This window comes from Rhinichthys klamathensis, unplaced genomic scaffold (assembly GCF_029890125.1).
Source record: "Rhinichthys klamathensis goyatoka isolate OS25496 unplaced genomic scaffold, OSU_Roscu_1.1 h1tg000001l_1, whole genome shotgun sequence".
NCBI classification, from domain to species: domain Eukaryota; kingdom Metazoa; phylum Chordata; class Actinopteri; order Cypriniformes; family Leuciscidae; genus Rhinichthys; species Rhinichthys klamathensis.
The window spans coordinates 2,663,451-2,925,361 of record NW_026606555.1 but is presented as its reverse complement, the minus strand read 5'-3'; the positions used below and the strand labels follow the sequence as shown (position 1 = coordinate 2,925,361).

Here is a 261,911-nt window from a genome sequence, read left to right as displayed (position 1 = left end):
GACATTCAGATGTTAGAGTCAGAATTTGGCGTAAACAGAATGAGAACATGGATCCATCATGCCTTGTTACCACTGTGCAGGCTGGTGGTGGTGGTGTAATGGTGTGGGGGATGTTTTCTTGGCACACTTTAGGCCCCTTAGTGCCAATTGGGCATCGTTTAAATGCCACGGCCTACCTGAGCATTGTTTCTGACCATGTCCATCCCTTTATGGCCACCATGTACCCATCCTCTGATGGCTACTTCCAGCAGGATAATGCACCATGTCACAGAGCTCGAATCATTTCAAATTAGTTTCTTGAACATGACAATGAGTTCACTGTACTAAAATGGCCCCCACAGTCACCAGATCTCAACCCAATAGAGCATCTTTGGGATGTGGTGGAACGGGAGCTTCCTGCCCTGGATGTGCATCCCACAAATCTCCATCAACTGCAAGATGCTATCCTATCAATATGGACCAACATTTCTAAAGAATGCTTTCAGCACCTTGTTGAATCAATGCCACGTAGAATTAAGGCAGTTCTGAAGGTGAAAGGGGGTCAAACACAGTATTAGTATGGTGTTCCTAATAATCCTTTAGGTAAGTGTACACATTCAAACGATTTTAAACACTTGAACGGACACCTACACACAAAATTATGTAAAAATACCCGTCTCGACAAGTATTTTCTCAGTCAGTCATGAGTGAACAGTTGAGAAAGAAGCCGGATGTGTGTCAGTATATTCGGTCCGTGCATTCGGTCTTAAAGTGACAGCAGCCTAATATTCCTACTGTTGTCTGTGTCATTAATGTTAATAAAATAAAAAAATACAGCTTTAACAAAGATGAACCTATATTTACCTACCTATATGCTGCATGCCTGAGGGGATTTTCATGTCTCAATATAATCAAAAACCAGATCCTGCCTGTCAGACTCTCGCCTCTCATCTCGGATGCACATTCACTTGCCTAAGATGACAACAGAGACTGTTGACTCAAAGCCAACTGTTGACTTGTGGATGCAAACAGCAAATCGCAGGCTTTACCAGGGAGAAAGAAGCAGGCCTACATCATCATCTACCATGTTCGAGAGAAAAGAAGAGAGTGAGGAGAGCAGAGAGGAGGAAAGTGATGAGGGCAGGTTGTAGGATAAGTGTGACCTTTATTTATATAGCGCTTTATACAATACAGATTGTTTCAAAGCAGCTTTACAGTGAAAACAGGAAAATAATGCATTTCGGATGTTGTTCAGCTGAGGTCAGTTCAGTTCAGTGTTGATTCAGTTCCATCGTAAAGATCATCAATTAATAATTTAGTGCTTATACAACAGCATCAAAACTGTCAGATCAATAATATTGTTGAAGTTTTTTTCTGGCCAACAAAGAAGGACGGTGTGATTATGATTCAGGCTCCATCACAAGTCAGAAATCAGATTGTGGAACGGTAGCATTCAAATATTCATCCAGTTTCTTTAGCTTGAAGATGGGATTCTTTAACGCCGGTATGGAGCTGGTCATAGGTCTGTGAAGACTAAAAAATACTGTTTAATGTCATTTTTTTAGTATTATTTTTCTTTATTCATTTTCATAATAATTTCATAATGTATTTTGTGAAGTCAGAGTATGTTTGTACATGTGTGCTGAGCAGAGAGCGGGTAGAGTTATATTCTGCTTAGAGGTGTGTGTGCAATGCCACGTTCACTGAGAGAGATGTTCCACTGATGGTGATACATTAAATGTGTACATGTTAAAGGGATGTTTCAACTGATGCAAATGTACCACAGATGTATACACTGAAGAAATAGTTTCTTAATGTGGGAAGTGGATTGTACCATGTGTATACACAGGTATACGTTCCATTTTAAACATAAGCAATATGTCTTTCTACCTTACAAGGAAGTTGTATATAAGCTCAATCTTACTGTACCACCTCAGATAAACATAAAGGCATGATGGGGTGAGAGGAAGGAGAAACTGAGGCATTAGGGGGTGAGGGAGGAGAACCAAAGAGTTATTTTGGTGTGATTTACTTGCAATTTGCAATTCTCTGCAGAATGTAGTTTTCACCAGGAAGTCTGCAGTTGAACACTGTTATTAAAAAAAAAAAAAAAAACTTTTAACAATGTGGGCTGATGGCTTTAAAAAGCAAATACTATCGATTAACAACCTAATAGCTCACAGTCAAGTCAAGTCAAGTAACCTTTATTTATATAGCATTTTTTTACAATACAGATTGTTTCAAAGCAGCTTTACAGAGAAGACAGGAAAATAATGTTGTAATAATATTGTTAAATATAAAATTAAATGTCCCCAACTAAGCAAGCCAAAAGCCAATGGCGACAAAGGCGAATAAAGGCGAAAAAGGCGACAGTGGGAATGAACCAAAACTCCATCAGTGACAGAATGGAGAAAAAACCCTTGGGAGAAACCAGACTCAGTCTCAGTTTTCCTCTGGCCAACAAACGAGCTGTGTGTGATTATGATCCAGGCAGCATTACAGGTCAGGAGTCAGATTGGATCAGTACATTCACAATATTATCCAGTTCTGGTTGGAGGTCGGAGTCACGCCGGTATGGAGACGAGTGTGTAGAAGTGTCCATGAAGCCTTCACAGGGCTGATGAGGCTGGCACTTCAGGGATCCGTTGTCGTCGTGTCTAGGCGCAAGTCCACCATCTGATCTGGATACGGCCCGGGTCCGGCTGATTACAGTTAACCTCGGAATAAACAGAAAGACTAAAATTAGTGTAGATGCCATTCTTCTTATGATGTAACGAGTACATCAGGTGTTATAGGAAGTGTCCCCAGTTCCGACTGACCTAATCTATGCAGCCTAATAATCATTTAACTGATTTGAATAATAGGAAGGTATAATGTTCTATGTGAATGCCAGGTTTAATCTAGATTTAAACTGACAGAGTGTCTGCTTCCCGGACAGTGTAAGGAAGATTGTTCCAAAATGTTAGGAAGTTTTGGTGCCAAATAGGAAAAGGATCTCCCGCCTGCAGTCGATTTTGATATTCTAGGTATTATCAACTGGCCGGAATTTTGAGATCGCAATAGACGTGAAGCACTATAATGCTTTAAAAGCTCGCTCAAGTACTGCGGAGCTAAGCCATTTAGTGCTTTGTAAGTAATCAGCAATATTTTAAAATTTATACGATGTTTAATAGGCAGCCAATGCAGTGTTGACAGAACCGGGCTAATATGGTCATACTTCCTGGTTCTGGTAAGAACTCGAGCTGCTGCGTTTTGAACTAGCTGTAGTTTGTTTATTAATCATGCAGGGCAACCACCCAGTAGAGCATTACCATAATCTAGTCTTGATGCCATGAACGCATGAACTAATTGTTCTGCATTTGTTAATGAGAGCATATGACATAATTTAGATATATTTTTCAGATGGAAAAATGCGGTTTTACAGATACTAGACACGTGACTTTCAAAAGAAAGGTTGGTATCAAAGAGCACACCCAGGTTCCTAACCAACGACAAAGACTTAACAGAGCAGCCATCAAGTGTTAGACAGTATTCTAGGTTATTACATGTGGAAGTTTTTTGTCCAATAATTAGAATCTCTGTTTTTTCAGAATTAAGTAGTAGGAAATTAATTGTCATCCAGTTTTATATGTAAGCTATGCATTCCGTTAATTTTGTGAATTGGTAAGTTTCGTCAGGGCGTGAAGAAATATAGAGTATCAGTATAGAGAGTATCATCAGCATAACAGTGAAAACTAATTCCATGTTCCCTAATGATATCTCCTAATGGTAGCATGTACAGAGTGAACAGCAACGGTCCTAGTACTGAGCCTTGTGGTACGCCATACTGAACTTGTGATCGATAAGACGTCTCTTCGTTCACTGCTACAAACTGATATCGGTCAGATAAGTATGATTTAAACCATGCTAATGCAATTCCACTAATGCCAACATCATTTTCTAGTCTATTTAAAAGAATGTTGTGGTCGATAGAATCAAATGCAGCACTAAGATCGAGTAACACTAATAGAGAGATACAACCACGATCGGATGATAAGAGCAAATCATTTGTGACTCTAATGAGAGCAGTCTCGGTACTATGGTACGGTCTAAATCCGGACTGAAAATCCTCGCAGATATTTCTTTCAAGAAAGGAACACAGTTATGAAGATACTACCTATCCTAGTGACAAAGATGAATTAATGATATTGAGAAGAGGATATATGACCTCTGGAAGCATCTCTTTCAGTAGTTTAGTCGGTATAGGGTCTAACATACATGTTGTCGATTTAGATGATTTAACGAGTTTGGAAAATTCTTCCTCTCCTATACCAATGAATGAATAAAAATGTTCCTCAAGGAGACTACAGTAGGTATATGTTTAAAGGTGTATAAGTTATCATTCCAAATCAATTCCCCATTTGGAGAAAATTAATGGGATTTTTACTCTTCTACTCTATATCCCATGGTTCTATATGTTCATCCAATAGTGATATGGTGATAACCATGTCACCCAACACCCACCTAATCCATCCATCAAACCATCCATTCTCCAAACCACTTATCCTCTGTAGGGTCGCGTTAAGCAGATGTTTGAAAAGACAACAGAGCTAACAAGCTAACATTAGCTGCTGTAGATTGAAGAAACCTCAACCCAGCAGAGGAAACCCTTTTTCCCACACTCTAGTGTTCTCAGAAATGATCAGTTGAAAATATTTCTAACCTCAGTGTATTTTCTGAATTGTTTCAGCAGACCATCGGATGACGATGTTTTGCTTGTGAATAGAAGGACGTTGTGGAAAAGTGGGTTTGACAGCCCACTTTTTTGGATGTGGAACTGTCTGAGATGTTATACAAAAAAATGATGGTCCAACTCGCAGATGCACTATGGTGCAATGGTGGTGTTTATTTACAGTGAAATAGCTTGAAACAACCATGACGTGCCAAAGTATTTACAAGTGCTGAAGGGGAAAAATAAGAAAGTAACAAAAAAATACAACCAACACAAAAGAAAACAAATTCCAAAAATATATACCAGGATGATAACCACAATATACTGTACAGGTGTTGATTCGCTCGCGGCACTACTGTACCTCACTCACTACCGAGAGACTAATTCTCAGCATCCTGCCCTACAGGAGCCTACCAATAACAGGTGAGTATGGTAAATGTATTCACATATAAATAGACGTATACTACAGATATATTACCATATGTGACATATGTTCACATCAGAAAGATAATGATAAAAAAAAATACACAACATTCACAAGTGATCCCTAGTGAAAAAAAGTTGACTTTATTGTACTTGAAATATATTCCCTTTTTCAATAGGACATTGCAAATATACTAACAAAAATTGTACTATCTAGATATATTAAAAATATATTAGCATCATGCTTTTACCCATTTTCACAATACAACTTTTAACACATTTTAAAATAAATGTACTTTGTATATTTTCAAAAAAATATATTTTAGAAAAATGCACAAAGTGAAAAAATGTTTAAAGTGTATTTATATGCATTTTTACTGTGTGCTGGATATTATCATTGTAACAATGCATTGAAAGTATACTTTCAAAATACATTATAGTATACAAAAGTATTTTTTACAAAGTATAGCTAAGTATTATTTGTCTATTAATGTGCATTTGAAGACGAAGTGTGCAATTTGTAGTATTCACATATGGTTGTTGCTGATAGCCTCGTGGGCAAGTGCACCGACATGAAGCACAACAGGAGACCAGAGTTCGAGTCCTGGCCCGTGGACCTTTCCCATGGTGTCTATAGCGGTATAAATGTGCTGTGCACTTCACGCTTGTATTCATCGCCAATAATGCAACTCAACGTTTACACCAAACTTACTAAATGTATGAATGTCCGAGTATGTATTTTGGCCGGGAAATAATGCGTGGATGAATGTAATGTCTGTGCACTATAGAAGCGGAGGGAAAGGGAATGTAAATGATGTTAAAGTGTGTACCAGTGCTATTTCACCGCCAGATCAGGTCCCATTCTTCACAGCAGTAGATCACCTGAAACACTGCTTGAGACATGTTAGAGTCATCAAGAGAGAACCACATCGATCTTTACCCACTGCATGAAACACCTGTATTCGGTGGCCTGTTACGGGTCTGCTTGCAGCAACGAGAAAACAGGATCTATATGCAGCAGTCTTCATTAATCATAAACTCAAACGTACAGAAATACTCGAGATACTAGGAAATCTCTGACATCGGACAGAAACAACCAGGTCAATATCAATGACAACAGAACTGAACAGGACAAAACACAGGGCTTAAATACACAGGGAACTAATCAAAGAAACAAGACACAGCTGACATGACTAACGAGACAATGAGAGTCCAAACACAAACTGACATGTAACAGAGTCTGTCTTCAGCGAGGGAATGGACAGACCGATAAAGCCTAAGATTGTGCAAGATCACTTAACTGAAGCCCAATATCCTTAGTACCACAGTCCAACACAGCTTGTGGATTTTGCCTGGGTGGCAACTGTAGGTCTTTTCTGGATATATAAATGCAATACTGCAGGTGTGAAATCTTGTCAGGAAATCTGCCATGCATAATTCGGCCATTATCCCCCTAAACAAGTGGACAGCCGTCCATTCCAGTTACTACCTTTGCAGCAGAGCTGTCCCTCTTGACAGATTAGCCAATATAATGACGTCTTCAGAGACAAACCCCATTGGGCCACCATTATAGAACACAAAATCCCCCCCCCAAGGTATCATTTGACATTGACCCTACAGCAACCAGAGGCTTAAAGGAGAACTCTGGTCAATTTTAACATTGAGCTCATTTTTTTGTACATTTGGAGTGCTGTCAGTACAGACAAAAACGACAAAAATCGGTGTTGCCTACACCGTGTTATCCTCTTTCTAAAATTCGCACCCTGTTGACTTCAATGGGGCAAGTTCTAAACCTGCTTTTAGCCTCTTAACAACCTTAATGTGTCATTGCAAGTGCACAGCCATGTGAGTGTTGTTATTAAGAGTGACCACGGTCAATCTGACTGCAGTAGATGTGAAAGATATTAATAAAAATGATGTTAATTCAGCCAGCTCACATACCTGTATTTACTTCCTGTTTTCGTTCGAAGTCCACAGTAGGCGATTGTCGAGTTCGCGCGCGCGATCATTAGTTAGTTACCAATGATCGCGCGCGCGAACTCGACATCTATCTACTGACATCCACACATGACATCTACTGCAGTCAGATTGACCGTGGTCACTCTTAATAACACCACTCACATGGCTGTGCACTTGTAATGACACATTAAGGTTGTTAAGAGGCTAAAAGCAGGTTTAGAACTTGCCCCATTGAAGTCAACAGGGTGCGAATTTTAAAAAGAGGATAACACGGTCTAGGCAACACCGATTTTTGTCACTTTTGTCTGTACTGACAGCACTCCAAACGTACAAAAAAATGAGCTCAATGTTAAAATTGACCTGAGTTCTCCTTTAAGAATGTTACAGACAAAGCACTGAAATCTCCTGGTTGAATGGCTACACCTTGCCCCTGAACTCATGAATCAACTTCTTTTGTCTTAACTAAAGGTTATTTTAAAGCACTGGATAACAGTACCAGATCCTGCCATTTACAAAGCATATCCGTAACCTTTCAATGGGTGTGATTGTAAGACCCCAACAGCAGGAACCGGTTGGCTACACCGTCATCCACCCTGAAAGCTGGGGCGCCGACCGCATTTAGTGTGACTAGAAGGTGCTAGATGAACTCTGAAGGGTTAGACTGACTGCCAAACATAACAAATGCAACCATTTGGATGGCTAAATTCCCCATCTTTCAGGCCGGTGCCGTAACATTTGCCTAGAAATCGCCTTATCGGTTCCACTTTATTTTGATAGTCCACTTTGAACATTCTGCTAACTATAAGTAACTTTGCAACTACATGTCAACTAACTCTCATTAGAGTATTAGACTGTCAGTAGACTGGTAGGTTATGGTTAGGTGTTAGGGTTCGGTTAGTAGAATGAGTTGACTTGTAGTTGCCAAGTTACTTATAGTCAGTAGAATATCTGTTGGAGGACCATCAAAATAAAGTGTTAGCAGATGTTAAGCAGACAGACAATGAATCCTCTAATGACTGTTAGTTGACATGTAGTTGCAAAGTTACTTATAGTTAGTAGAATGTCTAAAGTGGACTATCGAAATAAAGTGTTACCCATTCATTTAAAATATATATGTAATTACTTACTATATAATAAATACAAATTTATTTTACTTCATAAACTGTTACTAATAACTAAAATAAACATTAATGGTCATTATAACTTAGTTCATGATGTGACACATATCATGATCGGTGATTATGTAGGGGCTGTAATTAGACACTAAAGAGATTACCCATTGCAAATTTTTTTTTTGAGCCAATGGGATTCGCTTGGGATCCTAATCTGGAGGGAGGACCCGATTTCTCACAACACTGGAGTGCTAGATGTTGGAGAACGCAGCACAACACCATGATCTGGCATGCTTTCCTGCGACTGTGGAGCGTCACTGCAATACTCTGATCCAGACGCCTCAGTTTAAAAGCCTATAAGTGCACTTGACTTCATTGCACGTCTGGATAAATATCTGTTTATAGTACTCCTTTCCATCCTTTGATCATCAGATTATGCCTGGTTATAACTGATAACAGGTGGTTAAGCAGGATTTTGCACTGAAATACATTTGAAAGTGGCCTGATTTATTGAATGCCCCCTAGGACCCTTCAAAGTTTGCTTGGGTTGTTGTGACCAAAAGAAAGAGGCATAATAAAACCACAGGTATAAATAAAATTAGAAGCTCTCCGGAAAGTTCTCCAACACTAAACAAAAAAATCCCACCCCCTCACAAACCCGACAGGCACAGCCAGAGACGTCTCATTCTGCTGCTACAACAGTGCAGTTATATTCTATGAGTGGGTAACAGCTTCACCAATCTAATGGTGACTCACAGATCCCTGCTGTTCGGGCCTCTCTGGACGCACATCCTGTTTTATGGAGGATCCTACTCACAGTCCCTTCGTTCATTTGTTCTTGTGATCACAGAGCTACAGAACTCAAAGTTAAAATCTTTGTGAGAGTGCAAAGGGATTACTTGTTATGAGTTATGACTCCCAGTCGCTCTTTATAAAACCTTCTGATCATATATTTTATTTTTCTATGCGAGCAGGAGCAATCTGATCCTGAATTCCACCACACATGGAAGCTTGTTTCCGCCACAGAATAAAATGGTATTTCCCTCGCAGTTGTGAATTTGTATCTCACAAAAAAAGTCAGATTTGCAAGTTATGATCTCGAAATTGTGAAATATAAAATTGCAGTTGCAAGAAAATTACCATGCGAGAGTTTATATCTTACATACATCTTGATGTTATTTCCTACAATTCTGAGATCAACTCACAAACCTGAATTGTGATATATAGGGCCCTATTTTAATGATGGCGTGGTCTAAAGCACACGGTGCAAGTGCACTTAGGAGGTGTCCGAATCCACTTTTGCTAGTTACGACGAGAAAAATGGTCGGCGCCCCGGGCACAAACTAGCGAAAAACACTTGCGTCGCGCTTGGCGCTACACTGTGTTGTGTTTGTGATAGGGCCCATAAACTCTCAATTGTGAGTTTTAAAGTCTGCAATGTGAGATAAAAAGTTACCGTTTTTTGGGGGGGTGGAAACCAGCTTCCAGAGTAATAGGTGTCGCAGCAGACGACCGTGATCCGGCATGCTTTACTGGAACTGTGCTGCATTACTCCATCACTGCAGTGCAGACTCATGAATCGATCGGCTCTTTAAAATGCTGAAAGTGCATTTGACTAGATGGCACATCTTAATATATGTCTGGTTATAACAAACCTTATTATTTGATCATCAGATTGTGCCTGGCTGAATTGGATTGTGAGTGGCTATCATTAAGACGCAAGCTTTAATATCGCACTAGAGGTCTGCACTCCTTTGGGACTACTAACAAACGTAAATATGAGCCCATCCACCCCGTCTTGCTCTCTCTGCATTGGTTGCCGGTGTGTTTTAGAATAGAGTTTAAGATTTTACTCTTTGTTTTTAAGGTTTTAAATGGGATGGCATCTTCTTATTTTTCTGAACTTGTGACTGTTAGCATCTGCTAGATGTTGAAGGTCATCAAATCAAAAATGTGGGACAAGTTTAGAACTGATGAGTCCTGGTATAGGACTCTCACAAAATATAAATATTTACTCACATGTAAAAAAAGAAAATTGTTTACAAGCACAGGGTTGAATATTCTCAATGTTTTTCAGTTGTAATTGGCAGCGAGGGAAAACATCTTCATTTTGCCTACTGCAGCAAATGCAACAAGTTGTCAGGTCTGAAGTAATGTGTGTGTGTGTGTGTGTGTGTGTGTGTGTGTGTGTGTGTGTGTGTGTGTGTGTGTGTGTGTGTGTGTGTGTGTGGCAAAATGGAAAAATAGCCTGTGGCACCGGAGCAAGACAGAATCTTACGGGACAGGGACTGAACATCCATGTAGACGTCTACCTGCGGGACCAGGACCAAATATGATATATAAAAACTCCAATCCAGTCCAGTTCCAATCTATGTCGCACACAAAGTGGTCCAAATGTTAAGTGTATTGGCTCCATAGTTTTGGCGGTGCATCTGTAAAGTGGGATTGGCTCGTCCCTGCAGTCCGACATTCAGAACAGCATTGATGTTTTGAGAGTTGATGAGCTGGAAGAGCATGATCAATAAGTCAAGGCTATGAAGTCTTGAGATGCTTTTATACGTCCCATCTCATCCGGCATTATAACCGACTTGAGTGCTCAAAGGGAATGTGCCAAATCTCTAAATTACAGGGGTGCCAATGAGCTAAATGTTCTTTCACATAAGAACGTTCTGATGAGAACATGTTTACATCACAGCAAGGCTATATTCCTCGCATTCAATCAGACTGACGCATTGTCTCTTTTGTTCATCGTTGCCTTGAATCTCGTAGATGGACTTCTTTTGTCTGTGCCTGGCTTGTGAGCGTTTCCTCGCCAAACAAAGAAAACCTGAAGCAGGAGTCGTCTAAACTGCCGACGATTACCAGAGCAGATACAATATGTGCTCAGACGTGATGAGCTGTGTATGGAGAAAGAGTCCTGTCTCAGCCCATCTGCCTCTCACCTACTGCGCTGCAATCCTGTCCAACGCTGAGCACATGACTCTCCAAAGCCATTTCTCTCGCCCTCTTAATGGAAAATACATAAACGCCATGACAAAAACCATCCCATACTTGCTGTCATGGCAACAAGGCTGTTATTAATGAGAGGATGTTCCTTCATCTTCATACCAAACGTCTGGGAATGAGATGGGAACTGTGTCTCATAATGATGTGAAGATGCTTTACAAATCCCTTAATCACACACACACGCAGACATTAATGACAAATAATAACACACCTGTCGGCACATTCACTCTCTCCTTCTCTCAAGCACACACATGACGAATGACTGAAGGTTTGTTGAGGACTGCAGGTTTGCCTTAGAGCAGGGGTTGTCCTGTCCTCTTGCCCAGCTCCAAATATTAAAATGCACAATCTGTATAATAGCGTTCAGTAGTAACATCAAAACTACAGTATGTACCATGTTAAAATACACCTTGAAGCAAGATATTTTATATGTCAGAATCCAGAGTTCTCTCCAGTTGAAACGCTGCACTGTAAAAAATATTTTAGCAATTTTTTGAAATTTTATTTCAACTTATTTTTTTTTTGTGTAGAGATAACTAGATTGTCCAGACAACAAGAAATTTTAAGTTTTCTTGTCCTCAACTTATCGAACTAAGTTAGTTAAACTAATAAAAAAAACATGCAAAAAGATAAAAACAAAATAATGAGTTAAGTTTTTTTTACAGTGTGGCTTTATTCTGTTGTAAATAAAACAAAGATTATTGGAGTGTTTTTTCATGTTATATTCAATGTGTTACAGGCTGTTTCTTTGTAATATGTGTGAGTGAAAATTGATTTAAAGCCCTTTTCTTTCAGGGAAGGAAAACGTCCAGACAAAACGTCTATTCTCTTCCTCCATGTGGAATAAAGTGAATGTAGAAAAGACAAGTGAGAACTTGAGATTGACACTTTCACAGGAACGCGTTCAGTGGACCCATCCATCACACACACACACACACACACACACACACACACACACACACACACACACACACACACACACACACACACACACACACACACACACACACACACACACACACACACACTCTGGTGAGACGGGCCTTAAACACTCTCCAGTCCATGATAGGAAACCATATGGAAAAGATAATTGAGGGCAATATTATATGTGTTTTGCAGTCTTGTGGATGATAGTCACGTCAAATAAATCATGACTATGAGACTATAACCTTTTTTATTATTATTTGCAAATTTCATTTTTTTTAACTAAATAAAAGGTACTGTAAACATTGTTGTTGTTGTTTTTAATGTTACACACAAAATGTCCCTAAACCCGGATTGATATCACATTAAGGGACACCTCCATTTCCCCCTCATCTCAGAGGAATAGTTTATTGTTCAGATGGTGTATTGTTCAAGACATTGATCTCAGCTCAAACTCTTAGCCCTTGTGTTAGGCTAAAAAATCTGGGTAAGATCATTATGGTTGGTGTCAATTTGACTGTCACGGTTTAGTTTGAGTTTCATGAATTTTTAGTTTGTTTCTCTTCACTGTCCTGTTCAAGTTTCCCACTGTATTCCCGGATATATTCGATGAACCGCCAGAGCTGTTCATTATTGAGTTCATTATCTTGTGTATTTGAGTTCCTCGTGGGTTTCTGTATTGTTGGTGTCTCGTGTTGTTTGCTCTAGTTCAATAAACCTTGTTTTTATTTTGAACCACTTAATCTGCCTTCCTCATCACCATTGGACTTGAATTGTGACATTGACCTTAATTGGATTATGTACAATTCACCAAAAATCACACTATGAAAAACAATTTTATTTAAAAAAAAAAAGCAGGAAAAAAAAATCAAAAATGAATAAACATAAAAACATGATTTATAGTTGTATTTAACAACTTGTTTTTATATTTATATACAGGATGTGGAAAAGCACTTCTATGTGTTTTCCTGAAGCTCAAAACAGCATCGTGGAAAAACTTTTTTTTTTAATGGATATTCCACAAGACATCAGTGTCATCACTTCACAGGCATGTTCATGACCTCTCAATGGCTCTCATTCATGAAACACGAGCAGAACGATTTTTTGTGTAAATCGTGTGTAAAGTGGTCCTGGTGTAAATTTTCGGATTCATTAAAATGTTCGTATTTTCCAAATGTTAGTTGGTAGGAGAGAAATCTACACCTGCTCCCAGCCACGCGTAAATAGTGCGTTTAACATCCGAACGTTTTGCTCATTAATAACTAAGGCTGCATTTTAATTCACCTTAATCGGGTACATATTTACACAGCATTTAAAAAAAATATTATATATAGTAATTACATACGGTTTTTCTTTTCACTTCTGGGACTGTTTGACTAACAGATGAAACTCCAGTAACTGCATCTGTAATATGCTGCAAGCTTGCTTTCTTTAGGACCTGATACGCCACTATGTAGCCAACGCTTGAAAATAAAATGTGGTGTTTTGAACGAACTTCTGATAATAAAACTTTGATTTCTGCATCTGAGAAATTTTTCTTTTTCATTCGCTTTTGAGAAGACATGTTGAAATCCTTCGTTTGGTGTCATAATATGATGCCCATATATAGTTGTCAGTCGGATTCAATGGGCGGGATTTATGGTAATTGAGAATGAGCGTGCACGCGCGCGTCCCATTTACGACTGATTGGAATTCATTAACACACACACACACACACATTTCACTATCACGTCTGACGTTTACGAAGTATTTGTGAATCAGGAGATGAGTTTTCGGGAAGGTCTCTTTACGCACAAATCACTCTCATATTTAGGCCTACTCGTATATTTACGAATGTTTCATGAATGAGACCCATTGAGAGTCATGAACAAAAGAACAAAATTGTCATGAGTCATCTCAACAAAAAAGTTTTAACCAAAAACAGAATAGGTTAACCTCCATCTTCTCTACAGTATGTGGTTTATTTCCTACGGGATAGACCTTTTCAAATTTAAGTAAAGCCGGGTTCACACTACAATTTATTTGAGTCCTTTTATGATTGTTGCTTGTCACACTGTACGAACATGACTCCAGCTGTAAGACATGTCACTGTACACTCTTAAAAATAAAGCTTTTATTGGCAATGACGGTTCCCTGAAGAACCTTTAACATCCATGGTATCTTTCCATTAGACAGAACGTGCTTGATAGTGGGAAAAGGTTCCTTAGGTTATTAAAAATGTTCTTCACAAAAAGAAAAAATGGTTCTTTTAAGGATGCTTAAGTCATTCTAACTTTAATTGACTTTAAAATGATTTGAATCTTTAAACTTGAAAACACACCGTTGGAAATTGCGTAACTTATTTTGATGAGTTAAAGCAATGCAAAATCATATGTTGCCAACTTTTGATCATATGATATTTTTACAGTGCACTTCTCAGCATTTGTTAACTCTGATCGCAATAGTCATTAATCGGCTTTCCACGAACATGTCAAACTAGTGATCAAACACTACAGACTCTGGCCTGGGATCAGACGAATCTTTTAGGATTCACGAAATCGTGGCTAAAACACGCGGTGTGAACACGACTTAAAGCATTGGTTACTGGTGACATTTGAAACGCTCCACAGTCTCATGCTATGTCTGCTGTGTGGACAGTAAAAAAAGATTTTTGAGTGAATTAAATGCTAAAAAAGCATTTTAATGCCATCACTTTTAGCTTATATATGACATAGCATGTGTTGTACAAATAAATGAATTGAATGCACTACAGTGTCACACACCATTACACACATGAATTTATGTTGTACTGTACCTAAATTATAGCACGAATGAATGAATATGGACCATATATATATATATTTTTTTTTTTGAGGTGCACAGCTCCACTCATTTCTCCATGTGGACGTTTTTCTCACCTCTCACAGCAGCAAGAACGTGTTTGTCCTTGAGTAGTTTTGAAAGCACGGTTTATTAAAGTTCACAGCGACCGCAGAGCATCTGTTTCTCGACTCGCTGCACTTGTTTTTCATGATGAAGAATCTCCTCTCCATGTGGCCCGGGGTCGAGCTGAACGTGGAGGAGATCTAGATGCTGTTCCTCCATCCGTCACACGCCGTCACCAGCATCCGTGCAACATACCAGTCAGTGTTACAGCTCACACACACTCACTGTCAGTCTGTCAGCAAAATATCATTCTGCCCGGCCAAAAAAAGTCACTGTTGGGTTTTAAATGGGCAAATGCTGAAGAGTCTCTGACTGGATCATTATTGCTGTGATTATGATGTCTCCAGCATGTTTGGCATCAGTTCTTCTAACACTGATTGATGGAGTGTGTAGCTCTTCTTTTCTTAAACAACCATGTATGAAACGCATCATGATCATATTCCAGGATGACAACATGAAGATTAACCCGGCTCAGATTGTGAAAGGATGGTTGTGAGGAGCTTGAAGATGAAGAATCATTTCCACACATGAACTGATGCTCCTCTGAGTCCAGATCTTAAACTCAGGGAAAGTCTTCAGGATGTGCTGGACTTTACAGAGAGCTGGACTCTTGCACTGACAATACAAGATCTTCACCAAACACTGATGCTCCTCTAGATGGACATAAATGTTGTGATGTTATTTCCATCAAGAGGATCATCAAATTTTTAACGGTAAAAGAGGGTTTGAGAAGCTGTTAGTGGCCCTTAGTATCCTTTAATACAAACACAGCAAAAAAAATTATTTAATATACAGTACTTGATAACACTGGCAAAACAAAAGATAGTTTAGTGATATTTCAATATCCAAAGTGTGATCCTTCAGACAGTGTATGGATACACACACACACACATACACACACAATCCACAAGCAAAGAGAACATATGAGTCAGATGTGTTCGAAGATCCCCTGTTTCGTAATTCTTTGCGGATGTCAGATATGACACTGAGCGCAGGAAACATTGACATCAGTGTTAAAGTGTCTGAATCTATGAAGATGCGAGGACAGAAACGCATGTGAGCTTGAGCTGCTCAGCCGCAGTGCATGATGGGGGTTTACTGGAGAGCTCATCCGCTGTAATACAGCCGGAGACTCAGATGAGCTGTGCACAATGCAGCCATTATTTTAGCAACATGCATAATGTGCAGATTATCTGTACACTCAGAAGAAAAAGCGTCTATAGAGTCTTTAGGGGTTTCCATGGGATCATTTTATGGATTTAGTTTTAGTTCATTTTTAATTTTGTATTATATTTGATAAATTAAGCTCATAATGAATCACTATTTATCACTACACAAAACAAATAAAAAAATAAGAGTTATGCAGTCATTTTGATTTTAGACATTTCTCCTTACCTTTTTGACATAAAGGGTTCTTTAACATTGAGTCAAGAACCCATAGGGTATCCCACAATGCAATGGGCTCAACTCAACCTTTCATTTTCAGCATTACAAATGAAAGCAATTTTAGATGCAATTTGAACATCTCTGACTAATTATTTCAGTCTTTTTTAAAATTGTAATAATGCAAAATACTTTTTATTCCAGATGATATAAAAGATTATTTTCAGATTATATAAAAAATCCTGCTTTCCCTGTTGTGTTCAGTTGGTAACACTTTATATTACAGTGTCCTTGTTAACCCTGTAAGTACAAGATGGTGATTAATATTACTCAGTTCTTGAATGTATAATTACACTGTAACAAGCTCACTTTAAAGTGTATCCGAAATGTGGAAGAGGACTTCTTTTCTGCCCTTGGATTCACATGATGCACATCTCATCAGAGTCATCCATGACAATCATTGTCACACAGCATTTCACAAACATGCAGTTTCGACAGCAAACGGCACTATCTCCACTCTGTCTTCAAATATCTCATTTGCAGTTAGTCAGTATTGTGTTTAACATTTTTCAACGCTTGATTTAAATTTAAATTGTTCCCACTCGTACTTTCGAGAAAATAAACTAAACGTCACACGGCCAACTCGTGTTTGTGAAACGTGGCCGCGAGCGCAGGCTTCACCTTCCTCTTCCTCTACACGCGGAGTCACTGCCTGCACTTATTCCTTCATTCTTCAGTTGTTGTGCTGGTGTGGGAGTTTGCTGTAAGTCTGTGGAAGTTGCGACCTCAGGCTACTTAACATGTATTTGCACTTGAATGAAAGAAGCACACATGGACATTTCAGAACTACGCTTATTTTTATATTTTTTTTGCTTTAACAGAAACATGTCTTTGTATCCAAATTTGTCACGCATGAACCCCTTTATTTCTTAGTATTTTTTGCAATCCCTAATTATTTAGTGAAACTATCATAAATGGAATATGATCACTTCTTAAAGACAGATTGTTTTATGTTTTAATTAGACGATTTAATGAGAAAAAACTTGCATTATTAATGACATTCTGAAAGTAGCAGCTTATATCTGTTGATTTGGTAGAAGTTCATTTTTCAAAGTCAAGAGTTGTCACATGACTGAAGGTCGTTTATTCAAAAAAGATTGGCCATGTATCCCTGTGTTGATGCTTCTTTTTTTTTTAAAAACTATTTGACTGCAATAATTATTGTCAAAAAACCCTCATACCATATAGTAAGTACATGTTGTTGAATATTACTCAGTACTTTCAGTGTAATCACACTTAAACAAGGACATAAGCAAGTTATTACATTACAAAGTCTACAAAGATTTTTGTCCCTTTTGTCACTAAAATAACCAGAGACATTTATTAATGACCAGAGACATTTATTAATAGGGTCAGTTTTGATTTCATGAACGTCTCTGCTCTGCATTCCTCTACATCACCCAGATGCTGCTCGTCTTCATTCTCATCATGAGCGCTATGAGGAATCATAAATCCATCAGAAGTGCAATATGTGCTGCAATCACGGTCTAATCACCTCAGCATGCAGATGAGCTCAACACAGCCTCGTAGTGTCGCGTTTCTTCATCTGTCTTATGAGGAAACAATCGTAGAAGCGAGGAAGACGTGAATGTCAGGTGTGACTCACTCCTCCAGAGACGGGGATAATGTCAGCTCTTCTCAGACGTGTGGATCGGCTCTTTGCACACCAGGTTTCAATATTGTAAACACTATGAGATGTGTGAGAGCAATAAAGAATGCCATCAACTTTAGCTGTGACAGGTCAATTACGAGTGACAACCGCTGAGATGTTCACACATGACAAGAACAAGAATTGCGACAAATCCAATGTTGAGTTCAGCTAAAATGATCTCGTGTCATATGACCTAGAATCAATACGGACACGAGACACAACTGGTTTCAATCAGTTGTTTGAAACGTACCCATTTCAACTGAGCAGAAATATTGTGTATCAATCCGTTGTATGTAATGCATTGTATGTGAAGGTATTGGAACCTGGCAATCTTTATTTTTGGATTTATTGCTTTAATATTTTTTTTTATTCTCCAAAACAATGAGCCAAAAGATCCAGGAAAACTTAAATACACCTGGCATTTTTTAAGAAACAAAACCTGAGAAAAAAAGGGGTTGGGGCGACATTTTCAAATGAGCAAAATGACATACAAAACACTCATGATCCTATGCTTCACTGATGCTTTACAGGTCTGGGGAAATGTCCACAGTGTTTTCAGTGTTTCAGGTCTGAATCTAGACAATCAAGCACACTTTACGGTTCTGTTCAGTAAAAAAAGCAGCTGCAGAACAAAACAATGCAGAGAGAAGGAGCGCCTGTAACAAATACAGAACATAAAAAAGAAAAACAATGCAATTCATTTGAATTTTTATTCTTTTAAATAAGAACGTGCCTCGGCACTCAATGTTGAAACAAGCTCTCTCAACAGTGTCTTTAAATAGATCGTCAACATCACCAAGATCAGAAGCCAAAGTCAGGCCAAAAAACACAACGTTCTGCAAAAGTCTCTCCTCTTGCGGCGTGGACCGGCAGAGCTGCGGAACATTTTGGGAATAAAAAAATATCAAACTGGTAGAGTTGTGTCCCGCGGGATGACGCTGCGCTACTGCGGGATGCTGTGGTTGGCTCTCTTCGGGGGCGGGGGGGGCATCAGCTCGGAGTCGGCCGGGTGCTTGCGGGCCTGCATCTGAGCGCACCGGTCCAGGAACTCGAAGAGAATCTGCTTTGTGACGGGGTGTTGGATGCTGTTGCACACAGCTGGAGGGACAACAGGACACAGGTAAAAACAACCAACCACACTGGGCTTTCAGCAGAGTTTGCCTCAAAGATTCTGGCTGAGCAAGTGGAGCTGTCAACTGGTTCATAGCTAGCTATATGAATAACAACCTTTGGTTTAATGGTGCAAACAATCCATCCAACTCTGTTGAGATGGTCCTCACTGCAGAACACGAAATCCAGGGGGAGGAGTTGGATCCAGATCCAACTCCTCCCACCTTACATATACCTAAACCTACCCATCTCCACCCCCTGATCCCTAACCCCACCCCTAATCCTACCCATCTCCACCCCCTGATCCCTAACCCCACCCCTAATCCTACCCATCTCCACCCCCTGATCCCTAACCCCACCCCTAATCCTACCCATCTCCGCCCCCTGATCCCTAACCCCACCCCTAATCCTACCCATCTCCACCCCCTGATCCCTAACCCCACCCCTAATCCTACCCATCTCCACCCCCTGATCCCTAACCCCACCCCTAATCCTACCCATCTCCGCCCCCTGATCCCTAACCCCACCCCTAATCCTACCCATCTCCGCCCCCTGATCCCTAACCCCACCCCTAATCCTACCCATCTCCACCCCTTAGATCTGGATCCAACTCCGCCCCCTGGATCTCATGTACTGCAATGAGGTGCTACTGACTCTGTTATATTGCATGGCTTGCGAGTACAGTTAAACCAAAAATGATTCAGACACCAGATATAATTTTTTAAATATTTTTTTACTAGTGGGTGCAGGACACTATAGTTCATTTATGTAAGTGAGGATAACAAAATAAAGTAAACTGTGACATTATACCCAAATATTCTTCATACAGTGACTACCAGTAAAATTAATAAGAATTTGGGACCAAAAATTATTCAGACACTTTGACTTGACCATGTTTTGCTGAAGTGTTTTTTCTATAATTGCTAATGCACCTTTTTACACCACAGAGTGAACAACATGAAGCATTGCTTGGTAATCGGTTGAGCTAAACTGATATTATCTAATTGTGTAGTTAAATTTAACAGCTGACAGATATTCAACCTTATTAATCTGTGAGATAGTCTAACAGAAGGACCAGTGAAATATCAACTGATTTGATAACTGAGTTCTTGTCATAATTTATTACCATTTTCTAAACTATAGCGAATACACTGTGATAATGTGAGAAATGTTGAAGGTGTCTGAATACATCAAGGTTTGACTGCACTTCTAGCTTTAAGAGTATGGTTTCATCTAGTCAGCGGATCAAAACCTGAGCTTGACCCTGGCTAGAGTTTAACACGTGTGAATCTTACCCATGGCTGTGTCATATGAGTTGGGGAAGCTCTTGTCAACCCTCTGCCGCATGAACACCCAGGTGTTATTGACAAACGTGCACTCGATTATTTTATTATCGTACTGTTTCAGGTCCTTTGATATCTGAAGCAAAAAAACAATTTTGAGAAAGAGATTACACAGTTGCATCATTCAAACCGAAAAGCATCCTTGTAAACATATACAAACCACATTGTTGAAGAGTTCATATTATATTTTAGATTTTTTTGTAATTTTATTCAAAGTGAAAGTAGAGAGATGAATAAAACCGTTTTTTCAGCCAAGCTTTTGAGAAGATGGCATTGGCCGAAAACCCCCGATTAACACAGGGGCGTCCGATCCTCCTCCTGAAGGGCTCCAGTTTACAGTTTAGCTTCAGCAGCAATTAAAGGGGTGGCTGATTATGATTTCACTTTTCTAACTTTAGTCAGTGTGTAATGTTGCTGTTTGAGCATAAACAACATCTGCAAAGTTACGACGCTCACAGTTCAAAGCAAAGGGAGATTCTCTTTTACAGAAATCGTTTATTAAGGACTACAACAAACGGCTGGAGACTACACGAAATATGCTAATCAATGACTTGAAGATAGTTAACTCCACATGAGCAAAATACATTCATCAACTAACCATTCAGAAACGTTGTCACTTCTTCTTGAGTCTCTCCATCTTTGCCCGACTCCGTTTTGAACATAAAAGACTAAAAGTTTTTGAAATTTTCAACACACACACACACACACACACACACACACACACACACACACACACACACACACACACACACACACACACACACACACACACACACACACACACACACACACACACACACACACACACACACACACAAGCTCTTGAAGCTCCGCCCTCTGTGCCGGGAGCAGCACCTCATTTGCATTTAAAGGGACACACACAAAAATGCTCACCCTCCAAAAAAGTGACAATTTTAACATAAAAAAATATCTGTGGGATATCACATGATTTCACATACACACTCTGGGGACATCAGAGACTTATTTTACATCTTGTGAAAAGGGCAGTTTACCACCCCTTTAAACACACCTGAACCAGCTAATCAAGGGCTTCGGGATCACAAGACACTTTCAGGAAGTTGTGTTGGGGCAAGTTGAGTCAGGCTTTGCAGCATGTCGGACCTCCAGGTGCAGGTTTGAACACCCCTGGATTGGTAAGTGCATCATTTGACTTCATTAAGTTGTATTGCATCTGTTAAAAAAGTTTATTTGTTGACCACTACAAGAAATGAAGCAGGAGAGGGAATCAGCGTCGGGACACGAAACTGGACTGATAAAAATCTTCAGTCTCTGCAGCTCGCCTGCTAACCAACAACCAAATTGTTGACACTTTTTGTAGTTTGTAAAGTAAGTGCCGACGCGTGATGTGTAATTACTGCCACAACACAGATGTCTCAATACATGACAGTTTCACAAAGGCCTTAAGAAAACAGGAGCGTGTTTGGCCCAAGTAAGTGAGAGAAAGGAATATCTGAAAGATAAAGAGACTCGATCCTCAGTAAAGCGTGGCAGGTTGGTGTGTGGAGGAGGACGTGAGCTGGCAGTAAAGCCGCCCCCTTCTGGGCCTGTTGGCATGATGGGATGAGTAAATATCCTCAGCATCCAACAGTGAAGGGCATCTGTGAGCACAGAGGGGGAGCTGAAGATTGCAGGACTGACATTCACACACAACAATATTCAAAGATCAATTAACCTTTGGTTGTACGGTACCTATTCTCGCATCAGACACGTCCTGCCTTGCCGCCGCTGAGAGAACGCAAACACGGGCAACTTAACAGTCTCCGGCTTGGCTTCACAGAGCCAAATATGAGAGAGGCGTCTGGCCAAAGATTCAGTGCACGCTTTCACACACCACACAACTACACACGCACAGCGGTGGCGGAGATCCAGAGATGTTGTTCGGCTTTCGTCTGGCACAGAACATGATGCTCCCGTTAGTTTTGGATGGGACCATCATGACACCCCGGTCACCCTCTTGAAGTCCTGGCAGGCATTTACAAACACCACACGGTGCCGAAAGCAGCCAAATCCACTCCATTACAGCTAAAGCCGACAATAAAAAAGTAAATTAATTTAATGAAAGTAACAGTCGGGGGCATCACAGCTCCTCTGACCACATTTTGGCAAACCATCATTACATTTTAAGAGTGCAAACAAAACACGGTTGCGTCGACAACATGCAAATACTACGACTCCTGCCTATTCACCAACCAATCAGGTGTGACTATCACATAATTCATATTCATGAGTCAAGCATTTTGACATGGTTCATATACCCCTTTTTAAGAGAACCAATAACTGTGACGAGATTGTTAAAACGATCTCTTTAAATAGCAGGTCCATTAGAGACGCAACTGCGACTCCAGTTCAGATGTGCTCAGTCTTGTGGAAATCAAATTATTTGGGATGCTCTACATCAGACTTGACTTGGACTCATGAACAAAACTCTATATATAACAAGGAGAAATGGCTATTTTCTTGAAACTGGGTGCCACAGCTCGGATAAGGAGTCTTTTGTGCACTTTTTTCATGCATGATAATGCGTCCGTTTCAGTGGCGAGGCCAGAAGTCCCCACCAGGGAGGACCTCGCTGAAATAAAGTGGACCTCTATTCTCTGCCTCCTCTCAGATTTCATTATTGAGTGAGATTCGAATACAATGAATATTTCTTTAGCATTTATAAACGACATTTGCTTGTATTATACAGCACAATGTACAGCTGCACAATTAATCGTAGGCTACAATAACAGCACAAATAAGATCACTTTACCAGGTGTTAAACAGGACTGTTCCCAGCATGCACCGCGGCAAGAGTAAACCATGTGCTGTTGGCTGCAGCTCTATCCTTAAAAATTGATTGTTGAATGTCAGTCTAAAGCCCTATTCAGACGGCAATTGTTTCTCATGTGGACGTCCGTAAAAATAAATGAGCAATTCGCCTCAGTTATAAAACTCATTCATTCAGATCCACGATGCAGGAGCAAGTTTTATATACAAGTCTTGTATTTTATCTCAAAATAAATGAGGATATTAGTGGAAATGAAGTTAAAACAGCCTCTTATTTACAAATATTGGTTTATATTTTTAATGTATATAATTGCTGCTATAATAATGGCCCATTTCAAATGTTTACATGCTCCTTTGAGCGGTGATGAAATATTCTTCTTGCAAATACTTTCTTGGATTTCAGTAATTAAAGTGTAGGCTTGATACTTGAAATGCATCCAAATTACAGTGAAGCGCAACCGTTATCGTACGGTGGTCAGCAGTGGCACAAAGGATTTAAACAGCTTGATCTCTTCTTGTAAACTCAGAGATTCAGACAGCAATTAAATCACAACACAACCTTGGTTTTGTCAAATAACCAGTAGGTAATTCGGCCGGGGAGTTTTGCGCAGGCGGTGGGAGAAAAACACTGATATTCTGGTTTCGGACGGCAATGATATCACAGACTAGCCCCTGTAAATGTTGAAAATACTATACGACCCCGTGAGAAACAGGCAGCACAGGGCTATAGTGTGTGTTGAATGTTAAGGATGCTACGTGCTAACTGAGATACCGTGGTCTACTCTGCTCATCATCATTTCTTCTGCAGAGTCTCTTTACCCACAGCTCACAAGGAAAAATATACTTGCTGTTACTGTGTGGTTTTCTTTTTGCGTGATTATTTCACTCAAACTGTGAAACAATTATTCGTCAGGATCAGTGGACAATGTAGCCAGCCACGACTAATAGAAGTAGTGGTCACGTTTACACGCGCGAAATAAAATATGAAATGACATGAATGTTAAAGGAAGGTAGAGACACAGTCAGCAGCTCCTCGTACGTGGTTCAGAGAGAAGGAAACAAATCAGTTATGAATGAACAAATACCAGTTACCATAGTTAACCATTCATTTACTATTAAGTGTGCATTTTAGAAAAAAGAAAAAAAAAGCCTAAATGTTTTTTAATGGGTTTCTTGCCAGGTGAAGAAAATAATAAACTATTTTCAAAAAAGAAACTAGACTTGGATTGAGACAAACACTTGAGATTTGTGAACATAGACATCTGACAAAACAATGGTCTTTATGTTAAGTTAAAGTTTATGGGAGAATCAACTCACAACTGATTCCAATAGAGTTGGCATTAGCATGTTGTTAACTCTGTAATTTAACAACTATAACCATAACCATCAGGTGAAACAATCCTTGATTGTTTCTACACTAAATGAATGCTTTTATAATCAGTGCTTCTCTCACTTCATCTTCCATCCCTCTCTCTCCTTTTTATTATTATTCATGGAAAATACAGTAAAATGTGTCAAATTTAGCCAGGATGGCTACTGTTCGTCTGTAGTCCTTGGGCAGGTTAAAGGATTAGTTCACCTCAAATTGAAAATTTCCTGATAATTGACTCACCCGAATGCCATCCAAGATATCCATGTCTTTCGTTCCTTAGTGGAATAGAAAATACGTTTTTTGAGGAAAACATTTCTGGATTTTTCTTCGAATAATGGACTTCAATGGCAAACAACGTTTTGAAGTCCAAATCAGTGCAGTTTCAAAGGGCTATGAAGAGCTTCAACCGGCTGTGCACGATCAGCTGAGGAAGAGGGTCTTATCTAGCCAAACCATCGCTCATTTTCCAAAAAACGTATTTTCTCTTCCACTAAGGAAAGAAAGACATGGATATCTTGGATGGCATTGGGGTGAGTCAATTATCAGGAAATTTTCATTTTGAGGTGAACTAATCCTTTAATGCAAAAAGATTGCATTATACAAATACAAAACTATTACACTAAAATCCCTATAAATGTTACATTTTTGATTTGACAACAACCAATTTTTCTAATTTCTAGAGAAACCACAATGATATATAAGATATTTTGAATCCTCTGAAAGTACTTCTTCACCCGCTCTCTTAATGTACTCCTTGAATACGGGTTGATCAAAAATCTTAAAAACATCACTGGATCAGCTAATTTAATGAAGTGTTCCCAGTAGCTAACGGCTTAAGAGCTTGTTTATAGACACTTTCATGAGGCTTAAAGCGTTAGTTTACCCAAACTCTGAAAATCCTTTACTCACCCTTAAGTCATTCCAAACCCATAAGACTTTAGAAACACAAACGAAGGTCTTTTCAATTAAAGCTGAAATGTTTCTGTCACTCCATTTGATAGTCCAGGTAACCAAAACTTAGACGATCCAAAAAGGTCATAAAGATGTCACAAAATGAGTCAATAATAAATGAAGTGGTTTAATCAGTCTTGTGATGCGCAAGAACCAGTGAGGTTTGTTCTGGAGCGACACGCATAAGTCTCCACGTTTACAGATTTGATGAGCACTATGTATCCTTGTTAAGATGTGAATAAAAGACTAAATTAAATCTGTCAATCTCGTCACAAGACATGGAGTAAACATGACATGACACCTTTATATAATTTTCTTTGGATCTTCTAAGTTTTGGTTAACTTGACTTTCAATGAGGGGCAGAAACCTCTCAGGTTTAATTAAAAAGACCTTCATTTGTGTTTCGAAGATTAACCAGTCTTACGAGTCTGAAATTTCCATTTTTGGGTGAACCAACGTTTCTGTACAATATGTTCCATCTTTTACTGAGCTTGCCGCAGTGCATTCTGGGATCACCAGCTCCACTAAGGATATATGTGATGCATCTTAGGTTGTGGTTAAAGGCGGCAGACGTTTGAGGCCTACTTTTCAGAAGTGTTCCCGCACAGAGCGCCCCGATGACATCTCGAGCTGCACTCTGAGTAAGCGGATCAGTGTTTCGGTAAAGACCTCGTGTGTGTGTGACACAATGTTCACCTGTCTGACCCAATTTATTAAAAGCACATCATGTTAAGAACACTTGAAAATGACACGACTATCTTTAGCAGCGCCTGTACTTGCGGTGGGGAGAGAAGGAGTTATCAAAGAAGCAAACAAGGTTTCTCTCACCTTCATTTGTGCAAAGGGCATGTCATAGCTCCCCACGTACAGGAGACCCACCATCTGCGGGATCAGCCTGGAAAAACAGACAAAATAAAGAGCTAAATTAAATTTCACATCCGGACAAGCAAGCGCTGTGATATTCCCAAAGACAGCGTAACTCTGGGAAATAATAGCAGCTCTGCTATGGAGGATGTCCTTCGATACTGCCATTTAATTATCCGGGCTTCATAATAAGTGCCCGGAAGACCTTCACAGTCGGGATTAGGTTCCCAAATAGAGACGCCGAGGGCTTTATGATATGAGGGGGAATGAGTGTTTTTGAGGACAAGGGTTTTAACATCAACATCGAAAATGACTTTGAATGGGATGATGGTAAATGTAGCACTGGCCTGATCGAGTCACTGAAATGAATGCACTGAATGACAGCATATAAATAAATGTCGATTTAACGCGTTTATTTAATTAATTAGTTATGAAAAAAATAACGTGTGAAAATGATTAACGCATTTAACGCGTGCTCCAGACCTATGTACACTACCGTTCAAAAGTTTGGGGTCGGTACGATTTTAAATACTTTTAAAAGAATTCTCTTCTGCTAACCATGGCTGCGCTTATTTGATTAAAAATACAAAAAAAATCAGTTATAGTATTAAATATTATTCCAGCTGTTTTCTGTGTGAATATATAGTAAAGTGTAATTTATTCCTGTGATCAAAGCTGAATTTTCAGCATCACCAGTGTCAGTGTCTTCAGTGTCAAATGATCCTTCACAAATCAGTATAATATGAGGATTTGATGCTCAAGAAACATTTATTATTATTATCAATGTTGAAACAGTTGTTGGTCTGTCAGTTGTACAGTTTTTTTTTTTTTTTTTTGGATTCTTTGATGAATAGGAAGTTCAAAAGAACAGCATTTGTTTGAAATAGAATCTTTTGTAACATTATCAATGTCTTTACTGTCCTTGATAAATAAAAGTATTGATTTCTTTCCTCCAAAAAATAAAAATAAAATTCTCACTGACCCCAAACTTTTGAACGGTAGTGTAGGTCATCTCACATTTCATACGGCTGATTGGTGACGCACATTATGCGGGGCAACACCTCACTGCATGACAGAGCCTATAATGCAGTTATATGCACCTACAATTCAAGATATCGGGGCAAATATGCATCTGTATGAGCTTTTCTCATATTTATATCATATGATATAGGCAAGTTAAGCAATATCACACAAGTGCTGTTTTTGTTCCGAATAGCAAGATACTGATTTTATACAACAGTTTAATAAATAATAAAGTTAAAGGGTTAGTTCACCCAAAAATGAAAACTCTGTCAGTAATTACTCTCCCTCATGTTGTTCCGACCCCGTAAGACTTTCGTTCATCTTCAGGACACAAATTAAGATATTTCTGATTAAATCTGAGAGCTGGATCACTCCTCCATAGGCTTCTTAAGGGATCGAAACTGGCCGGCCCAAAAGTTATTAAAGACATCGTTAAAATAGTCCGAGTGACAACAGTGGCTCAACCTTAAGTTTATCAAGCGACGAGAATAGTTTTTGTGCGCAAAAAACAAACAAAAATAACCCATTAAAGGTAAAGTTGAAAAAAAATATGAAAATTCTGTCATAGTTTACTCACCCTCATGGCCATTGTGGCCTAAAAGTTTGTGTAATAAATTCTATGTTGAATCAAATATAATATTTCTTTCTAAAGCTACTTTTTGTAATGTCTATTTGATTAATTTTATTTGATACGGGAAAAACTCAGTATCATTAAAGAGACTAAAGACTCCAGCTTTGATATTTGACCACGATTTATGATAAAACTAGGTTGCAGTGACATTCATTTCTTAATTTACGTCAGGAGTGCAAAAGAATCAATCTGTAATGTTTGATATTTTGAAAAGAATATCAACACGCATATGAATTCATAAACCGCCTGCTCCAGTTTATTTGTGTCCTATACACTTCTGAACCCAAAGAAACATTTCTACACATTAAACGATAAGCTAATAAACTGCATAAGCTGAATGTAAAATGCTAAATATAACATATTTCAACATCATTATATGACTAAAATCCACATTAGATCGTAATCGGAAGTTAATACAAACATTCAGTGGTGGTTTAAAGTGAGTTTTGAGTAAAAGTGTAATGTTAATATTTAAAAATGGTATTTTGTAGCTCTAAAGCACCCGTCGCGCCAGGAGCTGCTCTATTTCATATCTCATTTGTTTAAAGAATTCACATAAGGTCCCAAGAATATACTTTTTTGTTTGTTTTCTAGAAAGACTTCAGGTAATATGTGGATTAATGTATAGTGGGATGAAAGTGGTGATGATGGGCAAGCATGATGCCAGAATAAAGGCTAATAATGGCTGAATACAGACAAAAGAATAACGCTAAAAGAATAATGAAGATTAAGTGGTTTAAGTGGAAGAGTAAGTGGCAGTGTGTGAAAGGTTCGTCGACTGAGAACAATAGAACAGATCATAGACTGCAAATGGGTGTTTACAGGGCATTTTATTAGCATCTTATCAGCCTTTTCTAAAAACTCACATGACAAGGTCTACAAAATGCTGATATATAATATAAAGTAAAGATATATAATCCTCAGACTTGAAACTTGTGGGATTCACTTTAACTGCGGATATAAGTTGTTATACCACATCCTAATATTTAATAGATTAAAAAATATATATTCATAATATTTTTATTTTTGTTTTTTATGTTTGAGATTATAGCTTATATTATCTTTTGGGGTAATTTCTCAGCTAAATTTGCATAATTAATTCGATAAAAAAATGTAATCGCTTGACAGCCCTAATATATTTAAAGAGAATATGGTTAGAAAGATTTAAAATAATTTTTAAATAAGTCTCTTATGATCACAAAGGCCACATTTAATTGATCAAAACTGCAATAAAACTGTAAAATTGTGAAATGATATTCACTAAAATATAACTTTTCTATTGTAATATACACTAACCTAAAGGATTATTAGGAACACCTGTTCAATTTCTCATTAATGTAATTATCTAATCAACCAATCACATGGCAGTTGCTTCAATGCATTTAGGGGTGTGGTCCTGGCCAAGACAATCTCCTGAACTCCAAACTGAATGTCAGAATGGGAAAGAAAGGTGATTTAAGCAATTTTGAGCGTGGCATGGTTGTTGGTGCCAGACGGGCCGGTCCGAGTATTTTACAATCTGCTCAGTTACTGGGATTTTCACGCACAACCATTTCTAGGGTTTACAAAGAATGGTGTGAAAAGGGAAAAACATCCAGTATGCGGCAGTCCTGTGGGCGAAAATGCCTTGTTGATGCTAGAGGTCAGAGGAGAATGGGCCGACTGATTCAAGCTGATAGAAGAGCAACTTTGACTGAAATAACCACTCGTTACAACCGAGGTATGCAGCAAAGCATTTGTGAAGCCACAACACGCACAACCTTGAGGCGGATGGGCTACAACAGCAGAAGACCCCACCGGGTACCACTCATCTCCACTACAAATAGGAAAAAGAGGCTACAATTTGCAAGAGCTCACCAAAATTGGACAGTTGAAGACTGGAAAAATGTTGCCTGGTCTGATGAGTCTCGATTTCTGTTGAGACATTCAGATGTTAGAGTCAGAATTTGGCGTAAACAGAATGAGAACATGGATCCATCATGCCTTGTTACCACTGTGCAGGCTGGTGGTGGTGGTGTAATGGTGTGGGGGATGTTTTCTTGGCACACTTTAGGCCCCTTAGTGCCAATTGGGCATCGTTTAAATGCCACGGCCTACCTGAGCATTGTTTCTGACCATGTCCATCCCTTTATGGCCACCATGTACCCATCCTCTGATGGCTACTTCCAGCAGGATAATGCACCATGTCACAAAGCTCGAATCATTTCAAATTGGTTTCTTGAACATGACAATGAGTTCACTGTACTAAAATGGCCCCCACAGTCACCAGATCTCAACCCAATAGAGCATCTTTGGGATGTGGTGGAACGGGAGCTTCGTGCCCTGGATGTGCATCCCACAAATCTCCATCAACTGCAAGATGCTATCCTATCAATATGGGCCAACATTTCTAAAGAATGCTTTCAGCACCTTGTTGAATCAATGCCACGTAGAATTAAGGCAGTTCTGAAGGCCAAAGGGGGTCAAACACAGTATTAGTATGGTGTTCCTAATAATCCTTTAGGTGAGTGTATATTAAAATGTAATTTACTCCTGTGATCAAAACTGATGTCACATGATCCTTCAGAAATCACTCTGATATGAGGATCAAGAAACATTCCTGATTATTATTATCAATGATAAAAACATTTCTGCTGTTTAATATTTTGTGGAAAGGAAATTGAAAACTTTGTAACATTTTATATACGGGTGAGAATATTAACATTTAGCTTTGTATATTAACAAACACACACAGATTAATTAATTAAACAGTTGGACTACTTTTGCCTCCCTGACCCATATTTGGACGGGAAACAAACAGAAAAAAAACAGTCAAATGATCAATGATAAAAAATACAACAAAATAAGTATTTTAATGTCTGTATACCACAATCACATATACAATATCTTTGAATTATCCTCATTTGGGGGCTTTTCCCAGCCAATATTAATCTGCATATTGAAAAGCCATAATAAACATCAACCGGACTGCAAATGAAATGATCACATCATACCTGACATCTCATCTGAAAGCTGACGATCTACTCTAAATGATTCATCTGACTGAAAAATGAATAAATGAGGACTGGAAATGGATTCAGAATTAGAATCAATGATCATTGCAAATGTTTTCTGTGTCTTTAATTTGGCTATGAACACTGCAGGCCTGTCCTCTCATCAGCGGCGGTCTATAATGGTCCCAGCTGTTCACACGCACACGCCCACTAAAATGTGTTACCATCCAAAATAGTAGTAAATCACCGGGGAGGAGACCGGATCCAAACCCTGACACTGAGGGCTAAAGAACTGCCTGCCAGTCAAGCTAATGGTGCAGTGTATTTGGAGCATCCCGAAACACCGAGGCTGTTTTTAGCTTCTGTTACTGAGCGCTGGTTCCGTCCCTTTGAAATGCAGATCACCTCACAGCTTTTTGTCAAATAATGAAACTCAATGTAGTTGTTTACATGGCCATTGGAAAGCAACTTCAGTGTGAACCAGACCTCAACATCATCAAGCGACTGATTGTCCACAAAGGCTCACCCGGCTTGTGTGTTTGACGTCCTCTGTCTCTTTCTGCAGGTGTACTTCACACTGGTGTGTCATTACTGTTTCCATAAATGCTGTAGCAATGTGTGAACCAGTGATGGAGTACTCGAGTCCTGGACTCGGACTCGAGTCCTTATTCTCTGGACTCGAGTCCGACTCGAGACTCCATTCTCTGGACTCGTGACTCGACTTGGACTCGCGGACTGATGACTAGTACTTGGACTCGGACTCGAGAATATATAAAATCGGACTTGAGCATTCATCAAATAAATGACGTTGTTTCTGACTAAATAGGTTATAAAAATTTGATATAAGATGTTACACTTTTCCTGTTTCGGGGTCCAAGACCATGATCTATTTTTTCCCTCACAGACACTGCTGCCGCTCGCTCTCTTTGCTTGACAACTCCATTACCTGTGTAGGCCTATATAATTTCGACTCAGACTCGAACACGGGACTCGAGACTCGACTCGGACTTGAACTCAGGTAATGGTGACTCGACTTGGACTCGACTCGGACTCTTCTTTGGTGACTCGGACTTGAACACTGGGACTCGAGACTCGACTCGGACTTGAACTCAGGTAATGGTGACTCGACTTGGACTCGACTCGGACTCTTCTTTGGTGACTCGGACTTGAACACTGGGACTCGAGACTTGACTCGGACTCGACAGTTGGTGACTCGACTACAATGGTGTGAACTGCTGAAAAGTGCATTTCTCTCTCCCTATTATAATTAAGACCATCAAGCTCAACCATCTGTTGACTGCTCAAGAAAATCATTTAGGAGTATCTGGTCGTCTTATTCACTTGATGATAATGTTTCAGAGGAAATTCTGTGAAATGTATTCATGAAACACTGACATCAACAGCCTGGATGAACTGGATGGCTGTGTGTCAACCGCAATCTGTGAAACTGCCGGATCACAAACGTAAAGTCCTGTTCACACTGACAGTGATTAAATGGTTACCACGGTATCCAACCCTATCGGTCGCCAGATCACACTGCAATATCATTGGTAGTTGCTGTAGTGTGTTACCGCTCATTTGCATAAGGACAAATAAGAGCGTCCTCAATAAAGAAAAGGAGAAAACCTGTTCAAAACATGTACCAAGTTCTTATGAATGTACTCTCTGTATTCAAGTTGGGTTTGTATGGTTTCCTCAAAAAGTAAATAAATAAATAGTTTAAATTTTATGATTTTTTAATGTTTGTGTGAATGTACTCATAGTATAATTCATCTTAGATTTGAATCACTATTTCCTAAAAATGATTTATTTCATTAAGCTTTTGGAATGGCACCCAAGGACATTATATAACCTGTAGAAACCTTGTCATAAACGCATCAAATAATCTAAAATATTAAGAGACTTATTGACCTTGACACACAGTCATGAGGGTCTACAGGTTTCCTCACTATATCTTTGTTTTTTTCTACAGCACATTACTTTTAATAGGAGAACAAATGTTTTTGAAACATAAATAAGCAGTTTTGTTAATATATATTTCTAAGTTATACGGCAAACTACTTAAAGGTGCAGTAAGCGATTTCTGAGAATCATTGTTGAACACGGTTGATATTTGAAATCAACCCAAACAAACACGCCCCTCCCTTCATCCAAAATGCACGAATAAGCAATGCAAGTGTCTCTTTTATCATAGCAGAAGCAAAGCAAAATAATGCTTCGTGAAAAATAAAGCGAAGATGACAAATGAACGACAAGGAAGCACAAAAGAATTAACAGAGTACACAAGAGTATGTACAAGCAAGAGTTCGACTCAAAACCAATATGTTACTCGCGTTAGGAGCAGAAACAACGCAGCCTCTGTTTTCATGCCTTGCCGCTTCAGACTCAACAGCGCTGGAAAGCTTTTCTAATATTAACACAGGTCCTAAAGCTCTTGCCTGATCATAAACTTCTTTTTCCAATGATATTCCTCTGAGCTTTTCTCTTTCGTTATGTCTCTCAGCCCTCTAAAGTCTTTCTTCAAATCTCCCTCTCTCTCCTCCCATAATGAGTGGACAGGACCCCTGCTGTTGATTGGTTCACTCTCTCCCCTCCCATAATGAGTGGACATGCCCCCTACGGCTGATTGGCTCACTCTCTCCCCTCCCATAATGAGTGGACATGCCCCCCTACTGCTGATTGGCTCACTCTCTCCCCTCCCATAATGAGTGGACATACCCACTACTGCTGATTGGCTCAATCTCTCCTCCCATCATGAGCTGACACGCCCACTACAGCCGATTGGCTTACTCTCTCTCCTCCCATAATGAGAGGACACACCCCCCTACATCTGATTGGCTCACTCTCTCTCCTCCCATCATGAGTGGACACGCCCCCTATGGCTGATTGGCTCACTCTTTCCTCCCATGATGAGTGGACACACCCCCTAAAGCTGATTGGCTCTCTCTCTCCTCCCATCATGAGTGGACACGCCCCCTATGGCTGATTGGCTCACTCTTTCCTCCCATGATGAGTGGACACACCCCCTAAAGCTGATTGGCTCTCTCTCTCTCCTCCTATCATGAGTGGACACACCCCCTACTGCTGATTGGCTCACTCTCTCCTCCTATCATGAGCTGACACGCCCCCTACAACTGATTGGCTCACTCTCTCTCCTCCCATGATGAGTGGACACACCCCCTACTGCTGATTGGCTCACTCTCTCCTCCTATCATGAGCTGACACGCCCCCTACAACTGATTGGCTCACTCTCTCTCCTCCCATGATGAGTGGACACACCCCCTACTGCTGATTGGCTCACTCTCTCCTCCTATCATGAGCTGACACGCCCCCTACAACTGATTGGCTCACTCTCTCTCCTCCCATGATGAGTGGACACACCCCCTACTGCTGATTGGCTCACTCTCTCCTCCTATCATGAGCTGACACGCCCCCTTCAACTGATTGGCACACTCTCTCTCCTACCATCATGAGTGGACACACACCCTACTGCTGATTGGCTCACTCTCTCTCCTACCATCATGAGTGGACATGCCCCCTATGGCTGATTGGCTCACTCTCTTTCCTCCCATCATGAGTCGACATGCCCCCTACAACTGATTGGCACACTCTCTCTCCTCCCATCATGAGTGGACACACCCCCTACTGCTGATTGGCTAAAAGTGTGTTGTGGTGTTCGGTCCGATCCACTTTTAACAGCTTTTTAAAAAAATTGCTTACTGCACCTTTAAGGTTGTCTTTTCAATGAATTTAAGGCTTGCAATTAATCCCCCCCTCAATATATCAGTACAGCTGAACCATCCAGATTTTAAAAACAGATGTTAAAAACAGATTTTAATAAATTGGAAAAATGAAGAAGTCTAAATTGCCCAGTCTCTTGCAGAAGGCAAAATGGACAAGTCAGACAAGTACGGTCTGCATGGGATCCTTGTCAGAGAATGGAAAATGGAGGGTAGCCAAGCTGAAAATGGGACGATATTTCACCCTTTAACAAGTCCAGGACTCCAAAGGAGAGTGTTAGAGTGTTGGCATGTTTCAACTTCAGTCGTGTGACAGAAAAGTCCTGGTGTCTTGTCATAGAAAGCCTTTGGAAAAACTTGAAAACACCAAATCGCTCAATACTAAAAGTTTGAATGGTTGTGAACAAAATCATCTCTGCTCGGTCAATGACATATGGAAAATATAATATCTTCTGATGGTTTGTAATGCGTGGCTCTAGCAGTCTTGCAGAATGATCTCTTCACAAACTCTCCCTCTCTCCAATGAAACTGAACTGGAAACTCAGCTATTTTACAGTAGAATTACAAGGTCAGTGGAGATGTCACAGCTGTAGTTCACTTGGGTACAGCATCAACTCAAAAGACTCAAAGTCCAGCTCCTTCTTACACTACAGTCTGTAAATTCAACAGGAGAAGGTTTGAGTTTACTTTACCCTTTCAGGTTTTGAGGCAACAAAGGCTTTTTAAACGCTACTAGATCATTGAGACATGTTCTGAAAGAATTCTTTCTGCTGCTTTTAACACATGAAGCGTGTTTGAAGATGCAGCTCGACTAATGAAATGTTTATCTGTTTTCACAGCGCACAAATTCATTTCCTTAAAAATTGTACCAAATGAATCCAAGGTGCTCTCATTACCGCTCTCCAGCATTCAGTGCCGTCTATGCAGAGAGTCAGGGGTTCTTGTATTATTTTACCCATCTCATTTCAAAGCTCTCGGCAAATACAGAGGGCATGGTGAGAGGGAAAAACACTCACAGATAAAGAGGGAGAGAGATCTGTGTGTGTGGGAGGAGAGTGGAGATGTCATCTTTCTCAGTTTCCTGGCAGGGAAGTAACCCCGCTAATAACCTGAGCGCTCGCTGGCACATCTGCTGTGGGAAAGACAGGACTCTGCGATGCTTCCTTGACACACACTGCCCTTTGGCTTTCACAAAATATATATTTAACAAACGCTGAACAAAAAGGAAAGACAAAAAAAAAAAAAAAACCTTGGGAAAAACTTAAACATGTTAATCAAAGCTTAGAGCAAATTATCCACTGGGTAAAATCCTAATGATGATGTAGAAACGTTTAGACGCGCAGTTATTTGGTCATCAGAATCAAGTTGAAATTGGGCTTTCTCTTTCGAGTTAAGTCTTTCTTTTAAAGCAAGGGGGAGCGGTTGTTGGATTATTGTGATATTATTTATATGCAGGCGCCCAAGCATTGTTTACAGGTGCTGGACTCTGTTTATCACGGAGCATTAAGGTTTATTACTAATTCAAAAGCCATTACCATTATTGTTGACAGTAGTCTCGGGTTGGATGGCCTGCGTTGTCATCCCGTAGACTTAAGCACTGGTACATATTTATTTATGAAATGACTCTGGGTTTGCTTCCCTCTTATTCACAGCAGTAAACCATTCAAAGAGGTGTAAAGAACTCTTGTTTTTATAAATATCCTGAAAGTCCACACACACATATAGGTGAAAGGGTGTTTAGTTATGCTGCTCCGTGCTTTAAAGAGTTGCTCTCTCTAAATTCACTTATGGATATTTGAAATGATTTGGTTTTGGATTTACCTGATTTTAATAGTTTTGAGTGATATGTGTACATGTTGTATATGTAAAATAATTTGTTTTATGTTTAAATATTTGTTTATGAAGTCGTGGCCAGGACCCTCATGTAAAAGAGATTTAAAATCTCAAGACTTTTATTTCCTGGTTAAATAAAAATAAGGAAATAATTACCAGTGGCTATTCAGTTCACTTCAGTGACTCTTATCATCATTATTACTATTTTGATCACACTTTAGATTAGGGTCCAATTGTCACTATTAACTAACTATTAACTGACCTTTGCCTCAAACTCGTAATTACTGCTTATTAATAGTTAGTAAGGTAGTTGTTAAGTTTAGGTATTGGGTGGATTACGGGATGTAGAATATGGTCATGCATAATAAGGCATTAATATGTGCTTTATAAGTATTAATATCCTAGTAATATGCATGCTAATAAGCAACTAGTTAATAGTGAGAATTGGACTCTAAACTAAAGTATTACCATTATTTTTATTTGATAACAGCATATCTATTTGTTTGTGAGTTTAAAACGCTTTTGCAAGCAGCCTTATGAATCCATCTTTGCCCCAAGAGTCGAGCCTCCATTCATGCGTCCTGTCTGATCTATTTTTAAGGTTTGCTCTACGTATACATGCGTCAGACGAACGTCTTTCTCCATAGCTTCTTGCTATTTTCTTTTTTTTTTGAGCTTATAAAAATGGCTTGTCTTTTAATAAAGCGCAGGGCATCCGTGTCAGTCTTTACGCCAATAGACCAATGAGAAGAGTGTGGGTGCGGGACACCGAGTATACAGTAACAACTGTGCATTTGCCTCAGGGTTTAGACACAGAAACAGCATTTTAAGTTCTAGCCTCCTTTCCAGATGGTTAATGTGAAATAAAAGAAAGCTTAACATTCTTTTTAAATGAAAGCTATATCCTTGAATACACCGATGCAGATCTTAAGGCATCGACAAAAGTGTCATTCCTGGTGCAGAATCTGGCACTGGACGGGTGAACTCTTAACCTCATACTGCAAGAGCATGATGGAAAGCACACAGAGCATGCTTTTGCATTATACTGCATACATTTTTTATTTTTGTTTCTATTTAAACATTTGGCAAAGTAACACAGCAAATGCCCGCTGAGGTTCTCTGCGTTCTTCCCCATTCTGCTGTGCAGGACAGTATTTACAGTACATGTTGCTTAGTGTAAAAACTTGCAGTTTGCATTTAGATTCTGGATTTAGTGTCCTATTCGCAGCATTAATTATCTGTAAGATTATAAATAAACATTTTCTTTATAAATATAAAATTCTGTTACACACTAGACAAATTACCATCAATAAGCTTCCAAAAATGTATTTCAAAGACACTGCCTCAATACATTAAACAAAATAAAGCTTCTTTAAAACAGGCTTCTATGGGCAAGAAAAAGCTTATCATAAAAATATTTTATTGTGCTGTGGTTTATGGTGTTTTGGGAGAGACAAGGGAGGCATGAGAGAAATTGCAAGTGGGGATTTTGAACCATGAAATGATGCCATGAAAATTGATTGTGTTTGACGGAAATGAATATTGTTTCTCTAACATTCTGGAAATCGTTTTGTTGTTTACGGTTTTCGTTCCTTGAACTGTTCCGAATTTACCTGCAGCAATGTCTTATTAGTAATACACCATAATAATATCTTAATTACGGACAGATGGTGATGACAAGCCTGGTTTCTAAAACATGTCCCGAGACCCCGGCGATCTGTTCCACTGCACTGCTTAGCAAGAACACATCCAGCGTGTACCTTCCTCAAGGCACAACATAACACACAAGGATTGTCCAATTCCAGTACCAAAACGCAAACAAGCATTACAATATTTGAATTAACCTCATGAAAACAAGTTCTAGTCAAGTAAAAAAAAAAAAATATTACATTTCCACCCACTGCATTGCACCCAGATCTCTTACTTTGAGTTTGCTTGTAACACTCATTGTTGATGATTATAAGATTCCCATTATTGCAATAAAAATGTTGTGCCCCTATTATGGTTTTTACCTTTCATGCAGTGTGTAATAGAGCTGTTTGTGAATGTAAACGGTCTGCAAGTTGTAAAGTCGAAAGTGCACGATTAATAAAGTTATTGTCTACCAAAAGAAAGAATGGACTCTGAACCGCCAATACGAGTCGTCAGGAATGTCAGTGTCATTTCCGTGACCTGCATACGTAACGCGGTAACACATTAGCATAATGCTCGCCTATGGTCTTCCTTGGCTGCCCGCTAACAGCGTCTGCTTCGACTCTCAAACACCCCAGCTGGTTCATGTGTGTTCATGTCGAGAAGTTTTCATGTCGTGTTTTCTGCTCTGAAAAAGCCAATTCTCTTTGTAAACACTTCTAAAGGATGAGGATGTGAAGAGTCTGTGGTTGAAATGACCACAGCAATACAACAGCAGGATAACCTTCTGACGACTGCTTCTCAAATCTCTGTGAGGATCTAAATGAGATCTCTAATGAGCAGAGTAGACCAATCACAACAGACTGAGCCCTCTGACCAATAAGAGCAGCGTAGACAAATCAAATCAGACTGAACCATCTGACCAATCAGAGCAGAGTAGACCAATCACAACAGACTGAGCCATCAGACCAATCAGAGCAGAGTAGACCAATCACAACAGACTGGATCATCTGACCAATCAGAGCAGAGTAGACCAATCACAACAGACTGAGCCATCAGACCAATCAGAGCAGAGTAGACCAATCACAACAGACTGGATCATCTGACCAATCAGAGCAGAGTAGACCAATCACAACAGACTGGGTCATCTGACCAATCAGAGCAGAGTAGACCAATCACAACAGACTGGATCATCTGACCAATCAGAGCAGAGTAGACCAATCACAACAGACTGGGTCATCTGACCAATCAGAGCAGAGTAGACCAATCACAACAGACTGAGCCATCTGACCAATCAGAGCAGAGTAGACCAATCACAACAGACTGAGCCATCTGACCAATCAGAGAAGAGTAGACCAATCACAACAGACTGAGCCATCTGACCAATCAGAGCAGAGTAGACCAATCACAACAGACTGAGCCATCTGACCAATCAGAGCAGAGTAGACCAATCACAAAAGACTGGATCATCTGACCAATCAGAGCAGAGTAGACCAATCACAACAGACTGGGTCATCTGACCAATCAGAGCAGAGTAGACCAATCACAACAGACGGGGTCATCTGACCAATCAGAGCAGAGTAGACCAATCACAACAGACTGAGCCATCTGACCAATCAGAGAAGAGTTAGAAGGAACGCGTTACTGTAATCCAATTACTTTTTTCAAGTAACGAGTAAAGTAAGGGATTACAATTGCAAAAACAGTAATTAGATTACTGTTACTTCCCCGTAAGCAGGCTGCGTTACTGCGGTAGTTAACCGTCATTTTGTTTCGTGAGACTGGCTCGTGCCATGAGTCGTGCGTGAGTGACAATGATGTATGAGCGCCGCGACGTCAGTGGTATACACCGAAATGTGTAGTGTTGAACAAGAGACAACGTGGAGCGCAGGAGAGAGACACGCATTTGATTGGTCTCACACGCCACACCCCCGATTTCTCACGCTGAAGTGTCAACCCGGTCGGTCAAATGCCTGAAAGATGAGTTTATCTATAGATCTACCTGTTGAGCCACTCGTGATCGACTAGTTATACCGCAAATTAGTTCAAATCTCCCGGAATCTAGAGCGAGCGTGCACGCGAGACAGAGACCGCGTAGCGCACCCGCAGAGAGGGAGAGCGAGCGAGAGACCTTGCGTGTGCAGAGAGCATCCTGATCTAGAAACAGGACCCCCGTTGGAGAATGTCAAAATTCCACCTCAAATCTGAGCAAGCACCCGCAAGCCGGCACAGGAATGTGAAACTTACTGAAAAAAACCCTGAACCCCCAACTGACATGACATGGCTGTTTTGGTAAACTCATTTTTACTCCTCTCTGCACTTTACTGTTAAAAGACGTAAGTGTTAATAATTTGGAATACAGTCAGGAGAGACTTTCATTTTAATTATTTTATTGCTGTATTTTATTTAAATCTATTCGAATGAAGGATTTTACAAAAAAAATATTTATTTTATATGCTGGAATATGCAGAAATATAAGTTAACAGAAGAAGGACTTTCTTTATTTCATTAAAATATGGTGGAATGTGCAGAAAATAGGTTTAAATGTTCATCAAAAGTCTTTCATCAAAATTGTTGCTTGATACAATGTGCATAAAGTTAAAATATTGAAACTAATAAAACAAGTTAAAAAAAGAGTGTTTCATTTGATTGCATTTTAGATGATGGAATATGCAGAAAGAATAGAATTAGGCTGAAAGGTCTATTGCTTTATAGCGTATTCAGGTTGGGCATCATGTTTTTGAAAAGTAACTTAGTAAAGTAACTAGTAAAGTAACTAATTACTTTTGAAAATAAGTAATCAGTAAAGTAACTGGAATACTTTCTTGGAGAAGTAATCAGTAATCAGTAACTAATTACTATATCCACGTAACTTGACCAACACTGATCACAACAGACTGAGCCATCTGACCAATCAGAGCAGAGTAGACCAATCACAACAGACTAGGCCATCTGACCAATCAGAGCAGAGTAGACCAATCACAACAGACTGGGCCATCTGACCAATCAGAGCAGAGTAGACCAATCACAACAGACTGAGCCATCTGACCAATCAGACCAGAGTCGACCAATCACAACAGACTGGGCCATCTGACCAATCAGAGCAGAGTAGACCAATCACAACAGACTGGGTCATCTGACCAATCAGAGCAGAGTCGACCAATCACAACAGACTGGATCATCTGACCAATCAGAGCAGAGTAGACTAATCACAACAGACTGGGCCATCTGACCAATCAGAGCAGAGTAGACCAATCACAACAGACTGGGCCATCTGACCAATCAGAGCAGAGTAGACCAATCACAACAGACTGGGCCATCTGACCAATCAGAGCAGAGTAGACCAATCACAACAGACTGGATCATCTGACCAATAAGAGCAGAGTAGACCAATCACAACAGACTGGGCCATCTGACCAATCAGAGCAGAGTAGACCAATCACAACAGACTGGATCATCTGACCAATCAGAGCAGAGTAGACCAATCACAACAGACTGAGCCATCTGACCAATCAGAGCAGAGTAGACCAATCACAACAGACTGAGCCATCTGACCAATCAGAGCAGAGTAGGCTCACGGAAAGAAGGGGTTTAGAGAGACTGATTCATCCATTGAGTTGTTTGAGAGTCATTGAAAAAGTGTTGTAAGAGACTCCAAAACAAAATTAGGAACCTTTAAAATGGTATTATAGGGGCACTTCAAAATCAGCATAAATTAAAGGTTCTAAATCTAAATCTAAATATATTGTTATTTTAAATTTACAGTGTCGTGCATTTGTGGGTATTAGAAAAACATGCTCAATTCTCCTTATAAAAAACTCATTCTAATGCAAAATTTGTTGTTTTTTCTTTAGATTTGTGGAGTGAAATATAAGCTTCTTCACAGGATTTACACACGAAGAAACAAAAACAGTGTCTTTGTTTGTGCAGAAGGGTCAGCGCTCTCCCTCTGGATCGCCTGCATTGGAAAGATAAGCTCATTTGAGGACAGTAATGCCTGCGGTCTGGACAGATGGACAAGAGGAACGCTAGAGAACTCACACTCTATGAGAGAAATGTCAAGCCGCACATAATCAAAGTCACCAGTCTGTTCAGGAACGGGCCTCACAAATCACATTTTGGTGCATATTATGATCATAAAAGCGGCGACTTGAAAACTTTTTTTCGACTTGTGTGTGACTTTCATAATCGCTCGACACATCATCGAGACGGCACACATGAGGAATCCTCCAGAAACACGCGCGTGGCCTGGATGTGTCTGTCTCCGTGCGAGTTGTGGGAAGTTTGTACGGATGCGTTGGGATGTTTGGCATTGATTGGCGCGTAGTGAATGCAGTTGCCATGGCGACGGTGACTCACCCCTCGCCGCCGACTTTGGTGATCTTCAGTCTGAAATCGACAGAGTTGTGGCTGGGCGGCTTCCACTTCAGGATGTCATCACATCTGCCCGGCTTATATTTCTGCAGGGAAAACCACAGGCACAGACCAACTCACTTTAGGACACAAACCAAACAATGCAGTGGGGACAAAAACAGCACTCCTTTATGATCTAGAAAGAAAATTAATGTTACATATTATCAACAGCAGCGCATCACAAATTCCCTCCTGAAGAACAAAACAGACACATATTGTGACTTCATAACCAACATTTGTATCGGGTGAAACGGCCTCGGTTCAGTGTTCCCCTTCAGCTCGCGCTTCACTTGTCTCTTTACTGATTTTTATCAAGTAAATGTAAGAATTACTTTGATATTGTTAGTGATATTTCAATGTGAACACTTACTGGACTGAAGAAACTTATCATCCATGCATCATTTTTCAAAACAATTCTGATCAAATGTGATCCATCAGTGTTATGAGGAACGTTTATTTGTTCATCTCTCAGTCATCATTGTATTGCACTGCATTATGTTTCTCCCTCTCACAAAAAAGCAAAGAAAGACAAAACAACAGCACTTTGATCATAAACCATCTTACTAAGACATGTTATTGGCAGATACTTACATGTATATTATATAAATCTGCTATATTGTTATACAGATCTCGCAGATTTAGATGACAAGCATCAGAATATCATCTTTGCTCAGTTTTGGCCTCTGAATAAAACTTGTTTCGTCTCCTCCATATCCTACTGTACGAGCCATAAAAGCCTGATGTATCAACCATGATACGCAACAAAACACATATGCAAACTTGTCTACAGGTTCAATAAATTGTTCATTCCACTTGACTTGTTTAATTTTCTCACTATGATTTCATGTCAGGCATTAAAGGGTTAATGCAGATCTTCAACCAGACATTTCCGTTTAGTTTCATTTGGTGTGAAAAGGTCATTAAACCCACAAATCTAATGTAGGTAGCGGCACATGCATCTTTATATGTACATTATGTAGAATGTAATGCAGCGATGTGAAAAACACAGTTAGCTTTTTTTTTTTTCATAAATTTGTTTCACCCGGAAATGAAAATTCAGTTTTTCCCCCTCATGCCGTTCAAATGCTAACACAAATGAAGATATTTTTAACGAAACCTTAGATATTCAAGTCCCTCCATTGAAAGTCCATTTGTAACAACACGAGGGCGAGGGTGTTTGGGTGAACTACCTCTTTAAGAGATTCTGAAGAATGCCTCAGTTTTGTAACAGAGACAGTTATGTTATGGTGAGATATTCAATCATTTACACTGTTTATTGAGCATGTTCACTGCTCTGCTACAGTATTTTCTCTAGATTGGAGTTGTCTGGTGTAAGTGCGCTACACAAGTGTACAGAGGGTTAGTGCATCAGACATTGGACGTGATGTAAATGAGATGTGACGGGGTTAATAGAGCTCTAATCGCAGTAAAGCAGCAGTTCTGTCATGAGAAAGACTTGCTATCTGTACACTGGGCATGAGAATCTGCAACCAACATGTGAACGTGACAACCATCGCAAACACACACACACATATGCTGTCTATCAGTATAAATGGCTCTGTAAAGGAAAATTAAACCCTAATATAACTGCCTCAAAACACCAGCATTAGATCGTGGGGCTTTATATGACTTTATGGCTATGAATTAAGTGTTTTTGTGAACTCATTGAAAACAACAATTATTGAGATTATGCTTTTCTTTTAAGAAAGAGGCTAAATCATAACAAGACAACACGTCTTCCTAATATATAGTCATTGCTAGCTGTACTCAAAACAACTCTTGAGCTGTAGGTTTGAATCAGTCGACTGAACGCGCTATAAAAAAAACTGAATTCCGTCCAGTTATTATCTTTTTACTATACATTTAAAGCATTTATATTTCAGTGTCTTAAGCTAATGTTTTGTCTTTCAGCTACTCAATAATCCTGTACGTTCTGTCATTACAAACCCTTGAGATCAAACTCAAATAAATAGCTTTCCATTCACAAGGACCAGGCATCAGGAAGAGCTGGCTTTAATCCGGCCACCAGAACGCATTCACGTTTACATTTACATTTAAATTACAGTCCTTCATTTAGCAGATGCTATCTATCCAAAGACACGTACAGTGAGGTAAAGCTGCAAACACAAGAACTAAACAAGTTTTCCACTCACACTTCATATCAGGTGTCTTTAACTTTTCTGTACATTCATCAAAAACGTATCGTGCTCATATTGTATTGCGAAACACTTGTGCTGCTATTGAGGTGTGACACGAGTAAGCTTAGGCACAGGTTTGTTGGTATGGCTTGGTTTAAGTTTAAGTTTAAGTTTATGTTTAACTACATGTACTTACTATAGGGTTAGGGTAGAATTAGGGTTTGGTTGAGGTTTAGTTGCATGTAATTATGAATAATCTACTGTTATTACTATGGTAAGTACATGTAACAAGGACACTGTAAAATAAAGTGTTACCAGGGAAGGTCAATAGTGTAATTACAGATGTAATTCGCCTTTGGCTAAGCCACACCCTAGAATGTAGATTGACCAATCACAGCGCAGCCAAGAACGAGCTCCCACAGAGGTCCGACACTTTTTCACAGCGCTCCATTGACTTTAACCATAGACAGTAAAAGAAATGGACAGAGCCATCTCATTGGAACTCAGTTGAGACAGTTGAAGCCCACTTTTAGCGATTTTTGAGCACTTCCGTTCCTGACGCGCAGACTCAGACCGACTCAAACTAAGCTTGATGACGTGAGCAACCTGTCTGACAGACGTTACTCTTCTAGTAGCTGTGCGTGAAAACTGCCAACGTTAATCTTGCAGAGACGGGGAACTTGAGCAAAGAGTTCTTTGGCGTGAGTGAGCAGGAGTAAGTATTCTGTTGCTTTTATGGACTCATTATCTATGGGCTTCTCCCTTGACGGGACGTCCCCCGATTGCCTGCGAGCTTCTCCTCCTGTCTGTACGGTCATTTCTGTACAGCGCGACAGAGAGTCGAGTGGTTATGACGCAATCGTTAGCCTATTTTTACTAAATCTGTTTCTACGGGGCCATAGTGTAACATAGAAGGTAATGGAGCCCTTTATACATTGTCGTGTTTCTTTAGAAATAAATAATGGACAAATGGAGTCTTTAAACGCCTCAGATTTAAAGTTATTCGCTGTCAAAGTGACGCAAAAATGAATGGGAGTCAATGGAAATGCTAACGCAAGTGAAGTTCTGCTACAACATGGCGGCACCCGGCCGGCTTCAACTTCCGGTCGATGGATTACCCCCTTGACTTTAACACAGGCGTCTCATATTTTTGGTCTCGGCCGGCTATAGACCAATTTCCAGCCGACGTCACAGTTACGTCACGGCGCTAGCTGGTGGAAGAACAGAGGGAAAACTGGAGGCAGCAAATACAAACCAGCACAGATTCGGCTACAAAATAAGGATCTTAAATTATTCTTCTTATTATTAAATGTCATCTTGTTGTGTTGTTGGGTGCAAGAATCAATGAAAAATTAATATGCTTTATCTGCAATTTTTTATTTCTAGAAAATATTCACCTCATTAAAATTGCACCGTAATGTCACTCTTTACATTGTCGTCTTCTGGGCGCTGGAGGCAGAACTGCAGATCGTACCACACAAGTCTTGCACATCACCATTCAGCACATAGTTATAGGCATCTAAAGATTTATATGCCCTCCGTTTCTCTATCAGGTAGGTGTAGAAGTCAGGCCACTCAACCGGAGGTAGCATTAACGTTAATCCTGTCAGATCCTCAATGAGTGTACGGGTCGGCCAATCTGGTTCCGTCCGTTAAAATTAACTTTTGCAAATAACAATCGCGGTCCTGGACACTGAGTGACATTTGCAGATCAAGATAAAATCGGATTTCCTCCAGTCATTGTTAAAAACAAGCTAACAAAACTTGCAGACTTTACGTTAGTGAAGCGGCCAGAGGGATCGTTCTGCCTCCACCTAAGCTCCGCCCACAAAAAAACGTCACCATGTTTACCAACTGAAAATTGGTCTATTACCGTCGTAGTTTTATCAAAAATATGGTTAAACGTTGTGCCTGGGGCATTTGTAACACAGATACGCGTTTCCCAGAGGTTGGAGGGGGGTGTCCATTTTTTTCCCTTCCCAAAACCGAAGTCAAATCCTGACAAGTGTCGTCTAGCACACGCTGCTAATAAATACAGCGTTATACTCGCGTAGTCCGTTTGCTTTGTAATAACGATTATAAAAGTGAATAGAGACCTCCAGCTTTGCATGAACAGTGTTGCTCCGTGATATTGTGAGTCCCAGCCTCCGTCTCCATTAGTAGGATATGCCGTGGGTCATTTGTTGACTGTGACCGGTGTGCTTTTGCCTCTGTTTGGATGCCTTGTTGTTCCTTGCGTTTCACCTGTATGTCGTGAATATAGCCTTCAAACGTATATTGCAGCCCCTTTTGCCTACTTCTATCGGACACTTTATTTGCTGCTTTATAAAAGTTTGATCAAATTTTAGCAGGAAGAGCTGTCACAGCATAAGCCATGTTGATACCAGAGCCCAGATGAAGTTTGTTTGTCGGACGTAGCAACAGTAACTAAGGGGGGCGGGGCTTAGCCAAAGGCGAATTACAGAAATTATTTACAGCTGTAATTACATGCAAGTATTTTTTTTTTTTTTTTAATGCAAGTACAATGTAAAACCATGTATGTGCATGTATATTTGGCATGTGACTTTGAGAACATTCATTATACATTCATGTCGACGTTCTGGACGTGATGAATCAAATCTGGAGAAGCCGAAGAGTGGGAAGACAGAAATGAGGCGTTGTAACAGATGCGCTGCCAGGGAACACGCTTCGAGCCAGCAGGACCGCTACATGTGAAAGGCTCAGCGAAAGATTGGGGATGAAAGTACAGTTGTTACGGGTCAGAGTATCTAAACCACCTTCTCACTTTCCCACTGCAATAATCAAAGCTGTTTCCCAGCGGCGACACTAATGATGAAGAGAGGATACAAACACCAGTTCATGACCTGTGAGAGCATCGGCTCAGGACAATAAAACCACATCGCCAACCAGCAACTTCTTGTAATAACAGCAAACATGCGAGCATTACATTTCTAATCAGACAGAAAACAACTTTATAAAATGGATAATTCTGATAAATACAGAATTCCAGACACAAAAAAAAAAATACAATTTAGTAACTTAAAGAGTGACTACGTTTTTGTTTTTTTTGTTTTTTGAGGATTTAAGAGCACAAGTTTTGTTAAAACAACTGTAAAGCGGTTTATATCATAATTTGTGTGTGTGTTATTTTAGGTACAAAAATACACAAAAATTATGTAAACACTCATATTGTTTGTCTTGGGCATACATTAATGCAACTGAGTATTTTAACGCTTACTGATTGGCCTCAATAACTTCTACTGTAAGTGTCTCATTGAAAATCAGAAATTCCTTTCTTTCTTTTTGTTTTTTAGAGGGACAAGCAGGACATTTTTCCTTTTGTGATAATCAACATGGTCACAAATGTCAATAGAGTTAACTTGTACTGATCCCAGAACATTAATTTAACCAGCTTTCTATTGCTTTGGCTCCAGGCCAGCAGAGGGTGCTACTGACTTATCTGACATTATAGCCTTGACTTAATTCAACTGTTGTCATTGTATGACAGTCAACCAATGTTTGCGGATACCATAGAAATGAATGAGAGACGTTGTGAACTGACTCCAACCTGTCGCAAAACTCTTTGGGCCCTATTTTAACGATCTGAAACGCAAGTGTCAAAGCGCAAAGCGCAAGAAACTTTGTGGGCGGATCTCGGCGCTGTTGCTATTTTCCCGGCGAGATAAATGCCTCTTGCGCCTGGCGCAAATCTAAAAGGGGTTGTCTGAAGTAGCTTCATTATTCATAGGTGTGGTTTGGGCGTAACGTGAAATAAACCAATCAGAGCGTCATCTCACATTCCCTTTAAGAGCAGGTGCGCTTGTTCTAAAGCGGATTCCTATTATAACGGCGGATTTGCCAGGCGCGTGCCAGGAGCGGTTCACAGCCGAGGAGAGCAACGTTCTCGTCAGGGCCGTAAAACACAGAGAAGTGACATTGGGGATGGAGAAACCCACCCAAATTAACTTCTGTTAAACAGGCGTATGATAATTTGGGTAAATGTGTAAGCTACATGTATGCTTTTATAATAAATTGTCTATCTATCTATCTATCTATCTATCTATCTATCTATCTATCTATCTATCTATCTATCTATCTATCTATCTATCTAGCTATCTATCTATCGTAATAATGTATGATTTGCAAAAATGAAAACTGCTGCTTAGATGAGAGAATCAAAGTGTATGCGCGTTGTGCACACGCTACATTGATTATGGCTAAGCATGCGCGCTTAAAATAGCATTATGAACAACGCGCAACGCGCCACTGACTTTAGACTAGGTTTTTTCTGGTCAGTGGCGCAATTGTCTTATAGAACAGCAAAATAGCATGAGGGAAAGTTTGCGCCGGAACACGCCTCCTCTTTGCGCTGAACCGCCCCGGGGAGCGCAAGTGTATTTCTTAGTTAACCGACGTGTGTCTGTGGAGGAAAAAGCCCGCTTTGCGCGGGTGCAAAATAGGAATGATACATGCGTCAGTGTACTAAGTCATTTGCGCCGAGTGCAAGATAGGGCCCTTTGTGTCTTCTCTTAATAAAAAAGCAATTTTTGTTGTAAATTCCAAAGAAAGATTAATCAAAAATGACTGTTTAATGACAAGCATGTTGAAGATAGACTGTCGATTCATTAAATGATAAGCTCTTTCCTCACATAATCAGTTTATTCAGTGCTGAAGCCGGCGCAAAATGAACCTTTGGTCTAATAAAACATTGGTACCTAGTCAACCGTTCTCTGTGATTTGTTTTCATGATAATCGAATGTAAAGAGTTTAATTTCTAAAAACTGTTTAGCGTATAACGCTAGTAATGGGGGCATTTAATAATTAAAAAGAAATCGCTAGTTAATACCACTAACAAGGCTCAAAATAGCCCCACACACGAACACAGTAACATAATGAGGGTCCCTACATGCAAAACGAAGCATTGAGAACTTTGTAAGTGTACAGACCGTTTAATAAGAAGATATTTTATGAAGACAGTCCACTTCGTGTATACAGAAAGGAGCCATCTTTGGAAAACAGTCTCGACTAATCAAACCACGAACGACGTGCTAAGTGAGCTGAACTGAATGAAGTTCAGTGAACTTCTGAACTGTATGAATGGCGTTCGTGGTTTGACTAGTCGAGACTGTTTTCCAGTCACATATTTAGTATGTGTTTTGTGGCCTTATTTCAGAAACTTTCATTTTTAATTTTATCAATAAACATGCATAAACAATATTCTCTCAAAAATACAAACATGTACATACATATTGCTCACATATTATGTTAGCCCTGTTTGTGCTAAATAGAGTGTAATTTCACCTGTGCCATTAATATGTTTATAAGCAACTGAAAAAAGCACAAATGTCAGGGCATGTCAAAACATCTCAAGGACCCCGAAAACACCTTGGTCCCCAGAGGGTTAAATGTGAAAGTAAGAAATTGGTCGATGGAAAGAACTTAACAATTAGAGTGACATGTTTGCTAACTAAATAATCCAATTAAAAGCCATTTGTGTGGTGTGGCTTTTGTGGTCATGGTTCTAGTAAGTGCTAGTCTAATATGCATTCACGCTGAAAAACAAGAATGTGCGCCTTATCATCAAATTCACATGATCAACCTCTCCCTCCATTTTGCTTGGGAACTAATGTGGTCGGAACCAAAGTTTACTTATCGGACCAAAGTTTCCTCTCAAGCGGAGCACTTCTACATTCTGATTGGTTGCCGCCGAACCGCGTCATAGCTCATTATCATAAAGTTGACCTGACTTCAACTCTCCATACCGCTCTCACCGTCCAAGACGCGCTGCGCCGGCGGTGTGAACGCACAGTTAGAGTGTGAGGCTCGTCGCCTTTCATTGTTCATTGCACTCGTTCCTGTTGCGTGCTCTCAAACTGACAACCCGCGTGAGCATCGAGTCTGAGGAGGGGTGGGCAACCCTCTCCAATATTTTGAATTTGGACTGCAGTACCCATTTCAACCGTTAGCATAGTCAATCTTACATACTGTACCTTTAAGACCTGTTATGCATTATATACACTTTCGTCATCGTAAGTGTCATGTACTTGGGTAACAATCCCCATCATCACTCCAGAAGAACTGCTTAGTGCAGAAAGCACATTTAACCTATACAATTATACATATGGAATTACAAAACGCTGACAAAATATGGCGAAATAGTGCCCATAAGTGACTTAAGGTACCTAATGAGCAGGCCTGCTTCTTGGCAGGGCAGTTCCCTCGCAAAAGTCACCAAAACATGCAAGCAGTTGGTCAGTTGTCCACCATGGCATGGACATATACTAACTCTTGAGGCAAAATGTGACACTCAAACTCAAATGCTGCCAAAATAGTAGGCCCGTTTACAATGTGAAAAACGGATCCGGCCGCAGTTTCACTCGTAGGTTGCCCGGATCCCACTGTAGGCCGCATGTATTTCACCAAACAGATCTTGCAGGCGATAGCCAATAAAAAAGAAAATAATAAGGAAAACCATTTACTCTCTCCTCACTTAATGGCTCAAAGGGACAAACACAAACTGTTAAGGAGCAGGTTAAGGACTTACGGTAAGGGAGTTTAATTTAACAGAGACTTCCCAGTCCATTCCACTCTCACTAATGCCTTGACTGACAGCTGTCTGCCAGTTAGTCAGAGCTGAAACAGGCATAGACGTAACATGCCCAGCCTGACCACAGGTGTTGCTGAAGCTATAATGCCTCTAAGACTTCACAGCGTGATGTATTATACTGAGACAAGCTTGACTGGCAGCACCAGAGCTGTTGTGCGTCAAACACACTGCGCTGTGACAGTCGTGAGAGAAGCCGACATGCTGTTGGTCTGACTGAAACAGATATACTAGATCGTTTGCAAAATACCTGCTTTTCACGATTGAGTGTAAACCCAGCTTTGTGACATCAGTAATGGAGGTGTCACATATTATCTGTCAACTGCTGAGTACAGAAGTAAAGGAATCGCCTTTGTGCTTCAGGGAAGACAGAGCTGACTGCACGTTTCTTTTAAACACCCCTGAAGCCAAAGATAATGTGTAGGTGAAAACTTCTTGCGTTTGAAATGAAAACGAAGGAAACAGTGGTATTGGAGCTCAATGGGGAAGTGTAAATACGGGCCTTTAACTGAAAGACTGTGGATTATGCCATATTAGATTTTCCATGGCAAACCAGTGTTTCAGTTCCTCTATTTAGAGTACATCTGAGATTCAGAGTACGAGTAACAGTAGGTACTTTTTTTCACAAGGACATGACGTGATGAAATGACTGTGCTGGGGTCAGAGAACTTCTGAATAAAACCTGTTGTTTAAGTTGTGCGCAGCCTAGTCCTGCAGAGGGAAACAACGGAGATCGTTGTTGCCCCCGCCCCTTCCTCCTCAGACTCGACGCTCAAGCGGGTTGCCAGTTTGAGGACACACAACAGGAACAAGAGCAATTGTAAATGAAAGCCGAGGAGACTTTCACGCTATAAGTTGATGAGTTGATTTATTCGCGTTTGTCCTCGTTCATAGAGATTTTTAGATGGACACCGAGGCTTTTTAGGTTGGGTAGAATCTGCAATCTCTGACCCAGTTTGTTTCCAAGGCTGCAATACGCTGTGTTTCCGCCAACTGGCAACCCGGGGAGTGGAAACACTATTGGGTGAACAGGAAGTGGGCGGAGTCACACAGACCAAAACAAAAACAGACATCCTGACACTAAACGCACATAGTAGTAGTAGTAGCACAATAGTTTGCAATCACTTTCACAGACTTTTCCCTGCTGGCCTAACTCAACTCGAGCAGCTTTAGCCACTTTCAAGAATCGGCTAAAGATGCATCTTTTTTGTACTCAATTGACCCGTTAATATTAACACTTACTATTCTATTCTATCTAATAAAAATAAAAAAGTGCTATGTGTACTGTGCTGGACTAACTGGGACTTGTTCCAGCATTTGTATATTGTTAGGGCTGTCAGTTAAACGCGTTATTAACGGCGTTAACACAAACCCATATTAACGGCGTTAATTTTTTTTATAGCGCGATTAATGGTCTTTTTGGCCTAGCAAACTTTGTAGTTTTTTTCACATGCTTTTGCAACAGGACGCGGCGCTGCGCTATGAAACCCATTCATTTCAATGGCTTGCGCCGCGCGAGGACGTTTTGTTGCTTCGTCGACCAAAGCGCAAGCGGACCTAGCTAGACCGGAAACAAAACAACAAGCACGCCGCACACACTTGTTTGGGATTGCGCGCCGGCCAAATAGTTGGTTAACGTTACGTTTTGAGTGGATGACGAGCGCGAGACGCCGAAATGGATCCCAATAAGATTCTGAATGGAAAGTTTACTTTTAAAAAGTTGCCAAATGGTCCCATTGACAAGACCAAAGTGACCTGTGTGTTTTGTCGTAGTGAACTGAGCTATCATCATCGCAGCACGTCCAGTCTGAAATACCACTTGATGATGGCCAAGCACACACACACACACACACACACACACACACACACACACACACACACACACACACACACACACACACACACACACACACACACACACACACACACACACACACACACAGCTGATGCAAATTCTCCGCCCCCTCGTCAATATCAGGACCTCGTCAGTATTTCTCTCACCCTTTTATTGATGGACAGTGTTACATTGTGTGAGAGATTATTTGCTCCAAGTGAGAATGTTAGTGTGAAATTGAACAGTATTGTCATTGTTGTTTTCAATAAAAAAACATATTTGCACAAAGCAAGCCGATCCACTTTTCCATGTTGATAGAGCATTAAAACGAGAAAAAAAATAATGGGACAAAAAGAAATCAAGAGACATTTAGAATAGATAAAAATGTGCGATTAATTGCGATTAATCGCGTGTTAACTATGGCATTAATGCGATTAATCGCGATTAAATATTTTAATCATTTGACAGCACTATATATTGTTAAACTTTTTTGATCCACTTCAAATGTTGACTACTGTAGTTGCCAGGCTGCATACTAACCAAAACCTAGTGCTTTTTTGCCCATTACTGCTATAAACAAGGTTTCTTTCATTTTGCGATGGGGGCTAGACAGATCCACAGGGACTGGAAAGGTCCACTTAGGAAAAAACAGGCTCAACCCAGAACAGAGCAGTAATGCTGTCAAAAGCTGGAAGCACAGAGCCCAGAGAGCGCACCACTTTCCAAGGTAAGGTCACTATCTAACAGGTTGCAGGAATACAGAAATGCTCTCAAAATAAAAATCCTAATAGCTTTGCTCACCCCACAGCAGACTCCCAGCATGAGGTGAGATGATGAAAGAGGAAGTGATGAAGTGCTTACGGAGGATATATGTGAACCACATCATCAACACGCCACAAGGTGACAAATTTAATGTTGGTTTCTCAGCAAGAAGAAGGACATGATGCCCTTTCCACTGACACATTACTGTTATTATCATTTATTCACAGTTATTAATTTAATATTATGATAGTTATTAACAGTAATTTTACTTAGAGCAAATGTATGAATGCAATGGCTTAGTAAAGGGTCAGACTGAGGTTGTGTTTTAAGAACTTTCAAAAACTTTTACAGCCAAGGATAAAAACACACTCAGCTGAAGATAATTCAAAAGCTTTTTATTATTTTGAATTATTTTGAAAGCACTTGAGCTATGCAGAAGATTGTCAGCCCTGAAAATGCAACTCATATTTGCTGAGAGTGAAAGGCGTCTGGAACAATAACGCTTTTATGGGGATTGAGTTACGGCTGCGGCTCAAAATGCCTCGAGGTTTAGCATTTGAACACCGTATTGTATTAAGGCACGACAGACCAAGGTCGGCCTGTCGCTGCCGCAGATCTTCTAATGGCTTGTCAAAACATTTTGAAAATCAGTTAGATTGTGTCTCTTTAATCAAATCGAGTCATTGAGTCGCAGTTATTCAGTCATGTGGTCGACACACAAAGATCTCGAAAGCAGAGCATCGTTAGTCCTTGATGGAGTCAAACGCAATGAATGCAGGGGTGAATATCAATCAAGAGCGCAACACAAACCCGAAGCGTCACCATGGAAACAAGCACGACCCTGTTAGCATTCCCTTATGCCAGACTAACCTGTTTACCTGGAGCTTTTCACTTCTTTGTAATGCATGATGTTGCTGTACGGTTTGTCTGTTAGCGTCCACATGCTTTCAACCACAGCAAACTCTTACTTCTCATTCCTAAAAAAGCTCTTCTGCTTCCATTTCCCATCTGATGATTAAAGGATGGACATTGACAAATGTGTGGAAGGCTGTCTAGATTAATCTCACCATCTGTCTCAGAAATGAAAAGTTCTTTTGTTTCATCATAAAGTCATTTGCTTGTCCTCGCTGAGAGTGGACATGCTGCATGGCATGCCAGGATCTCAGCCAACGAGAACACGGTTGATGTGTAAAAGATAGTTATGCAGAGTCAGATTTTGGAGGAATAGGATTTCGCAGCGGGCCGCCGAAGTGCAAACCAAGTGCCTGAACAAAATGTTCTGTTGCTCATCACGGCTGGTTAGGACACAGCCTGACCGAGTCTCCTTCTGGTGCTAAAGAGACAAAACCATCAGGTGCAAGCTGACAGGACAGAACGATCCACCGAAAACAACACAATTCAGAGTGATCATTAGGCCTGTAAAGGGAATGAGACACGGGAGAGTTTCCCAAAAGCTTTCTGAGACCCATGGCATCTAGGATTTACTTAGGCTTGCAATGTTTTGGGGAAACGTTTCCCAGGACAGTTGACTACTCGCCCAACAACCTACTGCTCTATAGTGATAGATGTCGCCTACTCAGTTTAGGAAGTTAGTGAAAGGGGTCATATTCACTAAAAAACTAAACAAATCGCAGTAAAATGTGCTGCTCCAACAATTATGATTAGACTGAAATAAACAGGAATCATGTTCAAAATTAACTTGACTCATCCCAACTTTCTAACACTGGGATTCTTCCAAAGGATCTGCGGAGTGGCTAGAACCAATGCAAGCTTTGTTATCGTTCTCTTCTGATGTTTAGGAATACTACCATCTACTCTAATTCCCCTTTATTACCTCGGCAAGTTAAGAGTCACGCAATAGGCGTCATTGACATGGAAATGCTCTAATGGATGATCATGTGTTGATGGCTTCTGATATCCGACATTAAAACTCAGGAGTCCTTTTTGCAGTTTCATTTCAAAGAAATGCTCTTTTTGGATTGGCGAGGAAGCTTTGTGATTTTGTGATCCTCGTGATATGACATCTTTAAGACAATGTTAAGTTATTTGTAGCTTTAGTTGTTATCAAAATGATAGAATAAAAGGATTGCCCATAATGCATGGATAACGTGTTTTGAAAGCACAAAGGTCTGCTGTTAGCAATCTTAAGAAGAAAACAAGTGCTGCGTGGGTGAGTTTCCACAACGGGCCTTGTAAAATGCAACATTACCAAGATTACTAAGGCTTTACATTGAACCCTTTAAAAGCACTGCCACTACAGATATCAAAGCAGAACTTTCGAAACAAATTCATAACCTACACATGTCAGGATAATTACTGTTGGACTTCAAATCATCAGCTCTGTTCGATGTTTCCATTATAATAAGGTCCCATTAGTTAAAGGGTCATGAAACCCCCCTATTTCAGCTCAAGTCTAGCTCACAATTCTTTTTGAAAAATGCAACTTAAATGGGCGTGGATGGCTGTGAGAAGGGGTGTGGTATGGTCATCGGCAGTATCCCATGCATATCGACTGTCACTAAAAGCAGTGGTAAAACGTGAGGAAATGCTAGATAGAAGTTAAAGTCTTATGAAATACGACACTTTATTATTGTCCTTTCAAAAGTAACTGAATGCCCTGCTATATTAGCCTACATAATAAGAATATATTTTAAACATACAATATATTTTTATTTTTTAAACATACATTTATTTTTATTTTTTAAACATACAATATATTTTTAAACAATATATTTTAAACATACTTCTAATAAGAAGATATTTTATACATACAGTCAACTTCGCGTATACAGGCAGGAGCCATCTTTGAAATACAGTCTCTACCAGTCGATCTACGAATGCCGATCCAAGTGCGCTGGTGAGATGTGAACGAGCTATAAGTTGTGATAAGGTGAGCGCGAACAGCAGGCTTGGATCGGCGTTCGTAGATCGACTGGTAGAGACTGTATTTCAAAGATGGCTCCTGCCTGTATACGCGAAGTTGACTGTATGTTTAAAATATCTTCTTATTAAACTGTCTGGACACTGACAAAGTTCTCAATGCTTCGGTTTGAAGGTAGGGACCCTCATTATGCTACCGTGTTAGTGTGGGGCTATTTTCAGCCTTGTTAGTGGTATTAACAAGCGATTTTTATTTGTCATTGATCTATGCCCAATATACTAGCGTTATACTAGCTTTATAGGCTAAACTGTTTTTAGAGATAAAACTCTTTACATTCGATAATCATGAAAACAAATCTCAGATAACGGTTGACTAGGTAACAATGTGTAATTAGACCAAAGGTTCATTTTGCGCCGGAGTTCTCCTTTAATGTCTATGGCGAGTCACGCAGGCACTGGGCAACTCCGCAGCCGAGCCTGGGATAAAATAGTCCGAGTATAAACACTTATTATAAGCGTACCGTAGGGATTCAGGATAAATCAAAAACACGGTTTGGAAAATGGATTTATGATGTACTCGTTCATTTTGAACATAAGTTACGGACTGCAGCAGCTGCTGATACAACGGCGTTCTGTTGCGCGAGCGTCCACTCGCACAAATGCGACCACATAACATTTTAACTCGCACATTCTCAAAAAACGGTCGCAGTCTGGAACCCTGAATGCGCATATAGAGAGAAACGCATGTTAAATTAAACGTCATCCAGTAAAGCGCTGTACTAATTTATAGCGGTTTCACAATATACATCACGATACAAAAATGCAACAATATGTATCGTGGATAGTGACAACATGTATTGTGTATAGTTCACATGTATAGTCTAAAGTTTTAGGGTACTACATTAAACTACTATACATAATGTTGAATCTAATGTAGAATTATATTGGAATATTTGTGGGTCCTGATAATGTCAAATGTCTGATGTTACCAGTAAAAAGTGGCCTACATTATTTTAAATATATCTAGTTAGTGAAGGAGTGCAAGCATATCCGTCTGAAATAATTCTGGGTTTTTTTTTTCAGCTTCAGAATCATGAATATTGTTGTTCTGGTGTCTCTATTGTCCTGTGCGTTGGGTTTCCAGCACCAAGTCCAAGCCTATTCATTTACACACACTATGTAACATCAAATTAACATTTTAATCAGTACATTTTTTTGTTAACCTTTTACCATATGTCTTGGAGTATCGCAGTAATACCGTATCGTGAGTTCAGTATCGTGATATGTATTGAATCAGCCCTACTTATTTAGTTTCCACACTCCACACAGACACTTGGACATGCGCCTAATAAAAGTGCACATTTAACGTTAGATGCAAAGTGGCTTAACGTTAGGATACTCCTTTGTTTCAAATGATAAGCCATGTTTGAGGATGACGAATGAAAGGCGAACGTTTAATTTATGCCCGGCATAATTACCACATGGACCAGCCGTGTTAACAACCTGTCCGTCATAAACTGCATGACTGCATGAGTTTTTGTTCTGAGACTACCTGACTAATTAAAACTTGGCCGACTAAGCCTTTTCTCATCGCCTGATGTTTATTCGACTATTAGGGGCAGCCCCCACAGATACAACTTCAACTTCAATAATGTATAAGTAAATGTTAAAATAAACATGAATTAAGATTAATATATGCTTTAGAATTACTTTTCAATTCGAGTTCATGTTAGATAACAAATTAATCTTATTGTAGTGTTACTGACTATTGTGCAAAAAAAATAGTTCTAATGGCTATTGATCAGATATACTTAATATCCATATATTAAACAATGTCTGTACACACATGGCCCTAAACTGGCCTCATTTTGCAAGTCTTCCTTAACACACACTACCCCATTAGTCATTCAGACAACACACTGATTAGCAGGTTTATAAACCGAGCAGTTTTGCATGCTGGAATAATAGAGGAATATCTGTCCGTAAAGATTAAGAGATGCGTCTGACAAACGCTTGACAGAAACACTTCATAGTGAGAATGTTTCCCTTGCTGACCTCGCTCTTAATGACAGATTTTGAGAAGAAGAGCGCGTGAATAAATGAGGGGTCACAGGTCAGCACAAAGCCAGCAGAGCCGTAACCTCTATACTGAGTGATATCAGACGCCACAGGCGAAAGCTGATATTAAGCGCATCTATCTCTGTCACAGATATTCAATTACCACAGGGCAATTTCCTTATGCACACTGGAGAACCGGCCCGGTCGTCTGATGGCGTAATTCAGTTATTTATCTACAGTTTTCATAAAACAAACAAGGAGGACATGTTCATGAATTTTCAGTACGACACTGATTTTATAGTATTTTTGCGTTCATTTTAAAAGCTCAATGAAACCTTGACCCCGTGTGAAGTGGTGTTTCTACAAACATCCTGAAACTGTTCTCATGATAAGTATTAAAGTCAATCTGAAACCGCATTCGCAAACCCATGATGCGTCCCCAGTGTGACGAATAACAGGAAACTCAGTGACAAAACTGTGCAAGGATTTGACTCAATTCTGCCACAGCTGAATGAAAACCATGACTAAATAGTTATTGGGTTTTTGGTAAAGATCATTTGCGAAATGTAAAGTTCATTAAGTAGATTTCATCCTTCAGCCTTCTAGTAAACAAGGTAATGAACGAATTCAATCGCCTCTTAATAAACGTGTGTTGTGGTCTGCACAACATGTGCGTTTCCTTTCCAGACATCAAAGATGCTGAAACACCTGATGTGTGTGTTGGATGTCCTGGTGTGTGTTGGATGTGCTGGTGTGTGTTGGATGTGCTGGTGTGTGTAAGAGCAGCTCAGGTGATGTGAAGTAACCTGGCGCATATCAAAGGTAGAAAGATCAAAACAGACTTAGTTTTGCTTGTTTATCAGGGGGTGGTGTGTGTGTGCTTTTGTTTTTGTGATATATGAGGACACAAATGTGTATAATGACATGCATATTACACTGGTATTACAACTTACACATGATATATGAGGACATTGCATGAGTCCTCATATTTCAAATAGCTTAAAAAACTTAAAAAACAATGTTTTTTTTTAAATGTAAAAATGCAGCATGTCTCCTGTGATGGGTAGGTTTAGGGATAAGGGCAGTGTGTGTGTGTGTGTGTGTGTGTGTGTGTGTGTGTGTGTGTGTGTGTGTGTGTGTGTGTGTGTGTGTGTGTGATGGGTAGGTTTAGGGATAGGGGCAGTGTAGGGGGATAGAATATACAGTTTGTCCAGTATTAAAGTCATTACGCCTATGGAATGTCCTCATATATCACAAAAACACAGCTGGGTGTGTGTGTGTGTGTGTGTGTGTGTGTAAAAGTGTTTCTACCGCCTAAATTTGACTTATTGGCATTTCCCTGAAAATGTCATCAGTAGCACGAGAGGCAGAGATGTGTGATTGGTTGGTGTGTAGAGGCGTTCTTATAAACTCTCTGTAAACACAGCTGTCACTTTCCCATTGTCTTTCTGGGTGTTTAAGAGTAGACAGCTTCATTCATTATAATGGGAGTCATTTAGTTTTGACACATTGCAAATGTGCCACTTTGCAAGGTCCAAACTAAATGTGTGGCCAAGTGAGAACATTTACCGGCCATGAAACATATATATTTTGTCACTAAGACAATGTTTTTTTTCTCCTATGCACACACACAGTGCAGGCAGTTATTTTATTCGCAGTATCGTATATTGTGTGATAAGCTCGGTAAAACTACACCTGTCAGAAAGATCAACGCATCAGAAACTTGTCTTTGTACAAAATGGGGGGATTCAAGGTTTACAAAAGTGGTCTTGACAAACGATAACACTTTTGTAGAGCAAAATTGAAGAGGAAAATTGCATTTCTCAGAAAATAAATGGCTTTGCAGAAGCTCTCAAACTTTTTTCATAGCACAATATAATAAGTTGTTGGCAAATAGAGCTGCTGCTAAAATTTACTGAAACAAAAACAATCATTTCATGAGCAAGGGGACAAAGCAGGAAGATTGTTTGTGCCTGGCAAATTAAACTGCCTTCTTGTTGAGATCTTCAAGAAACTGGGTGTTCTTCGCTGCTATGAAAAGCCCTAATATTGCCAAACCCAGGAAGAGTCAACACAAAATGTAGAAACATTCACTCTGTTGGCCTTTTTTAATGTAGATACAGAGTTCTGTTCCAAACGCAAGGGTTTCCGTGCAGGTTTGATGCACATTTTGAAAGTGCACATACGAAATCCTGAATGGAAATGCAAAATATGCCTGATGCCTGAAATGTGAATAAACTCGCATTCAAATTTGCATTAAAAATGGATTGCAAAAATGGATTATGTACAAACACTACATTACCCATGATGCTGTACAGAAAATTCCACCAATCAGAGTTGCAGAAAAAATATATACGTAATCAACTTTTGAACAGGATGAGAAAATTTTTCTTATTTTGTTTAAAGATCATATTTTTTTGTTCATTTTTTCGGACGCCCCTCCCATGTTTGTTGATTGACAGCAGCGTTTCAACACAGACCCGCCCTGAGCGAGCTCGAGCTGTCATCATAGTCCGTCATTGTTGATACGCTATGAGCAGAATGGCGTCTAAGCGATTGTGGTGTTCTGTTCTTGGGTGTAATAACGAACACAGTCATTTTGATGTTCCTAAATCCGAACCGCTGAAGACGCAGTGGCTGAGTTTGTTTTAGAAGGGAATATTCCTCATGAGCAACGTCAATGCGTTCATGTTTGCGCGAATCATTTCTCACCAGACTGCTTTATAAACGAGGATTAGTATGAGCTGGTAAGAAGCTGCTCCTGAAGAAAGAATCGGTTCCTGCTGCACCTCCAGAAGAACTGAAGTGAGTGTAACGTTTTATTAACCTTTATATTAACGTTAATCTTTGCAAATCGCTTGCACGCATTCACGATGAATGCGGCTAAGGTTTACACTCAGGGTACATTACGGCATGTTTTCTATGTATGATGTTTTCAATATACATTCATAATCCCACGTTTATAATGAACAACGCGTTATGGTTATTGTGTTATTACAAACTGAGTACGTATACATCAGTAAACACATAGCGTTCGTACATCTCACTAAGTTACTCTAACGTTACCCTGCCAGTAACGTTACATACAAAGATAGATCAAAGTGACATTACGTTAACCAACCATTCAGAAACGTCCTGTTCGAGCCTTAATTGTCGAACTACTTTGCGGCCGTCATCTTGTTCCGGGTGCGACTCCGGTTCAAACTGATACGGTTGCACAGATGTGTCCTCAGAGACTCCCGCTGCCATTCTCTCTCCAAAATATACCCTCAACTGTTGTCAAGGCAACACTCCACGTGCGTTGTGTCTAAACGCCCGCAGAACAGAGGGGCGGAGTCAGCGAAGCTCATTATCATTTAAAGGCATATGCACTGAAACGGCGTGCTGAAAACAGAGCTGTTTTTGACCAGGTAAAATGAGTGTTTTCTTACAATACTAATGCGAATTTTTAATTAAAGTATATTACAAACTTTTAATTTAGACCCTAAAAAATCTAATTATCTTGTATGAAAATGGCATTATATGACCCCTTTAATGCATTATTCCATTCCATCAGTGAATGTTTGCAGTTTCTGTAATAGCTGTGTGTGAGTCCCTCAGTTGTCCTCAGTGTGAAAAGATGGATCTTAAAATCATAGTCACTGCTGGAAAGGGTTCAAATATGCAAAGCTGGAAACCTGAAACATTTTCAGGACCTTGAGGACTTTTCTGAAGTTTAACTCAAGAACAACCATCACAAAACAAAAACAGACGAGGATCATCCAGGTAACGACCCAGTATTAAGAATCAAGGATGTGTACACTTTTGAACGGGGCCATTTTTTACGTTGGACACGACAAAATCTGCAGGCCCTGATAAACTGGATCCTTTTAAAGCTAGCAGCAAATTTTATTGCCGTGCCTTTAACTAATATTTTTAATCTGTGCTTGAACACAAATGTCATTCCTTCCATCTGGAAATCAGCTTTTGTGGTTCCCCTGTTAAAGGGTGGTGACCCTTCCATCTTAAATAACCACAGACCGATCTCTAAATTGTCTGTCCTGGTCAAGGTTTTAGAGTTCCTTGTCAGTGATCAATTAAAGGGTTTTTTAACAGTAAAAATGTTTTATCTGACTTCCAATCTGGTTTTAGAAAAAGGCATAGTACAACATCGGCAGCTCTTAAGGTTTTAAATGACTTTATTAAATCCATAGAAAACAAGCAGCATTGTGGAGCCCTTTTTATTTACCTTTCTAAGGCATTTGATACAGTGGAGCACACAGTGCTTAAGCACAGATTGTGTAGGACTGGACTTTCTGAACAAACTGTCAGCTGGTTTGTTAATTACCTTACAGAGAGACTCAGTGTGTGCAGGCGCTATCTCAGAACAACAAAAGGCGTGCCCCAGGGGTCAGTCTTGGGGCCACTGCTTTTCATACTCTATATAAATAACATTGATTGAGTGCCTAAAGAAAAGTTCATTTCTATGCGGATGACACTGTACTGTATTGCTCAGCACCCACCGCAGACCAGGCCAATTACAACTTGATTTTGACACGCTTTAACAGAATCTTTATGATTTAAAACTTGTTTTAAATGCTGAAAAAACAAAAGTCATGCTTTTTTCAAATTCAAAATCCAAATCAGATGTGCCTTCAATCCTCACTTCTCAGGGTACGGAGATTGAATGTGTTTCTAAATACAGATATCTTGGTATTTTAATAGATGAATCTCTTTCTTTTACCCTTCATATTCAGCAGCTAGCAAAAAGATTAAAACTTAAACTAGGGTTTTATTTCAGAATAAAATCCAGTCTTTCGTTCGAATCTAGAAAGAGGTTGGTTGCTGCCACTTTTATGTCTATACTTGACTATGGTGATGTTTTATACATGCATGCTTCGTCTCAAAGTTTACATGCACTGGACACTGTGTACCATGGAGCTCTGAGGTTCATCACTGGTTTTAAAGTCCTCACTCACCATTGTGAACTGTAGGAACATGTTGGATGGTCTTCCCTATCAACACTGGTATATCTTCATATATAAGGCTATTTTAGGTCTACTTCCATCCTACCTTCTGACCTACAATAGTGTAAATAATATTAGGCCTTCCAATCATTGTTCCCAGGATCTTTTCCTTCTGTCTGTTCCTAAGGTTAGACCTGAGCTGGAGCAACTTACAGAAATCCATGACACTTAATAAACTGGTCTCATTGGTCGCTTTTAAGAGGATTTTAACTGACTTGAAGTCAGCCACATGTCAAGTCAAGTCAAGTACTCCTCATTTATATAGCGCTTTTAACAATGGAGATTGTTTCAAAGCAGCTTTACAGAGATAAACATACAATTTACGGTAACAGAGATTGTTTTGGCTTTATAGCGATTTTTGAATAATGTTATTTCCAGCTAAAGTTAGTTTTGATTGATTCACTTCCAGCAAAATTATAATTTGCTATTACATTAGGGGCCACTAAGACGACGGCGTTCTCTCTAAACAGACTTTAAACGCGAACCTGTGACCTGATGGCGTTCACATGCGCATTAAATCCTGTTTAAAACATGTGGCTGTAGATGTTTTGCCTGATGTGTAAAGGATTGTGGTTGACTTCAAGGGATTATCTACAGTATTTCAGTTGTTTTATGTTTTTATTATTTTTGTGTATGTATGAATGGTTGTACTGCAGCCTGTCTTGGCCAGGACACTCTTGATCTCAATGAGTCTCTTCCTGGTTAAATAAAGGTAAATAAATCAATAATACATTTATAAATTTAGCTTTTATTTCGTCTTGTGGACTATATGTAAAGATCTTTTATGCAAAATATCTTTTTCAGGTCAACACTAAATATAAAATAATGAAATAATTAAAATAATGAACACTTAGGTGTATGTAAACTTGGGCACGACTGTATACAGTATATATGCATACTTTGCAATTGAACTTAAAATATACTGTACACAGTACGTTGTGATTCACAATGTAGCTAGTTGGCTTGGTTCACGGCTTATAAGGCTTTTACAAAGACTTTTTAAAAACAAATCCTGAAAAAAATGAAGGACACAAATACTTATGGAGCCAACAGCATTGAAGAAGTGTGTGAGCACTAATGTCCTCCATTAAAGTGAGTCTTCACAACCCGCCAGAACTGTTGTGAGCTTGGCTGTTCACAGGTATATGGTGATGTATTTGAGCCAGTATTATGTGAGCTGCTACTGCACTACATCTCCCTCCTGCAGCTTTTAAAACCAATGTTTAATCGCTCTAATACAGCAAACACAACTCTCCCCAGAGAAATCAAGGTCAATCAGTTGCTTCATCAGGGTAATGCGGATGAAAAACATCAGTGCTTTCCTATTTCACAATTATCATAAAGGCACAAACCAAATGTGAAACATTGTGGAATGGAAAGCCAGCTATTATCTCTTGATAACACAGTCCTACGTGAAATGGACATTTACATCCAAGCATTCGGCAGATGCTTTTATCCGAAGCGTAAGTGCACATAAAGTGTACATTTTGCCTTTATGTGTGATCCCTGGGGTTGAACCCATGACCTTGATGTTGCAGGCGCCATGCTCTAACACATACTGACTGATTTCAGTGGGTCTACGTGGAGAGAAAGCACATTGGATTCAACACAGGCAACAGGAGATTTTGTCCTGGATGTATTTTTCCACTCAGCTAAACTGCAACAAATTCTGGGATTCTATGCATTGGTTCATTGTCCATTATCAATAGTGTAGCGAAGCACGAAACACCGGTTACTCAGGGGTCACTTCTAAACTCTTGGTCAACGAGGCGAAATAGCACATTGAAAGTTGAACAACCTTGAATGCGACTCCTATTGAGACGACTGAATCTCACTGAACAAATGCAAAATAAAGGTGTCTTAGGAGGCAGCAAAGTTAAGTTGCCTGGTGGTATCAAAACCCGAGAGATGCGGCTCACCGAGCAAAACCGTGTTCAAATTGCGGCAGGAAGACTTGAATCTATAATACTTGTATATTGCCTAAAGGGGAATGACCAGAAGGAGGACGGGATATTGTTCAGCATCAAAGAGGGAGTCTGACCTGCTGTGCTATCAGCGGACGCACACAAGGGCTTTAGAAAGGGATGAATGGGTCTGTCTTTTTGAAATGCTAAAGAGATTCGGATTGGTTTGTTCTATAAAAATCCTGTAGCTGTAGGGCTGATCAACAACATTGTGTCAAAGTCATTTAACATTTCCAGAGGCAGGACTCCTCTGTCCTTTTTATAATTGCCACAGAAGCTTTTGTAGAGCATAAAATAGCCTTTGCGCGATTGATGTCTTACTCTATATAAACTGCCTTGACAGATCGAATCCCACTTTTTGACACAGTCTTTTTGACACGTCAGGAAAACATCCGGCTGCACAGTTAATGAGCTGCACGATTTGATAGAGTTAAAGGGGTCATGAACTGGCTTTTTAAATTGTTTTATATTGTTGTCTGAGGTCAACTTATGACGTTCGCTTGGTTTTTACATTCAAAAACATCAAAATGAATAAGTAAAAGGCTATTTTCTACCCTAGTTTTGAGCCTAGCTCAAAAACGCTCGGTTTTTATGGGCGTCTCGCATTGAAGACTTGGAAGTACACGCCCACTGCTGTGAGTGGATAACAGTTTTGCATATTATAATGAGTTTGGTGTAATGCGCGAATCGGTGGGCGGGGCCAAACCGGCCGTGTTGAAGTAGGCGTTGATCTTCTTCTGCGGGGGTGGTGTTTTATCCCCTTTGTCGTCAATGAAAAACGAGTCGTTTGCTGAGCCTGGTGTCAATCTTTCATTGGACTAACAAGGACGTTTTCAGTTCTGAAACTTACAGGATATTCTTATAATTTGATGACCTCTTAGAGGTCAAAAGCTCAAGGAAAATTTGATTTCTCAGTTCTTCACCCCTTTAATATTCTGAATCTGAACCTACTAATAATACATATGGACCAACAGATGGTTAACTTTAATGTCGTAATAAAGAATCAAATTAAAAACTAATGCTCCCAGCCCAACACAAAGACATGATGGTATTTGTAAGAATGTTATCCGACACTGTAAAAAATGATCGTGATTTTAACGGTAAAAGACTGTAAAAATGCTACAGTGCAAAACTGTTAATTGGTTAACAGAAAGTTTCTGTGATAGATCTAACGGTACATTTAATGTAATTTTACTGTAAAATACTGTTAAATTTACAGTTTTTGAAAGTGAAAAGAACAACTCATTGTATAATTTACAGTGAAAAACCGTAAATTGACATTCCCACACTTCCCTGCGTGACACTTCACATTTGATTTATTTTTGTTGAAATAACTATGTTTCTTCTTAGTTCTTTTCTAATCAGTTATGTACATTAGGGTTTTATGTTACATTTAATGTTGTTGAATTAATGTTTATTGCATTTTTAAAATGTCATGTGTGTTACCATGAATGGTGTTTAATGTTTGTGCGAATAACACCGTGCAGCTTCAATATAATAGTATTAACTTTCTTGTGGAAGATTGCTTGTGATGAGCTTTGATTTATCATGTGACTCAACACTGCTGTGATGATTGCTGGTTGTCAGTGTATTACAATGGTACAAATCAGATATTAACACTTCAATAGGTTGGTAAATTATCATTATATCAGATAATGAATTACGGTTTATTACTGTACATTTTAAGTTAAGTCTGTAAAACCAAAAACGTTGATACCGTATTTTTGACGGTAAAGTTCTGGTAACCACAGCTGCCAGTTTTTTTCCGTAAAAACAACGGGATTTTTTTTACAGTGGAGAATCTACATCTCTGGAATTTAATTCCAAGCTCTTTTTTTTTGCAACAAAGTTACTTTCTCTGTCTCTGTACATTGTGTTCCTCACTTTGTCCCGCAGTGCATGTGCAGCGGTTGTGTTGGTACTCATTTTTAATGACCTACTTCACATCTATTGTATGATTCACAAATATTAAAATGATAAATGTGTCGTGGCCACACAACTAAGCATTTTTCTCCCCTGAATTTGCAGATAAGACAGAATGCAAATAGACAGGCTATTATTTAAAATGTAAGTCTGCCTGCATGATATTAATGAGTCCCACAGACTTGGGCGTCTGGTTCAGGAGTGCTTGGTTTAGGTTGGAGACTGCGCAGGAAGGATGTTGAATTAATATGGCAGCAATAGAGATATGGCAGCATTTCATCTATGTCTATTAACTAAAAATCATTATATTACAGTAATAAGAATCCCCACTGTGTATGAATAGGGTTTACTTTTAAATGTCTTTAGAAGGCCATGTGTGAAATATTTATTTTAGCTTATTATTTATCTTGCAAAATATAGACTACCGGTCAAAAGTTTTGGGGTCGGTAAGATTTTTTAAAAATAATTCTTATTTATTTGATCAAAAATACAACAAAACCTGTAATACTGTGACCTAATATTACAATCCAAAATTATTCCTGTGATTAAAACTATATATTAAAATTATAATATATAAAATATATGTTTTATTTGTGTAATGTGCGCTGAGAGTGTTTATGAGATTCCTCCAGTAAAATCTTTCCATCCTTTCACTTTCACTGGGAATACTCAGGCTGACCTCAGGACAGTATTTATTTAACTAAAATCACAGTAAATAAGTTAATCACACAATTCATTAAAGCATGTTTGTCAAGTGTGTAGCGGTACAAAGCTTGCTCTCCTGCTCTCTGGAAAAGGTCATGTGGAACGACGGTCTCAGTGTTGTACATTACGCAGGTTTCAGGGTCACATGATTCTCTCTTTAATATGAGGACATGTGGAAAAGAGGATAGCGGTGCACGTGAGGCTCGCTGGATAGATGGAAATATTACACTACACCTGGCTAATGTGCAGTTTCTCCAGCACTAAGAGGACAAGCGCAGCTGTGAGAGACGTCAGCAGGGAACATGCATTACTCTGGATACATAGAGGGCTTCTGAAGCCCATTTGAAATATATTGATGTGATTGATCGGTTGTCACACAGGAATGTGGAGTGTATGTGTATGACCTTTACCTTGCATTTGCAAAAAGACTGAACAATATTGGATTATTTTTTGGATGAGTATTTGTATGATTTCTGCAGCTGAAAGCGGCTCTCTCTTCTGTTGTGTTTCTAATCTGTCAAAGGCACATTGATGTGGAGCGTCTGTTTTTAATCCGGCACACCAGCGGCGAATCTCTCCTGCCTTTATCCCCCTGGGTCCTGCTTTTGTTTTTATGAATTTGTCTGTTTCTAAAGTCACATGCCTGGTGAATTCTAATGTGGGCATCCTGGGCTTTCTTCTGAGAGTGCAAACGTTCGGGGGTTTGGCGATAGGAATTGATTTGGTTTTAAATGTCTGCACAGCCCATTTTATAGAAAGATGAACGATCCACCTTATTCCTGCGCCCCATGACGCTTTGCCCGGATTATGGGTGTAACTTCCGTTAAGCTGTGCACAATCAGTGAAAGGCTCGCTTTATGAATGCAATATGTTCAAAAAGTGTCACAATGAGATGACATTAATCGACTCACGCTTCAACCATCGAACATTAAAATGAAATTTAAAAGTTTAAAAGAATCAACAAGGTACTTTCAACAGACCAAAAATAGCACCCAAAGCGTGAGTCTTTGGTTAAATATTAGCCTGACTTCGTCATACTCATATATTAGTCAGAATGTGAGTCTGATACTGCTCCATAGGGCTTTGATTATGAGGCGTGTCTTAACCGAACCAGGAAAAAAAAAAACTCTGCACTCAATTGGATAGACCTACAACCAATCAGAGCAACGTATAGTTGCTTAGCATAGTTTCAACAGAACTGCACGCACGCTGGAAGAAGTAGTAAAATAATGAGTGTTGCTTCTTTTACTTGGTCCTCCATGAGTGCGACCAAAGGAGAAACCACAACGACTGCAGGGTTTTCATTGCGTCCCATCTTCTTAGCGACCATCGGAGCCAGCTGATAAAATAAACTTTTGCCGAATCCCGTAGGAAGGACGGCAAACACGTCTTTCCGATCGACAAATGCCTTGATTGCAGTTCTCTGTTCGTCTTTTAAAATGAATGCGCTGTCGATTTCTTTTACAACAGACGCGATAGCGGGATCTCTACATCTCAGTTCTCCAGCTGCAGTGATCTCTGAGGGAAACCAGTTCAACCCAAGCGCTCTTTGATAACGTGATGATTACGTCCCTGCAGATCATCTGTCCATCATCGTATAAAGCCCACCCTGGCAATTTGATTGGCCTGCCTAATTTTGAACTGATCATAATTACTCCTCAATGGATCGAGTCCAGACCGAACTTCCCGACCAAAAAATGTTGTGGGCGGGGTTCGGGCTGGCATCCAGGCTAGTTAAATATCACTGTAGAAGGCAAATATATATCTGTATTGTATAACAAGCCTTATCAAAAATGTTCATTAACTTCAGCATTACGTGACACTATATCAAAGTGATTTCCATCATTTTGACAGATTATAAATCGCATTTACCTGTGAAAACAAGCCTGGAAAGAGACGTGAGGATTATTGAGAAACGAGAGATTCTTCGTGCATTCCAGTGAATTATTAATGGAATATCGTGGATTACATTCGGGAGAACAGACCACAGATGTGCCGTATATGTTGTCCTTTTTCATACTTTTAAAGGCGGGTTGCAAAGGGAAAAATAAATATCATCATGAGGAAAAGAAAGCAGCGACTGAAAAGAGCTCTCGCCATAGATATTCTTGATATAACATCACGTTAAAATACCAAGTATAACGTTACTCTCATGATGTCTGAAAATAAATCATGAAGGAAATTTGACAGTTCATCCAGTCAAACTGACGGATCGGCTTTATTTGTAGGGCAACCTTATGATTTGAAATGATTCGTTTCAGCCTTTTTGAATGGAAGTTCCCCAAACCGGAAGTGCCGCCCATAATTCAAAACGCAGTAAGGTCGTCAGGAATAAGGAGGATGGGAGAATGGGTTTATTATCATGTAATGAAATAAAAGCTAGAATGCACACAAGACTTACAACCTTTTTTATTTTGACAGAAGGCATTCTAGAAGAGATTTAGGCTAAAAATGTATTTGTTAAATACATGTAAATGTGCACCTGCAATATCTTTGTTTTCTCAAAAAGCATAATATAATAAATAATAGTTTGAAATAATAGTTTGATAAATAATTGTATCAATAGGACAGTGTTTTTTTGCTAATATTTAATAGATCAGGCTTTTATGGATCATATAGTATGATAGCATATGTAACTCATACTCAAGGAAAAAAAAACACTTCATTTTTTGAGCAAAAATATGAAATTTGATGCAGTCGCTGATATTTATATGGACAAATACTAATATAAATCAATGAGATCTTTATAACAGTACAGACTACTTAACAGCAGATAACAGCTGACTACTTACATAAAGGCATGTAAACATCAGCTGTCACTCCATATCTGCCAGTAACATGTCTTAGCAAGATATTTAAATGCTTCGTTTTATGAACAAAGCTCTGCAGTTTTAAAACATTTAATACAAGGCAATACAATGATTGAGAGATGAACAAATAAACCTTACGCTAAAGGATCATATTTGATACATCTCAATAATTATGCATGGAAAATCAAGTGAGCCAAAGTTGCTTCAGTCCAGTAAGTGTTCATGTTAAAAAAACAATATAAACTATTTCAATATACGTTTAAAAAGACAAGTGAATCACGTGCTGAAAGGCCTTTTCATTGCTAGAAAAGCATAAACTATCATCAGGCGACCGCAGGCGTGCAGTAGATTGTGTGCAACAGGTTTTACAGCAAAGTTTTTGATCATGTTGATAATTGAGGCTTTAGAAACTCGTGTATCAAATATGATATAGAGGAACTAAGTCCTGGTGTAGCAGTTACACGTGACACTTACATACAGTATATGATATTTGTGCAACATTCATATTTAATGTTCACTTCAAGCAAAGCGAAAAGCCCGTCTTTGGCTGAGAATTTTCTCAAGATTTGATCGATTAGTTTAAAAATCAGTTTAGTTTGCATTCGTGCGCATACACACTGTATAATACAGCATAGATGATGGATTATTACTGCCATAAACTGAAATGTGTCTGAGGAAGCCTGAATGAACATAAAACTAACCCTCTTATTTACTCTCTCTCTCACTGCAGTAAAGTTACATCCTGCATTTGCAGTCCCAGTGTGTGTGTGTGTGTGTGTGTGTGTGTTTTGGTGTCAGACTCACCCCTATAGGCTGGAAGATAAGACCATCAACTTCATGGCTGACCTGCGAGGTGAAACTGCCCTCCAGGAGCTGCGAACAAAGACGACAATGAGAATATATAATGTGTATTTGGCATAAAAAACATGTAGCCTGCGGGCAGAGACAGTCTCATGGACAGAGGACAAGACAGAAAAAAAAAGTAAAGTTTCCAAAACAGATTTCTCAAACACTCTCTCCATCTGGGGAAAAAATAGCACAGTCCCAAACTCACACCACTGAGCCAGAAGTTGACATGTCAGACTTTCACAAACACTTCGAGTCTTGTTGAACACATGTCGAGTCTTTAGAGGAAATCAACATATGAACAGTGTTTTAACATCCATGTATGTTTGCATGCAAGCAGTAAATTCATTATAAAAACAAATTAAAAAAACGTGGCACTATCATAACATTATATTGTTTTGTTTGAGGAAGGGTGTGGCTCTCTGTCTGAACGACCAATGGCAGGGCAGTATGCAAATCCAGAGGCTTAAAGGGATAGTTCACCCAAAAATGACCATTCTGTTATCATTTCCTCACCATCATGTCTTTCCAAAACCATTCGATCTTCGCTCATCTTCCAAACCCAGATTTGCTGTCCCTCCATTGAATGTCCATTCCACCAAAATTGACAGTTCAAAAAGTTCATAAAGAGATTGTAAAAGTCATCAAGCGGTTTAAGTCTACTCAAGTCTTACCAATTCATCTGAAGAGAAACTTTCTATAATGAACATTGCTCAATTCACATCGAGCGCATCAAATAGGAAGCTGTAATGAGATTGACTGAAGTGTAGGAACTATTGAGGTTCGTTCTCATGCGTCAAGCAAGTATGGTTGAGCTTCTTGAGTGCTTTATGTATGCGTTTATCAATGTTTGTATGTGAATAAAAGCCTAAATCAAATCTGTTCGTTATATAAAGCGATCTTTATGAACTGTTAAACAACGTCTTGAAGTGTCAAAGTTTCAAGACGTTGCATTTGTCCTCATTAAACAGGGTGGGATCAAATTGGACTCTTGTTTACTTTATTATAGTGTTTCTGTTGTTTGAACTTCCAATGCAGGGACAAAAATCTCGTAGGTTTCATCAAAAGAATATAAATTTTAGTTAAGAAAATGAACTAAAGTCTCATGGGTTTGCAATGACACGAGAGGGTGAGTACAAATTATAGGCAACATCATTTTGGGTGAATGAACCCTTTAAATAGGCAAGGACTATTTGATCCATTGGGAATCAATTGGGATTTGATACAAAGACAGGCACTGATGAATCAACAGTAACAACAGAAACACTATAATAAAGCAAACAAGAGTCCAATTTGATTTCATGTTGACTTTGCAGAACATCCTTGAGAAACGGCGTCCAATATCATATGTAAACAATGCATTATAAAAGGGAAGTGCAGAGAAACGACAGAAAGTACAGGCGGCCGAGCTCTGGGATTTGCCGTTTTCATTAGCGTGACCCTGTCTATAGAGCGGCTGCCGCAAATGGATTCCTTTCTCATAAATGCTGAGACCTTGAGCCTGTCTGTGTTTAAACGGATCAGTGTCGTCGATCTAGGCTTCGCGACTAAGACAAGGTCTCCCACCCTGATATCACACTGTTCAATAGAAAAACCCTCCACTTCTTTCATTACCGATAATCTGTGTTTCTCTACGACCTTCCCCATAATCCATGCACAGGGACTGTGTTATTTTAGCTCAGCACACAGGGCTACGGCAGCAGAAAGATGGAGCACGGCCCTCCACTCCACATTAGCGGTCTTCTTTTCTCCTTTAACCTCTCAGACACACGTCCGCTCTGCTGTTGAAGAGGCTTGGACGGCGGATTGAGATTCTGGTCAGTCAGTAAGTCTGCAGTCGTGCCTCACACACCTCGTCCTCAAAGCTCCTCTACATGCAGGCTTCACAGTCTGCTCAGGTAACTGGCCAGTGTCCACATCCCACCCTGTTTAATGAGGACATTAGCACTTAATGAGATCATTAACTCCCGCTAAACTCTTTCCGAGATGAAAGGCTGGCTTTGAGCGCTGCAAATGTGTTTTGTTTCTTATTTATTTTTCTATTTTTCTTTCTTTATCCTTTCTGTATGATTATGTAGCACTTTATTTTACAGTCTCATTTCACATGTGCCCGGCCGAAAAAAAGTCTCGGTCAGGCAAATGCTTAAGAGTCTACGAATGGATCATTATTGCAGTGATTATGATGTTAAGATATGCATGTCATATGTTTGGCATCAGTTTTTCTAAACCCTAATCGAGTGTGTAGCTTTTCCTTTCCTAAACAACCATGGAAATAACCATCTAGAGGAGCATCAGTGTTTGGTGCAGATCTTGTATTGTCAGTGCAAGAGTCCAGCTCTCTGTAAAGTCCAGCACATCCTGAAGACTTTCCCTGAGTTTAAGATCTGGACTCAGAGGAGCATCAGTTCATGTGTGGAAATGATTCTTCATCTTCAAGCTCCTCACAACCATCCTTTCACAACCTGAGCCGGGTTAATCTTCATGTTGTCATCCTGGAATATGATCATGATGCGTTTCATACATGGTTGTTTAAGAAATGAAGAGCTACACACTCCATCAATCAGTGTTAGAAGAACTGATGCCAAACATGCTGGAGACATCATAATCACAGCAATAATGATCCAGTCAGAGACTCTTCAGCATTTGCCCACTTACATCCAAACAGTGATTTTTTTTTTTTTTGGGCCAGTCAGTGTATACACTTATTGAAATGACTTTTACAGCCAATTTGACTATACCTAAATTAAAGCAGCAACCGAACTTACGTTTTTAAGTTGAAATAAGTGGACATTTGTTACAGTGTAATTTATAGGTGTTTGCTGTTTTGAAACTTTGAACTTGAAACTGTGTGTTATATTTGTTCTTGGTAATTTGGCGAGCAGTTTTCATACTCTGCTTTGCCCACCCTGTTTTATGAAGGCCCACCCCTTAAATATTTTTGGCCTCACCCCTGATACAAACAGCTCACTTTTCCACACAATGTGTCATTTTTTGTGGGACTGTTATAGTGGACAATTGTGACAATCATGTAGTAGCCAATCGTGTGCCTTGACATAAGGATTCTACATGAATGCAGGAGCGCTGAAGGGTTTAATGGACTAAAATATTTTTACTCAATAAATATATTCATCATTTTTAAAGATATAAATATATAATACTATATATTGCAACATTAAGCAGGATGTTAACTACAGTGAAATTAGTTACTTGAAGTACAAAGAGTAAAAAAAAGGTAACACTTTATTTTACAGTGTCCTTGTTACATATGTTACATGTACTTACCATAGTAATAACAGTAAATTATGCATAATTACATGCAACTAACCCTCAACCAAATCCTAATTCTACCCTAACCCTATAGTAAGTACATGTAGTTGCTTAATATTACTCAGTCACTGTAACAATAACACCTTAAAATAAAGTATAACCAAAAAACTCCCTTATGTAACTGCTTTAAAGGCCAGTAAATTAGAAGATGTGTTATAAAAACATATGCCATTTTAAATAAATATCATTATTTGATGTTACACATTTCGTTTGATTTGTTTGAACCCCCCAACCGTCCCAACCTTATAGAGGGCATCTTTAAATCATAATTAATAAAAGTGTACTTAAAGCTCATTCTTTCAGCTTTTTGACAGTGCTTCGTCAGTTTTTAATTGTGTTTAAATGCCACATGAGTTTAATAGCTGAGAATAACTTTTCTCTCAAGAGAATGTCAGAACAAAGGCATCGTAAAGAAGCTGAAAATCAATGAAATTAAAGAGGAATAATGGATGAAGGTCAGAGGGAGGAAAAAGGGTCAGGATGTTGACAGGAAAGATTTTGGACCTCGACAGGATGATTGATAGGCCAGATCATGGTGACAGGATGCACATAAATATGCAATAATCATAACTCAATTAGTGACTGGATATTTGTGTCTAGCGCACAGATGGGTTTTGCCGCAATAAATTGTGTTTTTATGGGAAAAGCATTGTTTGTGCTGGCAGGGCTTTAATGACACATATACAATGGTGGAAAAATGTCAAAGCCACACAAAGGCAAGCACTTGCGCTCGTCAGATAATCATATTAATGTATGAGAAATACCATAAATCAATTCACTAATGCACAAATGATTTGCAACCAAATGTAGGTCTGTAACTGAACGTACAATTAAACGTAGAGCTGTTGGCATTAGCGCCTCTCGAGCTTTCGATACAGTGAGCATATCTTCATCATGCATTCATATCACACTGACCACAGGATTATTATTCACGAGCTGCTATAGTTATGACCTAGATTTCAGCAGACAGCGCAGCAAATGTAACGCGCCCTGCGTATTTCTGCCGAGGAGGGAGTCGTGAGTGTGTGAACGAATGAACTCCTGGACAAAAGCTCTGTGATCCTGAGCGTGGTTCTGTGCCGATCACTGACGGGAATCTTCCTCTGTTGGCCATTTCTTATCCGCACGTCACACGACAATGACACTCTCAGTCCTCAACAGCCTGTCATTATGACTTCATCCCGAAAGACTTCATCTTCAGATCAGACCCCGAACGAGACAAAGCCGAGACACACACAAGTGTTCGGGCACAGAGGAACCAGACGTATTCATGATGAACAATGAACAGAGCCTGGAGTGTGTCCACAGAGCGGCTACTGCGACCAGGATATTTCTCATGTTCATTTCACAGAAAATGATCCACTTATCCGTCATATTAGCAGAAACGCTCGGGTGATTGTCTGACGTTCCTGATATTGAACTGTGAGGCCTTTGTAAGCGAGCATGAACAAGGCCTTCTCTGGGGCTGTGCATTACAGGTCTGAACAGCAGTGGATACAGAAATGCCCCTGACATGCATGCATATCATTTGATATCAATATTCATTTCACACCATTAACTGGGAAGAAGATGGAGCAGTCCACATGTTTGTTGGACCTCGAGATTGAATATAACCATGCGCCCAATATTATTATTTTTTTTCGACAATAACTGGGCACTTACTGAAACATATTTGCTTGAAGGAAGATAATGTACTGGTGTGTGGTGTATTTACTGAAGTGCTGTCAAAGACTTGGATTTATTTTAACCTTGTATTTTCCCCCCACTTTTTTATGTGTATTATTATTAATTTTTTTATTAAACTGAGTTGTCGTGAAGACCTTTGAGTTTCTGTGTGTATGAGTTTTTCTCAAATGAAGGGTGAAATGCTGGTGAAGTGCCTCTCGGAGCAGCTCTGCAGATGAATTGAATGAATTGATAAAACTTCAACAATGCAATCAGTCTTTTAAAATGTAATTGCATTTATTTTGCCAAATAAGTTTCTGCACAACGGAACATGAATACTGCAAAAACCTACTTTTCAAAGTGTTAAATAAAAGTGGTCTTTCTACTTCAAAATTGAACATTTAATTCGTTATGTGGCGTTTATTTGAGAATAATTGTGACATTTACAAGCAATTATTATTATTACTTTGAGACATATTTCTGTCATATTTTTCAAATGAAACTGAGTTGTAGTGAAGGCCTTTGAGTTTCTGTGTGTATCAGACGATCAACTGAAAAGCTGAAATGCTGTTGAAGTAGCTCAGCAGATGAAGAGTGTGTTCATGTCCTCATATGTATGAAACACCACAAGCGTCACGTGTGTTTTCTGGTGTAGTAGACCGAACTGAGACACGCAGAACATGCGGACTTTTAGGGCGACATGCACCTGATCGTCTCGACCAATCCCGCTCCTGCGATCGACTGTCCTGCACGGCTCACCTGCGACCCTGATCACACACACCTGCCGTTCCTTTTCAAGTGATCCGGAAGACCGTGGTTGCTTCGGGTGTGTGTGTGATCAAGGTTGGAGCTGAACTGTGCAGGACAGTCGATCGCAGGAGCAGGATTGGCCACCCCTGCTCTAGATATCGCACATAAAAGACAAAGTATTGAAAATGTCTCAAAAGTTTATTATCGATATTTTCCCGATAAATATCGATCATTTATCAGCCAGCTCTCATACAGTAAGTGTGTTAAATGAGCTGAATCTTTTCTCCTGGGTGGAAATGTTCAATAGTTTGAACTAGAAATAGCCACAGCTATGTGCCAATTAAAGTTGAAGTCAAAACCAGATCCAGATCAATAACAGACCCCCTCAAGAGCATCAACAGAACTAGTCTCCTAAAGCCCTACATCCAGAACCAGACAAAGAGCTGTCGGTCCGAGGACGAGGATGGCCGTTTTAATGAACTGAAACGGGCACAACACAGAATATATTGCAATTTGTTGTCAATTGTCTGCAACCTGAGAGCCGTCTGTAGGGTGAATGTCCAGCCAGACTAAAGGCCTGTTCACACCGGGACGAATTTCGCTCGCGATATTCGCCGACGTTTAACGCCTCGTGACTAAACAAAGGGCGCCAATGTGAGTGTGCACACCGACGCGAAAAAACGGCAGGCGTAAAAGCGCCATTTTTAAAAAACCGCCTCGGGTTCGTTTTTTTAGTTTGACGCGCCGCGTCAAAACTATCCGACCAATGAGTTTGGCGCTTTTGCTCACGTGTCTGGAGCTTCTGAAGTTACAGTAAAACACAACTTGGGGGCGCTCAAACACAAAACGGTCTTGCCGAGCACACATACGTAACGGCGAAGAAGATATACGCCAAGTAGCGTCTACACTGCCGGGAAGAAATAAGACGAGGAAGATGCAAGGCAAGATGAATGTAGAGCTTCTGGTCTCGTTGCTGTCGGAACATAAAGAACTACACTACCGTTCAAAAGTTTGGGGTCGGTACGATTTTAAATACTTTTAAAAGAATTCTCTTCTGCTAACCATGGCTGCGCTTATTTGATTAAAAATACAACAGAAATCAGTTATAGTATTAAATATTATCTCCAGTGTAAATCAGCTGTTTTCTGTGTGAATATATAGTAAAGTGTAATTTATTCCTGTGATCAAAGCTGAATTTTCAGCATCACCAGTGTCAGTGTCTTCAGTGTCAAATGATCCTTCACAAATCAGTATAATATGAGGATTTGATGCTCAAGAAACATTTATTATTATTATCAATGTTGAAACAGTTGTTGGTCTGTCAGTTGTACAGTTTTTTTTAGTTTTTTTTTTAGGATTCTTTGATGAATAGGAAGTTCAAAAGACTTTTGTAACATTATAAATGTCTTTACTGTCACTTTCGATCAAATTAATTATTCCTTGATAAATTAAAGTATTGATTTCTTTCCTCCAAAAAATAAAAATAAAATCCTCACTGACCCCAAACTTTTGAACGGTAGTGTATATGACAAACGCGACAGCGACTACAAAAATCTTAATAAAAGAGAATGTTATGGAGTGGTATTGCAGAGCAAATGGGCGCCATCTAATGTCAGGGAATGAATTTGCATGTCCACTCGGCTCATGGTCAGCGAAAATCGCTTGGGTGTGAACACATAAAACGCGTTGAAAAACGCTGGCGAATAACGCGCGCCGATATTCGTCCCGGTGTGTACGAGCCTTAACGTCTGAAGGAATATTGTGTTTAATACATTGCCAATAGTCCTGCCAGAAGAACCTAACCATTACACCAGTGGAATAACCAATAACTTGATTCGATTCTTTTGTGTTTTCTGAGCTGCGACCTTCAAAAGTTTCAGAGAACTTCTGCGAGAGCATCAGAGAGACGCTTTCATTGAACAAAACCTTTGCACTGCTCGGCTCCAGTGCGTTTTCCCTCACAAATGGATTCAAAGCAGCTTCACAGAGAATACGGTTTCACAAAGCCACTGTAGCAATGGAGAACTGCATGAGATGTTCAGATAGGACGGTTGCTAGTTTAAAGAGGTTACTAATGTGAATGACCCCAGCACATTATATGTGTTCAACCATGGACTCTTAAGTGCCCTTTCACAGCACTACACACAGACGCTTGCGCGCGAGTACCTTGCGTGCAGCGTGGATGTCGAAGAAAGGCTTATTCCTGACGCTGAAGGGCTCGCTGGCTTTATCAATCTGTCCCAGCTTCATTTTCTCGAACCGTGGGGAGATGATCTCCTTCTCGATGCACAGCAGACGCCTGTTAAAGTCACACTGACCCACGGGCTGACCCTGAAAAACACATCACACAGTCACGACTCAACATGACGAGCTCCACACACTTAATAAAGAAAGAAGATGATTAATCCAGTTTGGCTTTTCCAGTTGTAATTTGCAATGCCAGAAGACAACAAGATGTAACCCCGATTTTACGTCAACGTGTCAGTTATTCAGCCTTGTGGTTGAATAACACTATTACTCATCTATATTAATATATTTGACGACTTGTTTTGAAAGGGATCTTATTCTACAGTTGTGCTCTCATGATGATGTTAGTCAGGGTTTCTCGCACTTAGGTTTTCACGACCGTTTTACATGTTCTGTGTTTCTGTACTGCACCTTTGAGATGTACATGACACCTTTATTATAGCAAACCTCTGTGTGTGAAGTTCATTACAGTGTGGCCTATGTTGCTTAACACTGAATAAGTCCTGTGTACATGTGGTTACGATGACAAATTTCAGGACGAGATGTTTTTGCAGCTAACATCATCACGTCTTAACTAGCCACGACCAAGGAAAATAACAAGTGACAGGACATGATATTGGTCTTTCAGATTCTATTGCTGTTAAATTGCACTGAGTAATTCAACCCACAGTGAAATTTCACTGGATTCACAAACAAATCTTAGTAATAAAATGATTCACTATTACAAGGGAGGAGCACGAGTAATCTGACAAGTAAGAAGTCTTGTTTTAATGGTTACAGTGTAATGTTGAGCAGCGCTCAGCGCACAGAGGCAACCAACTCTCGTCAGAAAGCTGAGGTGCAAATGGTGTGCGCACTTAAAAAAAAAAAAAATACAAAAAAAAAAATGAATGGAAACACCAAGATCCACATGGATTCTAAAAAATGTGCTCGATTGAGGTGGATATTTTTTGTATCCGATAAGCAGCATCGCACAGCATCTCAAATGCTGGTTTAGTGGATCTGAAACACCCGAGTCAAAGTCTGTCATGAGCAGTAGCGGAGTGGCAATCGGGAGAGTCGGGAGTTTTCCCGGTGGGCCGGTATTGTTTCGAGGCCGCGAGGGCCGGTCTGATAAAATATATTCATTGCAAATTCGCCATGCGCACTTGGGGCCCAAGCGAGGGGAAGAACACTTTTTTTTTTTTTACATTTTCTATAACAGAGCGTATATTTGCACTAAGTGCCTGTCTTTAAAGCAAAAAGACACTCGTTACGAAACAGCTACAGTGGCGTAGGTCGTAGGGCGTGAAGTGCTTGAAAGGTAGCTTTTGATGCGCTCGACCCGAGTTCGAATCCGCCTTTTGCCGAACTCTCTCTTCTCCCTTTTCCCAACACATATGAGATGTAAAATGTATAACCTAACATTAAGGTCTCTAGCGTTATATTTTGCCAACGAACTAAAATTGAAACCATGATATGGCTTTGTGTCTTTATAAAACAGCACAAGACTTTAAGAATAGGCATCCTGTCTGTGCTGGGTGATTACTTTGCTCACGCGATCAGCATGGTTATCTGGTGTTTTCTCCTAAAAGCTCAAGGGTTTATTTCTTGCAAATGAAGAAATTAGGACAAAAATATTTTAATTGTCCTATATTATAGTGTAATGTAGGCTAAAATATACTTTTGAAATATTCATTTTCATTTATATAGTACATTTATAGGCTAAATGGATTTTACGTCATAGGAATAATTATATAAATCATTATTACATTATAATAATAATTGTTTGGCATCCTAAAACATCATTGATAATGTAATGCAGACTGAGACTCTCATAACTAAAAAGATGCCCTCTTTATTGTCCTGGTACAAATCAATGCTTTTTCTTTGTTCAACGAGCAGTTCATGGGTTGAAGCTCTTAATTTTGATCTCTCAAAGAGCACGAGATTGATGCTTTTAACCTTAAAATGTAAAAAAAATTCTTGCGGGGGAGCATGCCCCCGAACCCCCCTAGAGGCACAGAGGTCCACCCAACATAGTTTTAAAAATTCCTATGGGAAAGAACGACCATTTATGAACTTTACTCCAGCATAGTACAACAAAGTTACTTTTAAATCAGTAAAACTGTAAATGCCGTATTAAAATGTCCCTGGACAAAATATACATTTGGCCTGCCTAAGAGGGGACCTACAAGACATTGTGCCCAGGGGGCTCTTAATCCGGCCCTGCCGGCGACGAGGGCCGGTGGTCTACGAAATTTCCCGGTAGATTTTTTGGTCCCACTCCGCCCCTGGTCATGAGAATGATTTGGTTTAATTCCCCCCAGAAGCGTCTCCCACGATTGTGTTCCCAAACACCAGCATCCGAACGCAAGAGAACAGGACGGCGTTTGTTGCGGTTAGTCTGCCGCTCTGCCAGTTTCTTCCCCAAATGCAGCAACTTCCATTTTTATTACAGATATTTTGCGCCAATTTCTCAGGAAGTGACGATTTTGTTCTCTTGAACACATGGGATGGAAACGGTGCTTTATTTGCAAATGTTTTATGCAATAGTTCAATTTTACGCATAAGTTACATTCGTAACTTTCAATGGAAACACAAACACTTTCACATGGCATTTTTTCGCTGGACAAACAAATGACAATGATGTCTCTTCTAAGAGGACACCGAGTTAAGAAACCAACAAATCCACTGATTTCAAAAGTCGCAAACTTTTGTGTCAACAGACTCTGATATAGTTGACCATTAGTTGACCAATGACAATGTCACAGTTTGGGATCACAATTTGCTGTATTCCCACTTGGTTTCAAAATGACCAGTCACTGTACACTAGGGCTGTCACTTTTGTGAAAAAATCCTGTTAGATTTTTGAGACGTAAGTGTTCATTGAATCGATTGTATAATCGATTTTCCATGTCTAAAGACGTTTCCATTTTCATCACCAAATATAGGCAAATCCACGGACACCTAACAGGCATTAGGACGAGCATAAAGAGGGCGCTTGAGACGCGCAAGTCAGCAATATTTCTGATGATTTATTGGCGTGAAGTTTCGTGCACAATGACAAACAGGAGCGCAACATTCAGGGATTGAGATTAACACCCTCGACCCGCCAAATGCGGTAAAAATGAACTTTGGCCGGAAACGCTGTCAAATCACGAGCCAGTTTGGCGTGTTTCTATGTTTACTCACTTTGCTGGGGAAGTTCATGTAAGCCAAATCTGTGCGGATTTAGCGCAAATACGCAACTCGTGATCCTCATGATATATTAAATACAGCGTATTGTGCAGAATCTGCTCATATCTGGCTTACTTGAACACACACGTCACTACGCAACAAATAACGGCGCGCTTGTTCACTTGCATTAAAGTAATAGCGAATATTAAAATTTTTATTAAAAATGTTCCGACATCCTACATGTTCTGTGTCCTGTATTGATCTGTCCACCTAAAACACATTTAAAAAAAAAAAAAAAAAGGCCGTTAAAATCGATTCCCTATTTTCGTTTTCGATACTTGTGTTGGTTGGTCCGATCGATTGTGCAATCGATTTTCGAACGTAAAGTGACAGCCCTAGTTCAAACCCTCACAACGGATTTCTTAACATCAAACTCAAAATGTCAGACTGTCTTCAGTGTGTAGGTCTCCGGGTGAACTGGGGCGCTTAAACGTTATGTCTACAGTCAGTGCACAAAAACCTTGTATTCGAAAAGATCAGGGGAGATTCGATTTATCTTGATATGTTCCCTTGCGATCAGGGAACGTGTTGAAGGAACAGACGGCGTGTGTATCCGTGCATCAGGAGCTCTGGATGTAATCCACCTCTCTCTCTTCCCATCACGACTGAGCCAGCCGTCTCCATGGAAACATCTCCACACAGCGCTCTCCGATGGGATCCCATCCACGTCACAACACCGCCGAAAAGGCTGAGACTCGGTTAATCAAATGGAATTGAGGCGATCTATAGAAGACAAAACATCTGACCAGTTCCCCGTCCTGAACCCATTCAGACAGAAGACTCGGGTCTTACACACGGACAACACTCGATCTCTTCAGGACGCTTCTCTCGGGTCACTCTGTGATGGAACGAGGGACTCGTTTAACTCTGTATTTGATTTTGTATTTCCATATTTGTGCTGCAAATGATGCGTTTATGTGCATGCATGTTTTATGAGGAACCAACATTAAAAGTGATGTAACACTTTCTAAGAAGCCCGTGCTTATAATGAATTATAGTCCCATTTATACTTATTTATAAGTATTACTATTCTATAAATATATTTATAAAGACTCATTAAGACTTATACTGCATTAAAAGAACAGTTATAGTTACATTTATGTTATTTGTATAATTACTTATGTCATGCATTTGCTTTTTCAGTGCGCATGTTCATAATCCATTATTCACTGATTTATAAATGATCAAATATAAAAGAGTTCCAGAGACACTTGTTTGCTGTACCAATTAGTTATCAATTATGTATCTACTGGCTAATGTTTGTTAAGATTTGTTAAATCTACATCTCCTCAGCCATATGCATGGCTTTGCTTATATGAATTATGTTAAAAAAATATATTGTTGTAGTGTTTTGCTAGTATAAACATTAAAAATCGATTCCCCCCCCCCCCAACTATTTGTATGAATGATTTCTATGTTTTTCCCATTATTTTATTACAGGAATTATTGTTCATTAGTTACATTTACAAGTAAACAACTTAAAAAGTATAATGAGAACATCTTGCATTTTCACTAACCTCTATAAATGATGGCTTTATCACTCACAATAAGTGTGTATAAGAACGCAACACAGCTAATAATAACAATATATTCACTTATTTGACAGATATAAATCTGAATGACTAAACAATCATTGCAACTATAATAGTATAGCAATGCAGGATTCATTTTATAATTAAATTCATGGAACCATACGACTGACTTATTCATACTTATAAATCAGTGAATAATGGATTATGAACATGCACATTGAAAAAGCAAATGCATGACTTATAAATAATTATAAAAATAACATAAATGTAACTATAACTGTTCTTATAATACAGTATAGGTCTTAATGAGTCTTTATAAATCAGTATAAATGGAGCTATAATTAATTATAAGTATGGTCTTCATAGAAAGTGTTACCAAAGTGATTTCTCCTCAATCTGTATATGTCTCCCTTGTAATATGTGTCCACAAATATAAATATAAAGGTATGTTTTGAGGGAAGAGATGAGAGTAGACGGAGAGACGCCAAAGAATGAGATACAATTTAGCAGCAGATATCTCCCAAAACCAGCCACCATAAATTTGACATATTATTTGCAATTTTCCAATTTCCCAGTTTGCCTATCACAGGAGCACACACACACCTGACACACACTCTCTCTCGGCTGCAACTTTCAGACTCAAACGGAGGAATAAAACGCTCGTCTATATTTAAGACTCTCCAGACGTACACACTCCATATCAAAAAATAACGAAAGCTTCTATAAATCCAAGGCCTGACAGAATAATGGAAACATTATGAGAAAAAGCAATTTAACCCAATAATATTCAGAGGTGAATTATATTAGATAAGCAGAAATGTCAGCATTAAAGACAACGAGCACTTCCATTCCCATTTCCTCGGTTTCCAATGACAATGTAAATGATTGTGTGACAAACGAACGTCGCGCTGCAGTATTTGTTTACGAATAACATATTGCAACATCCAACTCATTAATACATCACAAGCTGTGACGTAATGATCAGAACATTACATTTATAACAAATACTATTTTTTAACAACGAATTCAAATGGCAAAACATTATTTGGTGTGAAATGGTGTGTTTGTCAATTGTTTTTTTCTGAATCGAGTCTATGGAAATATTATCCACACCCCTGGAAACCAACGCTAGAGGTTCCTTGTTACGAAAACTGGAGTCAATCTTCTGCCCCGGTGGAAATTGGTGGAATGGGCTCAGATTGGGAATTGGCTTAATGTCAGCAGAAGAAAAAACGACAGGTGCATTGGTTACAAAAAGATACTCATTTAAAGGAGCATTGCGGAAGTCCAGAAATTTCTTACCGTTACTGACACCAGTGGCCGTTAGAGAAACTGCAGCCAGTCTCACGCTCGTTCTCGGTGCGCACGCTCTGGCCGCACTAGATAAGGCTTTTTTTTTTTTTTTTACTGGATTATCTGGATTGTGCTGGAGGCTGGTCGCTTCTTTCCGTCCGCAGAGTCCATTTGAAACACTACTGCTAGCGATTGCCGCTGCTTACTAATGGCAAAGAGTATAGAAGAACAAGAGGCGAAACTCTGATGCTTTTTTGGTAACAGCCACTAGGTGGCGCTTCGGTAGCGCGGCCGCCATTTTGGGGTGAAAATTCCAACTGGAGTTACTGGACAACAGCACAGATAACAGTTTGTTGAGGTAGTTTTATCTTGCATTAGTGAGTATTTCCATTTTATGCAACTTTACACATTTACTACTATAATTAGTTACCAACTCCACTAGGCTTTTAATCCCCTGGATCATGCTACAAACATGATGATCTTATAGAACATGATGCATTGCTGTGTCCATTATCATATAATTGCCACTTTGGACAGTGGCTGTGTTTTTTTGTTTACATAGGCTTGCTTTAACGGTCATTAAAGCTGCAGTCCGGAACTTTTCCTCTTTGTCGCCATCTCTCTGTTCGAAATCTGTAACTGCAGTGACTCGCGGAATTATCATCTTTACGTGGGTTGTAAATCGGCATGAAACAGCGCGGATGAACACAGTGCTTTGAGGCGAGTGCTGCTGTCAGTCACCGCGCTGTGTGGATACTGGCATACAGAATCACAGATTCACTTTTTGAAAGTTTGACCAACATAAGAATTTTCATAAGAAAATGTCTTCTGAACAAGTAAGTAAAATCCATTTTTGTTCTGACCAACTAAGGGGGAAAAAGCATTCGACATGATAAGCTTCGTTAGATTTAATCAACGCGATTTACAGCAACCGTGCAAATTATAGCCTACTTTGTTCTCAAATTGTTCATGTTAACAACATCAGCATTGCGTGACTAATGTTAAATTTAATGTGTTTTATGGTTACCTGTGTAGTTCAGAATTCATATTCTCCATAATAGCAAAACGAGAAAGGCACAACAAAGGAAACTCCATAACTGTGTGAATTAAGAAAACGTACTGTTACACGATTGAACTATTGAAATGTCTTACTTGTTCAGCAGAAAAAAGCCGTCTCTTCTTCCGTTTCGAACCCCTTCAAAACACGGAGTTCACGCACTTTTCAAAAGCCCCGCCGATGTTTAAATCCTTGTGTTCGCATGAGACGGTTTCTTTCTCTTTCTCTAGCCACCTTAAATCCGAAGTACGAAGTCTTTTGGGTTTTATAACTGCTGAATCTCCAGTTGACACTGATGATTGTTGTTTGGATCTTTCTGGATGCCATAAGTTTAATTATGTAAAGTGCTGCGAGAAAAGCCTATACATCTAAACATCTCGTCACGCGCAGTATAGCCGGCTAGCCGAAACTCTTCTTTATGTGTACGGGTGTGACGTCATGACGCAAAGACATGCTCGAATTTCCCGCGGAAACCCACCAGTACCACTGGAATTAAAATCATTATTACAAGCTAACCGTTTTGAATCTAGCTATGGCAAGCAGATAGTTTTGACCACTGGCAGAATACGTTTTTTTTATATATATAATTATTTTGGATTATTTTTAACTTAAAAAAGTTACGGACTGGAGCTTTAATATAAGATAGTACTGCAAAAAAAAAAAAAACAGTTTACTGTAAATCTATTCTATTGCTGTTATATATTAATATTTATTGTCCAACATTTTCATTTTAGTACAATTACATTTATTTGCTGAATTCATTTATTTCATTAATAACTTATTTTTGTATGTAACGTTATGTGTACCTCCTGGGAAACGGTCTAACGTTATTATAACGTTATGAACTCATATCACTTTATTCTTACCTGTCACACTTAATGTAGAGAGTAATATAATTAATTAAATCCTTGAACCTCGCTCTCTCAAGTTATGTGGGGGGAAAGCCTGGTTAAGTAGCAACTTCTTTTTAACTGCTATAACGTTAACTGTTGTGAGTTAAAATAATCACCTAATTATTTCAACCTAAAAATGACCTCTGCACTGGACTAAATATATGTATAATATATGACTGTCGAGCCGCTTTCATCCCAAAATGGCGGACGCGTAGCGCTGCTGCTGGCGCTGGTGTTGCAATGGATCGTTCTATTGGCTTTCACTTCTTATCAATATCAATATACATTCTTTGCTAATGGCTGCCGTACGGATGTAAGGCTAAGTAGACGAGAACGCGCATGACGACACATTTTGTGAATTTTCACGCGGCGACTCCACAGACAATTGAGCCTACAGGCTGATAGAGGCAACCGTGGTGGACAGTCAAGGTGTCATTCTTTCTATTACATTATGGTTGGCTAATAAATGTACAAATGAAGTTTTTTTTTAAGTAAAAACCTACACATAGCCCCTTTAACAGGTCATGACAATATATGCCAGATGTGTCAAACTGAGGTTAGAGTTCACCTACAGGGAGAGACGGACTCTTACCAGAGATCTGCTGAACGTCACAAGTAAAGCCTGCATAAGTGAACCATGACTCTGTGGCCAAAACAACAAGCCTTGAGCTCCTCAAAGCCAGAATCTGCAGCAGGCTGTCATTCATTCACATCCAACGGAAAACACACAGACCTGTATCCTGGGGAGTGGAGGAATCAAAGGATGGCTTTATCTCTCCTGAAAGCCTGTGCATTGACTTGATATTCTGTATCTTTATGTTATAACACGATATTCTGGTGTTCAGCGTGCTAACTGTGCTTTTGAGCATACACTCACCGGCCACTTTATTAGGTACCCCATGCTAGTAACGGGTTGGACCCCCTTTTGCCTTCAGAACTGCCTCAATTCTTCGTGGCATAGATTCAACAAGGTGCTGGAAGCATTCCTCAGGGAGTTTGGTCCATATTGACATGATGGCATCACACAGTTGCCGCAGATTTGTCGGCTGCACATCCATGATGCGAATCTCCCGTTCCACCACATCCCAAAGATGCTCTATTGGGTTGAGATCTGGTGACTGTGGAGGCCATTTTAGTACAGTGAACTCATTGTCATGTTCAAGAAACCAATTTGAAATGATTAGAGCTTTGTGACATGGTGGAAGTAGCCATCAGAGGATGGGTACATGGTGGCCATAAAGGGATGGACATGGTCAGAAACAATGCTCAGGTAGGCCGTGGCATTTAAACGATGCCCAATTGGCACTAAGGGGCCTAAAGTGTGCCAGGAAAACATCCCCCACACCATTACACCACCACCACCAGCCTGCACAGTGGTAACAAGGCATGATGGTTCCATGTTCTCATTCTGTTTACGCCAAATTCTGACTCTAACATCTGAATGTCTCAACAGAAATCGAGACTCATCAGACCAGGCAACATTTTTCCAGTCTTCAACTGTTCAATTTTGGTGAGCTCTTGCAAATTGTAGCCTCTTTTTCCTATTTGTAGTGGAGATGAGTGGTACCCGGTGGAGTCTTCTGCTGTTGTAGCCCATCCGCCTCAAGGTTGTGCGTGTTGTGGCTTCACAAATGCTTTGCTGCATACCTCGGTTGTAACGAGTGGTTATTTCAGTCACTGTTGCCCTTCTATCAGCTCGAACCAGTCTGGCCATTCTCCTTTGACCTCTAGCATCAACAAGGCATTTCCGCCCACAGAACTGCCGCTCACTGGATGTTTTTTCTTTTTCGGACCATTCTCTGTAAACCCTAGAGATGGTTGTGCGTGAAAATCCCAGTAGATTAGCAGTTTCTGAAATACTCAGACCAGCCCTTCTGGCACCAACAATCATGCCACGTTCAAAGTCACTCAAATCAACTTTCTTCCCCATACTGATGCTCGGTTTGAACTGCAGGAGATTGTCTTGACCATGTCTACATGCCTAAATGCACTGAGTTGCCGCCATGTGATTGGCTGCTTAGAAATTAAGTGTTAACGAGCAGTTGGACAGGTGTACCTAATAAAGTGGCCGGTGAGTGTATATTGAAAGGAGGTGTAACTGGAATGGCCATGTTACGGTGATCTGCCAGGTTTGAGAGAGTGGCCGTGTGTTTGGTCTGTTGGGCGTCCGGCCAGAGCTCTGAAGTGCCATATTGAGCATTTGGTTAAATCCAACCATGACACACACAACCGACAAGAGAAAACATTTTTATTTCCCAAACAAGGAGAATTAACAGTAGATGTTAACTTAAAGTCCCCTGTGGTGAAAATCAAGCTTTTAATGTTGTTTATGTGTCTATGTGGTGTTTTTAATACGCTTTAAGACAAACCATGTGTAAATTCATAAGTCGACAGCATTGCTGAGTATTTTCTCCTTAAAACTGCAGTGAACAGAGACAGTCTCAAACACACGGTTAAATGCTGGTGTTTCTGACGTCACACACTACTACCTTGTAACCAATCAGGTGAACGAGTGGATCTCTGAGCTGGTGTGAGTGAGTGGAGGCGGGGCTCATTTGCATATTCATAGAACTGCGTATACTAAATGAGGCAAGGGTGTCGAGTTACATTCAAGCTGTTTTAAGGCATGAAGATTTTTTTTTCAAGGCAAAAACGTTTAAATATGTAATTTTGGTGATCAAATATGAGTTTTAAGGGATCAAATGATTGACCACAGGGGGAGTTAAAAGAAAACTGTGGTGCTTTTCAATGACACGCACGACTAGGGCATTTCTATGAGGTTGCTGAGGTGTTGTTGGATGTTTACTGCACTACATCTTTACGATGTTCTGCTTTCTGGGTACGGCTCAAGCTCCTCCATCAGTGTCTGAAGTCTAGGTTTGTTTTCCACCCATCTTACAATATGGCAGGAGAAAAATAAGTCTAATTACTTGGAACAGTTACAGCACAAAACTCTTAGCAAACGCACAATTGAATGTGAGATTCACGTCCGCAGACCCAGTTCTACAGGCGTGCTTGAGGCAATAAATAAAGCAGTGTATAAAAAAGCACTTATAAGTGCTTTTTTATACACTGTAATAAAAAATATACATTATCTTTAAATGGCATACACTACCGTTCCAAAGTTTGGGGTCTGTATGATTTTTTTTTAATGGTTTTGAAAATAGTTTCTTCCAAGTTTTAATTTATTTGATAAAAAATACAGTAAAAACAGTAATACTGTTAACAATTTTAATATATACATAATTTAAAATAACTGTTTTGCATTGTAATAGATTTTTTAATATGTGATACATAATGTGGACAGTCAATAATTTACATCAGATTTTAGGGGTGTAACAATATATCGCAATACAAAAATGTATCAATATGTATCGTGGATAGTTCACCTACAATAAAAGTAACTGTGTGAGAAAAAAAAATCACGTTTACAGAGTTTTAGTGTCAGTACTATATTAAACTACTATATATAATGTTGAATATAATGTATAATAATGCAATAGGGGAATATTTGTGTAAAAAGTGGCCTACATTATGTTAAATATATCTAGTCAGTGACCGAGTTCAAGCAGATTAGTCTAAAATAATTCAGTATTTTCAGCTCCAGAATCATGAATATTGTTATTCTGGCGTCTCTATTGTCCTGTGCTTTGGGTCCAAGCCTATTCATTTACACACACAATGTAAAATCAAATTTAGCATTTTAATCAACAGTGGGTTTTTTACCATATGTCTTGGAGTATCGCGATAATATCGTATCGTGAGTTCAGTATCGTGATATGTATCGAATCGTGACATGAGGGAATCGTTACGCCCCTATATTCCAGTCGGATACACACATATTGGGATTTGGACTGACAGTGTGAACATGGCGTTTGTATCTCTCCCTCATCTAACACCTGATTCAGATCATCAGCTCCGTGAACTGAACTGATTGTGTCGGATAAAAGAGACAAAATGATTGAAATGGTTTCTTTTGATTAGTTGTAAACAGCAGTCGGCAGCAGTAAAAGTAGTGATATCTTTGCAGAGCCAAGCAAACACATATATCAAACAACCACAGTTCTGACACAGCAGAGACCATCTAATAGAGTGGCATTTCGCTGCAAACCATATACTGGGATCATCCACACATGATCTTACTGACCTTCTTCAATACATCTGAGGCGCAGAAGAGCTGAAAGCCTCACAGAAACATCACAGTGTCTGCTATGCTAGTCTGCGAAGAGGAATTATGTTGTGAAATTAACATTCAGCACTAATTTCATGGGCGTGTTTGCCCTGTTACTTCATTTGCATATTTCCTTTAGTGAACCAGGGGATAAAACAACTCCAACAGTGCGTGAAAATAACACTAACAGCAGGCACACTCCATCCAGGAGTGTAATAAGGAAAATAAAAGACAGGACTATTAGCTTTCATTTCTTCTACATCCCAGAGGCCACAAATCATCACTACAGGAATAGAGTGTAAGAACCGGTAGGAAACTTTAAGCCTAAATCATCAAGAAAACAGGTATTTTAAAAGAAGGGCTGTTCATTCAGCATTGCTGGGCCAGAGACTGCCAAATGAAGCAGAACATCAGGGCCCCTGGGAGCTGTGGTGCCTTTAGTGGTGCTGACGCATTCACCACTCGAGACCCCACTACTATTTACAGAAATCTAACATTTCTCGGCCTCTTCTTCTAAAGCCCGTCACTTATCGTACAGTAGGGTGTGGTGTGTTCGAAAGGAAAGACGCTGTGTTTGAACACCAGAAACGAAAGTATCTCTGGGCTTTACGGGACTAGTTGCCAGATGGCCAAACACGGCCGGAGCTGATGCTGTGTGTCTGCCTCGCCAGCTGTCTAATAAGATGCATCTCAATCTAAGATGGTGGAAGTGTTGAGAGATTCAAGTCCAGTCCAAACGCAAATCTGACGGCAAATAATCAGTTCACATGCTACTGTTTTCTTACAATGAGGACTAAACTAGTCATCGCTGGATTTGACATGTTAGCTATATTCATGATTTTTTTTCATGAGGTTGAGGTTTTCAGTAATAGCGTGGGAATCACAGTGAACCTCACGATATGATACACGGCTCACGATACCGATAATACCACGACACAGCAATTCTGCGATAATCAATATATTGCTAGACAATCCTATAATCAAGGGTGCACACAAAGTTTTTGGTCTGGTTTTCAAGCTGGTTTGTTTGGTACTCACACTTTACAGAGCACACTTATCCTAGAAGCTGTCATAAATTAACATTAATGACACAAACAACAGTTTGGAAGCAAAACAAAGTGAAAACTGGAGGCAGCCAATACAAACCTGCACAGATTCGGCTACATAATAAGGAGCTTAAATTATTATTATTATTATTATTATTTAATGTCATCTTGCTTTGTTGTTTGGTGCAAGAATCGCCTACAGGCTCCAATTTGAAATTTTATCGCATAATATTTTCTAAATTATTGTGATTATTTGTGAATCATCTATGGTTGTATACATTGTTGTGATATATTGTGATAGACTTTGTAGACACTTTACACTTATCCTAGAAGCTGTCATAAATTAACATTAATGACACAGACAACAGTATATTAGTCTGCTGTCACTTTAAGACCAAATGCACAGCCCGAATATACTGACACACATCCGGTTTCTTTCTCAACTGTTCACTCATGACATGACCAGGGCTCCAGACTGCGACTAACACGGCCGAAAATATTCATTTGCGAGATCGGAACTGGCGACGATATACATTTACATGTTATGATTAAAAACTGTGTGCCTTTTTAACTGCATGTTCTGTGATGCGTAGCCCATCACATCTTTGTTTTGTTGAGACGACACACAGTAAAAAAAAAAAAAAAAAAAGTGCAAAGATTCGTACGGGGACAGCAGAGATTAGCTTTCCGCGTCAGAAACGAGTGGCAAAATGAAAAATATCAGGCTTTTTCAAAGAACTTATCCCTATCGAGCAACAACGCTGACGACTGTGCCAGCATGAGAGAGATAGAGAACGACAGACACATGTCAGGTGTGTGGACGCAAACTAACTCTAGTGTTTAATTGATACTGATATGGATTCTTATTCTCAATATCTTTTCATCTTTGCTGTTTTCTGATACTGCTGCCTGAACTTCAAATTATTTGTAGCACAGAAATCCATAACCACGGTAAGATTTGTACTTTGGACTTAACATGGGTGCACCATTGGACTTAACATGGGTACACCATTGGACTTAACATGGGTACACCATTGGACTTAACATGGGTACACCATTGGACTTAACATGGGTACACCATTGGACTTAACATGGGTACACCATTGGACTTAACATGGGTGCACCATTGGACTTAACATGGGTGCACCATTGGACTTAACATGGGTACACCATTGGACTTAACATGGGTGCACCATTGCACTTAACATGGGTGCACCATTGGACTTAACATGGGTGCACCATTGGACTTAACATGGGTGCACCATTGGACTTAACATGGGTGCACCATTGGACTTAACATGGGTACACCATTGGACTTAACATGGGTACACCATTGGACTTAACATGGGTACACCAAAGTTTAACCACAAAATAAAATGAACCACCATGGCATGTGAGTTTTTCCTATGAGTGACCCATCAGAGACCGTTTCACATCTTCAGCAAAGCAAAACTCTGGATGGAATCCCAGTATGGAATATTTTTCAATCTGATAAGACGACATGACAATAAACTATGCTGTAAGCAAATTTACTGATTAAATCCCTTGATGCGCAACAACAACAGAAAAAAACTCACGAAAGAAAAAGACTTTGCCTCAACAGAGGATGTGATTGGATAACTGGACTAACCAGTGGACCAATCACATCACAGCATCTCAAATGTTTTTTTTCGGTTCTGAAACGCCCGAGTCAAAGTCTGTCATGAGAATGATTTGGTTTAATCATTCTCATGAAAGCGTCTGACACGATTGTGTTCCCAAACACCAGCATCCGAACGCAAGAGAACAGGACGGCGTTTGTTGTGTTTCATCTGCCGCTCTGAGATGCAAGTCATTTATGATTATGATGGAGGAAAAAAGAGCCAAAGTTTCTTCCACGATTGGAGCAACTTCCGTTAATATTACAGATATTTTGTGCCAATTTCTCAGGAAGTGACGATTTTGTTCTCTTGAACACATGGGATGGAAACTGCTTTATTTGCAAATGTTTTATGATACATTCCAATTTTGCACACAAGTTAAATTCGCAATTGACCTATGGCTAAGCCACGCCCCCAAACGCGGTGAGCCAATCAGTGCGCATAGCTAACCCAATACACTCGGACAGTCTCTGCTTCCATATCCATTGAAATGCATTGCAGTTAGTCAGTTTTCATCCGTTGTTATATGTTTCTTCTTGTCATTTTAAGTTTAAAATGGTCAAACGGTGTGCATGGGGTAGAAGCAACTCCGACACTCGGTATCCCGAGAGGCTGGGCGACGGTGTGTGTTTTTTACCCTTTCCCCAAGCCACATCTCAACCGAGATAAGTGTCTGCTCTGGATTAAGTTAAGCGGTAGACCACAACACCAACTAAACGTGGATAAATTAAACAAGAATTAAAACAGGATGTCTGCATCTGTTCTAAGTCAACAGCGTATTTGAACGTTATCTTTAACATCTCTAACGTAACGTTAGCTTCTAGCTGCGTTGTACATCATGTCACTTAGCTTCATTAACGTATATAAACGTATGTAAATAACCGAGATAACAAATGTTAGCAATGTTGTGCTGAAAGATTGATGTAAATACTGCAGTGCATGAACAATGCTGATCCTCCATCTTGTTGTCTGAGATGGTGATGGCAACGAGATGCGGTTTATCACGTTTACAGCACTGTGACCTGTACATTTTTGCCTGGAGCTGAAGCTTTTCATCGACATTCTCAATAATAAAATTATTAATATAACCCTCCAATGGATAGTTAAGGCCCTTTTGGTGACTTCGAGATGATATATAATCTTTCTGTCTCCAAAAATCATCAATTGCCTCCTGTGAAATGTGTCCTATGTGACAGCTGCCATAGCGCCTGTCCCCGAATGTTGACTGTGTGTCCGAGTGAGTGGAGGGGGCGTGGCTTAGCCATAGGTCAATTCTGGCTGGAAACACAGCCAATATTGGAAAGGGTTGAAATATGCAGAACATGCTATAAACCAATGAATGTGGAGGACCTGGAGGATTTTTCTGAAGAACAGTGAGCAATTTAACTGCTCAGGGCAAACAAAGGGACTCATGAACAATCTATCAAAAAATGTTGTGTACTGTATTAAGAATCTAGCATATGCATACTTTTAAACCATCATTTTCTTTTTTAAATTCATCTATAAACGCCACACCAGCAACAGCAATCAGGGCTAGTTTAGTAGTGATATTTGACCATCTCCCACAGTGACCCAGTGCAACCAGAAAATCCATCAAATTCATTAGCAAGTGAACAAATTGTTACTTGTACTTAAACCTGTCGAATGTAACCTGCTATACATGTAAATACTTTTAGCGTGTTTATTTTGTACTGTAATTTACTCAATTTGAATATTTTCCATCTATTCTACTGTTGAAGTTTAGAATAGCTGAAATAGTTTTTAAAGAAACCGATTCTTCAGGGTTGCATTAAACAGATTAAACTCATAGACTGATTGCAAATGACTATATCAAATCAATTCTGTTCTCTTCCTCCTCTTGTGCTGCACAAGTATGATCATCTGAGCACAGCACCAGATTAGCATATTTTAAGGGTGAGATGATACAATGTTTTCTTAAGAGACTGGAGAAATGGGTGCTTTGCCATAACAGGGAAAGATAGGATTTAAATGTATTTTAAACATCAATAATCCTTTTAATCATTACGAATGTCTTTGGCTGTATTGTTCAACAATTAAATGCCGCTACAGAAAACAGAAGTATCAATTTCCTTAATCCAGACTCTTGAGCCGCAATTTTTTCCCGCCGTTTCTAGGCATTTTTAGTGTCCAGTTAAAAGAAGTTGAACTTTTAAAAAAGCTCATCTCCAGACCATTCAACTTCCCTGTGTTTCATGTTTTTAAATGCAACGGCGTTCTGTTCTATGTATTCCTATAGGCTAATATGCTATAAGTTTAAACCTGTGTGAATTTGAAAGCTATCATTATTGTTGTGGTAATTCACATTAGAGCCCGACCGATATGGATTTTTGGGGGCCGATGCCGATACCAATATTAGGGAGTAAAAAAAGCCCGATACCGATATATCGGCCGATATTATTTATGTGTATATTATAATACAGTAGCAATATTATTTATGTGTATTATAGTACAGTATACCAGTCAAAAGTTTGGACACTTTCCTATTGGTGTGTACAAACTTTTGATGGGTACTTTACACAGTAGCTATAAACAGAATAAATATATTTTATAAACACATTTTGCAATGATCACTCAAATGTGGTGATCAAACACTTGTGTGACACAGATATGTAATGGAGGCAGGGGGAATGATAGAATGAGAATTATACAGCTGAGCTGTAACCAAACTAGTTTGCATTGCATGTTATATTATATTATATTCTAAATACTGTTGCATAATCTTCACTAACGACTTTGTCTTTTAATTTAGTCATAACTTGTATCAATAAATATATAAAAAGTGTCACTGAAAAAAAACCTTATTATCTTCTATTTTTACTCTTAATTCCTCTAATCTCTACCAGTGGAGGAAGAACTCAGATCTTTTTACTAAAGTAAAATTAATAATATCATAATGAAAACGTTTTTAATTACATATGTACAGTACTTTTATACTATTTTAAATAATTAGTAAGGAAAATGTACTAAACGTGAAACTAGGCTACTCTTAATGCAAAATGGCCCTATATAAAGTGTTATAATTATATACATTTTTGGAATATTGCTTGATGTTGTAACGTAGCGTTATCAGGCAGAATGAGCTTTAACACGGTGTCTACACCGGACGCGGCCGTTACTGCTCGCGTCGCAACAGCTGTTTACCCGAGACAAAGCAGAATCAGTTTACTGTCGGAGATCGCTCGCGCCACGCATTTAATCAATGTTTCAACCAATTGCCTTAATAAATAAGAAGTAGGCCTAAATATAGCAGACAATATAATCAGGACTTCTCAGCTGCGCGCTTGCAATAGACACAAGCTCACACAATACGTGACAGAGGCTTGTAGCAGAGAAATCAATTCTGTGAATTACACTGCGCAAATCACAAGTAGGCTACTACCCACCGGATGAAGAAGGGTTGGCTCTCAGTCTCCACAGGCTACATAAAATATTCATTTTATTTTATTTTATTTTTCGTGTTCGCATTTATGAGGAAAAACAATGTTACAGACGCGACAGTTCAGCACTACGGACGTGAGCGCTCTGAAAGCGGCACTAAAATATGCTTTGAAACTTTCACATAGACATCAAACAGAAAGCACAAAACCTTTCGTTTCAAAGTGAATTTCGTTTTGTATTAATTGTATCTTAATTTTAATCAATGTTTGATCAACCATTTGCCTGGATTTAATTTATAAGAAGTAAATTTAGCAGACGATAGATAATCTCGACATGGAGGCGCTTGCGGGTGAACTGGAGCTCGTCTCATGAACCGAAACTCAGCGTATAGACCTGAGAATTGAAATATATCTATATTGAAATGTCTACTTTTAAACAGAACAATTCAAAACGAAAGACAGACAGACTCATGTAATCGTATGAAATGTGCATTTCTCTCTGGCACGCGTTCACTGAAGATCGTGAGTCAGCATCGTCAACTTCATCTTTGGCTGACACTGACTGAAAACACTTGTTTATTAATAAACAATTAAAATGTCTCCTTGCTATATTTGTTGTACTCATAATCATTACTTTTGCCAGTTCTTGTGACAGCTTTTAGGTGCTTTATTGGAAGCGCCACCCTTACATGAATCACCGCACCTGCATTTTTTAAAATATTAATTTATCGGCCATTATAAATGCCGATACCGATAGTTAGGAAAATGCCTAAAATCGGCCGATAATATCGGCCCGCCGATATATCGGTCGGGCTCTAATTCACATACTCTGATGCACTGTATGATATAGTTTATGTGCAGATAACTCGACTTTGATTCGGACCCGTGTCATTTCTCAGCGCACCCAGTTTACGGTGTCGCTTCATTATTATCCTATCTAATAAAAAGTTCAAAGTTCAAAAAAATTTACTAAAAATGAGAAGACTACCATATCACTTATGAATGCCCTTCGCAGTGCAATATTTGAGTACAATATATATTTAAAATGTTCTGTTCTACCCACCAAGGCTGCATTCATTTGATCAAGTAATTATTGTGAAATATTATCACAATTAAAAATAACTATAACATTTATTCCTGTGATCAAAGCATTACTGCAGTCTTTAGTGTCACATGATCCTTCAGAAATCATTCTGATATGCTGATTTGGTGCTCAAGAAAGATTTCTGATTATTATCAGTGTTGAAAACAGTCATGTTTCATATTTGTAGGATTTGTTTGAAGACTTTTAGGCCATTAGCACACATGATCACGGCTGCCATCACTCTACTGACACAATGACAGGGCGAACAGCCAATCATCGGGAGAATCCAGGCGTCGCTTCCTCTCAAGTCACTTCTCTCCAGGATTTTGCCGCTCCACCCTCATATTCATGCCAGTTACACGACCTCAAAGAGAACGCAGTGAGGAAAACGAGACGCTGGTTTCCTCTACTGTTGAAGAATGACTGCGTTACACACCATTTGATGTCTTATTTTTTTAAATGAGTTTTTTGCAGTGTCAATTATTTCCTCATTTGAATTTTCCTGAGATGCCACTGCTTCCTCAGAGAAAACAGCCCTGCTCAGAAAACGGCATAATTACGTTGTTTAACTTTTGGAACCGGCTTTGTGTCGCATGATTGTGATTCCTTAAAATGCTGTCTGGGGAGGCGGAGAGTCACAGAGACATTTCACAGGATCTGCACATAGAAATGCCAGTTCTGTCAATGCAACCTGCTATATTACAAGACTATCGAGATGATGTGTGAGAACTAAAACCATCCACTATCCCTCAAGATCCCTCCTATCAAGATGCAGCAGTATTTTAGGAAACACTGATTCATGAGAAGGCAGGGGTAAGGCATCGGCCGCCGAGCCCCGCAGGGAGACACAGGAGAAGCAGACCTGCAACAGGCCCGAACACAGCGTGAGGATTCATACGGGCGACAGGAAGTCTTGGCCAAGGAACGAGTAACGCCACAATCCTTTGTTTTCATACCATATGCCACACGGCCAAGAGGACAAGCTTAACTCTTCACACTACAGGGGATATTCTCTTTAAAAGCGCTATTATGCAATGATATGGTTATATTTTACAAGTGAAATTTAGTGGAGCTTGACCTTGCCAAAGCCACCACGTTGTCTAGTTCGCTTCCGGTTCAGTGTCGGGGTTTGGACACTCATGCTCCATGGTTTATCTTTAGTTGGGAGCGCACAGGTTGAGTGTTTTCTGTGTTCACTGGTCGGCTCTTGTTTTTCATCGTTGTCATGTTTTGTGTGGACACGCAGTCGGTGAGAGCTCTCATTGGCTGTGTTCTCGTGTCATGTTTGTTTTGTTTGTTTCTATGTACCATGTGCTCTGCTGTCTATTGTTTAATGACCCGGTCTGCTTGTGACTTGATTATTAGTTAATTTGCCACTTCTGTCCACCGTTGTTACTCTCCTCATATCCTTTTCTATGTACTTTTGTTTTCTGTGCTGGTTCATTTGGTTTCCCTACTCATGCTTCCCGTTGCCGGTTGGTCTGGTCTAGTCTAGTCTTTGGAATCTTTTACCCATTTTTCCCTCATGTGTTTTGTCAGTTTTTGTTATTGGTTTTACCCATAGACTGTAAAAAAAATGGACGTAGTGTTCGTGACGTCACCCGTAGGTTTTTTGAGCATTTTTGAAGCCCAAAGTGGGCGGAGCCGGCCGTCGCCATCTTGGCAGCGCGTCACTCCCGGATAACCGTAAATGGGCAGCGAGGCGGATTAGCTGAGGTGACGTGACGCTAACAGACCGCAGACAAAAGGCTAGTAGTGAAGCAGACGCAGTCCACCTGTCACTCAAGTGACCACGCCCTTAATTATGCACAACTTTAAGGCTTCATATAATTTAAACGGATAAGTTATAAAAAAAAAATCACCCCATCACAGTTTTATGAAGGGCAAAATTAGCTTTATAGACCAAAACCACTTTTTGTACCAGGCTGTAAAAAATGTTTTTTTCTGCTGTAAAGTTGGGCATTTTAACATGGGGATTTATGGGATTGAGTCTGTTTTGCAGCCTGTCTCTAGTGGCCAGTCGATGAACTGCAGTTTAAGTCACTTCTGTGTTGGATTCAAGAGAGAGACCGGTTGCCGCTTGGTTTTACTCTACCACGGGTCATTTGTTTTACAGCCATGTTGGCTGTAGTTTGGCTTCTGTTTTCTGTAGTAATGGAGTCTGCCATTTTGAATTGTATAGTAAAATGCTGTATTTTACAAATGCTTTGGTGTATTATTAATAAACGTGATGTGTGTCTTTGCCACCAGCCCTTGAAGCTACCTCTATTAGAGCTGCCACAATTTAGTGGTCGAAAAATTGTAACACATTTACTTTTTTGAATTTCGTCCATAAATCTCATGTCTTTCTATTCCTTGGGTCCTACAGAATACAATGGTATATGTTTTTCAACGGTCGGCCATTTTGTCTGTCCGCCATTTTGGGTTGTATCCAAAAACTACCTTTTCTAACAACTCCTAGACGGTTTCTTCGATCTTCACCAATTCTGACATGGATCATCACCAGACCATGTTGACAAAATCATTTTGATATCTCAAATCGTTTTTGTATAACTCAGGCTCAAAGTTGATATCAATTTGCTACATGTCAGTACAGCAAAATTTTAACATATTACTGTTTTTACTGTTGGGAGGGTCGATACAGCAAAATATTCTGATATTTTGTGTTTAAAGAAGCACATTCTCGCATATTTCTGAACATGAATTGCTAAATAAATGTTATTTTGACATGCAAATGCAGTCAAACTGTGTCTGAACTGCAAGCCAGCTGCGCACTGTGATGCTAGAAAACTTTCACTCACGATTACAATGAAAAAAGCTGCCAGCACACTCGTTCATAATACAACACGACTGACAAGACAGACAGCAGCAACCGTAAAATGTGTCTAATGTTATGAGAGGGTGAAGGAGGATACAACATCATAACCTGAGAGCTCACCGGTTACATACGGTCTCTGATACCGTCAAACGTGTGCTATTGTGAAGAAGACTATTTCTAAAATAACCCCACAGTGCAAATAAAAAAATAAATAAAAACATTGCACCATCTAGCTTCCAAGTTGTATGCTTTTAAATTTCTGTAATTAGCAAATTTACGTATCTTCCTAAAACAATATAAATCTGATTCAGCACATACATTTCATAACTGAAAAGACAAAGTACACTGTCACCTTTGACTTGTTTTATTAGGGTGAACAATAAAAAACATTTAAAAAATCTTACCAACCCCAAAAGTTTGAAGTTGTGTATATAAATAATTTTATGGACATTTAACCATCAACTATTTTTAATATTTGAAACTCAAAAAGCCAGAATTCCACAGTCTCTGTTGCAGGAGAGTATGAGCACTTCTAGTTTAATAACCCAACCACAACACACTCGACCAATGCAGAGAGCAGCTGAACGCAACACACTCGAGATCCTCCTGCACGCTGCTTGTGAATGAGAACTCCAGCAGTGCTCGGAAAATACATATTTTAAGAGACATATTAGCATTAGTCTTTAATGTACTCATATTTGAAATAAAAACCTAATAAATAAAGTTGATGACACGTGCTTAATGCATACATGAGCACTATAACTGTGTTGAATATTAGTCTTCCCAAGCATCACTGGACAGGCTCGATTAATGTGCCGTCTATATTTACCCACGGGTTGCCTGTGGCATCAATCTTAAAAATGAAGGATCAGCGTTGCATTTTTGGAAAAAATGTTCTTTTCGGCACGGTAACCAAGCAAGACGAATCCACGCGCCCGGTCTCAAACGCACAGCGATTGCCTGGATTTACTGAATGCGTACTGCAGAAAATGATGCGAGAACATGCTAAGATTTACTCATTCCCTGCCCAAACTAAGATGAATGTGAATTCTAACCTAAAATGAACTGAACTACACAATTTATAGACATCATCCAGTCAATATGAAGACTCTATTTTCTGTCCTAATACACGTTCCTGGTCTTACTGTGAATGATTTGGCACTGCATGCTATTTCACAAAGGATAAATCTCCCCAACTCTAGACAGCTTCGATTTACAGAGAAAACATTCGCAGAAAACCCACCTTACCTTAAAGCTCCTCTGAAACAATGCATGTTGTGGAAAGTGCTCTACAAATCGAACTTACTTCAATTGATTTCCTATGCGCTTGATGTCACCAAGCAGTTTTGTTTTATTAATACTCCACTTCGTGAAGAAATGTCACATTCTAGAAGTAAAATTGGCTGCATGTGGCGTTTCATGACCTATGTGACTTCCTTTCTTCAGAGCATAAACACAAATAGAAGTTTTGAAGAATATTTATGCGGTCCACTTGATTTACGTGCTATATTACAAGTATTCTGAAGCCATACAAGCATCATTTGGCTGAGAGGAAGAATATACAGGGGAAGATCATCAATATTCAAGCCTGCCGTATGGAGGACCAGCTCTACCATATTTAAAAATAAATACAGAAATAAATAAATGCTCAATAAATAAATAAGCATACAATTAATTGCCCCAAAAAATACAATAAACAAATAAATGTAGGTAGAAATTAAATTATACAGTGAGACATAAATGTATATATCTCTTAATTAGCTTCTTTATTTATTCACCTTTGTAATAATTACCTTATTTATTTATGTGCATGTTCTAATATTTTTGTCTGTTTTATTCTTCCTTTGTATTTTTTTTACCCTATTTATTTCTTCAATGCTATTTATTTCTGCCTGTCGTTTTTACATTTTCTGTATGCATTTCTGCCTCATTATGCAAATGAGGAGGGGCTGTCTTAGGGGGTCAACTTCTGCCCATTGGTTGGTTAGCATTTTACTGCATCGGTCGAATCTACATGCCACCGGCCACAGGTTCCACACCACTAATACTCGAACTGGAAGCTGTTTATGTAAAAGTAAAGTAAAAGTTAAAAAAATGTTCAAAGGACCACAGAAAAACATTTCAGATCTCAAACTTACAGCGTTCTAATTCTTCCAGTCTATTAGCAGCTTCCCTTAAGAGGTCGGACACTGAACGTCTGCCTGCTGAGTTTGACATTACTAAACAATGCTGCTTCTTCTTCTTTGGATTTTTACGGCAGCTGGCATCCAATGAGTTGCATTACTGCCACTAAACAATGCTTTATGGCGGGGAAAAGCCATGTAGATTCGTCCGATGCAGTAAAATGCTAACCAACCAATGGGCAGAAGTTGACCCCCTAAGACAGCCCCTCCTCATTTGCATAACGAGGCAGAAATGCATACAGAAATGTAAAAACGACAGGCAGAAATAAATAGCATTGAAGAAATAAATAGGGTAAAAAAATACAAAGGAAGAATAAAACACACAAAAATATTATAACATGCACATAAATAAATACTTATAAAATAAGTAATTAATAAATAAAGTTGAAGATTATAACGGACAATAAATAAATAAGGTAATTATTACAAAGATGAATAAATATAGAAGCTAATTAAAAGAGATATATACATTTATGTCTCACTGTATAATTTAATTTCTACCTACATTTCTTTGTTTTTTTGGGGCAATTAATTGTATGCTTATTTATTTATTGAGCATTTATTCATTTCTGTATTTATTTTTAAATATGGTAGAGCTGGTCCTCCATATGCCGTGTCGAAAGGTGCCGTTTTTGAATGTAATCTACTTGCTGATTAAATGTGAGAGCTGCAACGAAGAAGAAATAAAGCAGCCGTATTAACTACTTTTATGATACTTTGATATTTTTGGGTGGTTTTTGTCCTTTTTGGAGCTGTTAGTATCTTACACGAAAGCTTTTGTGTTGCACACAGGTCTGGAAAAGCATGATGGATAGTAAACAATGCCAAGTTTAATGGCTGGGTGAGACACCTCTGTTCTTGCTCATTGTCATTCTGCATTAGGTCTACTGCCAACAGTAATCATGACTTGAATCAAGAACAAACAGGACAGTGCTTGTGTTATTGTTGTTGAAAGGCACTCACGGTAAATTTAATGATGTCGTAGATGAGATAGCGTGGGACGGGCTGGCCGTTCACTTTGTCGATTATCATCTCCTGCAAAAGAAAGATGAAGACGATGAGACATGCACATATACTCCCCATAAATCCAGCCAATAATTATCAACATGATGTAACGATGTGATTTTGAATAAACTCTCAAAATGAAGATATTTAGCTTGAAAGCTCAAAGTATTGGTTAATATGTGGGGTCCAAATGTCTGAGATCAGTCGTGTTTTTTGTTTTTTTATTTTTATTAAACCATGCGAACAAAAGATTTAGGATTTTTAAAAATGTTAAACAAAGCAAAGTTATGATTAGTGCTTCAGAGAGTAATCATGAATAAATAATGGAAAACAGTCAAAGGCAAAGTTGACCAGTGACCTTCATACTGGTGGAAAACACTTTTATGAAAGATAACCAGTCTAGACTGCACTGGACACATAGTCTGGAGCATGGGATCTCTTCATGTCCAGACACACAGCTGTAATGGTGAAGCGAGAGGGAAGTTTCAGGCAAACAGAAGAGCGGATGAAGCTGTCTGGGGATTCATTAGAGGAATGCACTGTACCAGCATCAATTCCTTATTTATTCAGTCTATCAGATACTCCTGTCAGTCTTGGTGTGAACAAGCCATTCTCCGTTTCCTTGTTTTCCACATCACGTTTGTGAAATCGCTGTTAAGAGTTATTTGAGCACATGATGCATCGAAGAGACATTCATTTCTACACAATAGCTCGCCAAAACATGTTTCACTCGTGTTCACAGACCTCACACCTCTGGACCTTCAACATTTAAAGTCATTTATGTTTAAATCGCTGTCTTGGCATGTATACACGGCTGTAATAATCTTAGCACCCAAAAAGGGCTGATCTTAAACATAGATTAAATCGTGATTTATCTAATAATTAAAAGCAGGTTTACATGAAACCCTCATTGTAATCTTGTTTTTTTTTTACCTAATCAACTTAAAATTAATTAAACTTCAATTAACTAAATCCTGTTGTTCCATAACTTTAGTTTTACAGGATTACCTTGAACTTCCTGCTGTTGAGGTTTAGATAAGAAAAATAATAGGAGACTAAAATGAATCGTGACAGACGGAGTAAAGCAGGCGTGGTGTCAGGCCTCTGAGATACGATACATATATTCACAATGAATAAAAAAAGCACATAAAGCATTAAAAAGCTGGATTATGGACTCATCTCATGGAGACATGGATTGCGGGAACGAGACGAGGAGATGAGCGGTACACTAGACACAAGCAGGACGAGCAGAGCATGATCTCACCAAGTGCAACATGTTCCTGGATCAACATTCACAGCAACCAATCAGATTTGAGGGACACGTTTACAGTTTATGTCAAGGTCGGGGTTATGTGCTTCTACATCAGTGATATCACATCATTTCCCTCAGATTTTAAGGGTAACACATGGGTAGGATGGTTAGGGCCGGTTGCACCAGCTGTGCGTAAGTTACAACTTAGCTTAGTTGCCATGTAAAGGGTTGTTGCTATGGTGTTGGTAGGCAGTAGCTAAGGTATTGTGGGTGGTTGCTAGGCAGTTGCTAAGGTATTGTGGGTGGTTGCTAGTGTGTTCTGGGTGGTTACTAGGCAGTTGCTAAGGTGTTTTGGGTGGTTGCTAGTGCGTTTCTAGGTGGTTGCAAGGGTGTTCAGGGCGGTTGCTATGCTATATTTGATGGTCGCTATGGTGTTGCTAGGTGGTTGGTAGTTGTCACAGATAGTTACTATGGAGTTTTACATAGTTCTTAAAATCTTTAGTAATGAGTGCCTTAGGTTGCCATGTAAAGGGGGACTAAGTTACAACTGACGCACTACTAAATGTTTTTGAGTTGCACCATTACACGTTCAACTAAGTTTAAAGTAAATATTTAGGGAAGCCTCCAATCAGGAGTAACGGTTGGAATAAAATCTGAGAGAGCCTGAACTGCATCGATACGCTCTTGGTTTACCTGACAGACTTCAATCCTTTGGACATCTATGATAATGCTGACATTTACACCTGCTTACCTTTTAAGAGAGAGAACATTATGTTAATAAATGACTTGCGCCTCTTCAAGACGAAACCGATCTAAACAGTGTGCCATTGTGTGCATTGTTGTGCGTGTCAAATAATATTAGTCATAATAAATAAATGTCATTTCTTATGTTTTTGTATTTTTTAAATCAGTATTTATTCATTGCTCCTTGTTCATTTCAAATAAAGTTTCTGAGCGTAATTGACATAAAAAATACCTTTTTTTTTTTTTGCCATATTTAAAACTTCATAGACTAAAATAACTAGCTTCCGGCAGACGGCCTACGCAATTCGAAGAGTAACCCCTGATGTGATGTAGGATGTAGGAGTAGCGTAAGCTTTGACGCCTCTTTAAACAAACAGGGCTGGGCAACAAACTCAAGATCCTCTTCTCTTATTGAAATCCTCGGATTTTTCTCTTTAAATATTCTCGTTTTATACTTCGAATTCGTGACCGGTGTTTTGTTTTGCTCCATCCTCTGCGCTTCCGTGTTCGTCATTACGTCATGCGTCGGGTCAGAGGTCATGTGTCGGGTCAGAGGTCATGTGTCGGGTCAGAGGTCGGTCATGTGTCGGGTCAGAGGTCATGTGTCGGGTCAGAGGTCGGTCATGTGTCGGGTCAGAGGTCATGTGTCGGGTCAGAGGTCGGTCATGTGTCGGGTCAGAGGTCATGTGTCGGGTCAGAGGTCGGTCATGTGTTGGGTCAGAGGTCATGTGTCGGGTCAGAGGTCGGTCATGTGTCGGGTCAGAGGTCATGTGTCGGGTCAGAGGTCGGTCATGTGTCGGGTCAGAGGTCATGTGTCCGGTCAGAGGTCGGTCATGTGTCGGGTCAGAGGTCATGTGTCGGGTCAGAGGTCGGTCATGTGTCGGGTCAGAGGTCATGTGTCGGGTCAGAGGTCATGCGTCGGGTCAGAGGTCATGCGTCGGGTCAGAGGTCATGTGTCGGGTCAGAGGTCATGTGTTCTGGAAATGTGTCGGGTCAGAGGTCATGCGTGGGTCAGAGGTCATGCGTCGGGTCAGAGGTCATGCGTGGGTCAGAGGTCATGTGTCGGGTCAGAGGTCATGCGTAGGTCAAAGGTCATGCGTCGGGTCAGAGGTCATGTGTTCTGGAAATGTGTCGGGTCAGAGGTCATGCGTCGGGTCAGAGGCATGCGTGGGTCAGAGGTCATGCGTCGGGTCAGAGGTCATGCGTCGGGTCAGAGGTCATGTGTTCTGGACATGTGTCGGGTCAAAGGTCATGCGTCGGGTCAGAGGTCATGTGTTCTGGAAATGCGTCGGGTCAGAGGCATGCGTGGGTCAGAGGTCATGCGTCGGGTCAGAGGTCATGCTTCGGGTCAGAGGTCATGTGTTCTGGACATGTGTCGGGTCAAAGGTCATGCGTCGGGTCAGAGGTCACTCTTCCGCCATAAATCGCTGCGTACGGCCGTTTGTCGGGAGCTAGTTATTTTAGTTGATAACGTTTCAAATATGGATATTTTTCTTACTCAAACGCTTCGCTTCGGAAAGGCCTTTAACCCATTGGAGTCGTATGGATTACTTTTATGATGGATGGATGCACTTTTTTGGACTTCAAAATCAGGACCGCCTTGAACTACCATGATAAAGCTTAAAAAGAGCCAGGATATTTTTTAATATATCTCCGATTGTATTCGTCTGAAATAAGAAATTCATATACACATAGGATGGCTTGAGGGTGAATAAATCATGGGGTAATTTTTATTTTTGAGGGGAAATATCCCTTTAAGTGCTGCAAAACAACTTGCAACAAATTAAAAGTCAAACCTGGATCAAGACTTGGCTTAATTGAACCTTTAATATGTGAAACCCACCCTTGCTATTTCTCCAGTGCTGTGCATGATGTTTTGAGTGAGCTAATAAATGCTTTGAGAGCAAGTCCTCTTTAAGAATTAAAGAATTAACTCAAAACACTGGCTTATTTTTGCCCCTCTCATGTTTCCAAACCTGTAGGCATCCATTAAGTACAGGAATAGAGTAGATCCTCTCTTCCTAACCCGATTATCAGGCTTTCAAACCATGCAATAACTCACCCCATCCAAAAGCGTGTTGGAAAGGTGGATGCGAAGATCCTTCCGGAAAGGAAACTCCAGGTTGGCTATGTGAAAGACCGAGTTGTCTCTGTCAATCATAAAGACTTCGTTTTTTCCATCTATTAACATCATGTACCTGTAAAAACACAAGAGACAGAGTGAGGATTCCTGACCAACTCAAACCTTCAGCAACCATAACATGAACATTCATGTGCACACCTGTGCTGTTTTAGCATCAGTAAGATCCCACTATATTTCTATTCATATTTTAAAAGTTTAAAGTGAATTGTGTTTTTGTCTTTTTTTTTAACTTTTTTTTTAAAATCTCTATATAATTTTTGTAAACGGTTTTATATTTTTAATTATTTTAGCCATTTCCTTGAAAAATGGCTGAAATATAAGAAACACAAATGTTCTTGTATGGTTTTAGTTAACTATCATTAAGCTGAAGCTCACGTGTAAATGGACCCAGTGCCGCTCTTCACTCTGAAACCTGCATATGTTTCATTTATTCGCAGCCTTCGAAATGTGATAATCATACTAAGCCATATCATGATATAAAATATATGTCTACATCCCTAGATCAGACCAGTAACGCCTCCCAAGTTTCATTAGGATAGACTGTTCTCTGCTTTAGCTGTCCTTATAGGAGTGAATTTGGAGGAACAGTGGTCAAAAGTTTATATGGTCATTTCTGTGTGACGGTACTTCTAATTTAGGTCAAAACTGGAGAAGATTTGTAAGAAGCATAGTTAAAAGAAACACTTCAACATCTCAATATGACGATCATATTGCTGAGTGATGTTTCAAAGAGATTTATGTTTCTAGGCCAAAGCGTTAAAAAGTGAAAATCAAACTTTTCATTAATGGTGATGCAAAAGGGTTCGGCACCAGCAAATACATTGGGGACACTAAAGCCGAGTTCACACCGCGTGATTTTTAAAGTAGTCGGGTCACTGTTGTTTTCACACTGCATGACTATCTGGGGTAACTCAGTTGCTGATGTGTTCACACTGAACGATGGCTCGGCGACAGGAGGTTTCACACTGCATGACTTTACAAAAGAAAGAGTCGCCGACAACTTCTGTCTGTTCCGCAAACTACGTTTCACAACCAAACAAACGCGAGAAGTGATGAGGAAATAACGCAAGATCACGTGTACGTGAGACCGGAGTTCTTGCGCGAGACTCAAATTGTTATTAAAAATGATAGCCTGCAAGAAGCTTGCGATCCCAATTGTCTGTGCGCTGATTTGCAGCGAAAAGGAGAAAAGAAGCAATGTGCTGCTGTTGCTGCTGGTCAAGCAAATGTCTAGGCTACTTTGTTTCTGTTTGATATAATTGTAAATATATCTATTAAAATACTGATATTCTGGTCTATAAATCCTCCCCGAACATCCCGCTGTCCTGTATCTCGCTCTCTCATTGGCTGTCGGTCATCGCCGATGTAGTTTTCAGTCAGAACACATTCACACAGCAGGATTGTGAATCGCCGACAGGTCCAGATATTTAGCATGCCAAATATCTCACGGGCGTCGGCGATTCTCTCAGATCGCGTCTTTGCTCATTCACACTGCGTGATTGTCACTCGCGTGAACGAGCACAGATTTGCCTGTGATTTCGGGCATTTGTCGGCGATTTCTCAAAACCTGTCGGCGAGCCAAATCGGGGCTAAAACCGTGCAGTGTGAACTCGGCTTTACAGTAACAAACTGTTCAAAACACAGAGGATTTTGTGGCTACAAGACGGAAACATGTCTGGACAAATGCATCAGTTCTTCTCTGTTTATGAGCAGAAATGATCAACTAAAAAAGAGAAGCTCTGATTGCGAACACGCATCCCGGTGGCGCTGAAACTGCAGGAGTTGATGAGCTGCGATGATTAACAACAATGCCTTGTTTCATGTGCTTCACTTCCATTAGAAAAATGAAGATAAACACTTTTCATATTAGGTATAATTGAACAAAGAAAAAAAAGAGTCAGGTGAGGTTTAGTTGAGTGAAATTGAGCAATCACTGCAGGGGTGTTCCTTTCAGACATGTCTCCAGCATAGATGATAAAGCAGGGCCTGAATTTCGTTTTGGGAAATGGGGGGGAAATCCCTCCTTAGATGATTCTCATGGGGGGGATTTTTTTTGTTTGAGGGGGAGAAAGGGGGGGCATTTTTTCCAAACAAAATTATTACATTTATCTTGCCTAAATGTTTGCGCTCATTGCATTTTTACAATGGGGTAATATTGTTGTTAAGAATTTACACATCACAAGGAAGCTTGATTTAAATTGTTTGATTAAATTGAAAAAAGTAGCACAAATAAATACAATAGAATAAAGATACAAATAAAGACAATTAAAGAGAAAAGTTTTTCAATGGGTCTAACACTAGTATTCATATACAGAAACTGAATAAAGTAATAAAATGGAAAATAACACTGGGTAGGCTAGTATTTTAGTCCTGAATAAATTAAATACATAGGCTATTAATCCTGATTCCTTTAACTTAAAGCCATCTTTTGTTGTTTTGACAACAAAATTAAATGACATACACATATGGCTGCCGTCACTTTAAGAGCTAGTGCACGGATCCTGCGTTCATTATACTTGCATGCATTTTATGCTTAGGCCTATTAAAGACAAAACCGCCTATGTTTAGAGTATAGCCTACTCACAAAGACCGAAATTGACAATTTTGCGTGTTAAAGCAATATAATCCATGAAAAATAACTTTTGTTACTGGCCAGCTGTTTTTGAGGCGGATTTTCTATGAATGTGCGCATAGAAAATAATCTCTCAGAGAGCGCGCGAGCACTGATTAGTTTAAAATCGCTTGAATGTTTAAACTGGTAAGACTTAAAAAGACTTCAGTCACGATGCACCGCTGGCCCGATTGTGCAAGTGAATATTGCGTAAACGATAGAATTTTTATTTTTGGTTGAAATATCCCTTTAACTACTTTTGACCCCTAAGTGAAGAACGAAAACAAACTGCGCCATTAGTACATCAGGGCCAACAGAGCTGTCGACAATAATGGAAAGTCAAAAGAGCCATTCTGGTGTGGACAGTTCCCAGACACACTGGACTGTGCTCACGAGTACGCTTTTCACGTTTCAAAAAGCTGGATATCAGATAAGGGTAGAAACCCTTTCATTAAAGAAGTAATTAAATCAGCCAAACAAAGCTAAGAGACGTCTTCTTTTTGACTTGTGTCAGCAACAGCTGACTGGCACGAGCCGCTAAGCAGTGCTCGTCTGGCGAATGTGCCGGGATGTGTTCTCAGAGTGCAGTGCTAAAGATCACATGCCATCACATTTATATTCAGCGCGCCTGTCCATGTCATTATGCGCTATTGGCCTTTTAGATGTCACTAAAGGTGTCTTCAGGGAATTATGCCAGAGTGCAATTTCCCAGTCACGTATCGTACCGACTGAATGGGAACACTTTAGACTTTGTCTTCTCTCAAATGCTTACAATGTCTGCACACACACTGCAAACAACTGCACAGTAAAAAAAAAAAAAAAAAAGGGCAAATTCTGACAGTAACACTGTTTTCCATTAAACCAGTAATGTGCTGTAGAAAACAATGCATTCTGGACAATATTTTTCGCGGTTAGCAACTGCTGTTAATTTACAGTCCATTTTCAACACTGATCTACTGGATTTATGTATTATGGATTTATACTCTAGTACCCAATGCATTGTGGGCTGGTGCATTTTGAAGCAAGCATAATGGCGCTGCACTTTCACTGGAGCTTGAGTACGAGTAAGTCTTGCTATCTGTGTTCGCGATGCTCATGGGAGGAATATACGTGGGAAATGTATTTATTTATTTGAAACTGGCTGCAGTCGGAGTGTTTTCTCTCACATCCAAATGACTCGAACGGTGACTGATGAGGAACTGAGCGAGCCGGAAGAGCATTTGAGAGTGAAGTGAGTGATTATAAACGCATTAAACGGAGAGGGTAAAATCCTATTGATTCACATAATTTATTCACAAATGTCAGTGTTTATTAAGGCTTTCACACTGTGTATTCCTGATGGTTTTGGCCGTCAAGTGCTCGTTGGCGAGACAAAAAAATAAACGAAATAACTGGTCAAATCTGTTCTTAAACATTGTTGATTATTAAACTTTTAAAACGCAATTTTGTTTAACTGTATAAGCTATACAACAGAGTTTGAGTTCGTATTCTTATCTGCATGTTTTCTTACAAATGTTCATGCTGATTTTATTATACTTTTGTCCATTTTGGGTATTCTTGCCTATAAACAAATGTTCACCTTTTTGTTAGCCTACTACTGTTGACTTTTTACTGTAGAATTTTCCTGTGTGATTTTAGTTTCCAACCTATTTTGTGGTTCCCTGTTTGACCTAGAGTTGTGTTGCTAAAATGACTCAATTTGGGTTGTTTTTTACCTCACCGTTTTTTAGAGTGTATTGTAAATTTAAATAATCACAGAAATGTGTTGCATGTTTTCGTTTTAACGGCAATAAGCTGTAAAGCAATTTCACAGCATTCATACCGTAAAATTACAGTATATTGCTGTATTACTGTCAAATAAAAAAATACTGGAAAGTACTGTATTTCTTTTTTACGGTAATAAGCTGTAAAGCAATTTCACAGTATTTATACAGTAGAATTACAGTATATTGCTGTCATCTCTGCTGTCAGTATTCTACTGTAAAATAAAATAAAAATACTGGAAAGTACTGTATTTCGTTTTTATGGTAATAAGCTTTAAAGCAATTTCACAGTATTCATACCGTAAAATTACAGTATATTGCTGTATTACTGTCAAATAAAAAAATACTGGAAAGTACTGTATTTCTTTTTTACGGTAATAAGCTGTAAAGCAATTTCACAGTATTTATACAGTAGAATTACAGTATATTGCTGTCATCTCTGCTGCCAGTATTTTACTGTAAATTAAAAAAAATACTGAAAAAGTACTGTTTTTAGTTTTAACGATAATTAGCTGTAAAGCAATTTCACAGTATTCATACCGTAAAATTACAGTATATTGCTGTATTACTGTCAAATTAAAAAATACTGGAAATTACTCGATTTCTTTTTTTACGTAATAAGCTGTAAAGCAATTTCACAGTATTCATACCGTAAAATTACAGTATATTGCTGTATTACTGTCAAATAAAAAAATACTGGAAAGTACTCGATTTCTTTTTTTACGGTAATAAGCTGTAAAGCAATTTCACAGTATTCATACAGTAGAATTACAGTATATTGCTGTCATCTCTGCTGCCAGTATTTTACTGTAGCCTAAATTAAAAAAATACTGAAAAAGTACTGTTTTTCGTTTTAACGATAATTAGCTGTAAAGCAATTTCACAGTTTTCATACCGTAGAATTACAGTATATTGCTGGCGACTCTACTGCCAGTATTTTACAGAGCTATTTTTTACAGTGCATGCCAAAGTGAAAAGTGGTAGAAAACAAACATGGTTTTGGATATATTAGCACTGGTATCAAAAAAACAATCGTGCGGCCCTTCTTAAAAAAATCAATCCCTGTCTTTGCCTTGAGCTTTAATATCCTCCCGTTTGGGCATTATTACAGAGGGCTTTGCTGGACGTCCCCAGAGCAAACGCATCAGTGGCCAAAGCACAGGATAATGGGCTTGTTAGAACGGATCTCCAGTTAAAGAGATCAGCTGCGCCTTTTGAAAGTCTCGGTGACGGAGCCAAGTGTTTTTCCATCAAAGAGCCACGGATGTTCTGCTCAACTTTCAGCTAATTTTGGAGCACTATGACACCAAACCAGCTCATCCGCTGCTGCCATGGCATAAAACATCCTGCGAGGTGCCAACCGCGGCGCATCTGAGCAGATCCGTCCTATGGATGAGTGTTTAATGATGTTCCCGCAGACGTTTGAGCGCATGAGCCAGCGGGAGTGGAGAGAGAGGCTCACATCATTACAGCAGACGAGCTCAAGCCGAGCTGCCTTACACTGACCTGTAGCATCATTAAACGGCCCTGCGCCAACATTATAGAAACCGCACCACACAATTATACTGAGACGGTAAGTATAAGATCATTTGAAGGGGTGCTACAACATCGAAAGAACGATACAAAAACATTCAATGTACTAGTATGTAGGCATCAATGTTATTATCGCTAACTAGATCTAAAAAAAAAAAAAAAAAAAACTCAGCCAATGCTGTATGGCCTGATGTATCTAATCTCCTCTAGGCCTGACTTCTGGCTACTCATGCATTAGACAGGGGGAGTATTAATATTAATTATGATAAACTTCAAAAGTTTGGGGTTAGTACAAAATGCTTTCATGTTTTTGAAAGAAGCCTCTTATGGAATGGAAACTTTAAAAAACATTTGGGCATTATTTTACTTCCATGGCCTCCTCCTATGCTCACATAGGCGTTCAAAAATTGTGAAATATTATTACAATTTAAAATAACTGTTTTCTGTTCAAATACATTTTAAAGTGTAATTTATTCCTGTGGTCAAAGCTGTATTTTCAGCATCATTACTCCAGTCTTCAGTGTCACATGATCCTTCAGAAATCACTCCAATATGATGATCTGATGATGCTCAAGAAACATTTATGATTATTATCAGTGTTGATTTTTTCAGGATTATTAATGAAAGGAAAGTTCAAAAGGTCAGCATTTATTTGAAATAGAAATCTTTTGTAACATTTTAAATGTCACTTTTGAATGTAATGCGTCCTCGATGAATAAAAGTATCTTTTTTTTAATCTTACTGACCTCAAACTTTTGAACAGTCGCATTCATATTTTAATCCAACAGTTGTAAAATCAGTAAGGCATCATTCAAACTAATTCAATCAAAACTGAAAAACAAAATACACGATTAATTAACTATAAACAAAAAAAGTATGTTTAATTGTAAGGGTCAGAGAGAAGATGGAGAAGTGTAAAAAAGAAAAGAAAATCAGCAAAATAGTAAACGCAATTACGAGTAACTTCATGAAAATACTTTAGGATTTCAAGAGATAAATTGCTACAAAAGTGTAATACGGCTATAAAAAAAACTTGAAAACATGTACAATACATGTTTAATTTCAGTTCTCATTGCTTGTTGTTCTACTGAAGTCTTGAGGTTGTGGAGCGCAGCAGCATGCGGCTGAGAGTGTGTGTGTTGACGTGTTAGCATAGCGTGTGTTTAGAACGACACACCACTTCAGTCGCCGGACTCACCGTGTGCCGTCCGCTTTCCAGCTGACTTTATAAGCGTTCTTCTCCAACAGACGGATGTTCCTGCGGTCCATGGACACGGGCTGAGCACCAGGAAACCCGGACCTGACAGACGAGCACAAATTAAAAACACTGTTTTGATAATGGGTGGTTTTAATTGATCTCCACTCATCAATGACAGTAATCCCGGCTGCCGCTTTATCAGGATAAACACACACGGCAGAACTCAGCGGAGACACGTTCCATTAATAGGCTACAAATATGTTTCCAATTAATTATTATGCGCTTAAAGGCACAAATGTCATGTGCTTTGGACTATGTTCGAGTTGGCAGGAAATTAAAATTCACCCTATCTATTTTCTATTGATTTACAATTCACCCATGCATATTTCACTTAATATTGACCTTGTAATTTTTGAACGAATACTGATATTAACATACATGTCAGACTTCTCCCTGTAGTGGGTTATGCGTGTGACGTCACCGCCGGCTGGACGGACTGCGGTTACACACACACACTGAGTGGCAGGAAGGCTTTGTTTTCAGCGTGAATGCCGCGAAAAACACACTAAACGCATCTCAAACGGGAATGACTGTACAACTAGATTGGACAAGAAATCGGAGGTATTTTTTTACACACTGCCGAAAGCAACAGAAGCAAATGGATGTTCCTCTCCAGGCAGAGAAAGGTGGATTTGCTATTATTTAGGGGTAAAATCATACCCTATATATTGTATTTACCATCGTATATATTCTGCATAATTGGATGTTTTTAAATAAACACTGACAAAAACTATACAAGTTTTAGGGCTGGACGGGCGATATGATGATATATACAGTATAACATTGATATAAGTGATCGCCCGGGTTTAGACCGATATTCTATTTATATAAAGCGTTCACAGGCGGATATGCTGTATGTATTTCCCCAGCATCTAAATCAGGCTCATATAAATGTCAGGAAACATGATTCCTGCTGCGTGTCAACATCCACGATCACTGGATACTAGGTAAGCTGTAAGGAACACTATATCGAGTCCAGCCTTTAGTTTAAACTGATAATGGTTTGTTTAACTGGTGTTTTCCCAGTTTCCACAGTATTAACTGCAGTCCCGCAGCCGCTCTTCTGCCACTCAGTCCCGCTGAGGGAGTGTGTTCCCGCGGGACAGTGACGTCAGAGCATTCCCTCTATTAGTCAGCTCGAACCTTTCTTACAACCACAGATAATATAGGCAATAAAGTCCCCGCCCTATACGTGTGTTTTACTCAAATGTGCCATAATACAGAATAGAAGAACTTTTGTTTCATCGCAATTTTAAATACTTTCCAACATCAAATGAATATAGCATAAAAACATTTTAACATTTACACTAATCAGACATTTGATCAACGTATATCTGTGACGATGACTTCATTCGTTACCAAAGTAATTGTATATAATCAAATATTTTCTCATTTATGGGAAATTTTCATCAGAAACTAATCATTTTGACAATAACATAGTCATATCTTACTTTTGACAAAAATATGCAACCATGTTACCCATTCTGGTGTATTTTTATTATATTTTAATTACTTAAAGCTACACTGTGTGATTTTTACCCCCATCTAGCGGTGAAAAGGTATATGACCATCCAGTGAATATTAGTTTCTGTTCCTCTCAATTCCGATTTCGTTTAACTCCTACGGTGGCCAATGTAGTCCAAGATTAACATGGCTTCCAGTTCGACCTCGTCCATGAGTGTTCCTTCAAGTGATGACGTTACTTTAGAAAACTATTATAATTTGCAGTAATTTAATTTGTCAGGTAACATATAGGTTATGACATCTATGTAAAATGAATAATAGTTTTATGTTTTCGTTATTTTTTTTACCATTTTATTGCTAACATCAGTTATCAGGTTCCCAGACGAATGCAAGATAATCTTAGTAAAGTAACTTTTATCAGTGCTATCGTTATTCTGTATGTTGTACGACATCACTAGTGTAAGGCAAAGTTTATATTGTAGGCTATATTATACTTTCAAAAAGGCTTTCAGGTTTTTATATATCAGTCTCAAGCAATCCCCCTCTTGACATTCGACACGGTGCCATCGAGTGTTAAAACGCGGAAGGCGAAGCTTGAATTAACGGGTATGTCCCTCTTTGGCTAATGTACTTTCAAGATGGAGGGGCAACATGGCGACCGACATTAGAACCCCTCACCCGTATGTATTTTCAATGGCATATTATACACTCACGAGAATACTTTATTACTTGAACGAAGTAAATATACATTAATGAGCACATATATTTTTGAAAGAACTAAGTGTTTTTAGCTAAGAATAAACTAAAAAAGTTACACAGTGTAGCTTTAATTTATTATATTCTTTTTTCTTTCTCTATTAATTCGTTACATTTTATGAATGTTATTTATATTATATGTTTATTACTAGAAAATCTTAATTTCCAACCTCATATGAAGTAAAAGTCAAACACGACTCCTGAGGTTTCCCACATTTCCTGCAGGATAAGCACTTTATTTCATTGAGCCTTTTTTTTTAGAGGTTAAGTTCTTATTTTAGTAACACTTTACAATTAGATTCATTAGTTAACATTAGTTAATGTATTAACTAACATGAGCTAACCATGAGCAAATACATTTGTTACAGTATTTATTAATCTTTGTTAATGTTAGTTAATACAAATCCAGCTGTTCATAGCTTGTTCATGTTAGTTCACAGTCCATTAACTAATGTTAACAAATACAACCTTTGATTTTAATAATGTATTAGTAAATGTTGAAATTAATATTTATATTAACTAAGATTAATAAATGCTATAGAAGTGTTGTTCATGTTAACTAATGAACCTTATTGTAAAGCATTATTTTTGACCCAGTTCACGCCCCGCACATTCCCAGTCCTCACCGTCTGACACTTTGGATTACTTGACATGTCAGTGACACGGACTCAGAGCTAGTGAGCGTCTGCGGGGCGTAAAACACACACACACACACACACACACACACACACACACACACACACACACACACACACACACACACTCACTTGTCCCACTCGGAGAACTCCTGACATTTGCGCTGGATGGTGCCGAGCTTGGGCTGTGACGTGACTTGAGAGACTCCTTTGACTGACACCCCCTCCAGAAACACAGCGCCCTGAAACACACACACACACACAGACAACAGTCACATGTGCACACTTATCACTAATATCCCAGATGAGCCGTGCTGTACCGGCCCGGGGATATTCCCCTGTGAAAGCATGAGCTGAAGTGAGTTTTCCGCACCACTTTTAGCCGTTCCTTCTTCTTCTTGCCCTGACTGGAGTGAGACGAGCTGGGCTCGGACCCCTGAGCGCTGGCATTCCCGTCGTCATCCCCGTCTCCATCCTCCTCGTCATCGAAGCACCACTCGGGCAGAGCGGGGGCGGCCGGGGCGTCCTCCACATCCCCGTAGCGCCGGAAGAGCTCCTTCAGGTAGTCTCCTTTATAGATGCCCGGGGAGCGAGCCTGAGCGAACGCTGCCACAGCCGCCTCCACACTGACGAGAGCACACACACACACACACACACATCCTTCAGGATACACTGCACTCGGAAAATTGGTAACGCTTCCTTTTACAGTACAGTACTTACGTGTACTTACAGTGTACTTACCTAGAAAGTACTGGCTAAAGTAACTGGCTAAGGTAAGTACATGGTTTAGGGGTAGTACCTAGTTATTACCCAGTAATTATAATTACTATAATAAGTACATAGTAAGTACATGGGTAACAGGACTGTAAAAGGAAGCGTTACCGGAAAATTTTGGCTGATACCGATAACCGATAATTCGTTATATTCGATAACCGATATATTGGCTGATAAACCTTAATCCAACTTTGTATATCATTTTTTGAGAGCCTGATTACACAATTAAAGCCGCGTCCCAAACACACACTTATAATGTTCTCATTATAAATGCATGTAGCCGATATGACAGACTGGCGCTGCACATGTTGCACTTGACTGTATTTTCCTTTTTTTGAAGTGATTCCAATCATATTTCCATCAATTCAAAACCCTCATGTTGAACTAATTAAATATTACATTATTTATCAGTTATAATATATCGGCCAAGTTTTCTTATCGGGCCTAAAAAGATAACATTAAAAATTATCATATATCGGCCGATACCGATGTGGTGTCCGATATATCGTGCATCCCTAATTCATATACTGCAAGATTAATTACTCCGATTATTAATACATTAATTATTAAAGAACAATTGTATAAAATAATCTAATTCACAAAAAGATGCTCATTTAATTCATGATGTTAATTAATTTATCAATCAAACAAAACGGCAAATCATGTTTAAAAGCGACTTTCACGCTGCATTAAAAAATAAATCTTTTACTTTACATTTCCATCTACCAATCAGTTTTTAAAAAAGCCACTTGTTCAGATCTCAAAATTAATTGATCTTTTTTCCTGGCATTTTTGTAGCTCTAGAAAATTTAAGTTGCTAACCATGTCCGAGCAATTTTATGTTACATAAATAAAATTTAAATATAAATCAATTAAAAAAAGTTTAAAATTAAATAAATAAATAAATAGTGACTTCTGACTGTGACTGTCAAATAATTTTTATTTTAAAACGTTTCTATTTATTAACTAACTACTTTCTCGTATTTTATATTTAAAACTAAATATTTCTTTATATCACGAATAATTTATAAATATATATATATATATAACAAAAATTACTTCACACGATCATTCAAAAGTTTGGGGTCAGTAAGATTTAATACTTTTATTCCGCAAAAAAAACTTTAAATTGATCAAAGGTGTCAGTAAAATAATTTATAATGTTACAAAAGATTTCCATGTCAAATAAATGCTGTTTTTTAAACTTTCTATTCATCAAAGAATCCTGAAAAAGTGTTTCCACAAAAATATGAAGCAGCACAACCTTTTTTTTACATTAATAATAATCATATTTGCTTCTTGAGCATCGAATCATCATATCAGAGTGATTTCTGAAGGGTCATGTGACACTGAAGACTGGAGTTATGATGCTGAGAAATCAGCTTTACTATATTGTAATATATTTGTAATATATTCCCGTCAGACAATTATTATTTTGAATTGTATTTTCACAATATTACTTCTGTATATTACTTCAAATAAATGCCTTGGTGAGCACAAGTACCCCTGAACGGTGTTCAAATCCCAGTAGGATTTTAGACATCTCATCTCTGCTGAAGTTAGTGCACAACCCCCACTAATAATACAGATCAAAGTGAATAAACATTATTAATGCATATTAATGCATCAGTTATTATGAGATGAGCTAAACACTAACGAATGACAGATGAACTGCTGTATATGTCTTCACTTACTGGGGGAAAACAAATCCATTTCGAACAATTCAATTCTTTCCTCGAGACAACACGGCCCTTTCTTACGGAAGCGTATTGCATTCACTTGAATAAAAAAAATCTACTCTGTTTTTCTGAATTAACGAGTTAATTATCTCAGACTTACAAGATAATTTTTCATGGAAAAAAAGTTTTTGCTCTGTTTTTCTGAATTAACGAGTTAATTATCTCAGAATTACGAGATAATTTTTCATGGAAAAAAAGTTTTTGCTCTGTTTTTCTGAATTAACGAGTTAATTATCTCAGAATTACGAGATAATTTTTCATGGAAAAAAAGTTTTTGCTCTGTTTTTCTGAATTAACGAGTTAATTATGTCAGAATTACAAGATAATTTTTCATGGAAAAAAAGTTTTTGCTCTGTTTTTCTGAATTAACGAGTTAATTATCTCAGAATTACAAGATCATTTTTCATGGAAAAAAAGTTTTTGCTCTGTTTTTCTGAATTAACGAGTCAATTATCTCAGAATTACGAGATAATTTTTCATGGAAAAAAAGCTTTTGCTCTGTTTTTCTGAATTAACGAGTTAATTATCTCAGAATTACGAGATAATTTTTCATGGAAAAAAAGCTTTTGCTCTGTTTTTCTGAATTAACGAGTTAATTATCTCAGAATTACGAGATAATTTTTCATGGAAAAAAAGTTTTTGCTCTGTTTTTCTGAATTAACGAGTTAATTATCTCAGAATTACAAGATAATTTTTCATGGAAAAAAGTTTTTGCTCTGTTTTTCTGAATTAACGAGTTAATTATCTCAGAATTACGAGATAATTTTTCATGGAAAAAAAGCTTTTGCTCTGTTTTTCTGAATTAACGAGTTAATTATCTCAGAATTCTGAGATAATTTTTCATGGAAAAAAAGTTTTTGCTCTGTTTTTCTGAATTAACGAGTTAATTATCTCAGAATTACGAGATAATTTTTCATGGAAAAAAAGTTTTTGCTCTGTTTTCCTGAATTAACGAGTTAATTATCTCAGAATTACGAGATAATTTTTCATGGAAAAAAAGTTTTTGCTCTGTTTTTCTGAATTAACGAGTTAATTATGTCAGAATTACAAGATAATTTTTCATGAAAAAAAATTTTGCTCTGTTTTTCTGAATTAACGAGTTAATTATCTCAGAATTACAAGATCATTTTTCATGGAAAAAAAGTTTTTGCTCTGTTTTTCTGAATTAACGAGTTAATTATCTCAGAATTACGAGATAATTTTTCATGGAAAAAAAGCTTTTGCTCTGTTTTTCTGAATTAACGAGTTAATTATCTCAGAATTACGAGATAATTTTTCATGGAAAAAAAGTTTTTGCTCTGTTTTTCTGAATTAACGAGTTAATTATCTCAGACTTACAAGATAATTTTTCATGGAAAAAAAGTTTTTGCTCTGTTTTTCTGAATTAACGAGTTAATTATCTCAGAATTACAAGATAATTTTTCATGGAAAAAAGTTTTTGCTCTGTTTTTCTGAATTAACGAGTTAATTATCTCAGAATTACAAGATAATTTTTCATGGAAAAAAAGTTTTTGCTCTGTTTTTCTGAATTTTTGAGATAATCAAGTCATTAATTCAGAAAAACAGAGCAAAAAAAATTTCTATTCTAACATTTCATCATGTTGAGCTACCGCTATATAACATTGATTTGTTTTATGTACATTTGCTCACCTGTCTAATAAAGCTGTCGAGTCGTGACTCGTGAAGCTCTGTCGAGTCCAAGTTAGCCGCGGACGCTAGCTCTCGGCATCTCAAAAACGCCACGCTGATATTGATCCTCATTTTAGTTCTCCTTGTTTGTCCCAAAGTCTGCTTGCCATGGTCTGTGTTTGAAAGAAACAAGAACTGTGTGCCGCTAAACGTACGCAGTTGTCCACGTCTGTCGCCATGGTTACGTCATGGCTATGGCAGTACGAGCGGAAACCGAGGATAGCGCGGATATTGCGTCATTGACAGGCGACTTTTTTTTTCCGGGACGGCCACTTATTTAAAATTGGAATTTCTCTGAAATAAAAAATCTTTGGAGACTTTTGGGATATTGTAAGAACACAACTGCAGGAAATATATCACACTGCGCAAGTGATTTTTGGATATTTTATTACAAAATTCCTACATATTGTACCTTTAATAGAAATAATTTGTAACATTAAAAATGTCAGACACTTTCGATCATTTAAAGTGAGCTTGCTGTATAAAAGGTATTTATTTTTAAACTTTAAATGGTTGAAATTAGCATCTAGCACCAGACACATGTGGGAACTCTTCAGGCTGTGGCAGGTCTACCCGTACATTTCATTGCATAGACACGCGTAAATTATATTTTTGTGATTTGTAAGTTTGCAGTCTGTATTAAATGTGATGAGAGAAAAAAATAGTGGCAAGAAAATGTCTTTCTATCATGAAGTCCTCGTGGGCTGCACAGAAAAACACACAGCATGAAGTCTGATGCACAAACTAATGATCCTTATGAATCTGTTCTTTTAGTTACGGTTTGAATTAGTCTGTCAAATAATTCACTGATGAGGGTATTTATTTACTTTAATTTGTTTTGTAATGAGTGATATTTTAGGTAATTAGTGTGTGTGTGCAAAAAGAGGCATGTTTAGGTTAGCTTGGCTTGAATGCTCCAGCAACTGAGGCTGGTCACATGGTTCATCAAGTGGCCAGTCTACATGAGTGCTCGTGTGTGCTTTTCTAACCTCCAGTCCATTTTCTCCACCAGGTAGGCACATATTAAGAAGCCCGTGCGGTTGAAGCCGTGTGTGCAGTGAACGCCTGCGGGAGACATAACACAACAAGTGACTTAAACCAAACTGAATCACACAGACCACCCACCTGCCAAACCAATCATTTCTGGGCACATGAACGATTTTCATCCTCCACTGGAGTCAATGTCATCCTTTTTGGTTATTTATGCAGTCTGTGTGCATGGGCGGATCCAGACACTGGCCTTTGGAAAGATGCAGTGGTAATTGATGACAAAAAAAAGCCCTTCATTTAGAGAGGACTGCTCTCCACTTCATTGATACACATATTAAACATGCAGCACTGAGAGCTGAACTGCTCAAGCCAGCCGCAGCTTGAAAATAGCTGTGAACTTATTAAGATAATTACAGTCATCAGAGGGATGTGGCGAGAGACGGGCTTTACGAGCGCTTCTTTCATAGAGCTGGCCTTTTGTTTGGAGTATGCCATTTTTGTGACAGGGTAATGATCCAACATAGTGCTGGAAAACAGTGAGATGCAAAGGCCAAAGCCATCCATCTAATGCACATGAACATAGTAGGGGCATCACAGTATATTGGTACTGACTGATATGTGCATCAATAAAAAAAGTTACACATAGGTACACAGAGGACAAAAATGAACTGTCATAAAAATGTGAAGCTTGGGAGCACAGACTTAAGTTTGGTATCATTTTAAAGAAGGCTCTTGGCAGATTATTGCTGAAGTAAAAAAAATAATAATAAGTAAATTCCAAAAAAGTTATATAGCTTATATATATATATATCGCTAGAATAATTACTTACATACTACGTTAGTTACCGTTATATTAACGTTATCTTACTAGCTATTTATGCAACGTTATAAAGTTACATGTAGGCTATTGGAAAATACATAATGATTCGTAAAATTTGCATATGTGGTTTCAACAACCAGATGCATTTACACTCGTCCAGTTTCGAATGCGGCCTCAGACCTCCTCCTGATGTGGTTTGAGCGATCGGATATAAACCTGTCTCGAATGCGTTTCGGAGGGCATTTACACCTGGTCTTTTCACGATCCGATAGCTATCCGATCACAGAAAACGCATGAAGTGGCCAGGTGTAAACAGCCCTTATGAGACTATTTTCTTCTAGATCTGCGGTGACTTGACTTGACTAGTACATAGACAGATTTTTTTTTTGCTCTAGGGTTTTTCTCAATTGAACCTCGAAACTGACCCCATCTTTATTCCTAAAGTGAGATTCAACTTTCATTTGCCAGAGTGCAAATTTACAGGCTTGTCAGCCAACATGTTAAAAATATTATGAGTTATTAAAGGATTTGATGAACAACATTTTATGAAATCTGCTGCTCGTTGTTAGACTGATTCACAGCGTGTGTTTGACTTCTAGCTGAACTAAAATTGGTTTTATTTATTGTTTTATTTCAGTTCAAGTTTATTTTATGGTAGAATTTTTTTATGGTTTTAATTTTAGTTAACTATAATAACCCAAGGTGCAACATTTGAGATAGCCAGTAAGGACACAAACACTACCGTTCAAACGTTTGAGGATTTTTTTAATTAATAAAGCATACTAAAAGTTACTGAAGACTGGAGTAATGATGCTGAAAATACAGCTTTGATCACAAGAATAAATTACATTTTACAATAATTCACATAGAATATAGTGTATAATTTGTAATAATATTTCATAATATACAGTTTTTACTGTATTTTTGATCAAATAAATGCAGCCTCGGTGACGTTGACTTTCCAAAAATGTAAAAAAAAAAATGAAACTTTTGAAAACCTGAAACTTGTTAGTGTATTTGTAGTGAAACTTGTAGTGAATGTTAGTGTCTTTTTCCCCAATATTCATTGTGAATGTGTACAAGGGTGTGTTCAATAAGGATGTAAAAGCAACGCTTGTACGTTGTTGGAGCATATGATCTTAGTCTATTGTTGTGACTCAAAAAAAAAAAAAAGAAAAGAGATGACTAATTTATGCAGAAATCAACGCATGTCACGGTGGGGCTGCAGTGTAGTTAATGACACGGATCTGATCGCAGCAGTCACTGTGATTTAACACAGAACTCAAGGTATTCAGGAAATAGCCAGCACAGTCTAGGAGACGTTAGATGGAAATAAGAGTCGTTTCAGAGGTGGCGCGAGTTATTACGTTTTCATGAAACATTACGAATAATAACATAATAATGTGCCCTGATGAAACGTTTCCAATAAGACCATCTCTATACATTCCCCAGGGAGTGAAAGTGTCCTTTCACCTGTACAAGTGGAGGAGAGTTTCACATGTTATCTACAGACCTTGATAAAGTGTCTTTATTAGTAAATCATAGGCAACAGGAAACGTTTTTCCAAAGTGGACGCTAGCCAAATGTCAAATGATGGCAAAATGGACAGATTCGACCAAGCGTAATGTCTACGAGTTCTTGATGAGCCTGCCTTCACATGGACATCAGATTTACACTTCCAATGACTCGACAAAGTATCGCCAAATGAGATTTCTTATCAAAGCGTTCTCGCATGGGCGCAGCTGTATTGGTATTTCTGGGATTATATCCTCCGGCAATAGAAAAATAAAGATTTCATCAGAGGCGAACACGGCAAATGCCACACACTCATCAGTGTGAGGTCATATCAAACCCCACAGCTGTCCCAGTCAGATAGTGATTTAACAACAAAAACTTTCAGACCACAGTGATGCAAACAGCGAAGTCTAAGCCACTCCACAGATACTCGACTCATTGATGTCTGGGCTTTGATGGGCGTCTGAGGGTCTTTGTAGGGATTTACTGTGTTATTTATACACTTGAACATCTACCGAGAGGGTTTTTCGCTTACAGCATCGCGGTGTGGTCTGAGAAAACTCCCAAACACAACAGAAACGCACTGAAAGGGTTGCAGCGACAGCACTGGGGATACTGGGTTGTGTTCTGCCATCAGATGCAGCATTGAGCTCAGATTCATCAGCAGGACTGGAAGAGACGCGTCGTTTTAAGAGTGAAAACAGAAACTCACAGCGCAATACACACCGTTTCAGGTATTCCATGTTTACTGGTATCTGCATATTTTACAACTTCTAACTGTATATTTCATTATTACAAGTGCCATGTACCAGTTAACTTGAACTAGCTTTGTGCGTTAATGTACTAATAACATGTAAATGTACTGGTTAAATATAACGCCACATAATAACTCATCATCATAGTTCATCATAAGAAGCCTGTCCATAACACATGGTGAATGCTCTTATACGTGTCAGGGTAACACACTACACTAAAATGATGCAATAAACATTAACTAAAATGTAACACAAAACACCGTTATGTACATTACTGATTACAAAAATAAGAAGAAACTACCCAATTTAACCCTCTGGGGTCCTTCATTTAGCAGTCACACTCAGGACCTTCGGGACCAAATGGTCCGGGAGAGGGGATTAATATAAAAAAAATCATCATCTTTTTTTTTCTTTTTTTTTTACTTGTTTTTTATAATAATTTTTCTTTTCTTTTTTGGTGTTTTGAGATAATTTTATGATTTATAAATAATATTTATGCAATGATTATGACCCATTTTTTTTCCTATTGAATATAATAGAATTTATATATATATATATATATATATATATATATATATAATTTTTTTTTTTTTTTTTTTTTTTTTTTAAAGCTGTATTTCATTTTAGAGTCAAGCCTAGGCCTCATGAAAGCTATTTTTGAAATGAGATGGATGCCATCTGGTGGACACACTGAGCATTTTAAAAATTCAAAACAGATATATGTAATCTGAATGTATTAGTGTGTATGTGTTTAAAAGTGTGTGTGTGTGTGTGCGTGCGTGCGTGCGTGCGTGCGTGTGTGTGTGTGGATGTGTCTGTTTTGCACTCTTGATGTTTTATAGAATCACCCCTTCACTGCAAAAATTATATGTGTACTTTTTTTCTGGATCGTGGCTGATTTGTAGATTGTACGCCCAAAAAACTCTGTATTGTCACATTTTTGCCAATTTCCCATTCATTTCCTATGGGGGACCATTTGGTCCCGAAGGTCCTGAGTGTGACTATTTTTTTTACAACCACTTAGACTTTTAAAATCCTGTCGCCAATTTTTTTGGGTGTTCATATACCAAGTACCAACAAAGTCACCAAATTTCAGACCATTCCGATAAAGCTATGATTTTTTACATTTTTTTTATTTAAACGCTTCGGCACCATTTGGTCCGAAGGACCCCAGATTAAAAAATATATAATTATATGTGATGTGATGTGTAAAGCAGGGACTTCACTGAAACGGTTTTTCACTGTAACTTATAAGGACATTCAAAGTTTGTACCTCATAATTATACATTTGACAGTATTTAACAGTAAAAATTAAGGATGCACCGATACGTTTTTCTTTTCTTTTTTGGCTGACGCCGATTTTAACAAACAACTATTGGCCAATTCTGATAGCGATATTTTTCACTTGCTCTCTTATTTTAACTTTTGACAATAAAATAGATTGTTGTTTTGATCATGTTCCTGGATTAAGGTACACTAGCTAGCTTATTGCTGCAGCATCAAATCATTTCTACTGAACATGGATTGGATCCATTCAACAGGTCAACATAATGCAGAAATACAACAGAACACAGACACACATGAAATAATGCTTTTCAGCGAGCTCTAACAGTAGTTTTCAGGGACAGAAATATAGTAATCAAATGTAAAATATACTCTTCATTGTATAAATGAAATATACATGAATCCTTATTAAAGTTACAAAAGTTATTCAGTGAAGAGTAGTGAGCAAAGTTTTGCCTTTTGTTGTTTGATTGAACATTAAAACACAGACGGCAGCAGGAATATTAGTCAGCTGTCACTTTAAGAGCTGAACGATCCAATATACTGTTACACATGCGTTTTATTTCTCAGCTGTATACCAGATTTAAGACATAACCGACTATGTTTACAAGAAAACTCTCCAAGAAGGGTATTTTCATATAATTTTGTGTGAATTGGAAGAAGTGAAAGAGCTCGATTCAGTATCTGTGCTAAAACGCTCTGCTTTCTGGTTGGTCACTTTGGATCAGTGCGCCAAAAACTTCTCACACAGTGATTAGAGTCGAGTTCTCTTCTTGCTTTTAAATATTTCAATTGACAAGGCTTAAAAACATGTGCAAAGGAAACACTTTCGTGAAGATGCAGCACTGGCCGGTCGGGACGGTGAGAGTGCTGTCAATTTGTACATATTTCATTTTGTTTTAGCAAGAATTTAATTATCTTACCCATAGAAAAACGTTAGAATATGCAACAGACATTATACAACTCAATGCCTGAATGCAGTTACTTAAAGGTACACTATGTATGAATTCCGCTTTTGTCAAACAGCGACCCCTAGAGTACTTGTACTGTCGTAAATAACGAGAGGAAATAAGGTGTGGCCCCTTTAAGAGCAGCGCGCGCCGGGTTATTTCTGTTTGATGCTCATTCTTATCCTATTTTAAGTGAAAGCCTGACCGAGTGAGACTCTTGTCCGGTTTTCTCACGCGGTCAGTTTCTCGTTTTCTTTTCCTGGACGCTTTCGAGCCTGTGGTCACGTGACAGTCGTAAAGCGATACGTTCTCCAGGCATTCTCCAGGTCACGTGACCTGGCCATTGATAGTGTCAAGTGCTGTATATTGGCCTGAATAATCATTTAAAATAACTCGTATGCGTCAACTCTTTTGGCCAAAAGTTACACGGTGTGCCTTTAATAAACCATCCGTTTGGCCTTTCTCATGTTATAGCCAATATGCCAATTGATCAAAAATCTGCCGATAAATATCAGCGTCTGATACATCAGTGCATCTCTAGTCAAATTACATATACGTTAAAGGGGTCATGAACTGGCTTTTTAAATTGTTTTATATTGTTGTCTGAGGTCAACTTATGACGTTCGCTTGGTTTTTACATTCAAAAACATCAAAATGAATAAGTAAAAGGCTATTTTCTACCCTAGTTTTGAGCCTAGCTCAAAAACGCTCGGTTTTTATGGGCGTCTCGCATTGAAGACTTGGAAGTACACGCCCACTGCTGTGAGTGGATAACAGTTTTGCATATTATAATGAGTTTGGTGTAATGCGCGAATCGGTGGGCGGGGCTAATCCGGCCGTGTTGAAGTAGGCGTTGATCTTCTTCTGCGGGGGTGGTGTTTTATCCTCTTTGTCGTCATAGTTCCCCACTTTGAAAAACGAGTCGTTTGCTGAGCCTGGTGTCAATAAAAGCTTTTATTGGACTAACAAGGACGTTTTCAGTTCTGAAACTTACAGGATATTCGTATAATATGATGACCTCTTAGATGTCTACAAAAACCTCAAGGAAAATTTGATTTCTCAGTTTATCACCCCTTTAAACCATTTAAAATTGCCGTATATGGTAAAATAGCTTGCAGATAACCATTTAGCAGGTTTTTACTGTAGTATTTTTGGTCTTTTCTGTAAAAAACTGACATTTGTTACAGTGTGGCCACATCACAGCCTTGTCACAGGCAGCATCGTGTTGTTAAAGTCACCGTGAACCGGAAGTTGCAAACACTTTTCTCCAGTGTTGTGACGTATTTCCGAGAGAAACGCAATACTAAATGAGGCAAAATGGTGGGCGTGGCTTTTTTCCAACTAGCACCTGATTGGATCTAGAAAAGTAGGTGTTTCATGCAGCCTGTCTACTGTCAGTTGGAGGGGCGTGGTTACGGATGTTAAGAAGACGCCCAAACCGTCAAACCTACGTCATCAGGGAAGGTCCTCCAACGCAGAGGGGAGGGGAAATTTCAGATTTTGATTAGAGATTACGAAGCCAAAAAAATGTTTTGTGTGGATTGACTTGTTCACCACAAAACGATCAATATAGGCAAACAAAGTAAGTATGGTCAATTTTGAATTCATGGGGACTTTAACCCACACACTACACCTAAAACAGATAGGGATGCGCCAATCAATCCAATCCAAGAAAAAGGTTTGAATGAAGTTGTGTTATGCTTCAGTCAGCTCGCATTCTGATTGGGTATTGTTTCGTTTCACGCATTTGTCCTCGAGGTTCCCCACACACAACAGGATTCATGATACTTCAACATGTTGAATATTTACGATTTGAGACCGGGGCGGCTCCGACGTTCTTCTGAGCAGATTCAGTCACTCAACACACCTCACACACCAGAGGAGAATCTGATAAGATAATCTACAGTAGAACCATCGAGATGATCAGGACGTTACCCAGGATGGTCGGAAGGGGAGAAATCGGCACGAAATCGGTCCTAGTATCTTGTAGTGTGAGCTAGAGTCAAGTTGTGTATGTGAATCTTCAAACTATTTTAAAACTGTGCAAGGTTGTGCAGTTTCTGCTGTTTGTGTAAATGCAATGAGAGATCAGCATAAAACAAAACAAAAACAACTGTTTAAACATAAATCAATAGTAAAAAAAAAAAAGTACAACAATTAATAAAGATAATGAAGTGTCTTTAGTCTTTACTATGTACTAACATTTAAATGAATCATTTGATCAAATGCTTTATCATGCACATGTTTTTACATTGTACTATATTTATTACAAATATACCTCCATGTAATTACAGCTGTAATTCATTTCTGAAATTATATCTAATAATCTCATCTTATTAGCAGCATAAGTGCACGTTTACTGTTAGCAGTGTATGTGCAATACAACATGAACACGATAGTAAACATACTGCATACACACTGCTAACAGTAAACGTGCAGAGTAGTTAAAGACACCTAATATAAAGTGGGAGTACAAGCAGTACATGTATATAAAGAACATTTCTCATTTCAGAGAAGTGCTGAAAACTGGTTTTGGCTCATTTAAGCGCTCGCTACTCTTCACCAGCGTACGCTTCACACTCCCACAGCGCTTCACAAGTCATGTGACCACTTTACATACACACACCCAACGGCTCTGCACACACCTACAACTGATGAACCCACGCCAGACATGAAAAAACCTTTTCTTTCCTGAGAATAAACGACATGAAATGCATTTATCACGCAGCTCGAATCATCGTGGCATGATCATGGTGTCACTACGAGAATAAGTACCTCTGCTAATTCACAAACACACACGCGACTCACAAACTTAAAGCTGCAGTCCGTAGCTTTTTGGGGGTTAAAAATTATCCAAAATACATATTTGAGAAAATACATAACCAGCCAGTGTTCAAAACTCTCTGCTTGCCTTAGCTCGATTCAAAGCGGTAAGCTTGTGATAATGTTTTTAATTCCAGTGGTACTGGTGGATTTCAGCGGGAGATTCGAGCATGTCTTTGCGTCATATTTGTACACACACATCTGCACACCACACACACATCATGAAATCTAAAATGGCATTTCTTATTTTTATGTATGGAATATTGCAGTGTTTATCCGAAATGATTTATCCGTGCACATCATTGTGTTAAATTCATTCATAATCTTTAGCTAAAATATCTTCCCCTCCCTCTTGCAGCATCTCTTCTCTGATGATGTCAACCTGTCACTCACATGAGATCCACCAATAGCAAACCACAACCATCCAATCAATTCTCAACAGACAAAACCAAGCCCGCCCACATTTGTTCTTGTTCCTGAAGCGTTTCACTGTGATATCCGACACAATATAGTTGGGTCATCTATAGCATTTTCGTGACCGTGGAGAGCGAAGGTTCGTTTCTCACTGGATTTGTCATCTGTAAAGGTTAAAGAAAAAATTTAGCCGGGGTGCCCCTCACAAAAATGTGGGGAAATTTTGTGAGAGCCCTATATCCAAAATGGCTGCCGTCAGCCAAGCTGGAAATTAACTTTTTAATGGTTTTGCCCACAGTGCTGCATAATACATGGTTTCTGAGAATATTTGGGTCACAAAATTAATAAATTATGTAGATTTATTGATTTGACCTATTTTTGACCTTCAAATTCAAGATGGCCACCAATTTTTGGCTCTTTAAGGCGAGACACTACAGGTGAATAGGGTAAAATGTTTAACTTACAGATATCACCATGAAACTTTACCAGTTGATTACTCACATGAATAGGAGAAAAAAATGTATTGTGAGTTTTCTGTAATTCTATGTTTAAATATGCTAATCAGGCTATATCTAATTAAATATCCACCAATTTGCATATATTTTGAAGTGACGAATCTGACCATTGAAAAAAACAAGGTTCAAAATTACTTTAGCATTTTTGTTGATATATTCAATGAAAAGACATCACCTGAGGGGATTATGAATATCTCTTTTTGTTACCCTGTAAATCAGAAAATACTGTCAATAGCCTTACATTGATTTCCGCCCTATTTTTAGGCATAAAATGTCATATAAATCAGGCCAAGAATGATATATCAACAAATCCCTCTGGACAAACCTTCACAATATAGTTAGGAATAAGACTGTACAGTTTGGTGTATGTAGGTGCTACAGAAGTGGAATATCGTCACTAGGAGTGTGAGAAAAAACGTCTCGGTTACGTATGTAACCCTCGTTCCCTGAGTAGGGAACGGAGACGTTACGCTGAGTGACGACGAATGGTATTTCGCTTAGAAAGCCTATCGACTTCGAGTATTAAAAAACGAGCCAATGGCAAAGAAATGCTATGGGTCTGCGGGATTTGCATGGCGCAACTCCGCCCCACCTCATGGGTATAAAAGGAGGACGCCGGCAACATGCAGATATGTTTCTTCGCTGAGGAGCCTAGACTGAACTCAGGCGATCCCCACGGAACAACGGAAGTGGCAGGCAGACGTAACGTCTCCGTTCCCTACTCAGGGAACGAGGGTTACATACGTAACCGAGACGTTCCCTTTCGTTGTCACTCCAAGTTACGTCGAGTGACGACGAATGGGGTTCCAGTCTAATCAAGCCAGCTTCACAGCGGTCTTCCAGTGCCCTGCGTAAGTCTGAGCTCCCTGTTGTGAGAGTGGCACGGTCGAAGGACTCGTACTTAACACAGGAATACCAAGGTACACTGGGAAGCATATCTCAGAGGAAATATGCAAATAGTGCCTGCCCAAAGGGGGGACTTATAGAATACACATATGACCGGGAAGGGGGTAGCATACGGAGAACACTGGGGTGTCCAGCCCGAAAGGTGGAATATTTCAACCCCAGGGGAGCAAGGTGGCTTGCCAAGGGAAAGACACGTGCTCAGAGAGGCTTACAGTGGAAATACTCATGTGGGGGTTGCTCAGAGGGGGGACCATGTGTAGCCGGCGCCGTCTGCACTTCACCGACTACTGCGTTGTGTTCTGGTGCACTGATGACAAGACGCTGACGTTCCTCAAGACACTTTATTCTGCACACTGCACAATTCCAAAGAGAGCAAAAGATCAGGGTTCTATCCATCAGAATCAGCCTCTCTCAGTCAAATAGACTGCAGACTCAGCATTTGATCACATTCAAAAATCAGAAAATAAAATACAGAAAAATAATTATAGAAAATAAACATATTGCATGTCATTTCTGTTATTGACTAAGGGCTTTTAGCTTTTATAACATGAAATAAACCATCCTCTTTCCAATAATACATACAGTAATATGCACAAAGCGAAATGTACATACTTTACATCTAGGCTGTTCAGTGCCATTGAACATCAATCAACACAAGAAAACTTTAAATGAACCAGTTAGGAACACATTAGGCTTATACTCTAAACCTGGTATTGGAAGTACATACCTGCACAATTCCAAAGAGAGCAAAAGATCAGGATTCTATCCATCAGAATCAGCCTAACATAAGAAAAAGGACAACTGAAACATGTAGGCTACATCAAAAGAGGATAGAATAGTGAGCGCTAGCATACAGCAAAACAAAACACGAGGTTAGCTATGTTAGCAATTTATTATGCTCTCAAAACAGAAAAGTTCTCAACTCATCTCAAATTAATGTATGTGATTGTGCACTCATCATAAAATACACGTACAAATTACCCAACACATTCTCATCCTTTGGCGTCATATAGGTGACGCCATATGACATTTCGTTGAAATACTACGCACATGGCATCCTTTAGCGTGAATATAACACGCACTGTTATGGGTAGGTTTAGGTCTGGGGTAGGGTCTGCGTCTCATATTGACGCTAAAGGATGCCAGTAACGTGTATGACGCCTTGGGTTCTGCGTGTTATATTCACGCTAAAGGGTGCCATGTGCGTAGTATTTCAACGAAATGTCATATGGCGTCACCTATATGACGCCAAAGGATGAGAACGGGCTCAATTACCATGTGCACTAAAACTAAAGTTACAACAGGTAAACGTCAAGTTTACATTGCACTGATGTAAATACGTACCTCTCTGTCAAATAGACTCCAGACTGAGAAAAGAACGCGGAAATTCAGTATATAGCCACCACTCTAGCCTCTATCCAATAGACTATCCAATAATCTATCCAATAACAGACAAAGAGCTGGTCCGAGGTCCTCAAACACTGCGTTCGGTCTACATAGGCGCGGAGAGCGCATACTGGACAGAGCAGTGCCAGGACTGGGTCTGCCTCCTCCAGGCAGCGCTTGCAGGTTCACCACCTGGTCCCGGAAAGGAGTGGTGGGAACCTTGGGCACATATCCAGGCCGGGGGTCTCAGGATCACATGAGAGTAGGCCGTCCCGAACTCCAGGCATGCTTCGTCAATGGAGAATGCGTGCAGGTCCCCTACCCTCTTGATGGAGGCCAGTGCAACCAGGAGCGCTGTCTTCATTGACAGGAACTTAAGCTCAGCTGATTGCAGAGGCTCAAAGGGAGCCCTCTGCAGGGCATTTAACACCACTGAGAGGTCCCAAGAGGGAACGAGAGGAGGGCGAGGAGGATTCAGTCTCCTCACTCCTCTCAGGAACCTGACGATCAGGTCGTGCTTTCCCAAGGACTTACTTTCGCCTGTGTCATGATGTGCGGCGATAGCGGCAACATACACTTTCAGAGTGGAGGGAGACAGCCTTCGCTCCAACCCATATTGCAGGAAGGAAAGCACGACACTAATCGAGCATCTCCGGGGGTCTTCTCGGCGAGAAGAGCACCAGCTGACGAAGAGGATCCACTACCTACCTTCGAACCTGGACACGCTGATCGGATAACATTCCGATCAGAAGCGCGTTTAGACTTGTCTTTTCAATGTCTATGTGGACAACATCCGGATACAGGTCGCATGTTAATGCCAAGTGTAAACGCAGCCTCTGACGGCAGGTCGGAGTAACTGGTACTCGGAGCGTCAATTTAAGGCTATTGGCAGTATTTTCTGATTTACAGGGGAACAAAAAGAAATATTCATAATCCCCTCAGGTTATGTCTTTTCATTGAATATATCAACAAAATGCTAAAATAATTTTGAACCTTGTTTTTTTCAATGGTCAGATTCGCCACTTCAAAATATATGCAAATTAGTGCACATTTAATTAGATATAGTCTGATTAGCATATTTAAACAAAATTACAGAAAACTTGCAATACATTTTTTTCTCCTATTCATGCGAGTAATCAACTGGTAAAGTTTCATGGTGATATCTGTAAGTTAAAATTTTTACCCTATTCACCTGTAGTGTCTCGCCTTAAAGAGACAAAAATTGGCGGCCATCTTGAATTTGAAGGTCAAAAATAGGTCAAATCAATAAATCTACTTAATTTATGAATTTCTTGACCCAAATATTCTCAGAAACCATGTATTATGCAGCACTGTGGGCAAAACCATTAAAAAGTAAATTTACAGCTTGGCTGACGGCAGCCATTTTGGATATAGGGCTCTCACACAATTTCCCCACATTTTTGTGAGGGGCACCCCGGCTAAATTTTTTCTTTAACCTTTACAGATGACAAATCCAGTGAGAAACGAACCTTCGCTCTCCACGGTCACAGAACTGCTATAGATGACCCAACTAATAGGGAAAGAAAAGACTATAACAACTTCCTTTTCACAACGGATTTCAAAACTTTCAGATATAAACGCTTATATGCTTAAATGCCTGAAAACAGTTTTATACAAGTTTACATTTCTTTACAAAACTAGAACTTATATTTTTTTTTAAATGAGAATGGACTCAAAATTGACAATTCTTACTTTTTAAGTCGTTTTTTCCACTGCAGTGTTTATTATAACTGATTTATACGGATTATTATGCCTTGATAATCCTTAATCAAAAACATAAATAATGTCCGCCCCCTCTTCTCTGATGATGCGTACATTGGTCCCGGGTGAGTTTCAGTCCCGCCCCTCCCGGACCCCGTGGACTCACATTCAGTCAAAATCAGTTCATTTGAATAGGAATCTTCGCAGTCGTGAATTTTGCGTTGGGTTTGTGTGAATTCACTCATAAAGCTGCTCGTGTGACTTCTGTGTGAGCAGTTCATACACTAATGCAGCTTTATCACTGACACTTCCTCTAGTCACATTAACATACAATCAATCCCCAACGGACACAATCAAGTCCTGCCCCGTGCGTCCCGCTCCCGTTAAGCTGTTTCACGTCGGTATACGTCAATGGGGAAGAAAAGCCGGGAGCGATTTCTGATTTAAAAGCATCCCAAGATGCACCTTGATTGCAAAGAGGTGGCGATCTTGAAGAAGCCCATGTATACGACATGGTTTATACTTTATTATTATGATACTCGCTTCACCTGTGTTTGGCCGTAATGCTTTTGTTCTGTGATTATTTCATCATATGTCAGATCATTTCATATGAAAATATCTCGTGTTGCTATTGCAAATGAAACATCCAGACACACAGAGCAAAGACTCTCCTGCTAACACACACTTACTTTTAAGGGTGATCAATCTTCACGAGAACCAACTAACACTACAGGTCACGATACACACATTCATTGGCTGAAATGCTGTAAACTCCTGTCCACAAAAGTGTGGAAATGCGAATGCAAGTAAGAGAAGCTGGTGCACGTCGTGTTCCCAGATGTGTGTGTTAGTGAGGCTAGTTTGAACACACACACACGATTATAAGCTGCGCGCCGGTAAAACACACACTGACACATACAGCGCAACCTTTGATTTGATATCACAGTTCAGTTTTATTCCGATGACTTGTGCAGCCCCATTTCCTTATGTTAATGTTACATACAGATTAATTATTAGCTTTTCATCAACTCTGCTCCCTCCTTCAGTGAAGGTCTACAAGATTTTAATATTTTTTTTGCCTGTTTATAGTGCTTGCAAACACAATAACTATCTAGAGTACTGATGAATTATGAATATTCCAGGTTAGCTAACTTCACTGATTAGCAATGAGAGTGATCTAGTGCTTCACGTGTGTTGCTCTGCTGCCCTGAGCTCACACTCTCTGCGTTCCCATGGTCCCTGCGGTGTCAATCACACTGTTGCCGTGGTGATAACAATGACACTCATAATACTCCATCCTCAGCATCCAGGATCCCAGCGACTCGAGAGCGCCTCCAGCAGGACAATCACAAACCCAACACACACTTCATCTGCGCCTCGGTGCACAGCCAAACCTCAAGTTCAGGTGACTAAATATTTCAACATGTAAAAACAATTTGTATTGATATATCTGAATTTGAACTAATGTTTGGGGTCAGGAAGATTTTTTCCACTTTAAAATGATGACACGTTACAGACTATCTCTATGATATTTCACCTCAGTCATTGGCTGCACATAAGCACTGATGAGAATTATTCTTAGAGTTCACTGTGTGTCACTGACTCAGGAAAGTCTCCCATGATGCCTCATTCATCAGGTCTCAGAGCATCACGACTGGATGGTTCAGCCATATTCTTTCACATTTGTAAGCTGTAAAAAAGGCCACCATTAGTGTTATATTCAAGTGTCTCAGTTCCTTTGTTATATGACAAAATTGACGCATTCGTCGCAGCATCCGTCCAGCGGGCCAATCCGCGCCGCGGAAAAGACGTGCAGGTCAGTGCTCCCGCCCACTGAATCGAGTCTGACGATCGGGAAAGCGGATGGATGCAAGCTACTTTAGTGTAGTGTTTACCTTTGCTAAAGTTGTGTGCGTGCCTGTAAAGTAAGTAGCAGCCTGTTTATACATTGCTTTCTATTTAGTTTATAAACGTTTGAATAGCCCGGCATGTGGAAAAGTTAATGTATGCGAGTGACGATGCGAACTAGCTCGTAAAGATGTTCGTGTGTATATTTGCATACTAGTTTCCTCAGGTATTTCGTTGTTATATTTAGAAGACATAATCTATGTACCTTTTAGTCATTATATGGTTTATGTAATATATATATCGCTCACTTCTAGAGTTAAAGCACGCTTTGGGCGCATGCGCACTAATGTGATAGACAGAGCGGCTCCATTTCTTTCCTCAGCAGGCATAGGTGTCGCATTTCAACCGCTCAGTATTAATCATTTTTTATCAGTGCATTTTTCCATATAATGGCACATTTGTTCCTATTGTACTATATTAATCATAGTGATGTAATATTCATTGTGGAGATTACTGTTACTATGTTTATTGTGACTACTATTATTTGTTATTGTTATTTGTACTTATCTATTTTCTTATATCTGTATTTATAGAAAACCACACACACATGCAAAGTCGAGGTTATTCAGTGTACTGAGTTGTGGTGACAATAAATGGGTTATTCCCGAATACCTGATATAAGTCTCTCACCGGACGCTCTGTAGTGGGTCTGTTATCAACCGGCAAAGTCAGCTTCTACTAGCCAACATTTCTTCATGGTCCTTCGAGCCGGAGCCCCAGATTTACTACGGAAAGATGTCACAGTATGAAGAGGATGAGCCAGTCGTGCGTGTCAGGAGGAAGACAGCCCTCCCCGCACGATATGAAGAGTATGACCTCAGTGGCTTCACTCTCCCAAGACTGTTTCCAGAACCCATGTCACCACACTCTCAGTTTCATCCTACAGTGCCTTCCAGCCCAGAACCAGAGGGTGCAGCTGGTATCACTCCAACATCGCTACTGTGCAAAAAGCCTGATCGGCCTTTACAGTGGTCTGATAATGAACCATGGGGAACCAGCATCCTCCAGCGTGAGAACAGGGATCTCCGCCTTGCCCATGACAATCTGCTACAGACGATGCAGCAAGAAAAAGACCAGTACTCACAAGAACTTTCTCAGCTGAAACGACAAATGCAGCAGCTACAGATCCAACTGGAGCAGCGACAGCCTGCAGCACAGTCTTCTCCTCCTGCCACCCCTACGCGACCTGTACCAGCGCCACGCAGTTCGCTGAGAACACAACAGAGTGATAAGAGCTTCACACCAGTGTCAGCCCCACGATTCAGGTCTATTGAATCAGATCAGCCCAGGCACAGTTCTGAGGCTTTCCTAGCTCCAATAGCTATCCCTAGAGCAGAGCCACACTCTCCCCACCACACGTCACACTCCGAACAGGACAGGTGGGATGCTTCAAGGGAGGAAAGAGCCTACCCCAAAACTGAGACGCCTTATAGGCCGAGTCGTTATGCATCATACAAGCCAGAGAACACAGCCCCTCAACCTTTTGAATCCGCCCAACGCTCTCACCTGCCAGGCGGGGCATGCAGCCCAGTTCCACTGGAGCTACAGCAGATGTACAGAGGTCCGTCCCCCACAATTCCAGACTTTGTACATTCGAATCCTAGAGAATTCTCGCGGCTTAAGATAGCACTGGAAAACATTCTCCCAGCTACAGCCACGGAGAGATTCAAATTCCAAATACTCACTGACCACCTCAAACTTGAGGAAGCACTGCTTATCGCTGATTCGTACAGTCATTCACAACAACCCTTCACAAAGACCATGGCAGCACTGGATCAGCAATACGGTCAGCCTCATCAGCTCGCATTGCAACGTATAGCAGAGCTCATGGATGGTCCAAACTTGGCCAGTGGGGACATTAAAGCTTTCCGACTCTTCGCCCTCAGGGTTCGTTCCCTCGTTGGCATGCTAGAGCAACTAGGAAGGAAGGGCACCTTTGAGCTGCAGTGTGGCTCCCATGTCTCCCGGCTCCTAGGGAAGCTGCCGCATGACCTCAGGTCAAGTTTTCGACGCTTTGCACATCCTCACCAGGTGCCAATACCTACCCTTCTTGATCTGTCAGAGTGGCTAGAGTATGAAATTCAAGTGCAGGAGGACACATCAAGGTTTGTAGGAGTTAGTCGTCGTGGATATCCAGCACGAACACGAGAAGTAATCAGAGACTCTAAACCATTCGCTAAAAGTGCCACCATTCTTTTTGGCACAGAGAAAGCACCTCCACAGACAAAGATGGCACCTACAGCCAACAAACCTGCTTCAACCCCTTACTGCCCTTACTGTGACCACCATAAACACTCCCTCAACAATTGCAACAACTTTAAGCAGCTTACCGTTGACCAGAAACGAAACTGGATAAGAGACTGCAATAGATGCTGGCGCTGTGGGAGGAATCATCAAGTTTCAGAGTGCAATCTGAAAATGCGCTGCAAACAGTGTAATGGACGCCACCTACTGGTCCTTCATGCAATCAATCCCAAGAGTGCAGACATCCCAAAGACTACCCCGAATGAAGGTTCGTCTGCTAATGCCTGCCTTCTCAACACTACAAACGAGATACTTCTCATTCGTAAGCCCCCTGCCAGCCGAAAGGTTCTTCTAAAGATCGTCAAGGTCATTATCCGAAACGGGGCACACAAGATGAAAGCCTATGCTATCCTGGACGATGGATCGGAGAGGACCATCCTTCTGCACAATGCTGCCAAACAGCTGGGCTTAAAAGGTCAGCCAGAAGATCTTCCACTTCGCACAATCAGGCAGGAATTACAAATGCTCTCTGGTGCAGCAGTGTCCTTTCACATCTCCCCCCTGTCTCAGCCCAGCAAACTGTATCACATAAAGGGTGCATTCACAGCACAGCAGTTGAGTCTTGCTGAACATACACACCCGGTTAAGAGCTTACGGGAGAAATACCACCACCTCAGAGGGCTTCCTTTGAGCCATTTAGAGGCAGTTCGCCCTGTCCTGCTCATCGGATCAGACTACCCCCACCTCATTACGTCAGTGGAGCCAATCCGCTTAGGCCCCCCAGGGGGACCAGCAGCCATCAAGACTCGTCTCGGCTGGACTTTGCAGGGCCCTGTACAACACCTGCAGCATGCGGTCACTGAACAACAGTGTCTTTTCACCTCAATGGCATCTCCAGAAACTGATCTTCTCAAACAAGTGGAGAGACTTTGGCAGATAGATGTGCTTCCCTGGCAAAGTGAAAAGATGAGCACAAGATCCAAACAAGACCAGGAAGCAGTGGAAATTCTGGAGAGCAAGACAGTGAGAGTAGAGGTGGATGGTGTTAAGCGCTATGCAACACCACTTTTGCATGTTAAGAACATGCCAGACCTCAAGGCCCCCAAAAATGCTGTTCTCCCTCATCTGCGAGCCACAGAGAGAAGGCTGGCCAAAGACCCAAAGCAAGCATCTGCCTACACTGCAGAGATTCAGAAACTAGAGCAGGCAGGTTATGCAGTCAGGGTGGAACCAAGTGCTGAAGCATGCTCAACTAACACCTGGTACATTCCCCATCACCTGGTCCAACACAATGGGAAGAACAGAGTTGTATTTAATTGCTCATTTCAATATCAGGGTCAAAACCTTAACAAGCTCTTGCTCCCTGGACCTGTGTTAGGCCCATCTCTTCTCGCAGTGTTGCTCAGATTCAGAGAACATTCCATTGCTATCAGCAGCGACATCAAGGGGATGTTCCACCAGATTAGATTGCTTCCAGAAGACAAGCCACTCCTGCGATTCCTCTGGAGGGATCTAAAGACACAGGATCCACCCAGTGTTTATGAATGGCAGGTTCTCCCCTTCGGCACGACATGCAGCCCTTGCTGTGCAATCTTTGCATTACAAAAACATGTCCATGACCATAGCCATCCTGGGGAAGACGTCCACCATTCTGTCCTGAAGTCTTTCTACGTCGACAATTGTCTGCAAAGCTTCTCCTCAGTGGAAGAAGCAAAGATTCTTGTTCAGGAGCTTATTAGCAGAGGGGGGTTTTGACCTGAGGCAGTGGTCCAGCTACCAGCTCTCTATCGTAAGCCATTTACCTCCTGAGGCCAGATCAGATGGCACTGAACTTTGGATTTCACAAGGGCAGAGCAACACCCAGGAATCTACACTGGGGCTTCTCTGGAATCACCAAACGGACACGCTTTCCTACAAGTACCGTCCCATAGCAACCACTGAGACTACCATGCGTACCATTTACAAAGTTGTGGCAAGTCAGTACGACCCTCTGGGCTATCTTATTCCCTTCACTACCAGAGCCAAGCTCATAGTGCAGCACCTTTGGGATAAGAAAAGGGACTGGGATGACCCACATTTACCTGCAGATCTTCTACAGACCTGGAGAGAGTGGGTGGAGGAGTTGCCTGCTTTGCAACACATTGTCCTTCCAAGGTGTTACACCAGCCCACTCAGAGACACAGACATGAGTCAGAGAGAAATACATGTTTTCTGTGATGCCTCTGAGCGTGCTTATGGCTCAGTCGCCTACCTCCGCACAGAGGATCAACATGGGCAGGTAGAGGTTGCCTTCCTCACAGCCAGATCACGAGTGGCACCCAAAAAACAGCAATCGATCCCTCGGCTGGAACTCTGTGCTGCTCTGACTGGGGCACAGCTCGCTAAAGTAGTCAGAACAGAACTGAACCTTCCCATAAACCAAATCACTCTTTGGACTGACTCCACCACAGTCCTCACTTGGCTGCAGTCAGACTCTTGCCGATATAAAGTGTTTGTCGGAACCAGAGTCGCTGAGATCCAGGATATTACAGACAGGCACACATGGCGTTATGTACCATCAGCTCATAACCCAGCAGACGATATAACACGAGGGAAGAGCCTAAATAAGCTGGGATCAGACAGCTTTTGGTACCAAGGGCCATCCTTTCTCAAAGATCCTCCAAATCTGTGGCCGGAAATCCCACATCCTGTGGCTGCAGATGAAGACGAGCTTCGTAAAACAGTTCCCTGCTTCTTTACCTGCTTCGCAGCCAGCTTGTCATTCCCTGACATCAGCCTGTTTAAGACTTTTGAAGAGCTAGTTGAATCCAGGGCCTGTTATGGGGCGGCAGGCAATAGTCAGACAGCTGATGACTACAAAATGGCCGAAATCAGTGTCCTACAGCAAGCTCAGGAGGAGTGCTTCACCTCTGAACTGGAGCAGTTAAAGGCAGGTAAATCACTTTCCAGAAGCAGTCGATTAAAGACACTTGCCCCTGAACTTGACCATGAGACTCAGCTGATCAGAGTAGGAGGTCGCCTACGTTGGAGCCCTTATCTAGATCCAGATACAGTGCACCCCATTGTCCTAGACCCGAAACACCCAGTCTCTAAACTGCTCATACAGAGTTACGACAATAAACTCCACCATCCAGGCCCTGAAAGAGTCTTTGCCGAGCTTCGGCGTAAATATTGGATTCTTCGAGGCAGAGAGGCCATCAAACGGTGTCAGAGTGCTTGTATGGACTGCCAGAAGTGGAGAAAAAACCCTGAGGTACCAAGAATGGCAGACCTACCTCCAGCCAGATTACGTTTATTCAAGCCCGCCTTCTACTCAACAGGAATGGATTGTTTCGGTCCATATACTGTTAAAGTAGGTCGCAGAAACGAGAAGAAATGGGGCATCCTGTTCAAATGTCTCACTACCCGGGCAGTCTACATTGACGTCCTTCATAGTCTCGACTCTGAATCATTCCTCATGGCTCTCAGGCGATTCATCGCAAGACGAGGCAAGCCATTCGAGCTTTTATCGGATCAAGGGACCAACTTCAAAGGAGGGGAGAGAGAACTGAGAGAAGCATACGCAGCTATGGTCCCAGAACTGCAAGAGCAGCTGGCAAGCCAGCAAATACAATTCCACTTCAATCCCCCTAATTCTCCACACTTTGGTGGCAGCTGGGAAAGAGAGATTCGATCCCTAAAACAGGCCTTGATGACAACACTTGGCGCCCAGTCTGTCACCTTCGAAGTGCTGTACACTATGTTGGTGGAGATCGAGGGGATCTTAAATTCCAAGCCAATGGGCTACACTTCATCCAATATTTCCGATCTGGACCCCATCACACCAAATTCCCTTCTGATGGGGCGGCCAGATTCATCACTTCCTCCTGTGATTTATCCGGAATCTGAACTGATCAGTCGACGCAGATGGCGGCATAGTCAAGTCCTTGCCGACCAATTCTGGAAGCGATTCATCAGGTTCTACCTACCAAGCCTTCAGACCCGCCAGAAGTGGCAGGATGAGAAATCTGACATCCAGGTTGGCACCATCGTCCTGATCGTTGACCCCCAATTGCCAAGAGCCCTCTGGCCGGTGGGCCAGGTGTCAAGGGTATTCCCCGGAGTAGACAGCAGAGTAAGAACAGCTCAAATTAACGTAGGAGAGAGGTCGTACACACTCATGGTGTCGCACGCCTCATCCAATTGCCTGCCATACCAGATTAGAGCTATTTTGAGTGGTATATGTTATAGGCCTTTTGTTATTGTACATATTTCCTTACGGACATCTGGGGGCGGCTGTAAAAAAGGCCACCATTAGTGTTATATTCAAGTGTCTCAGTTCCTTTGTTATATGACAAAATTGACGCATTCGTCGCAGCATCCGTCCAGCGGGCCAATCCGCGCCGCGGAAAAGACGTGCAGGTCAGTGCTCCCGCCCACTGAATCGAGTCTGACGATCGGGAAAGCGGATGGATGCAAGCTACTTTAGTGTAGTGTTTACCTTTGCTAAAGTTGTGTGCGTGCCTGTAAAGTAAGTAGCAGCCTGTTTATACATTGCTTTCTATTTAGTTTATAAACGTTTGAATAGCCCGGCATGTGGAAAAGTTAATGTATGCGAGTGACGATGCGAACTAGCTCGTAAAGATGTTCGTGTGTATATTTGCATACTAGTTTCCTCAGGTATTTCGTTGTTATATTTAGAAGACATAATCTATGTACCTTTTAGTCATTATATGGTTTATGTAATATATATATCGCTCACTTCTAGAGTTAAAGCACGCTTTGGGCGCATGCGCACTAATGTGATAGACAGAGCGGCTCCATTTCTTTCCTCAGCAGGCATAGGTGTCGCATTTCAACCGCTCAGTATTAATCATTTTTTATCAGTGCATTTTTCCATATAATGGCACATTTGTTCCTATTGTACTATATTAATCATAGTGATGTAATATTCATTGTGGAGATTACTGTTACTATGTTTATTGTGACTACTATTATTTGTTATTGTTATTTGTACTTATCTATTTTCTTATATCTGTATTTATAGAAAACCACACACACATGCAAAGTCGAGGTTATTCAGTGTACTGAGTTGTGGTGACAATAAATGGGTTATTCCCGAATACCTGATATAAGTCTCTCACCGGACGCTCTGTAGTGGGTCTGTTATCAACCGGCAAAGTCAGCTTCTACTAGCCAACATTTCTTCATAAGCATTAAATGAAAAGTAATTTTACTTTCATTCTCGTACACCTATTCTTGCCTTGATCATATCATATATCTAAACCTTATCAAATCCACATTCATTTTAGTTAAATGAAAAATAAGAAAATACTTACGAAAAGAGGTTTCATTTGTGCATTGATGATTTTAATTTATTTACAACAATTAAAAAGCAAACCCCTTGATTTAAAATTATATAAAATCCATTTAAATGGTTAAATTATTTATAAATTAAATTATTTCTGGGGGGGTTTAGAACACGTGTGCTGAACAAACGTCATGTGACAGCGAGCGACAAAGCAACAGGACGTTTTTTTTTTGGGCTTGGCTTATATTTCTGTTTAATATTAAATATATTCCGGCTGGCTCCAAATGTGTTGCTTAGCACAGCATTTTCACTTTCAGTAACTCTAAAATGTCATTCGCAATTCGATTGGTCTACTCTGCTCTGATTGGTCAGAGGGTCCAGTCTGTTGTGATTGGTCGACTCTGCTCTGATTGGTCAGATGATCCAGTCTGCTGTGATTGGTCTACTCTGCTCTGATTGGTCAGATGGCCCAGTCTGCTGTGATTGGTCTACTCTGCTCTGATTGGTCAGATGATCCAGTCTGCTGTGATTGGTCTACTCTGCTCTGATTGGTCAGATGGCCCAGTCTGTTGTGATTGGTCTACTCTGCTCTGATTGGTCAGATGGCCCAGTCTGTTGTGATTGGTCGACTCTGCTCTGATTGGTCAGATGGCCCAGTCTGTTGTGATTGGTCTACTCTGCTCTGATTGGTCAGATGGCCCAGTCTGTTGTGATTGGTCTACTCTGCTCTGATTGGTCAGATGGCCCAGTCTGTTGTGATTGGTCGACTCTGCTCTGATTGGTCAGATGGCCCAGTCTGTTGTGATTGGTCGACTCTGCTCTGATTGGTCAGATGACCCAGTCTGTTGTGATTGGTCGACTCTGCTCTGATTGGTCAGATGGCCCAGTCTGTTGTGATTGGTCGACTCTGCTCTGATTGGTCAGATGGCCCAGTCTGTTGTGATTGGTCGACTCTGCTCTGATTGGTCAGATGGCCCAGTCTGTTGTGATTGGTCGACTCTGCTCTGATTGGTCAGATGGCCCAGTCTGTTGTGATTGGTCTACTCTGCTCTGATTGGTCAGATGGCCCAGTCTGCTGTGATTGGTCTACTCTGCTCTGATTGGTCAGATGGCCCAGTCTGTTGTGATTGGTCTACTCTGCTCTGATTGGTCAGATGATCCAGTCTGCTGTGATTGGTCTACTCTGCTCTGATTGGTCAGATGGCCCAGTCTGCTGTGATTGGTCTACTCTGCTCTGATTGGTCAGATGATCCAGTCTGCTGTGATTGGTCTACTCTGCTCTGATTGGTCAGATGGCCCAGTCTGTTGTGATTGGTCTACTCTGCTCTGATTGGTCAGATGGCCCAGTCTGTTGTGATTGGTCGACTCTGCTCTGATTGGTCAGATGGCCCAGTCTGTTGTAAATGGTCTACTCTGCTCTGATTGGTCAGATGGCCCAGTCTGTTGTGATTGGTCTACTCTGCTCTGATTGGTCAGATGGCCCAGTCTGTTGTGATTGGTCGACTCTGCTCTGATTGGTCAGATGGCCCAGTCTGTTGTGATTGGTCTACTCTGCTCTGATTGGTCAGATGGCCCAGTCTGTTGTGATTGGTCGACTCTGCTCTGATTGGTCAGATGACCCAGTCTGTTGTGATTGGTCGACTCTGCTCTGATTGGTCAGATGATCCAGTCTGTTGTGATTGGTCTACTCTGCTCTGATTGGTCAGATGACCCAGTCTGTTGTGATTGGTCGACTCTGCTCTGATTGGTCAGATGGCCCAGTCTGTTGTGATTGGTCGACTCTGCTCTGATTGGTCAGATGGCCCAGTCTGTTGTGATTGGTCGACTCTGCTCTGATTGGTCAGATGGCCCAGTCTGTTGTGATTGGTCGACTCTGCTCTGATTGGTCAGATGGCCCAGTCTGTTGTGATTGGTCGACTCTGCTCTGATTGGTCAGATGGCCCAGTCTGTTGTGATTGGTCTACTCTGCTCTGATTGGTCAGATGGCCCAGTCTGTTGTGATTGGTCTACTCTGCTCTGATTGGTCAGATGGCCCAGTCTGTTGTGATTGGTCTACTCTGCTCTGATTGGTCAGATGGCCCAGTCTGTTGTGATTGGTCTACTCTGCTCTGATTGGTCAGATGGCCCAGTCTGTTGTGATTGTTCTACTCTGCTCTGATTGGTCTTCAGGTCTTCAGCACTTGATACAGTGATATGAACAGTAACTATGGCATTGGTTTTACCATATCAATCTCATCCTTAGGATATGAACAACAACACGAACCAAACTCTTCAAGCTTCAGCTACAGTGTTTGAATGTAGCTTCAAGCAGGAAGTAAGACTGGAAATACTGACGACTCGTATCAGGCAGTCAGAATCACGTCTTTCTCTCGGGAGGCAATAACTCCATTTACTATCTTAGCACTTCGATCTTTAAAACTTTGCAGACCGTTTAAGTTCACAAACAGCAGTATTACACACTGCAGGAACGAGCATATCAGATAAAACATAATAGGGGCACTTTAAAATAAACTGCAGTCTGTTCCTCAAGTGAGAAAATAACTCTTGGAAATTGGACATCAGCATAAAAGTCATATAGATGACTGAAGAAAAACTGCATGTTGCGCCGTGACTAGATAGCACACAGTGTTATTGTTGGAATAAGGGTTTGCAAAAACAAAATCAAGCGTCAAAGCTGAGCTGGCTGGTCTTACCGATGAGCTCGGTGGGCGTCTTCTCTATGAAGTGTTCACACAGTCTGATGAACATCTCTGTAGTCTCTGCCGTGGGGCATTCACCGTGGCTGAGTGAGACAAACACATGACATGATGTTAGCATGACAGATCAACGCTAGCATGTCAGCTACAGCAGAGAGGCTCGAACGGCACACACACAGATCCATTAGTATGACATCATACAGCAGCAACAGGTCTGACGTCTCTGAGTGGCTAAAACTACCCCATCTCACGCAGAATAAAGTCACACGTGAAGGTCTATCATACTAAGATTAAATGAAAAGGCAGTCTGAGCACGCACACGCTTTCATGCTAATTCACTATTAGGGGTGGGAATCTCTAGGCACCTCACGATTCGATTCGATTACGATTCAGAGGGCTGCGATTCGATGCTAAATCGATTATCAGAATCTTTTTTGTGTGTGTGTGACTATAAATACTTTGCTTTAAAAGTACAAAGTAATGACCCATAAAGAATTAACGTACAATATATTTTATTAACATTGCAAAGAACCAACAGGAAAATACATGTGTGTCTGAACTAGCAGCAGCATATTTGTAGTAAATTAATAATATAACAACGACCGGTAACGTTACAGCCGAGTGTTTTTCCTCCTCTGGCTGGAAACGTGTCATTTGGCTTCATGTGTCTTGTTTCCGAAATATTTTAGTTTTACTCTACAAAGCTTACAACTAGTGTGGCTCTTGTCCAGCTCCTTTCCCCCTTCAACTTCAGAAGCCAAAATATTTCCACACGTCAGCTTTTAACGAGGAGGGTGTTTGGATTTGGCGCTCAGCCATCGCGTCCGCGTCTGTTATGTGCACGCCACAGACGGACCGGCCACTGCACTTCCGCGCTTCAGAGTTCCGTCTTTCGCGTTCCGTCAATATTACGTTATTATAAATATATATCTAAAAAAATTTTTTTTTTTTTTTGAAAATCGATTTTTGACAATTGTGAATCGATTCAGAATCGTCCACGTCCGCATCGCGATGCATCTAAGAATCGATTTTTTCCCCCACCCCTATTCACTATACACTTTAATTATAATAAAACTTCTAATTCTGTTTAAAAACACTGTCGTTTTGTATTGTATTTCAATCATAAAAATAAGTTTACACATTATATTATTTTAAAACCTAATTTATTACATTTACAAAATGTTTATTTTGGTTGTTAGAAAAAAAAACACACACAAGACAAATTTGAGTGTAAGTTTACAGTTTGTAACTCAATAACTTTTTTGTGATTTGAATATGTTAACTAGATGCCATGTTTTGCTTATTTATTAACTTATATATTAGGGCTGAGAAATGATTAATCGCGTCCAAAATAAAAGTTTGTGTTTACATTATATATGTGTGTGTACTGAGTATAATTATTTTGTATATATAAATACACACACATGGCATGCATGTATTTATTTAAGAAAAAAATATATTATTAAATCATATATAAATACAGTATATACATGCAAATATTTCATAAATATATACATGCATGCTGGGATCTTCTCTTATGCGCTGTTACATTTCAGATGCAAGGGACAAAAAGCACAGTATTCATTTGCGGAGGTTCACATACCCTTTACAGGAAAGTTTGACGTATTTGATTCCTTCTTTTTCGATCTCGGCTCGATCATAGAAGCGGCTGGTGTTGGTCAGGTCCACCAGCAAACCCATCTTCACCTGCGGACAGGTGAGCATCACATCAACACAGCTCGGTCAGAACAAGAGCATTACAGAGCTGTTTCAGAGGAACCTCCATATACCTTCAAGCTTTTGAGATAGTTGGACAGCATGCTGGGATGAAACCGGTTCTCCTCGGGCACTTTGTCATCATACCGAGGTCCAAGCATGGTTTTCATGGGCAGAAATTTACCTGAAGAGAGAAATCATCATAGAAGCGCATGTTATGACACTCACGATGATGGCTTGGTTCAGTGAAACCTTTACAGAAAGCATTTCTGTGGTACCAAAGTACAATGTTGGCATCGGCGGTAATACCATGGTATTAATAATAATATGCATGACATGTAGCACAATTAAAGGAATAGTTCACTTTAAAAAAAAAAAAATCTGTCATCATTTACTCACCCTCAAGTTATTTCAACCCTGTATGAATTTCTTTCTTCCGCTGAACACAAAAGAAGATATTTTGAAGAATATGGATAATCAAACATTTGATGTACCCCATTGACTTCTGTAGTGTTTTTTTCTTTTTCTTTTTCCTACTATGGAAGTCAATGGGGTCCATCAACTGTTTGATAACCCATATTCTTCAAAATATCTTTTGTGTTCAGCGGAAGAAGGAAACTCATACAGGTTTGAAACAACATGAAGATGTGAAAAATTATGACAGAATTTTCATTTTTAAGTGAACTATTCCTTTAAGTTTAATACTTTCCTCTGATCTTAGATGCCCAAACATAACCATGTCCTAAAGTTCAAAGTTCAAAGAGTTTATTGTCATATGCACAGACAGAAAGCATGTTTCCCTGTACAATGAAATTACTTTGCTGTCCACGTAAAATGTCATACAATAAATACAATGTCATAAAAAAAAAAAATAACAAAAGAAAGATAAATGTTCTTAGATAGGCCTACATGTCTAAATGTTCTTAGATACATGGGAAAGTAAGAACACTGCATGAAATGTCAGGGAATTTTTTTTTTTTTTTTTATTGTTCAGCTGACTAAATAAATTAGGAACCGCTGCTGTGCAAAACACTACAGTTGAAGTCTAATCTCTTTAATATTAATTTCGTCATCATAGCGTACAATGAGGTCAAATCAGTTCTACGCATTTTTTTTTTTTTTAAATAGACTAAAAACAAGTCTATGGTTCTACGCCATAGTGCGATTCGTTCCAATCCTGCCGACGCCTGGCTCTCAGCGAATCAGGAGGCCGAGCGTAACATTGCGTGATTAATATTCATGAATCAAGCCCTCGCCATAGTAGCACACGCAGCTCCCGCCTCTTGTCCAGTGACGTAAATTGTGTTGATCTGCGTGTAGCGAGCTAATCTGGCTAGCCACTCCATTTAAAAAACCAGACCCAACAAACAAGTTTAGAGTGGCCCTCGTATGTATCTTGACGTCGTGCATGCTCCCATTTGAAAACACACGCACATTAAGTCATCATTAGTTAATTTAGGCAAAGTTATCATTGGTTAATTTTGGGAAACGACACAGTGCAGTGGTCAGTGCTATAAACGTTAACCAAGCACAGGCTAACGGTAGCTTTCAGTTAGACCGAAAGCAGATCAATCTGGTTTCACTTGAAGCTGCAGTCGCACAGTTCAGTGATTGAGTGCATTCATGCTCTCCATAATAGCCTAACTCTAAGAAACTGAATCATTGCATTAATGAGACTGAGTGTGGATTAGCAAAGCAGCTTTGTTGACAACAGTCTGGTATATGCTCACCAGCCACAGGTTGTCCTCTTCTGGGACAGTTCCTCCACCGAGGAGGCGCTCCGGTTTGAGCCATGCTCTCGAGCGGGACTCCGCGTTCAGCTGCCCCGGGGCTCAAGCCTGTCGAGCGGGCTGGAGGAGCTTCTGTGAGCCGCTGCCTGGGCCTTTGATAAACACAAACCCAGTGCTGTAAGCGTTTACCCGCTGTATCAAGAGGTCCGTGCGGTAGAAAGGCTAACTTTCATGAGATGAGCTCCATGAGGCGAGCGCTTCCCAAACCCTGCTCAGAAGTAAACAGTAATATTCCCCACGCTCACTGTCCCGCAGTTCTGTGCGTTACTTACATCTACAACCGACAGCAGTGACTCCGGGCGGCCAGCAGGGGGCGCTACACCTCTAGATAGATAGATAGATAGATAGATAGATAGATAGATAGATAGATAGATAGATAGATAGATAGATAGATAGATAGATAGATAGATAGATAGATAGATAGATAGATAGGTAGATAGTCTAATTTAGTTGTTAAAGCACAAAATGTCAAATATTAAAAGAGGGATAAGATGGTCCCTACCCTGGATAAACTTTTACAGCATGCACAAATGACTTTTAATATAATTCTTATTAATATATATATTTAAAGTGCTATTAATGTAAAATACTTCATCAACTACTCTATACATTTTATTTTCACAAATGATTTGATAATAATTGAGTAACCGATGCAGAATCCCAGTTAAACAGATTCATCTGAAAGGTAAAATTATGCTGTGACTTATATAGGCATATGAATATTTACTTATTTAATTGCCAATTTTTAATTAAAGATATGTAATAATAGCAACACTATGAATGCAAATTGAATGATTTCACATATTTAATGAAAGCAAAGATGTCTGAAATGTACATTACATTAATGGAAATATGTGAATTATTTATATTCAGTGTACTGAATAATAACCCCATTGATTGCAATGATTATTACATTTAAAAATAATAACACTATGCCACTTGGGGCCTTCTGTGCCAAATATAAGTGGCCCATCTTACCCCAATTGTCTAATTGTATACTTTTACTTCACAAATAGAAGCTACAACTTTACTCCACAAATCCAAAAACAACGTGTCCACAAATTTCTCATGAATAAATAGACACAAAAAAAATTTATATTTAACATGATGACGTCACATATTGCTATTTTCAAGAGACACAAAATTAGATCAATAAACTTCAGAACTGTTTCGGCTGACAAAACTTTACAAATGTTGATATTCAGATGAAATGACAAAATTAAACAGCGTAGCCATTCATCAAAAGTGCTGAGATGAGAGAAGAAGAAAAAATGAAGTGTGGGTCATCTTACCCCAGTTGCAGTGGTGGACAGTAACGAAGTAAATGTAATTCGTTACTGTACTGAAGTAGCTTTTTTGCGTATCTGTACTTTACTCAAGTATTTACATTTTGAGAGACTTTTACTTTAACTCCACTACATTTCAAAGTCAAATATCGTACTTTTTACTCTACTAAATTTTCAAAATCAGTCGTTCCTTTTTATTTATGAGTGGATAAAAACGTAACTGGACAAACGAGCCACCAATCACAGTACAGCGCGCCCGCTTTGTTTTGAACTTGCCTTGGCGTTATCTACTAGGCGTTATCTACTAAGCGCGAACCAGAGCCGTTAAATATGAGAGTTGCGAACATAGATGGTTGTGACAGTGATCTCGCCGCCGCGCGGTCACTTTATTCGTGTGGCTCTCAATAGTTCCAAACAAATCGCGTTGACAATGATTTTAAGCGGGACAGAGAGCAGCAGCTATTATTGCAGCAATTATTGGTAAGTATTGACGCATAATCTACATTGCTTACGTTGCCACTAAAATTACTTGCATATAATAGTTTTTTTTCTTTCTGGGGAGTAGCCTAGCAGAAACACTGCATTAATACGTTTTTGTGTTTAATTTTGGAGGGAAATTGGCTGCTCCCATAACATAGAATATAGAATATATATGTAGGCCTATGTATGTGTGTGAATGTGTGTGTGTGTGTGTGCGCGCGAGTGTATATATATATGAGTGTATATATATATATATATAAATGTCATATAAAATTAAGATGTTAATAATTATGACCATAGGCGCTGGAGAAAAATATATACAGTAAATACTGTACATGTTTTATACCTTATGGGAACAGTCCCCTTCCCTCCAAAATTAAACACATACAAAAATTAATTCAATTCCAATATACTGTATATATATATATATATATATATATATATATATATATATATATATATATATATATATATATATATACAGTATATATATCAGACTAATTAATGTCATTTCATTAATAGATTGGTGTGCCAAGAGTGACATTAGTCTTCACTTAGACTGAGTTAAGCAAGAGTCTTGTGACAAATTATAATAGGACATTATGGCCATAAAATATCAAAGTACTTGGATACTCAAGTACATTTGAAGGCAAATACTTTTGTACTTTTACTCAAGTGAATTTTTAAAGGCAGCACTTCTACTTTTACTTGAGTAATATTTTACCTTGAGTATCTTTACTTTTACTCAAGTACATGGTATGTGTACTTCGTCCACCACTGCCCAGTTGGTCCAGTAATTTTAAGCCAGAATGGGGGTCAACCTTGAACAAATTGCAACAGAAGCAAACTCAACTGATTTTGTATCCTCAATATGTCCTGAGTAAGAAAAAAAAAAGCCCCGAAGAATCCTATTAGGGGAAAATTTAGAAAAAGACCCAAATATTGCCTATTCATTCTTTTTCTCATGTGAATTGGGTAAAAATATTAACCTTTAGATATCACCATGGAAATTACTGAATTGATTACTTACATCAAGTTTTTTTAAATTGTTTGTTAACATGGACAAACGGTGCATAATATAATTACATATGTGCTAATTTGCATAAATACCACAACAGATCTAAACATTGGGTATAGCCAGGTGAAAATGTCTTGTTGAATCGTCTTGACATCCATCCATCATTCCTCTTCTTTCTTTCTAAGCAGAGACGCCCAGACTTCCCTCTCCCTAGACACTGGAACAGATGCCCGAGCCACCTCAGCTGACCCCTCTCGGTGTGGAGGAGCAGCGGCTCTACACTGAGCACCTCCTGAGTGACCGAGCTCCTCACCCTATCTCTAAGGGAGCGCCCAGCCACCCTGCGGAGAAAGCTCATTTCGGCCGCCGGTATCCGGGATCTTGTCCTTTCGGTCATGACCCACATCTCATGATCATAGGTGAGAGTAGGAACGTAGATTGACCGTTAAATCGAGAGCTTCGCCTTGCGGCTCAGCTCTTTCTTCACCACGACAGACCGGGACATCGACCGCATTACTGCAGAAGCTGCACCGATCCGTCTGTCAATCTCCCGTTCCATCCTTCCCTCACTCGTGAACAAGACCCTGAGATGCTTGAACTCCTCCACTTGAGGCAGGAACTCTCCACCAACCTGAAGCGGGCAAGCCACCCTGAACTGCCACCTTACCGTGGTGAAGGGGTTTGAGTACCCGAATGACCCTAGGAGCTGTTCTCCGGGGCTATATGTCCCTTGTAGGGTCTCCCAAGGCAAACAGGTCCGAGGTGACGGGTCAGACTAAGAGCGGTTCAAAAACCCCTTTATGATGGAGTTAAATTCAAGGACCGTGACGTCGCCCGGCATGGCGCAGCCGGGGCGCTTCCCCCCATGGGGTCCGACCGGGCTCAGCCAGAAGGAGCGACGTGGGGCCGCCTTCCCGTGGGCTCATCACCTGCAGGAGGGACCGTAAGGGCCCGGTGCTTAGTGGATCGGGCGGCAGTCGAAGGTGGGGGCCTCGACAACCCCATCCCTGGACACGGAAACTAGCTCTAAATCTTGTTGACATATAACAGTAAAATACTTAATGTTAAGGTCTGAATGGAACCCATTTAGGCTACCCATGAGCATTAATACATAGAGGCAGGAAGAAGTACTTTAGAAACCAGCCTTAATTATTATGGCAGAGATGGGGTTTAGGGCTGGGTCCGTGGGACTGTTTCTGGGGGATGAGTCTGAGGGAAGAACAGGAGACACGGGTAAGGAGAATGCAGAAGACTAAAGGTAGGTCAAATAAAAAGTGTCTGGATCAAAAAATCGAATTACGTACACAATGCACTCAATGAGATCCAAACCCCATCTCTGCAATAATAAGGCTGGTTTCGAAAGTACTTCTTCCTGCCCCTATGTATTAAAGGTGAACTAAGTAACTTTTTTACTTTAACCAAACAGCTTTGGAGTCATTGTAATGTTTATATTACTGATTTCGTGTTGAATGGTGGTCGTCTCGCACCTCCCTGGTGCCTGTGAGCCGCAAAACCACCCTTGCAACTTTGGGCCGGCTGGGCGCGCGCAGCTCTTAAAGGGGCCATACCTTATTTACACTCGTTACAGCGTCCATCCTACTGAACAGGTACCGGCGTACAGGGGGAGGGGATCCGGCCGTGAGTGCGAGCCATCTCTGCGTGAGTGCTATTCACGACAGTACAAGTACTCCACAGCGACTCTATGGGTAGGGTGACCACCCGTCCCGCGTAGCGCGTGTGCGCACAGCGTTTGAAGCCCAATTCATGCGTCCCGCAAATTGAGACCGTGTCACGCATAATCAATGCTTGCTCAAAAAAAAAAAAAGTCGGTCGCTCTATATCCTCGAGCCCCAGGCAGCCAAACGAACATTACTTGACAGTTCAGCACGCTACTGTTGCCACACCCACGTGACCTCAGTTGAACTGCTGACTGGGTTGTTGTCAACTTTTTCATTGTTGTCATGACAGCGCAGTGAGCGCACCTTCTCGTTCCGTGAACCTCTGGAGTTGTGAGTGAAGATTTTTTTTTAACTGTTCTTGTGGTGTTGAGCAACTACAATTCCTGTTAATCCTATAATTTTATATTATTATTTATTTAAAGTGAATAAATTGTAATGAAAAATAAATAAAATTAAATAGCTAAAGTAAAAGTGGAAGTGCATCTGTCAATTCATTGAATGTTCAAAATGTTATGAATCTTTATTTAGAAAAAAATACACATTGGTTGGCCTATTCATGAGCATTCATCAGCAATTACACATGTTTATGGGGAATAGGGCATTATTAAATATACCATGTAAGGTGGTGTGTGCTAGAAATGGGTAAACCACTATCAGTGAGTCTGCCCGTGGGGTGGGGGCACCGCCGCGCCAGGCAGTGTCCCACATTGTCCCTCAGAAACACACCCCTTGTCCCCCCTTGGGCTTATTAGCAGGTGGTCACCCTATCTAGGGGTCGCTGTTTGACAAAAACGAAATTCCTACTTAGTGCTGCTTTAATGCTCATATAGCCTAAATGGGTTCCATTCAGACCTTAACATTAAGTATTTTACTGTTATATGTCTACAAGATTCAACAAGACATTTTCACCTGGCTATACCCAATGTTTAGATCTGTTGTGGTCTTTATGCAAATTAGCACATATGTAATTATATTGTGCACCGTTTGCCCATAACAAACAATTTAAAAAAAAACTTGTAATACATTTTTTGTTTGTCTTGATGTAAGTAATCAACTCAATATTTCCATGGTGATATCTAAAGGTTAAAAATGTTACCCTATTCACATGAGAAAAAGAATGAATAGACAATATTTGTGTCTTTTCTAAACTTTCCCCTAATGGGATTCTTAGGGGCTTTTTTTTTTTTGTCTTACTCAGGAGGATACAAAATCAGTTGAGTTTGCTTCTGTTGCAATTTGTTCAACCTTTTTTCATAAAATGACTGGACTATCTTGCCCCCTATCTATATGCGCTTTACTAATGGATATATTTGTATAAATATGCACGTATTTATACATAAAAATATATTTCTAATGAGCCACCAGATAAAAGCTGCTCAGCACAAATTAAAACACTCACCTACAATTTAGATTTAGTTTTATACGGTCAATACTTTGGCGAAATGTGTGTTATACTTATACTTGTGACTCTTACTTATTCCTATATTATTCGCTTTAACGTCTCAATTTCAAATCTAATGCTTTGAAGCCGATATGATGTAATAGAGGGCGCCGCGCATGCGCAGTAAGTGCTTGAGGGGCCATTACGGGGGAGGAAAAGGAAACGGCGATGGTTTCACATTTGCAGCGCGTTACAGACGCATATTTTTAATAGAATTAGCGAAGACAGAGATAAAAAAAAAATTTGATTTAGAAGACTTCCTTGACCGTCACCTTTTGCGGACCTCAAGATACGACCAAACATCCCACAACATCTTCTGCACCAGCAGCACCATCAGTCTCTGTTTACATCTGGGCGTATTTGACACAAAGTTATCTGTATAGTGCAGCTGATATCATGCTGGGCGATGCTTTTGGACATCGTGTCGAATCAAGCGTGGAGAATAAAGCAATGAAGATAAGCAGATCAAAACAAGCGCTCTTGAAGAAGAGAGGACGAAACGTTCACAGTAAACACAACAAAGCATCAGCAAACAGCAACAAAAGCAGCTTTAAATCTCCATTAACCACCCATGAAGAGCTCAAACCAGCTCAGTCTAAACCAGCCACGAATAAACAACAGGTAACATGCTTTATTACTGCCCTGGTGATAACAGGCTTTCCGAGCATGTGCCGTGGCGCTTCCGCATGTTCAGTGATGTTTTTTTTGGACTAAACGCTGATAGTATATATTTAGTCAGTGTAATAGTTTGTAAATAGTTTGATAACTGAAATCTTGTGGGTTCGAATCCCACAAGTCTTGATAAATCAGATGCTTTTGAATCCTGGCAGACACTATATCAGCATCAAAAGAGTGACTGAACCCCATACTAAATAAATGACCTGTATTTGGGGGTTCAATCACAGAAGTGTGTTTGTACTGATTCTTTCTTTTCCTCCTCTTCTTCTTCTTCATCATCATCTTCTTCTTTTCTGCCATGAAATGTATGCAGGATCATCAGATGGTCCCAAATGTACGCATCTGCTCAGGTGCAAAGAGACACACACCCACCCAACACTATAATAGGACAATTTGCATTTTGGGTCTTAACTCTGGAAACCTGGGGGTTAAAAATAAGATATATTTTTTTAAATTATTATTACACCTGCATCCTTGAGTCTGATTTCATTGCCTTCTATATAAAGTTGGACGATATGGCAAAAAAAAAATTGTCATGATACAATTTTTCATATCAGTTCAGGGCTCAACACAACCCGGTGGTCCACCACACACACACAAATATATATATATATATATATATATAAACAAATAAAATAGGCCTTGTTATTGTTTTAGGCCTAGTTGTTTTTGATCTATGTAACCATAAAAAAAGGTCATGACACCAAAAACTGCGAGCCTTACTTGTATACATTTAAAAAATAGTTCAAGACAGTAATAAAATAAGAACAAATAATCAAATTACGAGCAATAGCACAAATAAATACAACAGAACAAACTAAATAAATAGTTCTTTTCAGGTTTTTCATGTAGGCCTAGGTGTAAACTAGATTAACAGATACAGAATTAGTAAACAAATGTAAAATATCACTACATAGTCTTCACTGTATAAATGTAGATTAACCCTTATTAAAATGATTCAGTCAAGAGCAGTTTTGTTTAATTAAGCTATATAAATAGATGGGAGGATTATTAGGCTGCTGTCACTTTAAGAGCCTGCACGGATCCAATATACTGTTACACACGCATCTTATCTCACGTTTACGTTCACTTAAGACATAATCGACTATGTTTACACTCAAAAAAATGATATGTTGGCTTTACTTAACTTTTTTTTGTAAACAGGTTCCACCGGTTCCACATAACTATGTTTCGTTAAACAAACATAATATGTTCATGTAACTTCAACATCATGGAATTTGGTCATTTTAAGCGACCCAATTAAACTCTGAGCTAATGAGTTAATTAAGTGAATAACTGAGTGATGATTGAGCATTATTGAAGACACCTGATGTTAACAAGCAGAATCTCTGAAGGAGAAAACCGGAATGTTTAAGTCACTATTATGGAGATAAGTATTTGTTTAGTTGGGCTCTTGACCATTAACTTATAAACTTTAGATTTTGTTTGGTTGCTGTACATGAGTTATAACAGCCCGATGAACAACAAACAAAGGTCATATGGTGGTATTGGTTGTGTTTTAACATAATAATTATTTCACAATCATTTGACCTGAGTCACTGAACTTATATTAAACCGAATTTCTGAGTTAATTTTACCTTATGGATAATAACAGCACTATCATTGTAGAGCATACTATTTTTAAATTTTTCAATGAAATTCAAATGACCAAATCAAGAAATAAAAAAGAAACTTTCTAAAAAATATTAGAATAGGCACACACAGACATCAAGAATCAGCATATGAATCTCAGCAATGGTGACAAACAGATCATAAGCTCATTATTTATTCATGCAGCAATGCATGATGGGAGCCATGAATGAGTTTTGATTGGTGGCACCCAGAATGCACTACAACATGCTTTATAATTGTCACCATTGGTGAGATTTACAGGCTGATTCTTGATGTCTGTGTGTGTCTACTGAAAATATTTTTTAGGAAGTTTCTTTTTTATTTATTGATTTTATTATTTGAATTTCATCGAAAAGTAAAAAAAAATAGTATGCTCTACAATGACAGTGCTGTTATTATCCATAAGGTAAACTTAACTCAGAAAGTTGGTTTAATATAAGTTCAGTGACTCAGGTCAAATGATTATGAAATAATGATTATGTTAAAACACAACCAATACCATCAGATGACCTTTGTTTATTGTTCATCCAGCTGTTATGACTCATGTACAGCAACCAAACAAAATCTAAAGTTAATAAGTTAATGGTCAAGAGCCCAACTAAAACACACACTTATCTCCATAATGGTGACTTAAACATTCCGGTTTTCTCCTTCAGAGATTCTGCTTGTTTACATCAGGTGTCTTCAATAATGCTCAATCATCACTCAGTTATTCACTTAATTAACTCATTAGCTCAGAGTTTAATTGGGTCGCTTAAAATGACCAAATTCCATGATGTTGAAGTTACATGAACATATTATGTTTGTTTAACGAAACATAGTTATGTGGAACCGGTGGAACCTGTTTACAAAAAAAAGTTAAGTAAAGCCAACATATCATTTTTTTGAGTGTACGATGATACTCGACAAGACGGGCAATTTAACATAGTTTTGTGCGAATATGTCCATGCAAGCCCAGGAAGACTTGAAAGAGTATTCGCGAGTACCAATCTGAGAGACTTTTGCCCAAATATTTAATCCTTTCAATTTTCAAGGCAGATTTTTGCTCCCGAGTGACAGTTGTAGAAACCAGACCATTAACTGTGGTTTTAAACGACTCTTTATTGTCAGAACATGACGAATACTTCACGTTTTTTTTTATTCTTTATACCTTTCCAGTCATTTTTCCTTAAAATAAATATCTTAATAGAAAAATTAATTTCTTAGTTTCTGCATGTGCTAACGGGTGATATTGTTAAAGTCATGAAACAGGTTTGTGTTTCCTGACTCTGATAACGTGTATCTTCAGCACAGTTTGCAGTGGAGGCTGCAATATTAATAATATTACGTGTTTTGTCTCTTAGAAATGCACACTTGGCAGTAGCTTGAGTTGACAGTAGGAATAGCTAGAGTTAGGATGCAGATGTCAATGTATAGGCTATTCAAAAACAGTAACATTTGTAAAAACCTCATTTTTATACGGCAAAATTTTAATATTCTGACTTCTTGCATTATTTTATTGCATTATTTTAAAACTCAAACAATCAGAATATTTAAATTTTACCATTCTTCCATAGTATCATACATTTAGATCACGATAACCACAGTTAAAACCATGTATATATCAACTCAATACCATGGTGAAATATAACTGGGTCTGTGACGAATAAGGTTTTTAAAAGTGTGAAAAAAAAGGGGAGATATAATTAATTTTGCAACCATTTTCTTCTGACGTTTAAACCGAATGACCTTGTGACACTTCAAAATCTTTAAAATACCTTTAAATGTACTAAAATATAAATAAAACCTTTTGGATTCATTAAAAGAGATCAAGTTGTACTTCCTTATATACTTTGGATGTCATATCTTTGTTTTTTATTATTATTAAGGCCTTTGGACAAAGAAATGACCCGTCACGTCATTGACCTAACTATATGATTTCTATGGTATTTGTATGAAAAACAGGAGCCTAAATACATTTAGTATAAATGCACAAATGCTATAGCTTAATCACAAAAAAATACTGTTTATATTCCATTACTCCTTTAATACATTTAATATGTCTACATTAAAGGGTTAGTTCACCCCAAAATGTAAACTCTGTCAGTAATTACTCTCCCTCATGTTGATCAACCCCGTAAGACTTTCGTTCATCTTCTGGACAGATATGAAGATATTTTTGATTAAATCTGAGAGCTGGATCACTCCTCCATAGGCTTCTTAAGGGATTGAAACTGGCCGGCCCAAAAGTTATGAAAGACATTGTTAAAATAGTCCGAGTGACTACAGTGGCTCAATCTTAAGTTTATCAAGCGACAAGAAAACCTTTTGTGCGCGAAAAACAAACAAAAATAACGACTTTATTCAACTATTCATTTCCTTCTCTGTGGGCCTCGAGTGAGTTCACGTAGTGTAACAGCGCAGCGCTTCTGTGTTGTACCTCACGCATCACACACATGACCAGCGTCGGCCAATAGTGAGCCTGCGTGTGACGTGCAACACAGAAGCGCTGCGCTATTACACTACGTAATTCAGTGTGATTTTGTCAGTTCAAGACTTTAAAGAGAACTCAAATCGGTACTGGCGCTGTCTGAGGAGCGGCTTTCTGTGCGTGCTCAACATTTGACATATTACACATGGTTTCAACACCAGTTAGTTAGTTAGTTCTCACTACAGTTTAAAAAAGTGCTACAGAAGTGGGCATGGTAAGAGACTGACAACACAACAATGGCCTTCGATTCAGTTTTATTTCGCTCTCATTGAGTTAACAGCATCAAAGATTCCCACAAATTCCCACTGCAATTCACCATTACATGCAACAAAATGAACACATTACGCTGTTGCATCTTTTATCAATTTGAGGCTTATTTTGCTGCATTTTTATATGCCGTGGAGCTGTAAAGTTACACTCACAGTGTGGATGAATCGTGGATCGAATTTATGTGACGCACAAACTCTTGTAAAGCAAAAACAAACTCATTTTGTTCCATTAATGCATCTCTCACTTACTGTATGCGATCTCACTGTGTGAAGCGCCTGTCGTAGGACAGCAATGCGTGCTAAATTCTGACAGGCATGAAAACGAGGCTGTGAGGGATAGAAGTACAGTGCTGTTCGACAAGATACTGATTGTTTGGAAAAAACTTGCAAAAACTCTATAAAACAGGAGTTGTGAGTTTTGAAGATGATGTGGTCTAGGCCCTTTATACAGTGCTTGCCATCGCAAAGAATGCAAGTCTATCCCTCAAAGCCTCGTTGTCTTCCGCATTAGATTCAATATGGCGTCTAGCCCGAATGAGGTCTATAGCTGTGAGAAAACAACACATCCTGTGGCAAGACAAACTTAAACCCGGAGGATAAAAATAGCACACAAAAAGCCCAGCAGTGGGTGTTTACTTCCAGGTCTTGAATGCGGCATGTCCACCAAAATAACTCCCCGATTGTTGCAACTTCCATTTTTATTACAGATATTTTGCACCAATTTTCCAGGAAGTGGAAATTTTATTCTCTTGAACACATGATGAAGCGCTGCTTTATTAGCAAATGTTTTATGCGATATTCCAACTGTGTGCATAGTTAAATTCACAGTTTGGGATGGAAACACAGCTATAGTTGTGATTTGGTCAATTGTATTGAAAACAAATGATTCAGAACGGTTTAGAAGATCAGAGAGAACACATGAGCCGTTGTCTGCAACAAATCTTAATAAGGTGATGTTGTTACAGTGTATTTACTCAAGTAAGTACTGTGTAATATTAATTGACCACATGTACTTACTATATATGGTTACTTGTAAGTATGTAGAATTTACTGTTATTACTACAGTAAGTACATGTAATCTGTGTAATTACGTCATGGGTTAAACTTTATTTTAAGGTGTCTTTGTTACAGTGTAATTATATATTTAAGTACTGAGTAATATTAAGCAACTACACGTACTTACTATGGGGTTAGGGTAGAATTATGATTTGGTTGAGGTTTAGTTGCATGTAATTATGCATAATTTACTGTTATTGCTATGGTAAGTACTAGGGGTGTAACGGTTCACAAAATTCACGGTTCGGTTCGATACGATACACTTGTGTCACGGTTCGGTACGTTTTCGATACAGCAAAAAGAAAGAAATGCCAGAGAAATTTCCTTGATTTAATTATTTTTAATTATATTTTTATTAAAACTAACATCATAAAGTATTTTTTTTTTTACTTTGAGCAATGATGGAGCTATACTTGACTTTTCTTGGGAGCTTATAAAACAAAACAGCTCCTTGGACAAAATGAAATGTAATATTGTAGTAGTTATAAACAAAGGTTTATTTTAGTTCAGATTAACATTTGAGGGCAGCAGTTGTATTCATAATGTCAAAATAAAACCGACGTAATGTTAATTGAAAGCATTATAGCCTACTATTCCTGCCACACTCCCATGGTTACAGTTAGTAGTGTTACTCCAGTAAATCCATGGTGAATGTGCTGATCTGTGGACACTGGATAGTTCATTCATGGCACAGTGTTTCTTCCTGGTTTCCACGTCAGCGCTGTTTGATCCGTTAATAACGGAGAAATGCGAATGTTTCTCTCTAGATCTCGCAGCGATGTTATTACTTCAGTGGCGAACTCAAATGTTTTCTTTACTGGATTTGGCTGTGTAGTGACAGTGCTGATGTCAAGATCGGCTCGCGCTGCATTGGTCAAAACTGATAAACGGCCCGTCAACCACACAATAACGAGCAGCTCAGTTTCGTTCCGCTTACATTTGCCATTTGATGTTGGGCAATCTTGTGGTCACGCCGGCGTCTCTCACATTATGAGCGCGCTTGCCACGCGCCTACATTTGAAATAACGAAATTTTGGTCGGCAGGAAAAATGGTCGAACGAACCGTTCGGTTTAAAAATGCGTACCGAAAACCGTACCAAACGGTTCAATACGAATACGTGTATCGTTACACCGCTAGTAAGTACATGTAACATATGTAACAAGGACACTGTAAAACCAAATAAAGTGTAACCGTTTCTTGTGTGTCTTCAGCAGCCGAAGTCGAACATCGAGTGTGATGAGCGAGGAAGCCAGTGTGTCCACAGGCTTGAGCAAACCAGCGAGAACCTGAACAAGCGCAGGCAGAGGAACACGCCAGACAACACTCAGATCTCCATGCGCTCAGAGAAGGTCCCGCTGAGGAGGGCGAGCGTCTGCGCCCCCGAGCTCCAGACGTACGCCGGAGCCAAGTTCAGCGAGCCGCCCTCGCCCAGCGTCCTCCCCAAGCCGCCCCGGCACTGGGTGGGCGAGCGCCGCCTCCAGCACGACTGCAGCCGAGCGCAGATGTCCGAGCACCTGAAGAGCTTGCTGAAGGTGCAGCCAGAGCCCTGACACACACGCGCCTGGGGCGACTCCTTGCAGAGGACTGTTCAACCGGGCAGTTGTTTCGGAAAGCACTCTTAAGTTAAACTTAAAGACTTGGAAAACAAGTGTATATTTTTTCATGTTAATTTACTTAAAAGTCCATTTAGTTTTGTTACTGAAGCTTATAGTCCTGTTTTGTTTTGTTTTGTTTTGTTTTCCATTCGTGTTACACCACCAGTGTGCGTGTAACATTTTGCAAAAGAATAAAAAGTGTATAAGAGATATTTGGGCGGATGCCCACTTGGACAATCACCATGAAGAGCTGGACAGCTGATAGTGAGAACATGGTGTGTTTTTTTAAACCTTATATTGAAGTACAGTGGGCAGGTAACTTCTTCAGGTAACAACTGTTGAAACGTGCAGTTATTTCGGAAAGCACTTTTAAATTAAAGCTGCAGTCCGTAGCTTTTTTTGGGTTAAAAATGATCCAAAATACATATTTGAGAAAATACATAACCAGCCAGTGTTCAAAACTTTCTGCTTGCCTTAGCTCGATTCAAAAAAAGACATGCAGTGACAACTGCAGATTCACCCGGTGTAAAATGCCAAAGACTTCGTTCGGACTTCGGAGTGGCTACAGAAAAAAGAGACTGCAACCGGCCCATGCGAAAACAAGGATAATATCGGAAGGACATTACATGTAGTCACGCAATGCTGACGTTGTTAACATTAACAATTTGAGAACAAAGTATAATTTGCACGGTTTTACGTGATATGATAACATATAAGCGATTGTTAGTTTTAATCAGCGCGATTTACTCAATGACAGAACCAGAACAAAAGGTGGATGTTTCTTACTAGTTCAGATGACATTTTCCGGTGAAAACCCTTATGTTGGTCATACTTCCAAAAAGAATAATCTGTGATTCTGAATGCCAGTATCCACACCGGCGGTGACTGACACACACTCTCTCCTCAAACACCGTGTTCATCCGCGCTGTGCCGTGTCGAGGGTGTCGAAGTACAACTCACGTAAAATGTATAATTCCGCGAATGACTGCAATTGTAGATTTCGAACAGAGATGGCGACAAAGAGGAAAAACGCCGGACTGCAGCTTTAAACTTAAAGACTTGTGGAAGTTAATTTTTTTATTCTTGTTAATTTACTTGAACATTTAGTTTTGTTATTGAAGCTTATTTTCTTTTCTTTTTTTTTGCATTAGTGTAAGACTAGTGTGCGTGTAACATTTTGCACAAGAATTAAGAAAGTGTATAAGAGATATTTGGGCGGATGCTCACTTGGACAATCACCATGAAGAGCTGGACAGCTGATAGTGAGAAAAGAAAATGGTGTGTGTTTTTAACCTTGTATTGAAGCACAGTGGACAGTAAGGAACTACTTATGCCAATCTTCAAGCAATGATATGTTTTATTTCAATTGCTCTTTGTTTTTAATTGACTTAAGAATGTACCATCTTGCACATGGTCTGTTAGTGTCGGGATGTCATGCTTGAACCTCTTCCAAACTCATTTTCTCACTGCCTTTCTGTTGTGTCATCTGCATCAGTTCAAAATGGAAAAAAAGGATACAGTAATAATTATCTTTTTATTCTGCCCATTTTGAAATAAAGAGTTTTGGTCGCTATTGTGTGTGTGTGTGTGTGTGTGTGTGTGTGTGTGTGTGTGTGTGTGTGTGTGTGTGTGTGTGTGTGTGTGTGTGTGTGTGTGTGTGTGTGTGTGTGTGTGTGTGTGTGTGTGTGTGTGTGTGTGTGTGTGTGTGTGTGTGTGTGTTTTAGACGTATTGGTCTGTTGATGTTTTTGTGCAGTGTGTTGCAAAAGTGTTCATTCCAAATGTAAGTTATTCTCCCATTACTGAATAACCAATTTATCTTACTTTCTAAGCACTCAAAACTAAATATTATTGTGCCCAATCAAAGGCCAATATTCCCCTCAAGTTTAAATCCCCCTGTGGTGAAAATCAAGTTTTATGTGTATTATGTCTATGTGGTGTTTTTAATGTGTTTTAAGACAAACCATTTGTAAATCCATAAGTCGACAGCATTGCTGAGTGTTTTCTCCTTAAAACTGCAGTGAACCAAAGACAGTCTCAAACACACGGTTTGAAATCGCCGGTGTTTCTGACGTCACACACTACCTTGTAACGTGCCTGTGGGCTTTAGCATATCAGTAACTGCAAAGTCACAAGAGAAGCCAGGTTATCCCAGTATATTATTTTGTTGATATGAAAAATCGGGTAGATTTAGCAATATAGCGGGTGCATGATGAATTACGATGTTTTGATGAATGTGCCTTTCTCCACTGACGTTCTGTGATGTGGTTTGTGTAACATTAGCAACACATTATAAGCTGTTTGATAACATAGTGAAGAAAAGGCTAATCATATTAATTACCGTTATGTGTCCGACTGTAAAGAGCGATATCATTGTGCAGCGTTTACCTCAGTAAATTGGCTGAGTGGATCTCTGAGCTGCTGTGAGTGAGTGGAGGCGGGGCTCATTTGCAAGGGTGTAGAGTTACATTCAAGCTATTTTAAGGCATGAATGTTTGTTTTGTTTTTTTTACAGAAAAAAAAAAACGTTCAAATATTACCGGTAATGTCATTTTGGTGATCAAAGATGAGTTTTAAGGGATAAAATTATTGACTACAGGGGGACTTTTAAGAAACCCCTTAATGATAATTAGTTTATGATTTTAACTAAAGTTTTTATCTTTGTTGCCCCCAGGCCGTAATCCAATCTGGAACAATGTAAAACGTACTGTAAATCTCTATGAGAAGTCAACAGCATATTCCATATGGCCATAATAGTGACCACAAACACTCAAAGCTGTAATTGCTGCCTGAGCGTGTCCAATAAAATGTGAACACGTTGCTTTCAATTAAGCCTACACTTTAACAAATTGCTGTAAAAATTACAGCAACTTACTGGCAATTTTGGTTGCCAGTAAGCCTGTACATTTTACAAGAGTACTGTAAATCATAAACTACAATTATACTGTAAAAAATACAGCACACCTGTAAAATCAGCAAAACAAGACCAGCTGTGAATTTACAGTTCTTTACTGTATTATTTACAGTATGTTACTGTTATTAATAATGCATTGAATTAAAACCTGAGACAACTCATTTCATTTGAGGAAATTTGCCATGAAATAGTTATACCGTGAGCTAATTTCATTTGAGTCTACTAAGAAAAAGACTTTATGAGTTAACTAGAAACATACATTTAACTAAATCCTACTAGATAACAACAGCACACATGAATGAGTTCAATAACTTTAATGCATCAGCAAATACACAGTCGCTACCTTTAAATAAAGCAACATTCAGCTTAACCTCAGTGTTTCTCTGCTCCTCCTGAACTGAAGCACAGGCTCTACTCTTCAACACAATGGTGACACACAAAACTCAACAGAAACACTTTAAATCCCAACAGATTAAACACTAACAGATCTCCACTATATATCATTATGTGCAAAAACACATAAAATCACATAAAGTAATTCACATAATTTTACTTTTTTGTTTAGTACATTTGACTGAGATTTTTCAGGAAACAACTGACTTCAGCCACAGCCTTAGAGGAAATCCACTGAAGAGAAAAGAAGACATTAAATCTGTGAAGATCTCAGCATAGGAGGATTAAACAACTCCACAAACAGCATTACCAGCTTCACTTATTACTAACCAGACTCTCTTTATTTCTGTCATAATCAGACTTACTGAGAAATAGCTGAGGGTTAGATGTGGATGATTTATTGAAAATATTTCATTTGAAGTTACCATGATCGTGATTAGTGTTTACTTTAGTTGGGCTCTTGACTCTTGATAAGTTTAACATTAGTTTTACTTTGACTAGTACAACCATGTCTTTATGAGACAAATTTGTTATGGCAATAGAAGTCAAGTAAAATGATGTTTAGGTGTTGATGGTTGTCTATTGATATCAGCCTTGACAACATCCAGTGGCTGATCTTGATCAGAATAATTTATTGATTATGAAATTGAGGTTGTAATAGATTTCTCCTTACTGATTGGTGTAGTCATGTGATTCTACAGCATGATGATGACGTTCAGTTGTGATTATATCAGGTAATTTGTGTTTGACGTATATAAGATTCACAAAACCTTTCAAGCAACTGGAACACACGTGTATCAAGAATCAGTATATGAACCTCAACTATGGTGACAAACATAATATAGATATATATCAACTCTGAACATCACAAATCAAGCTACTAAAAAGTCACATCAAAAAACAACAACAAAAATAAAAGCACATGGTAAGAAGAAAAGAAAATAAGACAATTCAGCTGCATAATTTATGCATGCTGCAATGCATGCTGGGAGTTCTGTATTAAGGTGATACCCAGCATGCATTGCAACATGAAGCGTTTCATTTGAGTGTCACCATTGTTGAGATTCATACGCTGATTGTTGATGTCTGTGTGTGACTTAATAACATGATGTGTTTTTAAACTATCTATGCCATATTGTTTTTAAAATCATTCAAATGATAATGCTGTTAAATTGTTTTATGGAAAATCGCTATATTAATCAATTATAAGGAAAGGACCACATGACTGAGAAGACATTCAACTCTGGGTGAAATGAGGTGCTACTCATCTGTAAGCTCTTTTGATGATATCATCAATACACAGCCATTGTCGCCAGATTTCTTTTCTCTTGGCTTTATTGCTATAACTGTTGTGCCTTATAAACACACAGGTAAAGCAGCCAGAGAAAAACTAATGTTGCAATGTCAAGGGTAACAGCCCAACTAAAGCCAACACTTATCACCATCATGGTGACTACAAACTAAACCATAAATCATCAACATCTAAACCTCAGTTAATTCACAAAAAGACCTTGTCAAGTGATGCTGGTAATGAGTTATTTACTCCTCCTCTGCTGAGATCTTTAGATATGTACTGTCTTCTTTTCTTTTCAGTTGATTAAATATATGGCTGTGGCTGGAAGTCAGTAGTTTACTATACAATCTAAGTCAAATTTACTAAACAAAATAAGTTATTTTCTGTGCATGTATTTATGTGACAATAAATGTGAAATGTGAATATATATTTATATGAATGACTGCTCAGGAGAGTAAATGCTGAAATGAAGTGTGATTTTATGTGTTTTTGCACATAATGATATAGTGGAGATCTGTTAGTGTTTAATCTGTTGGGATTTAAAGTGTTTCTGTTGCGTTTTGTGTGTTACCATTGTGTTGAAGAGTAGAGCCTGTGCTTCAGTACAGGATGAGCAGAGAAACACCGATGTTATGCTGTGTGTTGCTTTATTTAAAGGCAGTGACTGTAGTTGCTGATGTATTGATGATCTTTTTGTTAAGTTCGTCAATTCAGGTGTATGCTCTTGTTAACTAACAATTATCTGCAAGAGGATTGAGTTAAATAGATGGTTTGTTAACTCATTTAAAAATTTTTTTTTTTTTTTAGTGGACTCAAATGAAATAAAATCACAGTATAAATATGAAATGTCAATTGACCAATTTAAGATAATCGGTTTCCTCAAATTATCAAATAATCATACTGTAAATAATACAATAAAGAACTGTAAATTCACAGCTGCTCTTGTTTTTCTGCTTTTACAGGTGTGCTGTATTTTTTACAGTTAATTGTAGTTTATGATTTACGGTAATCTTGTAAAATTTACAGGCTTACTGGCAACCAAAATTGCCAGTAAGTTGCTGTAAATTTTACAGTAAATTTTTTACAGTGTAGTTTTCACCTTTTTTAAAGGGACAATGTGTAGGAATTTCACCCATCTAGCGGTGAAATTGTATTTTGCATTCAAACGATTTGTGCTCTCCAGCGCCTAGCTTTTTCAAATGCGTGTTGTATCTACGGTAGCCGTTATGTACCAAAAAGCTATGACAGGATGTCTTCTAATAGCACCTCGTTGAGTTTTTCTTCGGGTGGACAGGTTTGTTATTTCAAACAAACTGCAACTTGACACAACGAACAAACGAATGTTACAGTATGAATTACTGACTGTTGAACTTGCCGGGGCATTGACAAGCGCCTCTCACTGCTCTGCTCCTCCGCTTCTGCTGCTTTCAGTTACGTCCAAGCGGCAACCTCCCCGTCTCTCTCTTGAAACCAACACGGAAGTGAATTAAACTGCAATTCATCGACTGACCTCTTGAGGCAGGCTGCAGAAGTGAGTCAAATCTGCATCTCCCCCATGTTAAAATGCCCAAATTCACAGCAGAAAAACAATATGTTTACAGCCTGGTGGCAAATAGTTGTTTTGGTCAATATAGCTAATTTTGCCCTTCATAACGACTGTGAGGGGGGTGAATTTTTTTACAACTCATCCGTTTAAATTATATTAAGCCTTAAATTTCTGCATAATTTAGGACATGGCCACTTGATTGACAGGTGGATTGCCGCTGCTGTCACTGCTAGTCGTTTGTCTGCTGTCTGTTAGCGTCACCCTCAGCTGTGTTTGTGCTTTTTTCGGGATTATTTCATACAATTTAATACACGCATTATACCTTCGCCCATGCACGCCGTTGGATTCCGTCGTTGTCGGGTATGGAGAGAACAACCAGCGCTGTATTTCCAGTTGTTTCCCTCGCATGCACTAATGGATGTCTGACAATTTAATTGCTTTTTGGAGTTTAGATTTAAAAACGTCTATAGATATAGAGACCACACTGTAGATATAGAGACCACACTTGTAATGCGGTACTGTTGCTCTCACGGAACAGATATGCTTATTTAACTTTTTAGTGTTAAATAAAATTCAATTCAATTCAAATTTATTTGTATAGCGCTTTTCACAATACATAATGTTTCAAAGCAGATTTACAGAAAGTGCATTTCAGAAATGTACATAGAAAAATACAGTTAGTTAATCATCATGTATTAATTTAGGGCATAACATATCGCCGGCGTTGAGTCGTCTCTTCAAAAAAGTAATAAAAAGTACCGTCAGATGAAATCCTGCAGGTGTCAGTGCTTTCTCTCTGTCCATGCAGTAACGTTAGATGCACACCCTTGAATGGGCGCGGGTTTCTTGTGCATTTACTTGAACTTCTGAGGTAATATCTTTAGTTTAACCCATTTGAGAAATTGAGAGGCGGCCAAAATCATATTTTAAAATGGACAGAATAAAGCTCTTTACGAACTTGACCTGCGATGCCATGCTGACTGACATGTGTGTGCATGAATTACTTTTTTAACTAGCAGAATAATAATGCATCAGGACACACATAGTTGACTGCTTACATGTTGTGAGAAATGTGTGTGATCACTGATTTGTGTTATGTACTGTTGTTTACATGCGGCTCTTAACTAATTGCCCCTTGTCGGATTAATAAAGTTGATAAAAAACTAAAGTAAATAGTCTCACTTTTAGTTACGTCTTTTAACTATTGTAGTATTTCGAAGGGCAAAAACATTAACTTTAACAATTGGCTTTACTTCTTCAATCAGCTCTCACTTTAGCGCGAGGCCAGTAGCATATAGCATTAGCACCTCAGCTCCACCCACTTCACGCCTCTTTGCCCATTTTATTTTATCCGGGAGTGACGAAAGGTGACCCGCTGCCAAGATGGCTACGGCCGGCCCCGCCTACTTTAGACTTCAAAAACGCTCTTCAGAAACCTACGGGTGACGTCACGGATACTACATCCATATTTTTTTACAGTCTATGGTTACGTCACGCTGGCTCTGAACGAAAACGTGTTGTGGAAACGCGATGGCCTAGTACTTTTTGTCCCTCTCTGCCATTATAGTTTTTCAAGATGGCGGAAGCCTCCGTGGACCTACCCGTCCCATGTAAAGATAATAAATTCTTCGTTTACGACGATAAGTCAGATAATTGGCAGAGGTATTTGTACACCATTGAGGACATATTTATGAATAAAAATATTGATTTTAGATAATAAAATACCTAAAAAAGTACACATTGTCCTTTTAATCATCTTTTTACGTTTACAAATTCATTTCAGCGGTTCTGAGGTGTTACAAATAAATAGTTAAAGTATGGATATTTCATGTAGATTATAAATAATATGCGCTCAGCAATTACATGCAAATAATATGCACAGTCATTTTAATGTAACAGTAACACACTGTACATTTCAAGGTATTCAGCTATTTTGACACATGATCAGATCATGACACATATGTTGACAAGACAAACATGTAAACCATATTTCCTTGTGGAAGGATGAGTGGCGTGTTTATAGTACCTTGTTACCCATGTAATCCCTACGATATATATAAATAAGAAAAAAAACTTTTTCTTGTAATGACAGGTCATGTCAACTGCCCACATATAGTTACATGTATTCTTTTGCTAACTGGCAAAAATGTATTACATGTTGCAACATAATAAAAAAGAACAAACTTTTTTGATGGTAATTTGCATTCCCGAGACTGGTATAGTAAAGCAGCAGCAGTCACTGCAGGTAGATGGACCAGTATATGATGTTGAAGAGCGAGTACGCTCCGGGGAAGATGACCCGCGAGTATTTGTCTATGGCATGAGTGTCTATTAATAAGCTGCTTTTTGAGGTTACAGCAGGTCTTTGAGTTCCCTGCTCATTATTCAGGACCAGATGAACCAGGAACTGCTCCTGTTTGTCCATGTTCAGCTCCGACATGCCGTAGTTTCCCGTGGTCATCATGTCCATGTCACTGTAGCTGCTGCTCATCATCATCTGACCAGGATGGGTCATTCCACATGAACACGGCAACTGCTGCATCATACAAGCACATATTACATGTTATATTACAGTACGTACTCGGAATTTAAATCACATTGATCAGGTGAAATTTTATTTTTAAGAAAAAAAGTTTAAATAAAAAATGGGAAATTCTTCTGAGTTTTTCTTATCAAATACTTTGAATTTATCGTATCCCTATTAAGCCTACTGTATCAAATTTGGCCTTTTGTATGATTCGGAAAATGCCCCCCTTCAGGTTGTTGCTGTTTTTTTAAGTTTTTTTTTTAGGTCAACTACAGACAAGTACTATGCAAAAAGCACAAAACAAATATAAGGCATTGTGGTAAAGTTCAGAGTATGTAAAACAAAGAATAATAACAACAGCTAAAATATAAAATTAAAGTAAAATAGTTGTGCATTACATGAATATTCACGAGCAAGGACCACGCCACAACCATGAATGTTAAAAATTATTTATTGAAGAGAGTTGGGGATGAATAGGCAAAGGATGAAGTGGAAGGGGAAAAGGGATGATGGGTAGATCTGGGCGTCTGGTGTTGGTGGCCAGGACACTTGTCTTGTCTTGGTAGGCCGAGTGATTAGGACCCCCAAAGATTGGAAGAGCTGAGGTAAGCTTGGCTTGACGGAGGTCATTGAGATTGTTAGAAATGTAAGAGCTTCTGAAGATCAACAGCTAAGGAGTCGGATCGTCTCGTCTGAGATACCTCGTCTGGCCACTGAGGTTGCTGCTCCGATGCGGAAGGAATGCATTGAGTAGTGTTCTGGAGATACGCCGGTGATACGGAGGATTGATAGAAGTGCTTGCTGAACCGGAGTCTTGTGGCCAGGTTTCGGTAAGAAAGAGCGGATCTTAGGAGATGTTATATAGAAATTACAAAGATGCAGGGATGGATGTAGAGATCGAAGATGGATGAAATAGGGGTACTTTTTTTTTTTTAAATGTCGTAGGAAGCCAAAAAGGCAACCAGGAACATGGACTTTAGGTGCAGGCGATGGCAGGGTTTGAATAGCCTGAGTGTAGAGAGAGGATGCAGAGGCTAAGTAAGTCGGTTGACGAAAACGGCGGGACCGGTCTTGGATGAATGTCCGATTCTGGAGCCAAGAGTCTGAATTTCTAGACCATTCATGAACCCCAAAAGGATAGTGGCTATGATTAAAGGAGAACTCCGGCGCAAAATGAACCTTTGGTCTAATAAAACATTGGTACCTAGTCAACCGTTCTCTGAGATTTGTTTTCATGACAATCGAATGTAAAGAGTTTAATCTCTAAAAACGGTTTAGCGTATAACGCTAGTAATGGGGGCATTTAATAAGTAAAAAGAAATCGCTAGTTAATACCACTAACAAGACTCAAAATAGCCCCACACGAACACAGTAACATAATGAGGGTCCCTACATGCAAAACGAAGCATTGAGAACTTTGTAAGTGTACAGACCGTTTAATAAGAAGATAAAGATAAAGACAGTCGACTTCGTGTATACAGACAGGAGCCATCTTTGAAAAACAGTCTCGACTAATCAAACCACGAATGACGTGCTAAGTGAGCTGATCTGTATGAAGTTCAGTGAACTTCTGAACTGTATGAATGGCGTTCGTGGTTTGATTAGTCGAGACTGTTTTCCAAAGATGGCTCCTGTCTGTATACAATATGGACGCATACATTTTTCTGTAAAGCTGCTTTGGAACGATATGTATTGTGAAAAGCGCTTTGCAAATAAATGTGAGATTGGATGGATGGATGATGGATGGGTGGATGGGTGGATGGATGGACGGACGGAGAGAGGGATGGATGGATGGATGGACGGACGGACGGACGGATGGAGAGAGGGATGGATGGATGGAGGGAAGGAGGGATGGATGGATGGACGGATGGAGAGAGGGATGGATGATGGATGGGTGGATGGATGGATGGATGGACGGATGGAGAGAGGGATGGATGGATGGAGAGAGGGATGGATGGATGGATGGATGGACGGATGGAGAGAGGGATGGATGGATGGAGGGAGGGATGGATGGATGGATGGATGGATGGAGAGTGGGATGGATGAATGGATGGATGGATGGATGGATGGAGGGATGGATGGAGGGATGGAGGGAGGGATGGATGGATGGATGAAGAGAGGGATGGATGGATGGAGGGAGGGATGGATGGATGGACGGATAGAGGGAGGGATGGATGGATGAAGAGAGGGATGGATGGATGGAGAGAGGGATGGATGGATGGAGAGAGGGATGGATGGATGGACGGATGGAGGGAGGGATGATGGATGGATGAAGGGATGGATAGAGGGATGGATGGATGGAGGGACGGATGAATGGATGAGGGAGGGATGGATAGAGGTATGGATGGATGAAGAGAGGGATGGATGGATGGATGGAGAGAGGGATGGATGGACGGATGGAGGGAGGGATGATGGATGGATGGAGGGATGGATAGAGGGATGGATGGATGGATGGATGAGGGAGGGATGGATAGAGGGATGGATGGAGGGATGATGGATGGATGGAGGGATGGATAGAGGGAGGGATGGATGGATGAAGAGAGGGATGGATGGATGGAGAGAGGGACGGATGGAGGGAGGGATGATGGATGGATGGAGGGAGGGATAGATGGATGGACGAATGGAGGGATGATGGATGGATGGAGGGATGGATAGAGGCAGGGATGGATGGATGAAGAGAGGGATGGATGGATGGACAGAGGGATGGATGGATGGACAGAGGGATGGATGGATGGACGGATGGAGGGAGGGATGATGGATGGATGGAGGGAGGGATAGAGGGATGGACGGATGGAGGGATGATGGATGGAGGGATGGATAGAGGGAGGGATGGATGGATGAAGAGAGGGATGGATGGAGAGAGGGATGGATGGATGGATGGATGGATGGAGGGAGGGATGATGGATGGATGGAGGGAGGGATAGAGGGATGGAGAGATGGATGGTGGGACGGATGAATGGATGAGGGAGGGAGGGATGGATAGATGGGTGGATAAATAAATAGATTGAGAAATATGAGAGTAAGGCTCAATCCCATTTCACCCCTCGCCCTACCCCTCTATCGCAACAAGAATCGGGACACCCTACCCCTAGACGTGAATTCGCAAAATGGAGGGGTAGGGGCAAGGGGTGAATTGGGATTGACCCTAAGCGTATAAATGCATTGCTGTGAATTGAAGGAGATGTAGAGAAATGGATGTTGGGATGATGACCATGCCGAAGAATGATGAATTCTTAGAGAAAGATGAGATGGAGCGAGTGCCAGTGGAAATACAGCTTGGACTCCGCTAGGGGGAGCTAGAGCTGCAGCGAGAGGCTGTTGTGGAGGAGAATGACGTGTGACGTCACGGGTGACGGAGAGTGGCATGCTCGCTCTTGCCGAAAGCGCTGAAGACTCTGAGTTTGCTTGACAGAAGTTTTGGTGGATGCTGCATGCAGTTGGAATAATCTCGTTTTGTTATCTGAACGATTGGAGTTGACGCCTTTGCTTTTTTATCGGGAATTGAGTGCTAATTCTCAGTGTTACACGTGATGATATGGTAACATATTACACTGAAGTAGGCTTCTTTTAAATCAACATTTATTTAAAGTAAAACTTTACATTTCCTTCATAGCCTAATCACTGGCTTTACTACCTTCCAACTAGTCACTGTTTCTGTCACTGCAACTTCCCGAACACACAGAGGACATTAAATACGTTCAGCCCAAGAAAAGTCTGGATATGAGCTTTATTAGTTTATTGTCATATACAGCGTTTCACAGCCATTATATGTCACATACCCAGCCCTTGATTCATCCTGGTTAACTACTTCACTAAAACGCTCTCAAACTGTATTTTTCTGTCCTTCCTTTTGTTTTGTTTTTAATTCTCCTTTTTTAAATTTCTCTCGGATCTGTGTTGCCTCCATAGCTTAATGAGTCTGCGAATTAGTGCCTAAGCTTTAAACATTTTTAATATTTCAATGATTACATCATTAATGATTTAGTTCATCCACCCCCAATTAATCACAATGTTACTTTTATTACTTGGCCCGCCTGACCCGTGGATTAACCGCAGTGTCCGCGGATATGACCCGCGCATCACTCAAGGAATAATATTTAAGTCACGATCAGCACAAAGTGTTAAAAAAATCTTCCATTAAAGTAAATCCATAAGGCCGGATTCAATAAAATGTTAGACATGATCCGCACATCTCTAGTAGCCAACAAGACAGGTCCCTCTATGTTTGTCCCTAAATATGAATGATTAGCCTTGCTAAAATGCTGTATTAACCGCAGAACAAGTACACCTTAATAAATGATAACCAAACTGTCTTAGCTTAGCTTACCCTGCTGCTTTGTATTTTGCGCTCCTGCACCGTGGACAGGTAATTGACAGCGGCATACTCTATCACAGAGAGGAAGACGAAGACGAAGCTGACCCACAGGTAAATGTCCACGGCTTTAATGTAGGAGACTCTGGGCATGGAGGCGTTCACTCCAGTGATGATGGTGGACATGGTGAGCACCGTCGTAATGCCTACAGAGAGATTAGTCTGATCAGTCTATGTAAAAGTGCATGCTGCAAAATGTGTAATTTGGGGCAAGCAAGTGTGTATGGGTGTGTGTGACTTGACTTGGTTTGCAGTTACACTATTCATTTAAGACATCTCACCGAGAGGAACCCTGGCAGGAACGGCTCGTCGGTCGATCCAGAAGGACACCCATGACAGCATGACCATCAGAGTGGCGGGAAAGTACGTCTGAAGCAGGAAGAAGAAGATATGACGACGCAGAGTGAAGTTGATGTACAGACGATTGTACCAACCTGCAGGAGAAGATTGAAGGGGAAAAGTGTGCAGTTTTAGTCATAAAGCACCAACAACCATGGTGTACAGCAGGGCTTTTCAATCCTATTCCCATAGGGCCGCGGCCCACAGAGTTTAGATCTAACCCCAATCAAACACGCCCTCCCGTAATAATGGAGTAATTCTGAAGACCTTGATTAGCTGGTTCTGATGTGTTTAATTAGAGTTGGAACTAAACTCCCCGGCACGAACAGAATTGAAAGGCCCCGCTGTTCAAGCAGAATGCCGGCGAAAAGAACCCTAAAAATGATCCTGGACAATTAAACTACATCGAAATGAAGTGTTGATTGCGGTGTTACATTTAGATCTGCTAACATTGCGTCGGATTTCTTTGTACACTTTTTTTGCAGCGTGGAAAAGTTTATTTCTGACCCTAGGTTGTTTTCAGCATTTTTCTCAAACAAATGGAATGATTTATGTGAATTCAATTTGATTTAAATTGCAATATACAATATGTAATTGCACCAAGAATTATACTTAAAATCAGGATGTAACAAGTAACCGTTGATTCCGTATCAACGGCTCAAACTCCTTTCCTGTAGCTCAAACAGTAGAGCGTTGGCGCTTGCAACGCCAAGGTCATGGGTTCGATTCCCAGGGAAAGTAAGAACTGATAAGAATGTAAAAATGTGTACCTTGAGATGCAATGTAAGTCTCTATGGATACAAGTGTCTGCCAAATGCATAAATGTAAAATGTATCATGAAGTATCCAGGTAAAACAGTTCTTAGAAAAAGAAAAAAATGTAGAGTGGGTCATTGTTTTATCCAGCGGTTGATGGAGGCGGATCTGGATGCAAGCTTGCAGTGGATTATAGGAAAGTAACCAAATGATTGGAGAAGTCCAGCATACGTCAGCAGCGAGAAGTCTGTCTTCACCAGAAGATTAAGTTATGGCATTCTGATTACAAATTATGAAGTACATTTTTTTTTTTTATTAAACATATGCATGATGGACTTTTCATTTCATGCTGACCTTTTTTTAATGTTTGATTTGATTTGATGTTTTACCACTATTTACCACAGTGAAGCCAATATGGCGTTCTGACAAAGCGTCCCCTTTTGATTCTCACTTTTAAACTTTAAACAGAAAAGTCTCTTTTGAAAGCAATTATAAGTGATATAAGTGTCAGTTAAGGGTGTCCAAATCTGCTCCTTGAGGACCAATGTCCTGTAGAGATATGTTCAGGGTTACTGTCTAACCACTTTACTTACAGGACCATCACACTAGAATCATCTGAATCAGTAATAAATGAACTGACATGAAGGTTTGCATTGCAAATGTAGGTGTTCTTACTTTGGGAATGTAATAATCATGCAGATAAGCATAATCCACATCATGGACTTTAGATTTATTTGAAGGTTTGATAAAATAATACTGTTTAGTGTGATATTGCACATATTATGCGTTTCCTACTCTAGATACTTACATTTTACATAACCATCTTTAACTGTTGAAGCCATGCCGTTGTGGTTACTTTTATAGGACATAAAAATAGAGTCTCCAAATAGTTTTAACTGCTTTAACAACCAGGAATTGTTAAAGGAATTATGGTATTATGCAATATGACTTACAATATGGGACAATGTGGAGGGTAGCAACAGCTGTCAATGTAGGGCTGATCGGTAGTGGTTTTATAGTGGGATTAGTAAGGATCAGTTCAGACACTCAGTGGTTCCCAGCCCTGGGCCTGGAGTAGGACTGGCACCATTATGACATGTGGCTGACGATTGTCTTGACATGTGATTGTCTAAAGCCCTATTAGGACGGAATTAGTTTAGCAAGGGTAGATGGAGTAATGTAATTTTACCACAGGACGTCTGTAATAATAATGGCCAACTCGCACGGGATAATAAATCTCAGTAGAAGTGGGAGGGGTGACTCCATTTACACACCGCCATCACCTTCCTGTCGTCATGTGTGTATTACATTACTTCCTGATATCACATGCGCAAACACACAAAACCTATATTTATATATATAAAACAGTTAGGTCCGGTCGAACGATTTATTAATTAAATTCAGATTGGATTATGTTGGTAATAGGCACTTACCTAACGCTAAAAGATGTTTCGTGCCTCTAACAAGTGCTTTTGACCTTCTTTGTGATCTGAATGGTGTGTGGAAAACACTTGAGGTTTGACACAGACTTGTTCCACCGCCTAGAACGCAACCGAATGCTTTTTCAAGATCCTCCACCCAAAACGGAAAACTACTTTTAAACAGGAAAAGATGGAATATTTACGTACAGTGGGTCTATTTGCACGGGATTAGTATTACCCGAGGTAATTTTTCCGGACCTTTTTAAAGAAGGTAAAGGTAGTCGTAATCTTTGCTGACATTGTTTGTAATGAGATGCACATTCAGACGGGACTAAAATCACTGAGAAGCTCCGGTAATAATTACTTTACTTTATTATTACAGTTTTTCAAAGCAAAATTGGATTGATCACCCTGATCCAGATACACACTTTTTCAGATTTTCAAATCTGGATTACTAGTGCTCTACGGAGTCCCTAAAAGGGAAAAATGTGAGTATATTATATAAAATATTTCAATATTTGCGTTCTCTCAGAAAAGTTTTGCGTAGCGTTCAGTCTAGAAACTTTGAGTTCGAAACTTTTGACTGGTTGATCTCTTATGATAGTTTACAAACGTTAAATTAAATATAATATTTTTGTTTGATATTTACAGCTCTTTGGAGATTATTTTATGATGCCAAAATCTCTTTTTTTACTTTACTGTAGACTACCGAAAGGCTGCATGGGTAGCCTAATGAATACTTACTGTATATAATGTGTGTGTATATATTACATAATACAAATGTTGTTGTTTTTTTTTACCAGTTTTAGAGTTGTATTAAATTTTTGTTCCTGAAATTCCACACTTCTGCTGGGATCAGGATAATCCTGATTTTTTGGATCAAAAGTTATAACTCAATATTACTAAAACGTTTTGAACAACACAAACTGACTTTATGGTCCAAAATCGATTTCAGAATCCTTTTTTTCTTTTTAACAACCCATTTTCAAGATTTGATCCAATCTGATATAGGCGAAATCCGATAAGATTACTTTTTAAAAACTGAGCCCAGGTTTAAAGGGGTCCTGTTATGCTTCTTAACTAGTGTGTAATGTTGCTGTTTGAGCATAAAGAAGATCTGAAAGGATGCAAAACTCAAATCCGCTCCAAAGAGAGTTCTTTTATTTAAGAGAACTACAACGATCGACTCGTTTGGACTACAACGCGTTGTTTTCTGGGCTTTGTGAAGTCATAATGTTCCTCATTTAAACACTGTTTCTGAACATTATAATCCCAACGTTTATCAGTGCACTGCACATTTTACGGAGAACAGCTTCCAGAACCTAAGACAGAACAATGCAGGCCATACACAAAAGCTTCTCCTGAAACCGAGCAGTTCCCACTTCCCAATCTGTTGTTTGTGGATCACAACTTGTAAGTATGTCTTATTATTTGTAGTTGCGTTTTCTATTACCAGTTCCAATTATAAGCTTTATATTGTTGCTACGCTCGCCTGCTAGCCAACATTAGTGTTGACGTAGTGTTTACTATATCTTTTGTAGACTGTTCATTGCCCCTTAGGAAAATTAACTATGATTTTGTGATCGATTTCTGTTTGAATTACCATTGTTTTCCGACAAATATCATGATTAAATGGTGGATAACATCATATCTAAAATGTATAAGAAAATTACAACAACAAAACACTCTGATAAGTCCTGTGAAATCCATGCAAGAAATCCGTTCTGGACAATCCTCTTGTTTGTTAACATTCTTAAGTCTGAATCAGGCTCGAATTGGTTTGAAATTGATGCCATCCTTAATATTTACATCTGAGCAGATGAAACGATACTGGTTACTAACATAACCTCGGTTCTCTCTAGAAGAGGGAACTAGTATTGCGTAAGTTTAGCTTACGCTACGGGAAAGATTCATCTTCTCGAGATATTGAAGCCAAAAAATTATCCTTAATTTTGTATATGTTGTCAACGCAGTGCAGCAGCTAGCAGACCTAGAGCGGGCATTCTAGCGCGCTCATAGGCTGCCCTGCGGGAACTGCACAGCCTACCAGTGAGCCCGACGTGACGTCACGTGGCCGCGTCCTAGCCCGCCAGAATGGGCGTGGCTTAGCGTATATAAGCGGGGCTCGGAAGCTGATCTCTGGTTTTCATCGACTGAAGCGAAATAGCGCTTGTGGCGTTTAGCACGGCAGGTTACGCAATACTCGTTCCCTCTTCTAGAGAGAACCGAGGTTACGTTAGTAACCAGTATCGTTCTCTTACGAGAGGTTCTCTCGTATTGCGTAAGTTTAGCTTACGCTACGAGAACCCATTGTCCACGCCGTGCGCGCCCGCATCCACCTCATGAGTCACAACACTTCTGTGAACCCAGAAAGTGGGAACAACACGCATGTCCATAAGCGCGAGTACTATGAGCGGGGGGTTCATCCTTCTGGCTCCTCTGAGGAAGCGGATGATAAGCACGTTTCTGCCTATTGACTGGCCATGCATTGATTCAGAGAATGCTGCGACAGCCGCCACATAGACTGAGCGTGGAGGTGGATCTGCCCCTATCCAGCAGCTCCTGAAGGAAACTGAGCAGCCGCGGGACCCCACACGTTCGCGGATCCAGGTTTTTGTTAGTGCACCACTTAGAGAACACAGACCATTTGGACACGTAGAGCCTTCTGGTAGAAGGTGCTCTAGACTGCGAGATTGTGTTCATTACTGCGTCTGGCAGGGATACCCGTTGATCACCCACACGTGTAGCGACCAACGCTCCGGGTGGGGATGCCAGATCGAGCCGCGCGCTTGAGAGAGGAGGTCTGCTCTCAGCGGGACAGGCCATGGGGCTGTCTGTGACAGCCGCATTAGCTCTGGGAACCAAGTCTGGTTCTCCCATCGTGGGGCTATGAGGAGCACTGAATGGCGCGTTTCCCTGATTCTCTCGATCACCTGTGGTAACAGAGATACAGGAGGAAATGCATATAGCGGACGGCTGGGCCACGTCCGGGCAAGCGCGTCCCTGTCCTTCGAAAAGAACGTCGGGCAGTGAGCGTTGTCTTGTGACGCAAACAGTGTTGGGGAAGTTACTTTTAAAAAGAAGTGTAACACGTTACTCGTTACTTCTTTAAAAAAGTAATCCGTTACTTTACTTAGTTACCCCATATAGAAAGTAACTTTTTACGTTACTCGTTACTTTTACGTTACTTTTATGTTGCTTAACTTTGGGCAGAACCCAATATCTGTTCCTAAATGTGTAGGCCTACATAAAGTTATACTATGCATAAAGCCATATATAATGCCATAAATGCATAATGCATTTATCAAAAAAAATTATATTTATGAAGAAATGCCGGTTAATGGATAGGCATATGCATGGGCGGCGCTAGGGAGGGGCTAGAAAGAAAGACCCCAAGAAAGACCAAAGCACCCCGTTAGCACCCCCAAAAATCATTTCTGGAAGTAATTATATTCAGGCTGTATTCTATGGAAGTCCTGAACCGCATGGTGAAGAAAAAAAAAGAACATTTATCTTGTTATTTAGACATAATAAGGGGGACATTCTAATCTGCATTAAGCCAAATTAAGCGTTCTTATAATGGTTTTCTATGGGAGGAAAATGCTTAACGTGTAAGTAAACACGTTGCGTTCATATTCTGGGCTCATCTGATTTTTTGTACATAGTATAGCCTACTTTATTAGGATTTTAGTATCATAATGATTAATAAATGCACGCACAATTATCCGTGAACTTGATAAATGTTGCAGATATGTTTTACTATGCACGTAAACAAATGCCTTTCAACTTATGTGTGCAAAATTCAGAATTAAATGAATGTGCTTGTGCAGCAATATACAAATAGAGAGTCTGTAGGCCTACTATAGCCTACGTGTTGTAGCCATTAAATAAGCGCATTTAGTTTCATATTTGTTAAAATATTATAATGTTATTTTTTTTCCATCTATGCTGATTATGAAAAGTGAACAGCGCGAGTAAGATGGATGCGCAATATATCGGGAGACATTGAGTCAATCAGACATGATTTTGACCACTTCATTAAGTTTTGTTTTGAAGAAAGCCTTTCTTTAAAGCGAATTTCGTTTTGTATAAATTGTATCTTAATTTTAATCAATTTTTTATCAACCAAATGCCTGGATTTAATAAGCAAATAAAGGGGACAATATAGCCTAATCATGGAAACGCCAGCATGGTCACTTGCATTGCACGTGAACTGGAGCATCTCATCATAAATTAACCGAAACTCAACGTATAGAATTTAAACTTGAAATGTCTTTAAACGAAACAATTCAAAACGAAAAGAAATAGGCTAGCCTGCCTACTCTCTGATTATGTAATCCATTATGTGCATTTCTCTCTGGGGCGTTCACTACGGAGATGGCGATCGCGGTCAAATCTATCAAATGACGGAGATCGCTGTCAAATCCCAGGGACAGATAATCTGTCCCTGGGGAAAGTAACGTTGCGCCGAATTGAAAAAGGAACTACGTTTCGTTACCAAATTTTTAGTAGTAGCGCGTTACACTACTTTTTATCCGAAAAAGTAGTTACGTTACTGTAACGTAACTAAAGTAGTTACGTTACACACAACACTGGACGCAAAAAGGTCGACTTCCGCTTTGCCGAAAAGGCGCCGTAATAACTGGACTGTTTGGGGGTGCAGGGACCATTCTCCCTGGACAGTCTGTCTGGGCCGTCGTTCAGGTGACCCGGCACATGTGCAGCTCTCAGTGAGCGCAGATGGTGCTGAGACCAAATGAGGAGGCGTTCCGCCAGATTGCAGAGGTTCCTGGATCTGACGCCGCCCTGGCGAGTTTTTCCCGGTCTGACCACAGGCCGAAGACTGGTCTGCCCTCGAGGGTGGCGCCCCAACCTGAGTTGGACGCATCCGTCGAGATGACTTTCCTGTATGAGACCGCCCCCATAGTCACTCCCCTCTGGTACCAGTCGGCCGCTGACCAGGGCTGCAGAGCTGTGATACAGCTCTGAGTCACTCTGATCCGCTCGCGACCCGACCTCCAAGCTCGGTGTGGCACACGCGCGGCCAGCCAGTGCTGTAGCGGGCGCATGCGTAGTAAACCTAGCTGGAGTACCGCCGAGGCTGAAGCCATCAAGCCTAGCATCCTCTGGAATTTTTTCAGAGGGGAAACACTGCCCGCCTTGAATGACATGGCCAGTTTGCGGACACAGCTTGCACTGTGTAGACAGGCGAGCCGTCATGGTCACTGAGTCCAGTTCTATTCCTAAAAAGGAAATTGACTGACTGGGCAGTAATGAGCTCTTGGTTCAGTTGACCTTGAGACCTAGGCATTTCAGATGGCTGAGAAGCGCAGTTCTGTGAGATAATAGCTCTGTCTCTGACTGTGCTAGAATCAACCAATCGCCCAGATAGTTCAAAATTCGCACGCCCTGAGTTCTCAAGGGGGCGAGAGCCGCGTCCATGCACTTCGTGAAAGTACGGGGTGCTAGGGACAGGCCGAACGGCAGGACGGTGTATTGATAAACCTGATCGTAGAAGGCGAATCTCAAGAATGGCCTGTGACGGGGTATTATCTGAATCTGGAAATAGGCATCTTTCAGATCGAGAGATATAAACCAGTCCCCCTGGCGAATGTACGCGAGGAGTTGTCTGGTTGTAAGCATTTTGAACGGTCTTTTCATAAGAGCTTTGTTCACATGCCTCAAATCTAGTATGGGTCTGAGTCCCCCGTCCTTCGTGGGCACGAGAAAATAACGGCTGTAAAAGCCTGACTCGCTCAGAGAAGGCGGTACCGGTTCTATGGCCCCTTTGCACAGCAGTTTTGTTATTTCCGAGCGAAGTAGGTGTGCTACTTCTGCTTTCACTGTCGTCGCGGTCCGCGCTCAAAATCGAGGGGGGCGGTGAGCAAACTGTAACGCATAACCCTGCTTTATAGTGCTTAGCACCCACTTCGATACCCCTGGGATGTTTTCCCATGCTTGTATATGTGCAGCTAAGGGTAGAATGGACTCCGGGCTCTGTTCGCCGCGCTGTGCGGGCTCGAGAGACTGAACCGGAGGACCGGTGCTTATATGGGGCGGCTCCCTGAAAACAGTGACAGGCTGTTTTATATGCAGCTTCCCGATTACTGTGAATGGGGGGAGCTTTGTGATCACATTGTGATGCGCGAACGGCGCCTTGAGAGGCGTGCAGGCTTGTAAGTGCGGGCGCTCGTGGGCGGACGCGTGACTTACAACCATAGATTGACCGGCATGAGCTTGCACTTTGTGGCGTGTGTTTAGCAGCACTGGCGAAGCGCGTGTCAGTAAGCGTGAGCGCTTGTGAGCGGGCACGAGACTTATGTTTATATTGTGGCTCATGTGGGACTGCGCACTGTGGTGCGCGTGCAGCCGTGTGACAGAGCGGGCAGATAGAAGATGTGTGCACGTGGGCACATCTGCTATGGGCAACACTCGAGCAGCATTTGCCTGCTTCATGAGAGTGGGCTCTATGTGGGACACGGGAAGTGTTGTGTTTACATGTAGGGGTGAACACTGGGTTGTGGGCACTTTTACTACCCATAAAACACTTTCGGCATGAGCCGGATAACCAGATAACTTGCTCTTTATGAGATTTCTCTGGGTCGCCGTAAAAACGGCGTTTGTGTGCAGGCGAGCGGGTTGTGTAACCGACTCGTTGACTGCCAAATGATCCACTGTAGTAGCCTGAGATGAGGGGACTGACAGGGCTAGAAGTTTTGACGGTGGTCCGGCCGCGGCGAGACACAACCGTCTTTTTCCTCTTGATGGTGCTAGGAGGGCTTCGCGTGCTCAGGTTTCAACGCGATCCTCGGCCGAGGCCCTCGTGGGGGGTGCGGCCTGCTACGGTTAGCTGAGCGCGATCTAGGGCGGCCGCCCTGTCGCTGCGAATATTGGCTGTTCTGTCTGGGCTGAGCTGGGCGCTGCGTGGCAGCTCGTGCAGGTGGCTGGTCACGTGAGCGACCTGCAGCGGAGCTAGCGCGACGCGGCAGGAACAGGTTCATGGCTTGCGATGTTTTCTGCACCTCAGAAAAACGTTCGACGGTCCCGTTCACTGCTGGGCCGAAGAGACCGGAGGGTGAGAGAGGGGCGTCGAGGAAAACGGATCGCTCAGACTCTCTCATGTCAGCCAGCGTCAGCCAAAGGTGCCTCTCAGTTACAGTTAACGAGGCCATGCATCTCCCCAGGGCCTGGGCCGCAGACTTGGTAGCGCGAAGAGAGAGATCCGTTGCGCTCCTCAGGTCCGTAACGGCAGCTGGGTCCCTGCCTTTCTCGTCCCACTCACGGAGGAGATCGGCTTGGAGAATTTGCAGAACAGCCATTGAGTGCAGGGCGAAAGCTGCTTGTCCGGCGGCGGCGTATGCGCGACCGACAAGGGCAGATGTGGTCCTGCAGGCTTTAGATGGTAGGTCAGACTTTGAGCGCCATCTCGCGGAGGGCGGGCAAAGGTGCGCTGCGACAGCTTCCTCGACCTTTGGAATGGAGCTGTATCCCTTCTCGGCGGCGCCGTCCACTTGGGAGAGCGACGCGGAGACAGAGGAATGAAGCCTCGCGGAGAAAGGGGCATTCCACGATTTGGCCAGTTCCGAATGCAGCTCAGGGAGGAAGGGCGCGGGCCTGGAAGCGGGCGCTTGACAGCGGCGACTCTGAAGAAAGCAGCCATCAAGCCTGTTGGGGGCGGGCTCCTGAGGCGGTGACCACTCGAGCCCGAGGCGGTCGACGCCCTGCGACAGGAGGCGCATCAGTTCGGCTTCCGCTCCAGCGCGTGTTCTACCAGACTCCTGAATAGAAGAGGAGGCGGAGCGTTGAGAGCTCAACCACTCCTCGCTATCCAAAGCTAGGATGGAACAGCTATCTCCTGTGGTGGGTCCATCCGCGTCGTCCTCAGACTTGACGGCAGGGCGGGCCGTAGCCGGTGGCTGCGCGCCGGTGAGAAGAGGCGGGGAGGGCGTCTGCGAGGCTCGAGGGAGGGACTCCGGCAAGCGCGTCGCGGCGGCGGCAGGCTCCTGCGGCCTTTGTGAACGGCGCTTCTTTTTCCTGCGTTGTGCAGCAAAGGGCGGAGAGATAGCTTCGTTCTGGAAGGCTTCGAGTCGAGCCCGCGGGGTCGACATCGGAAGATCCTCACAGTGCTCACATCCTCCCGAAGAGAGGGCAAGAGCAGCATGTTCCTGTCCCAGGCAGAGAGCGCATAAGAAAAAGGATACAACGCCGGATAGCGTAGCTCGCTTCGGAAGGCTGAAGGTGGCGAAGGCGGCGCGAGCGCCCTTGATTGGACGTGACGTCACGTCGGGCTCACTGGTAGGCTGAGTAGGCATTCCCGCAGAGCAGCCTATGAGCGCGCTAGAATGCCCGCTCTAGGTCTGCTAGCTGCTGCACTGCGTTGACAACATATACAAAATTAAGGATAATTTTTTCGGCTTCAATATCTCGAGAAGATGAATCTTTCCCGTAGCGTAAGCTAAACTTACGCAATACGAGAGAAACTCTCGTAAGAGAACTCGCAGTTATGAAGGAGCATAACATTTCCCGAACGCGCTAAGCATTGCCAATCATAACACATTGGGCCAGCTAACCAATCACAGCACATTTCGTATTTCGGAAGGAGGGGCTTCATCGAAACCTGAACTAAATAACGCGTTCGGGCCAGACTGAGATGCTGTAATAATGTAAAATGTGTGAAAAATATTTTTTTTCAACAATAAAGCGTGAAAGCATATTCTAGTTAGTACATCCCCAAAACTAAATCAAGACTTCATAAAAGGACATAATAGGAACCCTTTAAAACCAAAATGTGAGAAGATTAGTGCTATCGTTTTCGGCTTCGAAATTAAATCCATCTTTGTTGAATAATTGCGCTGCTATGACTCAAAATGATGGATAAATCAACAGGGCAATGTCATTTGAAGATAACGCACGTAATTGCTCAGCTATCTGATAAGAGTGAGATCGGTGGAAGTAGGTACTATACAGCGCCCCCTTGTGTCTTCTAATGGTGGGCAGTAATTGTGGTTACCTGAAATGGCCGCAGTTAGACCAATTAATCAACGGTTATTTAAAAAACGTGACAGACCTGTCCTGGAGCACCACCAACTCTGCACATTTTAGGTGTTTCCCTAATCAAACACAGCTGATTCAACTTATCTGCTCATTACTAGAGACTTCAAGATACGAGACATCTAAAACGTGCACTTTTGGTGGAGCTCCTGAAGCCAGTGCTTTAACTGTACCGGAGGTCCAATCATCAGTACCTGTGCTGCTGTAGAAAGCTAGTTTTGTGGTGGTGTGAAACTCCTGAATGAGGAACTGGGACAGAGAGATCTTCTCATCCGTCTGCAGAGATTTGTTTCCTCTCTTCCAGTACAGCATGAGGTCGTCATCAGTGTAGGCATCTGCAAAGAAAATAACACAAATACATATGAACTCACAAACACTAGATAAACTGCTTTACTCTGACATTTGTCACATTACTCTGTGAAATGTTTAATTCAGTCATGAAAAGGTTTGCATCAATCATGTTGTGCTTAGACTTACAGCTCTCGATCTCCAGTGAGCATGTCTGGGTGTCCAGCGGAAAGTGACTGAGATCCATATTGCACATCGCTGTGACCGTGACCCTGTTGACAGTGTATTAAAACTTGTGTCACAGATATATAGAACAAATACACTGTATAGAAATCTTAACATTTTCACATTCATCCAAAAAAACAAAAAACAAACATGCAATTATTTAAATTATTAAAATTTGCAATATGAATACATGAGCAAATAAAGTAAAATTGAATGTTATTTTGTTATTATTTCTTATTATTACACCGGAAAAAACATGCCTCTATTAACTCCAAAAAACGTACCTATATAATATAAAATTTTTATATTTTTATAGTTTCAAGCTGAAATGAACTTATTTCCAATGAGCTTGGGTTGCAAACGTGATCTCTGACTTCAAAAACTTGAAAAATGGGTTAAAAACTGAGATTAACTTTTGCCCATAACTGTCATTTGAAGCATAGCATCAGGACTGAGAAGAGAAGACACTCTCTCCAGACATAATCAATACTCAGTCTACATTTTTAGGAGTTCTCTTGTATCAAAATAAAACTAAATGAATTAAACATTTAGGCAGACGCTTTTATCCAAAGCGACTTGCCTTGCAGTTCAAGGTACACATTTACATTCTTATCAGTTCTTGCTTTCCCTGGGACTCGAACCCATGACCTTGGCGTTGCAAGCACCAACGCTCTACTGTTCGAACTACAGGAAAGAAACAGTATGTTGTTTATGCTGTCCATAAATGCTTTCTGTGTATGTTACCAGTATGGATGTTTAATTTATTATCAACCCATCAGAGCTCTAGAGCAAGCCCTTAGCATCGCCAACAAAAAAGAAACTAGAGCTGCCAATGTACCACAATAAAAGGCTAGAATCAAAATCTGTCAGTCAATTTTGTTCTAAGCCATCTATCTATTCTCAAACAGCACTGTCTTTGAAATCCACTGACACACACCTGGGCGCACATCCCCACAAAAGCAGAAGATCCAGTAGACCAGAGCGGCGGATACACATTATCATGTTGTAAATAAGACAACATCTGTATTGCAAACCCATCCATGTTTCTGTTGTTGTTGTTTTTGCGTATAACTACCAACACAACGTCATTGAACAGTTGAGATACACAGTGTGAACAGTCAATAATTTAAATCAGATTCCAATCGGATACACAAATAATCGGATTTGGACAGACAGTCTGAACATAGCTTTAGTTAATTTGTCTGTTTTTGTGTTTCCTTTCAGTTTAGCCTTATTAGTTTTATTTGGTTTCTAATTAGTTGCACCTGTCTCACTTTGTTTCCTTGTTTGCTCCTGTGTGTGTGTGTATATATATATATATATATATATATATATATATATATAGATAGATACACACCTTGTTTTGTTTAGTTCTTTGTAAACTTTAGTAATTAAGTAAACTTTATTTATATAGCACCTATCACAGATAGAAATCACAAAGTGCTTTACAAATTGCAACAATTTAAATAAAAGAACAATAAAACACAGATAAAACTATGGGAGATAAAAACAAAACATAAAAGCCCAATCAACTAAAAGCTTGTCTAAGCTAAAAGAAACTACAGATTCGACCACACGTAGCGAAAGGGGGAAAGACAGGGGAAAGGTCTGAAAAGACAGGTCCCCCCGAGTTTTAAAGCGGGTTTTGGGGAGCATCAGGAGGCTTTGACCTGAGGACCGGAGAGTGCGGGAGGAGGAGTAACGGGGTCAACAGGTCTGTGATGTACTGGGGGGCCTGTCCATATAGTAAAGTCTAAACTAAGGCCCCGTCCACACTACTGCGTTTTCGTTTAAAAACGGAGACCTTTTGCTACGTTTGCACCTCCCGTCCACACTAAAACGGAAAAAACGGAGACCCAAAACGGAGAAGTTTAGAAACGCTGCCGATCCGTTTTTCGTTTTGAATCTCCGGAGGGCGTTTTAGTGTAGATAGGTCAAAACGGAGGACTTTAGAAACGATGACGTAGTAGAGGCTCACGCTCGGCTCTATGATTGGGTGTCATCAGTCATGGCGTATATCTTTGCTAGCCGCTGTTGTACAAGTAAATTCTGCATTTTACAGCGCTATAACTGCCTACATGCGGCGGAGTCAAGCTATTATTCGAGCGATCTGTGACAATTCCCGTGTGCAGCGGCGGCGTTGACCGTACATGGAGCGTCGGTTTGGGGTTAACCCAGAGCATGGTGGGATAATTTTATCAATGAAGTTGTGTTTACACCGGCACGCGCATGCCCAGTGTTGGTGAATGGTCACGTGATCCGCGTTTTCAGTCGTTTTAATGTGGACGGAGATCAATTCTAATACGCAGCTAAAACGCTGGTGTGGACGGAGATCGTATTCGTTTTAATTATCCGTTTCTAAACTAAAACGCAATAGTGTGGATGGGGCCAAACATTTTAAAATCAATTCTCCATTTGACTGGAAGCCAGTGGAGTGTGGATAAAACAGGTGTGATGTGTGTCCTTTTGTTTGTTCCTGTTAAAAGCCTGGCTGCAGCGTTTTGCACCATTTGGAGACGACTCAGAGAAGATTTGTTAAAACAAGTAAAAAGAGAAATTACAATAATCTAAACGAGAAGAAATAAAAGCATGAATAATCATCTCCACGTCAGCTTTGTACAACAATGTCCTCAATTTAGAAATATTTCTCAAATAATAAAAACAGTTTCTGATCAACTGTCTAGAATGACCATCCAGAGACATCGATTGGTCGAACAAGACACCAAGGTTTCTTAGGCTCAAGGTTTCTTTGTCTGTCATCGTCTGTGTTGGAAATGTGGTTAGTGTACTGCAACATAAAATGTAAAAAAAAAAGGAAAGGTCTGAATATGTTCTGAATGCACTGTAAATAGCAAAACCCTAGGGATCAGCCATCTGGCCTGGGATAAATGTACAGATACTGGATGAAACGGTTGAGAGGGAGGAGCTAGCCTTGACACAACAGATTGACTTATAGATTGTAAATTGAGATGGAAGAAAAAAAAAGTCATTTTGTCCAACAGACTGGGTGTGGGACGGATCTGAGATTAAAGCTCACCAATGAGCCAGCTTTGAGTCTGAATGGACATGTGGGTTGCATTAATCCCACAGATTCCCACATATTAATCCACACGTTCACTCATCTAAAGCAAAAACCAGAGTCAGAGCCTCATGGAGAAGACAGATCTCAGAACTAAAAATTTGAATATAGCAAACATGGAAATCAGTAAAGTGAATGTGCTGGTTTATATCTTTGATGGAAAACTAGAGATCTTTTTGTTTGAGCAAATCAGAGTTTTGATTCTCTCCCACCGATTAGGTTCAGACTCGGCTATGTCATACATCAAAGCTGGGCGTAACATAACTCTTCTGATGGCTGGCAATCTGTTTCTCGAGCTTTGATCGGGATTAAATTGAGCGTATCCACTGTTTGAGAGGGCAAATGTTAAATACAAAAAAGAAGAAGCAAAGCCTGAATAAAGTGTCAGAGCTTTGTTGTAGCTCAAGATCATCAGTGCGTGTGTGTACGTGTGATTTGAGACGTTACCTCAGGCTGTAGAGCACTTTGCCATCGGGATGCACTCGGAGCATGACGTTCTCTGTGGTGGTGTCATGGATGAAGGATCGCTTGGAATGGACAAAAAATGTGTCGGGTACCCAAATTTTCTTCACCAGCCGGCCATCGAAGGTCATGCTCTGGTTGGTGTTGCTGGGAAAGGACAGTCGCTCATCCTTCCAGTAATGTCTCAGGTACAGGGTTATGGTGAAGTCCTGCAACACACAGTCCAATCATATATTCATCTTAACAACTGATTAAAAACAGTTTGAACAGTAGCCTTATTTCTTTCCTAAGAGCCCTCTATATGAAAAAAGACAATGCATCTATAGGGTGCTTGGAAATGTTGAAGTAGAGCTCTTGCTATCCTTCAAATCCAGTGGCAGTTCAGATCATGATAGCACTCAATCATTCATGATGCAAGAGCTGTAAAGCTGGAAGACATATTTATAAAGACGTGTCAATCTCCTACCATATCCACTTCAGAGATGGTGTCCAGGCTCTCAAGCTGAACATCAACACCCACAGGTATCGCGGCACCTGAAATCAAGCACAGTTTTTCCTTTTTAAATCGGGATACATCAAAGATACATCCAAACGGTTCAAGGTCCTAATGACAGTTTCAGTGCAGCTTTAAACAATACCAGACGATGAATAAGGGTCTTATCTAGTGAAACGATTGGTAATTTCAAAAATAAATAAAAAACTTTAAGTTTTATAAGCACAAATGCTCGCCTTGCTCTGTTCTGTGAGACCTTTTCAACGTAATTGCGTATTACATGACGTCACGTAGCATTTGTGCTTATAAAACTTAAAGTTTTTTATTTATTTTTGAAATTACCAATCGTTTCGCTAGATAAGACCCTTATTCATCGTCTGGTATCGTTTAAAGCTGCACTGAAACTGTCATTAGGACCTTGAACCGTTTGGCCCCCATTGAAGTCCATTATATGGAGAAAAATCCTGGAATGTTTTCATCAAAAACCTTAATTTCTTTTTCGACTGAAGAAAGAAAGACATGGATATCTTGGATGACATGTGGGTGAGTAAATTATCAGCAAAAGTTTTTTTAAAAGTGAACTAATCCTTTAACCATAGACCTAAATAATCTGCTCATCAAATCTATCCATTTATTACCCACTTCTGTAAGATTAGATCAGGGGTGTCCAATCTTCCTGCAGAGTTCAGCTATCGGTAAGCCCCGCCCCCTTAGTAACTGTTGTGACCTCGGGCAAACAAACAGAGTTGCTAACTTTCTTACAATGACAGCTGGCAGGGTGAAAACCTTGTTCCAATATATTTTTGATCAATTTTGTACAAAGAAGGACCACCTCTTGTCGAGGAGCATTCAAGTGGGACTTAAATATGCCATGGAGGGATATATATGTAATATTTTAAAATAAATATGGTAGGTAACAAGATTCATTTCGAAGCGAGGGTTTACAGATCACAATGCAAGCGCGAGAAGCCTCATGTTACGGTTGTCAAGATCGCAAAAAAAAAACAGCATTCAGGATCAACACGGTTCATGTACCGCAGTGTAAGATAACATTAATTTACATTTAACCCGTTTAATATGGAGAGGTACTGAAATGTAGACATTCGTTTATGTGTTTTGACCACTGATCTATATAATGTCATTATATAGATCAGTGGTTTTGACCTACACTCTACATGACGTGAGAACAGTCAGCTATTTAACTGTAATTCTGTAATCTTTAATTGTAACTTAATATGACAACCAGAAAATGAATGTTTTCGTCTTCATTGGGATTGGGGATTGAATCCTTAGGGAACCAGGTTACTGCGCCCAAATCAGTGATAAATAAACCGAGTTTCAGTTGCAGACAATTGGTCCGTTCGAGCAAATCTTAGGCCTATAACACTTTTGAAACGCGCTGGTGAACACGCGCACAGTACGGTGATTTAATACATAAATACCCCTGCCCATCCTTTCAGGATACCCGGAATCAGTGTTACAAGGACCCCAGGCACATTGTTTTACCATATTTATGAAAAAATCCTAAAGATGTCTGAGTTCCCCGTGCAACTGATACTCAACTGCCATTGGCTCATCTACATTCGAGGGGAGGGACTTACCGATAGGTCAGTTAAACACACCTGAACCAGCTAATCAAGGTCTTACACTAGAAACTTCCAGGCTGTTGAGGCGAGCTGGAGCTGAACTCTGCAGGACACCTACCCTCCGAGAGCAGGTTTGGAGCAAAAAGTTCTGATAGATTATTATGTCCATGTGCCTGTGTACACTCAGGTAAGGGGTGGGCAACTCGAGATCCGGGCTGAAATCAACTCCTATATCCTTAGTGTACTACTTGAGGAGACAGACATTTGTAGTCGTGTCCAAAACTATATGATGTTTTATTAACAAAGTTCGGGAGGAGCACGTTCAGATAATTAACACGGGTGGAGAGCACTCAACAATCAATGATAAGAGGTGTATAGACTCAGCAGTCTCACCTCAATCCATTGACAGTTTAGCAGCCCCCCTCCATCGCCCCTTCTACACACTTCTAGTCCTAACTTCTTAAATAGGGGGGAGTACTCTGGGTTCGGGCCGAGCTCGGAGCCCTCCCCCCGGACAGCACGCCAAATACGCATTAAACTTTACCCCCTCTAATTGTATGTAAGTGTGAACTCTTGAAAGTGGACATTATCGAGTGCACTCATTCAATCCCATAATTCACCTCAATAATGAGTGTACAAACGATGTATGCTAAATGGCGAATGAATTCCCGCGTCCGACCAGAAGATGGCGTCCGCAGCCGAATCATCCATCCATCTAATGTGGTTACAGCGTAATATCATACAGGTATAAATTCATTTTTTACTTGATTATTACATTGTTTAATTAAGGTTTATAAATGCTAGTTTCCATGACAGGGTTCAAGATAAATCTTTTCATTACTATTGTTTCAAATGATTATTAAACAGCAAACACAAACAGCAGCCCTTCCGGCGCACTCAGTGTCCGAATTCACTCACTCGTTTTTATCACGCCTTCAAGTGGACTATATTAGTGGAGTGATGTAGGGAATAGTGCATGAGAGTATAGGGGCGATTTCAAACACAGCACCCGTGTTTTGTTAAGCTGTTGCATTTTGGTTAGTTTTCGCCTACCGTTAGGATATCTTCTTTGTGTAAATAAGACTGTTTGCACCTTGATCTACACTTTAACTCTCTGTTGGGCCATTTAGTGACTTTTAGCAAATGTCCACACTCTACACAGCAAAATCCCCAGTGTTAAATCAACACTGCTCAGAGTGCATATGGTCCCACTCTACAGAGTGTTAAAGTTAATGAGATAATTAAGTGACTAATTGAGTGATGATTGAGTATTAGTGATAAACACCTACTGTTAACAGGCAAAATCGCTGAAGGAAAGAGAAACACAAGAACTACAACTGACTTCCAGCCACAGCCTTAGATTAAATCAGATAAAGATAAAAGAAGACATTAAATCTCTGAAGATCTCAGCAGAGGAGGATTAAACAACTCCACAAACAGCATTACCAGCTTCACTTATTACTAACCAGACTGACTTTATTTCTGTCAGATGTCTATGAACGGAGGTTTAGATGTCGATGTTTTAAAATGTTTGGTCATCATTATTGTGATCAGTGTTTCCTTTAGTTGAGCAGTTTGACTCTTGGCATTTTAAGTGCAATTTTGGTCTTTGTAACAGTGTTTACCAAAGCACATAATTTGTTACAATGGAAACAATAAAAAAAGGTGTTCAGGTGAAGTAGTTTTCATAATAAAACAATAGAATGGTTTTCTAATCTTATCCCTGACCAAAAGTTGTAATTTGTTTTTAATAAATTTCACCTTTCTTGACACAGAACAGACATTCTGATACATTGCAAACAGTTTATTTTTTAGAAACAAACAGATATCAAGAATCAGCATATGAATCTCAACAATGGTGACATGCTTCATGCTACAATGCATGCTGGGAGCCAAGAGTTTTAAACTATGGTGCCTCCCAGAATGCATTGCGGCATAAAGCATTTCACCATTGTTGAGATTCATATGTGGATTATTGATGTCTGTGTGTGTGTGTCCAAAGATTACTTTCCCAATATTAAAAAAAATAATCAGCTTAATGTCCGATCTGTATAAACAAAAATTAATGTTGTTGAAAGAAAACTATTAATAACATATTACAACTTTTGGTCATTTTTTTGTTCTTTATTAAGTTGTAAACTATAGGCCTATTTCCAGACTACCTTTGTTTTTGGCTTTCTTTGCAACAAATTATGTGTTTTGGTAAACACTATAACAAAGACCATACATTCACATAAGAAGTCAAGAGTCAAATTGCCCAACTAAAGGAAGCACTGTTCAACATAATGGTGATTTTTTTAAATGGTGACTTTAAAACATCAACATCTAAACCTCTGTTAATTCTCAATAAAAACTTCTGTTGACGTCTGACAGAAATAAAGTCAGTCTGGTTAGTAATAAGTGAAGCTAGTGATGCTGTTTGAGGAGTTGTTTAATCCTCCTCTGCTGAGATCTTCACAGATTTAATGTCTTCTTTCTATCGTCATCTGATTTAATCTAAGGCTGTGACTGGAAGTCAGTTGTGGTTCTTGTGTTTTTCTTTCCTTCAATGATTCTGCTTGTTAACAGCAGGTGTTCATCACTAATACTCAATCATCACTTAATTAATCACATAATTATCTCATTAACTTTAACACTGCTTCAGTGTTACTTTAACACTCTGTAGAGTGGGATCATATGTACTCTGAGCAGTGTTGATTTAACACTGGGGATTTTGCTGTGTAATTGCTATATGAAATGCTAATGTTAATTGATAAAATATAAATGATCTTAATTGATCAGAATAGATTTTAAAAAGTGCCCCACATTACTCAAAAGCTTTTTTCCCAGTTTATCTTGACACACATTAGATGAAAACAAACACTCACAGAAAATTGTATAAAATTTTGCCACAATACATAAAACTTTTGCAATAGACCATCCAATCATCATCTACAAACCACAGTTAAAGACTTTGTGATTGTAAGGTGATTCTTGATCTGTGGGTCTACTGCTTTATAGCTCATTAACACTAGGGTTTAGCTGAAATATGAAATTAATAAACTTAGAAAGCTATTTAAATCCAGATATCTATTGACTCACCATACCATCAGACAGTTCTTGCAAATCTCTGTGTTCGTTTTTAGCACTCAAGGAACAAAAAAAAACTTGCATGAAACTCTGTTAAAAACCCTAAATGTCCTTTTTTTCACCTCAGGACACCATTTTCATAACCCTTAATCTGGTTTTAATCTGAGCGTATAGTATTTACAGTTTGTGTGAACTTTAGTGAAGATACGGGCCGATAAGTGGATGCTCGTGGCACAGAGCCACAGTAAATCAGTGTCATAATCTGCCATGAGCTTATGTAAAGCTGATTGCCTGTGATGTCAGTCCAAATCCGACATAAGTCCGAGTCTTGTGGTGTTTATTAAGATCTTGGTATTTCATATCTGCCATTAATGCAGTAATGAAAACCATAGGTTGCTTATTAGTCCATATGCACCACAAATAAAGCCAATAAAATCATGATTAGAGCAAGCAGAAATCGTCTAAAAAGAAAAAAAAAGTAATCATCCATTTATGTTGTAATAAAATGTTATAAAAACTCAAATGTAACACTTAATAAAATTAGATTCGGTAGAATAACCAACAATAAGCTTGATTATTTATATATTTTAGAGTTAAACTATAATACATTTATATTGTTTTAGACAACTGCCCATAATTTCTGAGCCTGGAAACTCAACTTAACAATATCTGTCAGTGCTTTCTTACATCTTTTCATAATTTCAGCATTTTTTAGGGGCTCAACGTTTTCTTCTTGTCTCACCTCCGAAGCCAGGCCTCATGGTGAAGTCATGGTCATCTAACTTGAGGAGTTGTTCTGATTTTGTGAAGGGAGCTTTTGTGACGTCTGGACTTCTCATCAGTAAGGTGCTGTTAAACCGAGAAATAAACAAGTAAAAGAGTTCACAAAAACATTATGATAAAGGTGTGGATCAAATTCCAAAAGTCAAAAACTTCAATTATCAAAACAAAAGCATTCAGGAGAACAATATCCAAGACAGGAGAAAGAAAAAAACACTACATGCAACGAGAACCAACAAAAACAACTGAAAACTGAGGGGTAAAAATGCATACAGGTAAGCAAAAAACTAAACGAGACACAGGTGAAAATCGTAGGTTACTACGGAGAAAAGAAGGCTTAATAACAGAAAAGAAGTGGAAAAATAGGGAACAATGGAAGCAGGAACAGAGCACAGGGAATCAATGAAACACAAATCCATAACTGAACATAAACCTGACAATTGCATCATGTAATTAATTGTCTGGATAAGTCAGCTATTTTTTGCAACACATCATAGCTGTTTGTGTTCATTTCTACCCAGCATGAATTTTTTTTTTGTAATATTATTCTTATTACTTTAATTTTAATGTTACACTCATGTCGGGATTGCAACAGTGGTGCCTTTAACCTGAGAATTCTTGCAAATTATATGGTTTATTCTTTTTTTTTTTCTATTGAAGAAAATGAAATGTATGCGTATGATAAATTTGACAGTAGTTGTTGTTGTACCTGCCAGGTTTACGAGCTTCTCTCTCTTTTCTGGTGGTTTCTCGTTTGGATCTGACAAATGCAGGAAGTGACATGATCATTCGATATCAGAGCAGCAACAACTCATCAGACACATGCATTATGCTGTGAAAGAATTTTTGTATGCATGATTTTGAATAATAATACCCATAAGTACAGTGGAGATCACTGGTCTTAGTATTTGTAATATCCCTTTTTGCTGTAATGATGCCAGCACTCGTGGTGATCATGTTTTTCAGCACGATTTGAGAATAATCCAAATAAAGAGATGGACATGCTTTAGTAGAAATCATCTTTACAAAGCAGCTCACATCAACAATGCCACACATTGGTTTACAACTGATTAAATGCCTAGAAATTGTTATGCTTTGTTCTACTTTTTTTCCCCTACATTTTTCATCAGTCCTAAAATTAAGACAAGTAAATTTAACTGCACAATCAAATTCAAAGCTTTTTTCACATTTAATTTCTTTCTTTTTTCGTTTTGAATTTATATATATATATATATATATATATATATATATATTTATATATAATATATATATATATATTTGTATTATATATTGTTTATTTTACTTTTGTATCGTAACTATGGCAGAAATAACAATATAAACATTAAATAATTATTGAATACAAGACACCAAGTGAATCATGCCATCCTCATCCTCACTCATGCAGCGGCATATAGGCGTCCCGTCTGCACTCCAGCGCGTACATTCTCCGTTTCGTCCACTCTTGCCATGAATAACCAACGCTATCTCAGGAGCAAATCGTACGAGTGAACCGATGGACGCATGAGTGTGTGGATGCTCTCACCTGGTTTGGTTTGAACAGATGAACGCATGAGTGTGTAAATGCTCTCACCTGATTTGGCTGCAGGTCTGAAGCGCTCCGGTGGAGAGAAAGCACGCGCACAGTAGAAATGAGACATCCGCGTGCATGATGCGCGCCTCAACATATAGCCATGCACGCTTCTAGAAGCAGTCCAAAAGTTAAAATACCCAGCACTGCCACCGGACCCTTAAAGACGGTCCTGTGCCATCTAATGCACTCTGCGTGCGGTTAATCTGTATTAATGTGAAGGTCAGATACGCTGTTTGCTGCACCAGGAGGGGCTTTCACAGTTTACAGGGGGAAACAGACATTTGCTGGCTGGATATTATGCAATGTTCTGTGGGTATTACGTGTTATTTGAATTACACTTACATAATCCATGTGGTATAGTCACTGAACATTGTTCTAGTTTCCTCCAAATTGTAGCCTATCTCTGGAATCATTTTTAAAAAGGTGTTAAAGGTCAACATTTTTACAATATTTAATGTTCGTTTAATCATGTTCGTGATAATTTGGAGTAGCCTATACGAAATCGAAAAGAGCCATGACCAGTCAAAACATTGGACTTTACAAGATTTTAGTCATTGGAATTGACTAGTAGTAAATCAGTAAATCATATTTTCTCAAACCATAAAAACAAGTTTTTCTTAAATGCTTGAAATTAATACATTTTTGCCTAGTGTAAATGTGAATTTCTTTACTAAACAAAACAAATGAATAATTACATAAATATTATTTTCTTCATCAATAATTATAAAATATATCAATTTAATTATAAATAAATGTATTTTTTTATTTAGCCTAGTTGTGAACAGTAAAGGAAGAGCAGCTAACACATGTCTAGCATGTTCCTCCACCTCCAATACTCAATAATACTAAATTATAAAATAATTTTCCTTTGTTATTCATTTGGTATTTATTTTTGGTTGGACTATTAATCTAAAATGTGGGAAACAGTCATAATAAATGTGTCCAAACTTTTCACTGGTTTAATGTTTGTAAAAAAAAAAAAAAAAAAAAAAAAAAATATATATATATATATATATACATATACATCTACTGTAATTGTAGCACAATAAAAAATATCTTCTGATAATTTTGTTATGGAAGCAGACTCAAGAGATGGATATGAAGTTAACAGGAGTTCATTAACACAGAGCCGGAACAGAATGAAGGTAAGTGATATGAACAAAGATAATATGGAGAGCGGTGTGCAGTCGATGAGTGGAATGAATCTTTTTACAGGTATGAAGACTGAAGGTGTATGAGACGCTGGAGTGGAGATGTGTGTGAAAAACGTTTTGCAGTATGGAAGCATTTTGATGCCAATATGGCAAGCCAAACGTGCCAAAAGCGGCAGAAAGTTTTTCCTCTCACTACCCTCAACGGTGGGGCGGCAGTGCTACTGCAGACCACCTCTTCCCTGCAGGGTAGTTCTGAGTCGGGGTTGAGCTGCGCCTGGTGACTGACCGTGTTTAAAGTCACAGCGCTGGCCCTCGGCCCTGATGTCCACCCTAGTGGTCCAGAAACGCCCCCTGGCTAAACCTTGCAGAGGTATGAGACCTCGCCAAAGTTCGCTTTCTCAATGCTCCCATCTCACGAGGTGGCCTTTCGGCGACACTGTTGGAGACTGTGCCCAGCGGTTCTCTGCAGTTCAAAAGCAGGCTGAGGTAACCAAAAGGCTTGCCACAATGTGCTCCCTGAGTCACTGGTGGGCTGCACCGCAGTCTGTTTGTCGCCAAGGGTGTCAGTCCCCTGCAAAAAAAGAAAAAAAAGAAAAACTCTGCCACAGCCAGCTCTACTGTGACGTTGAGCTTTCGCAGGAAGACGGCACCACCTGTCTCAGCAGCCCTGAGACGGGCGACCCAGAGTCAGCTGCTCTTCCCCGGAGGAGGGCCGGGCGGAGAACTTTTCTTGAATCATTCTGTTCCGCCACTGGCGTCTCAGCCAGCGGTACCAAATTCAGCAAAAGCAGCTTCTCTATCTCTGGGTCCCAAGAGAGCAAGGTTGGCGGTGTGCGACGCTATGCCTTGCCACCCTCTTCCCCTTCTTGCTTTGCCAGCGGTAGCCTGATGTGCTCGAGGCCGCGCCTATGCCGTCTCACTCATCCCCTGGCGATCGGTGGAGTCAGGTTAGTGTTGCACACTCAGACCCCACTCAGGCCCTGAGTCGGGTCCCTGCATTCCGCCGCGCTGCCCCACCTCGGGTACGTCTGTCTTGCTGTTGGTCCCACTTGTTCAGTGTCTGGGAGCCTGGATAGCACTTCCCAGCCCGTTTCGCTGGCTCATCCGTACCATCAGACTCGGTTATGCGATTCAGTTGGCCCAGCATCCCCCGGCCTTCACCTGGCAGAGATTGCAGTCCTATTGGCGAGGGACGCAATCGAGCCGGTCCCTCCAGCCGATATGAAGACCGTTTTCTTCAGCCCGTACTTCATTGTACCCAATAAAAGTGGTGGGTTACGACCTATCTTGGACCTGCGTGTCCTGAACCGGCCCCTTCACAGGCTGCCGTTCAAGATGCTTACGCAGAAACGCATTTTCAAGTGCATCCGTCCCCAAGATTGGTTTGCAGCGATCGATCTGAAGGACGCGTACTTTCATGTCCGATTCTCCCTCGACACAGACCGTTTTTTCGCTTTGCGTATGATGGACGGGCATATCAGTACAAAGTCTTACCCTTCGGGCTGGCCCTGTCGCCCTGTGTCTTCACGAAAGTCGCGGAGGTGGCCATTGCTCCCATGTGCGAGCGTGGTGTTCGCATTCTCAACTACCTCGACGACTGGCTTATTCTCGCCCAGTCGTGAGAGCAGTTGTGGGAACACAGGGACATGGTGCTCAGTCACCTCAGCCTCCTAGGGCTTTGGTTCAACTGGGAAAAGAGCAAACTCACCCCCGGGCAGAGGATCTCTTTTCTCGGTAAAGAGCTGGACTCGATCAACATGACAGCGCGCCTCACCGAGGCCCGCGTCCAGTCAGTGTTGAACTGCGTGAACACGCTCAGACGCAGAACAGCGGCACCACTGAAACTTTTCAGAGGCTCCTGGGGGATATGGCATCTGCAACTGCGGTAACGCCACTCGGATTGCTTCATATGAGGCCGCTCCAACACTGGCTCCACGATCCAAGTGACCCCGCACTGTCGCCAAACTCTCAGCTTGTGGTCGGACCCTTCGTTCCTACGGGCAGGTGTTCCCCTAGAACAAATGTCCCGGCATTCTGTGGTCTCCACGGATGCCTCTGCCACCGGCTGGGGGGCGACGTACAACGGGCATGCAGCTTCAGGTCTGTGGATGGGGCCTCAACTGCATTGGCACACCAACTGCCTCGAGTTGTTAGCAGTACATCTTGCGCAGGGCCGCTTCAAAACGCTGCTACTAGGCAAGCATGTACTGGTCCGTTCGGACAGCACTGCGACCGTTGCATACATCAACCGCCAGGGTGGTCTAGGCTCCCGTTGGATGTCACAACTCGCCCGCCATCTTCTCCTCTGGAGTCAGAAGCATCTGAGGTTGCTTCGTGCCGTTTTTATTCCGGGCCTGCTCAACCATGCAGCCGACGAGCTCTCACGGCAGTGGGTGCTACCAGGAGAATGGCGACTCCATCCCCAGGTGGTCCAGGTGATATTCAGGTGCTTCGGGACCGCACAGGTAGATCTGTTTGCCGCCCCGGACACGTATCACTGCTAGTTGTTCTATTCCCTGACCGAGGGGTCAGTCGGCACAGATGCTCTGGCACACAGCTGGCCCCGGGGCCTACGCAAGTATGCATTTCCCCCAGTGAGCTTTCTTGCAAAAACCTTGTGCAAGGTCAGGGAGGACAAGGAGCAGGTCTTGTTAGTTGCACTGTATTGGCCCAACCGGACATGGTTCCCCGAACTAGTGCTCCTCCTGACAGCCCCTCCTTGGCCCATTGCTCTGAAAGAGGACCTGCTCTCTCAGTTGACACCTTCACTTCCGCTAGAGCCCCCTCTACGAGGCGCCTCTAGGCAAGGCAAGGCAAGGCAAGTTTATTTATATAGCACATTTCATACACAATGGTAATTCAAAGTGCTTTACATAGGAGAAAATAAAATAATCAAAACAAATAAGAATAAGAATAATTAAAACAGTTTAGAATAAAAAATAAAATAAAGTACAGTAAAAACAGTCGGACGAACAGTGGCACAGTGCTCATTCAGTAAATGCATAGCTAAACAGATGTGTTTGAGTCTGGATTTGAATGTAACTACTGTAGGAGCACATCTGATCTCCTCTGGAAGCTGGTTCCAGCTGCGGCTGGCATAATAGCTAAAAGCAGACTCTCCGTGCTTAGAGTGAACCCTTGGTATTTCAAGCTGATGTGATCCTAATGATCTGAGTGATCTGTTGGGTTTATATTCAGTGAGAATATCTGCAATATATTGAGGTCCTAGGCCATTGAATGATTTATATACCAGTAATAATACTTTAAAATCAATCCTAAATGTAACTGGGAGCCAGTGTAAAGACCTGAGGACTGGTGTGATATGTTCATATGTTCTGGTTCTGCTTAGAATCCTGGCAGCAGCGTTCTGTATGAGCTGCAACTGTCTTATGGTCTTTTTAGGAAGGCCAGTGAGGAGTCCATTACAATAATCCACCCTGCTGGTGATAAAAGCATGCACAAGTTTCTCTAAGTCTTGACTGGAAACAAAGCATCTAATTCTTGCAATATTTTTCAAATGATAGTATGCTGATTTAGTAATTTAGTAATTCTCTATGCGTTGAAGTGGAACCTGTTCGTTGAGATGTGTTCTTCTCACGAGGAGAACCCCCGGACTTGCTCGGTCAGAGCCGTGCTTTCCTTCCTGCAAGATGGGTTGGAGCGAAGGCTGTCTCCCTCCACCATTAAAGTGTATGTCACCGCTATTGCTGCACATCACGATTCAGTTGAAGGTAAATGGCTGGGAAAGCACGACCTGATCGTCAGGTTCCTGAGGGGGGCGAGGAGACTAAGTTCGCCTCGCCCACTCTCTATACCCTCTTGGGATTTGTCTCTGGTCCTTTCGGCACTTCAGAGACCACCCTTTGAGCCTTTGCAGTCAGCGGAGTTAAAAATTCTGTCTTGTAAAACAGTACTCCTGGTTGCATTGGCTTCAATCAAGAGGGTAGGGGACCTGCATGCATTTTGGTCCACTCCCCTCCACATGGAGCGGATACGTGTGCTTTTCTGCTCCAGTCGAGTTCCCCACTTAGGCGAACCCTGTAGAGTTTCTCCGCACCCCTCCGGCAGTCAGACGTTGCGGAGCGTCTGACACCAGGCCTAGTGCTCATATGCTTGTGTAACTTGTGCTAGGCTGGGTTCCATATGTGGTGATCCCTGCGGCGATCCCATATGAGTATTCTTCCACGACCAGCTCTCTGCGGTGAGCCCGTGTCTTTCCCTTGGCAAAGTCCGCTCTTTCGTCACTGTCCGGTGTAGCCTCCCCCTTCTCAGGCTGGAGCCACCCCAGTGACATTCCATATGTTGCACTGCCCCTTCCGGCCAGTCCATATGTGTATCTCCACATGTTACCTCCATTCGGGCAGGATGTGGCTTCCACAGCGTCCCTCTCCCCTGGAAAGGCACGCTTTCCCAGTGTTATCCAAGAGTTCCACTCTGTGGGTTATAAAGGAACAGCAGTTCAAACTCCCTCTATGCAGGCCTTCAGTCAGTTGGGTGTCTGAGAGTCTTGAGTAGGGCGCTGGATGTGGCAGCAACTGTGGCCACTGAAAGGTAACGTCTCGGTTACTAATGTAACCCTCGTTCCCTGAAGGAGGGAACGGGAGACATAACGTCCTGTCGCCACGGTTGCTGACCATCGCTGTGCGGCCGAACACGTCTTGGCTCCTCAGTGTAAAACAATATGCGACGCACCTTCTGCTCGTTAAATGCTCGCGCTGCAAGCAGAGCAGCTGATGCAATTATCGCATGCCAATATGCATTGGCTCGTTTTAATACTCTCGAAAGTAGATTGGTCTCTCAAGGCGATCCCAATTACGTCGTCACGTCGACGTTACGTCTCCCGTTCCCTCCTTCAGGGAGCGAGGGTTACAATAAAAACCGAGACGTTTTCATGGCTGTTTGTTATAATATATAAGTTTAATATAATCATATGCTGAATGAAAATGTACAATTTTCCTTCAGCATTCACATGCATTGCATGTGTATTTATGTGTCACTTGTACAAACACATTTGTTCTAACTGATTAACTGATAGATTTCTCCATTGATTAGTCTAATTCTATTCCATTTTGCCACTTTGATTGTGCCTTTGCCCAGGGCTGATGCTGAAAGGTTTGCCATCATAAAGGGCAATTAGTTTCAATGTAAACATTCAAATCTCTGACCAACATCACATGCAATACTTCAGCAGTCATATCTTACAGTCACCAGTGCTTATGAAATTCTGAATGATCAGTTGCAATGATACAGAATTATGTCAATTGTGTCTTTTGAGGATGCAAACAGGATGCAGAATTTTAATTAAAATGGAAAGGAATTGTAATGCTGGGTGAAAGGAAAGCGAGTGAAGAAGCGAATTTAAGTGCAGGAGTTTAATAATAATCCAAACAGAACAACAGCCAGGAAACGCAGAGAGCACAGATAGCTGGTACATGCATGAAACACCAAACATCAACTGACAAACCACAAGGGCAATGGGGTAATGAGACGAACAAGACACACCGGGGAACATTCAGGGACTAATCAACATGAACAACTACAAAAGACTACAAACATGAAACAGAAACAGGAAAAAACACAAAAGTCCAAACTCAGACACACTTTATTTTTTTTATTTAATACATTTTATTGTTCGGATTACATTATTTAGTAGTCTTTTTGTTTTTGACTATGTGTTGAAGTCTTCAACTGCAGTAAACAAGGTCAATCTATCCAGAACTGACCATCTGACGACACCTGAGTTTATGTCCATTATGTTGGGTAGGCTAGCCCACAAAGCCTTCCCTGAGCCTGTAGGGCCTCACGCTACCAGGCAGGAAGAGTTACTCCCATGGCTATTATGCAATTAAATGAGCTACTGTTAATAGCGAGATTGGCCTAGATATTTACTTTCATGTAACCATTTTAAATCTAATCTTTGAAAAAAGGAGGCACTATCAAGGTTTTTATTTTTTTGACCACGTGTATCTAGGTGTGTTTCATCTCTGATGTGTCCTTTAATCCATGATTATATCCATATTTCCACTATTGTTCAGACAGAGGTTGTTGTCCTCTCACAATGTCCTTGTTTCAACTTCCTCTCTTTATACATGCTCTGCACCGTCTGTGATCAGTGACATTATATCATCCACAAACGTCAATGACTTGAGTTTTGTAACACAATTATGGGTGCATGAGAAAAACAGAAGTGGGCCTAACACAGAGCCTTGAGGGTTTCCCTTGTTTGGTGACCCTTAATGAGGGGAGATTGAGAACATTCAATTATAAAGGAAGGTTTTTCTGGCTGACATGATCCTGGATTTACATTCTTGTTGGTACTGGAAGAACATCTCAATCAAATTTTAGGAACAAGGATAAGGGCAGGGTTATGGTAAGCCATGGGGTTGCGAAGCTTGAACAATGTTCTTATCAACTGTCCTTTCATGCAAACTTTAGGGATTCATAAGTATTTTAGTAGTGTTTTACATTAGAGAATTAGTGTTACGGATAGAGGAAGGGCTATGGAATATTATTCTAAACATCAAGCTGACGTCAAGCTTTTTGGGAACTATGATGTTAAGTGTGGTGGTGCAAATTTCACAAGCAAGAAGTACATTTTCAAAACTCTTAGTACTTATTTCACAACAGATCATCAAAATACACTTTAGCATATTTTTACATTAGTAGAATACACAAATCAACATCCATATATATATTTAATTCACAGTAACTGGCTTTTATAATGCTATTACTATCAAAGTTTTACTTTATATCTCTTCTTTTTCATTTTACTACACATCTATCGTTTAATCCAAATAATCTTAATTAATCTTTCAAATGAAGTACAGGCCATCATTCTTGAGCATATGGTTAACAGAGGCCTTACCGTGGAGACTGCTAGGTTAGTTAACCATAACCTACAAAGATCTACAAGTCTGCTTACTATTCACAATACTTTTACGGTACAGTAAATGGTGAATAAAGTATGAGGGAACCGTCTCAATGTGAGTGGCTAAATATGAAGATGGTGTGGCAGGGTTTACATTTCTTGGATCATATGACACTGAACACCTGATAGTTTTTCAAAAATGTACTCTAGCAGGCCTTTCAGGGTGAAGAAATCCCCTGTCTTGTGTTATTGTGAGGGGACAATGTCAGTTTCCATCATGCAGAGCTGGTTTGGGAATAGTTCAAGATCATCTTCGGTTCATGACCCTATGTCTCTCGCCATATTACCTTTCCTCAACCCACTGAGGAACACTTCTGTGCTTGGAGGAGGAAGGTGCACTGTTAAACAAAAACTGTGAAATTTACGGTAAAATACCGGCAGCTGTGGTTGCCAGTATTTTACCGTAAAAAATATGGTGGACACCTTTTATTTTTTACGGGACTTAAATTTACGGGCAAAAAAAACACAATGTAAAGAAAACCTGTGAAATTTACGGTAAGAAAACGTCAGCTTGGATGCCAGTATTTTACCGTAAAAAATATTGTAGCAACCTTACTTTGAACTATAAATAAATAAACAAAACATCAGCTGTGGTTCCCAGTAATTTACCATTACAATACAGTAGCGATCTTTTAGTTTTTACGGGACAACCCTTATGTTTCATTAGCCGACAAATATTATTATTAATTTTCCCTAAAGTATAAAATCTGCTTTATATATTTGTAATGTACTGATAACCACCATAATAATACAGGTGGTAAAAAAAGAAAACCACATTATGATTCAGTTCACCTTTAGTTTTCCACAAGCTGAGGCACACAATATATATAAGGTGCACAGTGTCATACACATAAATACAAAACACCATCATGACCATCATGGCTCCTCATGGCACACACATGACTCCAAATAATGCCATACACATTCATTAAACAATATATAATGTAATATAAAACCCCAAATGTACATAACTGATAACAAAAAATAAAAAGAAACATAATTGTTTAAATGAAATAACATCAATGTGAAGTGTCACGCAGGGAATTCTGGGAATGTCAATATAGAGAAACAACAAGAACTATAACTGACTTCAGCCACATCCTTAGATGAAATCCACTGAAGAGAAAAGAAGACATTAAATCTGTGAAGATCTCATCAGAGGAGGATTAAACAACTCCACAAACAGCTGTACCAGCTTTAATTATTACTAACCAGACTGACTTTATTTCTGTCAGACGTTTACAGTTCTGTTTGAGAATTAACAGAGGTTTAGATGTTGATGATGTATTGTTTCATTTGAAGTTACCATGATGGTGATCAGTATTTGCTTTATGGGGTTCTTGACCCTTGACTTTCTAACATTAGTTTTTCTCTGTCTGCTGTAACTCTGTGTCTATAAAACACATTGATTATGGTAAGAAAATCAGAGAGAAAATGAGTCCGGTGATGTTGGCTGTGTATTGATGAGTATATAATCATCATGTAGTTGCCTTATTCACTGAGTTCTTTTAGAGTCTTATCTTTGATAATGTTGTTACATTATTGATTGAAGTAGCTCTATATTTTTACTGCATGAGATCCATCATTGTTATGATCTTGAGACTTCTGCACTCAATATAGGTTTGAACTACTGTATCTTTCAGACACACACAGACATCAAGAATCAGCATGTGAATCTCAACAATGGTGATGATAAAAGTGCAGTGCATGATTGGATCCATCAATCAAAAACTCACCAATATCTCCCAGCATGCATTGCAGCATGAATAAATTATGCTGCTTTGCCTCAGTATTTTCTTTTATTATTATCTGCTTTTATTTTTGCTGTTGTTTTTGTTGCAACTTTTTAGTAGCTTGTTTTGTGATGTTCAGAGTTTTATCTGATTATTTTGTTGATTGTAACCATTGTTGAGATTCATACGCTGATTCTTGATCTATGTGTTGGTCTAGACTAGAGCATGCAGTTTAAGTTTAAAATCTTTTTTGTACATCGTGTGGTTTTTAAAGTTCTTCAGATTGTCGCTGCTAGCTTGCATAGTGTCACAGAATTATTATACTCAATAAACTGAAATATATTGGCATTTAACATTCCTCATACAATGAAAGATAGACTCTGTATGAGATCAGTGTATTAGGCCACTATATGATGATTTTGACATCATCAATAAATAGCTAACAACACCTGATCACATTTTCTCTCTGATTTTAATGCCCTAACAAATGTGTTTTTTAAACACACAGTTAAAGCAGTCTGAGAAATGCTAACATTAAAAATTCAAGGGTCAAGAGCGAAGAGCCCAACTAAAGCAAACACTCATCTCCATACTGGTGACTGCATATTATTTTCAATAAAACATCAACGTCTAAACCTCTGGTAATTCTCAAAAATATCTTTTATGACAAATTGTACATACAACATTTTTAAATTACAGGCAACCACAGCTGGCAGGTTTTTAAAAAATGTTTTACCATAAACTGAAGTTCAATGCCATAAAACCTAAAATATTACTACCGTATTTTATACAACCAGCTGCCAGTTTTTTACCGTAAACTTTAGTTCAGTGCCGTGAAGACTAAAATATTTCTACCATATATTTTACGGTAAAGGACTGTCAACCACAGCTAGCAGGTTTTTACCGTTAATTTAAGTTCAATGATGTAAAACACAAAAATTGCTACCGTACTTTTTACGGTAAGTTGTGGTAAACATCAACGTCTAAACCTCTGGTAATTCTCAATAATATCTTTTATGACAAATTGTACATACAACATTTTTAAATTACAGGCAACCACAGCTGGCAGGTTTTTTAAAAAAAATTTACCATAAACTGAAGTTCAATGCCATAAAACCTAAAATATTACTACCGTATTTTATACAACCAGCTGCCAGTTTTTTACCGTAAACTTTAGTTCAGTGCCGTGAAGACTAAAATATTTCTACCATATATTTTACGGTAAAGGACTGTCAACCACAGCTAGCAGGTTTTTACCGTTAATTTAAGTTCAATGATGTAAAACACAAAAATTGCTACCGTACTTTTTACGGTAAGTTATGGTAAATGTAACGGTAAGGTTTTTTTTTCAGTGTACTTCCAAAATCCGTACATTTAACAGTATTTTACTGTAAAACTACACGAAATGTCCCGTAAGAGCTATTACAGTTTTTCACGGTATATAACAAGGGTACATACGCAATTAAGCAATTAACATGTCTTTTACATTGCTTTTTTACAGTATTTTACCGTTCAAATTACGAACATTTTTGATGGCCAATAAGCATGTCATGTAATTCCCATGTCACACTCCTTCACGCCATAGATTAGGCTTGCAATGACAACAGAGCAATGTCAAGCATGAATTAATCATGCATGAAGGTTTTTCCCACGGCGAGATATTCAACAAGAATATTCACAGTGGATGTTGATTAATATATGTCCAAATGTTGAAGACAGGCTTCATTATTTATTCATTTGAGATTTACCATTTACAGCAAAGTATTTAAATGTATTGTTTTACAATGCAACCACTGTACTGTTGTAAAAATACTGTAAAAAATCCTACACTAATCCTGTTCTTTAATCGTACTTAACTTGTATAAATATTTGTATTAATTGTATTTATATGTCAGTTTGGTTGGATAATATAAGTGTAATCTCTATTCTGATGACTGTGTCAGCTGTAGTCCAGCACATTAGCATTTATTCAGCACCAAGGGGGATATGAAACATGTAAAACAAAGACTTTTGACAAAATACCACTTGTGAAAACAGAACCAAAATCATTTAAAAAATCCAATCAGCAAGCAGAATTCTAGTTATCCAAGAGTGTAGGGTGCAATGGGGCTAAAGGCACACCTTAAGGAAAATGTGCTCACTACTCCAGGGGTCTCCAACCCTGCTCCTCCTGTAGAGTTCAGCTCCAACCTGAACACACCTGAACCAGATACTCAAGGTGTTCATGGTATAACAGGGAAGAGTGTTGGAGCAGTGCTGGAACTGAAGTCTGCAGGAAGACTTCTGTTTACTAAACATAGTGAAGGGATTCGCAATTTAACCCATCCAAGTTAGTGCACACACATTAAGAGCAGTGAGTAGTGAACACACACACACTGGAAGCCAGTGAACGAACACACGCAAACGCACACGCAGAGCAGTGGGCTGCCATTTTGCTGTTCCTTGCTCAAGGACACCTCAGTCATTTCCTGCTGGCATTGAGAATCGAACCCTTCGGTTTACAAGTCTAACTCTCTAACCATTAGGCCATCATGACTGCCTGTCCCTGTATAGTTTAAGATTGCTAAAAAAACACACACACACAAAACATATATTGAACATTGATGGAGCAACACATTTTGTGAGAAAATAAATCATAAAAGTGGGTTGTTTTGTTTAAAAATCGTATAAATGTACAAGGTGGAACTTTTACCTCACACTTAGATTCTTCAGTTATTGCAAAACAGTTGATTTAATAACCTTGGACAAAACCAAACATTATTAGCACGATCTTAATTTAAAATATATTTACCAATTGTACAGATTATCAATTGCTATATAAATCTATAAATAAAAGAACACATTAAATATTAGATCACATTAGCGCAGAATAAACTTTGCACTGCTGACTGTGATGGCGTCTAGAAACAGCCAAATTTCCACAAGCATGCTGTGGGTGTGTAGGAAAGTGCAGCGGTGAGTTGTTGTACCATCTAGTGGTTTAGAAGAGAGCCAGCCGTCTCAGACCGGAAGCTAGTGTGGAGATTATAGGGTTAGCGATGGGGCGGATTCGGCAATCGTCGGGCTGAGACTGTATGGTGCTGCGACTCTGCAATCTCCTTTAACCCCAGTGCATCTTTAGCCCTGTTGTACCCTACATCTGAAATCTGCTTGTACATGTCCTCAAGATCAATGACAGGACACTTGTGCTGGATTCGAATCCGGCCTGCATCATATCTTGTTGTCTCTTTACTTTCAATCAATGGCAAAAAACTATTTTCTTTTACTTTCGTTAATATACAAGCAGTATAATATGCTACAACAACAATCCCTTTGCAAGGCAACTCAGCAGAACACAGACCAGTAGATGAGGTTGAAGAATATAAAGGCCCCTGGGAAGATCATGCGAGAGTAGGCATCAATGGCGTGAGTGTTTTGGATGATACGGAAGCCTCTGAGGGTCTTCTTTTTGGCTGCTGTGGCCTCATTTGCCAAAGACAGGCACACCACCATGTGTTCCTGTTTATCCCCAGAGGAGACGGGACCTTGGGTATATCCTGCCAGGCCATTGACATCAGACTTACTGTACGCATCATCGAGCAGCATAGTCCTTGTGTGAGATATGTCACATGTGCAGGGTAAAGGCTAAAATGGATAAACACAAACACTTTCGTTATCATTTAGAAAACTTTTATCTTGGCTTCAGGGTGCAAGATATGGCTTATTTACTTTAGGCTTGAATAAGACAAACAGGAAGCCCACCTAATATTACCTAAAGTTACATGTAACTTTCAACAAGAGGAAAGTACTGTAAGACAAACTGAATATCGGCTTCACAAACTCCTGAAAACCAAAAAAAAAAGAGATTTGAAGTTTGAAGTGATATAGGCCTTGCTGTAGTCTGACTGGTTGCTTGTCAGTTTTGAGGACATTGCTCAGGCCCGGATTGGCTAATCGGGAGCACCGGGAGAATTCCCGGTGGGCCGGTCTGTTTTATTGGCCAGGAGGGCCGGTGTTGTCATGGCACTGGGTTGAATGCTCCAGTCACAGCGCAGCCCCACTATTTTTTTATTGTTATTTTCTCGCAGCCCCACAAAAAAAGTCAGTTGTTAGAGATGTACGTGCGAACAAAAAATAAGAGATACAAAACATGGATAATAGGCGCAAAGGCGGCGCTGAAAAGGCCAGAATAATAAAAAATCTCTAGAAACTCAAGCGGCCAAATAGCCTCAGGGCCGGCCACCATTGAAGTCTCCGAGGTCCGGACCTCGGTCCTCGAGTGTATAATGAACTTTGTGAAATAATTGCCTAATACTCTAATTTGGTGCTGCAATGATTCGCATATTGCGACGATAACCGACCTCATAATCTGAGCTGCTTCAGTAGCTACTCAACACCGCTCGTCGGCAATGGCAAAATGTTTGAGATGACCGATCAAAGCAAGCGGGATTTATGTTCACAGAAGCGCGAGCCGCGGCCGCGCGCGAATCCCAACGCGGCGCTTCACGAGATAAGATGCAAGTGGCTAAACTAAACAGCTGTTTTACCGTAGAAGTTTTAAACGACCGACATAAATAATCAGTTTGCAAAGACTGTATCAATCAAAGGTAACCTAAAGATAAAGAGACTGAGAGAAGAAGAATGAGAGAAGGAGATGGAGATGAGAGAGGAGAGCAGGAAGAGGAATAGCCTATTGCATATTGTGCCCAGAATGAGAAAACCTTTATTACAATGGATTCCTATTTAACACAGATATACACTCACCGGCCACTTTATTAGGTACACCTGTCCAACTGCTCGTTAACACTTAATTTCTAAGCAGCCAATCACATGGCGGCAACTCAGTGCATTTAGGCATGTAGACATGGTCAAGACAATCTCCTGCAGTTCAAACCGAGCATCAGTATGGGGAAGAAAGGTGATTTGAGTGACTTTGAACGTGGCATGATTGTTGGTGCCAGAAGGGCTGGTCTGAGTATTTCAGAAACTGCTAATCTACTGGGATTTTCACGCACAACCATCTCTAGGGTTTACAGAGAATGGTCCGAAAAAGAAAAAACATCCAGTGAGCGGCAGTTCTGTGGGCGGAAATGCCTTGTTGATGCCAGAGGTCAGAGGAGAATGGCCAGACTGGTTCGAGCTGATAGAAGGGCAACAGTGACTGAAATAACCACTCGTTACAACCGAGGTATGCAGCAAAGCATTTGTGAAGCCACAACACGCACAACCTTGAGGCGGATGGGCTACAACAGCAGAAGACTCCACCGGGTACCACTCATCTCCACTACAAATAGGAAAAAGAGGCTACAATTTGCAAGAGCTCACCAAAATTGAACAGTTGAAGACTGGAAAAATGTTGCCTGGTCTGATGAGTCTCGATTTCTGTTGAGACATTCAGATGTTAGAGTCAGAATTTGGCGTAAACAGAATGAGAACATGGAACCATCATGCCTTGTTACCACTGTGCAGGCTGGTGGTGGTGGTGTAATGGTGTGGGGGATGTTTTCCTGGCACTCTTTAGGCCCCTTAGTGCCAATTGGGCATTGTTTAAATGCCACGGCCTACCTGAGCATTGTTTCTGACCATGTCCATCCCTTTATGGCCACCATGTACCCATCCTCTGATGGCTACTTCCACCATGTCACAAAGCTCTAATCATTTCAAATTGGTTTCTTGAACATGACAATGAGTTCACTGTACTAAAATGGCCTCCACAGTCACCAGATCTCAACCCAATAGAGCATCTTTGGGATGTGGTGGAACGGGAGATTCGCATCATGGATGTGCAGCCGAAAAATCTGCGGCAACTGTGTGATGCCATCATGTCAATATGGACCAAACTCCCTGAGGAATGCTTCCAGCACCTTGTTGAATCTATGCCACGAAGAATTGAGGCAGTTCTGAAGGCAAAAGGGGGTCCAACCCGTTACTAGCATGGGGTACCTAATAAAGTGGCCGGTGAGTGTACATGTTCTTTGTCAATGACAGTGGAAAAATAATATGCCCCCGAACCCAGATCACTTTTGGGACCTTTATTTATAAAACCCTGTGTACGGCTATTGCACTGAATAGAAAATTATATTTTTGAAAGTACAATGAATTACAAGGTTGTACAGAACAGTGCACTATTGCAGACTTATATACTGAGGGTTTAATTACATTATTTTAATATAGTCGGTCGGGAACTAAAGTGGGCCGGTCTAAGGTATGAAACTCCAGGGCTGAAAATTAGTCCCACTCCGGCCCTGACATTGCTATATGAATATTTGTCACTTGAGCCCTTATGCATACAGTAACTCTATCTCATGGGAAGTACGGTATTTTCAACATTTACAAGGACAAGGCATGTGATTTTATAGCCATTCAAATCCAGAATGTCAGTGTTTTTCTCCTAGCACCTGGGTGAGATATCATGGCCAAATGATTGATTATTGAACTTACAAAAAATGATCGGTAACACTTTATTTTGATGGTCCCTTTTGAACATGAGTTAGTAAACATGTAGCTGCAAAGTTACTTATAGTCAACAGAATGCATTAAAGGGCCCATCAAAATGAAGTGAAACCAATGGATCAATCCAAAAGTTGTTTTGTAAAAAATCTTTTGATCACTGCTAAGCTCCTAACTATTACCACAAAGGTAATGTGCATGCATTTTAACTCTTTCCCCGCCGTTGACAGAATTTTCCAATACATGTTTGCATTGTTATACAGTAGGGATACCATCTTACACATCTTCTGAAAGAGTACTGAAACTCCGGATCCAAACACATGTGAAGAGGAAGCAGAAACGAGCGATAAAAGTATTGCTTATGCACATATGTCTTTGACAAAAACATGATTTTCTCACATTTTTGCTCAAAATGTTGCTTTTTTTAATTAAACTATACCCACATTCAAGTTTTGATTTAAAAGGAATGCATGAAGATAGAATAAAACAGAATACAACGTTTTTTTAAAGCAGAGGATCTATTCTTTCTTTTGATATATTGCATGTCAAATATTCAATATTATGGCAGAAACAGGTGTAAAATTTGAAATTTGTATACATTTATATCAATTAGGGCTTGGCTGACTAATCATTTTACTAGTCCAAGTGTTACCGTATAAATAAGAGGTTGTGTTAACTTCTTAACTTCTGATCATTTCCACATTTTTAAAACGGCATCCAGTTTGGAGAGATAAAACCATAGCGCACCGATTTTCCTATTAATAAATGTAAATCTTGTAAATCTTGGGGGTTCCCAACAATATGTTTTGTCAAGCCAACATAATAAAGATGACAAAATAAAGGTTAATAATAAAGGCAAGTAATAGAGGAGATTAAATAAGAATAAATAAGGAGATTATCTGAAAATTATTGAAAATCATTTACCTTCTCTCTTAACTTGCGATCCTTCCCATCATGCACTGTGGTCAAGTAGTTTACGGCAGCATACTCAAGTACCGATAAAAAGACGAAGACGAAGCTGACCCACAGGTAAATGTCCACGGCTTTTATGTAGGAGACTCTGGGCATGGAGGCGTTCACTCCAGTGATGATGGTGGACATGGTGAGCACCGTCGTAATGCCTACAGGAAATCACAGTCAAACTCTCCCACAAATAGTGTATCTATTTCATCTCCACACCAACTACCCATTTTGCATTTTAATGATGTGTCTTTTTCTTGTCTTTCTTGTCTGCACTGTGGCATGTTTTATTGCAGTGGCAACGGATTTTAAGGGTTAGTTCACCCTCATGTCGTTCCAAACCCGTAAGACCTTCGTTCATCTTCGGAACACAAACTAAGATATTTTTGATGAAATCCAAGAGCTTTCTGTCCCTCCATAGACTGCAACGTTTTTATCACTTTCAAGGCCCAGAAAGGTAGTAAAGACATATTTAAAATAGTCCATGTGACTACAGTGGTTCAACTTTGTGCGCAAACACAAAGTTGTTTGTCCAGTGAGCGGCAGTTGTTTGTCCAGTGACCGACAAAAACATCAGTAGGCCCTTTGTAATTTAAAAACGTAAGCCTAGGAGAAGCCTATATATTGGCCCTATTTGAAATCCCAAAACAAAAATATTCACACTGATGTATAGGTAAAAAAAAAAAAAAAAGAATATAGGCTATGACTAAATGACTGCTGTCTGGGGCCTCAATACTTGCAAGTTATTTGTGAGGCTTTATTTTTTACGCTTATGGCGCTATAGTGAGCGATAATAAACTTGCGTTTATTAACAGAATAATGCGTCTTTTGGAGGAACATTGTAGCCGGAACTACTTCTCTCTGTGTACATCTATGACGAGTCACGCAGGCGCTGGGCTACTCCGCAGGGCAGCAATCCGAACCAGTGTAAAATAGTCCCAATGTAAACACCTATTATAGCCAAAGCCGGACAGTAACGGAGTACATTTACTTGAGTACAGTACTTAAGTACAATTTTGAGGGATCTGTACTTTACTCGAGTATAATTTTTGGGGAGTACTCATGACTTTACTCAAGTACATTTGAGAGGCAAATATTGTACTCTTTACTCCAATACATTTCTATCCATAACCGTGAGTACCCGAGTAAAAAAAAAAAAAAGTAAAGAAAAATCTCGGAAACCCTCAATTTGTTGTTTCCCTCTCAAACGTGATTGGATTGTGCAGGCGCCACTGGTTGGGACAGCCTATCAGCAATCACTTTCAGCTTTCCGCCAAAGTCAACTCCATGGTCAGATTTTATATTACACATTAATGTAAGCCAAGCATTTGGTTTGATGTTCTTGAGTATGTGGTGTGTTTAACACAGTCAGGTTCAAATGTGGCAGTGGCGTAGCCACGAGGGATTTCTGATTTCTTAAAAAAAAAACTTTAGGAGGCAAAATATATTTTTACTGATTATGTGAATTACACTGCGCAAACCAAAGTAGGCTACTACCCAGCGAATGAAGAAGGGTTGGCGCTCAGTCTCCACAGTACATAAAATATTAATTTTGTTTTATTTTATTTTTCGGGTTTGCATTTATGAGGAAAAAACAATGTTATGGGCGTGTTCTCCGTTACGGAAGTGAGCGCTCTGAAAGCGGCATAAAAAATGCTTTAAAACTTTCACAGAGACATCAAACAGAAAGCACAAAACCTTTCTTTAACCTGAATTTCGTTTTGCATTAATTGTATCTTAATTTGAATCAATGTTTCATCAACCAATTGCCTGGGTTTAATAAATAAGAAGTAAATACCAGACGATAGATAAGAAACGGAGGCGCCGGCACGTGAACTGGATCTCGTCTCATAAATGAACCGAAACTCAGCGTATAAGGTAGCCTACTTGCCTCTCACAGACATGTCTACTTTTAAACAGAAAAATTCAAAACGAAAGAAAACAGACTACAGACTGCTCTCTGCTTATGTAATCCGTATGAAATGTGCATTTCTCTCTGGCGCGTTCACTACTGAAGATCGCGAGTCAGCATCGTCAACTTCAGCCGACACTGACAAAGAAAACACTTGTTTACTAACAAGTGTTTATTAATAAACAATTAAAATATCTCCTTGCTATATTTTACATATTCATAATCATTCCCTTTGCCGGTTCTTTGTGACAGCTTTTAGGTGCTTTATTGGCAGCGCCACCCTTACATGTGGTGTGTGTGTGTGTGTGTTGTCCCCGCATTTAAAGATGGGACCCCCCAAAAATTTAATTAAATTAAATAAAGCAACATGGTAAAAAGATGAAAATGACTTGATTTTACTTTCAATTCCTTTTACATTCTCCAAGGCATTAACATTAACATTTTTCATAACTCCATGTAGGACGTTTCTGTGCATAAATGTAAGCACTGTGGCAGTAGATTAGTAATGCAATATTTAGAAAATCTACTCTTGTACTCTTGATACTCAAGTACTTTTAAAAACAAGTACTTTAGTACTTTTACTTAAGTAGACATCTGAATGTAGTACTTTTACTTGTACTTGAGTAAAATTTAGCAAGGGGTATCTGTACTTTTACTCAAGTAACAAAGCTCTGTACTCTGTCCGCCTCTGATTATAGCTGTACCATAGTGGTTCAGGATAAGACAAAAACACGGATAAAAAAATGGATTCATGATGAACTCGCTCATTATATACATTTTGTAAATTTTCAACAGAAAAAAGTTAAGGACTTTTATTTAATGCTCATTGCTAAAAACTTTTCAAAATATGACGCGACGCCCCACAGAGCTCGCTGAGGCCCCCTTGTGGGCCGCGACCCCCCTGTTGGGAACCGATGTCCTACACTGTTCACAGAGTGTAAACCGTGCTTCCTGGTCAGGACTCATTATTGGCCGGCTCCTGAGTCAGCATCACACGCGTGCAGTGGCTGTAACAGTTGCAACGTCAGACTGTCGCAGTTCATTTCATTTGTATTTCTGAAACTTTGTATTTGCCCACTGTCAATACTTTAATGAGCAGACAATAAAAGTTCAACATCATCTGCATGAATCTTAAGTCTCAGAAAACAGTCATTGATTAATTTACTGGGATCTCATGCTAAATAGTTTTCAACCTTGATTCAAATACAGACCAATTAATAAACACTCTTTGCACACCAGGATGGTTGGAGAAACAAGTAAACCCAGTCCCCTTCAAATCTACGCTTGTAGTTAGCATTATTATATTTGGCTGTCCAAAATAATTGATAGGCTATTCTTGAATGTAACACAATATTCTAAGATTATAAATGAGAATATTTGTATCTAGAACTGTCAGATGCAATGTTAATCAACAAAAACTGTTGAGTTTTACAACCCCACTGGTTTCACCTAACGAGACTCTGGCAGGAACGGCTCGTCGGTCGATCCAGAAGGACACCCATGACAGCATGACCATCAGAGTGGCGGGAAAGTACGTCTGAAGCAGGAAGAAGAAGATATGACGACGCAGAGTGAAGTTGATGTACAGACGATTGTACCAACCTGCAGGAGATATGAAATTAGAGCATAGAATAAAATTACAAGAAAAAGAAAAGTATTCTGATTCTGAAGACTGAGCAAGGACTGACTTAATTCTTAAAGAGATAGTTCACCCAAAAATTTAAATTCTGTTATAATTTACTCTTGTTCGTTATGTCGTTCCAAACCCGTAAGACTTTCATTCATCTTCGGAACTCAAATGAAGATATTTTAAAATGAACCAATGAGGTTCATTCTCGTGTTACGCAGCACGTTTGAGCTTCAGCAAGAACCAATGAGGTTCATTCTCGTGTTACGCATCAGTTTGAGCTTCAGAAAGAACCAATGAGGTTCATTCTCGTGTTATGCATCAGTTTGAGCTTCAGCAAGAACCAATGAGGTTCATTCTCGTGTTACGCATCAGTTTGAGCTTCAGCAAGAACCAATGAGGTTCATTCTCGTGTTACGCATCAGTTTGAGCTTCAGCAAGAACCAATGAGGTTCATTCTCGTGTTACGCATCAGTTTGAGCTTCAGCAAGAACCAATGAGGTTCATTCTCGTGTTACGCATCATGTTTGAGCTTCAGCAAGAACCAATGAGGTTCATTCTTGTGTTACGCATCACGTTTGAGCTTCAGCAAGAACCAATGAGGTTCATTCTCATGTTACGCATCAGTTTGAGCTTCAGCAAGAACCAATGAGGATCATTCTCGTGTTACGCATCACGTTTGAGCTTCAGCAAGAACCAATGAGGTTCATTCTTGTGTTACGCATCACGTTTGAGCTTCAGCAAGAACCAATGAGGTTCATTCTCGTGTTACGCATCAGTTTGAGCTTCAGCAAGAACCAATGAGGTTCATTCTCGTGTTACGCATCAGTTTGAGCTTCAGCAAGAACCAATGAGGTTCATTCTCGTGTTACGCATCACGTTTGAGCTTCAGCAAGAACCAATGAGGTTCATTCTCGTGTTACGCATCAGTTTGAGCTTCAGCAAGAACCAATGAGGTTCATTCTCGTGTTACGCATCAGTTTGAGCTTCAGCAAGAACCAATGAGGTTCATTCTCGTGTTACGCATCAGTTTGAGCTTCAGCAAGAACCAATGAGGTTAATTCTCGTGTTACGCATCAGTTTGAGCTTCAGCAAGAACCAATGAGGTTCATTCTCGTGTTACGCATCAGTTTGAGCTTCAGCAAGAACCAATGAGGTTCATTCTCGTGTTACGCATCATGTTTGAGCTTCAGCAAGAACCAATGAGGTTCATTCTTGTGTTACGCATCACGTTTGAGCTTCAGCAAGAACCAATGAGGTTCATTCTCATGTTACGCATCAGTTTGAGCTTCAGCAAGAACCAATGAGGATCATTCTCGTGTTACGCATCACGTTTGAGCTTCAGCAAGAACCAATGAGGTTCATTCTTGTGTTACGCATCACGTTTGAGCTTCAGCAAGAACCAATGAGGTTCATTCTCGTGTTACGCATCAGTTTGAGCTTCAGCAAGAACCAATGAGGTTCATTCTCGTGTTACGCATCAGTTTGAGCTTCAGCAAGAACCAATGAGGTTCATTCTCGTGTTACGCATCACGTTTGAGCTTCAGCAAGAACCAATGAGGTTCATTCTCGTGTTACGCATCATGTTTGAGCTTCAGCAAGAACCAATGAGGTTCATTCTCGTGTTACGCATCAGTTTGAGCTTCAGCAAGAACCAATGAGGTTCATTCTCGTGTTACGCAGCACGTTTGAGCTTACATTAAACTAACACTTTAATTGTACTTTTGAGCAGCTTAAATCTTGAAAAATGACACTTCAATGCTTCATCTATATTAAAACAGTCATCACATAATTTTTCACAATGCTGTGTAGATGATCAAACTCAAACACGATAATGAAGACCAAATGCAGTCCTTTAATAAATCCAAAGGCATAAAGGTAAATCCAAACAGAGAGCGCAATAAACACACATAACATAGACGATACCCGACAATGAATCAAACAGAACTGAACTTAAGTACACGTGATAATGAGGGAGATAATGAGTGCACAGCTGAACATAATGAGTGACCAAGACAACAAACGACTAACTCAGGCAGAAGGAGGTGAAACTAACTAACAGAACCATGACAATAATGACATGTATTATTGAGTTGATTTTTAAGATTTTTAGTGATTGCAATGACAACAAAATCTTGGTAACAAGTTAGCTAGCCCAGTTAAGTCAGATGGTAATTGATTTTAAGATGTAAAAATCGTAAAATTAATTACATTTTTCAAACTGTCACTCTGTTACTCTTTTTTCTGTTCTTGTTGTCTCGTCAGTGATTCTCCTTGTTAACCGTATTAGTAATGGCCAATCAGCAGTTGTAGATCGAACCTGCTTTATTATTTAACTGCAGAATCCACTACTTTTACTCTCTGCTGATTTCTGTTTAACACTGTAATGAGTATTTACCAATAACATATTTACAGTATTCTGTTTACATGAGCTCCAACTTAATCACAGCCATAATCACATTATAAGTGTGCCCATAAAGTGCATGCAAACAGAAGCCACCGATGACCAAATTAAAAATAAGAGGGATTTAAATGCAAGTCAGTATAAAGTCAGACAAATACAATTTGTCCAAGATGTCTGGGAAACGAATAAACCACAAGAGTGCAAAGCGCCAGCACGTTATGCACTAGTAGACAACTGAAACCGAACTGTGTAGTTTACTCTTTTAAAAATAAGCGTGTGCACCTGTGCTGCTGTAGAAGGCCAGTCTGGAGGTGGTGTGGAACTTCTGAATGAGGAACTGAGACAAAGAGATCTTGTCATCCGTGCTCAGAGATTCATCTCCACTCTTCCAGTAGAGCATCAGGTCTTCATCAGTGTAAGCATCTGGACACACAGCAGATGAACGGATGTGACTCAAGAAGTGATACTGGACATCAACGTCAGGAGAAGTGTACATCACTCACAGCTCTCCAGCTCTAACGTGCAGGTCTGCGTGTCCAGCGGGAACCGGCTGAAGTCCATATTACACGCTGAAGTTACAGTCACCCTGACACACCGAAAATCACTTTCAAAACCGGATTGTGACAGCAGAATAAAAGCATCATCTGCGTAAACATGCAGGTTCAGGTGTCCAAGCATTCGTGTTGGTATACTTGAGTAGACTGTTTGTTGTACTGACCTGAGGCTGTAGAGCACGTGTCCATCGGGGTAGACCCTGATCATGATGTTCTCCGTTGTGGTGTCGTGGATGAAGGATCGTTTGGAATGGACAAAGAACACGTCAGGAACCCAGATTTTTTTCACCAATCGACCATCAAAGGTCATGCTTTTATTGGTTTTACTGGGAAAAGATAGTCGCTCGTCCTTCCAGTAGTGTCTCAGGTAGAGGGTCATGGTGAAGTCCTGTTTGAAAAGCACAACATGGATTGACTTTTCAAGCTCATTGTGTATTGTTTTGTTTGTTAACAATAATACTTTCTCCTATCCCAGCTTAGCATGCAGAGTAATCTATAAGTAAGCCATTCTTATGTTAGTTGTGGCTCCGTCAAAACATTGTTCTTTTTGTTTGATCACCCCTTTCAGAAACTATTCATATTTGATACATCAGGCTTTTATGGTGCATATAGTCATATCTCAGTGAGATCTATTTAACAGTATAGCAGATACATAAAAGGCATTTCCATATCAGCTGTCACTCTATATCTGCCAATTAAAGCTCTGTAGTTTTAAAACATACAATGCAATGCAATACAATAAAGATTGAGAGATGAACAAATAAACGTTGATGATAACATTTGATACTCAAGGATAATCAAGTAAACCTAATTGCTTCAGTCCAGTAAGTGTTCATTTTGAAATAACAATATGAAAGTTATTCTTACGTTAACTCACGTTTAAAATTAGTAGAGATTTCACAGCAAAAAGACATGTGAACCACAAACTAAAGGTGGACGTTTTTACAATTATACTAAAAGCACTTTTACCTGCTAAAATAGTATGAACTACACTCAAAAAAATGATATGTTGGCTTTACTTAACTTTATGTAAACAGGTTCCACCGGTTCCACATAACTATGTTTCGTTAAACAAACATAATATGTTCATGTAACTTCAACATCATGGAATTTGGTCATTTTAAGCGACCCAATTAAACTCTGAGCTAATGAGTTAATTAAGTGAATAATTGAGTGATGATTGAGCATTATTGAAGACACCCGATGTTAACAAGCAGAATCTCTGAAGGAGAAAACTGGAATGTTTAAGTCACCATTATGGAGATAAGTGTGTGTTTTAGTTGGGCTCTTGACCATTAACTTATTAACTTTAGATTTTGTTTGGTTGCTGTACATGAGTTATAACAGCCACCAATAAAAACTCATTCATGGCTCCCATCATGCATTGCTGCATGAATAAATAATGAGCTTATGATCTGTTTGTCACCATTGCTGAGATTCATATGCTGATTCTTGATGTATGTGTGTGCCTACTAAAAATATTTTTTAGGAAGTTTCTTTTTTATTTATTGATTTGATCATTTAAATTTCATTGAAAAGTCTAAAAATAGTATGCTCTACAATGACAGTGCTGCTATTATTCGTAAGGTAAACTTAACTCAGAAATTCGGTTTAATATAAGTTCAGTGACTCAGGTCAAATGATTGTGAAATAATGATTATGTTAAAACACAACCAACACCATCAGATGACCTTTGTTTATTGTTCATCCGGCTGTTATAACTCATGTACAGCAACCAAACAAAATCTAAAGTTAATAAGTTAATGGTCAAGAGCCCAACTAAAACACACACTTATTTCCATAATGGTGACTTAAACATTCCGGTTTTCTCCTTCAGAGATTCTGCTTGTTAACATCAGGTGTCTTGAATAATGCTCAATCATCACTCAATTATTCACTTAATTAACTCATTTGCTCAGAGTTTAATTGGGTCGCTTAAAATGACCAAATTCCATGATGTTGAAGTTACATGAACATATTATGTTTGTTTAACGAAACATAGTTATGTGGAACCGGTGGAACCTGTTTACATAAAAAAGTTAAGTAAAGCCAACATATCATTTTTTTGAGTGTATCAATCAGAGGGCAGGTAGAAGGCGGCATGTGCGCAACAGGTTTTTTCACCAACGATTTGATCATTGATAATTTAGCAGCCTTAGGTTAAGAAGTAACATTATGAAGTACATGTCCAGAAACTTCGCTTTCATTGCGGCTGAATTTGTGCAGATGTCCAGATGCACATTAATATTCAATAACTGAACATCTGTTGTCAGTTATTCTTCATGCATGGTTCTACACTAAGGTCAGTATTATTTCAAAGAATGACCCAGTAATGTTTTGTTCATATGTGGCTGGCTGAAATTACAGTGGTCTCATTACTAAAACTGTACCATCAGATCATGTGATCTCAACCATGACAGATGACGACCCTTAAGTGGAATAAACCCACTTAGTTCACCTTTACCAATGCAGATTAGTAAAAAAAAAAATAGCTTAGTCCGATTTAAGCCTGAAAAAATGGGTTCACTTTATTTTGATGGTTCTGTTTACACATTCTGTTGACTATAAGTAACATTACACCTACATGTCTACTAACTGTCATAGTGTTAGTAGTAGACTGGTAGTAGAGTTAGTAGAACGAGTTGACATGTAGTTGCAAAGTTACTTATAGTCAACAGAATGTTCAAAAGGGACCATCGAAATAAAACGTTACCAAAAATGTATGCAAGGTGTTGACATGCATTTCCAAACTGCTTAAATCCTTGTGAAATATTACCATCTGTTGGCATTACTGAGGGATGCCAGCACTTTTACCAGTCTTCATCAAGCCGGATGGACTGCACATTCTGATTGGCTGATTTATTGTGATGTCACAGGGTAAACCTCATGGATTATCCTCTACGTGACTCATTGCATATTATGTAACAAATCCACGCTCACTCAGAAACATCGGCACTGATATGATAAATAAAAGCATATCATGACACATCTCTGATGCTTTCAGAAGGGATATTAAATCCCAAGCGCTGAGATCCATATATAATCTATGCAATCTCCCGATGACTACAAATCCACTGAATAACAATCACATTCTCATTACAGTAATGGGTAAAAATGATACATTATTTCAGATTTAAAGTATTTATGTATTAGTTTGTATGTATTACTTAATGGCTACATTTTATCTATGCAAAACATTTGTTTGTTTATGTAATATGCCTGCCTTGCATAATAATGAATAATTCATAACAATCACAGATCTTACCATATCTACTTCTGAGATGCTGTCCAAGCTCTCTACCTGTACATCCACACCCACCGGCACTGCTGGACCTGAGAAGAAGAGAGTAGTGTTAGTTTCAAAGGTTTTATAATGTGCACTTTGATATTTCAAGGATTATTAAAAATCAGGAACTATGTACACCCCCACGACATAAATAATAACTGTGAAACAAGAAATCCAAGACACTCAAGTTATTAAAAAAGCTTTTAGTCATTTAAATAGTATGATAAAATTGAATATCACTGACATGTTACACTAGAAGACCATTCATCAGGGTGAGGATTTCAGATAAACCGACTATTTTAACAAAGAGATATTGTATATGATCTTGCAACATCAAATGTTTACCATATGTTAAGCCCTAATTTGATAGAGACATAACACAAAATAATGCCACATAGCAAATGCACCAATAAAAAAAATTAAAAAAGCATTTAGTCAGTCTTTGTCTGTCTCCACCTAGTGTTAACCCTTAGACATCACATCAACGAACCATTGGCTGACTGTCTGTAGCATAAGACACACAAAATTGAAAACACTTTATTATGATCTTTATGTCAGGGTTAATGTGTGTATAATCCAAAAGATTGGTGTGTGACGCAGAATGAATAATAAAGATAGTTTTTGATAGCAAGCAACTTTATGTCAGCGTTGGTTGCAGCAGAGAGGAAACAGGACCTAAGTGACAAGAAACAAACAATCTAAGAAACAAACTCAAAACTTCACAAAACAGAATCTCCAGGACAGGAACAAGATCAGGAACAGAACAACCAACTTAACTTGATATAGAAGTGACAATGAACTGAAAGAAAAACAGAGCTTAAATGATAATTCCGCACTTTGAGTCTATTTTCTAGTTTGTTTTGGATGAACTAGAGTGGTGGACACAGAAATTTTGACGATGGGTCCTGTCTCGACTTTTTGACTCTTTTAGAATCGCCTCTGAGCGCTTCAGAGTGGGTGGGTGCTAATCATTTCTTATTTGTGCATCCTCGTTTCCTTTCCTCGCTTCCTTTCCTCGCGTCTCAGCTCCACCGCCTGTAGGACGCGAGGGAAGCTGCAAGGAAAGAAAATGAGGACAGAGGAATCGAATGAAAGTTTTTTTATACATTGGAATACTTGATCACTCGAGTGTCACTTCACAGCGTCATCAGCAGTGCTCAAAGGATCTGCCCTTATGTTGTTAAAGTTTGTTTATTTAAGAAATCCATAATAAATAATAATAAAGCAAGATACCTTGTTGAAATATGTGAGTTGTGTGCTCAAACATGTCCTTAAACAACCCTTAACGTTCGTTTTCAAAACTTTGCAACTCACCGAGTGGTTAGTGGCATCATTGGTGTCACCAATAGTGATGGCCGGTTCGTGAACGAATCGTTCTTTTGAACCGGTTCTTTTTAGTGAACCGGTCGAACCACTACACTAAATCGGAAATCGGACAGTATACAAAATGTATTAACAATATGTTAAATGTCACCAAAATACACATGAGAAAAAGAGTTCCTCATATTATTGTTTATTGGTTTTTAATTATTATTATTATAAAAAAAAAAAAAAAAAATCTGGATTGAATTGACAGATGGGGAAAAACTCGCTTCTAATAATAAAAAAAAAACGCTTAGATTTCAGAAAAAAATACAATCCTTTTTTAACCTTTTGGCTTCCCGTACATTCAATTGTGCTTTTTGCTCATCTGGGCAACTACGCATGATTTGTAGTATGATTGCGAAAAGGGAACAGGAATTCCGGTCGGGAACAGAATCGACTGCTACACCCAGTGCCGATCCTGACCTCCCTGGGGCCCTAAGCTAAATTCTGCTAAGGGGCCCTCTACCTGACCTGTGATGTCGTGAGCTATGTAAACCATTTGCCATTGCCACAGTCACACCTGACACTTCAGCGCTCCCATACAATCCTCCCTCCTTTAAACAAAACGGTCAAAGAATAAGTACAACAATATAGAACAGAATGAGGTTCAAACACACAATATTTATTGAATAGAGTATTTTCTATAGAATGTTAAGATAATAAGTGAATATTATTAAGTAAGTGAATATTAACGTAAACATAAATAAGAAGAAAATAATAAATTATAACCCTGAGCTTTGGCTTTTGGGATTAACTTTGGTTCTTTCTACAGCCTGGGCATTTTCGGCATCAGTATGATTTTTAAAATTTTTATTATGCATGTTGAAGCAATTCTTGATTTATGGTTATTATTTACTGAGGGATGTGCATCCATTTTGACCAGTATGTCCAGCTAATCAACATTTTTAATTCAATATAGCCTATAAATCAATAGTCAATCAATGTCAAATTGTCAATACATTGCTTATCTTGCATAATTAGTGCAGTTGTTTAGAGTTTTTAACTACACTGAGACTAGATAATCAGTGTCTTGTTTTAAAAGTATAATGTGTACTTTGATTGGGAGTGCCATCATTCACGTGCATGTATTGTACAGTATGTCTGGTGTCCACATATTTCTGCTTGAAAAATGCGAGTTTCATTTCTTGCACGCGCATATGAACGCACGATAACACACGCGACGCGGTTATGTTTTCCGAGCTGCAGTAAACAAACACCGTTGCACTTTGTCGTTTATCAAAATCAAACGTAATAAATAATTGTATTTTACTCTCACTTTTGTCAGCCACAAAGTGATGCAAGAGATGCACTGCCTGCCCAGCTAGGTTAGCAAGACCGAAAAACATCAAACTTTGCTGACATCAAACTTAGAGAGGAGAGAACACAAGTTTACCTGATTGTTGTTCCCGCAATTCACTCTCATGGTTTTTTTCTTCTTCCTCTTTTCGTGACCAGAAGGATAGTTTCGCTTCATTTTGTCGTGGATGTTGTAGCTACACATTTGACGGCGCGCTATGACTATGACACGAGATGGAGGCGTGGCCTTAAGTAATTTGCGTGGCCCTACGCCGGTCGCGTGCAGTCTATGGTCGCGTGCAGCGTTTCTGACTTTCACTTTCGGTGCCCGAATGGAAGTGAATGAGGCTTTGTGATTTTTTTTTTTTTAATCTAGGCCTACGTGAAATTCTGCATCCATTGTACGATTTAATTTTTTTCTCGGAAGGGCAACTTGAGTGAGAAGGGCAACTTGAGTGAGAAGGGCATATGGGCAGTTGCCCGGGCAACCTGAGCAACCCCCCTGTGCACGTCCCTGAGCCTGACAGTCCCTCCGAATCGAAATAACCCATATATTTATATATATATAACCGGTATATTTTACTCCAGTAAATCCAACAGTTCACTGAACTGAGACATGTTGTGCTGAGAGAAATGATGAGATTGAGCACGAGCAGCTGATACCGCGCATGCGCGTTCTACTAAACGCACAGGTACACAGCGGATTATCACTGTATTATTTTAAAGTTTGGAAACACAATGGATTGTAAAACTGTCAAACTAAACATTTATTATTATACTAAAATAACATTTTCAGGAACAGCTCATTTAATTTCTAAGTTGATATAAATCTTTGATGTAAACGCCAAGGTTTTATTGGTGCACTGCTTAGTAAATGTTTATAATGTGTTAAAAACGTAACGTATTAAACAGGAGACATGCATCGATTTTTTTGTTTTGTCGACTGTATTCAGGTTTCAGCAGTTCTCAGCTCAGCACACACAGGCCTATGACGGTTCTCTAGTTAAGAACTGGTTGTTGCAGTTCTTGAATCACCAGTACAGAACCGATAACTGTTTCTTTCGGACACGTTCGATACGGAGAACCGATGAGCTGGAGATACTGCGCATGCGTGATAACACCGTCTCTAAACAAAACTTTATTTCGGCCAACTGATGCTGTGCTGATACATGAGCAGGCAGCACGGGTGAACCGAGGACTTAAATGAGGCGCCGAATTCGGCTAAATGTAAGTTTATTTAATAACAAATAGAATGATGAAGACCATGTATGCACTTTATATCTTTAAGACATGTAAAACATCCGCGTTTGCACATCGCCTGTAGGCTGGATTCGTTTGCAAAACGTAAATTTAAGAAACTTATCCAATATGATTATGACGATGAGTACTATTATTTATACTATGAGTTATGATTACAAATGCCTTTAATTTAAAGTATTTTTATCCGCCGGAATGATAGAATTGACGTCACTACGTGATGACGTAAAAGAACTGGTGAACCGGTTTTTTGAACCGGTTTATTGAAACGAACTGTCCGAAAGAACCGGTTCGCGGAAAAGAACTGGACTTCCCATCACTAGTCACCAATGTGATCACACCTCAGTCCAGTAGATGGCGGTAATGCACAAAGATTGCAAGCTGCCATTAAAATTCACTGAAGAAGGAGAAGATTCCAGATCTCAGCTTCAGCGTGGATAGTAGAGCTCCCTGGTCTCTGCTTCATTCCAGTTTGCAGACATTTTTTCGTTCTTTCTTTGTTGATGAAGAACACAAACTTTCTTTTAAGAGCAACAGAGTTGCGCAATGGCACATGCGTCATCACTACGACACACCCCTTACGGCATTGGTCCTGGCTTTTGTTCACACAGGGCGCGTTCCGGTGTTGTGCCGAATTCTGACCCCCGCCAAATTACTACCCCCCACTAGTACTGGTAGGTTTAGGATTAGTTGTGGGGGAGGGGTTAGGATTAGGCAATCAGGTACTGACTTCATCGAGGGGGGTGATAATTTGGCAGGGATTCGAAATTCGGCACAACACCGGGACTGATCCTGGCAATATTACTAGGTCCCCATCCCGGCATCGATCCCGGGACGTGTTTGCGTTCACACAGAAGGCACTCTAGCAATTTTACGGCAATTTCCCGGGATCAACGCGCTGTGTGAAAGGGGCTCTAGAAACACAGACATGAACATCTCAAAAATAAACTCTAAACATGAACACACAAACTCAACACGTGACACTTTATTAAGGGTACGTTTACAAGACAACGATATGCTTAAAACGGAGAAGTTTTTCGCTTACAGACGATCCCCATTCATACGGATCAGCGTAAACGACTACAAACACTGTATTCTGCTGCCAGGCCATTAGATGGCGGTGAAACACTACAGACTGAACACGTAATACGCATGAGCATGACGTCATCGTCTTCAGAGATTCTTTACACGAAGACTGTTTTAAAAATTTGCACTTTAAGGCCGGATTCACATATAGCGCCTAAAAACGCGTAGAAAACGCTGGGTGCGCCGCATTCTCCATTTTCCAAAGCGCTAGGGCGGTTGCGCTCCGGTTGGTTCTTGTCACGTGACCTACTGTGCGCTTATGGTGCACTTGCGGCATTCTGAAAAGTTGAGATGTTTTTATCTCGATGAGGCGCGGACGCGCTTGGAAAAAACCATCCATTATGAGCGCGCATACCGCCCGCGCATTTGAAATAATGAACTTGAGCGTGCAAAAGACGCGATATGTGAGCAGGCCCTGAAACGTGTTTTCAAAACTTTGCGTTTTTAGGCACCCAAAACGCTGTTGTCATGTAAACGAACGGCCAAAACGCACAAAAAGTTTTTACGTTTGTAATTGAAAATGGTGTCGTGTAAACAGCCTCTTATTTAGCACATTTTCAAAAAACAGACATTGCCCAAAAGTGCTTTACAACAATGACTGCATTAAACTAACATTTAATATTACATACAACATAGCAAACAACTTATTCAAAAGATGAAGAAAATAAAACCATTTTAAATAAGTCTATAAAGTGGAAATTGATGGAGCTGACCTCAAGTGGAATGGGACACTATTCCAGAGTTCGGGACCTACCATGGAAAAAGCACGACCTCCTTTCAATATAAAATACAGCGAGGGACCTTTAAAAGTCCATGATCTGAAGACCTGAGATCTCTAGAAGGAGAGTAGGGAATAAGATGATCACTAATGTACCGAGGGGCAAGACCTGATGTAGCCTTGTGCTCTTCTCGTCCCTGTTAAAAGCCTTGCTGGTGCATTTGCACTAACTGCAGATGGGCTAACGCAGTCTGGGGGAAACCAATATCTAAAGAATTACAGAAATCTATCCTTGATGAGATAAAGGAGTGAACCACAATTTCCAAGTCCTTTCAGGAGAGAAAATGCTTTAATTTAGCAATTGATCTCAGGTTAAAAAAGCTACCTTTAACAGCGGCACCAATCTGTTTGTTAAAGCAACACCAAGGAACTTTTCCTCAGCGGTCGCCCTACAGGTTGGAAGCCGAATTGTCCATTACCGCTGTCGTAAATAATTTAGCCTACCGCAGCCTACTGTCGCACGCGCACGCTCGCTGTTTATCCAGCACCGGCTTTGGAATCAACAATGGCAGACATCCCAACCTGCAGGAAGTCTTTTCAGGGAGGTATATCTTGGTGACTGGATTGTTGACGGGGGGGGGGGGGGGGGGGGGTGGTGGCGAGTTGACTAGCTTTCGTGAGGCACACTCGCAAGGTCTCTCGCTCTCTCCCTCTCTGCCGTGCTCGCGCTATGTATGTTATGCGCGCAGTATGTTCTGTCTCGCATGCGCGCTCTAGATTCCGGCAGATTTGAACTAATTTGCGGGCATCAGGGAGACACTATAGACTTGGGATGTCTGCAATGGCCATAAACAATTTGAGGAAGTGGTGGGGGAAGTGACGTATGCCGTAAAGCAGTCGAGTTTTGTAGTTCTTTTTGTGCTCCGGTTACTACCCGAAACCCGAAGTTAGTTAGTGCGAGTAAAAAGCGATACAGACCCCGTCAGGCTATGGCAGACGTGTCATTTAACCTATTGTAAGTCGATGTACCATCACAAGGGTCTTGGAAATATATTATGAAGGTTGAAAAGTTCCATAGTGTTGCTTTAACGTTTAGTGAAGACTTTAAAAGAAGTCCAAGAGATTTACACACTGGTCTCTTCCTGTGGGGACATCAACATCTGACTATTGAAGTACAAGTTGCTGCACTGAGTGCGTGCTGTTCATAATGCATGGACAGCTTATAGTGTTTATCCAACACACTCCTTGGACACTTCTGGAGCGGTCACATATTCCCTGTTCTGTGTCTTGTTTTGGACTTTTATGTTGAAGTTTTGGTTCCTTTCTTAGCGGTAGTCTGTAGTTTCTTTGCTGAATAATTCATTGATTGTTCTGGTGTCCATTTTTGACCTTGTTATCTACTGTATATATAGCCCTTGTGTTTCTTTGATCTTTGTGAGGTCTAAAGGCCCTTGCACACTGAGTCTGAAATTTTCGTATGCGTTTTTCGTATTCGTGATTCGGTGGCTCTGAATTGTCAAAACACCGTTCAAACTGCTTGCTACGGATGCGAAAAACGCAGAAAATCAAACCCGATTTGATTTTTTTTTTTTGACGGACGAAAGTTTCGGAGGCAGTGTGCAAGCGTGATTGACATAATTTGAGGTCGTATTTATTTTCTAACGCACGAAATTTCAGACGCGAATTTCGGACTAAGTGTGCAAGGGCCTTTAGGGTGTAAGAGTGTACCCATTTTGCATAAAATGTGTCCGAACTACATTTAAAACGGACTGAAGTTCATTCACTGTACAACTACACAGAATGTCCAAGTGTTTGGCTGATTCTGATGGTCTCATGCAGCCTGAAACTACACCTTCAAAACTGTGCATATGCTTCTGAAAGATGAAACTATTAGAAATGTGGGGCTGATGTTTATTTTTAGCAACATGCCTAAGCAATCGAACGAAACTGTTTATGCTTATTTGTCTCTACGTTGCTTTCTCGTTTGTGGAGTATTCTGTAAACAAAGTAATGTCTGCTATTAGATCCACTTCACCTCCGCTCGTCGTCTTCCTCTGACCAGACATTAGTCGAATTACACGACAGACTCTTCATTCTTTCTCAATAATTTCTTAATTATTCTCAAGAAGCTGCTGGTTTTTCTAAATATAGTGTATTAAAAGCTAAGGTAGTGTCAAATATTTTGTCCTCAGAGGCAATCGTTGTGATTGCATGCGTTCATTTTAATGTGACACGGGTTCACACATATACAGCTGTATTTAAGAGTTGGCCATCTCGAGCATCAAAACACACACGACACATGCTGTGGATGATGCAGTGAAGTTCACCAATCACAGCAGACAACTTTGTTATCTTCATAAGCCAACCTCCACATGCATAATATAGAGATAGAGACTGTCCATTCTCCCAGTCACAGCTAGAATCGATGATCTACAAACACCACTCTTCTGCTGTACCCTGGGAGAGCTGTGATTCGAGGACTTCTCTGTAGACATCCAACTTTCTGTTGGGCTGACAAGCACATCGGCTCTCACTGGAAGGAGATTAGCAACCTTAGATTGCAAAAGCTTGTTGTCCAGTGAATGAGTATTTGCAAGCACAATCTTCTGTCTGGGCTTTCATTGTCAGGATCCTGGCCTTGTCTGTCTTGTTCAATGTTTCGTTGTATTGTGCTTCAGCACATGGCTTTCTCTTTGTTTGTGTTGGCCATGTTCTCCTCTCATCCCACCTCCTTGTTTAGTCATCCGTTGGCCTAATCGTGTTGTAGGATTACAAATGTATTAAATGTTTAATTTAGGTTTCCACTAGCCTGGCAAGCCAGACCTACATCAAGATGTTATGTTTGGGAACTCACACTTGGCATACCTTAATTCGAGGGGCGGGAGAAACGGTTGTCTTTCAATATCCCTCGGCACGCAATAGGATAGCGCTACAACCAACCAGAGCAACGAACGGCTGTGGCTGAGTGAGTCCCACCAGTGAACCAGCTAGTTGGTATATTATTAAACTTTTGCCGTATCCGGTCGTCAAAACTCTGAACACATCTTCCTTTTTTAGGAATGACTTAAGTGACGTTCTCTTAACTCCAAGTCCTCCAGAGTCGCGGGCAAAGCCTATTCGAAAGACCACTGTTCGCCAGCAGCATCTTCTTTGTTTTCAAGCAGAGGGAAATCACCAATGGAAATCACACGGAACCGTCATAACTCTGCCGTCATTATGTTAAGCCCGCCCACCAACTCTACACGATCTGATTGGCCGGACCAGTTTTTGGTTTTTCCAGCTCAAAAGTCTATGGAGAGTTGCTAGACCACACTTTGCTGGAAAATAATTTTTGCTGCCACTAGGGTGCGTCTAGATTTCTAGGCTAGGTTTCCACTACAATAGTATATAAACTGATAAAGTTTAGTAGACTGATTTCAGATGGTTCTTGAGTCTCCAGCAAGAGTCTCCTTTCCTGCCAGTCCCGTTTTCTCCATTGTATTTTAAATTAATCAGATCAAGGAGATTCTCACCTCTCAGCCTAGATTGATTGGATTAGCTATAGGGGAGACTTCCACCTTTTGTCTTTAATGGCTCTGGGATGGCTCTTGGAACCAGGGTTCCTGGCCAGTATCAGCATTTGAATAAGTTATGCTGATTCAATTGGACTGATAGGGCTCTCAGAGTAGGGTGTGTTCCCACTTCATTTGCATGCTTTGTTTCAGAGTGACTCCACCTCTATGTAATTCCTCCCCCTTGTAAGCTATATGAACAGTCTGTATTTTAGTTTAGTCAGACGATGTTGGAATGACTACAGCTACCAGCAATAAAGAACTTCTGCTTGGAAAACGTCCATTGTCTCCTGGTCTCCTCAGCTTCTATCTTTTCGGCAAGGGAAAAGATTTCAACAGTGTTCACCTGTTCATCATGTGCTCTGCTCCCTTTATACTTGGCTCCTTTCCCTCATGTTTTGCTGGTTTATTGTGTGCTAGTTCCCTTCTTTTGTTTTATTTTTATCTTACAAATTCCAGTCATTTTTTTTTTGTATTTCTCTAGTCATAGTTCTTTGCCTGGTTTCATCTTCTTGCTTTATCTTGTTGTGTCTTGTCTTGTTTATTGTGAGTTAGTGATGGGAAACCGAGGCGTTCTGAAGCGTTTGAGGCTTTCATCAAACTGTGCTGAAAAACGGTTCATTCCTCGAAGCGTTTAACACAATGCGCATTAGCGACATCTGGTGGTCAGACTTGTTTTCTCCACCATATCTGACAAATCACGCAGAGGAGAAAAAGCACGTGACCAAACAAAGCTTCACATACAAAAGTGGAAGCAATCTGAGATCAATACAATTCTATCTTCTGATCTAATCTCATCTAAATTAATTTGATTCAATGAGACCACAACTCGTGTCATGTGTATATTAATATGAATATATGTGAATATATGATCACATAGGCTATAGGCTTTGAAAAAAAATTGTAAATGGACTTAAACTTACAAAAACCTGTAGAGTAGTGGTCTGGGTTCAAACATTCTGACACGCAAAGCGAAGCATTCACGAGACTGGACAGAAAGTGAGGCTTCGTTTCTCGTTGATCACGTGTTTCTCTGAAAACAACACGCGCTCCGGCACAAGCTTCAGGAGAAACTGCGCTGCGTACTCGATACGCGCTTTGAAGCTTCAGTGTCTAATGTAACATCACTACAGAGAGCTCCATTACTCTTTGTAAACAATGGGTCAGCATTGAGGAACTTCTGCAGTGTTAGTCAGCTGTAGACGACATCCAGCACGCACAAAAACAAGATTTAAAGACAAAAGTTAAGTTGAGTCAGAGCTTGCAATGCATTCGCCAATACGCATTATCATCGCCCTCCTGAGAAACCACTTCATTTTCAGGATTAAACCCCCACTGGAATCCATGTTCAGGTTGTGAATTTGAATTGAATTGAATGGACTGCTGTGATAATGAAGACAGAGAAGCATTCTGAAGAAGTAAGAAGCAAAACCAACGTGTAAATTGGAAAAGAGCGTCCCAGTGGACGCTGCTGACTCAATTAACACCAAGAGTAACTTCAGAAGAGGCCATGCCTCAAATCTCTGCAGGAACAGTGAGACTTGTGTTAGACGTGTCGACTCCAGATGTCAGCAGCTGAGGACTTTTGCCACATTATGTGATAGTGACCTAGATGTGACATGGGAAAGGACTGTGTTGAATGTTTGCAGATGAGACCAAGAAAACCTTCACCACAATTCAATGTGACATGAAGAGTAGCACTGTCCAAACCTTATTACACACCATCCCTGGGTGTTTCCAAAGCTTAAAATGCATTATTATGGCTTTAAAACTATGATAATCTAAGCAAAGTCATTTTATTCCAAGACAAATTCAATTGCCGCTTGTCATATGTGGTGGAAATAATGTCACACACAAAGACATAATCTTCTGTGATGCACGTCCACTGTTGGACACTGCCAGAACACACATTTAAAGGTTTAAAAGAGGTAATTGTCTGAAAGTTCACAGGGCCAGTCGTGCCTTGGAAACACTTTTCCAAATTCCTAATGGTCTTAAAATATGCTTTGTTTTCTTGAACCGATTTTGGGGCCAAAAATGAGCCTTGAGATGTTTGGTAACTAAGAATTGACGATGATATTAAACAGATACAACAAGAGAACATGTTTGCATCAGTTCATAAAACTGACATTACTCGAAAGTTGTGGGGCATAAATATCATATCAATAATGAGAATGACCTGCAGCACATGTCCGGAAGAATGAGCCAAACTCACAGGTGAAGAACATACTCCAAAATATTCACATCTGCTATTCTGGCAAAGCATCGCGTTCAGAAGTACAATAATGTGTATAGATATCATTTTGTAGGGTCAAATGTAAAATGAGAGTATTCATTTCCTAATACTCATTGTATTAGCTCAAGTTCATAAAGTGTATGGGTAACACTTTACAGTAAAGTTCATTGGTTAACATGAACTAAGAATGAACAATAATTCTTCTGCATTTATTAATCTTAGTTCATATTCATTTCAACATTTACATTATTAAAATCAAAGGTTGTATTTGTTAACATTAGTTAATGCACTGTGAACTGACATGAACATACAATGAACAGCTGGATTTGTATTAACTAACATTAACAAAGATTAATAAATAGTTACATATGCATTGTTCATTATTAGTTCATGTTAGTTAATGCATTAACTAATGTTAACTAATTAACTTTGATGTAAAGTGTTACCAATTTATGTCATACAATAAAAATAAGGGAAAACATGCATAAAAAGAAAGTCTACAATGAGTATGAATTGACAATCTATATGACAAAACAACTTTTCATTGATTTTTATGCCATGCAGTAAGACACACACACACACACACACACACACACACACACACACAGATTTTACCTGCAAATGCTGGTCTCATAGTGAAGTCATGGTCATCAACACGCAGCAGATGGTCTGATCTCAGCTGATGTGTCTTGGTTTCATCCAACGTCTTCTTGAAAAGTGGACTGCAAAAGAACATCTCGGGACTTCAGTGCGAGCTCATAGACACGCCTCAGTGAGTAACTACGCCATCATGAAGTCCATGACATGAACGGAGACACAACACACACAGGCAAAAACGGTGGTCACCTATTCAACAACCCGTCCTCAGGTTTTCAGGCTAAAATGACCTATTTAACAGTAATAAAATAAAGATCTAGAATTAAGTACAGTCAAAGTTTATTATTTTTATATGCACACTAGTATATATTAGCAGTGATTTTAATCATAATAAGTATTTTAATTTTGAATGGGAAATATTATTATTATTAAGAGATTATCAAGCAACATAGTATTTTGACATTAATTAAGTCAATTATTGTCTGTAAAATGTTTGTTCCTGACTTTTGGTGTCCAGATGCTATAAGACTAGTGAAAATATAGGGCTAGTGGTGTTAGTTATGAATATTTCTCAAGGTTTGCTTTTTTATAAACATACACTATCTTAAAGTATTGACTAAAAAAATCCAGAAGAAAACAGTTTAACTGATTTGGTTGTCATGATATAGCCTAGTTTTCACAACAGGAAAGCTGATAAATTGCCTGTAAAACAGTTTGATGCAGAAAATGATGTGAAAATGAAATGAAGTGTTTATGAAAGAGCAAAAATATAAAAGGACACATCAAAAATGTATTTATTCAGCCAGCACAAGTAGTAATTAGTCTTATATATTTAATTAAAGACCAACATGTATGATAAATACTCCCAACATATAAAAACACAAGCATTTCGTACACAAACTCGTGTAGTTACTGAAGTAATTATGACAACTAGCACAGCTCCCAACTTATTTTAAGCAACCTGTAAATAATAGTTTGCCCTGATGTTGTCCTCTATGCTCACTAGACCCCGAGCTTATGTGGAAACTGAAATAATAAGTTGAAACGACACTTACGTTCCGTGATTGTGATGTTGTGCAGATGTTCTCCTGCCGCCGAGCTTCGTCTTCCCGCACACACTCACGCACAGCAGAAGAAAAGCCGCGTTCATAGTGAAGGAGAGGTCAGACAGCACCCGCGCTGGAGCACATCTTCAGGCACAGCCGGTCCCGCACAATGATGCACTGAGTCACGCGTCGCGTTGCTGAACGCGCGCGCTGATTGGCCGCGCGCACATCGCGATTACATCGATTCGTCGAGTCGCTTCAGTTACACACGAACACAGCAGAAATGCTGGCGTTGGAAAAGAGCGCACTGTTGTCGAGATGTAGCTAACTTGTTTTAAAAGATGAGCTATTTAACTAGAGACATCGTCTTAAAAAGCTAGGCCGCACTCAGCGACTAACAGCGCACAGTGATCAACTATTCAAAAAAGATGTATGCCCACATCAGCTGTTCAGGCGCACGAAGTTCTAGCCATTTTTTTTTTAATATTGACTTATATGTAAATGAAATGTTCGATATTATTCTGAATTTGCTGTGAATACTAAATTAATGTTGAACATTATTCGCTTTTGTTAAGTTCTACCGAGTAGAGAAAAATATTCTCGTTTTTCACAAGAAAGTAAAACAAATACATACTTCCAATATTGCCATAAATTAGACACTGTGCACATTTTGTGAAATATTTTCTAAGTACAAATTCAGTGAAGTGCCTCAGGGAAATGACCAAATGCTTAGTGTACGATAGAAATAAGGCTTTATTTTATGATAAAAATTATTTAAAATGCAATTTTGTATTCATTATAATGGACATACCAAAGTATTGTGAAAAGCTTTTAACATTTCATTTTGGTGAACCACCACTTTAAAAAAAGTCTGGGGGACTGAAATATGACCAAATCCCAGGAATAATTCCCATACTACAATTTGCATCATTTCATAGTTTTGATGACTTTTCTGTTATTCTATAATGTGTGAAGTAGTAGAGAGAACGAGTTAAACTTCTGCTAGTGTGACCGTATTCGTTCATCAGAACGCCAGTACTCGAAATAAGTTCAGTTCTCCTGCTGAAGATTACTCAAGGAATAGAGGACAAACGGATCTGAATCTCTGATTACTTTAAATATTTTAATGATCTGTGTTTAACAGCAGAAGACATCAATCACAATGCCCCACATTAAATCAAAGCCTTAATACAGTGTGTTGATATAATATACAAATGCTGTAATACAATCTCACACTTAAAATCAAACTATTCTGCACATATTGATATATGGAGTAAATAGAAACATGAAAATAATAATTCAAATGCTAGATTCGGTTCTTGTGCCGCCACAGTTCTAGTGTGTTCTTGGTCGCCAACCAGCTGAAAGTCTTACACACAGTCTTATCCTGCATGTCAATAACATTAATGCTGCAGGTTGACCGCCTACTTTAATATCATCACTTCAATGCAAAGTACTTTAAAACCTACAAGACAGAGTGAAGAGAGCAAACAGTTATGGATCAGTCAGGTTTATTGGTTAAAGAAAACTATTGGCTGTTGCTAAAGGAAGTGAAAAACAGATGATGTTTTAGATGTCTACGACATAAGGGCAGCGTAGCTTTTGTCCACACCATTAATCCATGTACTATGTATAAACTCATATACCGAGTTATAGATATATTAGTAAAAAATAAAAACATCATTTTGACTGCTTGAATGTTTTCAGAAAATTAGCAGACCAACCAGAGAGGCTCATCTATCCAAGTGCAAACGTTGTGTGTTTTTTTTTTTTTTTTACAGTTTAAAAGCAAAATATACAATATTACAACCATGCCTACATTATTTTAGTGCGTAAATGTCCGATTCCGAGACAGACGTACAACATTTCAGAAGCGGACTGCAAATTCTCGAGTCGTTGGTTTCTTCCAGTCTAAGACCAGATTTTGCACATTGGTACTTGTAACTTTTGAAATGCATTATTTAGGAAACAGCAGTCTCAAACCATCAAACCCTCAAAATATTGCAGGATTTGTATGAAACAACTTGAAAACATGCCATATTTCACCCCAAAAATGTTTTTTTATTATTAATTATATTGAACAAAACAGGAATAGTACCCAGTTCTTATAATACATCATGTGATATTTTTCAAGTTACAGTAATGTGTCCAGATGCTCTGCCCAGACACAATTATATATATTTTTAAATAAAATTTTCCAACATTAAAAGGCAGTACAATAATTACCACCATGATGCATAAATACTTTACAGGTAAAACAGCTAGGGGCCAATTGTAACATCAGAAACGGTCTTCTCTTTATGTAAAATATAAATGTGTCATTTTTAGGGGTGAAATCTATGCAAGCTTGTTTCTGCCACTGAATGAAATGCATAAAAAAAGCTAAATGTGACTTTTTATCTCACAGAAGTTATAAAGTGACAATTGTGGGATTGCAGCTCACAATTCTGACTTATATCTCACAATTCGGAGAAATAAAAATAATATTGAGTTTATATCTCGCAATTCTGACCTTCTTGTTTAGAATTGCGAGATATAAACTAGCAATTCCTAGAAAAAATATTTGAATTTTGAGATTGCAATCATCTTTTTTATTCTGTGGCGAAAACAAACTTCCATTGACATGTTCTTGACATTGCTTACTGAGATTGCTCTGATACACCCAGAAATCTTGTCCAGGAAGAGGACACACACACACACACCCCGTCTGTTGGATCTGGACGAGGACAGGACAGAAAGAGTTCACAGCTCGTAATCAAACTTGTACTCGTGGGCCAAGTAGATCCTGCGGAAAATGAGCGCCGCGAGCGCGAGTGTGAGGAGCACTATGAGGACGGCGCAGCCCGTGTGACTGGGGTCCTGCTGCGGGTGCGGGGGGGCGGGGGAGGCCGTGAACGTGGGGTATCTCGGGCTCTGGGTCTGCGAGCGCCGCTGACGAGGACTCGGAGCCGCTGAAACGGATGGACCCTCGCTTGATGTCTGAGCAGCCACGAATGAGGATTCAGTCTAGACCAGAAGAGAGAGAGAGCAAAGATCATTACATGCACACTGGGAGCCGATGCTACTGAACAGAGGACACACACAATCATTGTGTTCACACTACAGCTTGAGGGCGTGTTCACACTTGTCGTTCGGTTTCGCTTGGTTCATTTGGTCCGGACCAACATTTCGTCCTGGTTCGCTTGGAGCTCACATTGTGACTTTAACACCGAACCCAAAGAAACATAGGGATATGTTCACAACCTGATTGGTTGGCTTTTATTCCTTATATTTCTTGATGTAACTTACTAAACATCCAAAACAGTGCTGTGTTCTGGGATAAATGTGCGTAGTAGGGGTGGAGCCGAACCCGAATACGGTATTCGGAAAGGCACAAATAACGTGTTTTTTACGAATACTTATTTCGAACAAATAGTTTAAAAAATATTTGTATTCGGGAACAAGAAAAACTTTATATCAAAAAGCTGCGTTTCCTCACGAGACCTCAGTGCATGCCCGGATGAGTGAGTGAGATAGAGTGAGTGAGTGACGTTCAGGAAGAGGTGACTGACACAGGCTGCTCCACACAGCAACAGACATCAAATTTACGCTGAGCGAAAAAACACTTAACTGCATCACTATTTTTGTTGAATAGATTTTTATACCTTAACTGGGTTCCGGAGGCAGTTTATAACTTTCAGGAAGCGGAGTTTGATCATGAGATTTTTCCATTACGCTGCATTATTGACGTTGTAGTACCCCAGAGTGCAGTCTGGACGATGGGGCGGGGCGACACTTTTAGGCGGGGCGACACGTGTCGCTCCGCCCACCCCCAATTTAATTGGTTTATAATACCGCAATCTTATTGGTGTAAACGATTCAGGTCTGAGCATGCGTATTCCTTTATGTACGATTTTGTGAATGATTTGGCCGTATCAAAGAAATATTAAATGCTAACTTTAATCGTATCTTATTATCAGTTTACCATGGTAATTTTTATTAATATCTATTGGCTAATACGTTATTATACTTAAGACACAGTATAGATTAAGTTATTGTTTAAAAACGAACGGTTGGTGACATTACTTGTACTTCAGGGAGATGTTTTACATTAGATTAGTGCGTCATTCACTTGGCTTCTTCATATTTCTATCAGGATCGGTGGATCAGCACAAACTCGGGATTTTACGCAAATGATGATAATTGACTGTAAGAATGTAAGCAGCTGATTTTAAATTCTAAAGCATGACCGTTTTTTTGTTATTTTTTTTTTAACGAGATTGTCCAATGCTTGCATTATTTGGTACAAAGTGCAAATAAAATGTTTAATGGCAAACACGTTTCCTGGTTGATTACCTGTTCATACAATATGAGGACCTATTGGTTCTGTAAAGCCCATGTTATATTTTTTAAAGATTCATGTTTTCTAATAAGTGTCAACCGGTTATGTACGACTGTCTATCTGTGACTGTGACATCAGTAGGCTATATTAAATAATCCGATTGTATATTCATCCACCATCGCATTGCGTGTTCATGTTCATGTAGGCTACTGGATAAAAATGGTTACAAATATTAACACTCACATATAGGCTAGCTGCATAACCATAAAAAAAACACACTGCTATAAATCTGTGCAATTATAATAGGCTGTAATAAAATAAATAAAACACCCAGCAGAGAAGTGATATGAACATGTAGGCCAATTGCTTAAATACGCTCTTGAGCACATAGCCTACATTATAATATTTGCTATAGATCAACATAACATCTGTTTTAGTAAAAAAAAAAAAAAAAAAAAACTTTTTTTTTAAATTAGTTTTCACATTGCAGCGTTGCACTTTTTATAGCGCTGGATTTTATTCCCATTGTACGCACATAACCCAATGGCCAGGGCTTGCTATTTGGTAGCCTGTCTTATTTGTCACCGTGGTTTTGCTTTAAAATAAAATAAAACACACTTTCGGATTTATCCTTTGTTTTACTGAAATACAGGGAATTATCATAATTTGTGTAAAATCCCGAGTTTGTGTTTATTCACTGATCCTAATGGAAAAACGAAGAAGCACGAATGATGTAAAATTAAGGAGCTCTGCATGACATGCGGAACAATATTGTCTAAATCAGCCCACATAGAAATGATCTCTCCTTTGATCTGCCAGTAATTTCATGCAGTCATGCTCATTGCCCACCAAAAGTGGCACTGACTTATCTGTAGGGTAAATTAATATAGTATAGCTAGGCTAAATCTCAAACAGTGTATTATTTATCAGCAACATATTTTGTGATATCGCCAAGCCATAAAACTGCTCAATATTAAAGCTTACAATATGACTTTTTGTAAAGCTGCTTTGAAACGATGTGAATTGTGAATACATTTTGACAGTAACTTCATCTAACTTGATTCGTAAGTTCATCAAAACATTATCCAATTGATCGTTACTGAAATCGCAATGGTTATCACTTAATATAGTACGGCCAAACAGCGTCATAGATAATTCATAAACTCGTACATAAAGGAATGCGCATGCTCGTGCCTCAAGCGTCTATGCCAATAAGATTGCGGTATTATAACCCAATAAAATCGGGTGTGGGCGGAGCGACACGTGTCGCCCCACCTAAAAGTGTCGCTCCGCCCCATCGTCCAGACTGCACTCTGGGGCTACTCTTGACGTCTGCAGTCGGGTGCTCTCATGTTCGCTCTGTTTACGTAGCTCTGTTAGCTCGGTTGTTTTTATTACATGGCTTGGTTGAATTCTAATGTAGAATGCGGTCTGTTATTTCTTGATAACACACCGCTGCTAAGTATAACACACCGTTGCCATGGATTCTAAACGTAGAGACGGAACGGACTATTTTCTTTAGCGGAAGCAATACAATCGTTTTTAAATCAATAAACTCCTTTTTAAATCAATATTTTGAGTCAAATTATTGATTTATTTGGTAGGTAGGCATGTAATAAGCGGGATAATGTATAGCGAGGCGGTTGTTATAACGAATACAACCCCTTCGGGCTGATTCAAGACCCCTCCGCTTCGCGTCGGGCTCATAATCAACCACCTCGCTATAAGTTACATTAACTCTTACTTATTCTGTCTGTTCAGCGTCCTCCAACAAGGACGGGTGGTGGTGGGGTTCATAATGTTCACAATGGTATTTTATTCGTTGTTGGTTTAACCATGGATGAGGTAATGGCTGTTATGTTATTTTCTATTCAATGATGTACTTGTTACATGTTCGTTGCTGGATTTATAGAAAAACATCAACGAATATTGCATATCCATAATTATTATAATGGATATAATTAAAGAATACTTACACTATAACGTAAATTAGAAGTGGAATGCAAAAAAAATGGATTTTTACGCCTATTTTGAATTTTACTCGAATACAAATACTTTTCCCCCTCAACAAATACAAATACAGATACAAATCCCGGCTGCTTTGCACACCCCTAGTGCGTAGCTACATATGATGGTATTTTGACCAGCTGAGAACTCGTGAAGAGCTTATAAAATGTGTAAATAAGTCAAAACAGCGTCAGGAATCCCTCTGTCACACACACACACAGATCTGCTGCGAGGAGACGCGGTTCTGATACCGAACTGTGATGGGCAACATCACGACTATGGTGAACAAAAACAGCATTCTGTCCTTTTAGGCCGTGTGTCCGAGCGCCCGGCGTTTTTACTGGTCGCCGAGAGTTGAAAAATGTTCAACTTTGGGTAAAACGCTGCGCTCATCACTGTCACTTTTTACCCAGCCGTCCAATCACAGTGGAGGAGGGGCGGGGCTAATACCACACCGACCAACTGTCACAACATTCTTTCTGTTCAACGACGTCAACCAGCAGAGCTAACCGAACAAAATGGATGAAAATAAGATTTTAGTATGAAACAAATTATCTGCGAAATCAGTTACAAGTAAACTGTGCTGTGGATATTCTGTATCATAGCAACGAAACGTCTCAACGGAAAAAACGCTGCGCTGCCAAAACGCTCTCAAGCGCTCATAGCTAGGCGTCTTCAGCAGAGCGTCTAGCGTCTTCAGCTGGCTAACGGTGGACACACGGCCTTAGGGTCACATCATGTCCCGTTTTTGGTTGGTTTACATGTCTTTGGTCTGTGTTGAGTTCATATTTCATTCGGACCGCACCAGAGTTCGTTTGGACCAAGACACGTGTTTTCAGCGTCTCGGTCCGCTTGTTTGGTTCAGACGGCAGCGTTCACACTTATTCAAATGAACCGCACTAACAGAGCAATCGCACCAGGGTTCGGTTTAATCCAACCAAACATGCCAAGTGTGAACACACCCGGAGTCATCAATAAAAATCATCACCAAGTATTTCCTGACCCTGCCCAGAAGCAGAAGGAGCAGTGAATGATGCGGTGTAAAGGGCCGAAATTTCCGCACGTAAAAAAATAAAGACGACCTCATGTTGTGTCAATCACCCCTTACACACTGCCTCCGAAACTTTCGTCCGTCATTAGAAAATTCAGATTTTCTGCGTTTTTCGCATCCGTAGCAAGCAGTTTGAATGGTGTTCTGACAACTCAGAATCACGAATAGGAAGATTTCAGACTCAGAGTGCAAGGACGTTAAGAGTGTGTGTTGTCCTGCACCTGCTCAGCTGAAGACGTGTCTTCTGTGTCTCTCTCTGGTGTAGATGAACTCTCACTGTCACTGAGAGCCGCCGCTGCCGCTGAACTGCCACTGTCCGCAGCCGACGAGCTCGACTCCGCCTGACGACACAATAAACCAATGAGAACTGGGCAGTTCATGGGCTTCATTCCTATGACAATTGTCACAATGAAAAACCCTTAATGGTCCTATTCTGTGGCTTAGGGCAAACTACAGGCAAAAAAGTGTTTATTTCATAAAATTTAAAAGTGCTTTATTGGCATGACTGTCCGTAATACAATATTGCCAAAGCCTGGACAACATGGAATAATAATAAAAGACATCAACATACTAAAATATTATAACATAACTTAAATTTAAATGTACAAATTAAGAGTGTAACAAGTTAGAATGTGTGTGAACATTATTATTAAAACTTATTTGATCACCGTCTGTAGATTTCAATTAGTCGTCACCTTTATTCCTGTAGCGCTTTATACTAAATTATTTTAAAACAGCTTCACAGTGATGAACTGGAAAATAACAATAAATGATGTAAACTTCCAAATCTGCTGTAAAGCAGCTCTAAAAAGACAATAGTGTCGTCATTCAGTTCAATGTTGATTCAGTTCAGTTCAATAACAGCGTCAATGTTGCAAAATTTGTCAATTATGAAACAAAGTCGAAAACAGTGATGTCATTGTCCAGCTCAATTCAGTTCAAAAGTTTTGTTCCCATTCAACAGAGTCAGTGCAGGCAAATCAATAATATTACAGAATATCAAGTATTTTTTAAACTCCTAAATACACATACACATCTTTAAAGGGCAGTTTCTCAACAAAAGTTTCAAATCTCCCCTTCAGCTGCATTTATTTTACTACATTTTATTCCTAGAAATATGGTGAGTTTATCCTCTCTGTTTACAGTATCTTCAGATTCATGGAGTGTGTCTAATATGTCAACAAAATGAAACAAGAATTTGAACCTGTTCAAATTTCTGTTCTGAAAATTGGTGCAAATTAGCACATATTTAATTACATAATGCCTCAATTCGCCTTTGGCTAAGCCACACCCTAGAGTGTAGATTGACCAATCACAGCGCAGCCAAGAACGAGCTCCCACAGTGGTCCGACACTTTTTCACAGCGCTCCATTGACTTTAACACAGGCGTCTCATATTTTTGGTCACGGCAGTCTGTTACCGTCGTAGTTTTATCAAAAATATGGTTAAACGTTGTGCCTGGGGCATTTGTAACACAGATACGCGTTTCCCAGAGAGGTTGGAGGGGGGTGTGCGTTTTTTTCCCTTCCCAAAACCGAAGTCAAATCCTGACAAGTGTCGTCTAGCACACGCTGCTAATAAATACAGCGTTATACTCGCGTAGTCCGTTTGCTTTGTAATAACGATTATAAAAGTGAATAGAGACCTACCCAGCTTTGCATGAACAGTGTTGTTTCTTGATATTGTGAGTCCCAGCCTCCGTCTCCATTAGTAGGATATGCGGTGGGTCATTTTTGTGACTGTGACCGGTATGCTTTTGCCTCTATTTGGATGCCTTGTTGTTCCTTGCGTTTCACCTGTATGTCGTGAATATAGCCTTCGAACGTATATTGCAGCCGCTTTTGCCTACTTCTATCGGACACTTTATTTGCTGCTTTATAAAAGTTTGATCAAATTTCAGCAGGAAGAGCTGTCACAGCATAAGCCATGTTGATACCAGAGCCCAGATGAAGTTTGTTTGTCGGACATAGCAACAGTAACTAATGGGGGCGGGGCTTAGCCAAAGGCGAATTGCATATTTAAACAACATTTAAGAAAACGTTCAATACAAATAAATGAAATTCTTAATGTAGTCAATCAACTGAGGAAGCATGGTGATGTCTAAACTTTTTACGCTGTTCACCCGAGGCGTAATACTGTGGATGAGAATATCCCATGTTGATGTTGAGTGTAATGAACAGGGAGTGTCACCTTGAAGCTGATCTGCTGGGCCAGTCTGTGTGCCTGAGGGTCGACAGGTCGAAGGTCGCCGTCCGGAGAGAGCGCTAGCAGAGCCGAGCGCATGCAGCTGCCGCAACCTTCACAGCAGAAATCCTGAGACCTGACAAACAAAACACACACATTTACAGAATATATTCCAACCGATTTATTTGTACATATTTATTTATTTTATTAAAAATGTGCGCTCGTAATCTTTAAACAAAATATCTTCCCCTCCCTCTTGCAGCATATCTTCTCTGTCACCTGTCACTCACATGAGATCCACCAATAGCAAACCACAACCATCCAATTCCCCACAGACAAAACCAAGCCCCGCCCACATTTGTTATCTGACACAATCGAGAAGACTATCACAATTTCCTTTTTATGCTCCTCACAACCATCCTTACACAACCTGAACCGGCTTAATCTTCATGTTGTCCTCCTGGAATATGATCATGATGCGTTTCATACATGGTTGTTTAAGAAATGAAGAGCTACACACTCCATCAATCAGTGTTAGAAGAACTGATGCCAAACATGCTGGAGACATCATAATCACAGCAATAATGATCCAGTCAGAGACTCTTCAGCATTTGCCCATTTAAACCCCAACAGTGACTTTCCCCCAGGGCAATGTAGTTTACAATACTAGCGTTTACAATACTAGCGTTTACAATACTAGCGTTTACAATACTAGCGTTTTTACAGTATTTTAAGACTCTTCCTGGTTCCAGACTTGTGACCGGTATTGCATTAGTAAATGCCGAAGGTTTGAAGGCAGACTGAATAACTGCTGTAAACCCCACAGATGCTGGGTGTTATCCTCATGAGCTGGCATGTGTGACGGGGGTGGACGTTTAATCAGCACGTGTTGATTGGAGAAACGTGGCCGAGAACAACAATCTGTCACATCTTCAGATGTATGTGTGTGTTTATAAAGGACACAGCATGTCCACACACGCTGAAATGAGGCCTCAGCTGGATGTATCAGATGACAACAACATCAATCACCCATTCTCCAAGCCGCTCGTCTTATGTCTGCGCTCACACTGTCACAGGGCTCCCACACATGATGACAACACCATGCTGCTTTATAGACATAGACCAGGTTTATAACTCTTACCGCCTGTTTGTTACGGTCACATTTTGGTTGTTGTATTTGCTCTCCACTTTCTCTCTCCATCATCATAACTCTCAGGTTGTCAATCGTCATTGTTCCACATATCGACACTCCTTTATGACCCAATGCGGACTACCCTGAATGTTTTTCTTTCGTTTTGTCTTATGTCTTAATTGGTGTTTGTTAGCCCTTCTGCTTGCTGTTTTTAGAAAAACAATAATTTTGGTGTGTGTTATTCACTTGGTTTTGTATTGTTAAATCAGCCAGTGAGTTAATATTTCACAAGACTTCCGTTACACAACACAGAGTTTGAGGTTGTATAAATACATCAGGTGAGGCGCATGTGTAACTCTGTGACTCTACTTGAGCATCCTGACACTGAAGATTGTTTATTTTCATTGTGCTGTTTTTTCTTTTTTCTCTATTATTTAGATTAGACCTTACCTGAAGGCGGAAGGGTTTTTCGTTTAGTCGTTTTCTTTGATTTAAAACCTCTCATAGCCCTCCTCTCCTGTGTGTTTTTCTTCTTCTGCAACTTGTATATGTATTGTAAATGATACAAGAATGCAAAAATCTATAATAATCGCCTCTGTTTGATTTATTTACACACACAAGCTTTTGGCAACTTTAGCAACCTTTCTTTTGCTCATTTAATTTAAATTCAACTTCAATGTTTTTATCCTTATGTTATATCCTCTAATAGCCCATTTAAAAAGTGGGCATAACACTGTTAATCGGTTAACTGTAATTTACCATATATGGTGAAAAACTGTAAATGGTATTATATGTCATTTTCCTGTACTGTAGTCAAATGTATGTTTTGCTTTTTGCAAGGAAAACCTATGAATTACCATATAATTTACGGTGAAAAAAGCAAAAAGACCTTCCTTCCCACAAGTCCCTGCCTGACATGTCACGTATGATTATGCACTTTGCATCAAGTATCGTGTGTGTAACCCTGATGGTGTGTATGACCCTGTGCACCGTATACACATGTTTTTATGAGATGAAAATAAAGAGGTAAAAGACCGACATCTTACTTTTTAGCGAGAGCTCTTCTCTCCTCAGGAGTGTAGTCCAGAGATCCTATCGCTCCTTCCCCTTTAGTCGGCATGAATCCAATGATCGCTATTAAAGCTGTCCGAACTGACACACAGAGAGAAACATACAGGTTAATGTTTGTGGGGTATTATTACAGATAAACAGATTGAGATTCACAAACAAATGTAAAGAGTTTAACAAACATTTATAAAACTTACAAATAAATAAAATTATATTTGCAAAGCATTTTTTTTTTACAAATGTGTTTTGTGTCTCAAACACAACTCTGCCTGGCTTTTATTTGTGCATCTCTTCCTGTGCATTTGTAAACCCCCTCACGCATCTGTCGATGTGCAGACAAATCCACAAATAAGTGACTCCACCCACCGTTTCCTCAAGCCAATCAGATAACGGCTACATTGAGCTGACCAATCGTAGCACGTTCTCGCTACTACCAATCACGTTAGGCTTTACGCTCGGGACGAATCCGATTCATTTTGCAGATATTTGCACCCCTGAAAGGAGCTGTAATGGTATGGAGCTAATAATATGACAAAATGATTTGAATTGTGTAAATTTGAATTATTTGCAAGTGTAATCTAACAAAATTGAATTTTAGGTGGTAGTTTAAATAGTCCTGAATTTGATTTTTTTTTTACGAATATTGAACATTTGAAATTTAACAAATTGAAAGGTTTTTATGGCTGAATTTTATAGACATGTATTTTCAAACAGCTAGTTTTTTTGTTCTGAATTCAAATACTGCAAATATTCAGTTAAAAAAAATACAGATTCAAGTTTTCAAGATGAAGAAATTCGGAACTTCAAATTCAGTTTTCTAAAATTCAATCTCAAAAATTCAAACTCAAAAATTCAGGTCTTACAGAAAGTAGGTCACAGGTCATCCACAGGGAAGAGTAGATGATCTCAGAAAAGTCGAACAGAGCATTTTGGTCCATTAGGGACTGCAGAAGGTTTCTTAAACATGAATGATTTTGTGTTTATATGTTAACGTAGCGTTCTCATCACGTGAGACATTTGTCTAAGCAGTCTCTGGTGTTTGTTTTAAAGTATATTTTGTGTAAAATTGATTAGAACGCCACCGTGTCACCTACATAGACAGGACGCGAGCGGCTCGACGCAACACAGTGCTTGAAGTGACTGTTGCAATGGTCACAAATAGGATGGGGAATCCGTGTGCTGTTGGGGATTTCACGGGTCGCGTCGCTCCGCTCGCGTCCGGTCTAGACTGCGTCGTACATGTAGTAAGCATAAGGTACCAGTGTGAATTAGCCATTAAATGTCTTACAATAAGCCTACCTACCTAATGCAATTGTCCTTCAATATTAAAGTCTTCTCTACTGATTGATGACTTACTCAGTAATAAAGACGGTCTTTGCCGTCCATGGGAACGCGTTGTTCCCATAACAGAGATGTACGCGCCGTTTCTCTGGCATTTCCAAAGGCTCATACAAATGTGTCTTGGCTTGATACACAGTATAATGGTCTAACTCTAACGAAAACCACATTTTAAACATTTAACTGAGGCAATATTATGGGCTTTTTAGCCTTACACTTCCTATTTGAGCCAATGCAGATGAATGAGCAAAGTTATTTCAGGGCAAGACCGCCCTATTGGTTGTAGCGAGAAGGTGCTACGATTGGTCAGCTCAATGTGGCCGTTATCTGATTGGCTTGAGGCAACGGTGGGTGGAGTCACTTATTTGTGGATTTGTGTTTCAAAATCCACAGATGCGTGAGGGGATTCACAAATAAATGCCAGGCAGAGTTGTGTTTGGGACATAAAACACATTTGTAAATATACATTTTTTTAATGGCAAATCTCATTTTATTTATTCGAGAGTTTTATAAAAGAATTAAACTCTACATTTATTTGTGGATCTTAATCTATTTATTTGTGAATTTGATACATTTCTTGTGAATCTCTTTATACATATGAGAATTTATGAGAGTTTGTGAAATATATATATATATATATATATAGCAATGGCTATTCAGTTTTTTTATACAGATATACAGATGTGTCCCACAGCAGCAAGTGGATTCATTTCATGTCTGGGTCATTTTTTATTTTGCATATAGAAAATTAAGGCTGTTTTAATTAAATAATATAACAAATAATAAACAATGGTGTGTATATATATATATATATATATATATATATATATATATATATATATGGCTATTCAGTTTTTTAGAGGTGGTATAAACGCAATTCATGAAGACACTCACTACTCCATGACGGCTGCCACGTCTCTGGATGGTGACCGGAAATACTCAGACAGATCTTCTTCCCAACCTCAAACCTCCCATTGGCCTGAGGATGAGAGGAACGTTTTTATTCATTACAAGAGAAACACAACAGAAGAACGGTTAGGGGAAGAGGAAGTCAGTAGATCATATTAAGGAGGACACAGAAACGAGCATTGTTAATTTATCCACGTATTAATATCTTCAAGTTAATAGAGTTTTTTAGATGGATGCCGAGGCTTTTTAGGTAGGGGTAGAATCTGCGATCTCTGACCCAGTGTGTTCAGAGACACTAACTGGAAGTGGGCGGAGTCACACAGACCGAAACAAAAACAGACATTCTGACACTGAACGCACATTTCAAGGTAGAATAACTGGCAGTAGAAGAGTTTTTCAGAGAAACGAGTGTGAACGCAGCATGTTTCCTAAATATCTGCAAACATAAGTGATAAAAAGCAGGTGGAAACATTTTACAAAAGACAAATACTCGTGCAACGCTTTAAGTTTTACTACCAAATTCTATGTAATATCATCTAATTAATCTTATACTGAAAAAATAGAGATTTTGACACACAGTTCATGTCAGATTTTGTGAGTAAGCAAATATCTGTCTATATGAGCAGGAATCAAAAGTCTGTAATCTTCATTCAAAAAGAGAAACCGAAACTAGGACTGCAGAAAGAAACTGTAAACAAAGCAGTGCTTGCTTATTATTTTGAACATAAATTTCTTCTTTCCAGGCGGCTCATGTTATTATGAAAATATTTGAGCGCTGGAATGCGTAGGTAAGATGATGTAAAAAGGTAACAGCCTTCTGTCTGTGCCGTCCTGACTTCTTTACTCGCTTTCATCACTTTTATTCTTGTGCACTGAATCTAAAAACTAGCCCGACAGACTTGGTGTGTCACGGCCCTATAAGACCCGAGTCATGAGTGACTTTTGCTCACACAATGCATGTACACAATAGAAATTAGTGGAGCCTGTTTTAGTGTGATTTCGTTGTAAAAGCTAAAACATTTCTTTCAAGGCACCTGTACATGCAATAGCAGCAGAAGACATGATAATTCAGGAATCATTCATGAAAACGAGTGTGATGCAAATCATTGGGTTCCAGTACATCTCGATTTTCAAGCCTAGGTGAGATATGTGGAGGACTGTGTAGGATTCGAAGAGAGGCATTAGGGTTAAGAAGTAGATGAGTCTTGTCTTACGGTGAGCAGAATGATGCTGGGGGGCTTCATGGGGTATTCGGGGGGCAGCACGATCCGACCGTGATAAACTCCACCATCGAAATCAGAGTCTGGAGGTCCTCTGACGGAGAAGTGCCACTCAAACAGGTTATCCTGATCAACACATGAGAGTCATGTCACACACTGAAGGTCACAGAGTAAAGCAACAGCATGGTGTACCATATACCCAGTAATAACATAACCTTGGGTTCATGTAAAGCCTCAGATAAAACCAAAGCTCCACCCATATTTCTTAAAGGGGTCCTATTATGCTTTTTTTTTTTTTTCATGTTCATCTTTTTTTAGTGTGTAAAGTTGCCGTTTGCTCATGAAAAAGGTCTGTAAAGTTACAAAGCCACTTCGAAAGGAGTTATTCACTATATCAGTGCGCACTAAAGCTGCACGATTAACCCTTAAAAGGACTGCGATCTTGATTGCGACCCCGTGAAAACCACAGCGAACATGAAGATGAGCGTTTGAATCTGCCGCTGAGCCAGAGAGAGAGCGGTCGTCATGTATAGGAATAAAACAGCTTCACAAACAGTCTTTTCAAACACACAATATCGCTATTTCTTTGTTGCAAATATTCACAGTATCACAGAAGTGCTGAGATAAAAGTTTATAGTTTGAATATAAACACTGATGTCTACGGAAGCAATCAAAATTGAGCAAATCACCGTTTGAAAGTAACTTGGCACTTAAAATAAAGATTCTGCAACAACGTAAACGTAAATTATAAGAAGAAAAAATAGTAAAATATATATATATATTTTGTATTAAAGTATTTTGAACATTAAATGATGTAAACATTCCAGTAGACCCCAAAAACTAGGGAGATGTATACAACGGCTAGTTCTGCTACTAGATGCTGATTGGTCATTAGCATTTAATCATTTAGCAGACGCTTTTATCCAAAGCAACTTACAAATGAGGAAATGAGGAGGTCATTAACAGATATGCTAAAAGCATATCATAACTCTAACAAACTAGCAAAATAGATTATAATTAGACACAAAAACTATATTATTATATAATAATAAAAAAAATCTAAAATGTAATTAATAATTGAATTATAATGATCAAACTAGACATGTCTGACCTCCAGTGGCTGAGCATGATAATGCTGGGTCGGGTCCCGGAGTTCAGCGGCCTCTTTCATCAACCTCTTCACAGCTGATGAACACAAGAACACACACGTGTCATTGAGCTGCGGTCTTATGTCAATATCTGCAACAACATTTCTTAAAATGACACGTGCTTATTGAAATCCCACAGAATTACTGTCATAGACTGCAATATCAGAGAGACTCGATGGTGAACCCTTTGACTTCAGATTGTAAGGAAACACCTAGCAACCTCACCGCGTCCCAGGAGACCCAAGCCTTAATAATTAGCTAAACAAAGCATGTACAAAAAAAAAAAAAAGCATAGCAATTTGGCTATAGTGAAATTATTGCAGGACAAAACGTCTGTGTGTGTGTGTACAACAAAACAACAAAAATAGCTTAGAAACAGGCAAAGATTTACATGCTACTGCAGTCTTCAACTGATTCGTGAAATATAAAAAACTGTGAAATTACTAAATGTATATCATAAAAAAGTATAAATGTAAAAAATGTGCTGAAAAGGTAGGCAACACATCATGTTATTTCACTCATTAGTGATATAAATACATCTCAATGTTTGAATCTAAGGAGGATATTCTTGTTAACTTATGTACAAGTTCTTTACTTGTAAACAACTGTTGTTCTGTTTCACCCGTGTACAAATGAGTAACACTTACTAGAGTAATTACTAGAGTAATTATGCAACTAACTAAACCCTAATCCTAAAGATCACGCAGTTAATTAATATTACTCCGTACTTAAATGTATAATTACAATGTAACATGGACACCTTAAAATAAAGGGCAACCAATAAAATGTGTGATTTGATTATTATTAATAGTAATCGCTTGACAAAATAATCATATATTACTCCAGTGCCAAACTGAACAAATCTTTTACAATTACTGTATTAATGCTAGCTGGTTGCTTACCAATATATGTATTATAACTTAAGTGGTGGTAAGTTACTGGTAGTACCCTGGTACTAATGATATATACCATTACATTGCACTATAACCATATTCATTCATGTAGTTACATGGCATGCTAGTTTGTAATGTTTGCTCGACGCATTCCAGCTCAGAATGAGATGAACTGTATTGACACACTTACTTAACGAGCTAATCCAGCTAACGTTAGCTCATGACATGTAACGTTAAGGGCTGAATGTGTGTATAACGCCTTTACAGAGCACATAACTCCAGCCATTAAATTTAATATCGATGATGTAGAAAAGATGCGATAACATACCTGGACTCTTCAAGTTATATTTGCTCTCCATGACGGAACAAACCTCGCGCTAGGCTGGTATTTTCCGTTTAGGTTATTTGGTGTGTGTTTGTGTGTGTATGTGTGTCTCTTGGGATTTCGGCCAGGTGTTTATCTTGAGCTGTAATCCTGACGTGGCAGCACTGAAGTTTCTTGCTACTTTCGAGATGAATTTTCTCAGATGTCACAGGACATAAAAAAATGAAAACAGGAAGTAAAATTAGCGTTTGAATGGCGGAACTTTATTGATGCGCTTCACACGAACAGCGCTATGTGACGTCAGCCGCCATAGCGAGTTCTCAGATAAATGTATTTTTTTAAAGAGTATGTTTGACGCCATACATCAGCAAATTATACATTTTGTAAAAGGATGTGATACTTCTGATCCAATATGTGTTACATGTTTATTGGAGATATTGACACACAATTGTAGACTGCTATGAATATTATAACAGGTGAAACAGAAACCAATACACCTATCTTATTGTGAATAAATGTTTAAAATAGAAACTGAACTAAAACGTGGAGAATTTGGGAAAAATACTGTTTAAATAATAAAGTAAAAAAGGATACATTTAAAGGGGCACTTGGCAACTCTA

The 261,911-nt window shown here is 39.8% G+C and overlaps 5 protein-coding genes and 1 long non-coding RNA gene across 9 annotated transcripts; 2 read left to right on the top strand and 4 right to left on the bottom strand.

Moving 5' to 3' along the window:
* Nucleotides 1-18,937: 18,937 nt before the first annotated feature.
* rngtt (RNA guanylyltransferase and 5'-phosphatase) lies at nucleotides 18,938-154,062 on the bottom strand. Its single transcript, XM_056247449.1, has 16 exons — nucleotides 153,709-154,062; nucleotides 152,053-152,162; nucleotides 151,866-151,969; nucleotides 150,260-150,348; nucleotides 125,034-125,109; nucleotides 120,216-120,468; nucleotides 119,975-120,084; nucleotides 116,928-117,029; nucleotides 109,742-109,877; nucleotides 105,642-105,713; nucleotides 80,264-80,428; nucleotides 72,314-72,382; nucleotides 42,772-42,872; nucleotides 26,525-26,591; nucleotides 20,539-20,662; nucleotides 18,938-19,231 (listed from the first exon to the last, which is right to left on the bottom strand). Exons 1-16 carry the CDS (start codon nucleotides 153,770-153,772, stop codon nucleotides 19,077-19,079), a joined length of 1,797 nt encoding a protein of 598 aa, XP_056103424.1. The 5' UTR covers nucleotides 153,773-154,062; the 3' UTR covers nucleotides 18,938-19,076.
* On the top strand, nucleotides 118,600-119,233 carry LOC130082985 (uncharacterized). The gene is made up of 2 exons (XR_008806804.1): nucleotides 118,600-118,685; nucleotides 119,039-119,233. It is a non-coding gene; the product is annotated as an uncharacterized LOC130082985 (long non-coding RNA).
* Nucleotides 154,063-159,870: 5,808 nt separating the features above from the next.
* Nucleotides 159,871-167,502, top strand: pnrc1 (proline-rich nuclear receptor coactivator 1). Of its 2 annotated transcripts, none has more exons than XM_056247866.1 (2): nucleotides 159,871-160,293; nucleotides 166,993-167,502. In XM_056247866.1, the coding sequence occupies exons 1-2, from the start codon at nucleotides 160,069-160,071 to the stop codon at nucleotides 167,326-167,328; spliced, it is 561 nt and encodes a 186-aa protein (XP_056103841.1). In that variant the 5' UTR covers nucleotides 159,871-160,068; the 3' UTR covers nucleotides 167,329-167,502. The 2 variants fall into 2 exon arrangements, with proteins under 2 accessions (XP_056103841.1, XP_056103763.1); XM_056247788.1 differs by having other exon boundaries at nucleotides 159,879-160,293; nucleotides 166,990-167,502.
* Nucleotides 167,503-175,611: 8,109 nt separating this feature from the next.
* On the bottom strand, nucleotides 175,612-203,942 carry gabrr1 (gamma-aminobutyric acid type A receptor subunit rho1). 2 transcript variants are annotated; one of them, XM_056247000.1, is made up of 10 exons: nucleotides 203,557-203,942; nucleotides 202,675-202,725; nucleotides 201,928-202,034; nucleotides 196,504-196,571; nucleotides 196,023-196,246; nucleotides 192,461-192,543; nucleotides 192,178-192,318; nucleotides 180,699-180,851; nucleotides 180,373-180,563; nucleotides 175,612-176,051 (listed from the first exon to the last, which is right to left on the bottom strand). In XM_056247000.1, the coding sequence occupies exons 1-10, from the start codon at nucleotides 203,631-203,633 to the stop codon at nucleotides 175,755-175,757; spliced, it is 1,392 nt and encodes a 463-aa protein (XP_056102975.1). In that variant the 5' UTR covers nucleotides 203,634-203,942; the 3' UTR covers nucleotides 175,612-175,754. The 2 variants fall into 2 exon arrangements, with proteins under 2 accessions (XP_056102975.1, XP_056102929.1); XM_056246954.1 differs by having other exon boundaries at nucleotides 175,612-176,054; nucleotides 203,557-203,941.
* A 12,350-nt stretch (nucleotides 203,943-216,292) lies between these two features.
* Nucleotides 216,293-243,758, bottom strand: gabrr2b (gamma-aminobutyric acid type A receptor subunit rho2b). The gene is made up of 9 exons (XM_056246847.1): nucleotides 243,705-243,758; nucleotides 242,668-242,774; nucleotides 230,523-230,590; nucleotides 227,422-227,645; nucleotides 227,207-227,289; nucleotides 226,986-227,126; nucleotides 224,122-224,274; nucleotides 220,725-220,921; nucleotides 216,293-216,995 (listed from the first exon to the last, which is right to left on the bottom strand). Exons 2-9 carry the CDS (start codon nucleotides 242,684-242,686, stop codon nucleotides 216,696-216,698), a joined length of 1,185 nt encoding a protein of 394 aa, XP_056102822.1. The 5' UTR covers nucleotides 242,687-242,774; nucleotides 243,705-243,758; the 3' UTR covers nucleotides 216,293-216,695.
* Nucleotides 243,759-246,133: 2,375 nt separating this feature from the next.
* ube2j1 (ubiquitin-conjugating enzyme E2, J1) lies at nucleotides 246,134-261,544 on the bottom strand. Of its 2 annotated transcripts, none has more exons than XR_008806720.1 (9): nucleotides 261,295-261,544; nucleotides 260,037-260,110; nucleotides 258,920-259,051; nucleotides 257,691-257,775; nucleotides 255,437-255,542; nucleotides 253,265-253,394; nucleotides 251,296-251,415; nucleotides 246,388-246,701; nucleotides 246,134-246,333 (listed from the first exon to the last, which is right to left on the bottom strand). XR_008806720.1 is itself a non-coding variant. In XM_056246623.1 (9 exons), the coding sequence occupies exons 1-8, from the start codon at nucleotides 261,323-261,325 to the stop codon at nucleotides 246,438-246,440; spliced, it is 942 nt and encodes a 313-aa protein (XP_056102598.1). In that variant the 5' UTR covers nucleotides 261,326-261,544; the 3' UTR covers nucleotides 246,134-246,333; nucleotides 246,394-246,437. The 2 variants fall into 2 exon arrangements, 1 of the variants encoding a protein (XP_056102598.1); XM_056246623.1 differs by having other exon boundaries at nucleotides 246,394-246,701.
* Nucleotides 261,545-261,911: the final 367 nt, after the last annotated feature.

Bases quoted from the DNA above. Each gene is read 5' to 3' on its own strand.
- rngtt (XM_056247449.1), bottom strand. From the start codon at position 153,772: ATGGCTCAAACCGGAGCGCCTCCTCGGTGGAGGAACTGTCCCAGAAGA. The intron at 80,429-105,641 runs GTGAGTGCCTTT...TGTGTTTTTCAG, and splicing joins ACGACATCATTAAATTTACC to GGTCAGCCCGTGGGTCAGTG. The intron at 26,592-42,771 runs GTGAGTCACCGT...CTGTTTTTCCAG, and splicing joins ACCAAAGTCGGCGGCGAGGG to GCTGATCCCGCAGATGGTGG.
- pnrc1 (XM_056247788.1), top strand. From the start codon at position 160,069: ATGCTGGGCGATGCTTTTGGACATCGTGTCGAATCAAGCGTGGAGAAT. The intron at 160,294-166,989 runs GTAACATGCTTT...GTGTGTCTTCAG, and splicing joins CAGCCACGAATAAACAACAG to CAGCCGAAGTCGAACATCGA.
- gabrr1 (XM_056246954.1), bottom strand. From the start codon at position 203,633: ATGCACGCGGATGTCTCATTTCTACTGTGCGCGTGCTTTCTCTCCACC. The intron at 196,572-201,927 runs GTGAGACAAGAA...GCTTGATTTCAG, and splicing joins CATGAGGCCTGGCTTCGGAG to GTGCCGCGATACCTGTGGGT. The intron at 192,319-192,460 runs GTAAGTCTAAGC...TTTTCTTTGCAG, and splicing joins CTCACTGGAGATCGAGAGCT to ATGCCTACACTGATGACGAC.
- gabrr2b (XM_056246847.1), bottom strand. The intron at 220,922-224,121 runs GTGAAACCAGTG...GATTTCCTGTAG, and splicing joins TCCTGCCAGAGTCTCGTTAG to GCATTACGACGGTGCTCACC. The intron at 216,996-220,724 runs GTAAATGATTTT...TATCCATTTTAG, and splicing joins ATCGCAAGTTAAGAGAGAAG to CCTTTACCCTGCACATGTGA.
- ube2j1 (XM_056246623.1), bottom strand. From the start codon at position 261,325: ATGGAGAGCAAATATAACTTGAAGAGTCCAG. The intron at 259,052-260,036 runs GTCAGACATGTC...TGTGTTGATCAG, and splicing joins ATCATGCTCAGCCACTGGAG to GATAACCTGTTTGAGTGGCA. The intron at 246,702-251,295 runs GTGCAGGACAAC...CTTCTGGTCTAG, and splicing joins ACACGTCTTCAGCTGAGCAG to ACTGAATCCTCATTCGTGGC.